The 282,500-nt window shown below is 39.5% G+C and overlaps 3 protein-coding genes across 4 annotated transcripts; all 3 read right to left on the minus strand.

The window, feature by feature from the left end:
- Positions 1-5,547: 5,547 nt before the first annotated feature.
- On the minus strand, positions 5,548-62,742 carry LOC121871438 (fork head transcription factor 1-like). The gene is made up of 7 exons (XM_042373739.1): positions 62,633-62,742; positions 57,441-57,597; positions 16,859-17,039; positions 13,940-14,063; positions 11,766-11,915; positions 11,256-11,481; positions 5,548-9,861 (listed from the first exon to the last, which is right to left on the minus strand). Exons 3-7 carry the CDS (start codon positions 17,029-17,031, stop codon positions 9,020-9,022), a joined length of 1,515 nt encoding a protein of 504 aa, XP_042229673.1. The 5' UTR covers positions 17,032-17,039; positions 57,441-57,597; positions 62,633-62,742; the 3' UTR covers positions 5,548-9,019.
- Positions 62,743-72,768: 10,026 nt separating this feature from the next.
- LOC121871445 (SWI/SNF-related matrix-associated actin-dependent regulator of chromatin subfamily A containing DEAD/H box 1 homolog) lies at positions 72,769-129,708 on the minus strand. 2 transcript variants are annotated; one of them, XM_042373763.1, is made up of 23 exons: positions 129,505-129,708; positions 122,436-122,602; positions 119,403-119,507; positions 117,881-118,135; positions 116,358-116,740; positions 114,352-114,537; positions 110,510-110,759; positions 109,746-109,830; positions 107,451-107,622; positions 106,775-106,977; positions 105,523-105,716; positions 103,527-103,668; positions 101,443-101,578; positions 100,066-100,203; positions 99,470-99,580; positions 98,390-98,500; positions 96,310-96,464; positions 94,463-94,607; positions 92,786-92,879; positions 87,715-87,832; positions 75,941-76,123; positions 74,845-74,951; positions 72,769-74,021 (listed from the first exon to the last, which is right to left on the minus strand). In XM_042373763.1, the coding sequence occupies exons 2-23, from the start codon at positions 122,521-122,523 to the stop codon at positions 73,909-73,911; spliced, it is 3,474 nt and encodes a 1,157-aa protein (XP_042229697.1). In that variant the 5' UTR covers positions 122,524-122,602; positions 129,505-129,708; the 3' UTR covers positions 72,769-73,908. The 2 variants fall into 2 exon arrangements, with proteins under 2 accessions (XP_042229697.1, XP_042229687.1); XM_042373753.1 differs by having other exon boundaries at positions 129,491-129,708.
- Positions 129,709-138,194: 8,486 nt separating this feature from the next.
- Positions 138,195-261,610, minus strand: LOC121871452 (nephrin-like). The gene is made up of 14 exons (XM_042373777.1): positions 261,420-261,610; positions 243,651-243,764; positions 240,929-241,204; positions 208,418-208,572; positions 190,215-190,359; positions 168,493-168,623; positions 165,957-166,116; positions 151,587-151,788; positions 150,483-150,574; positions 145,754-146,031; positions 143,597-143,730; positions 143,301-143,461; positions 141,753-141,893; positions 138,195-140,428 (listed from the first exon to the last, which is right to left on the minus strand). The coding sequence occupies exons 1-13, from the start codon at positions 261,448-261,450 to the stop codon at positions 141,754-141,756; spliced, it is 2,019 nt and encodes a 672-aa protein (XP_042229711.1). The 5' UTR covers positions 261,451-261,610; the 3' UTR covers positions 138,195-140,428; position 141,753.
- Between the last annotated feature and the right edge of the window lie 20,890 nt (positions 261,611-282,500).

A 282,500-nucleotide genomic window follows, 5' to 3' on the forward strand; every position in this document is an offset into this window, starting at 1 on the left:
TTAGAAATGTTCAAATAGTTTTGAGAATATTTAATTACTTTTGCAATGCTAATTACTCGCCACTTATGGGTTTTGATATCTTGATTATAACTTGTTCAAATAGCTTTTAGAAAATGTTTCAAATGATTTTTAGAATATTTGAGTACTTTTTGCAATGCTAATTACTCGCCCTTATGGTTTTTCGAGGGTATTTCTTGGTGCTTCATTATTCTGGATGTACTTAAATAGTTAGGGACATTAAATTTTTAGGTGTAGAGAGAAAAAAAGTATTTTGGCCAAAAAATCGCTAAGGCTAGACTTACAATTTTTGTCATTTCGTAAAATGGATTTTGTTCAAAATTTCAGTATAATTACTCCTAGATATTAACAACAAGGATCTGTTAGCAAGAATTGATATCTGATTATAACTTGTTCAATGGCTTTTAGAAAATGTTCAAATGATTTTAGAATATTTTAATTACTTTTTGCCATGCTAATTACTACTTCTTACGGGTTTTTTCAATTAATTTCTTGGTGGCAACTAATATTATTCTGGATGTACTTAAATAGTTAAATACATTAAATTTTAGTTCAGAAAAAAGTATTTTGGCCAAAATCATACAAGAGCTTTAGTCCTTACAATTTTTCGTCATTCGGCCAAAAATGGATTTTGTTCAAGGAAATTTCAGTATAGGTACTCCTGAATATTGCTTGAAGATCATTGGCAAAATTTGATATCTTTGATTATAACTTGTTCAAATGGCTTTTTAGAAAATCATTCCAAATATGATTTTTAGAATATTTTAATTACTTTGCAATGCTAATTACTCGCCACTTATGGAACCGAGGTCCATTTCTTGGTGCTTGTATTATTCTGGATGTGCTTAAATAGTTAGGCACATTAAATTTTTAGTTCAGAGAGAAAACGTATTTTGGCCAAAAATCCTTTGGAGCTTTAGACTTTACAATTTTTGCCATTTTCGGCCAAAAAATGGATTTTGTTCAAAATTTCAGTATAGTGCTCCTAGATAGTAACAGCAGGATCTGTTAACTTAAAATTTGATATCTTGATTATAACTTATTTCAAATGGCTTTTAGAAAATATTGAAATGATTTTTAGAATATTTTAAATTACTTGCCATGCTAATTACTCGCTTCTTATGGGTTTTCGAGGTCATTTCTTGGTGCTTGTGTATTGTTCTGAGATTATTGCTTAAATAGTTAGGCACATTAGAATTTTAGTTCAGAGAGAGAAAAAGTATTTTGGCCAAAAGTGTGCAGGCTTTAGTCTTACAATTTCGTCATTTCGGCCAAAAAATGGTTTTGTTCCAAGAAATTTCGAGTATAAATTACTCCTGAATGTGCTGTGAGATCTGTTAAGCCAAAATTGATATCTTGATTATAACTTGTTCAAATGGCTTTTAGAAAATGTTCAAATGATTTTAGAATATTTTAATTACTTTTGCAATGTAATTACTCGCCATATGGGTTTTCAGGTCATTTCTTGGTGCTTGTGTATTATTCTGGATGTACTTAAATAGTTGTTTATTAAATTTTGCTTTAGTTCAGAGAGAAAAATATTTTTGGCCAAAAATCTTTAAAGACTTAGACTTACAATTTTGTCATTTCAATAAAATGGATTTTGTTCAAAATTTCGAGCAAATTACTCCTGAATGTGCTGTAAGGATCTATTAACCAAAATTTGATATCTTGATTATAACTTGTTCAAATGGCTTTTGAAAATAAACAAATAGTTTTGAGAATATTTTGAGAGTACTTTTGCAATGCTAATTACTCGCCACTTATGGGTTTTCGAAGTTGTTTGATGCTTGTGTATTATTCTGGATGTGCTTAAATAGTTGAGGACATTAAATTTTAGTTCAGAGAAAAAAGTATTTTAATGAAATCATGAGCTTTAGACACCACAGGTATATCATTTAAAGCCCAAAAAAATAGGATTTTGTTCAAAATTTTCAGTATAGGTACTCTAGATAATGCTCAGCAGGATCTCTATATTCCTTTAGGTTGATATCTTGATTATAACATTCCATTCTTTTTGAAAAATGTTCCGTGATTTTTAAAATATTTGTGAGTAACTTTTTGCTGCCATGCTAATTCTCGCTACTTACGGGTTTCGAGGTCATTTCATATTTATTCTGGATGTACTTAAATAGTTAAGCTGTAAATTACCTTCAGAAGCGTCATTTTTGGCCAAAATCTGAGCTTTAGTCTTTACAATTTTGTCAATTTCGTAAAAAAGTATGATTTTTGTTCCAAAATTTCAGTATGGAGCGGAGAAACGTATTTTTGGCCAAAAATACTTTTTACAGAATGGAAATTTAAGGGTTTAACTAATTATGTACTTACAGAATAACACACAAACCCTAAATCACCTTGGAAACCCATAGTTGATGAGTAATGAGCCTTGAAAAATGTCAGTAAAATATTTCAAGGGTCATTTTGGGAACTTATTACTCTGCAATCGATACGTGGACCACATGTCAAAATCAGAAGCTCAGGAGTACCCATACTGTGATTTTCAGCAAAATCTAATTTTGGCTCAAACACCAAAAGGTAAGTCTAATGCCTACAAAATTTTGGCCAAAATATACTTTTTTATCAGAATGGAAATTTAAGGGGTTTAACTAATTATGTACTTACAGAATAACACACAAACCCTAAATCACACCTTGGAAACCCATAGTTGATGAGTAATGAGCCTTGAAAAATGTCAGTAAAATATTTCAAGGGTCATTTTGGGAACTTATTACTCTGCAATCGATACGTGGACCACATAGTCATAATCAGTAAGCTCAGGAGTACCCATACTGTGATTTTCAGCAAAATCTAATTTTTGGCCCAAAACCACCAAAAAGGTAAGTCTAATGCCTAACAAAATTTTTGGCCAAAATATACTTTTTTCTCAGAATTGAAATTTAAGGGGTTTAACTAATTAAGTACTTTCAGAATAACACACAAACCCTAAATCACACCTTGGAAACCCATAGTTGATGAGTAATTAGCATTGAGAAATGTCAGTAAAATCTTTCAAGGGTCATTTTGGCCACTAATTACTCTGCAATCGAATCCTGGACCATATACTCATAATCAGCAAATTCAGGAGTACCCATACTGTGATTTTCAGCAAAATCTAATTTTTTGGCCCAAAACCACTAAAAAGGTAAGTCTAATGCCTTACAAAATTTTTGGCTAAAATATACTTTTTTCTCAGAATTGAAATTTAAGGGGTTTAACTAATTAAGTACTTTTAAAGTAACACACAAACCCTAAATCACACATTAGAAACCGAAGAAAAGAAGTACAGTACGAGAATAATTTACCAGTCCCCAAGAACATCACGAGACCCCAGGGGCAGAACCCCACGAGACCAAGCTCACCCCCTCTGACTTCTTTCACATCTACGAAAACCTAGAGCACAATGACGACGAAGAACAGGACCCAAACACTACCGAATGGACAGTCCAAGAGAGCAAGAAGAGGAGGAAAAGACCAAAATGAACTTCAAGCTAACAAGAATACCAAGATAGAAGACCAAGACCAAGATAGGTAACAAGAATACCAAGATAGAAGACCAAGATATTTCTTTGCCCAACCCAACACGCACCTGACGTTTGACCTGACGCTCACCCGATTCATTGTCTGGCCACTCCCTCCAGACAGGTTGCTGCTGCCTCCAACTTAAAACCCAAAGTAACGCAAGCGGTGTTTAGCCACTGCACCCTTCAATCCTCCCATTATCCTTCCCCTGAACCTCTTTCCCCCCAGTTCAGACATGCCCACCTCTACACATGGGAAAGCATATCATAACTCATAATATTATTCCATCTTACAGCCCTAAACGTACAAACTCCCCGCACTCCTCTCTAAGACGGAGTATGGTCTTGTCTGGGAGGCATTGATTAGACTCTGACTCGCGGATGCTGCCACGGTCTGCCTCCCAACATATCTAATATATGTTTATAAATTATTTGAGTTGTTTGGGCTCTTCAGGGGCTCAGGAACCGAATATATTTTCCCCCATAATTTATTAACATTTATATACGATTGATCACTTATCGATGGATTTTTCAGGTCCCTAACCCCACCATATAACTGTTATTGAATAGAGATGATGGACAGGGGTTTTATTCAGGCAAGAGGAATAGAGGAGTTATCCACCTGAGCCAGCCATAGTTACCCAATATGACGACGATCAATGGTTACATTAAATATGGATAATTGCCTAACAGCAGTATCTTTTTTTTAAACAATATTGTATATTAATGAAAAGTTTCTTAGCAACCTAACCAAACGTAAACTAACCTTGCCTAGCCTAATCTCTCCAACCTACCTTAACTTACCCCAACCTACCTCCAACTAACCGAACTTAACCTATGTAAAGGCCTGGGAATTAGGGATAGAAATCTCTTACCAGACCAATCAGGTTCTTAATAAAGGAAAGTCAAGGACCATGGGTTTCTGAGGAATAACAAACAACCGTTTGAGATTGACATCTCATTACTATAAAAAATATAACACAAAACTCTGACACCACTCAACAACATGAAATAATTACGGAAGTCAAACAATTAATGCAGTCAATAGTTAATGAAGTTAAACAATTAAGGGAAGCAAACAATTAAAGGAATCAAACAATTAATGGGAATCAGCAATTAATGGAATCAAACAATTAATGGGAGTCAACAATTGATAGAATCGAACAATAAAGGGGAGTCAGCAATTAATGGGATCAAACAACCATAGAATCAAACAATGAAGAGATATTTCCTACGGTAGTGGCCCTGGGGGAAGGTTCTGGAACACGGTGATGCACACTCAGGGTAGAGAAGCGTCTATTCAACTCCACACTCAAGCGACAGCGGCCGATTGTCTTGAAATGGCAGGAGAACACCGGGGCACAGACGGAATGAGATGTACTGACGGCCGTGGTAGTGGTAGATGACCAGAGAATTGACAGTCGATAAGTGAAGGTCTGGGACACAGCCCACGAGTCCAGGACCTATGATGAGATCAGAGCCAGAATTTGACGAACAGCGGGGTAGCGAGATAGTGACTGTATGGCGGCTGGGGTGAATCTGCTCTTGACACAGGTAGCAGCTGCCGTTCTCACCTCTGTCCAACCGCCCAGGTGTTGTCCGCACCAGCAAACGAGCGAGTAAGCAGCGGTAACGAGCAGGACGATAGTTTCCGCCCTTACAACGTAACCTAACCTTCTTTTGAAGAACATTTTTTGAAGAGCACTTTTATGAACATTTTCTGAAGAACATTTTTGAAATTTTTTTTATTTCTTTTTCAGAATAACATTTTTAATATTACTTTTAAGAAAGAAAATTAAGTTATTTATTAAGAAAAATTAATGAAAAACATTTTTGAAGACATTTCTTATAAAAAAACCTATTTGTTTTCAAATATTAAAAAAAATGAAAAATATTTTCTTCAAAAATTTGAAATGTTTACTCAACCATTTTTAAATTTTCATAAGTTTCAAATACTCAATTTGAAAATTCCACTAACTTTTAACTACCTATAAGGAACAGAGAGAAACTCTTTATCATAATATTGGTTTATTGAGAACAAGGCACACGACATTAGGCACATGAGTCTGTTAATATAATACTTGGGCACTTCTGACACAACCTGCAGACACGTCGCAGTGAACCACTACATGCCAGCATCCATGGTTCACATGCTGACTTGGTACACAGCTGGACCATAACACTCATGATAATTGTCAAAAAGTTCAATTATTATTATTATTTTCTAGATAAAACAGTCAACCAGTGACTGTGTGGACCAACCTCCCCTCCCCTCCACTGACGTGAGGATGTAAGATTTAAAATTATCGCTCAAATATGGATAGTTGGATCGGTAAGTTAAACTAAATGACCGCAGAGGGGATAGAAAGTATTAGATGAAACTTTGCATAGCAGAGCGGCCGAGATAAGTGTGTAGGAGTTGGGTGTGGTGGTGGTCGAGTACTAAGCACACGGCCAAGAAGACGTCTATCAGTCGATCAGGAAACGAAACACACAATCAGCGACCAACCATACGATGACTACAGGGGTTGAAAACTACCAGGTTCATCCAATACACAAGAGAAGAAGGACTTGAAGACCCAGAGACAGATCAAAGTAAATATGAACTACAGGACCCAGAGACTGACAAGGGGAAACCGTACCTGTCCTACAGGACTTTCAGAATATTCACAGAGACCAACCCACTTACGAGATAACTTCGTGGTCTCAGAGAAAGGGTCAAGGTATATAGCAACTACCAAGACCTGAAAATCAAACGAGACAAACAATAACAACCACATTCAGGAGACCACAGAAGATGGAGCCCGAAACTATCCACAATGTTTCATATTTATTTTGCATTTTACAAGATTGGAAAAGGTCTCATTTTTTCACCACACTTGGTCCGGCAGAACCACGCTTGCACTGCCTTCGTCCTGTCGCCCTTGGTATATCGACAGCCTCTCAAAGCTACTTTCAGAGGTCGTAATAGGCTTTCCACTGCATTTTGTCCGAATTGACTGTTTCGCAGAAAGCTGCTAAACTTTTCACTTTGTTGGTTCAAGGGAATCCCAGAATATTGTAGGTATTCGTATAATTTTACCAGCTAATGTCTAAGTACTGAAATTCTTTTAAGGACACGTCATGTCCAAACAGCTGTACTTTATTTGGGAACCCATTTTGTACAAACGTAGTGGATTTAGGGCCTGTTGAGTGTTGCATATGCAGAAACACGGCTACTCCAATGTGTCTTCGACTTGATCGATCATTCCTCTCCTGTCGTCGAGAACTATCGCACACATTTGTTCGGTTTTAATATCAGTGGTTGATGTGGACTGCTTTTCTGAACGATCTGAGTCGATAAAAGGATGTTTTATTTTATTTTTTTAACATTTCAATCCACTCGTACGTGGTCCGCTTTGGCAAACCTAATTACCATACTTCATGGATAATTTTATTTGTATCTCAGCCCCGAACAGAACCAAGCCAGGGTACTACACCTTGGAATGATTCATCTTTGGTGATGAATATTGACACCTGTCCCGGATTATATCTATAATTTGTTTGTCATAATTCTTCCTCTGTTAATTTCTTTGTTATCATATAACAACAAAGCACGTTGTAACAGTACCATAAATCATTATAATTTGATCATAATTTGATTGTAATTATAGTACTATAAATAACTTATGATGTGCAAGGAGAGATTTCTCCTCCGTAAAAACTCGTCGAGTCATAGTCACCACCATAATCTTTTAAACATTACTCTCGATGGTGATTGGTTGTCATAATGATGTAACTGAAACGTGATTGGCTGGGATTTCAGTGTTCGAATCCTTGCTCGTAATAGAAAACAATGTAACAAATTACCCTATCCAGGGTTCAAGCCGATGTTCTGAATATGGGTAATCCGCTACAGGAACTCTCTGATCAAGGAATTCCGATTTGCACGCCTGAGCCAAGCTCAAATCCCAGGCTCAAACCACCGTTCCGAATTCGGGCCTAAAACTGTCTTGTTGGGAAACTATCAACTCTCAGAACCTCTATGGATCGGCAACTGGTATAAGAAAGATATGCCTAAAAACAATGGTCTGTAACTATCCAGATTCCAGACAAGGAGATACCTATGGTCTTTTTAGATTAGTTCCAAGAGTTATGAAGACCAGCTGAAACATCATTACTCGACATATCTACAGAGTATAACGTTAGCCCGGTGCCCCTCACTGTTAGTTTATATACAACTATTAACTTGTGAAAGGTTCATTAGACTCTACAGTAAGAGTACATTAGACTCTATTACTACATTACGAGGAATTTCTCGGTTATGGACAGACTCAGGTAACACGTTGCATTCTCCAACATATTTTGAAAGATAACTGCTATACGTAAAACCACATTTTTTTAGTTAATTCCCAAAGTTATATAAACTTTCCGGTTCTTTGCTAACCCGTGAAAAAGCAGAAAACACAAGAGGTAGTTTTTTAGCAGGTTTGATAATGTGATGGCTGGGTGTGATTCTTTTGGTTTACCTGCTTGATATGTAACTGTCAAGCTACAAGACCACCAAAACTCCTCCTAATGTTGCACTTGCACAGTGCTATGGACGCATCAGATATCATGTAGTAAGTACAGGGGAAAATCATATAAAATATTGGCAGAACAAAATACTAATTTACATACCACCAAAACTGTAAAGTAGTAAGTGTTTGAACGACTGGCAGTCATAAGGAGTTGCGGGTTTAGCTAACGGTTCCCTGTAGTCTTCACAGAACATAAACTGCACTGAAGACAACGCCACAAGACTCATCTATAGACCCAAACAGAATCTATCATAGCACTAATTATTATGTTTGGGGAAGGCACGCCAGGGTGAGGAGAGGTCAGGTCTATTGTGGCACTTCACACAATTATTGCAGGGTGGGTTAGATAGTAGATTTTCGTATAAATATAGCATTAGGGTCTCCAGCTTTGAACACATTATTCACATAGTATTAACAAGAAATAACAATCTTATTATTGGACATTTGTTGCACACATTATAATAATATAAAGAGTTTATATACAACACCGTATATTGTACCATAAAACAGTGAAAAATATGCGGAATATAGATTTGTTCATAAATTATATAAAACTATTTAAATATCAACTCTTACAATTAACAGTCTTAAATGAGAAGAAATAATATATATATATATATATATATATATCCGAGGTATGAGTACCATGACGTAAAGAAACTTTGTCATAAGACTGACCAGGAAACATCATGCATACCAGAACATAAACATCTTAACCTAGTTTTATGAATAAAATAACTGATTTTGTGACCCTTTTACTGTAGGTTGCCACCAAAACACAAATGCTCATAACTCTGAAGAACTTCCAATCTGAGCCAATAATTTCATATTCCAATCAGGAGTAAAGTTTGTTTCCCCCGTAAACTCCTACTTTTAAATTGTCTGTGGCCGAGATAAATTCCCCAACGGGTCACAAAAACTGGGTTAGAGGAGTTTGTCCCAGTTAAAATCATCGGTGATTTCCTCGTCGTCAGAGTGCGGACCTGAACCAGTGATGAGACCTACCTGTATGGCCTCCATATCCTCGGCCAGACCACACACCAGCGCCCCGTCTAGCCCATCATCTTCAGCTGTAGCATTGGTGTAAAGCACATTACGACTTTGTCCTGGGGGTGTCAATGGAGCCAGGAGGCAAGTCAGGGGCTCGGACAGCTGCTGAGGACTAGAGACTTGGCGTTCACGTCTCATGATGGTGACGGTGCCCCCAGACCCGTGGCTAGCAGCACTCACTGTCTCACTGAGGGCACCCAGAGAGGTGCTGTTCTCTCCCACGTCACTATGTCCACTTAAGCTGAAACTACCATCCAGGGGCAGCTCTCCGGGACTACTGACTTGCTGGGGAGATCTCAATACATCGTCGGGTGGGACAGCATTCGACACAAGTAAAGGGTCTGCCACTAATGTCTCAAGTGTCTCTCCTGATGCACTTTGTAGGGGGATGGGTCCAGTGTCAACTGGTGTATTTCGAGTAGACACGATTGTAAACGTGGGCGTGACTGTGGGCATGGGCACAGACATGGGTATTGTCCCAGAAACAAAACCCATACCTCCTACTGCACTCTGATTTACCACAGACGAAGATGTAAATAGATCAGTGTATTCCCTGAGTAACTCCGGCGTGAGGTTATTGAGGAGATGCAGATCACAGTCCTTCATGGTGATACCGTCTACACCAGCAGGTTCTCCCTCGCCTATCCCACCCATACCCACGCTCATGCCCATACCCATAGGGATATTTGCTCCTGATCGACCATCCACTGCGAACCCTGCAAAGATACATATTCAGCTAGAATAACTGGGCGTCTGGCTTTTCAAGTAACACTAAGCTCATCCACACCCTTCCTTCAGAATTTTACTCCTATCTGAACATACAGTAGTATTAATAGGTCTCATTACATTCGTGTGTGTGTGTGTGTGTGTGTGTGTGTGTGTGTGTGTGTGCGCCTGCATCAAATTGCCTAGTTCTTTACCTAACCTAAAGCAACTTAACCCAACGAAACCAAACTTAACTTACCTAACCAAAGTTAGGTCAGGTTAGATTGGGTTAGATCGGGGCATTTTGTCAAGTTCATGAAATAGCTCCTAACGTAACCTAGGCAAGGGTTTTATTTTTAGTTTTTGTTGTTACAGCTGAATAGAAATAAATTTGTTTACGGTAAAATTTGCTCTATTTCATTTAAGACGTCATTTAACATCATAATACAGTACACTATAGCCAAATTATACCTAAAGTAGGTTAAGTTAGATTAAGCTAGGTTAGGTTGTCTATGAAACTATTCATTTTTATGTATTATAATTATCTCTACATGGTCTTCTATGGTCAGTCATACATTCAAAAGTAAGAGATATAGAAGTAAACATTACTATTAATTTATTAATATATATATATATATATATATATATATATATATATATATATATATATATATATATATATATATATATATATATATATATATATATATATATATATATATTTATTTATTTATTTTATTTTTTTTCCTGGTTAGGTTTCGCTTCGTCAGGTTTTTCCTTGTATTTTTAACCCATAATTTCCATCTACTTCAAAGCCTTGCCCACTTTGTGCAACCATTATTGTTAGTAATTGGGGGCATATCACAATATCACAAAAACTGTTCATGTGCGACGGAAATGAAGGTCAGAATCTCTTGAAACACCACAAAATACAGCAGAAAATCTATTTTTATTAGTAGTTTCCGCGGTCGTCCTTTTCCGAACCTTTACCAAGATTAACATAATTTCAATTTAGGTGAAAGGGTAAGGAAACAAAATGTACAAAGCTCAGCAATAACGAAGTTAACTATTGCGCAACACTAGATGAAACTGCTGTCGATTGTGGTAGTTATTATCCCCAGCAAGCATTACCACAGAGTGTTATTTAGGAACTCACGAAAGAAAACAGGAAATGCAAAATTGACACACCAGAACTTTTACCATAGACAGTACGGGAATCGTTGCTAAAGGGTTGTAAACCTACTTCTTAAAGTCGTCCCTTAAAACCTCCTGCTCAAAGACTCTCTGGTAGGGTTCATAACACAACCTCCCACCCAAAATCCCTCTCCTTAAGGTTTCGTCCTCCCCCTTCCTCAGTATCACACCTCGCCCATGCCACTCCAACACATCGAGGGGAGCAACTCACCCTCGGGGATGGTGTTCCAGAACGACTGAGATTGGGTCCAGGGGTCGATGGTGGTCTGGTTACTCCAGGGGTTGATGACGGAGCTGCTAGTTCTTAGGGGGACGTCTGGCGATAGAGCTGCAGCTTTCATCGCCGCCGCCGTAGATGTATTCACACTGTTCTTATTGACCGTCGTGGTGTACGAGTCGTTTCTGACGTTGTTGCTCATCGTCAGATACGGGTTGAACTATAGAGGAAGAACTTTATATTAACCTCAACTGCAAGAAAAATGGTGGCATTTCTGTTCTTGTAACATGAATTAACTCTGAATTATAAGCATCTAGCTCATGAAAATAAGTTTGGAACACTACTCATATACAGTACATATAAACACACACACACACACACTGCTATTCTTTCTTATTAAACCGGTACTTCCCCTTTTTTTCTTTCTCTCTTCCTTCTTTCCCTCACATGTCTCTCTTTTTCACTAATCTTCCTCTCTTCTCTTCCTGCATCCCTTATACTCACTCTGGGGCAGGGCTGCTTCTTCCTCTTAGAAAGAGGGTCATCGGTGTGAGAGGTGTCGATGGCCCAATAGGAGCCCTTACCCGGGTCATCCTTGGTGCGCGGCACCTTCTTGAAACATTTGTTTAATGACAGGTTATGGCGCACTGAGTTCTGTAAGGAGGAACAGTGGTGTTACTTTTACTGTTCAGTCTTAAAAACAGGAATTATGAAGACAGGTGAGACGTAGGTGGATAGAAAAATGAGGCAGGTTTTTCTATCGTTCAGAGTCATGGCTATATGTGAAAATTAGACATTTAGAAAATTTTCTACTGTAGTTTATCATGAAATAGTTGTGTTATGTGCTTAACAACATGTTGCGGTCACTGTTTTGCGCCAGTGACAGCACCCCCTATTCCACACAGCTGTGAATGGAGAAATGAAGACGGCATTGCTAGCCACACTGCATCCCTGCTTACCTAAAGTTATTGATATTGAAACAGTTTATTTAGCCAGAAAAATGCAGATACACAGTGGATAATAATAACAGTATTAACATGGCTGAGCCAGTTGAGAGCCTGAGCTCTCTTAGTGGCACCTGATAATTATATACTGTTCATTTATCTCGAGGAAGTATTGTGTTGCAACAATTAGAATCATCTGGAATAGTACACGTAACATGATGTTAGTAAGAACATATCAGAATGTTACCACGGTTATCACTTCGTTATTTATTTATTTTATTTATTTTATCTTATTTATTTTTCACGTTTATATTATAATTATATACATATTTTATAGTAGGGTTGATGAACATTAATATGATAAGTGAGGGAAGCAATACAACTTGGGTTGTATTAAAGTGAAACAAGAGGACAGAAAATGTCAGTATCCTGTCTTGACAGCAAATAAATAATTATTGCAATGGTAATTTCTATCTTTCTACATGACATTATATGATATAATGGTTTTGGTGGTACAATAAAAGTAAGAGAATAAGGTGTTACAAAAATATTAATACTTAGACAATAGATATTTTTTAAGAGATGATTTAAAGGAAAGGAACGTATTCTTTGCTGGGATGGGTGGGGGTAAGTTGTTCCACACCACACCATGATATTTTATGAAAGTTTGGGACTGATAGGAGCTCATGGGGGGTGGTCTTAGTAGCTCTGGGTGTCTTAAGTCGTATCTCTGATTATTCCGGAACTGGAAATAATAATTATAAATCAAGTGATTGACATAGGAATAAGCCCCTAACGCCGTAATGTTTATGCTTTGCCAGGGGGATGGTATGGTCGACAGTATCAAAGGCTTTAGAGAGGTCCGAGAATGTACCGACTGTGAAGTGACTGTCATCAAAGGAGTTTAAGATGTCATTAGTAAGGGATAGCAGAGCACTCTCAGTCGACCTTCTAGCTCTAAATCCAAACTGGGAGTCTGTAAGGCTGTTATTGACACTGCAAAAGGAATTTAGTCAACTACATGCTAGCTTCTCCAGTATCTTACTTAAGGCTGGGAGGGCTAATATGGGCGGTAATTCTTGAAGAGACCTTTGTCCCCAGATTTTTTTATATGCTGGGCGAACTTTAGCAATTTTCAGTTTATGTAGCAAGACGCCCCTAGTGAAGGAGGAGTTACAAATGTGTAGGAGAACAGGTAGTAATAAGTGGGCTACTTTCTTAATGATGCTCATTGGTATATTGTCGTCGCCTGCTGCTGCATCTTTGGACATTTTTATGATGGTCAATAATCCATCTGTCGTGACAAGGGCAGATGGATTTTCTAGAAGTCAGACTGGGTACTCCTGGAATGACCCTGGGGCTCGCCTCACACACACGTCCCGTTTCTACAGTGTTCTGTATCAGCACTGTCCTTATAGGGCTCTTCTTTGAAACATTTCTGATGATGAAGGCTTGCCATTAACAATATTTTATCTTAGATTTGTCTTGAAGACCTATTTACTGATGTGCAAACATGTACATTTTACTCGTGCGGGTGAAGCGGATAGAGGTGAACGAGTAGCGTGGGTAAGATAAACGGGAGATATGAGTGAGGCTGGTGAGAGGCGTGGAAAAGGAGAATGTAAGGCGTGCGTGAGATGGATGAGGTGGGGATGGGGCAAATGAGATGTGTGGATGAAGCAGGTGTGAGGTGTGGGTGAGGTGGAGTAGTGCGGGGAAGTGACTGATACTGACCTTCCACCCGGACGAGGCCTGGCGGTAGTAAGAGAAGTTGTCCATGATCCATTGGTAGATCTCCGCCAGGGTCATCTTCCGGCGGCTGCTGCTGTTGATCGCCAGTGTGATGAGGTTGGCGTAGCTGTGAAGGAGTAGAGAAGGGTCAGTGTGTCGCTGTCAAAGAGGAGAAAAGTGTGCAGAGTTTAAGGCTGTCAAGGAGGAGAGAAGTATCAGGGTGTAAGACTCGTGTTGATACCACTCAGTAGTACTGTATTCAAGAGTCATATGTTTATCACGCCGGTAAATGTCTTGTTACGTAATCATGGCACAAAGTTATCACATTCTCCAGGATGTCACTGAGGTTGAAGGAGTGACGTCATACGCTTGGGGTTCTCACAGGGTTAAAAAGAGTGACGTCATCAAAACCTTCGTAAAAGGAGTGACGTCACAGTATTTGGGGTTGTTACTGAGGTTAAAGAAGTAACGTCATCAAATTGAGGAGGAAATTCAGTGTAGTCAAGTATTTATCATGCCACGCTCACTCAAGAAAGCAATTTTGACTTTAGCCACACAATCGCCACACTTGTTAAGAAGGCATTCACTTCGTAACTCAGCCAAGTAGTTGACAGAACTAGAAGGATCCAGCTATGTGATGGAGAGGATAAGAACCCTCTTATGACACGTGGAAGTCACCCCCCCCCCCTCCAACACACACACACACACATAGAGGCATGAGAGGAATGGCTGAGTGAGGAGGGTGAACGACCTCGTCACCTCATCCACCGAAGATTATATCGTCACTCCTGCCCTACTCCCTAGGGCTTCCTACTTCACGTCAGTTAACCCCTTAAACCTACTCTAATTACTCCACACCTGTCCCTGTCCTACACCTGTCCTGCCACACACCTGTCCTTCCCCACACCTGTCCTTCCCCACACCTGTCCTTCCCCACACCTGTCCTTCCCACACCTGTCCTTTCCCACACCTGTCCTGCCCCACATCTGTTCTTCCCCACATTTGCTCTTCCTCGCACCTGTAAGGCTCTCCATATATATACGCATATCTTTTCCGACACTTGTCCTGCACACACACGCACGTACCCCCACACACACACCAATATTCAGTATGAGAACACTCTGTAGGCCTACATGAGACCAAGGGACCAAGTACTGGTAGTGGTTGTGAGTGAGGGGGTGGTAATGGCTGGCGGGTGGCGTGACCAACTATAGTAAAGTCGATTACCCTGAGTGACGTATGCTTCGACAGGTCCCAACTTGACTCGCTTCATATCTCTTCTCCAACTGTTTAAGTACATCACCAATAGCAATTACTTTCTTTGTATTGAAACATGACTTGTATTGCCCGTTTTAGTTGATAATAATAGCGATATTCATTTGTTATGTGGACAATATTATCCAGTTGTGATTTTGAACCACATAAAAATGGTAGCCAAGGATAGACAATATGTAGAGAATTTAGAGACATTATGACTAATAAGTAAAAGCTGATGGGAAAATGTGAATGGCTGAGTGTATGTTGTGGCAAATGTTAAGGAGCCAGGAGGATCCCATTAGGAACCAACGAATAGTCAGGTAAATAAATGGTCCATTTTATAACATTGAATAATAAAGGTAAGACATTTTACGTCGAAGACTCAAAAATACTGCTTAGGCTTCAGGACAAACTATGAAATAATCCTCGTAGCTGATGATGTCGTAATGCAGTTCACTGGTTGTGTATTTTATAGAACGAAAATATTGTCTCAAAATAAACACTAAATATACGGTGAGGCTCAACCTTAACTACACTGTTCATTTAACTCTAGTTAGTAGACGAGGTTAATGAAGGTCTTCTTCGGAAAACTGGGATTTTGATGTTATTCTTGGATGTTATTGTCGTTCTTTAGTTTAAATCAATCAGTGACGTGCAATCTTATAATGTACGAACCTTTGATTATTTGGAGCCTGAATGTTTACTAACTGTTGACGTTATAACAAGTGAGTAGAACTTAATTCAATTCTGAGGTAAGTAAGTTGTTCTTGTTTATGGAATGTTCATATTTCTTTTTATATTTTATGATGTAGGTATTCAACTGTACACTTATGTTCCAGATTTCTTCCAACACAAAGGCCACATTCTCTACAGTAGGTGGAGTATCTTAGTAAGTGTGTACGTTTTCGCAGTCCTAATGATTGGTACTGTCATTAGTGCGTACTTCTAATCACTTTGCCAATTTAATCGTCTTCATCATTTGTTACACTAATAAGAGCATTAATCGACGTGGAAAGATATGAGAAACGGTAAACAAAGGAACTCCGGAGCCAGGCGGGTTGTGTCAGCTGGTGCAGCGGTCAATGGTTATATCTCCGCTTCGCATACCGACTACTCTTGTCTATTGATTCAAAATAATTCAGTCTCTTCATTATGTCCCTAACTCGGTGACTTTTACGTAATTTAGCTTAAGTTATCTGTGTGCTTTATTACGTCCCTAGTTAATGAAGGAAATTCAATGCACTAATATTTCGAAGTTCTGGCCGTTGACTCAAATCACCCACACACTGAGACCGGAAGTGGATATATTCTGGCGTAAATTATCCTGAGACAGAGGATATGTGACGCTGCGGTGGGTATTATGATTTTCTCAGCTTAGGTAATACCTGTTACGAGACTCGCTGTCTTTCTAGGGAGAGGGAAACTGTCTTCCCTCCAGGATAAAATTTTAAAGTTTCGAATTAGATGTGATTGCAATATAATGTGAGATATGTTGTTAACTTGACTCACTCGTTCGGGCAATTTGCGTCAGACCTTTGTCCGTTTCGGTCTCAGTGTGAGCAAGCCCTGACACTGGGATTAATATGTATGGCGTGACAGCCCTGACATCTATGATTTGACACAGGATTATTATATTAAAGGGACTTAATGGCTGTGTGACCGTACCTGTAGGGTGGCTTGCTGTTGGTGGGAGGCGAAGGGGGCGTGGAGGAGTCTGCCTGCACCAGTTCGGGAGGGTCGGTGCCCCCCTCCAGCCACATCCCCCCGGTGAAGGTACCACGGGCGTTAAGGCGTGGCAACCAGTCCATCGCCGTCAGACTTTTGTTGAGCTCGGCCATGACGGACACTGTAGGGGTACATAAGAAACTCATTACACCTTACATACCTTATAAATGTGGCTCTACGGATACATATAAATAGATTACCAGTATCACACAATACATCTACAACTATAACATAATGATTAAAAAAAATAAAACCAACATTGCACAGCTGACAAGGGTTAATAAATCACTGTCCAAAAAAAATCGTATTTTTTTTGGGGGGGGGGGAGGGGGCAAAATAAACATTGCACACATTGAAGTGGTACAAACATTAATGTTAGTAGATCCAACAGGAGCATTTTTGTATCGCATGACTAATTAATGAATCAGGTTTTTATTCTCTCCTCGAAGTTCCCAATTTAAACTGTTTACATAAATCCTTCACATGACATGACGTTACCAGAAAAGTATGACATTATTTGAGGTCACTGCAGCAGTAAGGGCACAACTGACATTTTTTTTTAAATAGAGAAAAAGGGCGACTTTCGTGTAACACCCATCGGCACATGGGGAGCCTACCTTCCTTGCTGGTAGTAATTTTTTGGTCATACGACTGGTGTATGCCTTGCCTTCATAACGAAGCCATTTTGCGACATTAACCTTCCATGTGTGAGGCCTGCACGGACGTTTACCGCCCCTTGACGGCCCAGCCTCGGGTTCACTCGCCTCACTTTCACTCACAACAGGTACTGGGTCATCCATATACAACACACTTTGTGATACAGAAAACCTTGTTGAAATTTGCTGTGGTGGTAACTCGATTTCGGGCGTGATGGCGCTTGTGCTTGGGAAGAGCTTGGGAAGTAATAATCCTCGGTTTCCCCAAGATCGAAAGCAAATTAAAATTATAGCTGAAAGGTGGGTTTTGTGGCTGGGCACTAAAAATATTTGTGGGTTGGCCTGAGAGTTTGCTGATGCAAGCACGAAATCTACTGTAGAGTTGTTCTGTCTCCATATATATATATATATATATATATATATATATATATATATATATATATATATATATATATATATATATATATATATATATATATATATATATATATATATATATATATATATATATATATACATATATATATATACAGTATATACCATAAAGACAGTAATTGCATAATATAATATAACATAGACAAAAATTAATTTTTTAAATCACATGGTCGTATTCTCATAATCTAGGTAAACATTCTGTGATAAGATGTTTCGAGCTAATTCTTTTCATGTCTTAAGGGGATCATCGCGGGTGTTATCGCACTGGAGTTGTCGCAGTAGTCAACTAATATTTATACGACTCATCTCTAGTCTTTCATTCATGACTGTCCAGGTAGCCTATGCTAAACCAACTCTTCTCTACAATGTTGCAAGAGGTCCATACACAACGTTACTGGTCTCATCTTCAACAGTCATTGGGGTATAATTACAATCCTGGTTGTGACTACAACAGAAAGCCCCCAACGCCACACCCATTTGTTTCTCATTCTTAACTTCAGTGTTCTTCATATGTGAAGTACAATTTCAAAGTCATAAAGCATAAGAACAATGTTAAAACTGCAGGGCTTGTGTCAACACTTTTACTTCTTATAACATATGGAACACTCCTGAACTGCGACCATCTTCAAAAATAAAGTGTATAGATCTATATACTGTACTATGTTAGGGTAAATATCAGATGTCATTGGCAACCTGTGGTGTAATGCTCGCCTCACAAACGGGCAGACTCGGATTCGTTCCCCGAGCAGGGTGAAACTGTGGGCAAGTTTCGTTACGTCTTTTGCCTCTGTCTACTCAGCAGTAATTGGGAACCTGGATGTTAATCGATTTGCGGATCGTGTTCTGGGGTAATTGTTAGCCATTGCAGTTGGCGAGTTGTCCGGTCTTCTCGGACTATTCCTTGACACTGGGTCATGCAACTCGTTAACTTAGGGTGTGGTTGTTGTGTTGGCGACAGCTTCTACACTTTAAACAAATTCACGTCTAGGTGGCCCTAGGGCCGGCCATCCTCGTTACACGAGGGGCAACCAATATTATTATTGTTTGATGTCCTAACCGACTTACCACAACTTATATCAGCATTTGGTTTTGAGCTCATAACAATATTCACAAGAGAGAACTCTCTTACCGACCTTGTTGGACGCAGCCCACATCTGAGGAAGAGCTTCTTAACGTGAACACTCAGTGGAATAGATTCTAAGAGAGCAGCATCTTATACTCTAAGCACTGGCGATCATTAGGGAACAGCGTCTTAACCTGTACCTCTTGAGTCAGTACCTAAAGTGGAACAATTGTGTGGTGATGGTACGAGAGGTAGTGTTTCTTACCAAAAGTTTTAGACCCAAAAAATACAACTGATTGCATTACGTTTACTCTGCGCCGGATTGAGTCACTATGCATTGTAATCCATCCTCAATTTGAATATTACCCTTGAAAGAAAAAATGATGTCACTTTGCAAAACTTTTTTCTCCTAAATCAATGTACAGTACAGTGTGTTGGGAAGTCTTTAATCTTGTTTGTTTTTTACTGGCGCAACAAATGCACTTGATCGTGTGGTGGCGTGTGTGGAGGCGTACTGCCACCTGGGTCGCACCACTCACCTCTACTAACTAACTATTGAACCAATTTTCAACAATGTTCAAAGTTTATGATTTCGGTTTTCTACCCCCTTCTTTGTTACCACGTTGATTGTTTTCTAGTCATTAGTCTCCCATTTATTAATATATATATATATATATATATATATATATATATATATATATATATATATATATATATATACTGTATATATAAATATATACAATTTATTCATCTTCATTTACTGACAACTTCCGTTCTCATTTCCTATGTCATTATAAGAAATTCAACAAGATATTAGCAAGTGTGGGTATAGGCCCATGTGGCCGACCAGGAAGACGTCACTGTTAGCACAATCAGGAAAGGCACATTACTTCACCCACCGTGACTCTCCAAGGTGGAAAGTATACTGAATTATTGGTGATGGTGGAGGGTACAGGTGGGTGCCTGGCGGGTCGTGCCGGGAGACTGAGATGTGCAGCGGACGCCTCGTGTTGCCAAGCTGGTGCAGGCTGACTCACCACTACCATGAATAATTCCCTCACACAACGTTGTGGTATCCGGAAATGGGTGAGTCACCTCTGACCTCACCTGGCCTAGCTTAGTCCAGCTTCCGTCGCCCTGTTTACACAGTCTGGTCTAGCATGGGCCTGCTAGACCAATGCTGCTCTAGTTTAACCCCCGAAGTATTATGTTCCACGATGGGCCATAAGGAAACAGGCGTAACATAAGCTCCGCAGCTCATTATAGTGAGCTGTAAGGAGTTAATGAGGGAACGTCCGTGACCCGGTCACACCTCATCACTAATTCATAATGGAGGAGGCAGGTGGTGGCGGGGTTTAGGGGCCGGACACTCCCCGGCCCCTCGATCAATTATCACGAGCACTGTGTAGTGAACTGTTGGAGCCACGAGACGCCAAAAAGTTCCCCTACGACACAATAGGAGGTTCGCTATGACATCCACTGTGTAAATTACAGAAATGTGAATTTTCGTCCACCTCGAGCGGAGTTAGTCAAGGATGATGGTGGTGGGCGATCACGTCTACAGAGGAGAGGGTTGGGGGTTATGAAACATTTCCCTTTTTGTGGCTGACTTATCGACTGACCTTCATTCATGTGAGGGATGGGTGGAGCGCGGGGGGGGGGGTTGTTAACAAGGAATTCAGCTGGTAAGGTGTAAACGTTGATGGTGGAAGATCAGACATGTAGATACATTGAGATGACGAATTTTGTAAACAGTAGTGGAACGGAAGAAGAAAGACGAGCAATTTCTGTATATACTACACGACACTCACCTAGCGGATCAAAGAAACAGGGTGAACCATAAGGCAAAGGGATGGAAAGGGAGATAATGAATCAAATTATTTCTCATTTAGGTCATTATGAGAGACATCAGGGAGTCTTTTATTAAGAAATGTAACGTCTTTATTCCCCAGAAAGGTTACCTGCCACGCAAAAATGCCGGGTGAACGATCTGTCTTGTGAGGATACAATACTTGGAACGCGAGGTTCACAGTTCACAATCAAATATCCACTCGTGTCACTTACAACCGTGACCAATAAATCTAGTGAGGCACATCATACACAGACAACCAACCCCTAGCGGCCCCCTCCTCACGCCTCCCAGGATACGAGGCTATCTGACGTTATAACTTACGACAGGAATTTCAGATTGTTACAATTCCATTTTAAGTGGTATAATTAAAATTCAAAACATCCTAACTCTTTTATTACACCCCCCCCTCTGACCATTGGTTGGTTGCTCCACACATCACACCAATACACAAGATTACCCACAGGTGAAACGTGAAAAAATTGTACCTTCGCAACTGAGAAAGAAATGGCGGCAAGACTTTTTGTGTAGTATTTTAACTTTTAATTTGTTGAACGCACATGATTACCTTCTTTCTTAGTGCTCGCGTGACCAGCCAACCTCCTATGATAGGTGTTAGCTGGTCTTGGAGGTTAAAAATGATCGATACATTCACACAATTTATAACACATAAAATTATTGCAAAAAAATTCCCCGCGTATGTCCTTTTTTTATGGAAATCAATATGTTAAACATAAAGAAAAATAATTATATATAAAATTAATCAAAAGAAAATATATTTCCATAATGATTAGAAACATTAATTGCAACATTTACCATTTTTAACTAATTATCTGATTCAACATTTTCAAAACTATGGTTGATATTGTTTAAAGAAAACTATATATTTGTTTTTCTTAACTTGCGATAATATCTTTCTAGTTGGCTCTTTTCTTGAGTACTGTACTAACATAATAGCATATTAGATCAAATAACTAGGCAAAAAATATTGTAAACATACTGTATAAAATAAAGCGAGATATTCCTCGAGAGCAAATACCCCCGAGGGCGACCAGTCAAGGTAGGGGGGGAGGGTCTGGGGGAGAGGGAGGGGGGAGCAATAAGAGGCCATGAGAATTGACTCGGACTTTAAATGATAAATCGTTATTCAATTTCCTACTTCCTGCATTTTGAATTTAACACCATCAACCTCTGAATCTATTGTAATTTTTGAAGGGCGTCATGAGAATACGGCACGCGTGGGGGGGTATGTGTAAGGCACTACTTATATAAAGATACACCTTTATTCACCTACGAACAATGGAACGAACCTGCTCCAGTGTACACGCATGCGTTGTTTATTCATGTGGTAACTAGACAAGCTCTTTTGTACCTGATAATTACTCCAATCAATCAAATTCTTTCTCAACACATCGATTTGACTCAGTTCGTCTCCTATTTCCCGCCTTATTTCTCCCCTTTACACCCTGCTCGGTGACGTCACTAGTATAAACAATCAACCAACCAATCACATGGTGGGGAAGGGTAGCCTTGGATCGTTACTTCATATATTGTGGGGAAGAGAAAACTAGTGTTTTACTCTATATAAATATAGTATAAGTTGTTCTCCATTATGTAACACTTTACGAGCACAGTCAAACCAAATCGTAAATTTACAAACTTTTCAAATTAATAATTTCACTTGTAAGTCGTGGATACCGTACCATTCTGTTTTCTTACCAGTCACTGAGAAATGACATGCGCTTACAAATCACACAGAGTACGTCAGGCACTCATAAAAAAACCAAAATCAATCATCGTATTCGAAAGACACTGACAAAGAGCAGTACATTCCAAAACTCTCACACATGCTCTTACTGACACAAAAAAAACCATATCGCGAAAAATATTAAAAGACCAAGCCATATACCCAAAACACACGTACCCATCTAGGTTTATACACAGCAAAATATACAGACATTATGATACTTTATTAGGCGTCGAGGTAAGGGAGTCTCACCAGCAGTATACTGAACAATAACAGGGCAGTATGTCAAGGTGGAAGCCCTTCTGATATTCTCCGGTCGTGACATACATCGGAACTCAGCGTCACCTCCAGTCAAGCCAAAGAGAGAGAACCCTGTCATCTTTTTCTTCGTAATACGCTTCCCATACAGAGAGGCATGGGGAAATAGGAAAGGGCAGAGGAGGAAAAGGGAAGGGGTAAGGAGGAAGAATAATACATGGAAGAGTAGGGATAATGTAACAGGAAAGAGAAAGGATAAGGAGGATTAGAATAGGTAAGAGGGAACGAATGAGACGAAGAACATAGGCATGGCCGACGCTAATATAACCTTTTATTAATATTTTTTTTGGCACATGTAGCACAGGAATAAACGAGCACCTGTCTACACTTACCAAATCGATGTAGCCCAAAATATCTTATGTTGTTACCGTCACGCTCCGGCAGTAAGACCTTAGTTAGAGCTCCTCATATTGTTTACCTACTTGATCTACTACGCATCAATCGGCTCTAAGTAATGAGACTTAAATCAGTATAAAGTTCAGTGACGTTTGATTTATTAGTTATCATATTTCCGGGTTTCTTTGTTTAAATTGATTGGGTGTGTTTGGGGTAGTGGTAATGGTGAAGGTGGTGGCGGTTTTGGATGTGATGTTGGTGGTGGTATTGGTAGTTTTAGTAGTGGTAGTAGTGGTGGTAGTGGTGATAATGATGGTAGTGATGGTAGTGAAGTGTGAATGGTTTTGACACCATTCGTCTTGCTACCCTAAACAGGTTAAATGATCTGGACTGACCATGGATGACCTGAGAACCGAATATAAAGATGACATGACGAAATCTCAGAGAAGTAGAAGACAATAAAATTACTGCAGGTATGCCACATAGGGTCGAGGTGGTAGCGGATCCAGCCAAAGCATAAGCAGGGTATATTATTACATATGGCTGTACACTATACTTTAGTGACTCATGAAAATAAAATATTGTATATAAGAATGTGGACTGTGCAACCATACTATATAACAATATCATAAATACAACCACAAGACGATAAATGCACGTCATTTGTTTATGTGGCAGGTATATATATAATGCTATCTTAAAAAAAATAAATTATCCAATATAAATTTAAGCAAAAACGACAAGCCCCGATACGACGTATAAGTATACTGTAGTTGGTCAAGACTGTCTCGGGAGCTGGGCTACAGGTAGAGGAGAAGGGGGAACTACAGAACACAATCACTCATATATAATAATATTCTACATTTCACATTTTAACTTCGAAGTAAAATATAATATCCTGCAATTTGCCTAATATTTTCTCCCTATTATATATAGTGCGCCTGTAAATCTGTTAAGGAGGTTTCGCCGCCCCCGGACCTACTACTGCTGTCTGGGTACAACTGATTATAAACTGGACTACAGAGAACGTGAGTAGAAGTGGATTGGGCAATGTTCGCTAACTATTGACAGAGACCTCAACACTCATTTATATAGCTGGTGATAGTCAAATGTGGTGACAGACTTCCTTAGAGTTATTCAGGTGTCGTGTGGAGACTCTCTAATGGAGAACTTCAGAGTGTGTTGGCGTGTACGCCACGGTGTATGTACACGTGTAGCAATAGGTGTGAGGGGGAAAATATCAATGTGCGTGCAAACCTACACGTCACGTGTATGTGCGTGGGTTGGCATATGTACGTGTGAGTAACCGTGTGTGCGTGTCGGTGAGGATGCACATGGAACGTCTCATCTTGCTCTAAACTGTGAGGTGATGAGCGTGGAGTTGTTAATATGACCATATGACGTCACCTACATTGTGAGGGACGTTACGTTTTGACGTCACCAGTACTATGGGAGGAGTTGTAAGTATGACGCTAGTACTGTGGGCGGAGTTATGAGTATGACGCTAGTACTATGGGCGGAGTTATGAGTATGACACCAGTACTGTGGGCTGAACTACGAGTGTGATGTCATTAGAGGTGGGTAGAGTGTGTGCAAGGACTTTTGTTGACGGAATATGTACCATCATTATGTTACCTCACTGTAGCGTTATGCGCTAACAAGATCATTGTCCCAGGTGATTAGGGTCCCCCGTGTGTGTGTGTGTGTGTGTGTGTGTTATTCTTTGTGCTATTTTTTCTGTGTAGTGAATGTTTGTGTAGGTAGGTGTACATACAGTAATTGCAAGTGAACTTAGACATTCATCCATGGATAGAGAAGGTATGGCGAGGTGTGTGGAGCGGTGGAGGTGTGGTGAAGGAGTGTGGTAAAGGAGTGTGGAGTGGTGGGGAGGGATGGTGAAGGGAAGGGTGGAATGGAGAAGGCTTAGAGCAGTGGTTCTCAACCTTGTTTGCCCCATGCACCCCTTTCACCATATGTCAGAATGTCATTCCCCCCTCCTTTCCAAGATTGTCTGCCTCAAAAAGTGCATTCCAAATAATATGCATATAATACTGAAAATCCTTTATTTTTTCCGTATTAGTACATATGCATTTACAATTTTACATGGATTATTTTTATAGTGAAGTTTTACAAATTAAATGCCAATTGAAAATGTTGATGGATTTATAAAACTTGAATAAAAGTCAAATAGTTTTTTATATTTATAATGAATTACTTAACAGACCAAACTGAAGCATAATGCAATAAACAAAAAGTTCAATAGAATACCAGGATATTGTAAATTTGTAATTAATTTTATTCAGATGAAGATTACAGTCAATGAGAGACCTGTGATTGTTTTTTCTTCGCCAATTCTGGGATACGCGGAGGAGTGCTTGAAAGGGCACAACGCAGGTCATTTTCTACCTCTAATCTATTACGTTGCTTCGTTTTAATTTGCAACAGAGTTGAAAAGCCTGACTCACAAAGATATGTCGACACAAACGGAAGCAATGCACGGATAGCTCTTTCTGCCACTTTTGGGTAGGAATCGCACATCAAGGGCCAAAATTCTGTGATTGATTTCTCATCGAACATATCTCTTGCTACCGAATCAGTTTTCCCCCCCTGAAAACCTGAATTCCCCCCTGGTTGAGAACCCCTGGCTTAGAGAGAGAGAATGAAGAGTAGAGGTTAGGATAGTGAGGGAATGTTGGGTAGTTGTGACAGGTGGAAGGGGCTGTTGTGGTGAGGGTGTTAAGGGGGCGTGAGGTGGCAAGGGATGTGGTAATGAGGTGGTGTGTTGAGGTGACGTAATGAGGAGAGGGGTGTGTAAAGGAGTGGGGGTGGGGCAGTGAGAGGATGTTGAGTGGTGAGGTAGGGCAGGTGCTGGTGGTGGCTGACCTTGGGTTCCTTATCTTACGGTAATCTGGTACCAGCCTTTAACATGGTGGAGCGGGCACAGGAACTCATAGTTTATCATTTGGTCAGTGACACATGGCCACATTACACCGGCACACCGCCCATCTGCGCCACAAAAGGCCAGTGGTTGGGTGGACGGAGGTTTTACTGCCATTTCGCAAGGTAAACATGCGACGTGAAATATTGGAGTGACGGGGTTGGTACCTCAGACCCTCTCCTCAAACAGCCACTAACAACTTTATTGATTATCCTTCTCATTCACCCTCGTCTTTACCACTACCACAATTATCGACTCCTCTTTTTGTCCAACTTTTATCACTCTTAATAATAACTGAAGTATTCCTACCATTTGGACCGTATTTATTATTAAACCATTATTGCTTTTATCGTCCTTGGTAAGAGTGTTAGTCGTTATAGGTTGGTTGAGACTCTAGCCAGGACATGGCCTCCTAGGGTTTGGATGTAGTAATCGTTTTTAATTTTTGAGAAAATCTTCGACAATAAAAACTTAATTTTTTGAAAACTAACATAAAAAAGTGTTAGCACAAAGAACAGATCTAACGATATATTCACGTAGCAAAAATAGTACTGTCCCGGAGGGGAGTGGAGGAGACTCGTATGAACAATTAATGTTGGGAGTTATTGATCCTGGGTAACAATAAATGGAAAAGTGAAGGCAAGAAAGAGGACTAGAGTAGCGAGAAGGCCAGCCAAGTCGAGTGAACTACCTGGAGTATGAGTGTAATAAGTCAGAAAGTGTAACTAAATATATAACTAATGTCCCAGATTACGCCCGTGTGGCTTTTACTCGGGTAAGACTCATGTCCCACAACCTTAGAAACAGGATGGTGGAGGAGAAGGGCCAGAACAAAGGTGTGTGTTAGTGTGATAATGTCACCGTACAGGATGAGAAACGTTTATCAATATACTGATCAATGTGAACCCCAATCCGACGTAGGTACCCAATATGTTCATGATAACTTGACACTCTTCGGTTAAGAGTCAAATGTTTTTGTGGTAATTGTAAAAATTTTACTTGTTAAATGTTCGGTTACTTATAGCCACGGTACGTAAATTATGTAAAAATGTACGGATAACTGTAACATGTGTAATTATGCGCATGATGTTGTAGAAGGTTTTGAATAATTGTTGAATACTTAATGTATTTTGCACCTTGTAGTCTACTGAATGATCATTTATTTCGTTGCACACTGTATGTGTAATTTTATGTACTCTTGTATTATTCTTGTACTGAAATTTTTGTGTCAGACTAACTAACTAACTAACTTAGAAAGGTGTTGACGGCTCGTGTTAGAGGTAGATGAATTACTGTGATATAGTTTGTCAATTAATCAGCTACAGATTGTTTCAGGGTTGTCAGGAACGAAAGACGCCAATATTTTGACAGCCGAGACAACAACAGCTGACCAGGAGGAGGATCTTAGCAGCTGTGCTGGAGCAGCCGAGCTGAATTATGTAACAAGATAATTACGCAACTGAACTGTTATGGGGGGGGGGGGGAAGTGAGTTTAAGTACAGGGGCTGGAGCACCCAACACTACTGTAAAGACAAGATGAGCACATGTAGAAGACTTGGGAAGATGATGATCTGAAGAAACCTGTTATACTTGTGTTCTGACATGATATTTGTGTCAATAAAGTTATTTCACATACTTTAATAATATAATGGAGATGACAGACGTAAAATCACTTCATTAATCGTGAAAGATACAATTGACCCGTGACGGTGACCGCCTGTGACCAACACAGCTGTGCCACAACCAATGAAATGGATAGAAACTTGAAGCAGACATTCTTGTGTTACACTATACAATACTCACATCGCGCAGAACTCAGATGGTGCACCTGACAGAAACTCTGGTAGGGAAGTATAAAAACGTTGAAGCAAGGTATCAGACATTATGAGAGCATATAACACAAACGCTGGTAGTATTTACCATCGCAGAGACACTTAAAAGGCGAGACATACAGTGGTGTACAAACAAACAGTATGAATGACAACAACGAGACGACTGAAGCTGGTCACTTCGATACTCAAGTTCATCGTCGATTGATGAAAATAAAGTCTGTACCTCTACCGACTGGAATATACCGGTACGTTTTTCCACCTGTCAGCAAATCTTGCTTTTGTGATCGTTTTCGCTTTTAATCAGGTAACAGCCAGTTATATGTTTCATTGGGGTGCAGTCACACCAAACGAGTCAAGTCAACAGAGCCATTTGACTAGAGTCAAATTGAATTATTCTCATTCACACACACAGTTAAGATGAGTCAAATTTGTCAGCATCTTGCAGAATTCCATATTGTGTTGTGGATTCAACGGCGTAGGAGATGAATCCAAATCTGGGTACATGAAGTCAACACGAAAAGGCCAGATTTTGGTGCTTTTAGTCATTTGTTTCCAGGCGGCGACATTCCCGAGTTCATTCACATGGCGCGGTGTACCTCGCGCACACTACTTATGAATGGACTAGTCAATACTAGCGACCACGACCAGCGTGAAGCACACTGGCCTACTGGCGGGGCACACCCGTCTTGCTGGTAATGGCGTCTTTGTTGTAATTGGCGGTGGTAATAGTGTTGTTGTTATTGCTGCTGTTGTGGGTGGTGATGGTAGAGGTGGTGGTAAGGTTACTGCTTTTGTTGTCGTTATTGTTAGCACTGTTGTTGATGTTCATATTGTTGTTGGTGGTGGTAATGTTATTATTACTGTTGTTAAATGTTATTATTACTGTTCTTGTTATTGTCTTCGTTGATGTTAGTGGTGGTAATGTTATTATTACTGTTATATATATATATATATATATATATATATATATATATATATATATATATATATATATATATATATATATATATATATATATATATATATATATAATTTATCACTGTGATACGGTAATTTAACTATGGTTATAAATTACTTGTTTTATGTATGTGAAAAACAGTCAATTGTAATCACGTAACACTACACCATGCGACACATTCCACCACCACTCATCTCCTCCACACAACAACACGACACACTCATGGTTCATCAACACAGGGGGTGTAGGAACACATTTCCGTAACTGTAGATGGTGGACCTGACCTTGTAGTGGACTCGAGTGCATGGTGGTGATCTCGGGTACATAACCTTGTATCAGCTTTGTGTACGTTCCAAATTTGACCCAAAGGACACAGAGCGTGTGGCGTGATAGTGGAAGGTGGCCTCGCGTGAGACCGGGCGTCCAGATCACGGACGGAACATTTTTTTCTTCTGGATTACCCGGTCTTACACATCCCGGTGGAAGGCTTCGACGATTCCTCTATGTACATTTGACATCCTTAATCATATCAATAGTGTTTCTTACAGTCCTAGAAAGTACATTCGTGGTCGTATTTACTTCTAGGGACTTCATCTTTTAAAAATGATCCATGGTATAAATAAATTAGTTAATTTATCTCTGTACGAGTGTAGTTCGCTGTATTTTTTACCCTTTTAGTATTCAATCAGCTTTATGTGCAATTTATGTCATGTAAAAATATTATCGTTCATTTCAGGTGCCATAATTTAAAGATAAAAGTGCCTTGATTCTCAGTGATCCGAATTTTATTTTTTCTCTTTACGTTCCGGGCACCACTCTCATTCTTTCCCTCCCTCTCTTACCTTCTTTCACCTCTCTTCCCTTTTACCTCCTTCACCACCCTTTCTCTTTCCCTCCCTCATCATGATCGCTCCTTCTCTCTGCCAGCGTCAACTATAAGTTCAACGATAAATATTGAACATCAAATGATTTCCAAGGTACAGTAGAACACTAGATCCCAGGTCATGGTCTCCCACCCCTACCAGGTCATGATCCCCCACCCCTACCAGGTCATGGTCTCCCACCCCTACCAGGTCATGGTCTCCCACCCCTACCAGGTCATGGTCTCCCACCCCTACCAGGTCATGGCCCCCTCCCAGCTCCAATTTCCCTATGGACTATACCCTGATCAAACCCCATTTCCGGCCAAAACTCGTCCCGATAAAGCCCTCGAACATCTTGCTCCTCCAAATTGAAGGTCCCTTTAGGTTATGGCCCTTTTCAGTTAAGGTCCTTCTAGGTCGTGACCCTCTTTATCTATAGTCTCCCTAGGTCAAGGTCCTCTGTAGTTAAGGTCTTCCTAGGTCAAGGTCCTCTGTAGTTAAGGTCTTCCTAGGTCAAAGTCCTCTGTAGTTAAGGTCTTCCTAGGTCAAAGTCCTCTGTAGTTAAGTTCGCCCTACATTAAGAACCGAACGATCGCTTCAGCTCCAGTACCAGACACATCATAAAACATATAATCATGGTCAGGGTGTGTGCTATAAATGACCCCCGTTATTGAAGGGGAGGGAGGGCACTGTAAGGCTTAGAGCAGCACACGGAACTCTGTACTCTAGGGCCAGGCGGCAGAAAGACCGGTGTGTGGTTCAACTGGCTGACGCACCTCCCGTGACAAATGGCATTATTAGTACAGGTAAGGAAAGGTTATAGCCGCTTACCACCTTCTCAACCCCTCCCCCCAGGCTAAAATATGCCACAAAAAATATTAAACTTCGACATGTTAGACGTATAATAGTGGCTGTATAATAATGAATTTCTTTTGTCTAATTATATTACCAAGTTTAGTCTCTATTGCTGAGATAATTATAAGAGCATAATGGTGAGAGACAGTAAACATCCACAGTTACTGATCATCAATGGGGGCCACACGCCTGACCACTGTCCGCTGACCTCTCTCTCTCTCTCGCGCGTTATTGATGTAAAGCGCACCAGTGACCCCAACCCAAGATTTATGTAAGTCGTTCACATTAGCCTTTCACAATGATATATGTGCATTACTCCCATGGGTACTTATGTAACGCTTATGTAAGTTGTTACTGTAATACCAGAAGTTACAGTTATAAAGACTTTGTAATGATACACTGTATTTAAATAATAGTTTTGGGTATATAAAAGTTTCGCCGTCCGCATGAAATAGAACTTAGTGACTTTGTTAAAAGAGTGAATTAAGTTTTGGTAAGGAGCAATATATTAATTATCTGTATTTTGTCCGTAATTACTGTAACAAAGTGCTGAGAATAACTGAACCACTAACAACAATTATTCCACTACTGTAGCGACAAGAAAGCGTCCACAAACCCTTCCCCGTGAATTAATTAAGAGCAAAACAAAAATTATGAGTCAGATAAGTTGAGAAAGAAGTTTGATGATTTAAGGAGCAAATACCAATCACCCCTGACAGGAAAACACCTTAGCATGAGCTTCAATAATGTGTCCGAAATTTTGTACAAGTTCAGAGGTGCCGAGGTCTTTGCCCCTGGACGCCCACCCTAATAACCTGTGGTAGTCACCGTTATAAATCCCTCATTAACACGTCTGGATACGCGCCTAACTCACGGATGTTAAATGTTATTAAACTGTAACGACATTCGGGCACTATTTATTTGGCTTCAGAAAATAGACAAGCAGACGCAGCAACAACCTACCCACCAACGTCCTTTTTCAACACTGACCATCAGTATCTGCAATAGTTCTGAAATACACCGGAACTCTTGTGTCATAAATAGACCTGTCAGTGTCAGCTATGCTTCAGTTATTATTCATAAGCCATAAACTTTGTGTCCAAGCCACTGATACTTATCCTCCATTTGACGTCATAGCCTACACAGCTTGGCGCCATACTCCCCATGACTTCATAGGGGAGGACTGAGGAAACTGTCACTGGTGACAAATGTGAGTTTCTTATTCAATTACTCACGACACAAAGTTTCATAATTGGCAGTGTTTCTGGACTGAACCTAGTTTTTGAAATTTCCCACGAGGAAATAAAATGCACGTTGTGACACACTAAAGAAAACTGACGGACTTAACAAAATTGCTGAAGAATCCTTATCCCAGCATTAAATTTTCCAGCTGTGACTGAAGAGTGAGCGAGGTCGTGAAACATGTGGTCTGTTAGCACAGGTATTCAGTCCTCACGCGAACCATGGCTGGCTGGTTGTGTATAGCATCGCTAACTTACGACTAGACTTATGATACGGGGATAAAAAATCAACAAAATTAAAAACGCACCTTCATTTTACGTCTAACCACTTATGTCATGAGTTTACGCCATAGGTGCACAGCGTTAAGTACACCTTGCCAAGCAAACTGTGATCCCCCCTCTACTGTTCAGTCTAGACTCTATCTTGTTATGTATGATAATGGCTTCTAACGTGCTGAACGATTCTGAGAAGAAACGATTTGTAGATCACATTCGAACAGTGACTTTTCGAGAAGTTCGCGGCGCTTGTTGCAGCTTGACAGCTCTTTGTCGTATTTCACTGATGTCATTTGATTTCTTCATTTTTCACCTCAGTCAGCACATTAAGCATATCATTGAGGGATGAGTACACAGTTTTTTGTACGGTTCAGTTCAGCTGTGAGATAATGAACAATTACATAAAAAACACCAGTGAAGAAATTGTCTTGAGCTGAGGCCAAGTGGGATCGAGTTTAACTTCAATTCTCTTTGTATACATTATGTTCTGCCAACAATCTGCTACTTGCTCATACCTGCAAAACTGAGACCGAATTTCATTTAGCCATTTGTAGGTAGTAGGTATTAGGCAGCTACCAAACAGGGAGGTACTACCGCCTGAGAAGATATTGGAAGCATAATGTGTTGTCTATGGTAGATCTTGCTGCCACATGGCATCACGAAAATTATGACCAGGTTGCTGATCTGACTTTCTGACTCATTTACACACAATTGCAGGGTCTCAATTGTTTCTCTTACTATTGACAACACAACATACATATATTGTTACTCACTTTTTCATTTTTTTTCATTTTGTATTTCTTTGTGGTTCTTTATTATTATTATTATTATTATTATTATTATTATTATTATTATTATTATTATTATTATTATTATTATTATTATTATTATTATTATTATTATTATTATTTCGCCCCCCAGGCCCCAATGTGGGTCAGTGACCTGTGCCTGGGCGGGCTAATTCCCGCAAAAAAAAAAAAATTCAGAGTTTCATACACTTTGGTGCAGGTCATCGGTGTACAGTCCTTTGAGAATAGTGTCCCAAATAACTGTGAACAAAGCAGTTACAAATTATGTCAACTTTTTATGCAACGATCTTGCCTGACTTTGTGTATCACGAGTTTCTTACGGGTCATTTCATATGGCAAGGTGCGGCCCCATGGAGTGCGGGGCCCAGGGCACGTGCCCTATGCGCCCTGGGGTAAACATGCCTCTGGCTGTGGTTCACGGATTATCTCAGTGAAAGAGACAAGGACAGTTTTCTGTCAGAGGCGAGTTTTTCGTTTACGTGACCAGGAAACCAAATTCCCAAAATGACAGGAGACAGTCAAACATTCCCGATGAAGTCCCTGACGAAGAGTACCATCAGGAGTTACTCAAAACGCATGACTGCGTGGACGTTTTTAGTTCTTTTCACTGCCTGTCACATGATGAAGGTGATGAAGCTGCGCGACCCTGAGTTAAGACAGAGCATATTTCCGACAAGAGTTCCTCGCCTAGTGCGTCATTCCGTTCTCGAAGGACCCTGCAAATATTCTAGACGTCGAAGAGGTAACTCTTCTGCACGGCAAAGCCTCGTGCATTTAGACTCTTCAAACCCAGCAACTGCTGCTCGACAACAATGTAGATTTCTTCTGGAGCAATGAGTGGCCGGATAATTCACCAAGCTTGAACGCGTGCGAACATGTGGGATCCATCCTGAAGGACCGAGTAGAAACCCTGCTGCTTGCTAAACTTTCAGCACCTGATTCTCCCATTACCTCCTAACCATGTTGACTTTATACCGTCCACCAAGCACGAGGAGACAACACCAACTTTTGAGTGATTTTGTTTAAACATAGAATTAAATTGTCTGAAAAATTTACGCATCTATTTTTTTTTTTACCTCATCGGTTTCATCCGTACGGGGGGACATTGTTGGGAACCTAATAGATCTTATCTATCAAATTTCATTCTTATAATTGTATCTGGATTTATGAAAATTACTTAAACCAGCAAGAAGTAAAAAAAACAAGTTGATGGTTGAACTTTATTCTACAATTCAATACTGTAGTGGTTTGGTCCTCACCCCGACGCGACGCCTGGCTGAATACTAAAGTTGGGAGCAAGAACTGATCACAACTGATAACACTAAATGTGGCGCTCTGAATTATGCAATATCTCTCGTGAATGTTCCTCGCACAACTGTATGTCAACTGTCTTGTCCGACTTAGTGTCCGTTTATACATTAACGTTGGTGCTAATCCAGAAATTTCCCGTCGGGATTCCGAATTATACTGTTTCCTGCGTTTACAGATCTGGTGATGGTCATATCAACTGTGACGAAACAAACAGCATTCACTCCCTGAACGAACCTCATGGAGGATTAAAGCCGCTCACAGGATCGAACTCCAGTTGTAAAAGGAATGTCACAGTCATTGCGAGAGTAAATTATAGCGGCATTATTTATAAGCGGGAATACAGGCAGTAACGCGACAATGGCTTCACTACCAGCAGTAGGAGGTGAGGCGCCCCGGAATGGACACCCTCTTACATGGTTCTCATTTACACCAGGTTTTCATCCATCAATACTGTTTTTTTTTTACAGCAATACACCCGTGTTAACTTCATATATCAGATACTCTAATATCGATTTTATACACACATTAGTTTCACATTCTTATTCGGGTTTCATATATTCAAAGTAGTTTCATACACTATATCGGTTTCATACACTCTCACTAATTCACATGCCTACACTTATTCCATGCACTCACAATAGATCCACATACCAGCATACCATCACCCATACCACCAGTTCCATATGATAAGTTTAGTTTTACTACACATATTAACACATTCTCTACACCTATGTTAGTTTTCTATATCACCCCAAACTAGTTTCATAGTCTCTAACGGTCTTATCCATTCTATAAACAAGATAGTTTTATACACTTACTATTTACTTAAGTTTCGTCACACCTACTTACACTTGTACCTGTATTCTTCAAAGTGTTCCTGTGTCTTCCAAGACTAATGCTATGCCTACTTGCCCTTACCATGTGTCCCATGAAAGTCACTAGTTAACCTCTCATGCCGTGTTTACAATAGTGTTAGTCTATCATCGCCGTACGCAATTTTGGCAATTACGAACGACAGAGTAAGAATATGTGTCATTATATTTGACACAGTATCAGTGTCTTCTTAACTCCTTTTTAGCTGTAAAATGGCGCGAGATGTTCCCTAAATAAACAGGAGCCAAAAACGCACATAAATACGCGTATACATAAATAAATACATATACAAAAAACATACATACACGCGTATGCAGGCAAAAACATTTATGTACGTTATGTAAGTCTCACAAATATATTTAGTACACACATACACAGATGTACGCACGTACATATATTTACACAAGGACACATTCACACACACTTATACAAAAGCACACACACACACATACACATGCATAGACACACCGAGACACAAGTACGTGAGGTGCGCACTTTAGTCATTGATTGCCACCAGGTGAGCTGCCTCGTGCCGCCTGTGGCGTGGAGGTGGCTGGCGTGGCTTCACCACCTGGATAATCAATGGACGTTATACGGCTGACACAGTGACACTCCCGCGCCTACAACGTTTTGGCTTCCCTCAGGCAGTCTCTTAAATTCAAAGTCATCAAGTTCTTAAGGTCAAACTTTAAAAGTCACTTAAGTTAAATTTCTCCCCCAGCTACAAAACTGCGTCAAAATTGTATTGGCTCTCGTAACTTGATGCTTCTTCTCATCCCAAGTTAAAGAGAAGCCAGACCTCAACGACTTGAAGGAATGATATGTGAGGCGAGCAAAAATCATTCTTAACAGCAAGTTGGTACAGGAAGCACCGGAGGAAGAATGGAAGAAATGTCATACATCTAGTTTCACTAACAGGTAAAAAGGGACTAGAGACGCCGAGAGCCTGGGAAGGGAGAGTGAAGGAAGCAAGTCTGTACAAGTCATTTTTGTCGTGTCTCAAGTCGTTGTTGACGAGAGTCTGGTCAAGTCTTTAGTCTTTTTTGACTAGTCGCAATTCAAGTTTTTTGTTGTTGTTCTATAGAGCTTTAGTAGTTTAAAAGCTCTAAGACTTAATGTGCCACTGTATAAGTTCATTAAGCCCGGGATGGATTGCTTTAAACTGTTTAGTTTAAACCATGTTTTTACTAAGCAAAAACATGGTTTTGTTATTATTTTTTGCAATAGCTTTTTTCTAAGAGTCTTAATACAACATAATCCAACCACAGTAGTTTAAGTTACACAGTCACTCCGCCACACTTGAAGCAAGACGTGAACTGAGCAGCAGCCAGATGTACCATAGCATAGCTGCTGTCCTATTGGTCTGCCACCTCTTCAGTATATGTTAGTCTTGTGTATGCACATGCAGGTTCCTGCCTGGAGTCGTCTTATGTTGAAAAGTTTCTTCATCTGGTACTGGTTCTTCTTTCAAGACTCTCATTTGTGCCGGTATCCAGAAGGGTCCTGGACATTCCTTGCAGCGACCATAAGAGGTTGTCTGATTTGTTTTTGTTTTGATCTATAGTTATTCTTTCGACGGCATTAGGATGACCTTACTAGGTGCAGTTGTCCAATTCAAAATAACGTTACAAATGAAATTATCCAATTAACTTCAGTGCACACATAAATCCTAATATACCTAGATTCATGACGTACGAGTGAATTGTAGTAAGGAAACACAGAATGCAGCGAGCAGGAGTTTTCTTTTCTTTTACGTTTCGGTGTATTACCTTCCTCAAAGATAATGATACAAAACAACTAGTCAGCCTTTCATCTCGTAATCCTCACACCCAATAATCCTCATACATCCTGAACTGGTTGGTCCCATGAAGGACACAAGATGCGCTGACATCCAACGCTGACAACCTAACGCCTACGTCTAGTAACAGCAGCTGACAACCAATGAACCAACGCCTACGTGAAGAACCAGCCGCTGACAAAGTGTTTCAATACTTACTTATGTGTTAGTCGGTGCAGTTAGTCAATTAAGGTGAACATTTCAGCGTGGGATTTTAAGAGTGTAACATGTTTGTCCAAAAATAAATATAAATAAGTTAATTATAAGATAAGCCCTAAACACACACGTGTAAGTGACGGAGTTTACATGGAACAAGTAAGGTCAGTTCTCTGTCATTTGGTAATTACTTAAGAATGAATCTACATTTTGTGCCCGGCCATCATACTTAGATATCATTAGAAGGACTTGTCATATTGGCCTATCATCAATATGTTCGTTCATCTTTATATTTTTGTACTTTGAAAATTATAACCTTTCAAGTTTTGGGGGTAATAATGTTAAAGTGAATCTCTGTACTGTAAAAAGAAGACGTAGAAAGAGCGAATATATTGGATAGAGGTCAGTCATGGTGGCTACTCTGTATTACCTGATAAATTTTAAGGTTTTATAACGACCCGGGCTTCTAATGATATCATTGCGTGATAACCTGAAATAGATTGAAAGTTGTTGTTTAAATAATTATAAAATGACAGAGAACTTATCAGACTTGTTCCTTGTTAATTAAAGAAACTACAATAATATTTCAAGATACTATACTCGTATATTAAGCTGCAACTTTGGCGGCGCTGTCTTTCGTTATCACATATTTATGTATTCCCGGGGACTAAATCAACGCTTTTGTCGTGAATTATTATTGTCTTTCATGACTTAGAATATGCACAGCTAGTTTTACATTAATTCTTAAGTAATTACCAAATGACAGGGAACTGACCTTACTTGTCTCATGTAAACTCTGTCACCTACATGAGTCAGCACACATGCTAGACTCCGTAATGGATGCCTCTGCCATGAATTATTATTGACAACACTACACATTACTTTTATCAAACTTGCGTGTCGGAAGTTCGTTTGTGGTACTGTATAATTGTAAACCAGTGGCTCATGCACTGTGCTGGTCGTTATGCCCATTGAGAATTAACCGATATCTTCTTATACATATGTATACATGTTTACTGTTCATTCTCAATCCAGTTTTTGTTTTAGTTTCAACATTTCCTACATAGAAGAACAATTTAAGAAGAACGCATATGCAAATTCTACGCAAATCCTAACACTGGTCAGACTCCTCCCCGTCACATGTAAACAAACTTCAAGTTCGTTTCGACGGCAGTATTAATAGTCACTACACCACCCAACCAATCAGCAGCAACGTCGCGTGTCATTATCCCGAAACGCTTTACGGCCAGAGGCAATAGAGACCAGGTACCCGCGATATGACTGTCCCGATGATTATATAAACTTCTCCACCCTCCAAAGACTTGTAGGAATGTTACCTACGTTGACCTTAATTACTGTAGATTGAGAGAGGCTTAAATACAATGGATGACCTTACATAACATTAGGTCAGGTCAATAACCTTACCTGACCTAATTTCCAAACCAGTGTTTACCTATCTCGCGCCTAAGTCTAAATTTGTCTAATTTAAAACCATTGCTACGAGTTCGCTCCTGGTTGGATAGTTTGAGTACCTTTGTTATATCACCTTTGTTTAGCCCTGACTTCCATTTATACACCTCGATCATATCGCCCCCCACTCTATGTCTCTCGAGGGAGTGCAAATTCAGATGCTTTAATCTGTCTCCATACTCAAGGTTCCTAATGCCCAGTATTAGTCTTGTCACCCTCCTCTGTACGCTTTCTAGGGATTCGACATCCATTCTGTAGTATGTTAGGTTAGGTTAGGTTTGTTATATTTGGAGTCCTATCCCAAAAAATGAAAGTTTGGAATTTGAACTTTGGACACCGATTATTTCTTTTTTAATTTTAAATTTTAAGTCACATTTCGTCTACAGCAGCCTTCCGTTAAATCAGTTATTAGGCTGCTATTATAAGGTTTACTATTACCATAAGTACCTAGTTATGTAACCAGGATATAAGATGCTAGAAGGGATTAATGAAAAGGTTGATTAGGGTCCAAGTAAGAATTGACATAACATGCACAAAGCACCTACTGTACAGTGATGATGCTTAAGATAAACCTAGTCTGCCTCATCACAAAGAAAAGGCTATATTCAAAACCTTATCAATTAGTTTTAAGTGGCACTCTGCAGCTGACAACCAAACTGGTACGATATTCATGAGTAGGGTAATTTAAAGGAAAAAACCCAGAAACATTAAATCCAGTGCCGTTTGTTTACATGTGACAGCAGACTCGCAGCATACCAACCACCAGCTATCCTGCCCATTTGCAAATGTCGGTAACCCTACCCGGTGGATCGTCATCCAGACCCATCGTTGTGCCCGAATCACGTTCTTGAATACCGCCTGCCACCATGAGATTCGAGTTCCCAATGGTCAGCATCACCGTTGGGCACGTCGACTCTGAATACGGCCATGACAAAATTGAATAATCTTTTCACCATCAACATATATTGGAATAAAAATGAGAAAAAATACGAATGAGAACACCGAGTAACTGCAACAAAGAACGTTTTTTCGAAGTCAGAAAGTCATAAATTATAAAACAAGAGAGTTGCGTGGAAGAAGTCACTGTTACTGATGTCAAAAAACTATCCAACCAGGAGCGAACTCGTAACAATGGTTTTAAATTAGATAAATTTTGATTTAGGCGCGAAATTGGTAAACACTGGTTTGGAAACAGAGTAGTGGATGAATGGAACAAGTTACCAAATATCATCATTAACTCTAATACGCTGGATAGCTTCAAACATAGGTTGGATGCATATATGAGCAATAGGGGTTGGGTGTAAATGGGACTGCCCAGTATGGGCCAATAGGCCCGCTGCAGTTTCCTCCATTCTTATGTTCTTATGTTATTTATTTAGGGTTTCCGTATTCCCCGTATTTTTGCCGTATTTCAGATACATTTGTCGAGTTTCAACCATATTCATCGTATTGTTTTGTTATTTCATAATTCCCATTTTCACTTGTTTAGCTCCTCTTCGTCATTATATTTCGTTTTTTTTCGCCCAAAACGTCAGTGAAATATTGTAATTTTCATGTAAATTCAATATATTATCTTTAACGTTTTAATGCCATTCATATTAAATATTATTCATCTTAATATTATCGTATTACCGGTATTTTATTCTTATAACGTCGAATCATCTACACATTGTCTGTATTTAGTACATGCCATTCTTATTTGAGTGTATTTATTCGTATTGCATTTAACGTATTTCATTCTCAGTCCACTCAAGTTTCATCCCCTTTTCTTCGTATTTTATCTTAATTAAGTCAATGTATCTCTTCTTGAATACCATCATCTTAATCTTATCGTTTTTCGTCTGTGGTTCATTATAATCATAACTATTCTAATGTGTTTGTCATCCGTGTTAACTTCCAACCCTTCGCTTTCCTTTTTTTTTGCAAGCAATTGGCCGATGTTTTTTTTTATAGCTAAGAGGGTTGAAAGGTAAATTATATGATAAAATTGCAAAGTGTTCAAGTAGCACAGTGGGATATCAAAAGATTATTTCGTGAGACATTAACAAGACCTGCTTATCTACATTAACTGGGAAGCCGCCTGCTGCGCCTTGCTTTTGTGGCTGCCTCTAACAACGTTGGCACTACTTCTTATATCAGTATTGTTGAAGGAATAACTATCGGGTGGAGTTAACCCAAGAGATGACTACAGACCTGCGAGCTGTAACGTGTTAATTACTGGTAGAGGAAGGATGCCAGAGAGTGTTGGTGGCGCTCGTCCAAAGAGATCATTTAGTATAGAGCCACAGAACGCACGCCACTGTGTGTTCCTAAGTATATGTTTCCAAACTTTGGTGAATATTTACATTAAAGGGAGTGCGAGTAGTCCCCGGACCAGAGCTCCTCCATCAATAGTTATCTATCCAACCAGAATGTTTCTCTCCACAGCTGAGTTAGGGTTCAAGGCCACAAAAATAAACAAAGCTCTACACCTGTATCATGACGCATCTCTCGACATACCCCATGAAGGGTTCAAAACCCACAGCACAGGTGGAACTAAGGCTTCTCAATACCCTGGTTACAGAGATAACGACTACAGATCAAAGAAAACGTATGAAGTATAGTACAGAAAATTTCATGGGCATCGACGTACAGGCCTGACTCACGCTGCCATAAGATCGACTACCTGAAGGTTTCTCTCTGAGTCACCATCGTGCTCCACGGGAACGAATGCAGAAAAGAATTTGAGGTCAGTAGTAGTATTGTTTCACGTGTACAGGAACAGTCCGGGTACCGTGTCGTGCAGAGTGCGTCTTTGCGCACTGTCGTTGACGAAGCTGACTCCCTGCAGTTCTCGGGAATTTGTGTGTTGCATGTTAAATGACCAAACACAAAACTGGTGTAAGGAAGAAAGCTAGAATGATAAAGGTCACGTGTGCTCACGAGAAGAAATACCGATTCAGTATCACTCGCCAGACAATACTGACGCTTGTAGCCTGTGGTCGATAAGAACGAAAAGCACTCCAGGGTCATTCTGTTTAAATATTTGAGCACGATTTATGGCAAATCAAGCAAACTAGGAAATATTAAAGATATAAGAGGGATAATAGAGATTTACAGGCGTCAGTGAAGAGTAATATGAAGACCAGCAACTGTTATAGGGATGAATGATATCTGACGCAGGACCCAGGGAAGGATGGCGTTCTACTGTATATCTAGATCAAGTTACGTTGATATATGGTACAAAGATGAGAAGTTCAAGTAATAGCTAATCAGATACACATTGAATACAAAAAGCATTAACGTAGTGACAAACAATCTATAGAAGACTTACACAAAGAATAGAATCACATTAGCTGACAAGGTAATGAGAATAAACTCTGCCGCTTACAAGAAAATTATCAACGAAACAATGGAGTTGCAGAGGAAGAAATGTCAGCAAACTTGCAGATACTTGGGTCTTGGCTCCTGCTTGGCCAATGCCTCGACGCCCTTCCATCACGGTGAACAGGTAAAACCAACTCCTAAATTCCAGCTAACATTCCAGTATACTGGTGCCGCGTAGCGCCGCGGGTTTTCCTGGAAGTGTTGGTTGGGGTAGCGGCCGCGGGGTTATCGAGCGAACGACCCCGACCCTCAAACACTGTGTTGTTTACATACGCCAGGTGGATCAACAATGAAAATATAAATTGGAATGGTGAGAGTTCAATGAAATCAAACTGAAATGGACAGCAATTCACCACGATCAAGAGACATAAATTTTCTTTTAGAATTAACATTGCGAATTAGTCGTAAGGATGAGAACTTTATCACATGAATACTAATCTCACAGAGTGTGGTGTGTCGTACTCATGAAGACTCGGCTAGTGAATGTGACCTCGAGCTTAATACCTCTCCTTATTCAGCCTCGTCCCCAGGTGGTGCAACACTAATAGCTGGCATATGTATAGAGGAGGTATAGCCTACTGAGTCAGTGACTAACTGATCATTCTACTGTCTTGTGATGAAGACGTTGAACTGGATCAGTGAGGGGGACGATCACGTAATCAGTCCATACCTTGTCCTGTATTTGAGAAAGTTCACTTGATAAATGTGGCCACTCAGCTGATCATCGTTCAATGAAGGAACTTATGAAATAAAACCTGTTGCTGTCAGTTATACAGTATATATACTTTTTTGTCTCATACTTTCGTATTAAGGAATATGGCGGTCAAGTGGATACATCGCTCACCTTCTGCTGGTTCGCTTCCGGGGCATTTCCAGTCGACCCAGCTGTAAATGGGTACCTAAGTTTAAAGTTGGGGAAGTGAAGACAGTCCAGAGCAGTGTCTACTTGCGTACTGAATGCTTATAGTATACAGTATACTGTCTCTAACTGGTAGTCACGCCTATGGGACCCACTTTCAGTTCACCTTTTCAATATCGTATTATTCCGTTTTCCTATCAAACTCTTCGTTCAAGACATAGTCGAGTAATTGTCCAAGTGAATAGCAAGAGGTATATGTGATTCAGTTTCTCGTAGGAGATATGATGCAGAAATGTTCAAAAGCGTTGTAAAAATGGATACATACATTACATAAGTCCTCTGACACTAAACGGTTTATTTCGAAAGTAATATTATTCATCTTTTCTTAAAAGCTGAATATCTCGTGGCATGGCGGTGTGCGTGTTGGGTCTACGGTCACCCACACTACGGCTGTGAGATACGGTGACCTACAATACCGGGGCCACCCTAAGCTTTGTGTGACAGTAGCTTACAATATCAGGGCAACACTGGCTGTGTGCTTAAGTACCTTATGATACTAGGGCCACACTGGACTATGTGAAAGTGGCTCACATTACCGGGGCCACCCGGAGCTGTGTGCGACTGTGAAAACCAGTCAAATGATTATAAACCTGGTGCCTCCCCAAGGCATATGGTGTACGTTTAACATCAACCATAAGTTCTGGATACACACTAATGGGAAAATTTCTCTTCCCTGTTTGAGTTACCCAAAAAAATATTTTTTTTTAAGCATGATTTCTGTATAGTGCTGTACAGGTAGCTTCTGTGAGTAGCTGCGTGTGTCCTCCTCATGGCCGTGTAAATTAATTGGATATATTTACTGTAGGTGAGTAGGTCTGGTGAGTGAGCGGGGCTTTTGGAAGATTTTAAACGTGTGAGAGCTTTGGGTGGGTTAGGGAGTTGAACACAAAAATAAATTGAACAGTTGGATGAATTACATTAAACTGGCCAATAAACATAAAAAAATATCGAACAAACGATGAATGAGTTTTCATAAGATGAGTAACCCAAAAAAACTTTCACTCTCGGAGTCTCCAGACACCGTGCTGTTGCCTGAGCTTAGACGCACGCGAACTTAACGTAAATAACAAGAAAAAAACAGTTGTCAAAACCTCATGCACCTCTTTCCATATCGTTTATTGCCATCCATTTCCAAGAATTTTTCCCCGTAACGCTAAAGGAATGTTTACACGACTAAGCTCTGAATAAAAAAAAATATATCCACTGATATTCCTCACAACATTGCAGGGCATGATGGCTGGTGTCACCCCAGTGACACTGATTTTCATTCCACATTTTATGTAAGCGATCGCGAATTTATGGCTCATTCACGGCAGACGGAAATTTGTACGTAGTCTGAGGGATTTGGCAACATACTGTACGTTTGTACTAACCACGATTATATATAGCGAAGTAAGAGGAAATGGAACAACAACGGATAACAAAAGAAACAAACATTTTTTTCGGTTACCATTAAGTGGACCTTAATTATTAATATACTAGTGATACAATGTTTTGAAAATTTAGAACCATGGTAGCCGAGGTTCTGAATAACCAATGGATATACGATGACCTCAGTTACAGATAAGAACCATCGTTACTCCATTGTTTGCAGAATTTGTGATATTTTAAGTTTTAAGTAAACTTAACTCATCGGGGCAATTGACTGAAGGATAAGTTTACCAAGTGCCTGAAGGGTGAAAGTGGGAGCATCAAAAGATGTCATAATTATCGGTAACTGAGGACCTAAACATACGAACTCCAACTCAACTTAAGAATGAACATAATCAACCAGCACGAATATCCAAGGTAACTCAAGTGTGACAGAGCCAATTAGGGGCGTTTAGGATGCGCTGTAAGACCAATTACACAGCGGACTCTACATACCTGACGCCACTAAGATCAAACCTACTCGTGGTACAACAAAATAAAGAGACATTACAGAAAATGCAATAAACTACATGGCTTCAGAATATTTTTCGAAGGTATTTTATATAGTATCCATCACACTGTCCTGTAGTTCAATAACTAATAGAAAATATAGTCGACAGAAAAATATTGTTTAATATTTATTTGTATATACATTTTCACACTAGCTCATGCACTCGTCCCGTCGTGCTGTCCTGCTTATCACACACACTCGCACACCTTTCCTCATTCATACACACGCACCGCAGATATATGCATTTTACACACACACACACACACACACACACACACACACACACACACACACACACACACACACACACACACACACACACACACACACACACACACACACACACACACACACACACAGATTAGCTTGCATTTGAAGGTCAACAGTAAACAAACATACTTTGCTCTTGACATATTGACGTTTCAAAAATTTTAAATAATGCCATTTGTCAAAACATTTTTAATCTATTGACATTCTCGCATAGTCCACGTAAAGTAATGGATATTGTTGTGTTGTTTTGTTCCTCTTTAATCTTTTGGGGGAATTATTTTCTTGTGATGAGGAAGGTGAGTGGTGCAGGGAAGACAGTGGTGGGGAATTAGAGTTCATGGGCCATCCTCCTAAAACAAGACACCCTACATCGGATTGCTTTATAGACGTGTGTACTGAGTTTGGCAGAGTAATGTTTGCAGCTGTCTCCTTCACGGCTCCGGTTTTTTCCCCACCAGAATATATGTTCATTTTTGCCTCGTGTGTGGGTGTGTGTTCACCAACTTCTCTGAACACCAGCCACGATACTTGAGTGAGTTTGAGTAATATATCGTACACTACCAAGGAGTGAGCAGCGCTGACCAGGCTACCACGTTGGGCTGTGGTGTACAATTTGAGGTAATAATTCATTATCGCACGTCAGTTGTAGTTTATCACTCCTCCTGCTGGCCCCTAACTACTGGTGTTGACCCGTCATGTATTATGCAGTGACCACCGTGTTCAGGGTCACATTAGCTCGTCATGATGGAGATGAATATTAACAGCAAATTTAAAATTTTTCTAATGGTGATAAAGAGGATGAGTATCACCATAATATTGCTCAATATTCGTGAAAATAATCATAATTACGGTTAAGTATAGACGAGTCATAACTAAAAGCCCCTAAGTTTGTGAAATGTTCCATAAAAAAATTACAACTGCACAATTCTTACAAAATTCATGTAAATCTGCAGTCAAATTGAAAATTGTCTTCAAAACAATCCATTAGCGACCCCTTCTATTTACATCTTTTGGTTTCCTTCTTATCCGTATCAAAAATAATTAAACAATCTTGCTTTTTGGGCGAGCTTTTTGGGCAAACTTTAAATTTCACTTTACAAACTTTAAATTTCAGTCATAACAACTTCCTCAGTCTGTATGAGGATTAACTTTCATTTACATGTTTTGCCATCAAACACTTTGCATATTTTACGAGTATTTTCAAAGACTAAAAGAAACAAAATTAGTGAAGTCGAGAAAATATTTACTAGTTAGAATTTGCCAGAGTGCCGAGTTTGAGATAAAATGAATCACATAGGGATTGTTGGGGCGGCGACACGATATTTTCTTAACCTATATACATACATCCACACACATGTAGGCTACACTGTATATCGACCAGTTCTCACAATGACTTTGCTCCCCTATGGTCATCAATCAAAATACTAATACTAATATACCGACAGGAACATTTATGCGTTTTGCGATTACGTAATGATATTAGGTTGCCAGTCATGCATTTATGTTCATAATTTTTAAACTATACATAACCCCATAACCTGGAATGTTTTAGATAAATTGACTGATAATATTTTCTTCAATTTCATCAGGGTTTTTGTTATCGCGTCTTTTGTTACTAGACGTGTGTTTCCTTTTTTCTATCAGCCGCCTACCTGGTGTGGAGACCGATAGAACAGCCGCAACTGGGCACACCTTGATGACCAGTACAAACGCAATAATGCTCTAACTAGAAGCTCAATACAAGTGTGGGTGCTGGGATGGTGCTCCATCCCAAAAAACTTTAATCTCAAGTCCTATTTTGCAACTATTCTTTTACTAGTTCACCTTTCCCGGTAATCCCTCCAATTTACACCTCCCAGCCACCCTATGAGAACGTTGGCATAAACTGTGTTTTAGACTCCCTCCATGTAGTCATTAGCCAACGAGAATCTGAAACTGATCTAAAATCTGAAACTAGTACACACGATAAAAAGTATCTGTCCACGTTGGGCCCGATCATTTCCTAAATGATCAATAATACACCTACGCCACAACGTAACCACCAGCATGAACCACGCTACACACTGTTCGCAAGAGTAATCGAATTTCTTCTGAATGTGCATATAATAATAATACTATGGATAAAACAGGAAATTTCGCTAACAAGTGATATATGGCATTTTGCAATATCCATCGTCTGTGTTGTCAGATTGTTTCATAGTAGTTCACTGTCGTCGCCAAGCTCATTACTCTCTCAACGCTGCAGTTTTACTTTCTAAACATTAACAGTTACAGTTACCGCCCTATAGAGACTCGGACAACGGGCAAACGAGACACCAACATCAGAAGCAACGAGGATAAGTTGTGGTGAATTAGATGTGGATGCATTGTGCTGTTTACCATCTCAGACTTACCCATCAGTAAAGCAGTTGTAAAAAAATTGAAAAATACACTTACACGTACACTGTTAATCGGGTTTTCTGCATCGTAAATCTCTTACTACCAACTAGATCTACTTCTCTTAGCCTGTCAGATTAATTTAGCGTTGTACTGACGTCGTAGTTGTCACACACTACCATGTAACTTTTGTCATTTGTTCGTAGGCTGGAATCCAAGAGAGGCATCAACATATATATATATATAAAAGTTTCAAACCAACTGAAACCAAGAGAGTAACAAAATACAGCAGTAAGAAGGAAACTTTACTGCCCATACCTGCCGAATTATCGAAAATCTCCACAAGTTTATATTGAAATGTGTGAGGAACAAAGTACAGCAGACGTATTGTAACACACAAAGCTCCGAGTCCTTCTTTCCCGCCAGGAATAGCGATAAATTGATCTAGATTATTTTATCGTCGTTCGTAATTGCAATAAATACGATCCAAAAGTAACTGACGGGTTCTCAACACGTAAGGCGAGAGATTTAATCCTTTTGCTGTTAATGAACAAAAATTTTTCTCACAGATTTTTTAACCTAACTGCATCATTGAGCATGTCAAGAAGAAATTTATATCCACTAATCCAACTGGTACGCAATCTGATAATATAATGTAAACTCTCTCAACATGTAAAAAAAGAAAAAAATATTAATTCCACAACTAATAATAGATTTTAAGACATATTTTTTAAGATAATTCCAATTTTTTTATTCTGTTTTGTCTTACTGTATTTCCTCTCTTCTCTTCCTCATGTTATTTCCTTCTACGTTCTTGCTGCGTTTATATTTTTCTCTTTATTTTTATATTTTAATCAACCTTTTCCTTTGTTGTTATTCTCTCCTTCGTGTTCAGTCGTTCTCATTTTCTGTTTTCTGCTTCTTCGTATTCCATTTATTTTTGTGCACGTTCATCGTAAATTATTCTTTACAATTTTATGTCCAAATTGCTTTTCATCCCCATTCCCATTTCCCCATTGTTTCTCCTCCACTTCTCCTCTCAACTCTCCAATCACCTTCACCATTCCTTCCATCCATCCACGCATAATTTTCCCTATCCTCTCCTCACCCCCCACGCCTAAGCCCTCCCCCCTCCTCCCACGCCTAAACCCTTTCCCTTCCTCCACACTTAATTTCCCTCCTCCTTCCCGGTCTAATTCTTCCTCACCTCCCTCCCCCCCCCATCTCTCTGTTTCCCCACATCTAATATCCACATCTCCTCTCCTCCTTCTCTATCTTCCCTCCCACACCTAATTTCCTTCTCCCTTTCTTTTCTTCCTCACCCCCCTCTCCAATCCTCCCCCCTCCCCCTCTTTGGGTCGCATAAAACGAGGGCATATTCGTCCAGTATATCAGCGAGTTATTTACGCCCCGTTATCACGCGTTAGCCAGCACAGTTCTCGGAAACCTGCTACTCAATTCTGGCCTTGTTGGTGCCCCTTGGCTGGTGGTCTTGAGTGCTCTACTGTCGTTACTTGACTATTTAATGGGTCTCGTTCTTGGTACCTGCATGTTCATACCGTCTCGTTACTTGCATTACTGAATGCTTTATATTTTCCACGTCTGTTGGCCCGGAAGTTTTGTCTGTCTGTCTGTCGCCCTCTCGTTGAAATATTTTCTTGCTGCGTAAGTTGAGTGACTTCGTTTATTACTTTCATTAACTGAGTGTTAATCGATCTCTTGAACCGTTACCCAGATATCTGAGTGTTATGTTTTCCTGTAGAGGAATGTTGGAGAGTCTCGCCTTGTCTCGTAGGCTCAACATTTAAGAGTTTTATCTAATATCTCCAGATAATTGCCTCGAGTCTCGGTAGATCACTGTTGAAGGGTCGCTTATCTCGATAGCTGAATGATTAATCATCTCTCGACTAGCCAGCATAATATTTGAGTTTTTATTTAATATAACTGAATGTGTAAATACCTTTTCTCAAGTTAGCTAAATATTTTGAATGTATATTGTCATAAATTATACACGTGCACTTATCTTACTTTGCCAACTGAATATTAGCGTGCCTCGGTCTCATTACATGAATATTTTATTCCGAATCTCAAATTATCGCAATTAAACAATGTGATTTAGTCGTCTTGCACTTTCAGAAGTTACACAGACAGACAGTTGCGCTCCTGTCTCACCACACACACCAGAGACTGTCAGAGAGAGTACAGGAAAAGAAAAAAGGAAAAGGAAAAAGCAAAGGAAGAGAGACACTTAGTAAATTATCTCCCCCTAACACCTTCACTACGGGGAAGCCATTTTCAATATTATTTAGCCAACGCCAAACGAGTTTATTCAGTTCAGAGGTGGCCCCGGACACAAGGGGTTAAAGTCAAAGAGTGAGAGAGAAAATCGAGAGAAAGACAGAAAAGATTGTAAAAATAAAAACAAAGAGAGACACAGAGAAAAAATTGAGTAAGAGACAAAAATAAAATAAAGGGTAATCACACAAATATAAAAAGTGGAGAGAAAAATGAAAAAAAAAGATAAATCAGAAAGAGAGAGACAGACAGAGACTACTTAAAAAACAACTTGTAGATGAATTTAACTTTACATCAGTCATGGCAGGAATAAGGCACCGAAGGCCCAGTTCACCAAGTAACTACCTGACGATAGTTAAGATTGATTACCGATAATAATTAGAGCGGCACTTGTCGGGTGCTTAGTCGACCCGACCCTTACGACCACTCTCCTGACGCCCTTGACCTTCCCAACGACCCTTTCAACGACCTGTCTGATGGTCTTCTCGACGGACGACCTCTTCATGACTTTCCTCGTTCTATCTAACCTTTCTAACTCATCCAATCCCTTTCGACGACGCTCTTGGCTTACTAATAATTTCAACAATTCTCTCAATTCTCTTAAGGCTCTCTTATTTTCTTTCCTTTTCTATTGTATTAATATATTCACTCGCCAGACAAGCAAGTGTGAACAGCTCGTATGACGCCAGGGGAGGGTGATTGGGTAGGGGGTACAAAGCTACGGATGGGGAACGAGGGTATGGGTGGGGGTTATGGGTAGTGGGTGGGGGTTATGGGTAGGGGGTCAGGGTGTAAACACAAACCTTCCATCTTTTAATCAGGGAAACTCGCCATGCGCAGTGAAATCCAATACTGCTGCACATCTCGCACACTCAAGGCCACTGGCCACCTTACAACCACCACACACGTGTACTTGTCTCTGGTCTGTGTGCGTCGTACACGATCACACATGCGCGTACACTGAGCTAATACTTAACTGGTTCAACAAAACACAATATTTCTAAAGTTCTTGGGTGATATACTCAGAACATGTTATAAAGTGAGAGTCGCGAGGATAAGATAAAAAAAAATATGCTAGAATAATTACGGTCACGCTACAGCAAAGTTTCTGACCCCCCCCCCTACCATCGCCACCTACTATCCCATTTAGATATTTATTTTTGTTGTCTGCCCCGCGCCTTGTGCTGTGCCCGAGAGTTCGGAGGTTCAAAATATGTGTTTTCTAAGATCAGTTGTAATCGCAATATAGATAATGACGTCTTAGGTCTTTAGCATGATCAAAGCCTCTAACCACTTCACTACTGGACGTCACTTTAAGTATTTTATTTGGTTAACGTCAGACGATTTTATTCAGCACATAGAGAGACTTGCCCAAGGGGTTAAAATAATTATATTAGTACATTTATGGACGTGTTCGATTTTGTGGATTACCCAAAAATAAATTCGCAACATGAAGAATTAAAAAATTAAAAAATCTTTATGAAATTCCTCAATTTGATAATCAACTTTTATTTACATATTTCAGTCGTCCGGTGTTGTCTTCTCTCTCCAGTGGATTTCCTTTTAATTTTGCAAAATCTAAAGATATCAACAATAATTTATGTGAAGTCGAGATAACATCCAAAATTTAGAAGTTGTTCGGTGCTTTGCAAAGTCCAAATATATTCACACAAACAAACACTGACTTCGACTATTGTAAATGAGCAGGCAATAGTCTTGTCTGCGTTTAATTCATAATAACGTGTTTTATGAAGTCACTTTTCCAAATAAAATGTCTGCAAGTCCTGACGCGTCATTTTGTAACATAGACAAGATATTTAGCACGCACGTAACCCAAACCATTAAGCAGAGTACTTTAATGTCACTGTCATATGATAGTTGGTGAGGCTCTCAATAGAAAAGTTTTTAAAAATCCATCTTTCGCCAAATTACAATACATTACAAAATTTCAATAATGATGTTCAGAACTCTACGGCTTGGTCTTGTTCAGAAAATCTTGAAGCCGGATCATCATACTACTTAACAGTGATCTACCTCAATCATGGCACTGTAACATGATACTATTATCTATATTAAGTCACTGTTGTTCTGTCATGAGTTATGTTCAGTGGAAGACTTGCATGCAAAAGAAACTTAAAAAAATCAACTAAATATACTCGACCTGACGGTTTGTTAGCGTGCATGTAAAAATAAAATTAAGGGCCTTGTACATGCTTACAGTTCAATAATGTAAATTCACCTTTGGGTGCAGTGACAATGTGGTGACTTTTTATTAATTTTCAACAGAGTTTCGAATGACATGAAGGAAGTGATGAGAGAGAACTTTTTAGATTAGAACATTAAGAACTAAGCCATCTATGAACCCGTAATATCCAACCCCAGATGGACGGTAAGTTTGGCCATTCCTCAAGGCATTAAAAGGTGATCCTTCTCATTATTCTAGGATATTTTAGACATTGAAGTCTGAGAAAAATAGCAAAACAATAACAAAACATATTGTTACGTGTCTAATCATTATGACACATATGATTAGGTCAGATCTCGCCTCAACGCCTGGCATAAATGTGCCTTGCTTTAAATTTCCTATGGTATTCAGACTCACTTCGGATTTTTTTCCCCAACACATAACACGTACTAAATATTTTACTAGATATCTTACCACAGATACATACAGTAGCTTGAATACAAATTGCGATTTCGAGAAATATTTTGTCTCTGTCAATTGTAGAGATGTAACAAGATCACACGTCAGGGCGCTGAAGATATTCTATGTTCACATCCGTATGTAAGATTGGAGTGAGTTCTCTACACGTGATGTAAAGTCGTCGTGAAGGAAAATCTTCTCTCAATTTTAATGCTCTCAAATTCACCTAAAAGTTTCATAAATAGAGGTGCACGAAAATATATAATAGCCTCATTGAATCTACAACACAGAATACACAGTTGCTTTACCCTGAGTGAAAGATAAAAAAAAATTCATATATAAAGAAATCCAAGAATCCATCTCCTGAGCAGTTCCTACAACTCACTTTGTGCTGCAATTTAATATCAACATTCACATAACAAGTCCTTCTCTGACTACTGATCAGTCTGTCCCAAGAGTGAAGTTACTAATGCCTTAATTCATTTAATAAGAGGTGTGGCCGTAATTACACTATAACTCGCAAGGTTCGACAGTACAGTTCGTGAGCGGTGTTTACCTGCCATAATGACCTCACTAATAACGTGTAATACGCACTATATATCGTCATTATCCCCACCTTGATTGTTATGTGTTCAGGGGGGGCGAAGTGGCCTACACCTCCCTGCTGGTGAGGTGAGAATAGCAACAAATTATGCAATGTGCGTAGGAGGAAAGGAGTGAGAGGGAGCAGGGGAGGAGTCATTGGGAGGAAGGGGGGAAGAAAGGGGAGGAGGGAGCTAAGGGGGTATTGTGATCGAGTCAAGGTGGAAAAGGTTACTCATGAGGAAGACCAATGAGATTGTGTTATGAGTGAGCCAAGGGAAGTGATTCTTGGGATTATGTAATATGTAAGTCACTGAGGTAAAAGAGATACGTCAACACCACTACAACACACCACCGGCATTACGTACGATTCAAGCCATGAGACAGACAGACAGACAGAAACAGAGACAGGCAGACAGAGGGAGGCGAATATACAGACAGATAGAGACAGGCAGACAGAGGCGAACAGACAGACAGACACACCAGTAGCGCCCTGACCTGGTTCCTTCGTCCTGAGTCTACAAGCCACTCAGTTTTTTGCCCGTCCATCCAGTTTGAACATTTACTGTAGACTAAACTATAAATTTATAGAATTTATTAAATGCGATATTTTAGTTATGTGTAAGTCACTACACGTAACAGCTAAGAATCGAACCCTTGTTTATAGATTTCTTTTTATTGAAAATTATCAAAGAAATAAACAACGTATACTGTATTAAGGTATATATATATATATATATATATATATATATATATATATATATATATATATATATATATATATATATATATATATATATATATATATATATATATAGAAAGAGAGAGAGAGAGAGAGAGAGAGAGAGGGAGAGAGAGAGAGAGATGAAAAATTTGAACTCAAACCAGTGAATGTTGGTTTTCTGTATAAGGCTGTCTCGGAACTATTATGAAGACGGTGGATATTACCATCACGGAATGGTAGAATATTGTCCTTTTCCAATTCACAAGTAAATTTGATGTTGCCCCATCGAGTAGTGGTCCTCTCCACCCTGCTATATGGCAGCGAGACATGGGTCACATACTGGAGGCACCTCAAGGCACTTGAAAACTTTCACCAACGTAGTCTACGTTCCATCCTCCGAGTTCGCTGGGAAAACAAGAGAACAAATGCCAGTATTCTTGCTGACACCAACTGTAGAAGCATCGAGGCTACCATTATCCATGAACAACTACGCTGGACTGGCCATGTTACCCGCATGGACGACAGTAGACTGCCAAAGCAGCTACTTTACAGTCACCTTACGAATAGTTAACGTAACTCTGGCGGGCAACTGAAAAGATATAAGGATAGTCTGAAGGACAAACCTGAAAAAGGTGCCAAATCGACCCACTCACTTGGGAGAAGATTACTCCACATTGTAACGCTTGGAGGAGCACCACACGAGAAGGTGTCAATACTTTTGAGTTATCGCGACTGCATAACGAGACAGACAAGCGCCAACGCCGGAAAGAAGCTGCCGCCGCCCCTCCCGCACTAGATGTAAGCCCCCATATGTGCAACATCTGTGACCGACCCTGCCGGTCTCGTATCGGCCTCTTTAGTTACCTCAGAACTCAAAACCTTTGTGACATCCTTAATAACTTATATCATTGTATTATAGCTGGATGATCGTCATACTCGATCCGAATGACACCAAAGTAGAAGTGCTAGTAGTAGTGTGTGTGTGTGTGTGTGTGTGCGTGAAATATGGACCCAGGTGTGTGAAAAGGTCGGAAAATAGCAGGTGTGCATACCATGTGGGGAGGGGGGAAGTAATGGGCTAGCACCTGCACGAGATTGATGATGTTCAGTGGCACCACCACCCTCTCTCGTGATGGTGGTGGTTCTCATTCCCCTTAACATTTTAGCCGAGTTGCGTGTCTTTGTTGGTGTTACTCTACATTATTTTATACTCGTCTGTTCTTCAATCATTCCATCTGTCCCTCTTCAGTCGTCAGCATAACTACAGTAATAGTATTCAACAATAAATCACATTCAGCGAGCATGTTTGTAAGCATATGCGTAGACCCGATTACATTTTCAGTGTTTGTAATAAAAGTGGGAAAAATCGTCACCGCTGTATGTAATGTGTGGGTGAGTGACTAACTCAACCTTGTGTAACTATATTGAATCACACGTGAGAGACAGACACACACACGACCGCATGAATGATTTTCCGATTTAAGATTATATATTATTTTGCCTCAATGTAGCTCCGACTTTTGCACAGGTGGAAAATCGAGCCAGTTTCACGAGTTTCTTTACTCATGTCGTTATTATAATCAAAACCACTAATGGAGTTTCCTCTGGTGATGCTCTTTAACTTCCTCCATGTACTTACTTACTGTACCATCTTATTTTCGCAACTGCCATTCCTTACTAATCCATTTCATACCCAAAATCTCTTTATTCTCCACTTTAAATCATTAGACAGTCCAAGCAGTTTATTAGACAATTGATTTGGCGAAGAAAATTGACAAGTGCTTTCCACACATAATCGACCATTCAGACAATATTACCGGGAATGTTCTATGTTCGGAGCTCTAACTGTACTTTATCTTTTGAAGGTTCAGTTAAAAAATGAGTTTCATATTTCAAATAGATTGATGGCAAAGTGAGATGAGGCAGGGGGAAGTACGCGCTCCCGCTCACCCTGCACTTTACTTGGTCTCTGCTTTGTGCACTCTGGTACTGAGGCCACAACCAGAGTGCTCGAAGGTGGCAACGTTATCCAAGGAACATAACAATTAAAGCATGGAAGCTCAAAAAGTCATATATTTAATTTTCAAATGGATTAATTTCTTGTTTTCATGTAGATAAAAAAAACTAAATGCATTATCAAACTTTTCCGACAACGTTAATTTAGACAGAGTTAATTTATCGTATCCGTAAAGAGTGCCGAGTGTATAAAGTAGTCTCACACTGCCCAGTAGACGTGTTTAGTTTTGTATATCAACAGTAAATCTGCATATTCTTTCTATTTTCAGTTTTCATTCATCGTTAATGTGTTTTGTCTTTGGTTGTTCCCCTGATCGTGCTCCAGGTGTGTAATCGTTTACTTTCAGTCACTGAGTCTGTCCTTTTGCCCAGTACAGTATAGTTCTCACAGCTTCCCTACAACTGTGCTGCTGTTTATCTTCTTTACCGTCTTTTTAATTATCACAAATTCTGCCTCGGCATCACTTCACCATACTGTCGTCTGTGCTGTTCTTCAATGATTTATTTACACTGTCTTTCATATTTTGCATGTGTCCTCTCATTAGTTTTAATTTTTATAAAGTCATGTAAAATATACATGTCTGTTGCTTGCAAGATGACATCTCTGTGCCATGTATTACGTATATATACAAGAGAGCTTGATCATGTACAGTCACGGTCAAAAGAAATCATCTACTCCACCACCTAACCCCTGTGCATAGACGGGTCCTTTCTGCACGGTAAACCACATGGGTGGAGGAGTGGGGAATGATCGACTTGGGGTGGGCGTTTATGGGAGGGGGGGGGGTGATGGTGGTATGCGACGCAATTTGCTCATTAACACCTTTTGTTTGGCGATTTATGTGCCTATTTAGATGATCTCATCGTCGTCAGTAAAGATGCAGACAGTCATCTTGGAAAATTCCAGGAAGCTTTCCTGAAGCTTTTTACAGCAGGACTTAAGGTTAAACTTTCTAAATGTCAATTTTTAAAATCAATGATACAATTCCTTGGTCGTGTAGTCGACGGAGACGACATTCATGCAGTTGACGTCAAGGACAAAGCCATTACACAGTTCCTACGTCCTACAACCGTTCATCAAAAATAACCTCGCCCATGCCCCACTGTTACCACGGGAACGTGAGACACCAACGTAATGTTCGCTCGCGTTTTTATTGTAGGAACCGAGGAAGGCTCTACAAAAAGTCTTCATAGCCAGATTTGAACAGTTTTTCGGAAGTTTATAAGACATGATTTAAAAAAATGCATTTTCTAGGGGTCATTGTGGCCTTCATTTTATACATATCAAAGTCAATTATTTTATGTGGCACCACAAGGGGCTTCCACACTTGATACATACAGCAGATTCAGTTTTTGATAAACGTATACGAATTTTGTTTTTTACATCCCTGCCATCTGCTTGACATCTATTAATCGAGCAGATTGGATTAGAAACAAGATCATATGTGTAAGCGTGAACACGTCTACGACGGCGACCAAGAAATTTTTCGTTGAAACATGCTTGTACATAACTTGTGAAACATTATTTTTAATAAATACACGAGGAAATCAACATAGCCGATAAAACAATGACACTCAGCACTTACCTGTCACTGCGAAGAGTTTGAGTGCGGGAGCCTGACAGAGCAAGGTGAGGGTGGTCAATGTGAGGTAGATGCAGCAACAACACCGCACAATTCTTTCCGGCACAGTAACAATCACTTCATAAGGCACATATTTCCAATCTTTAGGCACATATCAGTTCTGTCGAGGATGAGAAAGAAACGAGTTACAGCAGTCACATCACCCATAATAACTGCCCCTCCCCCCCACTTCACCCACAATAACTGCCCCTCCCCCCACATCACCCATAATAAAAGCCCCTTCCCCCACTTCTCCCTCAAAGAGGCTACTTGGGGTGCACCGGACAAACTATCCGGTTGAATTATTAACCTTTCCAAGTGGCCCGCTATACTTTCTTGTATTACAGTATTCGCTGCTAATTTTAATGTCTACGAAAAATTGCCGGTAGCCTCGTATTTCCTGTAGCCCGATCGTTCATCTGGTATCATTTAAGTCCCGCTGTGATCTGTACACCGTCCGGATAACTTTAACTCTATTATCCTTGGCTCGGCTCTCCCGCCATGGCACCTTATTTGGGGCTGATTAGGTAACATTTGGGACACTAAGTTCTTGTATACATATTAATCTTTACGATGAGTTCCGTACTTAGCTGACACTGAGCTCCAGTGTTGTCACCAGTGTGCCCTGGTAGTACATTGACATTCACCCTTTATAAGCATGTTTCCTTTGAATGCTATCCATTTCAGTGTTTTCTACACAAAATTCAGATTCTACATTCTCAAAAACATGGAAATGAACACTGAAATCCCCTTAATTGACGAATACAATAATTGTTATGGAAAAAAGTAAAATCTGACATCCACATTTGGCGGCACAGCGTGGAAAATGGCCTCCATCATGGAATTTTGAGTGTCCAATCAGAGAGATTTGATAATTAACCCGTATTGAATCTCCATGCCAATTTTCACGCTTGCATCACCATTTGCAAGATTCCTCAGAAATTGACACTTAGACGCAGAATGGGGGTGAACCACCGTCTGATACAAGGGGAGGAGCTCTGCCACAATATCAACATTATAAATCGTATTACAGAATGTTGAAATGAATACCTTTGATAAATGAATATAAACTAGATCTAACATCATACACATGCAACAAAGAACATAAAAACTGTACCCGGGCTTTTCTACGCAATTAAGGGACATTGGGTAAGTTACAAGAACATGCCAAACAACTTGTATGATTGGTTTTGTGTGAGGTATTTTTTTTACAGCTTTAAGCCTTTTTTCTTTCCATACGACGCCCACTCATTTGTATATTTTAACAGTAAAATTTCTGGACATTAAAAGAATTCCCTGTGAAAGTTTTCTTTAGTTTCAGACCTTCTCTACATTTATCTCCCAACTATGAATGATTGTGCCAAAAGAAAAATAAATATAAAAACAAAAACGTAATAACAATAATAAATTAAGAATAGTGGAAGCATATTAAGGAGACCATACAAAATATGAATCATGGCTGGTAGAGGTGGGGCCTGGTGTCACTTGAGCCAACTGGACAACATGTACACAGGGTTACACTGGAGGCTGCACCCATCATCGAGCGTGTGAGCACTATGTTGAAAAGTTGCTGTAGTGGGCTAGTGGCACACACAAACCCTAGCGAGGTGACACGCTATACCAGCTAGCTAGGGCAGGCCACACAGGTCACCACACTGCAGCAGCTCCGCCACATACATAAGAAGCTGAAGGATTAACACGTCCTTAGTTTCGTACTAACTAAACTATTTACTTGTAACACCAGTAAAGTATGCCACTTCTTTGCTAAACACACTATATACATATATATTAATTATTAATCGTACTCACAGAGTGGACGAGTGTCAGCGGCGAGGTAGGTCCCGGCTAAGTGACGCGGGCCGCGACCTGCCTTGACGGCCTCTCACAACAGCTCTTGTAAAATGAATCTTTAGTTTCGAAACATCAAACAACAGCTCGAGTAAAGTGAATCTTTAGTTTCGAAACATGCGAATTTCGAACATGTCACCCAGGATACTATCACCCAATTTTACACCCTAAAGGCCACGATTTAGCAACATTAATTCGTTTCGCTTTATGAGCAGCTGTCACAGTTTACTTCGTAGCTGTTCTCGAACACAACTCAAGGTTATGAAGCAAGTTAACTTTGCATACTCCTAACGGACAAATTACCCAGTAAACTTACAAAAACTAGCATTTGTTTCTTTTAGCTAATGATCTGCTTTGCCGTCCAGGCTTCGGAAAACGACCCTTTGGACAACTCGTCTCGCCTCCACAATATGTTTGCTTCCAAAACCAGCCTTGTGTAGGGTGTTAATGCGGGTGATAGTATTCTGGGTGATCTCCCGTTTAGGTGAAATGCCTGGACGAGCGACCACAACACTGAAGAGTACGCTCGATTTATGGAAAATTCCACGAGAGATCGGTCAACCACATCACACCCCTCTCAAGGTGTTTTGGACACTGAGTTAATATGGTATCTTCCATAGCGTTGCCATATGAGTGGACTACCTGTCACATTAATCATATTTTAATTCCGCCCAAAGGGAGCCAGCTGCAAAGTGGTGGATCACGTGGTCCGCCACTTTTTATGGCGGCCACTGTAAATATTTAACTCCATATGTGATTTTATTAGGTGCTTTCTCAAAAGAGCTACAGTTCTAAAAAAATCAGCCAAGTCAAAATGCTAAAACTTTTGCCGGTGCACAATTCATACCTGGAACATTCTGGCTAAGGAAACAAATTTAATTTCAATATCTCTACCAGATTAAGGTAATCGAAGTCTGTGTGAATCAAGTTGTCAATCAAATCATCCCCAAATCAATCTTAAGAAAACCTACCTTACTCTGTGATCGTTATGTTGTAGAGGCAAGTATCTATTAGGCTCCTGGTAATCCCCGGGGACACCATTTTACATCTAGAATCACATATGAACCATTACACATTTATGAATACCTGGCTGGACTATACTACACACCTGTCACCACATGAGTAGGCCACTTCATACTTGTCAACACACGAGTGAGCCACTCCATACCTGTCAACACATGAGTGGGCCATTACACACCTGCCAACACATGAGTGGGCCACTACATAAAAGCCAACACATGATTGGGCCATTACATACCAGTCAACACATTAGTGGGCCACTACGCACCTGTCAACATATGAGTGGGTCACTACATACGTGTCAACACATGAGTGGGTCATTACACACATGTCAACTCATGAGTGGGCCACTACATACCTGTCAACACATGAGTGAGCCAATGCCAACATATGAGTGGGCCACTACACACTTGTTAACATCAAACTGTAACACTACAGATACTGTATACTGACACCCGAGTGAATCACTGCACACCCTCAGATCTTGCCGTCGTCAAATTCACCCTTCTCAATACTTGGTCTGATACTCATAAACACAAGACTACCACGTAAATCCTAGACACGAAACTGCGATATGAAACCCAACCAAAAAACTGCCACGTGCCACTTATGACCGCGAAACCTCCAGGTGAACGCGCTAACCTTTACCTACGGTGCATCTCCATTACCTCCCCTCCTTCAAACACACCTGTGACACGAGCGCGTAAGGAAAATGTAGAAAGCTCGTCCCGCTTGCTATGATCACCTTGCCCAGACCACTGTAACACCCATCCTTCCTCCCTCACTCACGAGTTATTCTTTATCCCATCCTCGCTTATTCACACCACCAAAAATACGTACGAAGATAGAGAAAACCTTTTGTACTTAGTCAGGTTTTCTTCGTGACTATTTCTAGAAACGTATTTTAATGTACCAACCTCTCAAAATTATATGATTTAAAGATTCAGATTAATATAATAAAGACATTAAATGTGATAAAAAACAAATCATGAAAATTATAACCGCCCAAGTGTTATATGGATAAGGCTCGAGTTTGGGCAACATTCAAGGTAAATTTTATTACGTCTCATATCAGTATTACATTTAAAGGTAATTTGTAGTGCACTAAAAAGCATGTTATTACAATTATTATTTGTAAATGTGTTTCAGTCAGTGTTATCTTCCAACATTGTCGCGGGTATATCGTCATCGAATTATAATCGTCTCGCCATAATTAGAAAGTCAGACGTGGCTGTTTGAGCTAAATTTTTGACATAATCTGTGTAGAACAACTCGATTCACATAACTGGCGCTGCATCAATACAAGAGGTTAGCTGTTGTACAAGACAAGACACCTATCTGTTGGACTAACACGTCATTCATCTCATCATCACATATAATCTTACAGTCAGCTTGTGGCATGTGAAAATAAAAATTCGTTTAGTTTTCTCCCAGAGATGACCAACTGACCTAATGCCGTTCCCTGCGTGGATGACGCCTTCTGCTGTGTTCCGCCTCCGCTCCTTCTATAGTATATCGTCTAATAGTGATCAAAGATACAGTACAAATAAGAAAATTTCATTGTACACTACAACGTTGCCGTTCATTTTAACCAGCGTTAACTTATCTTACATTAATTCTGGTCTGGCTGCTCTGGGATTCAATTTATGAGTACATGGGGTCTTTGGAAATCTACCTCTATGGCGCATTGAAGTACGTGTTTGTGCTAGAAGGGTTTACCTCATCGGTTTGTACGGTAACTTGTACCACTTTATCCGATTAATTCATTTAGTTTTGCATTGAAAATCAAAACTTTTACCCCTGTACGTGGTCAAATTAAACATTTTCGAAAGCGACGTGCACCACCTAGCAATAACGTGTCCCGGCAGCAGTAGCAGTGAGGCAATAACTACACTTCACCCCCCACTCACACCCATTAAGTGACTCTGTAACAGCACCTCACCAATACCCAGTTGTATTTTCTTCTTGGTGTGACAAGTCAACCAGGATTTTAAAAGGTGAGGCCGACGATACGAAGGTAACGGTGAAGTCGAGGACCCAGAAGTTGTCCATGCAGGACCGAGGTGCTCAGCATGGACACCTTACACCTGCTACTCTAGTCTCTGCTTTTCTTTTCGTATCACCATCATATAATCATTTCACAAGCAACGTTTCCTCCTCCACTAAAAATATTAACAAGTTTATCGTAAGCTTTGTTCAAATACACGGTTCACGACTGGCACACTCAGCTAAAGCTTCTAAGTCTTCACTTGTCATGAATAGCATACTTTGCAAATGTGTTCACATACCTAAAATTAAAGGCAAGGCCACAGACTAGGTGATCACAGATCAAAGTACTAAGTATATCATTGAGGTGAGGCTTATGCCCGCCCGGCCTGAGAGTCACGTGAATGGTGGCTGGCGGGCAACTGGTACTCCCACAGCGGCCAGGTGGCACCTTCCTCACCTGGCGGCGATTCATGCAACCACTCAGATCAATATGGAACTGATGACTGCTTTCCCTCTCTTGGAATTCTGTGGACACTTAGTCCTGAAGTGTCCATCTTCTTCACACGTCCAATATCTTCTCTTTTCTACATTCTTCTCTGTATTGCCCTTCTCTCGCTCTCGTTTCCGCTTGTAACAGTCCTCCTCTGTAGCTCACAGTTCACCACTGTTAGCTCCTCTCATACCACCGTGATCTCACCACACACTTTTTGTTTGTGGTTTAAATTTTTCACCCACTTCAACTTTCACCTCATGAAACGCATCATCCCACCTGTTACTCATCACTTGAGGTGCCTCATTCTGCTCAGGAATTTTCTTGTCGATCTCTTCCTGCAGCTGCTGTAGTTACTTCTGTTCTTCGCTCTGTTCCTGAATTTTCACTTTGCAGCTGCACATTTTCATGTTTCTGCTCTTCTCGTTGTTCTTGCAGTAGTTGTTTCTATTCTTCTCATTGTGATTGTAGCTGTTCTTGCAACCTTGTTTGTTGCTCGTTCTGTTCTTCTCATTGTGATTATAGCTCTTCTTGCAGCCTTGTCTGTTGCTCCTTCTGTTCATCTCGTTGTGTGTGAAGAATTGCATCAGATCAGCCATAGAAATCTCCCCTTGCCTGCCTTGCCTTCTGGTCTGGACACCTTCACCTTCCATCTTGCCTAATATTTCACTGCTAGGCTATCCCACTCCTGACGCCAGTGTTATGACCCTCCTTTTGCCGCTTACCCTGCTCCCATCACTGGTTACCAGCTGCCCGGGTCCTCGATACAAAAGCAGTAGATATATCACAAGTGTCGTTGAATTACCACTGGCTGTCCCACCAGTCTCCGGTAATTTCCCGACGATCGGCATCAGTGTACAGGCAAACAACAGAAAGGTAGAATTCCACCTGGTCAAAGAAACACACTTGTGCACTTTAGTCCTCTTTAATAGCCACTAATTCTTTACAACACTCTTAACAGGATATTGTCTTCACAGGTGGACTTCTCACTTCGAATATATAGTCAGCCCACTACCAGTGTACAATGGACGAGTTGTCAGTTCTGGGTAAACATAAGAAATACACTCTACCACGTTCGTAGTGTGATACGGTATATAAAATTTTTAATAAATGTTTAAAGTCCTGCTATAATAGTCAAGGTAAGTTTACTTCTCTACAAACAGGGCCGCCATTTACAATGACACTGTAGTGGATTTCTCCCCTACAAACGCCGTTTGTCGCTGCGTAGCCGACCCCACGAATTCCCCAGTGTATGCCTCGTGGTCTAGGTCAACCAGCGCCGCCCACGGAGCGGGGGTCAACTACTAAGCCATGCCTAGCCCCCGCTATTTAAGACCTGACCTCGTGGTGATCTCTCTCTTTCTACCTATACCAACCAGCCAGCAACACCTCCTCCTCCTCCGCCTGCCTGGCGGTCCTTGCTCCCGCCGGCAAGCATGGCGACCCACAAGCTGTCCTCCTCTGAGCACCCTCACCAATCAGCTCTCTCTACATCACGCTTGTAACCATGCTGCCTTCCCAGCACCAAGCTGCATTGTACATCCAATACAAAATGTATACAGAGAGCACATTGTGAGTTTCCTTTCTCCATCCCATCCTGAGAGCGAACACAAACCCATACCCCACAACACCACCACCTTCCCTGCAGATGATGCACGGATGGAGACACATTTAGAAGTACTGTACAGTAATAACATTGTCTGGACTTTTTGAGAATGCCTGGTGCTAGGTAAACATGAAAACATCTCATGCAGCACTCAACATCGTTTCTGGTAAGTTAAACTGAAGTGTTGTGTGCTTTTATTATCGTGTTACATCATGAATGAATCATTGTATGTGTTCAAAACTGTATATTTTCATTTATATATGTGCTTGTATTAGATTTTTGGTCAGACAAATTTAACGTGGGAATGCATCTCAAATTATATACTGAACAGTATACTTTCAATTAATGGAATCCGATATAACACTCTCTAAGCGTAAGGAATTTTTACCGCTATTTTTCACTCGATTTAGTGAATTAGTTCACTAAATCAAGATTAATTACTTTAATACGCTCACACCTACGGAGCCACCTCAGACACATGATATGTACAGTCAACCGAAGTTGCACTGACCCCACCCTGGGTCTCGTGCTAGTAATTTTACCTGGCAATACTTGGTAAAGTAAGACTGTATGTAATGGTGATTGTGATTGGTGAATCTAATTTCTGCTGACTCACTGTCAGGATAAATATTAAACAAACCAAAGGTAGCATCTTTATAATAATAATCTATTCATTGTTATTTAAAATCAGAAGTTTCCAAAATTTTGTATATTTACTTAAATAACGAAGAAAATTATATTAATGAATTGGCAAATCAACTACAACCACAGCTGCCACAAGATTCTCATATCAAATTTTTTTCATTATTTACTTTTACTTTTATCCTCTTCACCACTGATCGGCTCGTTAGCCGCTTGTGCGATCGGTCACGTCTCTGTTATGCACTGTTGGCAAGTACTGGGCATGTAGAAAGTTTTCTATCCACACTAGGGCATTTCCCCGAATTCAGTACCCTTCCAGTTTGATTTTCAGCCTTTTATGGGGGTACACTGTCGAAAGTCTTGGCAAAATCTAGGTATATATTGTCGATATATATACGAACATTTGGAAACTTCTCATGATCTTAAATAATGATGAATAGTTTATTATTATAAAAATTCTATCCTTGGTTTGTTTAATATTTATCTTGACAGTGAGTCAGCACAAAATATATCCACCAATCACAATCACCATTTCATACAGCCTTACTTTACCAAGTATTGCCAGGTAAAATTGCAAGTACAAGATCCAGGGTGGGATTAGTGCATCTTTGGTTAACTGTAAATACAAACATTAGAAACAATATTCATTTCTTACCTTAAACTAGGGGGTTCGGTGTTTGTTTTCATATTTTCTATAATTTCCAAACTTTTTTCTAAATGACAGCCGCACTCTTTTTTCACTTTCTCCCCCACACCACTTCCTTTCTGAGACTTCTGAGAGACTTTCAGCATGATTTCTAGGCACAGTAGTTAGTTGTCTGAGATGTAAAGTGAGAGGTAGCAGTGAACAACACACTGTGGTGGCAGAACACAAAATGAGTGGATGTAAACAAACCCCAAGCGTTTTATCAGTTATATAAATAATTTGGGACACTGTATCTCCATCCATACAAACTGTACCTCATTACTTATTGTGCTATATGCTTGGTATCATTTGTTTCTGTTTGCTTTATGTTTGGTAAAAAACAAAGAAGTATAATGAAAAACTTCATTTAAAAGCAAATTTCATATTTGACTTTGACCTTTTATGATAAATATTTAACATTTTCAAACATCCTCTCTGAAGTGCTAATGCCTTGAAATCCTTTGCATTTCGATAGTCTAGATATTTAACATTACTTTAGAGAATAACAGGTCTGCTTAACCATTGTGAAAAAATTTAGTTTGAATAAATGGACAGCTACATGAACATTTTCTTTGAACCATTCAGTTATTTGTAGCTATAGATGAGGGGTGTGGTTTATGGGCCAGGTTAGCATGGAAATAGTATATCTGTAGTGTGTTTACAGGGGCTCGTCATATAAACATTCCATAAATCATTATCTTTGAGATATTTGTTTTAATATTGTTTTAATTTGATTCCATATAATGTTTATTATTGCAAGTTTCCTTCTGATGAATGTAAAAAGCACAGCACTGCCACTCTGTACAAAACCTGTCGAGCTCCTGTAAACGCACCAGTGAAGGGGACTGTACATGTGGATTCTCATGATTCAGCAGTTAGAGGGTTACCCCCATCCCTTGAGAATTTGTTGAAGAGTTGCTAAACCACCGACAAACACCTAATTGTGTAAAACTTTTATTGTCATTTACCCAAGACATTTTTTGCTTGCAAAAGGAACTCTCTACCTATTAAACAAAAGCAGATATATACACTTCAGAATGTAATGACAACCTCCAATGAATTACTGTACCTAAATTCCTGACAACTGAACATACAGTATATGAAACTATTAACTGGAAATCATCAAAATTATAACATCCATAGTGTTCACCGAGGTGGCACATATTGTGCGCACAATACAAAATTACACATGAACCAAGTCGTTATTAAAGCCATTTACTATATCTCTATTTCACTAACGGGATAAAGCATTCTCCCGAGTTTATTAATCTGGATAAATCTAATCTCAAGTGATAGTTGTTACATTACAATTAACTGGGTTTATGTGTGATAGACAAGCGCAGTATACAGGTATACCTTGATTTACGATCGGGTTTCATTCTTGAAAACCATATCATATACCTAATACTGTACTGGTATATCATATTATATTTATCCAATCATTACCATTATAAATTGGGAGATACATTCCTTGGGTAGGGTGGGGGAAGAGGCTTTTTCAACAAGAAATGTAATAAAATAACACTAACACAACTTACATATCTGCATGCATGAAAATTTGAAATACATTACAGCATTGATAGGCCTTTAATTAAAAACAAAACAAAATTAATTTGTTTAATAGTTGCCACAGTTGACTGAGGTAGTTCTAAAACTCTACTGATGGCGGTTGTATTTTTGCCAGCCTCAGTGTGCCTTTATCACCTCCAATTTAACATCTAAAATGATGGATTTGTGGGATCTCTTACTACTAGGGGTATTGCTGCTGCTGATTTCACTTGTTAATCGCTTTCTTGACATCTCTAAATAGGATAAATCATATGTTATCTTCATTTTCTTTAGACGTATCCTGCACAGTGGAGTCTTGACAACTGACAAAATACAAATTTGTAGGTACATGTATTATACTACCTCTTTTGAAAATTTCGCTGTCAAATACAGTAAACCCTCGATAACTTGGAATTTCATATAACTCGGTCTGGATATGGTCTTGGAATGTATTATAGTATAACTCGGGAAATGCCGTGATATATATATATACAGGTATATATATACAGTAATTATCTTGTAAAATCTCAGCATATCTGGTCACAAGGTTAACACTTGCCACACTGCACTCCAAGCTTGGTCGGTCTGGTGTTTGCTGGCTCACTCCACCCAGTACATGGACATGGAAATGGAGGGTGCTGTAGCAACCCAATATTTTGGGTATAAAGTACTATACTGTCCATTGCGGCACAGAGTATCTAGAGCACCAGAATTAATATTTAACACGCCCTGCTAAAATTTTGTTCCTGCAGTACTAATCCAGTAACACACAACCACCTCCCCCATTCATGTCAGAACTTCTGTATGCAGAACGACTCCACTATTACGGTAAATCCAATGTCGTAGATTAGATTTTATTTAATTTACAGTTCAATTCATTTTATCTGAATCTTCCGGATATCCTAACTTCGTCCCCTTTGGTAAAAATTATAATTTAATCCAACAACCCGAAAGCAACTGAAGTTATTTATTCGTGTCTGACACCTGAAGCGCTATAATAGCTTTTTAAAAAAAAATTGCTGTGATAATAAAATTGATACACAGCATCAAATACAATAACACAAATTTTATGTACAAAAAATAGCTCCTTCCACACTCAAACCATCATCTAAGTGACACCACAGTTCAACCACGCAGTCAAAAGTCAACCAGCTCCTCAGCAGCTGATCTCTAACCCACCACCACACATTGTGCTTTAGTTAACCATGCACAATTTCATGTCATACAATAAGACCTACACTTAATATGTAATTATAAAATACATTTATTAATCAACTGCATTAAACCAGCAACACATCAGCAGTGGGAGATGAGCTGCTACTCCTGGGATGAGGGGCCAGGCTGTGGCTCCTCGCATTTTGACTTTTTCTTGAAGGCATTTAGGATTGACTGCCTTTTCTTGAGTTTTCTCATGGAGCAATTCTTTGTAACAGGAAATCATGTCGAGAACACCTCTCTTATCCTTGCTGCTGTGCTCCCAGTCTGGGTCATTCTCAGCAAACTGGTCCATGATTTCCATGATCTTAATGATGGTATCACCGAGGAATGCTGTGGTGAGGTTTCTCTCTGGTGGTGTATCTGGATCTTCTGTATCAGAATTGTCAGTCTTACTCTGGATGCGTTGCTGCACTAATTCCCGAAGTTCGTCCTAAGAAAGACTTTCACCATGAAACTGCAGTAGCTCCTCCACAACATCCACTTTGACATCGCCCAATCTTGCTTCGTTGGCCAGCTTGACGATGTCAGTGGCTATTGCTGGTGATGTGTCAAAGCCTAGGAAATATGTTGTCTGAAGGTGCGACAGAGGCAGTAGGCCTTGAAAATTGATACGACTGTTTAATCCATTGGCTGGATCAAGGAAGTTGTATTAGGTGGAAGGTAGACACCCCTTTTACAGGTATGCAGGTCCGAAGGGTGTCTACATTCTCAGGGTGGCCTGGCGCATTATCAAACACCAACAATGTTTTGGGTTCAAGGTTTTTTCTTTCACAATATTATTTCACTGTTGGGCAAAATTGTGACACACACCACTGCTGTAAACTGCAGATTGTTACCCAGGCCTTTTTATTTGATTTCCAAATCACAGATAGATGCTCTTTTGAAAATCCCTTCATAGTGGAAGATGAGCATCGATTTCAGTTTGAAGTTTCCTGAAGCATTGCCCCCAGCAGTAGTGTTAAGTGGTCTTTTGCAATCTTGAACCCAGAAGTATGCTTCTCTTCTCAAGAGATGAAATTCCTGGGCAGCCTACTCGTCCCAACTAGCAGCCACACCACGAATGCAGATGCTGTGCAAGTTACTGCACCGTTTGACCCGATCAAACCAACCTCTGTGAGCTGAAAATGCCTCAGTCATCTCCTTCCTGCAGGTGCCTGAAGATGCTCCTTGCTTTTTCCATGATGATGAATTGGCTTAATGGCAGGTTACATTGTGTTTGGTCATCCACCCATATGCTTAGCCTACCTTCCATTTTTCCTAACGAGCTGCTCCTTGAACAAGCCACCTTTGTTGCTGTTAACTTTGTGGTTATCATGGCTGAAGTTTTTTCTTATTTACATTCTTAATAATAGTCCTTACAGTCAATGTAGTCAAGTTGAAAGTAGCACCGACATCCACCTGACGGTCACCAGCTTCCAATTGCCTCAACATTTGTACTTTTACATTCAAGCATATACTTTTCCGTGATATTTTAGACACACTAACGGCATTAAAATTTGAAGTGAAAGTGTGCAACAAATTTGTATTGTACTGTAAACAGAGTGCTTGGCGCTGATTGGTCGAGTACGTAGAAACAACAGGAGCTACTCTTTGCGTGTTGTCAGTGTTCAGACTTGTGACTTTTAACTACTTTTATGTTTTTTTATTTTTTTTTCAGCAGAGCTCCGAGATGCAAGCAAGAGTGCTTTATCGAAACAGCACTCTATAGGGTAGCGCTAACCGGGATATTACTGTATAATTAAAGTTTTGATAAGGTGTTTTGCGTCAATTCAAGTAGTTGTGTCAGCATTTAGCCGAAATTTTAGTGGAAGTGGTTGCAGAACTAGTATTACTGGTTGTGATGGAGTTAGACTGTGTAGCAATAAAAGTGCTGGATAAAACTCCATGTACTTATGGTAGTACAGTATAATTGTTAATGCTGTTTTTTAGGGATTCAAAGCATTTGAGATGTTATGAAACACCGAGTTGTTCACTTGCATTTCTATTATAATAATAATAATAATAATAATAATAATAATAATAATAATAATAATAACAATAATAATTTAGTTGAACTTGTGTTTCTCAAAAGTGCCAATTCTTCTAAAGAATTTAATGCCGTTCAAAAAACTGCATAGCCAAAGACTTGAAAACAAAAAGAAATGCTGTACTGTACTACAATAAAAGATCATAAAAATTGACAGTTTGACTTCCATCATTCATATACCCTTAAGTTTTAATACTCTGTAATTCTCCACCACTGTACCATGTTCAGGATTATAAGATTTAAAAAAGAAAGGTCTTAAGTTGCTTCTTAAAAGCCTCCACAGGAGTCAGCTGCTTCATGGATGCAGGCAACCAATTGTACAATCTGGGTGCTGTATAGGAAAAGGATAAGGAAGCAAAAGAACATTCCGTACTGCTCCAGGCTCCTCACTACTACGCAAAATCATTTCAGTACATGTAGTCAGTGGAATTAGTAGATTGGCCAAACATTAATGTTTTAAAAGTCACTAGAGAGAGTTTGAACTTTATCCTAGCTTTAATTGGAAACCAATGTAATTCAATCAAGAATGGGGTAGTGGGAGAGCAAAAATAAGCCTGGCAACCCTGCTCAATGCTGTTTGAACTTTCTTCAACAGATAATTAGGTGAGCAGACCCATATTTACAATAGTCAACCTGGGACAAAATAAGTGAATGTAATAGTGTCACAAGACACTCACCCAAAATCTGTTTAACAGCAGAGAGATTTCAAATACAAAAGTTGTAAATCTTAAATACTGAATTTATATGCTCTTTCAAATTCAGTTTTAAGTCAAAGCATGCTCCCAGATTACAAACAGAATCAACAGGAATGAGTTAAACTTCCCAAAAATTTAAAAAGCCAAAATCATTTGTACGGTCTCCCCTCCTATTTCCTTGAATGACGATAATCTCGGTTTTGTCATCATTCAGCTTAAGTTTCGTTCTAGACATCCAAATTTTAATATCAGACATCAAGGATTTCATTATCTCTTCAATATCCTCAACGTTTATTATTTTCACATAAAGCTGTGTATCACCATTCACTATTATTCATAAAACTGTTTCAGCATTACTAAAATCTGTCTGTTGTTTTTATTTACCATTCAGTGCTACACGGATATATTCAATCAATTATAGCAGTAAATGGATTGAGAGGTGGAGGAGGGAAGGGAGGGAGGGTGCAGTAAGACAACTGCAGTACCAGCCAACAACAACTTGTATATTTATCCAAAAAACAGATTTGTCGTATCTTCAGGACCTGACACTATTCAAATATACACAACAAATCTATTCATAACATATACGTAAGAATGACACTTAAATAATGGGTTATTTTGGAATTCAGACAGGTCTCTACAGGAATGTGCTACTAGACAATTTGGCCCACACAAGAACCATAGGTGTGTATGAATACTTGTGGGTGACTGTATGACAATTCATGTTTATTAAAGAAGTTTTGGACAATTTATGGGTATTTATTTCTTGGACTCTGAAACCACACTAATTATTTCCATATAAATAAATTAAACTATAGCTAATTCACGGCGTACCTAACCCACAAATTATTAAGACTCCACTGTAATTATATTCAATATACAGTATAGTCTGGATTTACGCGGTTTTTGTTTACGCGTTTGGTCATTTACGCGGTGCCTTGCCAGAATGAAATGTTTTAATTACGCGGTAAATTTCATCATTTACGCGGGAAGCGGCGCGGGCAGGGTTCGCACAAGGTCGCCCAGTCATCAAAACATTACAGAGTTCTTCACCCGCCACCCACCACAGCCGGCCCAAGTCAGTGATAGTGAGGATATGGACTTTGAGGGGTTTGACAAAGAAGAGGCCCTGCAAGTCTCTGTGGTGGATTGTGATACAATTGATACAAGTGATACAGGTGAGGGCCAATAATCTGCCCTCTGCCTCGGAACCAACCCCCCATCCCCGTGTGCCCAGCCATCTTTTTTACTAACGTAAGTGTTAAAAAACCTAATATTATTGATATTTCTCTTAAATATTAATTGTGTGTGCATACCATCATAAAATTAAGATGTTATATTTACTACAACGTACGTATTGTGTCGGAAAAAGTGGAGTTTGGGAGTCGGCCCAGTCTCTATTTCAATTAATCCCATATGTTCTGTTATTTCGTTTACGCGGACCTCCACGGGTTCAATTGACCGTGTAAATGCAGACTATACTGTAGTTTAAAAATATTGCAATAATTATAAATCATAAAAAATAAAAGTGTAACTCATTTATTGACAAAAAAAAAACATACCTGCATTAGTCTATTTAGAGATGATGAGAATATATGAGCAAGTGGAGAGAAGACATGAGGAATGTGTTATTATTAGTGTGTAAAGGAAGTTTTCAATTAAATACCCTCTTAGTTTGTGGAAATAAAAGTACTGAAAAATAGGTGTTAAAAAATATAAACATGCAGTTTTCAAGAAAAATCTATAAATTAATTATAATACTGAGGCTGAACTGTAAGGACAGTGATAAATACATAGTATATGAACTGTGAATAATAAAAATTACCAGAAAGAAGTTTTGGAAGGAAATATGAAAATTCTTTCTTGAAAGTTTGGTGCAGTTTAACATATCTCACAGCCATCTCTAACATGACTCTACCCATTCATTATCAATGTTTAGTAGACTCATCATGCAAAGCTGGACCTTGAATAGTGATGCTTGAGTATACCCACTGCCCATCTTGCACCAAGAATGTACAAGTCTTACCAAAGAAACATATATGCAAGTATTTACTGTTAGTGTTACCATATACTGTATTACTCATTAGTGATGATACACCACATTCCCATACAGCCCCAGTTCTCCACAATGTCTGTAGGTGTGAGGAAGTATGCTTTGTCCCCCAACATATAACTGCATCTTGATGTATGATAATCCTGAAAATTAAATCTGGGATGATAAAGAAGCTATCAGTGCAGAGAGTGAAGTGATTCTTAGATAACATAATATTCTTTTTAATAATGATTATACTGATTACAATTGTTATGTAGTTTCAGACCCAAAATAATTTTTTTATAGTTTTTGAACTCAAATCATATACAGAAACCTTGCTGTTAAGGCATTCCTTCGTGTATCATAATTTACATTTTATCATATTTGTTAAAAAAAAAAATCTCTTATCAAAAACTTTGCTAGAAAAAGAGGGCCAATCATGGTCAACACAGAATAGATTAGGCTGCATATTGACTCTTATTACAAACAAGAACAAACTTAGAATTGTGAGTGTATAGTGAATATAAGACAACAAAAGATCATCTCCATCTTATGTGACTTCAAAATTGTAAGGCAATTTCCAAGTGACTATGATGACCCACTAGTTGGCATAAGAACTAATGCTCCATGTGACTAAGATGATGGATCAGAGTTACTGCTTGCTGAATTACTCTGGCCATCTGTCTTCACTATGCCCAAAGCAGCTTTTAGGAGTGTTACTACATCACCCTTCTTCTGTTGGTCATCTGTATAAAAAAAAATCATTAAAAAAATATATCATAAGCTTCTGTGTATAGGCAGTATAAATGTTGTGTGTTTAACAACACACACACACACAAAATGGCTTAAGATGAGAACAAGAATACATACTGTATTATAATTCTAATAATTTATTATACAGTACCATGTTGCTACAACAAACTCACGTCTTGTGACAAGGCTTATTGATTTTACCAATGCTATAGTGAATATAATTGCAGTAAATAGTTTTTATTAAAATATTTCACCAAGCGATCTTAAAAACATTGTTGCTGATCTGATAACACATTCAAGACTACCGAACCATAGTTGAGTAATAATCAGAGTTGTAAAAAGTACTGGACTTTGTTACCTAAGTAAAAGTATTGTTACATTGGCAAAATGTTACTCAGTAGAAGTAAAAGTATCCAAATGTCAATATACACAAGTGGAAGTTAAAAAGTATCTCATTCTTAAAGTACTCAAGTACTGAAAGTAAAAAGTAACAACAAAATTACTACTTATCTCAAATATTAAAATAAATCCACAGTAAATTATAAAAAACATTTAACTAAAGATAAAAATAAATGACACATAGCATTACACGTATTTATTTCCACATCTTCTATTAAGATTAATCAATAACTGATTCTCAAAAGAATGGTTCTTCAATCAGGATCATTTAGGCCTAAATATAAGCCCAGCCTGACTACCAAAAGAGAATACGTTGCCTAGCAATCAATATTGCCTCATAATAACAAAACTTAGGAGTGCCACTAGAAAATTGAGATATGACCAAGCTAACAATATAACTTTTATAGAAGTTTATACCTGCAAGACTTGTAATATCTCGTTCTAGCTGTAGCTTGTCCTGGGCAATTCGCAGCATACCCTCCTCTATGGTGTCCTTGCTGATCAAACGGATGATTTTCACGGGCCTATAAAGAAGTTGCCAAGTATATGATAAGATAAACTGGAAGGGATATAAGAAAATGTGGGCATGAAGTCCTCAATGGATAAAAATTAGCAAGAAAGTATGGATGTATGGACTACTTAAACTAGAAATTGGTGAAGATGTTTTATGATAAGGCAGTTAGATGTAAAAAAGCAATAGCATATATGGGGGTGGAGATCTCAACACACTAGGATTACTAAGCCTCCATGTCAGGTTTACTTAGCTCAAGAGCATTTAATTCATGGTGACTATAAAGTATAACACTACAGTACTTATTTTCTTATATATACATAGTTTGACAAAAATTTCACACTGTATCTTCACCAAACCCAAGTTTACCAAAAGATGTTTGAGTACTACCATCATCATCAACACTGTTTTCTGGTAAATTTCCATGTTCACCTGAGTTAGTCATTGTTTATTTTGGCAAGTGAAGAGCTCCATAATTCTGAATTATGAAGGTTTAATGTAAAGTAAAAAAATTTGTAAAAATCACTTTGATGCAGACAGAGTGACTGACTGGAATGATCAAGAGTATTTTGAGGAAAGTGATACCTGAAAGATAAAATTATAACATGCAGTAATTTTTTTATTTATTTGAAACATGTACAGGTCAGGTCAATATGCAATGATGTATGATTACATCATACTTAAGGAGCTACTACTGTCCATATACTGTAGTATATCTTGATAAAAACTAGCAGGAAATGAGAAACACTGGAGCAAAGACCAACAAAGCACCAATGTGGATCTACTGTATATCTTATATATAATACAAACTTCTTACTAGGTATACTATGTAAAGATTACAAAGTTTCATCACCATTCTAATTCAAATACGTACCTTAAATATCATTCATGATAATACTGCCAATATGATGTTCAAATAAATCTTTCCTATTTGTGTAACATGTTAAATTCATAATATCTTGCCTTAAAACAATCAACATAAAATGTATTGTAAAAACTCACTTGGTTTGCCCAACTCTATGACATCTATCTTCTGCTTGTTTGTCATTATATGGATTGAAGTCAATGTCATGAATAATAACTGTGTCTGCAGCAGTCATATTGATGCCCAGTCCACCTGCTCTCGTTGACAAAAGAAAGACGAAGATGTCTTCGTCTTCCGTGAACTGGTCAATAAGTTCTTGTCTGTAACAAATGAATTACATTATAAATAAGGGAATGGTCTGAAATTCCATTTTATAAAGAGCATGGATCAAGTGACTCATTTACGGCACTGGCAAACATAAGTGTTTGTCTTCAGGTTTCCTAGAACTCTCCATTTGCCCAACTGGGCTGGAAAAGAACAGCACTCCAAAAATTTTCAACCAAAGCCCATATTAAGAGTGAATAACACCATTGGGCCACTTGTTATAGGTTGAAAGCTAAGAGTCTCTGCCACCATGCTAAAGAACATGCACTTTGAGACCCCTAGCAGGTTATAAGACAGACCACAGGATAAAATGAGGTGCTCCGCATTAGAAGGGGGTGAAGCGCCAAATTTAAAAAGCGGATAAAAACGTGTTCAAAATTTTTTGAAGTTCAAACAACGATAACTTTGTTATGGGAGTTAGTACGGTGATTAGTTATTATTTTATCACGAGTTGAATGAGAATAACTACCCGTCATGTACAATGGTTTGCTCTTCAAGCCAACAATAATCAAAATTTTCTGCAAAATTTTCTTATTATTGTGGGATCATACTGTAAAACAAGTTAATGATCATTAAAAGCAGCAATCGCCTTACACCCCCCAAAAAAAAATTAATAATAATTATAAAAAACTCATTTGCTTATCAGTATTTATCTTTCTGTCCCTATTATTAGCTAAAGATTTATAATATTATTTAGTATAATAGTGTGTAATAATAAGGAAACACCACTACACTCATCCTCCCCCCACCATTAACCTCTCCCCTCCTCCCAATGTAATTAACATACGAATACAAAGGCGGAGAAAGTTTGCATAATCTTTGGTAAAAACAGTATTAAGATAATAGTATTACAATCTTACTTTGTTTAGTTCCTTCGTTTATTATCCCTGAAAATCGTAGAAACTAGAAGTTACGTAAATCCTGAGGAGTGCGTATAACTTTAATGGCCTTGTCATAATCAATCACGTACTGATCAAAGTCTTTCTCCGCCCTCTCTAAAAATCATCACATAGATTCTTCATCAACTAAATCATTGATTATTGATGCCAGCAACAGTTCAGGTTCATTATAAGAAGGAGTTATGGGCTCACTTTCACTAGCATTGGTTGGGTCAGGCTCACTGTCATCACTATGAAGGTCAATGTATGTCATGTCACTGTCCACTTCTACCTCCTCAAAGTCTGTATGTTCTTGTTGTGATACATTAGTGTCACTGTTGTGTTACCATTAGACTCACTTTCATCATTTTCATCTTCACTTTCATTGTCATTATTGCCGTCAGTGAATGTCATGTAACTCTGTTCCGGAACACAGTTTGCAAAAAGGTCTTGTGATGCATAGCAGTCACTTTTTATATTATGAGTATACCGAAATCACTATCACTAAGCATTCCTGGGGTGTCCACATGAGCACTGTCGTCACTAAACACACGCTTAGGAATAATGGGCTCCTGAACCCACACCAGAAGGCCTAGTCTCACTCGAGTCTTGTTCTAATATCAGGCAGATATTGCACAGCACTTCTCTCACACCCGTGGAACACGAATAACATTAATGTTATGCTGAAAAGTTATCAAAAATACCAGTAGAACGTACACTGCCCCTCCCGATGCTAAAACACTCGCCAAAACTAATGAGGAGGCAGCATCTAGGCACGTGGATTGGCCGAGGAGCTATGACGTAGCAAGGGGAAATCCATTGTGATTGGCTGCCTCAGGGGGTATGGTCCGAGGGAGGCGCGCTGTCATTGGCTCGTGCTCCTCTCACTCTGAACGGGATGTAGCCACCTTCATTGACTGAGCGCACAGCGAAATACGTAGCTCCCGGCCTGAGGCGAAACCACACCTTATTTTTGAAGGACTTTCTACCATATTTCTATCCTAGTTAGAGGGTTACATCCAACATGTAGAGGAAGGGCGAAAATAGTGATATCCATCAAAAAACGCATTTTGCCCGGAGTGGCGCTTCATCCCCTTATAATGCTGAGAGCCTCATATGTCCTCAGTATTCTTATGGAGGAAGAGCAATCTGAGTTACTCAATCCATTCTGGTTATGAAATATGAGTTCAAGTTCAATCCCTCATTCATAACTAACTGGGCAGACTGGGTGACTCATGCATGCTTAAGAGAAAGTACAGATGGGAAGAGAAAGTTGTGACACAGACAACACTGCAACTCTCATCCTTTATTCCAGAACTGGTAAAGAACACCACAGACTCGCAGATGCTACTCAGCACTAAAAAACATCCAGATAACACAAGATGAATAACCTCTCTAATGTCTATAACCCTCCCCAAAGAAATGACTTCAGTGAAATGCCCTGTTGGAAGGCTAAAGAAATTGCAATCCCAAGGCCATGCATGCAAAGGATAAAGGGATGCAATCCTGCTGGTTGAGTCCAATCCCTTCACTATGAAACTGGAGAAGCCCGAGATACTCCACACTAACACCCGTGATGAATAACAAGGATGTTGATGAATCTTGTCTGATCACAACTTGTTGCTGTGAACTGCTCTACTGTTTCAAATAAAAGAAGAATTCCTAAACTGGTTTCCAAACCAAAAATTATAAAATTTCCAGGCCTGACACTCACATTCTGGTTTGTTGACAACTCTAATACTCTACTGGAGAATGACACCAAACAGTGAAGGACCAAGAAAAACTGTCCTAAGACCATTCCAGCCAAGGTCAAAGGAAATTCCTTGTACTGTATTGTAATGTCATCCCTTTGGAGTTGAAATTTGCCACTAGGTAGTGTGGAGCCTAAGGTCACCCCAATTTCATGAAGCTATGACTCTCTACTGACTATGCCACAGATAGGAGGAGTGCCGTACTGTTTTTAATGGCGCATGCTCTAAGAACCTCCTCAATAAAGGTCCCTATAATGTTCAGAAAACAGACTCACCTTGTGGAACCAATGTACTTTCTCCAACAAGAGGGACATCAATAGAAAACCTGAAAAGTTAACCACACAAATCTGCAGATGTCTGATCACCAAACGGAGTGAATGGGAATTGAGCCTGATAGAGCCTAAGGTGTTTTGTAGCCTGCTTAAGTCCCAGAGCATTAGCAAGGTAGCAAAGATTCACAGCTCTTAGCCTAGTGCAATTGGTTTATTAGTTTTATCCCATCATTATAAGGGCTTCAAGTGAACCAGAAAAAATATTTCTACATTTCTAGTCCTACTAGATTTCTGAAGAATAGCACACTTGTAGAAATAAATGGTTCCTAATTACCCTAAGATAAAACCAATAAATCTTTGACAATGTACATGAGTCACCAGTTCCAGTTATAAAATATGTTACACAAATGAAAATATGGCCTGTCTCATATGTGTTACAATTAAACAATTTAGAATTTAAAAAACTAAGAGTAAACATGAACTCACATTATGAAAAAAAAATAGAAAAGGAATCTTCAGTACATGAGCAAAATATAAACAAAACCAAATAAAGTAAGGTCTCACTTAACAAGTGACATGTTCTCTGGAGAAAAAAAAAGTTCATTAAATTAACTCTCATAAACACAAATTTTTATCCCCAAATCGAACTTAACAATATAAACTTGAATACTGACATGATAGTGTACAGACTGCATACAGTCTGTATACACCAAATCTGAAAATTTATGCTGCTTGTGTTAGCTTAGCAATTGTTGGTATAGAAAAGGAGTCTTTGAGTACATTAAACTAGCTCCCACTCCTTTTGTGATAATGTATGACTAACACTGGCTACCAAGACCACCACTTTGCACCTCGTGCCTTCAAGGTATTTTTGCAGTATGCATACAGATGTACCCCAAAAACTGACGTCCCATTAACTGCCACTTCACTTAACCAATGATCACATATTGGGAAAATACCCAACAAATTTCGTCGATACCAAGGAGATCTGACGATCGGGAGAACGGCAGAGCCGTTTAGAATATTGCGAGCGGTGGTGGTGCGAATTCTTGCCATGAGGGGGCTCTGTGCACTGCCCTGACTCACTCCTGCCATCTTTGCTCTTGTTTACACTTACTATGTGTCTCTGACTTTGTGTTTTTTTGTTATTTCAAACTTTGTGTGTTCTCAATCATGCTAAATGCCTCAGTGATAGTTCCTTTTGTGCTGGGCATCTTTATGTGATGTGATAAGGTGTAATAAAGCATAATAAGGCATAATAAATGTGGTGATGGACCAGCAAAGAGTGGTAGAGACTTGAACTTGCCACCCTAGACTGTCTCTATCATCTTCAACACAGGTAAATAAGTCAATATATGCTTTATATTGCTTATTTAAGGCTTTATATGTCTGGTTTATTTTCTTGCTTGACAGTGTGCACGACAAAGCTATATCAAGGGTAGATAGGAGTTTTTGGTAGGTGGTTGGTCCCTAACCCCATGAATTTGTTATGTTCTTATGGGATTAATTGCTTTGATAGCCGCTGATTCATTAACCAACGACTTTTCCCGGTCCCTATATGCATGATGCATTGGTTATCGGGGTACACCTGTACACTCTGATTCTGAGTATTTGTCCAACCTACTAAATCCTCTGACCACAAGTTCTGAAATGATTTTGCATGGAAGAGATGATCTCTCATGCCTTGAGGAGCCTGGAGCAGTATGAGAATGTTCATTTGCTACCTTATCCTTTTCCTATACAGCACCCAGATTGTACAATCAGTTGCCTGTATCCATGAAGCAGCTGACTTCTGTGGAGGCTTTTAAGAAACAACTTAAGACCATTCTTTTTTTAAAAGCTTATGATCCTGGAGCACAGCCACCCCGGGCTTCATGCTCTCCTGGTTTAAATTCAACACATAAACTAGTAAAAGAAGGCTGTGCTGATTGGAAGCATTTTAGTGAAAGAATAAAATCTCACGAGTCATCAAATGAACACTTGTTCAAACTTAACCAAATGGATGGAGGTGAAAAGAAGGTTGTGTTCAATGATTATCATAAATACACACAAGTTACAAGACTTGAAGAAAAGGAATGTTGGCGATTGGTTCTGACACGTGTTATAGCACACACACACACAGCATGCCCTTAAAATTCACAGACATCGATTATTTGCGGATGACACCCTGCATGTACCCAAGAATGTCTAAGAGTAGTTTTAAAGTTGCTGGCATTTTCACGGCCGGGACAGGGAGCTATTCGTTCTAGAGACAGTAATTTCTTTTACCGGTTTTGTATACGTACGTGTGTGTGTCTACTGTACACACACACACACATAACAGATGACCCACTAATCTCCCACCCAACCTCCATCGCAAGTGTTAAGACATTGATTGATTACAGTCAAGCATTATAGTCAGCCGAGTGAACAGTGTCTGCTGGTGAGTATAGTAAGAGTATATACAGCACAGTAGTACAGTAGTATACATTATTTTGTTTACAGTATGAGCCATATTGTATGTTTACAGTGGTGTTTGTGTAAATAAATATAGCTTCTGCGAGTTGCATCGTTTAGACTTGTGGAAATTTTCCTGTGAAGGTTCGAAAATAACCCGAGTTGATAAAAGTCCGTACAGCAGACACCCAACTCTTCAGAGATAGCTAAGCAGTAACCATTTCTGAACTCTTACAACCTGTAACATTTATTTCTAAATCTACAAATACCTCATACAAATTAAGATTTACATTTACTGTAACTTTCTTTTCACATTTGCGTCTCTTAATATCGCTGGCAGCATTGTAACCAGGTTTGACTCGTACTATAACCACCAGGATACTGGCATTGTGATATACGTAACTTACTTTATTTATTTTTACTCAGTTACATGCACACACCATCCTACAGACATATTGTGAAAAAAGTAAAAGAAATAATTGTCCCAAACACATAAAAGGAATATACATTTCTTTGCATTTGAGTTAGCTGGCTGACTCAGTGGGAGAGTGGGATGAGGCGGGACGTGCGGGAGGGGGAGCGTTGCTAGGGAATCGGTGAAGGTGGTGTCTGCAGTGCTATGCTGAACCAAGAAATATATGGAAATGGCGACTGTGTTAAACTTTCAATTGGCTTTTATTTACTGGTTTGGCAATACAGTATGTTTTGTTATATCTTATTTATTGGTATTTTTTTTTATTCCTCACATTCACTGGTTACTGTATATATTATTTTTAGAAAACTATGGTTACAGGAGAAAAATCCACACAAAAGTTTCCTAAATACTCCGCTAAAATGGGGGTGCATCTTATATGACGTAAAAATATGGTATTTACTTACTCAAACCTTTCGATAAAGTATTCAGGATTACTTTGGTAAAAAATGGTGTGTAACTAAATTAGAACGGATTTTATTGACTCTGGTATCATCACTATTTCTTCTTTTTTTATACATCCCGTAGATGAATGGAATTCCCATCATGTCGAAATATTTTGTTTAAGGATATCACATTGGAAACGTCTCACGAGAATTTATTCAGGATCATTATGGTATCAAATTCATCTCTTTAACACAAATAGAAGTTTATGACGAATGCTGTGAGGAAGGGAGAAGGGAAGGGTCCAATGGAGGGTAATGTGACCATGCCCTATCCCCATGCCAAGGGTTGCCTCTCACTGATTGTTTGTCAGCAAATACTACCTCATTCATGATACAATATTGTATATTTGTTTTCATTAATTCATAAAGATACCTGTGCTTATTAATACCTGTCCCCTTCATATACAATACAGTACAGTACTCTGTATAAACAATACCTCATAGGTAAAAAATAACGTCATTCAAGACATCTTCAGGTCATAAGACCTTTTAATCCCCCACCCAACAATGGGTGACCTGACACTGCATCAGGTCAAGTTAGTAACATAACCCATTAATATCCCACCCAACCTCCATCGCAAGTGCAGTGATATCTTCAATAGCCGGAACAATTGGTGCAGAGCACTTCCAGGATTGAGAGATTTCCGGATAACGAGAGGACTCCCAGAGCCGGAAAAAATCCCTCATCCCGGAATTTTCAGCAATTTTCCGAGTACAGTAATAGAAAAATGTTCTCGGAAGTTCCAGAATGATGCATTATTTCATCTCCCAAAGCCGGTAAAAAATCCCTCAGCCCCGGAATTTTCCGGGTAATGAAAAAATATTCTCAAGTTCCAGAAATTGCGCATTACATCATCTATCGAACCTTGAAAAATATCCCCCCAACCCCATAATATTTCGGGTACTGGAAAATTTTCTTGGAATTTCCGGAAAATGTGCTTGATTTTCATCTCTCAAACCTTACTGACAACATGAATTCATCTCTCTCTCATCCCATTTAACTTTAGTATTTTTATCTGGCTAGCGCTAGATGATTACACTCAGTTGAGGAAACCCCTTCGGTATTGTCAAAGCGTTATTTTGCATTATAATTTCTCCCAACTGATATACTGTACTGTGCACTTGCCCTCCTCACCCCCAGTACCTCCGTGTCCCCCCACAGAAAGTCACCCACCCCAACACATCCCTCCCCTCTCCCTGGGTGAATGCTTTGAATTCACACTTCAAGAGTTCAGGGGTCACACCTCAGGGAGAGAGAGGACTGGCAATCTAAAGTGGTAAATGCAGAACTGGAGCCAAATGTACAGTAGGTAAAAACTATCTGTGCATACTTTGCGGGAAACAATACGAGACCATGGACAATAAATTTTGGTATATGAGGGATGTCACCAGTCACACGTAAAATTTCAGAGCATATCGACCCCCACCTGCACAGATAGTTGTTTTAATGTGGACAAAATGGTACCAGTATAAAAAGTATGTATCTGCAGATGTACGAGTATGTACATTAAATATATGTTAAGCAGATGCTGCCTGTATACCTGTAAGATAATTACTGCTAGTCCGGGAGAAACAGAGAATACCCGGATTTGTCGTCCAGACAAAGTTTTTTGACTCATAATTGTTTGGGTGCTGAGTCCAAATCTGCCGGGTGCAATTTTGTCACCCTTGGGGAAAAAATATTCAAGATGGCGTCCGAGATGGCCACCGAATGCATAAAGTTTGATATTTCGACCCTAAGCATCATAGAACAATTATATTTTGGTTGATATGGGTTTCCAGGGTCAAAGAATGCAACACAGATACTTTAAAAACACTATTTGAAATATGTACAACTGTAGTTAAGATGGCGTCCAAATTGGCTGCCAAAACAATTGTGGGAGACATTTCTGCTTTCATTCATAAGAGAAAGTGATGATTTAGTGACAGATTAATTATATACTCTGGAAACAGAAATATTCAAATATGATCTTAATCTCATATACACTAAAAGGTTACTCCATCTTATTCCAGACTCTGTAAAGATCTACAATATCACAAATTATAGGAGTGAATTTTTCTAATACGTATATTAAAACACTCAAATATTTGAAATTAATCCAAGCACTCATCATTGCTTTCATCATCTTTCTCATTGTGGCACACATTTTCTGCATGATAACAACAGAACATGGAGCATGATAGCATCACAATTACACTGAGCAGTTGAACATGGCCGATTGGCACTTGATTAGTTTCTGGATAATGTCTGGTACTGGTGGCACATCTGAAGGCAATGGAACTGGAAGCAGAAGATTGGATGCCTGATCACTTGACTATACGTACTGCCTTGGGTCATGGTTTGATGGACCAACTTCTAAAGACTGTTCTCCAAATCATGGTCTGATAGTGTGCCCTAAGCACATGTAGTTCAAATGCTGCAGTTGTTGGAGGCAAGCATCTCAGCTCAGGAGCTGAAGTCAGCCTTTTGTTAGACATTTTGGATGTCCAAACATCAAATCGTACAGTAGAACAGTTGACATATCATGGATGACCTTCGAGTCATAACAAGCTGCTACAAATCTGGTGACTTGAGAAACAACCTCTGTTATCTCAGCAACAATTTTCCTAAGTTTGTCAAGACAATGACCAGATTTCAATGTCTGTATGGTGGTAACCTTACCTTTACCATAGAGATAAGCGACGGTGTCACATCCAGAAAGAGCGTGTGCTGCCATTATGTCATCAACAAGATCCCTGTGCATTTCAACTGTGGCCTTGATGTCAATGGTAGATCTTGAAGGACTAGTCCCATCCATGAACATCTTGCAGGTTAACTTCTGTGATGAGTAGTAGTGCATCATCAGCACAAACACATCCATGTCATTGCAAATGACTTTGATGCAATCAACACCACTTAAGGCAATAAACAACACCTGTTTTGCTATATTCACATCCGCTTCTTCGTGAAGCATTTTCATGTCTGTTTTACACATGACATTACCCAACTGAATCTCTTTGGGTACTGCATTTTTTCCTGCTCCTGACATCCTCACTGCATCTTTAATACTGTTTGGGTAGTACTTGTCAAAGATGAGATATACATCAGTCTTTGCAATATGTTGCTGATGTATGCAATCATGTTCTTGATGAAGTTCTCAACTGTACCCCTGGAAGGCCATGAGATGATCCATAGGACAGCACATCCATCTACCACAGTTACTTCAGCTTGTTATCGAAACGAGAAGAAAGTTCCACTCCCAACCTTTTCTTCAAGGTGGCCTTACTCTTCGCTGTCTGCATGTCACCATTGTCTTCAAATGAGGAAGGTGGCACAGGTGATAATTCATATTCAAGAAAAATCTTTGATACTGATGTCATGAACTTGCTGCAGACATTGTACTCTTGAAAAGATGAGGGAGGTATGAAACACTTGTTCTTCTCCAATTTTTACTTGCTTCCTTGAAACTGACATTGTAACAACTTGCTTCTTCAGGGGACTGTGGAAGCTGTTCGGCCATGTTGATTCATAACCCTGCAGTTGATTCTTGCCAATTTCAACAGATCGGTCCACATTAACGACTTTTAGGGCAATCCGTCCTGTGGCAATGTTGGTTATATCTTGGCATTGGAGGTCTGCCTGGAGTGGATGGATGCATTTAGCAAGCTTGTGTCAGAGCTTTTCTTGATCAACAGCATCAGCTGCTTTACGTGCTGGCATTTCCTCCTTATAAACGGTGACACAGCCTTGGTTGGTTTTGTTCTCCTTCAAAGATGCAAAATCTTGAATGAGCCGACTGCATGTATGTAGTCTGTAGGCCCAGCACTTCAAAGCTGATTGCTTAAGTGTGAATACTACGTGGCGAGATGAAGGATGCTTCACACTCTTTATTGTATTGAGCATCAGATGCGTGAAGATCTCTTATTGCTCCTTGAACTCAAACACGTACTTGCTCAGCATGCTCATCATTAAGTTGGTCAAACACATCAAGAATAGCCTATTTGGAGGTTTTCTCTGTCCCTCGGTTTGTGGTTCTGCATTGCACAACACGCCGCCAACGATCTGGATGACATGGACCTGGTTCTGATTTGCAGTCACGACCACAAAATAGACATTGCTCCTTGAAATCAAATGCATTTACTTCAGACCGCCTAATCTTTTTTGAAGCACGTTCCTCCACTGAAGTTTCTCGACTTTGCTTCAAGAGATATCTTTGTATGCGAGTCTTAGACATGTAGGTAGACACACAGTTTTTATGAAAATACACAAGGATGAGGACATACTCAAATCATGCAAGCTAGTCCCTAAGTGTTCACTCAACCCATCACCTCTAAGTCTACTAGCTGCTAAAATGCCATGTATTCTAGTCTGGGTACCAGTTACAAGCTTAGAATATTCTACACCACATCTAAATATTGCTTGAAAACAGCATGCAGGGGAATCAAGAGCAGCCATCATTCACATATTCTGAAATGAAAGCCATGCATTCATAAGGTAGTTGAGTCACCATTACCACAAACATGAAAATCAGTTAGCCAAAATATTAAATACATATCAAATATTTCCTAACTTATTATATGGGCTATAATAGAAGAGGAGGAGTTTAATTTCAAATAATATCAGTTGGCAAAAATAATGCCATTGTATGTTGCTTTGAAGTTTAAAAAAGAAAACAAGGTATATACGGCAGCTATTTTGGACGCCATCGTAAATACGTCTTTATAGTCCAGAAACAGATTTCAAACTATTGTACTTATATTATGTTCCTTGACCATGAAAACCATAAAAATCACCCAAAATATAATTGTTCTATGATGCTTAGGGTTGAAATATCAAACTTTAAGTATTTGGCGGCCATCTTGGACGCCATCTTGAATACCAGGTATATCATTTTCCCCAAGGGTAACAAAGTGGCTCCTGGCAGATTTGGATTCAGCACCCTCAAATTATGTAAAATTAGTCAAAAAAAAGATTGTCTGGACGACAAATCCGGGTTTAGCACAAATCTAGGGTTTGGCTGCCAGATTAATGAATATATTTTATAGTTCATACTCTATAACACAGACAACAAACTACTAAACTGTACAGTATATTGTCTTAAAAAATTAAAATGCCTATATAATGTATTTCACATAGAAATATAATTATGCAGTTACAATTATTTGTAAAAAATTCTTTAATTTGAAAATACTGATGCAGTACCTTTAAAAAAATAACACCTGTAATTAGTTTTGGGGTAAAATTAGGATATAAAGAACCATATTTAATAATCATGGAACAGCTTTATATGACCTACCGAATACCATACCCAACATGCATGCGAGTTACTAAACAAACAAAATGTACACTCACCTTTCAGTTACCTGTGTGGTGCCATCAAATCTGAGGTATTTATGTCCTCGAAGTTTAATGTACTGCTCTAAGACATTAAGAAGTATCACAAATTGTGAAAATATTAAAACACGAGACCCTGAAATAAAGGAAAAATAAAAATAAAATGATTTTAAATACATTTTCAGTATACTGAATATCTTATTAAACATAAAATACAATACTCTAAATACACATAAGCACAAACATGCAGAATCTTACTATCTTGCTTAATGACTACAGTAAGTCCCCAGTGTATAATGAAAATGTATTTCAACAACAGCTGACAGCATGACTTGTGGACCTTCATACTGGTAAAAAAAAAAGAAAGAAAAAAGTTGCATTCCAAGAAAGCAAAATCCATGACCTAGTGGCACTTAAATTTATAGAAAAATTTGGGTTGTGGTCCACAACCAATGTGATACTCAAGAGTCACCATAGAAGCAAAACATCATGTGCAAACTATGAAAGCAAAATTGTGAATGACACTGATATGTAAATTATGTTCGCCAGTCCATTCTCACTCGGTGGTGCACATGGCTTGCGTCAGCCCATACACCATATTCTCTAAGCTTTGTACAGAAATTGCAAGAATCCACCTAACTGGCTGGCTGAAGATAACTCACTAAAACAACATCCAAAAATGTCATCAAAATTACAGTGAAACTCTACCGTAACTAGATTCATTCACGTACCACTGGTTAAGTGAATAAATAGAGAATTAAACCTGAAATTATATTTCCTAGCTGAACCTATAGGGAAGTACTTCAGTTAATGCATATACCATTTGAGGTCTGGGACAGTATACTATCCCCTAACTGGCAGCTGGGGGCTGATTTTATGATTGTAAATGCCTTCCCATCAAAACAAACACTGCAATTTGAGATTCAGTTTTGAGATGACTACCCACAAACCCAAGTGGGAAGGGAGGGTATTTGAGTTGCTAGCTACAGGATTAGCTAGAAAATATGATTTTGGGATCATTCCTCCACTTCTTACTTAGACACCTTCTGCCAGACACTTCCAGTTAACAATAGCCTCCTAGAGTGGAAGGTGGTGGTGCTAATAACCTTAGAACTAAAAAGGTATGCATCCCACAGGAGTTCTTCCACTTCTTGCTTGACACCCTTCATCAACCAGTTCCTATTAGAATTAACTTCCTAGAATGTGGCAAGAGGTGGTACTTTGTATTACCATTATCTTAAGACCTAGGCAGACATTCATCCCATAACTTTTCTGTACAGTACAGTTCTTTGGTGTTATCCTTGGACCCAGGGAAAGCATGAGTAGTCAATACTGATACGGCCATGTGCCAACCACAGGTTTACCAACTGTAGGAAAAAGTGTGGAATTTCAAAGTGTAATAAAATGTTTACAGATGTAGATATACAGTATATAGCTGGCAATGCACAAGAGAACAATAGTGTATCATCAGCTGAGTAATGGCAGCTTAGCATTTCATACTGTTTACCATGTTTCAAATCTCATCCGGTTTATCATAAGTACAGGTATAAAATCATTACAGTACTGTACTGTACTGTACTGTATATATTAAGTAAATTGGTGAACAGGTATTTGCAGAAACTAATAGTACAGTAAACCCTGGATAACTTGTCATTTAATAATTTGCAATTATATATAACTTGGGATGGCTATACTCTCGGAAAAAATTTAAAAATAACTTGGAAAAACGAGTTATATAAAATAACCTCAGAATAATCTGCATACACTTATCGCCTCGTATTTGCGAATTCACTTATTCGCAAAAGATTATAAGTGACCCTTTATTCAAGATTTGCCGTCGAAATTCAGCTATCTGCAAGGCTGTTAGAAATCTTTTGACCGACCATTGTAGATGCGCATCTCCCACACACATACACACACACTCCGTGGTTAGTCAGTTCTCTCGTGTGTGCCGTACCGTCCTACTCCTTTCACTCCACCCAGTACATGGATGCAGGAAGAGAGGGTGCTGTAGCACTCCAATATTTTGGGTATAAGGTGCACCACAGAGTATCTATGACACCACAATATTCAGCACCCCTGATAAAATTTGGTTCCTGCTGTACTGACCCAATAACACCCAACACCCTTCCCCATTCATGTCAGGTCACTATATGCAGAATGTCTCCACTATTATGGTAAATCCAATATTGTAAACTTTACTTACTTTACATGGCAATTCATATTATCCGAATTCCAACCACAGTATCTGAATTTTCCAGGTATCCCAACATTTAGTTCAACAATCCAATTGCACCTGAAGTCATTTACTTGTATCTGACACCAGTAGTGCCATAACCGCTTTAAAAAAAAAATCTATTATAAACAATAAAATTGATACATAGCATGTCATAAAATACAATAGAACATATTTTATGTACAAAAAATAGCTCCTTCCACACTCAAACCATCATCTAAGCGATGCCACACAGTTCAACCAGGCAGTCAACCAGCTGACCGAGAAATGTACGACTGTGTGTGTGTGTGTGTGTGTGTGTGTGTGGTAACGTCACAATGGAGGAAGAGACGTGGGCGAGTCTGCCACATACGTTCACCTTCCACACACACACACACACACACACACACACACGCCTATGCCCTTCATTTTTCTTCTTATATAGTTTATATAATATTTTCTTTATTTCTAAGCTGCATTAGAATACTTTAATTTTAATTCTTTTGATCTGTACTAAAGAAAACGGTTTTACCAGGGTGGACTATAATATCATAAGTGATATAAGTTCCGTGTTTATTTACATACTCAGACTTGAATTATACGGAGAAAACAATTATTTTTGTTAAAATTTATTCTTTATTTTGTTTGTGACAAAATTATTCATATACATATACTGTATGCTACACTGTTTACTGTTTACGTAGCATTCCCCTCCATCACCTCGGCCACCTGCATCACCTACCATTACCCTGTGTCACCTACCATGCCTCTGTGGCCTACTATGATAAATCACTCTTCATCTGCAGTGCTGTGAAGTGTTACTTCTTTTAAATAGTAATTACATGTACAGTAGCTAAAACAACTATCTGTGCATACTTTGTGGGAAACAATATGAGACCATGGATGATAAATTTTGGTATATGAGGATTGCCACTACTCACACGTATAATTTTTGAGCAGATCGACCCCACCTGCACAGATAGTTGTTTTAGCTACTGTACACATATATGGGCTTATAATGTTTCAGTGTTATATTATTGGAGGGGTGGGGAAGTGCCTTAATAATTTAGAATTTGGGATAATTCAGCAATAGGTGCCGAGTTATCAAGGGTTTACTATACTAAACTGACACAATTACTATGATTTATTACATGTTTTCCTTGCACACATGGTCATGATTGTATCCACTTTACATAATTACCATTTTACAGAATCCTCTTAGTCCCAAACTTTTCGGGTGACAAATATTTTACAGTAATACTACTCCCTACCTAACCTCAGCCTCTACAATTACAGTGGTGATGAATACTTAGCATTATAGCGGTCTGTTAACTTTACACCTGGAGAACTGCATGGGGCACTCATACTGGTTGACTCCTAATGCCTTAGTGATGCTCTAATATCCTTTATATTCCCTTGTATTTCCTCTATTATTTTATAAATATCTAAATTATCATCAATTGATGAGTTATGTAAGAGTGTAATGAAGGTAATTGTACAGAGAAAGGATACAGTACATATACTGTGTAATGACAGTTCTCACATAATTTAGCAAGTATAAGAGGAATATACTGTACGTACTCTACATGTTTTGTGTCAGCAGGCTCTCCACACGTATGTTAAAACATATACAATACTGTACTGTACACATAAATAATGACTCGGTAGTTGTGATTTGACTTAATGCTCACTGGTGTTAAACTTGAGGAGCACTGTTAAGAAGAACCAGTTGTTCAGGTTGATAGCTCACTGTACAGTGGTCCCTCGGTTAACGAGATTTCGGTTAACGAGTCACCTTCCATAAGATTCTTAACTTCGGTTAACGAGCAATCCCTCGATTAATGAGTTTCCTACGAGGTGACCTGAACATGTTTTCGCTTGCATTTGGCGGTCCACCAGCGGTAGTATTAGTCCGCCAGTACAGTGATCGGTTCTAGGGCTTAAATTCCTTACCATTTCAGTAAATATCAAGAAGTTTATACTATTCAATAATTTTAAAAGTTTAATATTAAATTTTTTAGTAATTTTAACAATTAATGAACATGCCATCCAGCCTGCCAACACACCATACAGGCATCAGTCTTTGTGCCTTTTCAGTGGAGGTAACATCTTGCTTGAGACTCTCTTCAACTAAATGCTTTTTTTCTGTGTTTGCAAGCAAATTATTGGTCATTTTGAAATTTATTTTACATATTGACAATATATTATGCAGTGCAGTGTTGATTTAAAGAACATAATCTTGAATTACACCAAGAGCACTAAAATTTTATGGGTGAAATGGCACCTTGGGGTGACTTCTCTTTCACCCCAATGCCTTCTCTTCTCCTCCACCCCATTCTAATTCCCATCATCATCATCCATGAGCCTTCTACATACACACCTCAAAGCAAGTTTACTTTTCTACCCTTTTTGTTGAATTTAGGCAATTTTCGGTGAGCTGGAACCAATTACCCCAAAACCCATTGAAACAATGGTTTCGGTTAACGAGTTTTTCGGTTAATGAGCAACCTTCTAGAACAGATTGTGCTCGTTAACCGAGGGACCACTGTACTACTACACAACCTATACAGATTACCAAATAAGTCTTTGTCTTAATCAAACTTCAGTTCCCTGTTGTGCCTCCTGCTAATCTGACATCTCTCAACCAAATGAAAGTTTTGGGCAACTACCAGTAAGTGATACTCTTCAATTATATACAGTAAACTTTGTATTGTAAAAAAAGGTGTGAATTTTTCTTTATGATCTAGTTGATAGTTGAATAACTTAAAAAATTATCTGTTATTTTCATCACCTTGTGTATCTTAACTTTCCTTTAAATAAGAAAGCAAGTTTGTCACTTAAATACATTGACAGTGAAATCAAATTTTCTCATACCTTCATTTTTCAGCTGGGGGAGTAACACATCTAGCTGCTGGAACTTGCCAGAACTGAGAATTAACTCATCTGGCAAGCGGAACTTCTTGATGGACTGCCAGGAAAAAAACAAGCAATGAGTATCAAGTTCTATATTTTACATAGTATCTAATTGTAAAAACTGCTAAAATACTATGATACTCAATACAAAGTTGCTTATCCTTACATTCTACACAATGTTTATTGCATACCAATACAGCATATATTTAAACCATGAACTGATTTAGTTACAATCTCATTTTCTCTACCCATTTCAATACTTCCAACCATTTATACCATTTCTTAGTTCTATCTTTATCATTTATCTTCAAATCGTATCATTACATTCCTGGCAAAGCAACAGCTTTGGTCATATGTTGCCAAATTAAAATGAAGGCTAAAAAGACTAAAATCAAATAATGTATGGTAAACACAAAAGTAATAGATAACATAAAACTTTCATAAAAACTATTTAAACATTAATAGATAAAATTTAAAGCTTGTGTAGAAGGCCAACTTCCTCCTTGAAAGAAATGACATCCCCACCCATGCTATCCACTCCTCCACACACTGCACACGAAGACCTTGAAGGTGGCTGAAATGTATGGCAATGGTCTTCAAGGGAGAAAATCTGAAACCATGCTCTGTGGTCCAACGTGAAACCTTGTTTAGTGCAAGTTGCATATGACGTTCAGCCACTGACATGCTGGAAGCTGCATACCAAATGGCCAAGTTGTCTACATACAATGAGATTGATACACAACCTGCAACCGATGCGGCTACCCAATTTATTGCAATGGCAAATAGAGTCCCACTCAAGATACTGCCCTGAGGAACCCCATTCTCCTGAATATGTGGTGCTGACATGTCTGTGGCTACGTTGATCATAAAAATGTGACTTCACAAAAGCTAACATAATATTGATGGTAAATTTCCCAGCAATCCAAAACTGTGAAGCACTTTAAGGATGCCAAATCTCCAGGCTTTCTCTAGGTTTAAAGAAACCACAGACTGTACTATTTCTATGCTAACCTGGCCCGTAAGCCACACCCCTCGTCTATAGCTGCAAATAGCCGATTGGTTCATAGAGAATATTCGTGTAGCTGTCCATTTATTCAAACTAAATATGTTCACAATTGGTAAGCAGACCAACATGTTATTCTCTAAAATAATGTTAAATATTTGGAATATCAAAATTCCAATGATTTCAAGTCATTAGAACTTCAGAGATGTTAGAAAATTTGCTTTTAAATGAAGGCTTTTCATTACTTCTTTGTTTTGTACGAAACATAAAGCAAACAGAAACAAATGATTCCAAGCATATAGCACAATAGGCAATGAGGTACAGTTTGTATGGCTGGATATATCCCAAGTCATTTATATAACTGATAAAACTCAATATAAATATGTGCAGTCCTGGGAGGGGACATGACCCAAAGCCTAGGGATTAAGTATTCAATTTATGTGAAGTTTTTGGTGAACATAACCATTGCATATATCAAGACCCAAGTGTATGCAAAAAAGATAATGAAATATGCAGATATACAAATAAACTGACCCAATGTATATGACTGTCACACAGATGAATAAATTAAAAGTCAACATTTATAATCAAATGCATAACTACAACATTAATACTAAAACAAAAATGAGTCTCACGTGATAGATGTTGCAAGTAGAATGTATCTCAAAATCTGACATGACTGAGAAGTCCTCCAAAATGTACTCTAGTACAGAATCTCTGTGGGTGGTTCTCTTTAGAGTCTCTGCAATCTTCTTTAACTTTATATCATCGTAGTGGTGTCTGGAAAAAAAAATATTCAAATGCATTAACATCTCTGTTAGCCGGAATTCCTCTTAATCTGAATTCTTTGATAGCCAGAATTTAAATTTTCTCGGAAAATTGTTCCTAAACCAGTAATTTTCCAGAAAATTCTGGATTTGGGATCAATTTTCCAAAGGGGCACATTTTCTGGAAAATTTTCTGGTATCCGGGAACGAGAGATTTCTTTCTGTCTTTAAGAGAATCGTCTCATTACCCGTAATCTCTCATTCCCGAAAGTGCTCTGCAATTATTCCGACTAATTGATACAGTATATAATATAGTACTGTATAATAACCAGAACATAATAAATAGTTAGTCGTTAGCAAATAATTTCAAATATTTCTCTCATCAATTTTGGAATACCAAAAGAAATTGAAAATACTCTATTTTAGTTTCATGTTTCTTCATAGTTTCAGACTTGAAGGCGGTACAATACAAGATAAGTGAATCCTTCTCTGGTGAGAAACATGAATGATTTACGGAAGGAAAAGTGTATGTAGATAAATTTTGCACTCTGGCAAAGGAAGGAGGGAGGGAGGAGGTATTGTGATTACAAACTGACAATGGCAAAGCAGATCCTGAAAATATAGCATTACAAGGAAGAGGAAGTGCATATGTCTACCGAGTCTTGGCAAAAAAGATTACTGTACCCAAAATTAGTGTAGAATGTGCTGGAAACTTGGGTACATGTAGTACACTAATTCCAACCCTTCTATACTTCCGTACTGTATATGGAAATGATACCTATTTCCAAACCATACAGAATTCAAGAATAAAAGATGAATGACAAATTTTATAAATGTGTCTATAGTTACTTATGACGTGCTCATCACACAAATGACAACTTGCCATACATCCATACTTTCAAGAGGTTGTCATTCATACTTTGAGCACCTAATATGCCTCCCTAAACACCCAAGTCATCAAAGAAGGTAAAACCCTGACAAATACAGGTACATGAACTTCTGCACTTTGTCTAGTGATCATAAATATTTATCTGAAATTTCATAAGATGTCTAAATGGATAAAAAAAAGAAGTTATGTACGGGACAAGGCTTTGACCTTTGACCTAGTACATAAGTGACACTAACTTTTCAAAGTGTTGTTTTACACATTTATAAATGATACAGATTCACATTACATTTCATAAGAATATCCTGTTGGTTGACATTCAGTATGACTTGAATTCTTTGGGTTAGTTGAGGGCACAGTAAGGTTATTAAGATTCGTCTCCCTTGTTTTTAAGTGCTACACTTATTAGTCATTACATAACTATCTTTGGGGCAACTGGCCGTGCCACATTTGTCAGTTTGTTTTATTTATTTAATATTATATTCTTTTATGATCGGCCTCCTATGGTGTATGTTTTATCATTAATAATATAAAATATTAAATAAAGAAAAAATAATAATTTGAAATCAAAACTAAACAGCAACTCAATCAGAATTTAATCTCCGTCTCAGCCCCCATCGTCTCCCAGAGCTTCCCACACCCCCATCATTTGGAGAGTATAATTAACTTCCTGGGATTTGTTAGAATACAGTCTTTCATCGACTTACGACAACCTGGACATACTATGGCCATGGTCGTATAAAATATTTTTCACATTACGTATTCTGAATTTAATTTCAAAATTAAAAAATGAATGTACTGTACTCTAGTTTAAGATAGTAGTACAAACCTTATTAATAATGGATGGTTGGCTATTTTGCGAAGAGTTGTAACCATGTTGGAACTGGCATCTCTAGTCTTCTCTCTGGTCTTGTTTGCACCTCCAGTAGACTCCAGTTCATCTACTTCTGTCAGATCTTTAAAGTTCAATTTCTCGAGCTCTAACTGAAAATATTAATATTAAAAAATGAAATGCACAGAGTTTCTTATCTTATACAGTACAGTATCTACATTACAACTCAACTTGTATTATCAATTTGGACATGTTAATGATGGATAATGTTGGAATGCAAGTAACAGCGGTACACCAAATGAAAATTTTAGGCCAGTGTCAGAGCAAAGAAATATCTAAAATACATCTATAACAACAGTTAGGGAGAATGAATAGCAGCAAAGGCAGAGTCTGTGCTGCTTTTGACCCTGGCCACCCTGTGCTGTAAAGAGGGGCTTACAGGAGTGGAAAAAATCTATCAATGGAAGACATATCTAGCTGCCAACCTTACTTCATTTCCAATTTGTAACCAAATTAAATTATCAAAAAAACTGCTTCATCGTGGATATCTTTTTCTATACTGAAACTGGGGTGATGTGCAGAATTTTCCCAAATACATGTAGTTGTGTTACCACTTAACTGCACTCCTTAACATAATAAAAATTCAGTAAGACAAAAAATACTTGGTCAGGATTCTGTTTTAATTCAGCTTCTGGTATTAGGTACTAACTCTATACAGTAAAGTAGCTGCAAATAAAAACCAAACAATAGAGTGGTCTGCAATTTAGGCTGTAACATGCCAGCAGGCAGCCAAGATTTTATCATCAATTTCTAAAATTGTAAGCCAAGTGATGCATTTATATAGACTGTATCCCATAAGCCTTTTAGGCCCCCCCCTACACTACACTTGCATTTCTAGCCGTGTCTCAGTACACACACAGTTGTCATGGAGGAAGTACGTTCATCTCCAGAACAGAACCGAGCCAAACCATCCACTCTGTATGGTACAGCTATTCACTATGGCTAAACTAAACTATGTAAATTATTTATTCTTCTATATCCCTTAGTCTGCATGCTTATTTGTACTTTTAATGTATAGTGTGCTTTTCAAGAACTTCTTTTTAAGTGCACATATGATACATGACAAATTTACTGCAAGCTGCAGCAAAGGGGTTAAGTGGAACAGATACAGGCATCCCCACCTACCCACACCTGTCAATTGATCACTGTCTTCCATGTTTCATTGTTTCTGCTGCATACATTATCGCTGTGCATCACTGTTATCGTTATGACTTTTACGGGTTATTGAATACTGTATGGAAGGTTTGTGTATTGTGATATTGCAAGGCTAAGTTTTCCCACAAGTCACTGAATTTGAACGTGAAGCTTGACATTATAAGGCATCATGACTCATAAGAGTGGTGAAGGATCATGCTACATTGTGAAAGTACTTGGCCTTTTGCAGTCAATGGTGTCAATCATCATTATGAATGCACATTTTCTGACTCAGAGTAGTTCTCCAGCCTTGGAGAGGACATAAAATGATGACTTTCTTTATGATGTGGACTTAGTGAGTGTTACTTTACTGTCGTGTATTGTAGATTATAATTATTAAAGCAAATTATCAATGAATACTTTACAGTATATTTAGGTGAAAAATTTCCCCTAAGATCGATTCTCATTGTTATCCTCGTTTAGTGATAATTTTGCTTAACATCAGGTTTTTCAGGAATGTAACCTCATCATTAACTTGGTAGGACTTTTCACTTATGGGTACAGTATATAAAATTTTTTTATATGTCCACAATACCCAAATTCTCTTGCTGTACTCTCATAACATAATAAATTCCTCCAACATATTGGAGGCGGGCTTAATGAAGGACTGGAACCCATTCCCATTAAAAGCAACTCTGGCTACAAAATTTCTGGGAATGAAGTGGATTTCATGAGCATATCCATTTCATTGCTAGATTTAGCAGAATCCTCCCTTTTGTGGAATCAGTCGACACACTTTAATCTGTTATTTGGAAAGATTACTGTATTACCTGAAGAATTAATATGAATTTTATGTATTATTTAACATAAAGCTGTAACTCACTTGGTGTTGCTGCGCTCTTTTACTCAGAAAGGACACCGTCTCCGAGTAAATTTCCTTCTGACGTTGTGACATTGGAGTAAATGTAATTTCATCATGTTTGGGTGGCAGATCCTACAAGGAGGTAAAGAGAAAAGTAAATAGTTTATGACAATATAAATTCATTTCAATCACACCAACATGATAATCCATCAATGATTAAAAAAGTTCAGTATAATATTCCAAACCATATACAGTGGGGTCTAATTTTGCGCGGGTTAAAATCACTGTACCTGTATTGTACTGGACTCCCCAAACCTACTCTTAGAACATCTTTGGGTAACCAACTTACCTTTCCAAAAATTACACAATGTCACATAAACTGCATCTACATTATTAAATCAATATTATAAGATAGCCTAGGAAGTTAATTATGTGATTCTCCACCACAGGCAGAGGGTGAAGGTTAGTCAGATTCAAAGCATTCAAAATCAACTGCAGACACTTGTAAAGCGGCTTTAATTTCATCAGCAATATCCAGAGCGACAGATTCATCATCACTGGATTCTCCTTCAATTATCGAGTCATAAAAAAGGTGGTGATGAGAGCTTGGCGGCAGCATATAAATTCCTGATAATGTCGATTGTAGTATCCCTCGGTCTGCTGTGGTACCGCCACACCACCAACACTGATTTAGCTTGTCATTTTATTTTAAAGTTATATTACAAATTATATTATAACATATTTTTTACTATTATTTAATACATTAATTATGGAGAAACATACACCATAAGAGGACGATCATAAGGGAATATAATAATGAACAAACAATAACAACACACTGGCAGATGCGGCACAGCAAGTCCAACCCCTCACCCTCTCCTTACAAAGGGAGGGAGTGAGTGGTCAGGGAAGAGGATAAAACATACACCATAAGAGGCTGATCATATAAAATAATAAATACAAGTAAATTAAAAACAGAGAGAGAGAGAGAGTAAATATAGGGTGGTGGCACGGTTTAAACTATTTAGTTTGAATCATTGGTTTAAATCGGCCAACCTGATGATTCAAGAGGGTAATACAAAACCTCAGAACTAACTGTACCTTCAAAACATCACACTTCAGCCGTCTAAGAAAGAAGGGTTTCATTATACGCTTTGCTTGCTCAATCCTCTCACGTTCAAATCGACCTTTATTGCCATTTCCTTCCGATTTCTGGAAATTATAAGAAACTCATACAAGCATAAAACATGGCACATGATAGAGTAATTGCCTACTGAAGAAAAAAATTTTCACACTGCCCTCAGTCAAAAATTGCTACTGTTCTTTACCTGAGTGTGCCCTAATATAAAAAGTATTCTGAAACAAAAATGTTTTAAAGAAAGTGTTCTAAACAAGGGATACCTGTACTAATGCCAAGTATGAAAGAAAGCATTTGATATTACCTATCTACTTTGTATCATACAGGTATACACTTTTTGCCCTGAAGTTGGATGGCTAAAATCTTCATTCTCATTTTTGGCTGTAATCTAAAATGTTAAACCCTCATGGGAGAAGTTCCTTATATTATATTTAGAGCAAAAAGATCTTAAAATTTCTCGTATTTTATTCAACCATAAGAGTACAGTACTGTATTTAATACTCTGGCAGTACAAGTGTAAACAAAAATTACTTGGATTAAGATATTTTTGAAAACTTACAGGAAACATGGAGAATACTCTTTTCAATTCTTCTTTTTTACTGTCAAATAGTTGTGGCATTACGAAGATGAGGATAGACATGAGCTCCACCAAATTATTCTGGAGAGGTGTACCCGTCAACAAAACACGACGCTTGGCCTGTGAAAAGAGAACAAAAAATATGGAATTATTATAATAAAACCAGACCTTAAGTGTTCCCTGGGATACTCTATGCCAGAGGTTGGCAACCCAAAATATTCAAATCTGGCAGAAAAAGCAGTGCTTCTGGAGCCACAGTGAAAAAAATGTGAATAAAAATTTAAAAACAATGTAAAACACTTTTTACTCCATATATAGGTGTAAAATGTTCAAGCAGATATCCCCCCTACAAGCCATTGGACTTTGTTGTGAAGGAGAAGGTCTGAACACTGACCATCAATCTCTTTCAGAAGTTCATGAAACTGTCACTGGTTTAAGCCATTTTATTATTTTGTTAAAAATTTTCACAAAGGTCATCACTTGTGTAAACTCTGGTGGAAAAGACTGTGCACACAGTACCTCTTGAAGAACGATGCAAAACATTTTTATCACATCATGATCCAGCTCTTATTGTTCTTTTAATAGTGAAACAAAACCCTTTTATGTCCTTATCATACCCAGTGTACCATTAGTCACAACAGGAATAATGTGGCTGGTTTGTACTTTTTATTTTCAAACAAGTGATAATTGCTGAAAAATATCTTTATCCCTGTTTGATGTGTAACTGACTTGTGATAAGATCTCCCGTGGTTAGCTTGCTGAGAAAGGTGCCAAATACTGATTTTTACCAAGTGATTGGTATTACTTTACACCAAAATATCATTATAAATACTTTCCTACAGCTTTTCCTATGTAAACAGAAGGGCCCTCTAAATAAAGAGGGGCAGAACAATCATGCATAGCTACATAAATATTATGAATTACGCAATAAAAATATGTCGGCATATAGCCATAGGCAACAGCTTTCCTCAGGAACTTTTCTTAATATTTTCATAATTTTCTGATTTTCAGCCACACGCTCCCTTAAGTTGCTTGCTAAAAGCTACAATTGAGTCCAGCTGCTTCTACAAAACAGGTTACCACTTGTATAACAACCTACCGAAAGTGAGCAGATGGTTGGACAAAGGCTAGGTACTGTACTAGAAACCCAGTGTGGTTGACAAAACACAATGAAAGATGAACCCACAAGTTGCTGCAGCACCAAGACTCGATTAGCTCTCAAGCCTTCAGTGGCAAACTTCCACCTACCAGACTACTTTCAAGGCCTAGGGTTGTGACAAAAGTTTTAATAATTGTTTAATGTCTCACTCAGCACGAAATGAAGACAATAGGAAACAAATTACAACTTATAACCTTTACCTTAATTTTCATGAGGTTTTCATAACGCTGAGAAGCCATATTTTTGAGCATGTGAGCCTCATCTAAAATCACAGTGTGGTACCTCAGCTTCTTAAAGAGTGCTTTATCTTCTGGACTCACAGTGACCATATTGTATCTGAAAATTTACCAGAAAACACATATGAATAGAGAAATGGTAATTTTTGTATATTTGTGGAAGATAAAACATAGAAAAATGAGAACACTGCTTATTTTGACCATAAGCTATACCCTTCCCATGCTAACCTGGCCCATAAGTCACGCCCCCCTTCTATAAAAATAGCCGATTGATTCATAGAAAATGTTCGTGTAGCTATGAATTTATTCAAACTAAATATGTTTACAATTGGTAAGCAGACCTGTTATTCTCTAAAATAATGTTAAATAACTGGACTATCAAAATGCAAATGTTTTCAAGTAATTAACACTTGAGAGAGAATGTTAGAAAATTTTAAATATTTAGCATAAAAGGTCGAAGTCAAAGATGAAATTTGCTTTCGAATGAAGTCTTTTCATATTTCTTTGTTTTGTACCAAACGTAAAGCAAACAGAAACAAATGATACCAAAAATATAGCACAATTGCAATGAATTTCCACAACTTTTATAGCATTACAATCCATACTTCACTTTAACGAGTTTCATATTAACGATTCATCACAATAACGACAGTAATGAAATGTGACACCTCAACACATTAACAATTATTTCAACACAATAACGATCAGTAGCGCAAGTTGATGGTAACTAAAGGTGGCCATCTTGAAGACGTCAGCGAGCCAGCCGGTTGGTGTGTTTTATCAGAAAGTGTGAACAGGATATGTTGTGCAGCCTACTCACTTATCTGTGACAGTATTGTGTAACCTCTCTACTCGTGTGTGATCTGTTAGATTTACCACTAGACTTCACTAGCTTTGAGACTGAAGGATCAGTTGGTGGTGGTACTGGGGAAGCAGTGAGTGTGGGAGCAGGGGGGGCACTAACACCACTCCCCTGTCTCAGATGACAACAAACAGTCTCATTAAGCAGTTCAATGAGTGTCTAAAGGTGAGTTATCATTAGTTATTAACTCTACATGCAGTATTAATGTGTGAACAAGTGGTTGTAATTTTTTATGGGGTTTATAGGGGGTGAGGGCTGGTACCAACTGACCCATGTACTGTACAGTAATTGCCAAAGTTTGGTCTTTTCACATTTGTTTCATTACCCACTTTTTTCTTTCTGAGGCATTCCTAGAGTCAGCAGTAAAATTTCTCCTTCTCCTCCTGTTCCTCATAAAACCACTGTGCTCTGCCTTCCATCTTGACTAATGCAACAATACTGAGTGTGTCTCGAAATATATGGCTTGCATATTATCCGGTGTGAACACTCACATAGCAAACATCGCGAACGAAAATCCACAGTGCAGTAAGCATCGCATCTGGTGTGAAACGGCCTTTAAGCATGGCATAAGCTTGTTTTAAAGAGTACAGTACTATTTATAATACATTTCTTCAATGAATTTTAAAATCTTATCATATTTGCAACTATTGCAATTATATTTTTGATACCCAATACAGACAATTCAGCATCAAGAGAAAAAGCTGCATAACATTCAGAACAAGAAATTATTCATGTTAGTGACCAGTCATAATCAATAATGTAATTTGTTACTTGTGGGTTTGAAGATAATGCACTGATAACAAGCAATGTGCTATATAAAATAAAGGGTTGAACTTGAAGTTCCTTTTTAAGGTATAGGTCTGACTGACTATTAAGAACCATGTGGGTATAGTAAACCAAAGAACTAGACATATATACTATATTAATCCCCCAGCTGTAGAATTTTGTCCATTCAAGTCAGATACCCAATGATATAAGACTTAATATTATGTGACCTTAATTGGGGACAGTTCATCTAATACCCCTTTAGTTAAAGGCTATGGTTGCAATGAGGAGATAAGACATTAATAACAGCTGCTAATGGTAAGGGATTATGTAGGGTTTCAACCCACAGGCTTAATGTGTAATATAAAGTTGGCTCAGCAGAGGGCATTAAGCAAAAATTTTTAAATAAAGTAAAACATACGTGGTCAGGATGACATCTGGATCCTCCTCCAAATTATTGTTCATAATGCCACATCTTATAGCTCGTCGTTCATCCTGACTTCCGTGATACTGAAGAACCTCAAGAGAAGGACACCATAACTCCAACTCTCGAGCCCAGTTGTCTGAAATAAGTATATTAAATAGTGTTAAGTTTCACAATCTGTTGACCTTTAACCCATAAAAGGTCACATTATTAAACATACATGATACCCCTTGGTCAGGAAAAATCGAATTTTTGTTTTATGGCCCAAACACCCCAAATGACCTAAGGAAACAAGAAATACCACTGTACTTGTAAAAGTGGCAACTCGCCTCATTTTAAAGTGCTACTTGGCATTTAAATCCCGGGCTGGTGCAGAATTGCCAAGCCTACTGGCTCCCAGTCCTGTCACAGTACTTCCAGTCAGTCTTGCAGCCATGTACTGTATATACAGTAAGTCCTCGTTTAACGTTGCCCCCGACAACGTCCCGCCGATTCGTTATAACGTCGTCACGGACTAATTTGTACGGCGCATCACCCAGTCAGAGAGGGAGGAGGAGCCACCCTCCTCCTCTCCACTACCCACCACACACTCACTCCACCTCCGCCCATCAGTGACTCGCCACCCTCCTCCTCTCCACTACCCACCACACACTCACTCCACCTCCGCCCATCAGTGACTCACCACCCTCCTCCGCTCCACTACCCACCACACACTCACTCCACCTCCGCCCATCAGTGACTCACCACCCTCCTCCTCTCCACTACCCACCACACACTCACTCCACCTCCGCCCATCAGTGACTCACCACCCTCCTCCGCTCCACTACCCACCACACACTCACTCCACCTCCGCCCATCAGTGAGTACAATACAAAATTATTTAGTTTATTTATCTTTTTGGATGTATAATATATACAATATTCTATAAAAATTCCATTGCATTTATGTATATGTAATGTATTTTATGGGGCAAAGGGAGGCTGGGGAACGTAATTCCCGTATTTTATCTATTTCTCATGAGGAAAATTTATTCCGTTATCGTTGTTTCCGTTAACATTGCAGTTTTCAGGAACGGAACCATGACGTTAAGCGAGGACTTACTGTACATGGATTTTTTTAAGCAAAAAAACAAAAACAAAATCATATGAATGTAGCAGCATAACAAATGAACCTAAAAAAGATTTATGCAATAAACATATGAATGTTTATTTAGTACAAGCGGCAACGCTGCATACTCAACGTCGGGGAGGTATTTTCCGTCCCTCATGTTTTCTTTTTCTTTGCATTTTTACTAATATATTGTACTTAGATTATTATGGCAATAGACAGTGTAAGAGGGAGGAAAAAGTATGGGAGAGGAAGAAGTATGGGCTAATTTCCTAAAAAAAAAAAAATAAATAAAAAAAAATAATAAGATGAAGATGAAAAGATTGAGATGATACAAGCCAATTTAATGACACACATGAAACAAGCCTAATGACCTGTGTACAAATTATCTTCTTAAAACATATGGATTTGTTCACATATTATGCAAGTAATGGAGCACACAAGTTTCACAAATACAACTACCTGATCACAGAAGTATAGGCTACTTAAAATCAGTTTCCTTGTACATAAATTCACACTGAACAGTCAAGTACAAATTTGCTGCAATTAAATTTACACCAGCAATTAATTAAACTCTCAAGAGATGGCTTGGGATAGCTGTAATGAAAATGATGAGGTGAATGTGATATATGATACTGAAGGACAGGAAACTTTGTTCTTGGCTTAGAAGGTGGCTGGGTATTGAGGATATAGGCAAAATATTAGGTAGAGGTTGGCTGAGATAGTTTGGGCATGTGAAGAGACTGGAGGAGACTGTTTGAATCAAGATGTGCACGAGTCTAAATGTGGAGGGTAGGCTAAGTATAACAATGGAAGAGGTTGTAATAAATGATGATGATTATGGTGACTTCTCAAATTCTATATGAAAACTCTAAAAACATCTTACCTAATGTAGATGATGGAACAATGATCAGGCTAAGTTCTTCAGGATCTTCCACTTCCTTTATGTGAGACAGAAATGAGATTGCTTGGACTGTCTTACCAAGCCCCATCTCATCAGCCAGAACACCATTTAATCCCTGTTCATGCATCAGCACCAACCAGTTGAGGCCAATTAACTGATAGCCTTTCAACTGCATCCTGTATAAAATTAAGTTTCAATGAATAGTTATTTTCAAAACCAGTAGAACAAAACAAAACCTGAAATTACACCTTTAAATTTATTCTTTATATGTACAGGGGGGAATGGGGTCTGCTGACTTCCGTAATGATCCACACATCACCTGATGTGCCAGGAGGGTTGGTATGCGTGCCTGTATGGCAAAGGTTTCCACCTACCTATGGTAGGGCAACTGATATGTGAGGACACCCTCAGGCAAGGAAAGCAGGGAAACCACCATAATACAAGACCAACACGCATATTCAACTCTCCCTCGTCCGTGGTGTCATATTGTTTCGCACATAATCCGTGCGGTACTTTTTTTACTGTGTGTACATTTATATGAAATGCAGGGTATATAAATTAAAATCTTAATTTCAATAAATACCCAATTTTTTTTTTAAATCGGTCAAACTAGCAAAATAATCAAGCAGATAAAACAATAGATTCTTAAGTGACTGTAAAAATACTTTACACAAATACATTTTTGCATTTTCTTACAAACACAAACTTAAATGCCTATGGACTATGAGGCATTGCTTATGACAGTGATTGCCAGACGTCTGCCTCTTCATGGCCAGTGGTGTCATTTACTCTGCCTACAAATATTTATGGTACACAATATAATAATAATAATAATAATAATAATAATAATAATTAACGGTTTATTGAAAGAGCTTGGCAGCCAGAAAGTTGAAAATATACAGTTACATAATTGGGGAATGGGTTTCGATTTACAAACAATATAGCTCAATACATCTGGTACAGTATATACTGTGTAACACATAAAGCAAGGCTCCATTTAAGGAGCAAAATGTTCTTAAAAGAGTTTTCGTGAAGTGAAATCTTCCTCAATAGGACCCATTTTCCCATAGAATTCCAAGCTTACAAGTAGTGATGCATTCCAGCCCATTTTTTTTCTCCAAACTCAACCTAACAATATTCAAAGTGAATGCAGCCGACTCTCAGTATCCTAAGCTAAATTTACAAATACAAGTACAAGCAAAAGCAAAAGCAAACAGAGACATACAGTACTCACAATGGATTAAGAGATTCAGGTTGTTTGCTGATTCCTGCATCCTCTTCCCCACTTACAATTCTGGATACAATGGTTTGCATTTCCTTGGCAATATTCTCACATCTCTTCATAAGCCTCTGTACTGTATTTCTTACATGTAAAATAGTTTTTGCCTCATTTAGGAGCTCAGGACCTACATATTTCCCAGTCTGGAATTTGTACACCTGGAATGTAATAAATTTAATGTTTTAGCAACTACCACTGTACATGATCTTGCTACTGCTGCAGCTCAAAGCTCTCCTAAATTTCAAAACAGTATGGAGTAAGTAGCACTTACTTTCAACAATAAAAGAAAAAGGAAATGGTGATGAATTTACCAGTCAATATGACACCCCTAAAAGAAATGCTGGCTAAGGTGCATGTTCACCAAGTGACACCATATGCTCTATATAGACCTCATGCTCCAATGGCAACCTAGGCAGTCAAGTTTTCTCTCAATGAAAAAAAAAGTGGCTGTCACAGGAAGAGATTATATGTATTTGATTCTTTATCCTCATCATTTCATTGGTTGGTGATTAATAAGCTTAGCTGTCTAACTATTAATACCTGGGTATTCTGGGATACAAATCTACAGGTCCAGTGAGATGTAAATTACATGAACCACCTGGTTAAAGGACAGTTCACCATATAAACTCACAATGTCTGTCCAGTCTTTGAAGGGTCGAATCTGAGAAATGACTTCTGCCTTTTTCTTGGAACAGCCTCCAACTGCACTAAGTTCACCAATAGAAGCTTCGTTAAAGAACTGGAGCACTAGTTGACGATCTCCTGTATTTGCTGTACTCTCTTCACCTCCAGAATCTTCCTCACTAATGAATAAAGGTAATGTAATTAAATGACACTGAAAGATGAAATCACAATGATGCCTTTAAGAATTGGGTACAGAACACAAAATTTTCACAAGCTTGTTTAACTATAAAATAAATAGCATAGTACGGTATTATAAATATTCAATTAATTTAAATACACATAGTCAGGTCAAGCACAAGAGTGTACATCCACTAAAAAATTATTTGGCACCTGTGTCATATTGTATCACTCCGTAAGGGCGCCGAATAATTTTTTAGTGGGTGTACCAAACGCTAAATTCTATATTGCTTATCATGCTTTTTTTGGCATGGTTATGTGTGACCATGACAAATCATGGTCACCTCACTTCTGCTGTGGAAGCTGATGATCAACATTAGAAGTATGGTTACTTGGTACTCAGAAGTGTATGACATTTACATTCCTCGAATTTGGAGAGAGCCAACTAACCAATATGATGACTGTTACTTTTGTATGGTCGATTGATTGGGTAAATATCTTGCGTCATAGCCTGTGGTCATTTGATGCCGAAAACTTTCGTACAGTGGACCTACCTAATTACAATAATATTTCTGTTAGCCGGATTCCCTCAAACCCGGAACTCTCCAATAGCCGGAATTGAAATTTGATAGAAATTTTTCCAGAAAATTCCTGAAATTCTGGGTTTGGGAAAAAATTCAGAGGTTGAAAATTGGAACATTTTCTGAAAATTCATGAACAAACTCTGGAAAATCTGTCCAAATTTTTATTTCTGGGTCTGGGAGCAAATATCGATTATGAAATGATGCACAATTACCGGAAAATCTTAAAAAAAAAAAAAAAAGAGAAAATCACTTCAAACCTTTCTGCTCAGGGTCTGGGGACAAGGGTTCCTGGCGCTATAAAAGATTGCATATGATTAGCTGCATCCTCACATGGTTGGTTGGTTGCGTGGGTGGGAAGACCAACCACTTGGGTAACGCTGGATTTTTCTGCTCTTGGTCTATTTATAATTACTGTGCAAATATAAATATTTCTTTAAATGTACATACAATACTAAATAGGTAAAATAATACAGCAATAAATCAATGTAATGCTGAGCTAAGGATGAGTTAACGGAGTCAAGACACTTACACAGCACACATTAACAGCACTACTAATCCAATGTCTTATAACATTTGACTTTATAATTTCTATTTTAAAATTAACTGATACATGATGGCTCGACTTCCGCTACTTTTGCACTTAGACAACTGATCAGTAAAATAACCAGGGCATATGGAGACACATTATACAGTACACAAGTGAGGTCACGAAACTTCGCAAGTGCAACCACAACTGCAAAGCAACCGCATAAATTATCACAACCTGTACTCAAATGGACTAAGTTAATTAAAAAAATTAATATCTAGTGCAAACTATGAGATGTTCATACTCAAATAAATCTCTATTTAGCAAGAATTCCAGAAATGCAAATTTAATTCTGCTAAGTCAGTGATATTTTATAAGCAAAAACTTAAACTCTGTGCCTTTTTTAATCCTTGAGTAGGTGTTAATCTCTCCTCCTGGCTGTCAACACCCAATCTCCCACCCCCCCTCTTCGAATGTTAAGAGTATTTCAAATAAATTCTTCGTTTAGTTCTGTAAATAGAGACTTGGGGAAAGAAATTGTAATACTTTGAGCTTATTAATACCAGTACCCTTCATATACAGTACAATACTTATTTTTGCCTTATTATTCAGCTTGTAACTTGAGGATATCATATTGGAAATGTCTCGGATTATTTATTCAGGATCATTATAGTTTCAAATTCATCTCTCTAACACAAATAGAAGTTTATAACAAATGCTGTGAGGAAGGGAGAGGGGAAGGGTTCATTGGAATGTGACTGCTCTGCTCCCTACCTCCCCCCTCCGCAAAGGGTCGCCTCGCTGATTGTTTGTCACCAACTACAGGACTGTACTGCCTCATTCATGAAAGAATATTGTTTCTTTGTTTTTCAAATGCTGTTTATAGAGCATTTGCATCATTCTGTATGAACAATGTATATACCTCAAAAACACAAGTAATTCCTAGACATGACAGATTCTGTCAGGGGTATTCTAGTGGGTGGTCTCTGAACCAAGTCATGAAAACAAAACTAACCTGTCATAAACTTTTGCACCTCCAAACTGATAGTCCTCCTCATCCTCTTCCAAGTCTTGTTCATCGTGTTTCATAGTTGCCTTCACTGTAATACAAAGTTGTCTATTATTACAATAAAGTTATATGATGCTCAATACATACAAAGCAAATATATTTGAGTGCCTACCAAGAAAAGGATAAAGCCTTTTTCTTTGAAACCTTTAACATGATAAAAAGATATGTAATATCTATTCCTGTGACCCAGATACACATCCACATTAAGCAATAGGTAGCATCCGGCATCAGCTATTTCAAATCTTTGGTTAAATTATCCGGCTCACAGAGTGTATACAAGAGTTATATGAAAAACACAAGCCTTCTTTACCAAAAAATTAGGGATCGAACTATATATGAGAATGGTTTATATACAAGTATATACAGCAATTGTAACTTGATCAATTGATTGATTGGGTAAAATACCTGATGTTACAGCCAGTGCATATTTGACACTAAAAATTAAAATCATATGTTAAAACGATCATATAAATATAATATAAGGTTATTAAGATTAATTATCAAAATTATAATATTAAAGTACTTTGCAATTCATTGGTGGTTTTGTATCCCTATTGCAGTTAAAAATTTAATTCTGTACCCCTGTAATTATAAGTGAGAATTCTTGTTTGTTGGATGCATGCATGGAATATAAAAACCCAGAATGAGCCAAGTTCACCTTCAGAATAAAAAATTAAACCACAACCAATAGCAGTGCTTCTTTATTTTACCTTTCCAAGCATCCTTTCGAGCCTTCAACTTCTCCTTCATCGCTGCTCTTGCTAATGATTCCAATTCTTTCTCGGCCAATTTCAGTTTCCTCTTTTCTTCCTTCTTTTCTGCCGCCTCCTTTTTTCTTGCAATTTCCTCCTCAATTTTTTGATGTTTCTTTTGATTTTTTCTTTCTTTATTAAGTTTTCCTAACTCTGTCATAGTTTGCTTGGCATCCCACTTATTGTCTCGATACATATCTAAAAATTCCTGAAAAGGAAGAAAACATTGTAATTAACAAATAAAAAACAGGTTTACCTAAATATGGGTTCTGTTTCTGGTGGTCACTACAGATGGTGTCATGGTGGTGGCAGAAGTGATGGCAGAAACAAAGATGCCACGAAGGGTGAGGCAAGTGGCAATATTTGAGGTGACATCAGCACAATGGCATAACTTGTACGTAGGGTGTGCAGTGAATCTTTGATCAACTTGGAATTCAAGAACTCCTAATTCTCTATAACTCGCTATGGCAGTAAATTATTCAACTGTATATTATTTTTTTACATAACTCAGAATATTTTTAGGTACAGCATGATGATACAATCGCGGTTTGGTGCAACACATGGTACCCACACGGTCTGTGTAGAAAGCTCTGCTGCTCAGTTACCCTAGTGTGGATACCCACCTGCAGTCGCTCCATTATTTTCACGTTTTTGTGCAAAGTGCTATTCAACCCTCATAGATATGGATTCAACACCATCATCAAGGCCTAGAAGGAGGGGAATGTTAAAAACCCTGAATCTCCAAGAAAATATGAAGGTTTTGGAGAGAGTGGATACAGGGGCATCCATGCATAGGGTTTGTGATGAGTTTAATATTAAACCCAGCTCATTTTACAACAAAGAAGCAGAAGAACAAGATTAAGGCACATACCTTAATCTTGTACGATGCAAGAAAAAACCCCAAAAGGATCAAGTCTGCTAAGTAAGCCAACTTAGATCAAGCAGTGTACAAGTAGTAGAAGCAAGAGTGTGCATCTGGGGTTCCCATACGAGGTGTGGACATTCAGAACACTGCAGCACACCTCGCACAGCACCTGAACATATACAGCTAGTGGGGGCTGGCTGTTCAACTCCCAGAGCTGGCACTGCTTAATGAACCATAAAGTTGTAGGGGAGTCAGTCAACATTGACCATGACAGCGCTGAACCCTTCAGGAAGCAGCTTGAGAAAATTATAGAAGGCTCAGTACGCCTCCTGAGCCAGATTTACAATTCAGTTGAGACGGGCCTCTACTGGAAGTCTCTGCTGACCAACACAAAACCTGCCAGGCAAGAGACCCACTCACCAGGTAGGAAGATGGCCAAAGATCGCATCTCCATCCTCTGCTGTGCAGACGGCACCCACCAGCTGAAACCAATGATTGTCGGCAAGGCAAGGTAACCATAGAGCACTTAAAATATATTATGAAAAACATCCCAGTGATCTACCACTCTTGATTCCACGGCCATTTTTTTTACCCGCTGCACAGTGGGCCCAAACCCAGAAAATCTGGCCAAAACCCTAAATGAGCAAATTTAATCAAAATTAATTCTTGAGATAAACAGATTTTAGGGTCCATAACCACAATAAAAATTTAATGCAATGCGCAGTTTTCAATTTAGAGTGTATTTAAGTAGTCGCACTGAAACTACAAATGTGTGTTTTGGGTTCTGGATACTTCTGGCAATACTAAAAATACATTGTATATGGGGTTATATTATTTTCTATCAGGTATTGCATGTCAGATACAAAAAAAAAATGCATTAAATGCCATATGTTGCACATTCATTATAGATGTGTGGCTTACATGACATATTAGAAGAAATGGTAAGTGTAGCATATCTATTTTAGAATTTGGCAAAATGATTGTGTCCTGAAATGTGATTGGTGGGAGATCATCTACTTTGGAAAGTGTAATTGGTAGATACTGTGTAAGTCCTAAGAAGATGAAGCGTACATTGCTACTTGTTGATTCCTCACCCCTCTAGTACCTCCACCACCATCCCTTCTCCCATCCTGGGTGGAAGAATAGGTCAGATAGACAGAACAGGAAGACATAAATAGATTATAGATGCTGAAACCTGGCTCTAGTAGCCTTGAGAGCCACAGGTGTTGTTATCCAGGTGTCGCTTTGATGTGTGTGTGTGTGTGTGTATGCGATAGTAAGGATTGACTGAACTTATATCAATAAGCTCTTTAGTAACATTCCAGAAGGGGAATGTTCAAAGCACATACAGTAAAACCTCGATTAACCGACCACATATGGGGGGAAGGGGCCAACGGATAATCCAAAAGGTCGGTTAATAGTACATAAAGTCTACGGAAATAAAACATACATTTTTCAAAGTACCTTTCCCTAACCTACCTCGTTTAATTCCCGCTATTCATTTTTGTTCATTTGACATTCATATTTCAATAGAAATTGCTTTAAAACATTAACCACTTTAGTAAATAAATATGAACCAGCACAGAAACCGTGAATAAAAAATGGAAAAGTCAAAGAACATGTAATCACAAAAATTGTGACCAAGTCCCAGGTTGCTTATCTGACTTTCTGCCTCATTTACACACAATTGCAGGATCTCAATTGTTTCTCTTACTATTGACAACACAACATACATACAGGTACATTGTTTCTCACTCTTGATTATTTCATTTTTGCATTTCTTTATGGTTCTTTATTACTATTGTTATTATTATTATTATTATTATCATCATTATCATAAATAATATTATTACATTATCACCCCCCAGGCCCCAATGTGGGTCAGTGACCTGTGCCTGGGTGGGCTAATCCCGTAAAAAAAAAAATTATTATTTTTTTTAGGGGGTTCGGGATTGACATTTAATCCGAAAGTAGGTTAATCGAGGTTTTACTGTAGTCTAAAATTTACAGTTATGTTTTCATTTCACATACAGTGGTCCCTCAGTTAACAAACACAATTCGTTCCAGAGGGTCGTTCGTTAACGAAAAATTTTGATAACCGAATCCATTGTTTTAATGGGATATTGGGTAATTGGTTTCAGCTCACCGAAAAGTACATACAAAGTAAAAAAAAAAAATGCAGTAAAGTACACTTACTTTGAGGTGTGTATGTAGAAGGTTCCTGATTGATTATGATGATGTGAATTAGAAGTGGGGGTGGAGGAGAAGGGAGAATAGAAGGAAGTGGGGATGGAAGAGAAATCACCTTTCAGGGGACCCATCTTTGATGCCGTCATTTCACCAATAAAATTTTAAGTTCACTCGGTGTAATTCAAGATTATTTTATTTAAATCAACACTGCACTGAGCTATATATTATCAACATGTTAACTAAATTTCAGAATGACCAATAATTTCAATGTAAAAATGCAAAAATATTCAAGACACCAACAAAATAGATGTTCACTCCACTGTCAACAAAGCCACACTAACGCCTGGTGGCTGAGTCAAGCTGATGATAGGCGCACAAAAAACTAGTTCCCTGTACTGCATATATTATCAATATGTTAACAAAATTTTAAAATGACTAATAATTTTAATATAAAAAATGCAAAAATATTAAAGAGCACAACTTTCTTGATATTTACTCCACTGGAAACAAATGTAAACATAGAACAGACTACTGAATTGGCAGACTAGCTGATCAGCTGATGCTCACAACAAAATGTGATGTTCGTAAGGATTTCGTTAATCAAAGTTTTGTTCGTTTACCGAATTGAAGATCCTTATGGGAGGCAATTCGTTAACCGAAATTTCGTTAATCGAACCATTCGTTAACCGAGGGACCACTGTAGTTTATAAACAGAAAATATAAGGAAAGCTCCAAATATACTTACCATTTTTTCAACAAATGGGTATACAGATTCCCACATTAGTATGAATTTCTGAATTGTGTCATCATCTGGCATATCAGAGAAGTCATCTGAGGAACTATTGTGACCATTTAGCTGTTGTTTCTTGGCTGGAGGAGTTGCATCATCATCTTCATCACTGGATGCCACAAGTCGCACACGCTTAATAACCTGTAACAACATACTTTTAATACACTTCTCTAACTAGAATTCAAAACTAAGAGCAACCTAAATTTTACAGATATCTGGATAAATTTATGTAGTAAAGATGAACAGCATTCTATGTCAAATCTAAAGGGTGATAGAAACATTAATAATCCAATCCATTATTAACACATCTGGAATAAATAAATAGAATTTCCAAATAATGCAGGCACACAGGCACACACACCGTGCATAAATGTGCATGCATGCTTGCGCACACACACAAACAGAATATATATATATATATATATATATATATATATATATATATATATATATATATATATATATATATATATATATATATATATATATATATATATATATATATATATATATATATATATATATATATATATATATATATATATATATATATATATATATATATATATATATATATATATATATATATATATATATATATATATATATATATATATATATATATATATATATATATATATGCAAGTAAATCACTGTAGGTGCGCGTGATCTAGGTATATGCTGATAACCACAAGGAAAGTAATATCTCCGTTAACTTGATTCCCTCATACCCGGAACTCTCCGATATCCGGAATTGAAATTTGCTTGGAAGATCATTCCCAAAGCCAGAATTTAAAACATTTCAGCATTGGGAACAAATTTTCCGAGGTTGAAAATCGAGAGCATTTTCTGAAAATGTCTTAAATAAAGATGAAAGCTAAAGTATTATTGGGGGCTGACCTGACCTAAGGTCAGGTGGAGGTAGGGTGGGAGATTAGTGGTCTCATATTACTGACCTTCTGATGGAATGTCAGTTTACCTTTTCTTGGGTGTGGAATAAGTGGGTCTCATGACCTGAACATTTCATGAAAAAGCACAAAAGCTAAAGTATTTTTAGGGAGATTATGATAAGTATAAGTGTAAATGAGCAAAGTTGTATCCCTTCAACATTACATTACATAACATTTAAAATATGGAGTGAGAAAGCAAACATGTGTGGGTGATTAGAGATATGGCGTGGAAAGGAGTGGTAACATGCAGCAGTGTTGCCTAGCGATAAGCTCCTCAACAGCTGATCTTTTAATTCGCCTCCATGCAGTCACACAACAAGACCCTCACTGGATGCCTGTTGTCTTAATTCCCGTGTGTGTGTGTGTGTGTGTGTGTGTGTGTGTGTGTGTGTGTGTGTGTGTCAAACATTCAACGAAATATTATTGAACTTGCCAAGCAAATTGTAGGATTTTTGAAGAAGTTGATGAATGTTCAGGAATCAGGTGATGAGGTGATAATGCCAAGACACTTACACAGCGCACACACATGAACAGTACTACTAAACCAATGATTATAACATTTTACTTTATAATTTCTATTTAAAAATTAATTGATAAGCGATGGCTTGAATTGGCTACTTTAGTGCTTAGACAACTGATCAATGCATAAACCAGGGCAAACAGAGACACATTATACACTAGTGATGTCACGAAGCTTCACATCTGCAACCGCATAAATTATCACAATCTGTACTCAAATGTACTAAGTAAATTACTAAACATTTTGTCTACAGTAGTGCAAACTTTGGGATGTTTATACCGAAATTAATCGGTCTTGCAAGAATTCCAGCAATTCAAGTTATATACTGCTAAATCAAGTGTTATCTCCATCCCCTCCCCATATACTCGCTTTTTCAAACTTTTGCATTTTTCGGAATGGGGTCTGCCCCAATTAGTCTGATTTATAGAGGTTCTATTGTACTATAATTAGTTGTACTCCTTACCATGGTCATTTAATAAGAAATAACATACCTTCATTTGAACAATATGACTGTCTTGACTATCCCCTTCAGCTTCTGAGTAATTTACGCCTTTCTTTGGTACCGTAGTCTTGCTGATCAGAGTCTTCATCGAGATTCCACCTAAAGGATTGTCAGTTGATGATTCATCATTATCACCTTCATTATTACTACCATCCTCCTCTTCCTTTGGTTCAGGACTTGGTGCATCAACAAACAAGGGCTTGGACAATGTACGATGAGAAACTATACTAGAAGGCTTCTGAACAATTCTTGTCATTTGAGATATGCTAGTACTGGGCACTGCAGATGATTTGGATGAAGCTTTGTCGTCCAATTTACCCATGTCTCTCCTGAACCTTCTCTGCAATACTGGGCTCGTTTCTTTTCTATCACCTGCAAAAATAATGAAAGTATGATTCACATATTCAAAGCCTAAAGGTCATTTACTGCTGTACACTGGTACATCACTAAAACTGTCACATTTGTCAGTGCTCATACAAGAAAATATTTTTACAGAAATTTTCATTATTATTATACATCTTGTCCATTCCCCAAATACTGTATTCAAATTTCTCACAAATTTTGTTATAGTTATACTGTATAATTGTTACTCAGTTGTTACCACCCTACAAACTTTTAAGAATTGCCAAAAAGGTTATCTAAAAAAATTGGATCCAGGGGTAGGACTGAGGGGAATTTGCCCTCCTCTCTTCCCCTGATTAAGGCAAAAATTCCATAATAAGGATAAAATGATTAGCTCATGCTGATGCCTTTTATTCATTTCATTCCATAAAATATGTTTGCTACATAATGTTACTTGCAGCCATAGTTATGATTCACTCGGAAAGTAGTGCTCAGAAGCAATCCTTCTTTGTATTTCAAATCCATCATGCCAATAGGATTCATTCATTTAAATTTAATTCAGGTTTAAAAACTCATATCACTACTTTATGAGATACTGGAACAACTTCAATTTTGGCAATAATGATCTGAATTCACCTGCTCACCCTCCCTTCCCATGTCCATGTACTGGGTGGAATGAGAGAGGGAGGACGGTGCTGAATTTTGATTGAGAATCTCAAATATAGGGTCACTAATAATTTTTCATGAATAAGTGAATTTGCAAATATGGGGTGATTAGTATATTCACAATAATATGCAAAAATCAGTAATACAAAAAGCGCGTGTCAAGTAAATTGAATGCTACCGATAAATGTTTTTTTCACAAGGAGGAAAACGCTGATTGGCTCCGAGTGTACATAGGTACACTGCTCTCATGGGCAGAGAGGCTGCAAACAAGCACGGCCAATGTCAGCGAGTCTCAAACGTTTTGCCTTATAACTTTTGCTTTGTATTATGTATTTTCATTTTTTGTTCTATTACAAAATAACTCCAGGAGAGGACCAAAGAGCTCTATAATGAATCATGGTTATGCAGGGTAAGGTTAATGGGGTATTACCGTAATTCTTTGTGATAATTTGGATACAAATGGTCCATTATTTTTTACTTTAACAGACACACCCAAATACATACCTTTGCTATTATTTTTTCTATCAAGTTTACTTGTTAGAGTCTCATCTTCACTGACATCTGCTTCTTCTGCTGTTGTTACAGGTGAGGTATTCGAATGACGAAAAGAAACAGTAGTCGATGGTTTATTTATAACAGTAGTTGTAATAGTACTTGAATTACAAGTCTGAAGTTTTTGAGTCGAATCACTTGTATTATCATCAATTGACTTGGTACTTGGGATATGAGATTTTAATACTGGGCGAGGTGAACACTCAGCTGAAAAAGGAAACTCAGAGATACACTCAAATTCATAAATTCAAGAGAGATTACTGTACATAACACCAATATACTGTACCTAGCAACACGGTCATCGTCATCATTGTTTTACAGTCATTTTCCATGCTTGCACAGGTTAGCGAAAGTAATATCTGTACTTAATATCTGCTAGGTTTATATTAGGTTCCCACTCTGTAATGCACAAATAAGTTAAGGATATAAGCAAGTATTTGTGGAGTACCCTCTAATTCTACTTATTATCTTACCCCTTTAGTGTAACATCTATACCTGTGTTGTGCCACATTGTGTATACTATTTCCCCTCCTAATTCACTCCATACAAAAAAAGGAGCAAAGAAGTTATATTAGATCAATAATTTTTACTCTGGTGAACAAATCAAAGCATGAGAGATTAATCATGAAGTCCCTTTCTACAACCAAGCTAGCAGTAGGTAGTAGGCAGCTATCAAACAGGGAGGTACTACCACCTGGAAAGATATTGGAAGCATAATGTATTGTCTATTGGTAGACCCTGCTGCCATATGGCATCACAAAAATTGTGACCAAGTCACAGGTTGCTGATCTGACTTTCTGCCTCATTTACACACAATTGCAGGGTTTCAGATGCCATTCATTCGAGACAGTAATTTTTACAGGGAAAAAATTGCTGTATGGCAACCCAACCAACCCAACTTTAATAACAAAGCATGGAGTTGACTTGAGGGTAGACTCACATAATTTTCTACATTTCAATACATTTTGTTGTCTTATTTCTGATGATTTGTGAGAGGATTTTCCTATTATTATTTATTTGTGTGTGTTTTGCATGTGTGTGTGTGTGTGTGGCTACACACACACACACACAAACAGTACAGGTAAAAAAAATTAAGATTTTCCTAATGGCAAATACAAAGTCCCCCCTCCTCCTCCCAGTCAGCAAATGATATTTGTGTCTTTGGTGATTTGGGCCATTTTGACACCCCTTGCTTAGGAGCAAGGATTCACTACATTAACAATGTAGGGCCCAAAGCCACTTTCATATTTCCCCTGATGCAACCATCCACACCTTGGTTAAGAAGGGTATGTAAAGTGAAATACCTTACCTATGAAGATACCATTTCTGTCACGGTTTAATACTTGTATCTTGAAATTATATGTCAGTATTCTGCACTGTCAATCATGATATCCACAACTATTTGTACATAAGAATTTACTTGACTGTATACATCCAACCAATACTTATACTGTACTAACATTTTAAAACTTACCTTTGTTTGTTGAATCAGAAATGCTGTCCTGATCTGATGCACCAGCTGGTTTTTCATTCCCATGGGTTTTTTTAACTTCGCTACGAAAATATCTTAAGAGCGTTGCTGAAATGAAAAAAATATATATTGTATTATGTAATATGTATGTATAAGCTGTTTCATATACAGTATATGGAAGATTAATCCTGAAATAAACATTTCTGGAAGAAAGTAAACCTCTTGTAATGCAGGGCAAATTATTATGGGGTCAATAAGTCCGGCGATGGGGTCCACAAGTGTCAGTCAATTTTAATCTATTAATCCAAAAGATATTCTGACCAACTTATTTTCTCCTTGCACTGCCAGCCTCAAATGAGCTGACTAATACAATGGTTGCATCCCTACCCCAAGATCTTGTAAGAGTCAATTGGCAACCAATCAGCACTCAACACCACCACAGTGACAGTTTGCCCTTTAGAAATTGCTGGAATGCAAGTTCAGGAAGCTTATTGAATCAATCTGACTTAGGACTGCCAGAAAAAAAATAAAGAGTTTCTGGACCAAGTCTCATAATCCAAAGCCATTTAAAACAAGGTGAAGGAGGAGAATCTAGAAAAACTTAAAGATCCGACCACCATACACCTTCTACAAGATTTGACACAACTGTATTCACCAGGTCAGAATCATTCTCTAACGTTCATATCGGATGTTTTGTGAATCCTCTGAGAATGATTAGTTTTTATAATCCAAGAGTTCCACTTAAATCAGACATATGTCCAGAAAAGGTGAAGCATTTAAAAATGTTTCTGAGGGAGAGATCATTTACAGTCAACTCTCACTTAACATACAAGATGAGTTCCTGAAAACCAATATGTTAAGCAGGCATTAATTTCCCATAGAAACATCGTCATTATCAATGTTTCATGGACATTTTCCATGCATATATGGGTTAGCCAGAATTACCTAATGGCAGCTCTCTATGCTATATAATCTTGTTTTAAATATTGCGATATGCCCCAGAACATTCCTTCTCTCAATTTTTTTAAATGAATTGTCTCCAATTATGAGAGAAGGATGAAATATGAGCAGAGAAACTTGAAACAGTAAACAAGTGAACAATGTTGTCATACACAGAAGACAAAATGTTAATTTAGATGTGAAAATGGATACAGCACTGTATGCTAAAGCATTCTGAAAAGGAAGAATGAGCTGTGGCTATCACCAGTGCCCTTGGCTCAATGTTTAAAATAATTTCTGGCATAGTGGGGAAAGTTTTCCAAGAGTCTAAACTACTGTACACACAGGTGCTGGGGAAAGTTTTCTTTTAGTCTAAATGTCTAAACAACACCTCCTGCACAGACAAACATTCTCCCATTACATTTAGGTTGCAATTAAAAGAGAAAATATTAATGGCATGCGAAAAAGTGTATAAACTTTTTTCACATCTATTCTAATTGTATTAAGAGAGATAAATTTGGTGCCATAATGATCCTGAATAAATTCTCTACAAGACAGCTTCAATAAAAGATCCTTAAACAAAATATTTTGACCTGATATAATGACGGGGACTCGATGCTTTTATGAAAAAAATAATGTTTCTATGGTACTGGAGTCTATAAAATCAGTTCCAAGTACGTTAGAAACACCTAATTTTTTACTATACAATACATGACAATCTCTCAGAACTCACAGAAAATTTGTTCTCAGGGCTGGAAGAGAGAGGTTTGGATAGATTTTTTCGGAATATCTCCCTAAAATGTGCCTGAATTTCATCCTCAGACACTCGTTCCCATGGTATGGTGAGAGTTTTCCCAAAAAGTTCCAGCTCAATTTCAATTCCTTCACTATATTACCCGGTCTTTCTACGGTGGATATCTCAGTCACCATTAATGGATATCTCTGGCTTATTGCTTTATTTTCCACTCTTTTTCCCATGACTGACAGGTTAGGTGTTTCACTCAACTAGGAAAGTTGATATTTTCCCACTATTTCTGATGTAATGCAGCACTGATAAGACTAGTCTCTTTACCAAGGTAACATTGGTGATATTAGGAGTTTACTTTTTTGCCGAACCCAGTACAACATGTCTACAGTGTTACTAACTCTTAAATTAAATTCCTGTCAGTCACAAACTCCTATGAGGAATAAGATAAAATAACAAATACCAGTATGAGGAATGGATCAAAATATTACTTATAAATACAATAACACAAAAAATACTCTATTCCCATTTGGCTGCTGGACAACAGAATTTGTCAATCATTTCACTACACACGAGAGACAGCTGAGATCCCTTACTCCTCCACTTAGCATGAACTTTTAACACCTGAAGAAAGTTTATTCCCTTTTATGGTTTTGATCTTATCATAATTTTTTCTTTTTGCACATTCTACATGTAAGAATGTATGTGCATGTAACTCAGTAAGCATAACATAACACACAACTTAGCCTAGAATGGTAGGAATAGGGGGATGTGGCTATACAGTAGTGATGAGTCTTGTGTTACCATCACAAATACAAAACTAATATAAAATACTGATAAAGCCCAAAAAAAATCGAATATTATTACAGATTTAATGTAATGGCCTTCACAGTAAGTCAAATGGCTGAAGCACTCACAACTCCCAGTATATACCTACAGGTATTTCCCAGCATTCATAAACCATGCCACCTACCTTATGTTATTTCCCAATCTAGATAAAATTAATGCATTTAATACCATAATGGATAAGCTAAATGCTTGGCCGCCTCAACACTTGCCAGATGCCATTTGGGAGGTGGTTTAAATTACTGCAGATTAAGAGAACTGAGTGTACCATCAAATACATCACAACAATCCCTTTTTGGATATGATGGGGTAAAGTAGCAAAGACTTCAAAACTGCAGTGTGTCCACTTCATTAAGTAACACTGCTTAACCATTCCCAAAGAAATCATTAACAAGCAGAGTTCAGAAGCCGTATGGAGGCAAAAATTCTTATTTCTTATTCCTTAGAAATAGGTTACCAACTTACAGGGTATTTACTATTCCAAGACTCAAGGAAATCATAACTACCTTGACCTTTATTTGCATCTTCTTTGTCCATACGAAAATTTCGAAGGCCACCCCCTAAAGTTTTCTTTTGGGGGATATTTCCATTCATATTACTGTAGCTGTTGGAAGTGGCACCTTCCTCTCCGTCTTCAATATAGAAAAAAAGTGCCCAAAGCCCTTAAGGTTTTCTGGAAAAATAATGAAAACAAAAATTACTAAAGATTCGTAGAGTTCCACAAATTTAATTCAAGTCTGTATTTAGCTTTCACACAATAAAACAAAGGTCAAAATGGCCCAAAGAAGACCATCATATATTTTTCCTCATGTGGCAGAGTTGCATCTTTCCAGGTAAGAAGGATCAGCTTAATACAGGGAGTTTCATGTCAGGAAACCCATATCATGCCAAACAATATCCAGTCAATCTTGCATGACTCAAGCACTAAAAAAAATTGAAACAAGATATTCCTTAGGGTACTCTAGTGTACAGAATAACCTGTACAATACACACCATTAACCCCTGGAAGATAACACCCTTTAGACAAGGAGCAAGATACATTTAAAGGCAGAATAAACTATACAGTATAAGTTCACAAGGTTGGATAATGTTTTCTGTTGCAGTACAACAATCATCCTGTGATTGAAATAGGGATGAATTGATCCCAACTGATCCAATGAATAACTCCAGGGACAAGTTATGTTTCAGTTTTGGAGCTAAAACCCATTTAGTAGTTCATCCACTTCAAACTTGTCAGAGCCACAAAAAACAAATTCCTATAGAAATCCTCGCAGTTCCTGTCACTCGACCAAACCATCAATAGCTCCTTCGGGTCTCCGATAGATGTTTTAAATGCCAGTATCTTAATTTGGATACTGCACTCTGAGAGAAAAGTTATTACCACCGTCTATTAATCCTATTTTTTGCACATGGCAGATCCATGCCACCCAGGGTACCTTTGGTACAGTATGTGCCAGAACATAATGGAGTGTAGGTGCATTTCCGCTGACTGAATCCTATTTTCCGAGTAAAATGGTCTGCTAGGGTCAAATCAACCCGTTTACCTTTCACATGTAGTAAATTTTTATGTGAGTGGGCATATACCGGTATGGATGTGTGCGTTTGGCAATGCCCTTTTGTCTGTGGTGAGGTACACCCTTCTACTATATAAAGTGCAAAACAGTAGACCCTTGCCATTCGTGGGTTTGCAATTCGTAATTTCAATGATTCACGGTAAGCAGATGGTGGTTAGCTTGCGAGCCATTTCCCGCAGCACAAGTTACCCTACGCGCCCGAAGCGTTTCCTCTCCTTCTGTGCTCAACCATTGCCTGTGGTGCCGCATCTCGTGTTGTACTCTCAAAAACTTTAGTGTTTCTGTGTGAAATGGCCCCTAAAAGACTGCCTAGTGTCAGTCTTTAGTGATGCTAGTGGAGTGAAATGTAAAAGGCAGAAATCAGTGATGACCCTAACAAAGAAAGTTTAATTATTAGAAAAGTTAAAAGGGGCGAGTGCTGCTGCGGGTGATCGGTTGTTTGGTATATAAAAGTACACATCAGTGCACTGAGGTAGTTTAAGTTGCTATTCACGGCTTTCCCTATTTGTGCCATTCCTTGGAGCCCAACCCATGTGAATAACAAGGGTTTACTGTTCAGTTGACCTCTGACCCAGCTTGGAGAAGGTCATGCCCGAAAGTGCTCCCGTTAGAGACCAAGGAAAATGGCCGCCTTGGATCGCTGTGTCTTGGGGGAAGAGGAGGGGAGTGTGGGGAAAGACGACCTCCTTGCCACTCTGTTAAGGCAGCTGGGGCAGTTGAGGAGTGAGGTTGACACTCTAAAGTGGGAAAATGAAGCCCTCAGGACGGAACTCCTTCAGGTAGGTGTCCTGCCTAGCAGGACACCTGCGAAGGAGGAGCAGGCATGGAGAGTGGTTGTCTCCAAGGGGACTAGGGTCAGGCTCAGGAAAGCTGACCAGGGTGTGGAGTGTAGTAACTCTTACCAGGTGCTGCAGGAAGCTGGCGAGGAAGAGAAGAGGCAGGACGGTATGGATCAAGGAGAGGAAAGGGCAGTTGTACAAACCCTGCCCACAGGTAAGGTCGTGGTAGTTGGGGACAGCCAGGTGAGGTTTGTAGATAGGGCTTTTTGTGTGAGAGATAGGAAACATAGGACTAGGGTGTGTTTTCCTGGGGCTGGGATAGGGCATGTAGCCGAGAGGTTAGACAGGGTTTTGTCAGGGGAGGGTGCCAATCCAGTAGTGTGTCTTAGTGTGGGAGGAAACGAATTAGGTAAGGTTAGGAGTGAGGAACTTTTCAAGAGGTATAGGGAGGCGCTGGGGAAGATTAGAGATAGGGGAGGGATCCCAATAGTATGTGGTGTCTTGCCTAGAAGAGGGGTTGGTCGTGAATGGCTGTCCAGGGCAATTGCTATAAATTGCCGACTGGAAAAACATTGTGCAAACAATGGTTGGGCATTCATTGATAACTGGCAACGATTCTATGGCAACGACTACCTGTACTGTCGCGACGGAGTACACTTGTCTCGTGAGGGGGTAAAGACGTTGTCTGCATCCCTGGAGCGTGAAATTGTCACTCCGAAGGGGGGGTTTCGCCAGTAGAGAGAGGTCGGGGAAAGTGGGAGTCAAAAAACAAGCAGGTCCTGGGAAGTAAAATTAGTTGCTCAGGACAAGGGGTAAAACAGGACCAGGGAAGGGTAGGTTTAAATGTATACTATACAAACAGTAGGAGCGTTAGAAATAAAATAGACTTGCTGAGAGCGGTTGTATGTACCGAGAATGTAGACGTCATAGCAATCACCGAAACTTGGATGAATCTGGCGAGCAAAATTTTTTTATCAGAGTACCACATAGAAGGGTACAACCTTTCTCACAAGGACAGGGAAAGTAGGAAGGGGGGAGGGGTCGCACTCTTCGTCAAGGATACATTAAAATGTTGTATTAATAATTCAATAAAGGGTGAAATAGGAACCGAGTCTGTGTGGGTAGAAATCACGGAAGGAAGAAAAAAACTAATTATGGGAGTGATTTACAGGCCCCCAGGTCTTGGCAAAGAAGCAGCTCAGCCCATATGGCAGGAAATGAGTAGGGCAGCAAAATATAACAACCTATGCATTATGGGGGATTTCAACTTCAGAAATATTGACTGAGACAACATTGTAGGCGACTATGAATCTGAAGACTTCCTAGATGCAGTAAAGGACAATTTTTTGAAACAACTAATTACAGAACTTATTAGAGGTGACAATATATTAGACCTAGTATTAACAAATAAAGAAAATATTATCAGAGATATCACAGTGGGGGAAGAACTAGGTAACAGTGATCACAGAGAAATCAGGTTCACCCTAAATTGGGAAACGAAAAACAATGACAATATGGTCAGAGTCCCAAACTTTCGGTTGGCGGATTATCAGGGGTTAAGAAGGTACCTAGGTGAGGTCACCTGGGAACAGTCACGTCAGTTCCCAGTAGGAAGGGGTGAGGTCATAGATGACACAACAATTGACCATGACTATAATATATTCACTAGTATACTACATAAAGCACAAGAACAAAATATACCATACAGAAAAATTAGGTCAAATAAGAATGAGCCAAGGTGGATGACCAGAAAACTTAAACATGACATAGGAATAAAGAAAGGAATATATAAGAAATTAAAGGGAGGGGAGGAGCAGCTCAGAAACAGGTATAATGAACTATCTAGGAATGTTGAGAAAAATGTAAGGAAAGCAAACAGAGACTATGAAATCAAAATAGCAAGAGAATCCAAAGCGAATCCCAAAGGATTTTTCCAGGTATATAGGACAAAGGTCAAGGACAAAGTTGGGCCTTTAAAGTCAGGGAGGGGAGAAGTGATAAATGGCAGTGAAGAAATAAGCAAAGCATTGAACAGCTACTTCTTATCAGTTTTCACAGAAGAAATTTGCGATGAAATTCCAGAGGTGGAACTGATATTTAAGGGAAAGGAAGAAGAGAAATTAAAGAATATCACTATCAGAAAAGAGGATGTTCTTAAGAAGATAAATAAACTAAAGAAAACAAAATCCCCAGGGCCGGATGAAATTTTCCCTCGAGTCTTGAAAGAGTGTAGGGAACAGATTAGCGGACCCCTCGTAAACTTATTTACAAAATCACTAGACACTGGAGTTGTGCCAGACTTGTGGAAACAGGCAAATGTAGTACCCATATTCATAAAGGGAGACAGAGCATCAGCGTCAAATTACCGGCCGATCAGTTTGACGTCAGTAGTTGGGAAATTTCTTGAATCAATTATAGCAGATAGCATCCGATCGCATCCAGAGAAAAGCAAATTAATCTACGACTCTCAACATGGGTTTACAAAGGGAAAATCTTGTCTAACAAATCTGCTAACGTTTTTTAGGAAAGTCTTCGAGGTAGTAGATAATGACGAAAATTACGATGTTATTTACTTAGACTTTAGCAAAGCATTTGACAGAGTACCGCATCAGAGGCTTCTGGAAAAATTAAGGCTCATGGTATCGGGGAAAGTTTTAAATTGATAAAATCATGGCTCCGAGAACGCAGAGGGTCAGCGTAGATGGTGTTAAATCTGAGTGGGGCCGTGTAACCAGTGGGGTTCCCCAGGGGTCAGTACTAGGCCCACTCTTGTTCATAATCTACATAAACGATCTAGATACTGGGATCAGCAGTGACATAAGCAAGTTTGCGGATGACACCAAAATAGGGCGGCAAATTAATTCAGGGCAGGATGCAAATGCATTACAGGAGGATCTAAATAAACTGCAGGGGTGGTCTGAAAAATGGCAAATGAAATTCAACACCAGCAAGTGCAGCATACTTAATATTGGAAGAACAAATACTTATAATGTATACAGCCTTAACAACATCAACCTAGAGAAGTCGACTTGTGAAAGAGACCTAGGGGTACTTGTAAGCCCGGACCTACGGCCTAGAAAACAGTGCGTTAATGTTTGAAATAAGGCAAACAGAGTATTGGGTTTATATCTCAGAAGTGTAAGTAACAAGAGTGCAGAGGTCTTATTGCAACTATATCTTGCGCTAGTCAGGCCGCACCTCGATTATGCGGTTTAGTTCTGGTGCCCTATTATAGAATGGATATAAATTCACTAGAGTCGGTGCAGCGAAGAATGACAAAAATGATTCCGGGACTTAGAAACCTTCCATATCAGGATAGGTTAAAGAAACTTAACTTGCATTCCCTAGAAAGACGAAGAGTGCGGGGAGATATGATAGAAGTATTTAAGTGGGTGAAAGGAATCAATAAAGGGGATATAGATAAAGTTCTTATAATATCCGAGCAGGATAGGACTCGGAGCAACGGATTCAAGTTGGATAAGTTTAGGTTTAGGAGGGAGATAGGAAGAAACTGGTTCACAAATAGGGTGGTGGACGAGTGGAACAAGCTTAGCAACTTTGTAGTAAGTGCGGGAACTCTGGAAAGTTTCAAAAGGAGGCTAGATAGATTCATGGATAATAGAGTGGTAGTAACTCTCGACAGGAGCTGCCATGCACAGGCCAACCGGCCTATTGTAGACTCCTTATTTTCTTGTGTTCTTATGTGATCTTGGGATATACATGTACAAACTCTTTTTCCTATAGGTGGATCCAAGTTATGTACAGTACAGTAGAAAATGGGTTCCTAGAGTAGATAACATCAAATCTCCAAAGTTATCAACTTTCTAAAAACTTCTTTGTACATTCAGTCATCTTTCATAGTCCCAACAATGGATATGTAAACTAAAAGCACAATCAAGTACAGGTACATAATATTTTTAAATCACTTGAAGATTAGACACCCCATGTTTATTTCACGTGAAAATTCACCACCTTAATGCTACCAGGATTTTGATTAGGTTGTTAATCTTCAGGTGAAATATGCTGTGTTGTCTAATCATCAGATGTTCCAAATGTTTCATTAACAATATCCTATAAGGTGCTTGTTTACTTTTACTTTTATCCTCTTCGCCACTGATCAGCTCGTAAGCCGCTTGGGCGATCGGTCACATTTCTGATACGCACTGTTGGCAGATTCTGGGCATGCACTGGTTCCTGATGGTCAGATTTGTTCAAATCACAACAAGAACATTAGGAAAAATGTATTTTGGGTAAACGCTTACTTAAGTGCTGCATGCAATTTCTACAGAAAAAAAATTATCCTGCGTGAATTTTGCTTTTTTTATTGGAGATAGATAGTTTTTTTTCTGAGGAAAACAAAAAACTAATGTTTTCAATCATGGTCAAACATTAGCCTGACCTAACCCCCTAAAGGGGGGCCTTTGCCCTTCCTCAACCCCACCTGAGAGGTTATATAATGTTGTCAGTATTTAACTCACCCTTATTTAACCTATTGAGGAAACACTATTTTTTCAGAGTTTGGTCATGTATTATATAGCATGGTAATGTGATTCAGATGACCCGCGCACTACACACTCCCCCTCCCATGGCTCACCGATGACTAAATGCTGTATTATCGTATAAATTATAAAAAAGAAACACTTCCCCAAAAGAGAACACAGTTACAAGCAATTAACAACAAAAATTATGGTGGAAATGCAGTGTGTTCATGCTAGAATTGTTGGCAGCATTAATCTACACACTAACCATATTTTTTATGGAAAAATCGAAACCTGGCTTCTATCACAAATTGATAGTTGTCTTAGAATTGTTAAACTACTGATTCCAAAAATTTTAATCCTAAAAATCACTGGATGACCAAAACGATAATAATACCAATTAATTAAGGTGTTAAACCTTCTCTACACTTTACACCATATGTTTCCTACATGAAATTAGGCAGTCATTACGTACTTAGAATAATATCCCTCATTAGCAGCTTATGAGACACATCTTATGCAATTGATAGCACTGAAAGACAAAGAACGATACAGAAAACCAGGAGAAGCTACCTATAGTATGGTACCCCACAACATGGTCACTATAACCATCATGTATAGTCCATTACTCACCCGAGATATCAATTACCAACATAATTACAAGCATTTATTACTTATCCAAACATATATATTAATAAAATTATAACTATTACACAATAAAAACAATTACAGGGGAATAGTTACGGCATTAAGTGAGTGATACACAAGACAGTGATGCACAGGTAAACAAGACCAATGCTTCCCGCCAGCACCTGCGCCCGGTAAGGCCTCACCAAGGATGATCCTCCTATAACAACCCCACAAACGTTACCCTTACAAATACACTAAAATAATGTATCAATTGTATTTTGGGTTGATGTTATATGAAGTACGAAGGAGTAAAGTTTTTTTTTTATGCGTTCTTGTAGTATATTCTTTTAGCTTTTTCATATTTCGAAATTTCTTTAGTATTCTTGTGATATAAGTTGATTTGCAACGTAACCACCGCCATTTGGCAGATGAATATTGTAATTTTATAATTTTATTTACTTGACTACTTGAAAATTGCTGATTTATTATTTTTTAACTATTATTGTTGGTCTTTTCTTGATTACGTTACGATTAGTAGGTAGTAGGCAGCTATCAAACAGGGAGGCACTGTAGTGGATTCCTCCCCTACAAACGCTGTTTGTCTCTAAGTAGCCGATCCCACTAATTCCCCAGTGTATGCCTCGTGGATTAGGTCAACCAGCGCCGCCATACATCACCGAGCGGGGGTAGGCGTGGCTTAGTAGTTGACCTAGACCACGAGGCATACACTGGGGAATTAGTGGGGTCGGCTACTTAGAGACAAACAGCGTTTGTAGGGGAGAAATCCACTACAGTACTACCGCCTGGGAAGTTATTGGAAGCATAATGTGTTGTCTAATGGTAGACCCTGCTGCCATATGGCATCACGGAAATTGTGACCAAGTTCCAGGTTGCTGATCTGTCTTTTTACCTCATTTACACACAATTGCAGGATCTCAATTGTTTCTCGTGCTATTGACAACACAACATACTGTAGCCTACATATAGCGTTTCTAACTATTGATTATTATTATTTTTTCTTTATTATCATTATTACAGTGTTGTTGTTATTATTATTATTGTTATTATTATTTTATTTCACTTTTAATTATAAATTTTATTTACTATGAATTACTATTATTATTATTAAATTTTCGCCCCCCAGGCCCCGATGTGGGTCAGTGACCTGTGCCCAGGTGGGCTAATCCCCTTAAAAAAAATGAACTTTATTGTCTAACGTAATTTTATGAAAGAAAACCTGCAATGTCAGGTAGGGTCAAGGTACATTACAGGGGGGGATCCTGGAGGTCTGGAGCCCCATTCTCATCAGAAAACTCCAATATTTTTTTCTTTCATGCAGTATTGTATTCAGGCGTTTTGCATAGTTAAGGGTAATTACTTTTGACCTCAGAATATCTCTTATCAAGTTGCACAGGGCTTCAAAATGGCCTCAAAATGCCCATGATATTGGTCAGATTTCAAATATTTTTCTGGGTGGGCATATAGCGCCCCCCCCCCCACCCCCAAAAAAAAACTTCCAGCTAGGAGGGACTCATTATGCCCGCTGTGTTCCCCAACCCACAACTTTTTGGACCCCCATCTTGATATTCCTGGATCCGCCCCTGGCAGTGACTACTACTACTACTTTGCTGTCGCTCGGAATCGAGTATGACGATCATCCAGCTATGATACAATGATATGAGTTATTATGGATGTCACCTTCGTTGGTGACATAAGTGTAAATATTAACCTCCTTTATGCAGGGAACTGTTGCCTAAACAAAAGGATCATAGCACACGGGTCAGCGCCCTCTCTCTCTCTCTCTTAGTCAGTATCACATGAGTTTACAACGTGTTTGATTATTTATTTTACTGCGGCGAGTATATTTTACTAGTTTTCATCCACGTGTGTAAAAAAGAAACCCTTGATTTTATGTTTGGGAATGACAATGAATGTTATTTAATTGAGGTCTACGATTTCCTATCACTGCCACATTAAAATTTGATGTAAACAGATACTCGTGATGATGTGATTCGATGTACCTGTAGATTATACCGAGGTGCGGAGGTCGGGGAGAAGATGTGTAGAGGACACTAACTTAGACCACACATACCTTGGAGATCTTAGACACATATATGTACTGATACCACGTAGAACATACTCACCCACACCTTTAATGCACACTCACCCACAAACACTACACTCTCACCCACAAACACTACACACTCACCCACAAACACTACACACTCACCCACAAACACTACACTCTCACCCACAAACACTACACACTCACCAGCAAACACTAGAGTACGCGTTTACACTCACAAACACTACACACACGCGCGATAACATTACACACACACAAGGACGACACACACAGACAGACACAAACAAGAACGAAATGTGCTGTATATATTAAACTATGACTATGGACCTTGTCATTATCTGAACACCCTCCACGGGCACTAGTGAGAGCCTCTCCTCAGGCCCCCGCGTATACATATAAATATTTTACCCACACTGTCTCTGACGTCTCCCTTCACAGGAGTTCTTGAGGATGCTTTCAACTCTCACCCCCAAAATGTTGTAAACTCGAGTAAGTGTCGTGAGTACTTTGGTTTGTTGACTGACTGACTGACTGATTGGTTTGTTGGTTGGCTAATTGACTTCATTAACTGACTGGTTGGTTGGTTAGATGGCTGACTGACTGGTTGGTATAGTGATCTGATTGTCGAGGTAGTCAGTTAAAAAAATATATTAAAGTTATTGCCCGTTCTTATAATCTCTTCTTATGTTTGCTGTGTGGATTAGTGGATGTCATGTTTTTGACTTGACCATGTTTTGTAAGGAAACCCTGTGTACTTACATAAGCTCTCTCTCAGTCTTTGTAATTCAGTTGCCTCCAAAGATGTCTTGAATAAAGACGAAAGCTAAGGTTCTCCATTGTTTCCCTTTTCCCTGTGATTTTATATATATATATATATATATATATATATATATATATATATATATATAATGTGTGTGTGTGTAATTTGTTGTGTGAACGAGGCTTAAAACTTAGATGTGCCCCTTTAATATTGAACCCTTGCACCCTCGCCATAAACTTCAGTGATTCTTTGTTGACACCGCCATAGAGGGGTCAGGCTACGAATGTAACACCAACACCGAAAATATTCTTTACCATTAAACTGCGCGGCTCTGGATTATCATCATCGTACACATAACAGCTGAAGCTATAATTTACTGTATTTCCTTAAATCATAAAAGGAGAAAAAATCAATAGGGACCTTGAACTGGTCCCCGTTGTCTGTACATGGATAACAGCTACTAACTATGGCAACTGATCAGCTGATTCGATAACACTGAGAACGTGATTGCAGTTCAGAATATAGAGTACATGCTGCAGGTAAGCGAGATATAATTAGAGCTCGAGAACCATTTAAGTTTTGCATTAAAGTAAACTGAAGTATCGCCATCTCTCTGCCTAGGTGTTTTAATTTAGGAGAGAAACTTCAATTAAGTTTTACATTATAATACGATAACATTTTTGTCATTTGACATTTCCATTATCACCTTTAATGTATTAACTTTTCAAGCTTTAGTTCCACGATGGTTATAAAACTATGCGATTTCTCTCTTTTGTGTTTACAGGGCCAAAACGTGCTTTACTACTCTGCCTGCATATGTTCCATTAAGTGTTTGTTGCGATTGAGACTTTCCTTGGTTAACGAAACAGCCAATCAACTGCTGTCGTTCATCTCTACGAAATCTTGCATATGCATATATAACAGGGGTCAAGATTGCTCATAGCCACTAAGCCAGGTGTTTCCTATAGAGTCCCCAGTCTGCCCTTTGGGTATTGTATCTCCATCTCGGCGGGGGTGGAGTGGGGAGTTTGTTCACCTTGAGTGTTGTTAGGGTGGCAAAGTGGTCGCTGGTCAGAGTGGGTGTAGCTGCCAGGAGGCCGAAGGCTGTAGTGCAAGATCTAGCCTCCCTCCCCTAATGTGGGTGGGCTCTCCGATGTTTAGAAGGCCGATCTCGGGTGTGTCTTGAAAGGTGGTGTATAGGTGTAGACCATCTTCATTTGTGAGAAACAATATATATGTATGTTGTGTTGCCAATGGTAAGAGAAAAAAATTTTGTGATGCTATATGGCAGCAGGGTCTCCCATTAGACAATACATTAAGCTTCCAGTATCTTCCCAGGCGGTAGTACCTCCCTGTTTGGTAGCTGCCTACTACCTACCTACTTGGTATGTATGTATCCTCTCATTTATTTGGCCGCTTTCATTATGTGAAGAGGGTTCACTATCTAATATTTCTTTGACCATGTTATAAGAACATTGTGAATGTATTTATGTGATGAACATAGAACTATAACAAATCACACTGTACACCTGGAAAAAATTAGCGCGCGCTTCCTCTGTTCCGTTTCACTTGCACACTGAAACAAACATACACACTCAAACAAACACAATCATTCAAACAAACACACACACTCAAATAAACACATAGACAAACAAACACACACACTCAAATAAACACACACACAGACGAACCAATTAACCTCGAAATGAAACATTTGGAATTTCCATTGAGGTCTTGGGCCAAATTAGGTGGCAGGGAAGTCTGTGAAGATTTTGTTTCTCTGAAATCCCATTACTGTGTCGAGTGTCTACCGGCTTACAGTGCCAGGCGGGCGGTGCTAAATTACATGGGAATTTCAGCTTAATATTTTTTCATTGTCAACAATTGTAGTTTTGTGAGGGTTAATTAATGTATATCAGTTGTGGGTTGACCGTCAATCTTTGCACTGTACTGTTGGTGGGAGAATGTTGATAAATCCAGCTGGGGAAAGCCCGACAATCCAGGCTGGCAGCTGTCTCCGTGGTCAAGAGACCACGGCCGCGTCAACGGGCAGCGCCGACGTCCTCACCCTATAAAGGCTGAAGACGGAGTGATATGATATGATATATATGATATGGAGATTAAAATGTTAGCTTCTATTTCACTCCGAAAAGGTTTCGTCAGTTCGTCGAAGACATTGACGTGCAAATTCAAAGTTTTTATTCTTGCCGTTTGTTTTGGAAGATGAGTTTAAGTTGAAATCTAAAGTTTAATTTTTCTCTGCTTTCAGTTTGATATGAATTTTGTGTACGTGTATCGTTTTTTGTTGGTCAGATGGAGTTGTTAGTTGTTTTACTGAACAAAATAGCATGAAAATCTATACCTAACTTGTTTCGCGTCTTTTCGTCATCAAATGTAGAATCAACACTTGAACGCTTGCTAAAGAGAATGAGAGAAAGTCCGAGGACAAAAACTCAGATGAGCTATTTACACTGATACGCCAATTCACATAGTATACAGTATACAGAAAAAAAATGTTGGTTCAAATATACTTGACATATATGCATATTATATTTACTTATCTATTTGCGTAAAAGTCATGGTGAAGATATAAACGAAAACTAATGGAAATGGCGCTTCCCACAACAATCGAGAATGGGAATATCTCTGGCATTATAAAGATTTCGTTAGAAGTACCTACTTGGTTTCAGCAAAAGCCTATCATGATAAAATTTCGAAGATAAATTAATATCAAAGTATTGTATCAATAGGAAGTTATCGACTAGTGGGTGAAAACAAACGAATCTTTGGCGAGTGTCTTCAGGAGGATCCCCACGACCTTCGAGACTCCTTCCTGGACCCCTCCGACTTTCCGATTCCCTCCTGGACCCCCACGACCTTCCCAAACTTTCTCCTGGACCCCCATGACTTTCCCGACTACTTCCTGGGCCCCCACGACCTTCCCGACTCCCTCCTGAACAGTCTCCTGATCACAATGTTAATCTTCAAAGATGTGGTAAATTTTTAAGCAATTCACAGACGAGTCATAACAGTGGCCACACTTGTTAGCTTTATTAGTTGCTGTGATCACGAAAATTGTATTGAACACCTGAAACTTTGTTGCCGTTATCAAAGAAAGTAGTCTTCTAACATTTTGTTAACAGAATTAATTCATTGATCTTATTCTTGATTTGCAGGACGGACAACTCCAGTTGTGTTGTTTTATAAAGGGATCTATTCTAGTGGTTGTAAAATAACAACAGCTTTTGTGGAACTGATTTTTCTCTCAATATCCTTTGGGTTGGGACTTTTTAATTAACGTGATGAAAATTGTTTTTTAATCAACATAATTAACTTTATCAGGGAAGTATCACCTGTACCAGCGGGGAGGAGGACTGCACCACGTGATTAACACTTCCACTGGAGACCTACACTCCTACAGTATTTGGAATCTGAACGCAAAAGCCTCTTGATTGACTACTGCTCACAGATCCTGTCATCTATTACTTTTCTTACTAAACAAGGAACTGTATAGAGGCTGAAGCCAACACCTATTGAGCGTTGGTCTTTGTCGATATGTATTCTTGTACGTACAGTCCCGGACGAAAGTTCTCACTACAGTCAAGGACTCAAGGTGGATGGGGTAAAGTCCGCCCACCCATACTGGACGACGGGTGTGCTGTCCAACCATCGCCTCCCACCCTATTATGTTAAATAGCGTAAAACTTGATTGAGTATCGTTTCGTGTATTTATTGACAAAACATTAACTTTATTAAACTGAGAAGATCCGGAACCTGGTTAGAAGGACCAACACTACCTAACCTAACTAATGCCAATTAGCAGTTCCATTGAAGTGTGTTCTTTTCGGGAATCATTAATAGATATTTGAATGTAATTTTCAGCACATTATCGTTCCCCCAAAGCAATACAAAATATTTTAGAAATCAACACATAAAACCAATAGAATCATCTATTTCCTTTACAAAAATTAACAGTTCAGCAAACCGAGAAGACCTAATAAATAATTATTATTTGCATATAAAGTACATACCTGAACAGCACTCGTCATTCAGTGGTCGAACTAGTCCGTGGCCAGACAAGTGCACGATCTGTCGGTGAATGGTTGGAATGTTGACAGGCAATGCTTTCATTGTTCCTCTTCGTCTTTGTGGTCTCCGATTCAGAGGATCGAAGTTGCATTTTTTTGGTTGCATTCACCGATCACTTAAGGCAATTCAGATCACCACAAAATATCACCGAATCTCAATTTAAATACTTCTGCCCAGCCAAAAAATGGGTTACGGTCCGTAGTTTCATTTCTTTTCTATCATCGGCTGGCAGCTAGTATAAACTTTAAGGCCTTCGCTGGGAGTTGAAAACACAAATCAGCACACAACAGTTTACCTCTGTAATTTTAGCAGTCTACGTAACTAACGCAGAATAAAAAACAAAAATGGCTAAATAGTCCTGGGGTTTCCTTTAGAATGCTTTGCGCTAAACAAACAATGACGGAGTAGTGGTTTACATCTACTCACTTTCAGATTCGTTTCTCTACGACTCGACAGACGCAGAGAAAAAAGTCGCGTCTCTGTCACTCACAGATTACAATTAAACTTTTAACATTATTTCACACTCGACAAACTTTGCACAAACATCAAAGCTTCCCTCAATGACAGAAAAGGCAATTAAGGAGCTACTGAATGTGACGGGAGGGCGAGGGGCAGAATTGAGTTGTTGACCCAGCTCGCCGCCGCCTGCGGCAGGCTCCAGGCGGCGCATGCGCAGAGAATGTGTTACGGTACTAGGCCAAAGACTATACAAGAAAACCGGGAAAGCTTTTCCCTTTATCGCTAAAAAAAACGTGAGACACTGAGTTCCGATCAACACCATCTGTTGGTAACTCGGTTAACTAAAAGCCCGGGGCACGTGAGGGTAGCGTGTCCATGGTAACCAGAGGAGTGAGCTGACATTACTTTGACGTCTTTGCCTTGACGTTCTTAATGTGTACATATGCACACACATACACACTGACACAAACACATACAATATCACACAGTAAATTCTATATGATCAATGATATATAGCAACACGAAAACGTGAAACACAAGCTCAGGGTGATCTGTATTTGTATGTACGTGTGGATACGGCACACGGGTGATGGTGACGCCCACTCATGGTTAAAGGTTCCAGTCTTCGTGTAAACAAACAGACGACGTACAGACGACCAGCGCCTTGCACACTAACGCCATCTGTTGGTCCCGCTATGTGGCTTACGTGGTTTTCGCCTTGTTTTCCCGTCTTTTTTATATAGTCTTTGGGTCTAAACAAGGAAAGTATATATTCCTTGGTACAGTCTCGTTCAAGACTCTTCGAACACTGCTGGAGACAGCTGGCAACTTGGGGCCGTTTGTTACTATAGTACGTAGTATAATATAATACGAAACAACAAATCCCTACCATTAAATTAAGCAACGGGGATTAAGTAACCAATCACCTATCACATTTACATTTATTTGTAATTTTTACTACGTACTATAGTAAACAAACGGCCTCGAGTTGGCAGCTGTCTCCAGCAGTGTTCGAAGAGTCTTGAACGAGACAGTACTAGGCTTCGAATCAGAATGCTTTTGACTTTGACGTTATATTGTTCTTACTGCGCGTAGCAAGGTTAACAATAACACGTACATCAACAATTAAACCTTTTGAGAGATAGAACTTTGATCAGAATGTAAACACCGTGAAGGTAACTATTTGATTCGGTAGTTTAATGTTCCAGCATTTGTTTACTTAAACGGGTCTGTTAATTCTTCATACATTATTTTGCGTTGCGTTATTATCATTTCTATAGTTGGAAGACGCAAATATTTCATAGCATCAGGCAATTGTAATAACCTGAAGCATATTATGAACAAAGGATTAGAAAATCCACAATATATTTTTAAACTATTTTTTTTGAGGAGGAAAGAAAAACCACCAACACAGTTCTTATATTTATTACACTCTTTTATATGACACATACATACTTCTGGCAACACATTATTCGTACATAAAAATCCCTGTACACATATTTATTCTTTTCAGACACGTCGAATGATAAATGAGGCTTGAAACATGTCATATGTGATATGTTGTGTGACGAGTACGACACATGTACAGTGAGAACAAGTAAAAAAGTTGTAGAGTCCCTACCATGAAATATGTGTTAATGATATGCACCGTTGTTTACAACTGTGCAAACAACACAATTCTCGTTTGTTTGCTCCCAGTGAAGCTCCCAGTGGTGCGAGACAGATCCGCGCCTCTATCAGAACCTCAATGAGTGGCGTTTATCACTTTCATTTTTTATAATGTTGCCCCATTTCTCGGGAGCCTTACCACGAGTTATTAAAAGAGGACGAATGACATAAATTAACAGTATTATTTTACTGACGGAAAGGATTTTGTTACAAAAGTCTGCATTATAATTCGTCCTAAACTTTTGAACACGTCACAGATTATAAAAGGGGGCTTGGTATCCTGCAGGTAATTATTCAGGATGAACTGCCTCACCCCTACCACGGACGACACAAAATACTCCAGGTTCTCTGACTTATTCTTGAAGTTTGTCGCTGTGCTAAGCTGGAACTATAATCGCCTTTCGGGGAATCGCAGAAAAATGTCTTTGTGAGGTAAAGATTAGAATGCAATTTCCAGTGGGAGTAATTGCAATTCCCTAAAGCTAAACCTGTTGTAAATAATGTGTGTGGCTGTAAGACCTGACAGTGGTGGCTAGGTACTTTCTTAGCGAGGAATATAAGGATATAATACGTAACTCTTATTAGCACCTGAATTTGTAAACAATATGGCATTCGATAGGATATTGGGGCTTGACCTTACAGACGAGGTGTCATACGGTAATCTGAATGGTTCACAAAATTGTTACTAAGGAAAGTTATCCTGGAAATTCCCGGTAGGTGTATGAGGAGAAAACTTAATGAGATACTCGTGTAGCTAGATGAGGCAATAATTGTGGTATTAGTAATGGATGGTCTTTAGTTTGGCGCGAATAATTGGACCAAATTAGAAAAATAAGGTATTATACTTTCTGAGCAGTTATATTGTCATTATTGAAATTTGTTCACCATTTAACTAGGATTTATTTCTCTTTATCAAATTGAGCTCAACTTTGGGTTTCGCTAACGCCTTACAACATCTAACTACTGTGTCACTGTTTGCATGAAATATACGATATTTTGAGACAATGAAGTCTTACTGAAGGGGAGATGTGTGTGATACTGTCAGGTCTGATCACATGGAGGGCTTTATCGTGATAGTGATGAGAAACAAATGTTGAGGAGCTTTGACATACAGTACATGTCGACGGGTGTCACACCAGAACAAGATAAAACGAAAGAATACCTGAACAATTGGAAAATTAGGAAAACAGTTTTTGCTAATCATATAGAATGACGGAGGAATTATAAGAGAAACCTGCAGATGTAATGTACGATCCTTGGAACATAAGCAAATGATTGTTAGTGCACTGAGGAGAACTCCGTGGAGTGTTGGATCGAGGGTCTTGGACGAAATATTTCATGTGGAAGTTGAAATACAAGCTGGTGACTAAGAGGTTGTATAGTCTAAGGGTTTATACATTTTCAAATATCCTATACATAACCAATAAAGATAATAAAGAGAAAGCACACAATTAAGTTAACCATAGAATCATTAAATATCAATCTGTGTACTGGTTATGCATTCAAGCAGATGGCGACACAGCCAGTTTCGTAAAGACGACAGGTGGCAGGGTGCGGGGCGGTTCTTTGAATACAGGAAACGACGACTTTTGTGTTAACATATTGAAAGGTTTTGTCTACAGATTTGCAGGGCAAGATGAAGGACGGGGAGGTGAGTTGAGTCCATGTGAAATTGTTCGGGTCTCAAAGCACTGTTTCATACAGCCTTGTCTGAGGATTAGAATAAAGTTTCATATGGGTTTGTTTAGGTCTTGGGGATATATTAAACATTGGTTCATCTGGGCTTTAGGTCAACGCTTTCCACTAGTTGTTTACATCTTGAAGCAGCGATTCAGAGAAGCACGTTTGGATCACTGACAGGAGGCCGACAGGGCCTCGTTTTGGGTTGGAATGATTTACAAAGATCCGTTACATCCTGGAGGTGTTGGTGATTAGACGGTCTACATCAGGCCCGAAGTCATTAGTCGTTCCTAAATCTGTTGAAAAAATAAAGACATTCAGTCTTGCAAATGAAAATAAGTTACATAATTATTACCTACTTGTTTCTGATTCTGTGCGTGTAGGTTTGGTATTGAGAAAACAACGTTGAGGCTTAATTAAGAGGGACACAAAGCTTACGTTTTTCATATCTAACAACAAATTAAAGAACAAGAACCCTTAAGCTCATCGGAATATCTAATAAAATTTACACTGTAGAGATATCAACAATTTGCTTTTAACAAATATCTAACGTCATTTCTTAAGGGAAAAAATCTACTTCTTAGAATATAATTAAATTTAATATACCATTTGGCAACTGTAGCCAGTAATGCCCAAACAACTCCTATGCACCACTAAACTTCCTTCTGTGCTCCGTCCACACAGCGTCGCAGCCCTCCATCACCACGAAGGCAAGGATTTACTCCGACTTTTCCCTATGGCTGAGCCTCTCTCCCCCACACACACCATCACACCTCAATCGCCTCCCTTACAATATTGCCTCATCTTGATCCACTGACCTGTTATACTGGACGTTCGTACGGATTTTATTATTCTCGTCCTTCACATTGCGTCAAATAAATTTCTTAAACGAACTCCTCCTATTATAGTTCTTTTCTTTATGTCAGTTTTTATCATTTATTCTCGTCCTCTAACTCTGGCCTGTCTTGTACTATGTTTCACAATAGATTTGACTAACCTAACACGCTTTACCGGTGTCTCATACAAGCGTTCTTACTGCAAGCTTTTACTTAGCCTCTTCCACAAAACTTTAAACCGGTATCACTGAATTATTACCTCACAGTTGTCTTCACTCTCTCTCAAACTGGTGCATCACACTAGTACCTGTGACTGGTGCATCACACTAGTACCTGTGACTGGTGCATCACACTAGTACCTGTGACTGGTGCATCACACTAGTACCTGTGACTGGTGCATCACACTAGTACCTGTGACTGGTGCATCACACTAGTACCTGTGACTGGTGCATCACACTAGTACCTGTGACTGGTGCATCACACTAGTACCTGTGACTGGTGCATCACTAGTACCTGTGACTAGTACCTGTGACTGGTGCATCACACTAGTACCTGTGACTGGTGCATCACACTAGTACCTGTGACTGGTGCATCACACTAGTACCTGTGACTGGTGCATCACACTAGTACCTGTGACTGGTGCATCACACTAGTACCTGTGACTGGTACATCACACTAGTACCTGTGACTGGTGCCTCACACTAGTACCTGTGACTGGTGCCTCACACTAGTACCTGTGACTGGTGCATCACACTAGTAACTGTGACTGGTGCATCACACTCACTTCAGACGGAGGAGGACATCCTACTGGGCCAGAGGGCGGTGAGAGCTCTGGACTGGGTGGTGTCGTCGTCGTCAGGGTCATCACAGTAGCTGCTCACTACCCTGACTCGCGGCGTGGAGCTGGAGGCGGACACTCGATCTGCTGTGGGTAAACTAACGTTAACTTTCTCCCTCACAAAATCCTACAGCAGAAAATTTTACCAAATAATTTCTCAATGGGCAAAAACGCCCCACGAAAATTAATAAGTGCACACAAATTTAAAACATAAAATCCCATTTGGAGAAAGTTCAACCAAGCTATTTTATATTGAACAATACCTCAATGGACAAAATCCCACTGAATAAATTGCTTCCCAATAAAATCTCACTCAGTTATTTCTCAATGTATAAAATTATTTCGGCAAAATAATGAACAAAATCCGACTGCTCAGGTGTTATAGCATACCCTGTCAGCCATATATAATAGACTTAACTAGAATATATTTCAGGATACTGGAGCTAAAAACATTGATCTTCAAGAGTGTTGCGCTTATCCGCCAGCTACACAATTTCTGCTTAAGTGATATGAAATTTTTTGATTCACAAAAGGTCAACTTTGATGACGATACAATCTACCAAAAAGGCTTCACTTGAATCTGCTTTAATGTACCTTGTGCAAGCAAAGACTCTGATTTTTTTCCTGATTATTCCTTTAATTATGAAAGAATATACTCGTATCTATGGAAAGTTGACATGTTGTACCCCTATGCATTTGACTTTGCAGAAAACCCCATTAATTAGAATGTTTTATAATATACTTTTTTCCATGAGCCATTTTCTGCAGTATTTTATCAAAACAAAGCTCAACAGACATATAGGTAATAGTCATTCTCCACGTTAACTTATTATTAGTAGCAATAGCAGTTGTTGACTGTGTTATACTAGTAGTGTAACAATTACTAGCAAAGAGGACATTACTACCAATATACCTGTTGATAGTTTGCACGTAGCACACACACACACACACACACACACACACACACACACTCACATTTCTTTAGCTTAGAACTTAAGGGGCCCCACAACTCACCATGTGCCCTGGGCCCCGCTCAAGCTAAACATGTCCCTGCAGATAGGGCCCCACCACCCTGAAGGAAGTATACAGTAAATGGGTCAATTACTTCTTACCTCCGGAGGAAAAGTTGATGTGTGTGGTGTTGTTATGTCTTCAGGAACCATTGTGCTGACTGACTGCTCTATGATGTAACAGAGGAGGAGAAAAAGATGGAGGAGGAAAAGGAAGAGAAAGAAAAAGCAAAATGAGGAGGAGAGGAAATAGAAGATGGGGAGGAAAAGAGAAGATATAAGAGAGTGGAAAAATAGGCAGATGAGGCGAAAAGTGGAAGAAGTGGGAGGAGAAGGAGGAGGAGGCGGCGATGATAAATGAGGTTGAAGAGAAATAGTCAGAGGAAGTTAATAAAAAGATAATATAAGTAAAAGAAGAAGGAACAGGAGGAGGAGATAGAGAGTCAAGTGATCACACGAGAGCCACATGAGAGATGAGACTCACAATTGGCAGATATGAGGACGTCCGGGCCAGCCCGTGGGTCTGCCTGTGAGTGGTGGGTGGGAGTGGTGGGGCCAGTCTTAGTGGTGGGCGAGGACGGGCCTACAACATCACCCACCACGCCCTCACCCCCTCTACTCTCCCCAAGCTGTAGACATCTGCATCTAGGAGGAGAGAAATGGTTAAAGATCCCTCCTGCCTTATGTTTATTGCATCTTATATGTATATATTTATATTTGGCATCTGAGCAGTCATATACACACACACACACACACACACACGCACACACCAGTAATTACCTGTATGTCCGTAGTAGTGTGAGGGAAACACCAAGCAGCAGGAGGCCTACGAAGCCTCCCACCAGTCCCAGGAAAACCCCCACCAAGGGCGACACGCCTCCGGACGACACCTCCCCCATCCGCTTCTCCGCCACCTGTAAGGCACCAGGCACGTCAGGGTGTGAGAGGGAACATAATTTATGGTTGGTGAAGGTACGTGAAAGTATATGAAAGTGTGTATATGTGCAGGTATATGGAGTAAGTGAAAGTATGTGTGGTATTTGGAAATATGTAAGGGCATGTATGGAAATGTGATGGTATTTGAGAATATGTGGGAACATGTGAAAGTGTGTAAAGGCATGTGAGGGTAAGTACAAGTATGTGAAAGTATGGGAGGATATGTGTGTGTGTGTGTGTGTGTGTGTGTGTGTGTGTGTGTGTGCGTGCGTGCGAATAAATTGGGTGAGAGGGAGTTTGAGTGTATGTGTGTAAGTGGCAGTACTTATGGGGTGCAAGAAGTGTGCATGTGAAAGGCTGTGAATGGATGGGTGTAGTAATTGTGTTGCCCGAGAAGTGTATTCAACTTTGTCTTGATGTACACTTACAAAACAAAGAACGATAATTCTCATATTTCTTGCTGTCTACGCCTATATCTATGTCGTTTATGCATATAATAAATAGTAATGGCCCAAGTACTGAGCCTTGGGGTACTCCATTAGTGACGTTACCACAATCGGATTTAGTGCTTACTCGCTGTTTCCTGTCCTGTAACCACGCCCTAATCCAGTTTAGAACTTCCCCAATTCCACATGCTTCCACTATACGTATTAGTCTTTCTATAATCGTGCAAAACTTTTTTTTTTTGGCAGACTTTATTTCATTTACACCCCGCACTAGTCTCTGTGGAATTCGCTGCCTCAATGTTTTACTTTTTCTCATATAACCTTCACTAGTTCAAATGATCCTGCTTCATATATCGTCAGTCTTTGGGAAGGGGTGAATAAATTTTACAATGACATTCATCTGATCTCTCCTCCCTGCACCATTTACTTGTTTAAAATATTCGAGTAATTACTGTTCGTCTCTCTTTCATTTTCACTTGTATATCTGGTTGTTTCTAGTTCCCCCTTTCTATAATCAATTGTCTTGTTTACAGTACGCATAAACTAATTATACACTCTGGTTGATCGACAGCTTTTGCGTAATTATGAACACCGGTCCAGCTGGTGTTGCATCACCATACGTAGGTCACAGGTATAATTGGAGCTTAATGATTGGTTCGCCAGCAGCCAATAGTTGATTATCAGTATTTCATCACCACCATCAATAAGTGTCAGGATAACCATGTCCAATGATGAAAATTTGCCACAGTATCAATTACTTAATTTTTGCATAATGTGACGATTTTGATGATATTATAAGTTATGATGCCGGTAAGACATATGAGGGCGTTGTTTAGAGGGTGTTAAGTAACCGGCACTCACTAATGTACGTATTGTACAGTGTTCCGGACGTTTGATGGCCAGTATGACGCCACGTTCTTTACTACCATACACAGATAACATGATCAGAAAACATCATTGCATTATTCACTTGTATAATAATGTTATTATCAGATTAAACTCGAGTGAGAAAAGGATGTTTATTTACGTATATACTAACGGAGCCATTACAGCATGACCAATTTTATACTCGTCGATGCCACTTCTCCCGATGCTCATTTTTTTATTTATTAACACGCGTTAATGCGTACATTTTATACTTACTAAATGGCAATGAGGATAGCCTGTATTACCTGGCCCTCTATAAATTTTATGGCAATTATTTGTATTTATTAACAGGCTTTACTAAATACATTTATTTTATGGATGAAAAACTTGAAGGTGAGTCCCAACGCCTTGAGGCTCGCCAAGGGCAGTATGGATACAGCACACTGTTGACTTAGCCTTCAGTACACATTTAAACACCGTGACCGATACTGCACTACACCGCTTTCCTCTCTTCTAACGGTAAAATTAGGTAACTATTCTTCAACTCACCGTGCAGTAGCTTACTGTGAGACTAGGCCTGGCAACCGCTAGGTCAGGAGATGAGAGTTACTACATATCCACTCTGCTACAGCACCCCTCAATTCATTTTGTATTGGTTGTATTTGAGAAAATTAATGGGGCAACTCACCTTGAGCCGTATGGCATCAATCTCCTCGGGCTGGCTGGCGCCCTTCTGGTTGATAGCTGTGATGGTGATGAGGTAGTCCTGGCCAGGTGTTAGCCCGCTCACCTGGAACCTGGGATGTGACTCCTCCAGGGTATCGAGGAGGGTGTGGGTGGAGGCGTCATACACCCGTCCTACAAACCACTGTGGGAGGCCTCCGTCACCTCCCGGCGAGCACACCACCTCCAGCGTACCCCCTGTGTGGTTCACCAGCTCGCAGTCCTCAACCCGCTCTGGCGGGCCTGGAAGTAAAGTGTGGGTGAGCACGTAGAATATAGGCATGGGAGAGTGAGTGGCAGAAATGTGGCTGAGCTGCAGTGTGGGCGTGAGAGAGGGTGAGCAGGAGAGAGGTTGAGTTGTAGTGTGGGCGTGAGAAAGTATGAGGGGAGATGGTCAGAAAGGGAGAGGGTGGGGGGGACTTATACTAATACACCAAAACTTCTCCTTACACCTACGTAAAAGTGCATCATAACACAATCACCCTGGTATTAACGAGTCAAGCTGAAAACAGAAGGAAAATGGAAAGTTAATACTTGGATGAATAAGAGGTAATGCTATTGTTTCTGAAACACACACACACACACACACACACACACACACACACACACACACACACACACACACACACACTCACACACCTCTCTGTCTGCAGTAATGTGATAATGCATATTTTCTCACGCTTGAAATTGAATATCTTTAGTATACACAGTAGTGTCGGCGGTAATACCAGTAGATATTTCCTCACTACTATACTAATGTGCCTCTAAGTCATATTTACATACCTTATTATTATTTTTATGTCATTTTTATGTTATTCATAAATCTTCAAATTCTATTTATATGCCTGCTTGTCTATCTCTGTCTGACCTCTTGCGCGTCCCTTTGTCTGCTTGTCTGTCTCTATTTTCCCCTCTGCTTGTGTTTAATTCCCCAGGTATAAGGAGGGAGGTTCCCCTAGCCCATCCCTCTTCAAGTTATGCCCCTTGCTCCTCAACCTCCATCCACCCTGGTCTTTATCTTCCTCCCTCACTCATATATCATGCTTCTTCACCGCACTTTCTCATCTCTCATTCTCTGTCTGTCTGTCTGTCTGTCTAACACTTGTCTCATACTGATTTAGGTAAGTAAACTGGACATAAATATTTGCCTTAAATTACAATTACTTATTATCAATTTAGGACACCTCAATGAATTATTAATACATATTTCAAAATTAAATCAAGGTATTGAGGCAGAGGATTTTTTTCTCACTAGCAAAAAAACTAAAACCCAGTAAAGTTATTCATTTTTTATTTTGATCCTTCTGTTACAGGATCCAATATCGTTGTTCTTTTGTTTTGTTTTGTCAGCTGTCATGATGCAGTTTTACAGGAAATAATATTGTTAGAATTGTTATTTTTTTTCTTTAATTTCATATTACTCAAATCTACTGAATCTTTATTTATACTTCCATTAACTTATTGACTTGATTCAGTATTAAATAGTCTCACGAACGCCAACTGTTAATCTGCCGAGAAGATAAGTAGCTCGTTAAAGTACATGTGTATAGCTAGAACACTGAAATACAAGATGGAGGATGAGAACGTTAAAAAAAGATGAGCTGAACGGAGTCACTGACACTTTATCTGGTAGAGGAAAAAATCAAAACAAAGAACTGAAGAGCTGAGGAAAACAAATGTGAATTAAGGAATTAAAGAAACTCTAGACACTTAGTTCAAGTAAATAGGGGACATGAAGTAGATGGGACTAAAGAGGAATGGGAGAAAATTAATAGTGCTATCATGGAAGAGTGTAGCTGGGGGGTGTAGGTGTATAATAATAGGTAGAAAGATCAAGAGAGAGAGAGAGATGAGAGACTGACTTTGTTAATTAAGAAGAAGAAAGAAGGATATAAGCGCGAGTGCAAGTGAGGAATGTTAATGAATGTAGGGGAAGTGCAGATAAATTAGGAGGAATGTAAAGAAAATTATGAAAGAATGCCCCCCAAAAAACTAGCAAATGAAGAATGGGGTAAAGACAATAATAAAAGTTACCACATAGATTAAGAAGAAACGATAAACTGTTCTTATGGAAACTGAGTAGGGGTGAAAACCAAGAGAACAAATAGAAACGACAATTAAATATTAAAGAGGAGATATTTGCGAGGAAAAAATTGGTATATAACGGAGATAGGAGAAAATACTTTACGTAACTTGTAAGTGTAAAGGAGGAGAGATGAGAGGAGTTGTCTGGTTTGGAACGTAGGGAAATTAAGAGTATCTAAGTGAAAGAGAATTACAATGAGCTGTGGGGGGAGGAGGGGGAACTGGTAGCAAACTTAACCCCTTAAATACTATGACTTTAACCCTTGGTGTATAATATTATCGTTACTTAAGTGAATAGGTTATGATACCTCAAGGGGTTAAGACATGGTATTGAAGAGGGTTGTCATCGTACTGAAGAGGGTTAAGTCATCGTACTGAAGGGTTTAAGGGGTTAAGTCACTGAACTCAAGTGTTAAGGATGGGAAGTGGAGAACTGTTCGAGTGGATGACAACAGTGCAGAGGTGAGATATAACACAGGGAAGCGTACAGATATATATTGCATTTATTATCATCACTTTCTGTTTGTAAAGGGTAATATACACATTCACTGTCATTCACCTCTGTACGCTTCCCTGTGTTATGTCTCACCTCTGCACAGCACTGTATGTTGAGGATACCAGGGAATATGTGTGTGATAAAATGATTACGGAGAGAAATAGTGTATTGCCAAATCAGAGAATTTATTAATAATAATGGTTGCCCCTCGTGTAACGAGGATGGCCGGCCCAAGGGCCACCTAGGCGTGAATTTGTTTAAGGTGTAGAAGCTGTCTTCAACACAGCAACCACACCTTAAGTTAACGAGCTGCATTACCCAGTGTCAAGGAATAGTCCGAGATGACCGGACAACTCGCCGATCCGCAAATCGATTAACATCCAGGTTCCCAATTACTGCTGAGTAGACAGAGGCATATGGAGCAAAGAAACTTGCTCATAGTTTCACCCTGCCGTGGATCGAACCCGGGTCCGCTCGCTTGCGAAGCGAGAATGCTGACCATTACACCAAAGGTCTCAACTAGAGTATATATTAGATATGTAGTGTGAGTACAGGAAAGAAAAAGATGTTTATAGGAAGTTTTTGAAGTGAGCAAAATGAGTGAAGAGTTTTGAAGATGTAGAATTGTCTGTTTATGTGTTTCTGTATCACGGAAAAGTAGATGATTGAGTTGATTAGTCAAATGACGAGACATATATTGGAAATGTATGGAATAAGAGAACAGTTGCTGAATGTCATGTACTGTACATTCATGAAGAAAGGGAATAAGGTATTAGAATGTGGCAGCGCAAGAAGGACTACGTTAAAAAATGCAGAATGTCGCCATAGTTGTTCAACACATACATGGGTGAGACAGTGATTGGGGTGACCGCAAGAATATTGGAGAGGAATGAAAGTTTGTTAAGCAGGGATGGAGAAAACAAATGAGTATGAGTCAGCTGTTGTTTACAAATGACACTGCTCTGATTAAGAAAAAAAAAGTTGTAAACAAGAGTGAAAAAGTCTTGGTGAGTGTACACAAGTGAAAACAAATGTAAATGTGAAAAGAAAAATTAAGTAATGATATGTAAAGAAGATAGGCAATGAGAATTAAATATTAGAGATGATTGGAGATAAAGTAAATAATGTGAGAGGCTTCAAATTCCTCAAAGTGCATGTATCAGGGAGTGGAAAAAACAACAATAATTTGAACCACAGAGTAGCAGTCACGGGAGCAGTAAGAAACATGGATTCTAGATGAAGTAGGAAAAGACAAATTAGAAACTACAGAAATGACGCGTGTGACAGTAATTTGTGGGATGAATAAGACACAAAGAATTAGAAGAACACGAATCAGAATTATGAAAATGAAAGAAGAGTTGGACAAAGAACAGGTTAAGGTCTGCTCAAGTGGTATGTATATAATGTGAGAATTAGAAGATAAAAATTCGTAAAAGGAGCGTAAAATGCAAAAGTGGATAATAAAGGTAGGAAGGAGAGAGAGATGAGGTGACGAACACACTAGAAGAGAGAAGGGTGGACATTTAGGAAGCAGCTTAGTAAACAACTGAGAGGAAAGCTTAATGCAAGAGTATAAGTGGACTGAAGGAAGCTAAAACAATAACACTGAATAAATAGCAGCAAATTATGAGTGTGTTTACACTTGGTCTGGCCACCCTGCAGTATAGCTTAAAAGTCATTAAAACAATGTTTAGTGTATGTATTGACCCACTGCCAGAGAAGGAGTTCGTGTGTTTTATTCCTTCATTCTCTACCTTCACAGTGTGACTTAGCTACTAGTTTACCTAGATGAATTCCATACAGTTTCTCCGGTTCACTAATGCAACCTATGGCTGATTACTGACAATCATTATCTTAATTATGGCAATTGATGGCTGAAGACTAGTTACCATGTCAGTCCTATGTAATGATGGTGATGATAACAGACATTAATGAAACTGGACCTCTGCGTGTGAACAGGGATCACTACCACCGCGCCACAAGGACAACAAAAGCAATTCTAGGCTTTGTTTTATTTCACACAAAGCCTGTTCATTCGTCTTTGTTAAGCAACGTGAACCTCCATTGGGGATTACTACACACACACACACACACACATAGAGGGGACACTGACCTGCCTCGAGGACGGTAAACTGGCAAGGATCGGCCTGTGTGCCCACGGTGTTAGTGGCCCAGCAGGACAGGATCCCATAGTCCCGCGACGACCTGCCCGTAGTGGTGGGGAGAGGAGGAGAGGGGTGAAGAGACAGTGATCCATAGCTGGTTAGTGTGGCAACGTTGTCAATAACATTAGCATAGTGATGAAGTGTATTAGGTATATCGCTGTTTTAAACACAACTGGGTATAATTAAATTCGTAAAGCTGACTGGTTCATCAGGCAATTATATATATAATTGGAAAATTTATGGTAAAAAGTTCATGTGAGTGCTCGTAATTTACGTAACGTAATAATATACTTTAAAAAAAACATTGCATTAGCCCATATATTCATTTATATATTTTCTGATAAATTGAAAACAGTATATTGGTGCCTATAAACTACTATAACGTATTGTTGTCGCGTTTACCTTTGTTCCCTTGGACCTTTGGCGGCCTGCAGAGAATAATCCAAATACCAATGATACAGATAGCCAAGGGGCACTCAAGGTAATGATGTAAATAGATGAGACTCAAGCAACACTTAGGCCTACACTGTGGCGGGGAGGGCATGGGACACGATGACAATGAAGCTACAACAGGTCTGGACATTATTGACACCTGTGCACTGGGGATGGGACAGTGTACCTGGGGGGTGTAGCACCTGGGGATTAGAGTAGGGAGGGTGAGGGTGGTACAGTGGGGGTGTGATACAGTACCTGGGGGTGTGATACAGTACCTGGGGTGTGATGAGTACCTGGGGGGTGTGATACAGTACCTGGGGTGTGATACACCTGGGGTGTGTACAGTACCTACAGTAGCACCTGGGGTGTGTGGTACAGTACCTGGGGTGTGATACAGTACCTGGGGGTGGTACAGTACCTGGGGGTGTGATACAGTACCTGGGGTGTGATACAGTACCTGGGGGTGTGGTACAGTACCTGGGGGTGTGGTACAGTACCTGGGGGTGTGATACAGTACCTGGGGTGTGATACAGTACCTGGGGTGTGATACAGTACCTGGGGGTGTGATACAGTACCTGGAGGGGTGTGGTACAGTACCTAGGGGTGTGGTACAGTACCTGGGGGTGTAGTCGAGGAAGCTGAACCCTTTGCGGACTTGGATGCGGTGTCGCTCGACCTCCACGGTATCGAGTGTGTTGTTGAAGTACCAGGTGAAGCGTAGGTCATCTTCAGGTTTAGCATCCACCCGACACGTCAATCGTACGTCTTCACCCTCCGCCACCGTCACCGTCTGTGGCCCGCCCTCGCACACTGGCAGGTCTGTGGGCGTGATAAAGGATGGGTAGTGAGATGTTTACTATGTCCACGCGTAGACACGTACTAGCAGGTTTGTGGGCGTGAGGGTGTGGGTGTGAGGGTGTGGGTGTGAGGGTGTGGGCGTGAGGGTGTGGGTGTGAGGGTGTGAGGGTGTGTGGGTGTGAGGGTGTGTGGGTGTGAGGGAGTGAGAGTGTAGGAGAAGGATGTGTACAAGTGCAGAAGTGTAAATAAGTTAAACAGAAGAGTTAAACTGTCTATACACACACGCTAGGAAAGGACGATGTGTAGGCGAGTGGAGGATCATATTAAGATGTGTATACACCTGAGAACGTACACAAATGATACTGTTCACATTAACGGGGCTATGCATATATGTGGATGCTCACATGCGTTGGTGTACACACGGGTGTCTATATATAGGAGATGATGTACAGTCCCTTCACTAGTGCGTTTACAGGGGCTCGTCAGTGTGGCAGCCCTGTGTTTTTTTTACATTCGACAAAAGGAAACTGGCAATAGTAAACATACTATGTAATCAAATTAAAAGAATATTAAAACTAATGAAAGGACTGTGCTACATATCGTGGGGCGGATAAGGGAAATAATTGTGTACTTTGTGACATAAGCATGAAAATTGGCATCAGTATTTACCTATAGGCCTATATGCTCATTACTTTTCTTAATGGGACTCATCTCACCTAGCCCCAAGTGGCCATAGCTGACACTAAAAGTTTTCCGCTGTCTCGTGTAAGGAAAGATGCCATATTACGCCTTGAAGAATTGATAAGAAGATCATTAAAGAGGGTAGAAATAACTGTAAGAAGACATATTCTGAACTAATTGAACACTAATCACACATTTGTTTGCCTCAGGTGAGCGATAATAGGGGGAGTTAGTTACACTACTCATGGATGTGTCACAAGGAGTCAACATTTGTTTCCATATAGTGAACCTACAAGTCTAATTCAATATTATCTTCTTATTGTACTTTAAAGGTCTCGAGCCTCAAACTAATACCAGTAATAATGGTCAGGCAGACTGGTGGTAAAGTTGTGGTATTAATGATAGAAACATGGGAATTGACACACTATTAGGTCACGTCTTCATAAGTATTTTCAGCTACACAGCCATTGAGTATTATTTCCCTGAGCACCATGGTAGCCATCTAACAAAATGGTCGCCCCTATACGAGAGAGTCTACTTCTATGATATGTTCTTCCACATCTTGTTTATTGCCTCACATGTTCTTTAAGGTAAGGCTCCTAGATGTTCCCTACCTGTAGATGGGGACTATATCTGGATTATTTTGCACTTGAACGAGGTATCAACTCATGCCGGGTGGTGTCTCCTTTAGTGACCTTGATCAATAAATATTTGACATTAGAAAAACAGCAGCTGTAGGAGTTATTATGATAAACACATACACCAAATATGGACACGGTAGTTCTTGCCCATATCGAGGTATATTGTGGGGACCAGTGATGTCGTGTTAACTCAAAATGCAACAATAATAATTTCACGAAGCCTTGAAATAGTAAAGCACATAAAAATTATCTATGACACGTTACCGCTTCCATCGTTAATATTTGTTGAAAATAAATTATATAGCACGTGAAAATTCAGGGAATTCTACTACACTCCCTTCCTGGTTTATATGTATTGTGAAGGTTAGGTGAAAATGTACTAAGTACGCACATTTTTTGAGTAAAATTCTGTTGGTACCAATAACATAAGCGCACGCACACACACACACACACACACACACACACACACACACACACACACACACCATCCATAACTCAACGATCCACCCACACATACAAAAATACACCTACAGAAAAGCATAGTTTACTTACACACCACGCAAACACAGATCTGACTCAATAATGTTCCGTCAGTGAGTGAGTCAGTTACCAAACAATGTATAAAGCCGAAGCGAACTTAAAAATCTTTACAGGAATATCGTTTAACAAAATAGAAGCAAAAAAAAAAAAAACCCGGGGATAAATGGGACAGATATACATTAGTAGAGGGGACAGAGAAGACCTCAGCCCCGGGAGATATGGACAAAGTTATGTGACCTATGTTCAAAGTTTACCTGAAAAAAAATGGGGGAACATTTCACTAAACCTTGTCTATACCTATTGAGCAGAACCCCTGATGCGTTATTACTATTAGTCTGACTTTTCACTATTATTATTAATGGTAATATTATAAGTTTTTTTATCCTTACTGTTTGTTGATGTCATTATTAATCATATTGTTACACTAATTAATTTGTTTACAGAACCTAATCATTATATATATATCGTGTGTTACAGTAATACCTCCAAGTGACATCATACATAGAGACACTCTAAGATGTATACGAGCATATCTAAAACCGGACTACTACCTTAATCACTGAAGTACCAAACATTGTCAAGTGAGAAAATAAGACCAGAGACAGTGGCTACCTCTCCTCAGCCGCGCTACTCTCGAGAGTCTGGTGACCAATTTGCTTCAGTCTTGCCAGTTATAAATTAAGTCAGTGCAGGATTTTTGTTTACATATGTTTCAAGAAAGAAAACTAAATTTATAACAGCTGCTACACAGTTAATTTAAATTTAGCAGCTAATATATTGTGTTCCCCAAACTCATTCTGTGAGCTGGAGCGTAAAAAAAGGATTACGGAGTTGAGGTCATAAAGGGTATTTAACAGACCCGAAGGACCAGGATATTATGGTTCTGAGTGTTACAGAGAATTTCCAGAGCAGTGAATGTTTAGTTGTGTACATAACCCGGCATCACCACCATCAACAGATCTCTTAACCCTCACCAACACATGATTCAGTATATTATGGTGATATTATCGTATGCACTGTACACCTGAACAAAGCTCAGTACCACGAGGTGACCAAACTAAAAATTAAACAAATGAATTAATATCACGTACCAGCCAACAAACTCCTCTCTCTCCTTCTGTTATATATGCTTTGGATGAAACATATGTCAATATAACAGAAAACGAAAAGAGCGTAATTATTATGTCACCATTACAAAGGAAACTATCCCTGTATTATTATTACTTGGGGGAAACTTGCCTAAAACACGAGGAGCACCTACGAAATGATTTTTCCCCCAAACTACAAAGTTTTCAGAAAACCTCCACTTGGCCTCCCTCGCCCCAGGCTCAAACACCTCAACTTCAACACCAAAACTCTTAACTTGGTAAAAAATAATAAGTTTACGTCTCACTCTATTACCATTTTTTCCCCTCTACTAAACCTAACTTGAATTTCATATCCGGTGTTGTCAGATATTTTTGTATGCTACTGCGACTGTATCCGATGTTATATCCGGGTTTTGAAAATATTTCCAGTCAGTAAAAAAAAAATCGAGTGAGTTTACCGCTTTTTGTATAGCGATATTTGTCATTACCAAAAAGGAACAATTTCAGAGCCTATGTTTTAAAGATTTTTGAATTTATTAAAAAAAATAAGTTTACAACCAATACTTTTTCCTACTACAGGTAAATCCCGTTTCACATAAAGTGTTTGAAGACATTTTCAAAAAGATTTCGTGAATATTGGTCTGTGTGTGTGTGTGTGTGTGTGTGTGTGTGTGTGTGTGTGTGTGTGTGTGTGTGTGTGTGTGTGTGTGTGTGTGTGTGTGTGTGTGTGTGTGTGTGTGTGTGTGTGTGTGTGTGTGTGTGTGTGTGTGTGTGTGTGTGTGTGTGTGTGTGTGTGTGTATTTCGTGAGAGAGAGAGAGAGAGAGAGAGAGAGAGAGAGAGAGAGAGAGAGAGAGAGAGAGAGAGAGATTTTAAGCACGAGATCCCAATGTAATCCTAATACATTTGCACCTCCGCTACTATTAATCAAATATCCTAGATGAAAAAACTAAAATGAAAAGATTTATTTCTGTAATTGGTAAACTTTACGGAGCACTACATAACAAACTCTGCCACACAACACCAAACACTCTCAGCCACCGCAACACAACAAACTCTCAGCCGCACAACACAACAAACTCTCAGGGACAACAATACTTATTTTAATCGAAAAAAAAAATCTTAACTGAGCAATATTTTTCACAAGTTTAGAAACGAACTCCTGGGATATGTGCTACTTACGCGTTCTCTTATCGACTCACCTAATAAACGTACCTCAAAAGCTTATAGATGGCGGCGGTCAGTAGAAGAGCTTTTTCATTTACTTTAAATAAAAAACTGGCTTACATATATGACGTCGAAACTACATGGTGACTCTACGTATTCTTTCATCCCAATTTATGAAGGAAAAATTAACATACGACGATGAATAATGGCCAAATTTACTGAGCAGATTAAAGAAGGATTGATCTTGCTTGAACTTGAACTTTCTGAACTGTTTACCTAATCTAACCTAACCTACGGTCTCCATGTTCGGTCCAGTGTTTCCTTGTCAAGCATCAGCTCCGTGTCGAGTATTCATTTAATTACAGATAGAAACACACACACACACACACACACACACACACACACACACACACACACACACACACACACACACACACACACACACACACAAAGCTAAACTTACAGCACCTTTGTTCTCCTGGTGTGAGTTAATAACACGAGGTCCAGTGTCAGAAAAATAGTGATTCTCTTAAAAATACAATAAATATAAAAAGGCAAGGAAACAAAAGAGATAAAAGGAGAAAAATCGGAAATGGAAAGCAAAACAGAAGAAAATTGAAGTTCACCAAAGATGGAAGTTTGAAAAATGAAAATTAACAAGCCGCTCAAACAACCGAATAACATCCAAACATTTACAAAAGCTTCAAATAAGAAAAAAAATCAAAGAAAGGGAAAAAAAATAAGTTTGCAATAGCCGTGAATAAGAGAAAACCAGGAGCCGACATCGGCCACTCACCAGAGGTAGGCAATTTCACAAATCGACTGCGGCCAGACCAGAAGGTTTACGAGGCCGGCCACCACATAGCTCAGCTCTACCCTGCCCGTGGTGCCTCCCTCCAGCTACTTCACGCACACACCCACGCGCGTGCACACCCACACAGGGGTGAATTAATGAGAGTTCTTACCTCTTCCACCACACTTAGACAGCTATGGACACGCACAGTAGCACACACACACACACACACACACACACACACACACACACACACACACACACACACACACACACACACACGCGCACGCACACACACACACACACACACACACACACACACATATTCGCACGTAACTCAGCAGCGTGAGGGTCTGTTGATGACACACACACAACAGTCAGGGTTCACCGAGGTACGACAGACAGACATCTAAAAATGGGTCAAGTTTTCCATGACCCACACAGGTAAAGGAGCACTCGACAACACCCCATATACACACTATGTACACCAATTTACACCATGTACACCAGTCTACATCATGTACACCTGCCTACACCATGTACACCAGTCTACACCATGTACACCTGCCTACACCATGTACATCAGTCTACACCATGTACACCTGCCTACACCATGTACACCATCCTACACCATGTACACCATCCTACATCATGTACACCATCCTACACCATGTACACCAGCCTACACCACTCATCACACCCCGGCAGAATAGCTGGGGAAGCTCTCCAGGGTGCAAGGTGTCGCATAATTAGCTTAGCAGGAGGTCAACCTGGGTCAGAGTACAGTAAACAGGAGGAGCTATGCCCAGGTAAAGGCTGGACTCAAGAGCTTGGTACAGCCCGGCGAGTAGCTGTAGCTTATGGTGAGGCTGATCTGAGGTGCTCCTGTACCCGTGTCATTTATCTTTGATCTAGTTTTCTGCTCTTTGGTGTAGCCTAGAGCTCTGTGACTTAGCTTGGAGCCTGTGGCATCAGTACCGACATTCGTCTCACCATGTAACACGATCAGCTAAACGTATCCAGTGTAAAGGAAGGAAATTATTATTATTATTTCTTGATATGGATTCTTGTATTACTTGATTCTATTTTCAAGTTATTTCATTGGTCTTTACATCAGTTCTCGCCTCTTCTTTTGTTACATTTGTCTCTACTCTTTTATTCTCAATTCATTATATACTAATAGAAACTCCAAACACCCTTTCAATTCCTCCCAATGCTTTTGTCAATTTCCAGCAAGTTTTTCATTATACCTTCTAATCTTTCCTTTGGTTCTCCTCCCCTCTACCCTCTACGCTTCTCAATCTTTCATTTCCTCTCCTCTTTGTATGAAGCCAAGGTTCCTTCAGTGTGAGGGAGGGTGTGAGCGATTCATGCCACTCACGCGTGCTAATACGCTTCCCGGAAAATACCACAAAGGGAGAGTTGTCTCTCGGTGTACTATATCTGCAGATTAAAACACCGGAGCTCAGATTTTCAGTAATTCTGTATGTCGATTTCTCTTTCCAAACCGAGTGATGTACACGTCCTAAATAAAGACCGATGGTGGTCGGATTTTCTCCCATACATTATTAAAGATTTGTATGTTCATCTTTTTTACCAGTAATTGACATTTTAGGAACACTCATTTCCTAGTTAGGGGATAATTGTTATAAGAATCAAAAGAATACTATTTAAATAGAGTAATAGGATTTATAAGGACAACAAGAAGTATCGTCTAACGTTTGAGTCAACCAACCCAATTACGACGTCATTTTGCCGCCAATTTTGTCCTTTAACTTATATAATATCTTAAGAAGCTTTCTTACTTCTTTAGTTAAGAGGTGACATTCAACGTACGGGCCACAAGGAGGGATGCTGAATATCTCGTGTGTGTGTGTGTGTGTGTGTGTGTGTGTGTGTGTGTGTGTGCCACTCAACATCGGACACACAGAAGCAGTTACAGTTGTTGGCTGTGGTGGTGGAACACACACACACATTGCCTCCGCCTTGGTCTGCTTATCTCCCGTGTCGACATTATACAGCAGCAACACTCTCTAAGAGAACGCCTGTCTTGTGGCTGGACTAACAATGATTTTTACTTTGAATATTTCTCCCATAACTGGAAATTTCACGAAAACAACGAACTCAAAATGCGGAATCCAAATTAGCGTCGAGATTGCGCCTAAGATGCTTCTGTAGATAGATGTGTGTTCTGATTTCCAGTTTTAGGGTAAAAAATAACTTCTGACTATTGAAGGTCCTGGTGATGGGAGTGAGAGACGTGAGGCAGCAGGTGGTCCACGCCATACCGGGTTATTGTAGTACTACCCTCCTTGAAGACTGTTTTTCTTGTAGTTTTTTGAAGGGGATAACACTTGGAAATTTGTGGCACCTTCTGGTAAATAGCCCTTCCTGGTAGACGTGTCACCTCTGGTAACTTGTGACACCAACTTGTAACTTATAAACACTGAAAGCAACGGATCAAGGAGCACGGCGGAACACTGAGCTCAGATTGTGGTAGAACATGTACTACAGTTAAACACGGGAACAAGACTGTTGTGGAACACGGAATAGAGTGGAAAGCGGGATATTGCGGAACCGGTAAGCTCAAACTGTGGTAGAACACGGGACAGGTTTCTCGGAGCGGTACCTGACTTAGGAATTTATAACACCACTTACCACATACTCAATGCTTACACTCATACTCGCCACACACTCACTGTTCACACTCACCACACACACACTGTTCACATTCACTGATATCAGCTGTTATCAGTAACACTAACTACAGTATTCGCTTAACACAGAGAGAGAGAGAGAGAGAGAGAGAGAGAGAGAGTCACTAAAACAAGACTCAGCCCCCAAAAGCAAAACTAAGGTCGTCTCTCCCTCAACAAAAATGAAAAGTAATCAGAAATTTCAGCCCTCTATACAAATCTCACTCCACCCCCCCAAAAAAAATAAAATAAAAAGAATCAAAACCTATATAAACAAAAGACGATCTATTAAAACGAGATTACGAACGATATTTAAGACTGATTGTGAGTATAGTTCCCACACCCCAGTAAAGAAAAAGAAAAGTCATTCATGAAACATTCATTTCGCAATTATTACCCTCTTCCCACCTCTCTCTCTCTCTCTATTCATCGTTCAGTTAGTTCTCTTTGTTATTGGTTTGAATCTTTTTTTGTTTTGTTTTCGGCGTGTCATCCATCAAGACAAAATTGTGTGTTGGAGGGGAGAGTGAACTAGCGTTGTGTGTGTGTTTGTGTCGTGTTAAAACGTGATAGATGGTGTGGAAAGTTGTGTAGTGGCGAGTAAGTGGCTTTGTCTGTATAATTCTGTGGCTGGTAAATGGCTTTGTCTGTGAAATACTCTGGCTTGATTTACGTAATATTCAGGTTAGTCTGTAGGTTAAAGATCGTTATCTGCATAATTCAGAGTCAGATAACTGTCGCCAAGACGCTGTGTTTGGTAAATGACACTGCATATATACCAATGGGTCAGGTAAAAGGCATTTTCTTTGTAATACTGACCTCGTTATATTTGGTCACATTTCTTCAGAATAATAGACTGGATTGATTAATTCTGTGGAGAGAGAGAGAGAGAGAGAGAGAGAGAGAGAGAGAGAGAGAGAGAGATGTACTGTATATATTTGTTTGTTTGTCTACCCATCTATCAGGTACTAACTAGAATGTTCAGGTAAACAATCTTGACATACGATACAAGTTGTCTGTGTGTTGCTGTTGTATGAGAATCTACCCCACGTACTTAAGTTACTCTTCACAGACATCCACGTTACCTGGCCTAGTACCTGTTAAGTGTATCCTATGTTTCACACCTGTCCTGTTGGGCCTTGTTGCTGATAATTAGCCGTCGTAGTACACATGACGGACGCCGCCTTACACTGCCTTCAACACCAACAGCGTAGACTCATATCGGAGTCTACTTATACACTATGTGATTAAGGAAATAATTTAGTTATCGTTCCTTCAAATCTATAAAAGTCACTTAACGAAGCAAAAAATTCCCTCAATAAACCGTAACCTCGCTTATTTTACCTTTGGCAAGAGAAACTTATGTTCTGTTTGGTTTGGGTAAGTTGGCAAATAAAATCAATGTTAGTGTATACGTTGGCTCCCGGCATAATAAAGTTTGACATTTACAAACACAGCTGTACAGTTGTGAATAAAACAGAAGCAGAGGGTCGTTACAAACAGATGGTCAGACTCGCCTGTTATCTTGCCTGTTGGTGCTGGGAGCTAAGGTGACCGTTAACAAACAAGAAAATTCATTAGCTGTGCTAGTTACATGTTGTACTGTCAACTGGAGGAGTGTTTGGACCAATCCCTAACATAGGTCATGTTTTATTATTCTCTCTATCTCTCTGGGGCAGCTGAAGACGTCACCCTCACCACACAGGGAATATGAACAGTGACTAATCAAGACTGACGGAGGTGATAAAGGAGCTATAATATAAGAATTGAGGCCATCAGACAACAAAGGATATGATCTGAACAAACCGAGAAAGACACTAAAGGTTAAAACAAGAAAAAACAACAACAGACGATGACAATTTTGCAGTGTATCACAACAACCTTTATCTTATGTACTTCAGGCTAAGGCAGGTTTGTGATTTTGGGGTATTAAAAACTGGAATGTTTGGATCAATTGACTAATGGGATATAATTAATGTTTCAGAGTGAGGGTTAGAAACATCACGTCTGACAAAATTATATTATCTTTTGGTAACAAAGTAAGGATAGTTGAGCCATATAATTCCTTTGACAGAAGATTCCACAGCAAAGGAAATTCATGGAGAAATAGAGGGGTGTGGCTCAGCTGATCCCTCATTTACTGTTTTATTTAAGACGTGGTTTACTATCACAAGGAGAGCCAAATATCTAAAGTAGGTTACGTTAGGTTATGTATGAAGCTCTTCATTTACTGGCATTAACCCACACAGGCACAAGTCACTGACCCACATCAGGACTTGGGGCTAAAATATAATAATAATAATAATAACCACAAAAAAGAGAAGCAATATTTATATGTTGTGTTGTCAAAGTAAGAGAAACAATTGAGACCCTGCAATTGTTTGTAAATGAGGCAGAATGATAGATCAGCAACCTGGGACTTGGTCACAATTTTCGTGATGCCATATGGCAGCAGGGTCTACCATTAGACAATACATGATGTTTCCAATATCTTCCCAGACGGTAGTACCTCCCTGTTTGATAGCTGCCTACTACTGTCCAGTCAGAAGTTTCCCTTTTTTATTTATAAAAGGTATCACACACACATGCACATGGACACACACTTTTTAAAAAAAAAAAAGTTCTGACTGGACCAAATAAGTTTAATTATGACACGAAAACAAGTTTCAAATGAAACAAAGTTAATTTATCCATGAGACAATGGCAGCTCCTTATGGCATAGTCTCTCTGTTCATGAAACAAAGGATTTTTTTATAAAGAAAAACATGATTTTCTCGATAACAAAAGCCAGTTTACCCACAAAGCTTAGACATACAGGGTATTTCCCACCAAACAAGAGCCAGTTTCATTAGTATGTGCTTAGCCAGTTCACCCATGGAAGTGTATGTGATTATATTGGCCTGGCACCTCAACTTCAAAGACATATTTTATTCACCGAAGCGATCGACCCTCCACCTGCGTCATAATATCACCCACCTTTACCTGTCACGACCGCCCACCTCTCAAACATCCAGTAATCTTCTCTAATAATAAAAGGACGTTCTGTCTGTGAGTGAATGTGTCTGTCTGTCCCAGCCATTCCTTCAAAACGGGAGCAATTAGAGTCCTGAAACCTTATACACATTTAACATGGGTCCCAGGCTGTGCGCCTTGGTATTACTATTGACCACGGACCCCCGGGCGGTCTAAGCAAGAACCAAAAATCTTCCCTGACTGAGATATCACTACAATGATTGCAAGAGATAGTTACCCTTGTCAGGGAGGGTGAACTGTGACTGTCAAGGTTAACTGTATATATACCTAACCCGAGAGAAGCTGGGGAATTTTGCTAGTTTAAATGTTAAGCTCAAAGACCAAAAAACGACCACAAAGCCTAGCCTAGCCTAGCCTAGCCTAGCCTAGCCTAACCTAACCTAAATATCTTGTAGCCAGCACGAATCACAAATCGACATGTAAGAATTCCAATAGATCAAATGTACACGTCAGGCCAGAGACCTTTATACTCTGACGAAAAAGAAGAAAAGGTTTTACTCTACAACTTTAAAAGTTTCTCGTATATATATATTTTTTAATTTGTTTCTAAACTTGCTGGATTGGATATCTATAATCGAGAGACTATTAATCCTGGGGACAAAAACCACACCTGGGCCGTGACATAGTACTGGTCACTGCTAATACTGGAGATAAAAATTATGCCCGTGCCGTGAGATCCAGGTTCGTGGCGCTGGCTACTGTGCTGTGAAACAAGGCAATTACCTTTAGTGGGACGGTACTGGGAGGAGGGATGGCTGAGAGGGGAGTGGGTGAGAGAAGGATAAAGGGTGGCTAGGAGGGAGGGAGGTGGGAAGGAAACGGGGAATAAAAGAGGGTAGCAGAAGAGGGGACAGTGAGGACCTAGTAAAGGTCACACTACTGTCGGCTGGTTCACTCCAACAAACTCCAGATGAATAATTAAGTTGTATCATAATTAGTTATTCAATAGATGAACTTTGAAGTCTCAACACCTCCTCCACTGAAAAAGTGATTCTCTTCCGAGTTCTTAGATCTTTTAGTCAAGATTCATTTGACCAGGAAAGTGCAGAGAAGTTCAGAACCAATCAGTGACAACAGGATATGAACGTCACATGCAACAAATGGAGTGGAAGGTCTTTGCCCTATAGGTCATGATAGATGGGGTCATAGGCTGTTGGCAAGGACGGCGCCTCAACACCACGGAGAAACACTCACAGGAAGCTTGATTCACACAGGTATGCATGGTTGAACTTTTTCACTCGACTCTAACTTGAGGCACTCACGTTAATGACCATTTCATTAGGGGAACAGTACATCGTCAGACGAGACTAGTACTACTCTTGATCTAGGAAAGCCTCGTGCACCTACTGTGAGACGGTCTCCGCGTGTCCTCACCACCTCCCCTCCTAGCCCGGCTGACATAACTGAGCTTCTCTTTAATCTGTTCAATGTCTCTCTTTCATCTTCTCGTGTCCTGTTTCCTGCAATTCCTTTTATAGTTTTATATGTTCCATGAACATAATCTATGATCGACAGTGCTTGTACTTTTGAATTTGCTTTTGATTAAAGAAATTAATTTTTAAGTCCATACTGTAGGTCATCCATGATATTTGCCCAGATTTAGTGCTAATGCGGTTAAAATATTCAACATTACATTATTGATGATTGCACAGTAACAGACAAACAAGACAGACAGACAGGAAACGGCAGGTGAGGAGACAGAGACAGAAAGACAAAGAGAGAAAGACGAGGTCATTCCAATACCACAAACCGTCCAGGGGCGAGGTAAAAACAACACCATCTACCACCTGCTTACACCATCCAGCAGCTGTTGACAATCTCTACCAGCTGTCTACAACACCATCGTTCACCTGCTTACACCATCGTTCACCTGCTTACACCATCTACCAGCTGTCTACACCATCGTTCACCTGCTTACACCATCTACCAGCTGTCTACACCATCGTTCACCTGCTTACACCATCTACCAGCTGTCTACACCATCGTTCACCTGCTTACACCATCTACCAGCTGTCTACACCATCGTTCACCTGCTTACACCATCTACCAGCTGTCTACATCTTGCACCAGCTGTCTATTTCCTACACAATCCAGCTGCAGATGACAACTTTATACTGCAACAGCTTCTGGGTTGTGATGTTAAAAGGTAATACTCGACGGAAGTTGATATAATGAACATACGTAAATGAGCTGCAAGAATATTATGTACAGATCTGGCTGATACATGCATAACACTAACACACAAACTCACTCACAGAGATAAACATTTCATACATATTTGTAAGTGTGTGTGTGTGTGTGTGTGTGTGTGTGTGTCCACGTATCACTCTCTACATATTTGGGAACGCCTTGACCCACAGATGGTTCCTAACTGGGTTTCAATTCACAACTTGAGTTTTGTGGTCTTTGGAGACTTTTCTCTCATCTCCAAGAATATGCGGTTAATGGCGTCTCTCCTACAACATCATGGGCGGTTAATGGTGTCTCCTACAACATCATGAGAGGTTAATGGTGTCTCCTACAACATCTTGAGCGGTTAATGGCGTCTCTCCTACAACATCATGAGAGGTTAATGGTGTCTCCTACAACATCATGAGAGGTTAATGGTGTCTCCTACAACATCATGAGAGGTTAATGGTGTCTCCTAGAACACCACTTCACTAATCAAAATCTACTGGATATTCTTTCAAATTTTTTTCTTAATATTTCGGACTACAACGAAGAAAATTCAAATCATGTTTGTAATTTTTCTCAGCTTTATATTTTTAGTCCAAAGGTTTCAGTTAATCAGGTCAACTAAAATATTTTTTGAAATATATACAAAGAGACAGACAGAAATTGGTAGAGATAATGAAATTGAAATTGGGTGCCATGGGCAGTACGGATACAGCGAACCGTAAACTAAGTGGGCTTTTTTTTTTTAATACATAAGGAGGAAATATGACCGCTGGCATTACACTGGATCACGTTTATTTCCTAATGGTATATTTAGACGAGTGTTATAGTTATAAACACACACACACACACACACACACACACATATAAAACAAACCTAACCAAACACACAACACGCAAGGATTCGCCAGCACACACACACACACACACACACACACACACAATAACCGCTGTATTTACACATGTAATTACCAACACACACGAGCAAAAAAGGTGCATACACGCACACACGCCGGAGGAATACACGAACAAAGTCACACACAAATAAAGCACAACCACCAATTATATTAATTTGAAATGTCAACACGATGTGACGCAGACAAAAAAACAACCCTACTCTAGTACCACCTAACCTAACCCCACTGACACATCCCCCTGACGCCCACTGACATCAAACAACCCTACTCTAGTACCACCTAACCTAACCCCACTGACACATCCCCCTGACGCCCACTGACATCACCCCACTGACATCACCCCACTGACACATCCCCCTGACGCCCACTGACACATCCCCCAGACGCCCACTGACCTCACCCCTACTGACACATGATGGTGAAGATGTGGTGATGATGGTGGTAGAGGTACAGTACTTACACTTGATGGTGAGGGTCATGGTGTTGCTGCTGCTGGTGGCGAGGGTGTTAGTGGCGGCGCAGGTGTAGTTGCCCGCCGAGGTTCTCCGCACCATTTGCAACACCAGGTTGTGGCCAGACACCAGCACGCCGCCCCGCAGGTCGTGCACCACCTCCACGCCCTGCCAGGGAGACACAACAACAAGTCAGATGTTGTAGATATCATATAAGTTTACCTAGAGACATACAGGGACATCCTGAGGCATTAAAGACAACTTAAAGATATATAAGAACATTTAAGAAAACTTAGAAGTATTTAAAGTAACTGAAGGTAATCGAAAAGTTCTCTGGTACAGTACTTAAAACAGCCTAAACGAACGAGGGGGGGGGGGAGGATAACCAAAGGGAACTGTGAGAGTTTCAATTACCCAGGGCAAGTGGTGATATGAATCATAGAACCTAAGAGTTCTTTGAAGCACGGGAGGAATATTTAAGGCATCCTGTATCACGTTGTTAAATAGATATATTAAATACGTTCTGGATGAAGACTTCCACACCAGTGTATCCAGATCTTCAGTTGTTCTCTTTGTTGGGGCCACATTCGACAACATTCTTCTCACATGCAACTCCAGTGGGATCGGAACCCGGTCGCAGCGGTGAGAGGCAAGCACGCTAAAACTATTTCGATCTAATTCCTATAAAAAAAAAAAAAAACACAAACCATATCTGGACAAGTCACTTCTTCATTCAGTCCTATTATACTCTAAACAGCAATGAAATGACGAAATTACAAGTTGTTCAGAACTAAGTCGTAAGACAATTAGCAGGAAAAAGAAAATCCTATAGCAGAATCACAACTGAACTCCACAAATTCCTGAAGATGAAGCCAGTCAATTAGCACGTATACATCCTGACACAAAGAACGAGGCAAAACAAATTTTCAGTCTGTTAAGAACTTCTCCAAGGACTTCCGCCAGAAAACGATAACAGTTCTAATACCCTCCAAGCTGCCAAACAGTGAGATCATCGCCACATCCAATCCTTCCAGTGAGGTTCTAGACAGTCTCCCTGGAAAGTAAACCGCCAGAAAATTATCAACAACCATATAACGTCGTATTGTGACGCAACAACCAGTAAGGGTGAAGAGGCAGAAAAAACCCACTCATCACTATTAATTCGTTTAAGTCAATAAACAATAATGTAAACAACGACTCAAATGACTTATAACAATAGTGGTAAGACGGTAGAATCATTACCCATTTAATATATTAACTAGTTCGCCAATACCATAACTTCACCTCAGCCCATCAACCACTGCCTCTCTCTCTGAAATTCCTCAACCTCCAAACTTTTCTCTCCTTCCTTAACTAATCTTCCTTCAACTCTTATTTGTGAAAGAAAAAAAAAACTGCTATACCGCCAACATTCCACCAGATGACAGGGCGTTAAATTGAACTCACGGGCGCCAAGAGAATCTCAGAGTGTCTTGGGTGAATTCTGGGTCACCCTAAGATGAACCAGAGTAAATAGGGGAGCTCTTTGGCATCACGAGAGAGCCCTAGACACTGCAAGGAGCTCCCAGGAACATAATAGCATCGTTGAGGGGCAGTTAAGGGATCCGACACATTCTTACGAGTTAACCGGATGATGATGATGATGATGATGACAAATGATATGGAGAAAAAAGTGATGATATGGCTGATGATAATGAAAAAGAAGGCTGTGACGCTCCAGACGAAGTGAAAGTGGATAAATATAGACGAAGAAGAGGAAATACATGAATAAGAAGAAGAAAGAAGAAATTAAAGGAAGAAAAAGAAGCAAATGGATGAAAAGGAAACGAAAGAAAAAGTAAAATAGAGAACAGAAAGAGGAGAACGGTAACGGTTTGGAGGGAAAGAAGAGAGTGGAAAGGTCTGATGAAAGCGTGTAGAGCAAAGGTAACAAATGGGAACAGAGGAAGGAACGAGAGAAGAGGGGCAGGCGTGGAGTGGGCGAGGCAAGGGAAATTGGACAATGCTGAGACACAAGCAAATAAGGCGAAAGAAAGTGAGAAAGACATAAAAGAGCGAGATAAAAGAGACACAGAGGGCGAGGTGATGAGGAAAGAATTCAGAAAAAAGTGAATAAAAAAAATGGAAACACAGGCAGCGGAGAGAAATAACCGAGGGAGATTCAGAGCATAATAAATAGGGAAGATAAAAGACAAGTACAGGCAGCAAGGAGAGTAAAACATACTACACGAGAGAGAGAGAGAGAGAGAGAGAGAGAGAGAAATGGAGGTGATGATGTGACAGGAGTATAGCTGGAGGCGGTGTGTGTGTGTGTGTGTGTGTGTGTGTGTGTGTGTGTGTGTGTGTGTGTCTAACAAAACCTCAGGTGGCGTCAAACAGAGATAAAAACACTCAGGTCAACGTATGATAGCAAGAGTTACTTCGTGGTGTTTTCTAGTTTAAATTGTTGTTTTTCATATGGACAAGCTGCCTTAATTTGTGTCGGTGTTCTACTACTACTACCGAGAGGAGAGGTATTCTAAGGTGTACTCAGGTATTACTCACGTCCTTGTACCATCTGGTGGTGGTGGGTGGGGGATTGCTGGCCACCTTACACTCGAAGAACACATCCTCGCCCTCCGTCACGGGTCGAGTCTCCAGGTTGTAGCCGAGTCTGAGCGTCACCCGGGGGGCAACTGTGGGCACGGGCGGTGGTTAGTCAGGTGCACGGGGCATTGGGGCATTACGAAATGGAAAATGGGCTCTCACCTTAATACAGTATGCCTAACTCTAAATCATATCACTGAGGGCCCCAGTCTAAGAACATCTGGGATGGGATGAGAGGAGGGCAAGGCAGGGTAGAGAGGAGGGATGGAGGGAAAGAAGGGGAGGGGAGGGGAGGGTAGTGGAGGGCAGGGTAGGAGAGAGATGGGGAAGAGGTGGGAGATAGGGAGGAGCGAGAACGAATCGGGAGGGGAGAGGGGCGATGGGAAGGGGAGGGATAGGGTGTGCTGTGTATGGAGCATCCCCCTCCCCTCCACAACGCCTGCAGCATTATGCACCTCACAGGTAAACTGTTACCTAAGGTAAAGTGAGTCGGCTGTACGAGAACTCGCAACCTAATCAACCATTCTTATATAAATCTTGACTTTAACAATTTTATTTAATACTGTCAGTCTTAGGCCTCAGCAATGCTGGAGTGTTGCACCACACGGTATACTTTGCTCTACATGTTACACACTGTAAACACAAACGCGGCTGGAATGTTTTTCCTTATTTGTGTGAAGGACGTTCAAGTCATACATTGACATCTATTTACAGTTATCATAAAAAAGGCATAACCAAACCAGACGTTCCAGTGCACACATGACTTTGTATGGATTTACAACTCCTCTGGTGTTGAGGAACCCCTCAACCTGCTTGTAGTTACCCATAATTTATCTTTTTCTTTTTGCAGGAACAGGGATTCAAAGAGTTGCCACCCAAAATGATCCCGGTATGGACTTATGAGGTGACTACGTGTCATCAGCTGTTTTTTATGAGTCAATTACCAGTGTGATTCACAGTTGTACAACCAGAGATGAAACTAAAACTTACCATGACTTACATCACTACCCAATAGCTCACACTGCCCTACCCTTCGTATGAGTCACTGATGAAGCCCGTAAAGGCTAGTTAATGTAGGAAGTTGTCACCTAACTTTCTTAAAGAAGATCTTGGTTGACCTAATTTTTTCAAGGTATTTATTATGTCTTATAAGGATTTTATGCACATAGAAGCTGGTGAATGTAACATATTGCCTTAAAGTAGAGACATAATTATATATAAAATATAACATTAATCTCTAAAATTAAATCACACAAACGTTATTTTTAGAGACGTGTTCAGGTGTTGTCATATGATCAGGCAGATAAAAGTAATAAGGTAGAACCAACACTGGGGATAAAACAAAACTTGACACTTGTTTCACTAAAGAGGTCATAGTAACCTTGTTATCAGAGGAGAGATTAAGTAACATTAGATGGTGAACCTCACGAAATCCGGTAAGTATTGGAGGTTATGACAAGGACTCACCCCCCCCCCTAAAAAACCCAAACGACCTAATTTGCATATGAATTACTCATTGTTAAATTATCATGCACATTAAATTCACTGTGGTGATCACTTCTATAATTTTTGATGGCAAAAACACCAGTATTATTGTAGAACAAAAGTTGGACAAGAAACCTAAGGTGATCTGCATTATCACAAAAATAGGCAACAGTTATGACTTACGGAAGCCACCGCCTCAGTGATGCTCTCATACTGCAGAACAATGTACAGCTTCCTGACCACTGAGATCGCCTGATCTTACCCCGTTCGATTCTTTCTTTGGGGTTATGTGAAGTCCAAACTGTACTCCACAAAGGTGCAGGACACTGTTCAGCTGAAAGAGCGCCTCCGTAACCCCCGAGATGTTAATATATGTGGGGCGGTAATCGAGTACCGTTGTGACTTAGTCTCTGCTACGAACGGTGCCCGAGTGATGTCCCCTTACACCAAAGAAACTCAAGCATACCGACTATGACCTGTGTGAATATTTCTGTTTACATTTCTCAATAAAAACTTATAAAGTTTCAAATGTATTTAATTTTAATATGGACGGCCTGTGTAATATACTATATATATAAATATATATCCGGTGATGTGTATGTGCGTGGCTGCATGATGTAGTCTATTGTGCTTGTGTGGTGGTCCTCATGAATGCATCCGTTTAATATATGCATATGTATGCGTATATGAATGCGTGAATACATGTAAGTAGTTGAGGCTGAAAAACACAAACTGCCCCCGCTACTGTGAGCCTGCAGCGAGGGTCTGTGGGGGTCCAGGTTTATATAGACATCTGGCAGATTGGACGAGCGTGGCTGCCCTCCTCACCGACCTTGTCTCACTGCACCGCTCAGCTGACTCCCTTGTCAACCTACATCTTTATGGAGGCACCACTATTTTTTCCCTCTGCTAGCGGGATATCCTTTGTGCTAGCTGGGTTAAAGCTTCTTTTTTTTTATACGTGTTGGCTTAGGTTATTCCGTGTCTTTTTTTTATTCTGTATGTGGTTGACTTGTTGTTCTGTACCTGGTGAGTTACAGTAGCTTTCTTTTATGTTGTTAAGTTACAAATCTTTTAGATACACGAGGAGCTCTTTTATTTTGTGTGGTGAGTTACTACGGTACTTATTGCGTGGTTAGTTTTTTTTACTGTATGTGTGCATTACAGTTCCGTACGTGAGGAAGAACCTTTGTTTACATTATTAGTTCCGTACGTGGGGAAGAACCTTTGTTTAAATTATTAGTTCCGTACGTGAGGAAGAACCTTTGTTTACATTATTAGTTCCGTACGTGGGGAAGAACCTTTGTTTACATTATTAGTTCCGTACGTGGGGAGGAACCTTTGTTTACATTATTAGTTCCGTACGTGGGGAGGAACCTTTGTTTACATTATTAGTTCCGTAAGTGGGGAAGAACCTTTGTTTACATTATTAGTTCCGTACGTGGGGAGGAACCTTTGTTTACATTATTAGTTCCGTATGTGAGGAAGAACCTTTGTTTACATTATTAGTTCCGTACGTGGGGAGGAACCTTTGTTTATGTTGTTTATTCTATACGTAGAGAGGAGTTAACTTTTTGTACGTGGGTTATTTATCTTTACGGGCTATTTCCATACACAGTAGGCTTTGTTTACACACCATGATGACTGATGATGGTTTCCAGGTCACTAACAATCTGTGGCTCTTTCACGATTTCTTTCTTCTCTTCCTCTTAGTTATATAGTCACCAAAGGCTATACCATATACAATACTATCTCCTTCTCTCTACCTGTCTCTCTATCTCTCTTGCTCTCTCATTTACTTTCGTATCCCTCAGCAAACACATGGAGGTTTGGCGTCAGATTATATTATATCCACATTGCATAACTGTATCTCTCTCTCTCTCTCTCTCTCTCTCTCTCTCTCTCTCTCATACCTTAATATAAGTGTATGCAACTTAATATGAACGTGCAACATAAACACAAGCATTTATCGTGAATACATGGTGATGACACACTGTGAATATCGAGGGAAAGGGAAAAGAACCAGAAGTTTGGTTCTTTACACGTCTTAACCATTCCCACTCTCAGTTCCTAGGTTTTTATTGGTTCTAACGTCTAACCAGTGTTACTATTGGTTCTAACTCCTCTATTGAGTGTTACTATTATTCCTATTATTTCTGCCGTCTATCCAACTTTACTATTTTGCTACTGGTTCTAACGCCTATCCACTTTTGTTATTGTTTATGAATTGCTTGATAAACTCTTGTCACTGAGGGTCTGAGGATAACTGAGTCTAACTACACATGAATTAGTTTAAATTGGACCAAGTTCTGTATTGCAATATTTTTAGTCTTTGTTGATAGAAACAATACATATATCTTAATCCCTTCAGACAGGAGGGCGGGAATTTCAGCTTTTACATGAAAGGACACGAGTTGCTGACACAGAGTGGCACACTGCAACACTCGAACTGGAAAGATTTAAGAGTCAACCTATTGCGTCAGTCATGCGGGTCTGACGTCAGGTATAACACACAGGTTGTAAGCCGGGCCGCACTGTCTGCCACGTGCACCTGGCATCATTTAAGACGTCCTTTACCATCATAAGAGACATAATTATGCCTATATATTATATATTTCATAATCAGTGAAGCAGCAGTGAACACCACCAAATAATATGAATGTTTTCGCACTTTCAAGCATATTCCAACGATAATGGAGGGTGTTCAAATTTAGTAATAAAATACTATTTCTAATAATAATAACACTACTACCACCACTACATACTATTAATAACACTAATGATAATACTAATAATGATAAAAATAAAATCGTGGTTTCCTACACATCGCGGTAAAACTCAGTGATCTACATTGGTCGTCTTCCTTATTCGGCAGCTACAGTGAGGCAGATCCAGGGTTACGTGCTTCAGCTAGAGAAAATAACAATATGACGTAAGAGGCTTTGGAAACCGTCGTTCATTATTATGGAGGAGGAATAAATAAGACGTTCACTATATAAACACAAGGCTAACGACCTAACAGACGTATCATCACTGGCTCAATATTTTACCCGTACAAAAAAAGAGTCGTTTTGTAGAACTTCTTATACTCAATAAGTATAAAGGCCTAATACAAATAAATCACTCTAGGTGCGGGTGATCCATGTATGCATTATGCTAAATAACCACATAGGGAACAAGAAAACATGAAGTTCCCAAGCGCTTTCGTGTTATTCCGTTTCTAGTAATGCAAAACTTTCGTAAATCTAATAATTGTTTGTAAAATTTCTTCAGACATGTAAATAAATTAAATTTTTTATTCTAACATAGGCTTCTCTATATTCTCTGAGGTATAACGTGTTTCTACTGTACATCTTCTAGGTGTCATATTTTCTTCCTACCAGAAATAAAGCTTTGGTACAACTGTTACTTAACCGTTAGGCGTTTCACTCAAACTAATAAAGTTATTATCAGGAAAACCGGGCGTCAAGTTCACGAATGCCGTCAAAAATATTTAAGTTTGCTAAGTGTATCAGAGACAGCCACAGCAGCAACGCTCATCACTGTACTCACACCACCAATCTATAGTGTCTAGTCGACCACCGCCACCAGTACCTGCAGGTCAGCCCACACAAAACTTAAACAAATCGTGACAGGCGACTTTTAAAAATATTATTGTGGTATGTTTTATTGTTGTCCCGTGTGAAGGTATATACTGTACACCCAGATAGTTGACAAGGACAGATGTACCCCCTCGGGCCTGCATAACCTGGACCTTGCATGCCCTGGACATTGTGTGCTCTGGACCCTGCATGCCCTGGACCCAGCATACATTAGGCCCCGCGTGTCCTGGACCCTGTATGCCCTGGACCTTGTGTGTCCTGTGGCCCGCGTGTCCTGGACCATACATGGGCGGCACAAAATTGTTACGTATAGCGAGAGTAATGCAATTATTATGTACGTGGTTTATGGTTGTGTTTGTTTGTTGGTTGGTGAGTTTTTATGTCCCATTTGTTTTTCCCGAATGAATTTTCGCACGCGTACTGCTGTCCCATATTCTCCCTGACTCATACGTTAAAAGTTTCCCACAAAACTAGTTCCAAAGAAAATGTCTTTAGTTAAGGCTGTCTGTAGTATTACTGCCATTAATGTGTTCCTTTTGAGGCGGTGCAACATTCTCTCATATCTCCTGTTTGAAAAATATTAACATTCTAACTTTTGATAATTCATTTACCGATATAAAAGTGTCACCATTTTATCCTTTCACATTTAACTTTTCAGTAATAACGAGTTCATTAGGGACGATACTGTACACTACATGTATTATACACATGAAGGTTGAATGATTAGTACTGCACTCGACCATGTTCACTACCCCAACTGTAACATAAGATTACGAATTTATAGCTGGGTGAATTAAGGGTAAACACTCACAAAACACACACAGTGGTGGCACAGCGGTAAAGGGCGTCTCTCTCGCCAATTGTTATTATCCACTCTGGATCTGTATTCTTCTGGCTAAATAAACTGTATCAATATCAATGCCATCGTCCTGAGTTCGATCTCCTATAACAAACATGACAGGTTGCAATCGGGTAATCCGGTTCCTTCCTGTATAACCCCAAATATAGTTGATAACAAAGAACAAACCAATCACCTGAACGGCTTCTACTTTAAGCTGATGCCGATTTAATTTATAAATAAATCTGCTTACAAACACACGTACGCACACACAATTTGCATATATATACACGCACATACACATTCAATTACATCCACTTCATATAAAATGACGCACATATTTTACAGACGTGCATGAACAAATACTCATACAGTACATCACATGTAAACACAACTTCACATATATTTTGTATAAACACTTACACAAATCCCATACACACACACACACATATTCTCAAATATTAAGATAATGAACAACAAACACACATCGAAATGATTCACTTTAACTATATAAATCACCAAACTAATAACCACAAATGACATAAGAAATACACACGTGAGACTCTTCCTCTACCTACACTAAATAACCTCAGTGAACATTAGATAAAAATTACGTGGAGTCTCCTGTAAGTGAACGTATATGAACCTTTGAGAATCCAGACCCAGAACCTTAATATATCAACGTAATACCTCATATATAACCCAGCACCTGTCCGATATACTCCTGGGGTACGCAGGGTGGGTTATACTTCATGTTTAGCTTGCAAGAGGAAACATACTGTGAGCTGATAACCAAACCTGTACAAGTAAATTCAGGAATTGTACGAGTCGCATTTCTTTCCAATTTCCAAGTTACTGTTAAAGTCTATATATTCTTTACTACCTTATTATTATTATTATTAGTAGTAGTAGTAGTAGAAATAAAAAGAGTAGTAACAGTAGTAGTAGTAATTAATAATCATTATAATATGTCATACTCCTCATTCCTCCCTGCTGTTGGCACCAAGGAGAGAATTCTTCCTTTATCTCTACTTTCATCAGCTTCTCTTAGACGCTTATTTTTAACATACTAATTGCTTACACAGTATTTTTTTCATATTACGTATCATTTCTATTTTGCATAGTAGTATTTTGAATTATTTGTTCTTTTTAATATATTGAAGTTTGTTTAATTATTCCCATTTTTATTCATATATTTATTTATTCATGTTAGTTTACGGTACACCACCACCACTTGAAGCGAGTTGAATTAATTGTTTGGGCAATTATCCAGGTGTGTGACGTCACGGTTGATTTATTTATTTTTTTAACCATGACTTGTTTTTGTTTTCCCCTAAACGTTATATAATATTTGTTATATTCATTGTGACATATATCATATATTGGTCTTAAACACCAAAGAAACCAACAATTACCTAACATAACATAACCTAACTCATCTTCAAATCTATTTTCGTTAGGTTAGGTTAGCTTAGGTTAGGCTTGGCTTGGTTAGGTTAGGTTAATATTGTCATTTTTGAAAGAAGCGGTAATAATCCAAGCCGCCATTTATTTGTCTATATTTATATAGATTTATCCACCAAAGTAATTCGATTCCATTATTCGTTTATGCCTTTATTTCACACATCCCAGCACCACTCACCACCCGTAGGCGTTAACTCCTGCTGTCAAAATTGGGAACTTGATCAAAGTCCACCATACTTTGACTGAAAAACGACATTATTTAATTTTTCCCGTGACTTGTGCTGCCACCTCTGTGATATATTGTCTAGCCAAGAGGAAGACGAAGGAGGAAAAATGAGTAGAAAAAGGAGGAAAAAAGTAGGGGGGATAGGAGGAAGAAGGAAGGAAGAGGAGGAAGAAGCAGGGAGAGGAAGAATAAAAAAAGAAGAGAAAGAAACAGGGGGAAGAAAAGAAGAGAAATTATTAAGAGGAAGATTCTCATTAACCAAAAAAAAAAAAGTAAAAATGGCCTGGAAGTTTGGTATCAATCCGCCTTGTTTATTATTATTATTATTATTATTATTATTATTATTATTATTATTATTATTATTATTATTATTATTATTATTATTATTATTATTATTATTATTATTATTATTATTATTATTATTATTATTATTATTATTATTATTATTATTATTATTATTATTATTATTATACAATACTTTTTGCAATGTTACACAACGAATAGCATTTGTTTATATATGAAATCATACTGGAAGCATTATTGGGTTTTTCTTCATACTACTACTACTACTACTACTACTGCTATTACTACTGCTACTACTACTACTACTGCTATTACTACTGCTACTACCACTACTACTACTACTGCTATTACTACTGCTACTGTCTTAGAAATAAAAAAAGAACATGACTATAACTAATTAGTAGGCGGGAGTGAGACTAAGTGTAGCCTACAGTATACCTTACACACGAGACTCTTGTGAACCTTGATGGAGCACACACACACACACACACACACACACACACACACTTAAGGGCCCCACAGCTCACCATGGGCCTGGGCCCCTGCTGAAGCTAACATGATGCTGGTGGGAGGGGTTGAGGAGGGTACTAGGGAGGGTAAGGGAGGTAAGGAGGGGGTAAGGGAGGGCAGGAGGGCAAGGACTCGGTAAGTGTCGTGCTTCCCTCAGTAATTAATTTCACCTCCTGCTCCACCTGCTGGAGGATGAGAGAGAGAGAGAGAGAGAGAGAGAGAGAGAGAGAGAGAGAGAGAGAGAGAGAGAGAGAGAGAGAGAGAGAGAGAGAGAGAGGCGCGGTTCCCTCTCCCATACTACCTCTCATCCCACTCATCATGTGTGTCGCGTACCGTCACTAATACCCTCTCATCAGGTCTCGGTAATGCCTCTCCTCTCACCTCTCCCCTCACCTCTCCTCTCACCTCCTCACAACACAACGCGAAAACCCCAACCTAATCCCTCCTCCCTCCCTACCTCTTGTAGATATTACACCACGCCGATGCCTCTATCACTTACCTTCATCCCCCCAGCCCTCACCTTCATTCCCCAGCCCTCACCTTCATCCCTAGCCCTTACCTTCATCCCCAGCCCTTACCTTCATCCCCCAGCCCTTACCTTTATCCCCTAGCCCTTACCTTCATCCCCCCAGCCCTCACCTTCATTCCCCAGCCCTCACCTTCCCTGATTCATTCTTCATCAACGTATATATATCATCATCATCAAGTTTCTCATTTAACAAAAAAATCCAAATCGTTAATATTTTTATGTAAATTAAAATGTAAACATTCTCCCATAATAATAATAATAATAATAATAATAATAATAATAATAATAATAATAATAAAAATAATAATAATAATAAATATTCTCATATGTTAGATATATTTATATGGTGTTAATATTCTTCATTATTTAATTCTTATTTAATCTGTTAATTGTTTTTTTCGAAACGTTAATTTTTTCTAAATATTTTCCCGTGATGTTAAAATCTTCTCTAGTTAAACACTATCATAATGTTAATTTAGTACCAACCCAAAATATTAAAATCGTCTCTTCCTAAATATTTTCCTATGGTGTACACACTTCACATAATGTTAATATTCTCTCTTGCTAAATATTTCCCCATAATACAAATACTTTCTCTCGCTACGCACTTAATACTAATATATTTTCTTGGTAAAAAACTAATCCAAAATTTTAATATATTTTCTTACTAAATATTTTCATATATTCCATTATTTTGTCTCACTAAATATCCTTCAAAAATAATACTTCTCACTAAATACTTTTTCATCGTGTTAAATAAGTTTCACATTTATATTTACCAGTTTATTTTATTCTTAGTCCGTTATTACGTAAGGTTGTTGAGTGTAGTGTGAGAGCGGCAGCTGTAGCCTGTTCGTTACACACTCACAGATGCTTCCGTTTTAATGGAACTTCATTACCTGTGCTGGGGGTGGTAAGTTTCTCATTATCTGGCTCACCTGGGGGAGAGAAAGGGGGTGGGGCAGGCAGGTGTCATTTCTCTCTCACTAGTGGTTCTAATTACTTTTTTTCCATAAGCAGAGGAAGTAGGGGAGACATTTGTTTTCATTACCTGTTTCACTGGGGGAAGGAATAGGGACCAGGGAAGGGGGCAGGAGAAGGGGGCAAGGGAGAAGGGAGGAGAGGGGGCAGGGAGAAGGGGGGCAGGGGGGGGCAGGGAGAAGGGGCGGGGAGAAGGGAGCAGGGAAAAGGAGCAGGGAGAAGGGGCAGGAGAAGGGGGCGGGGAGAAGGGAGCAGGGAGAAGGGGTTGTTGTGACTCTCTCATCAGCACTCCCCGTCACCTGATATTCCTTACAAAACAAGTACCGGAGTCTGTCATAACAGCAGGGGAAGCCACCAGCTTGTAGTGCTCATAAAATAATGTACTGGAGGTAAAAGAAAAAGGACAGAAGAGGAAATATGTATCCAGCAAGCATTAGGGATATATTAGGCTAGTGAGACAGTAAATTAAATACTGGAAATCACGGCCAGAACAACATAAAATAATCTGGTATCTGATCAACTGGTTTGCCGGGTGTTGGTAAAAACAGTCATGTGAACGCCCGGTTAACGCCAACACAATTTACCCTCCCCTCCCTACATGCTGTTGTGGAATGTACACCACCCTAGCGACTCCTTCCCCTCATACCTCAACACCATCATTTCGCCTCATTCCTCTCACCTAAATTTCTAGATCAACTCTCATTAATTTACAACACATCATTATTCTAGTCTTACAACACCGCCCTAATTTACAAGTTCATCTTAATTTACTCTTATTATCTGTATTTACCAGCTAAACTTAATTCATGTTTTTTATTTAGGGTCTTTATTTCGCCAGGTAATCTTACTTTACTCACCAGCTTCTCAGTAAGAGTGTAATTACTTGTTTAATATCCAGTAATTAGTGTTAGGTGAGGTAAGAACACCTGGTTTATGACACACACACACACACACTAGTAGACCGTCCGTCACTGCGTCAGTTATTCCATACTGAACACACACACACACACACACACACACACACACACACACACACACACACACACACACACACACACACACACACACACACATCTTCATCACATTTTCTTATCACTGTTTAGTAATTTCTGTAATAAATAATTATAACAAAATTTAGAGTTTACGACGGCCATTTTGTACACATAACCGAATTATTAAAATTGTTTATTTATGGTAATTTTTTTTCTGCATATACTGTATGGGTAATAACGAGGGTCAGTCTTACACTTACACCACTGAGAGGTATTCCTTTACCTGTGTTAACAATGACGACGCCCGCCATAAACTTTGTCGATAAAAAAAAGTTACATAAAAACACTAATTACTGAAAATTAATTTCTTTCCTTTTCATTATTTTTAATATTTAATTAAACTTACAGAGATAAGTAAAGGTGCGTTCAATACTACACGATCCTCATGCTGCCATGAACAAAATGTGGAGAACAAAATTGCCAAGGCATTTGGTCACTTGTGTGTGCAAATTTAAATTTTCCAGCTTAAAAAGTGCCTGAGATGTCACCCGGACAAGCAAGAAAACAAAGAAAACAAACAAATGGATCAATCGCTGATTAACACCTTCACTGGAACTCATGTCTTTGGGACAAGCACTTCGCGCGGCACCTGGAGACAGATGGGGGAGGGTTGGTGTACAGTAAAGCACTTGTTTCTATCCTTACAGTTGCTGGTCAGTTCCTTGTATACCTGGTTATTTACCTTAACACTTGGGGAAGTGATGGAGGTCTAGTGTAGTGCCAGCCACATTGCCACTTGGCGTACCGAAAAAGGTATAGTCAACAGTGTACTTAATCCGCACTGCCCCTAACAGGCCACCAGGCCTGTAAATAAAAAAAAATAGTAAACAAATTAATAATCTAGTTGAATTTAACCCATTATTTGGATTTGTCTACGTACTTTATAAAGGACACTTCGCTGAGTTATGTTAAAAACGGTCTAAATGATCGAGTTTTAATTTTTATTTTTTGTTTGAAAATTTGATATAACAATTGCCTAAGAATTTATACATATAACTTCCGGGCGCCTCACACTCTGGTAAATTAGGACAAACCATCACTGAATTATGTCTGATATTATCAAGAACTGCTGTTCTTGATTTTTCAGTGGTGTCTAAGGACAACAGGGTTGTAAACTGGAATATTCAGAAACCGTTTTGTGTAAATATGAAATAACAAAGGAAATCTTATTTACACTTCGGAATGTGGGAAAAATATGTTAAATTATAAACAACCCTAAAACAAGTTTACTTTTTTAATTATTCATCTGCAAATATTATGATGTGAGTAATCGGTGTTGTTTGGCTGCCATGAGGGAGGAGACTACTGTCATTGTGGTGATCAATCAAAATTTTACAAATTTCACAAAATATATATCCTGGTAAACGTCCAGGTTGAGAGCTTTCATGACAGAACGTGATGAGAAGAGTATTTTTTTTCTTCTAAAAAACAAACAAGCAATTAATGCTAAAATAAATTTTAACATTTTGCGAGCGACATCACGTTTATGAATTAAAGCAGAAATGATACAACACAGAACCCATATTGTCTCGTACATGATGGATACCGTGCTTAGAGTGACAATCCTATATAAGAAAAAACCCACCTAATTCCTGCTATTAATAGTATTGGTTGAAAGTGAGACTTGAGTTCCATAAGTGTGATGGTCCGTTAGGGGCAGCGAAGGTACAGCGACCTGTAGACGAAATGTATTTTTGGTACAGAATTACCGGCACTGTACTCGACAGCCCTTATTTTCCAAACTATGAAGTTAAGTGCCCGTTCACAGCTGGGTGGGCTGGGAGTGCCCTGGGCTGGAACAAGTTACCGAAGATGCGAACTGACACATTTAATACCGAGAAACATCTAGCATTATCAGCTGCTAAACTCAATGAATATACAGAAGATTTTTTTAGTATTTTAAGTGATGGTGAAACTAAGCACCTACAGGTTACCACGAGGAAGGTAAGCAATAACTCGCCTCAGGTGTTATATGGATTTATTGAAGATGGGTGATGTGAGTTATGAACGTCAATAAATAAGACAATTACACGCTGCCATGAATCAATGCGCGACACATAACTCACGGAGACAGTAACGCAATAGCCTACACTGGCAGTGGATTTAACGAGGCTCATCCGTTTCCTTAATATTAAGATGTTTGTTTTTGCTTTAAAATTATATTATATGTTGTAAACCTCTGATCGTATCTTCACTAACACATTAAAAACACTCACTATGTTGATCCTATAATAAATATGTAAAACCAAAGACTAAGAAAAACATGAGTAGCCGTCTGGGAATTGAGGCAAGATGTATATTATCAAGAACCAGGGCAATGTGTCACCTCCCAAGAGAATGTTGGATATCCCGAGGGTAACGTAATACCTCAAGAGTCACAACACCCACATCACCACCTCAAGAGTCACAACACCCACATCACCACCTCAAGAGTCACAACACCCACATCACCACCTCAAGAGTCACAACACCCACATCACCACCTCAAGAGTCACAACACCCACATCACCACCTCAAGAGTCACAACACCCACATCACCACCTTAAGAGTCACAACACCCACATCACCACCTCAAGAGTCACAACACCCACATCACCACCTAACTGCGCCCCCCGTTGATCAGCCCTGTACCCATAGCGCCCACCAATACCCAAAGAGCAATAATTTTCAACAGTTCCTTATGGACGTCTAGAACTCTGGATAATTATGGGATCAAAACCATCAAAGCTCACGTGTTTATGGGGAAATTCAGTATTTCTATGAATAAAAAACATGAAATTGAGAAACCTATAGTGCACTTTTACCCATATCTGTCTTTAGAAATATATATTTGAATGGCATATGTTGACCGTTAACCACCTCACGCCGCCCCTTGGAATCTCAAACCGCGCCCCCCAGGATGGGAACCAACGATCTAGACAAAATAGTCAAATGTTTTTTTAACCGTTTACAAGTTTCTATCGTTAAAGCTGCCTCTTGTCTTTTGTAAGGCAGAAAATATTTGCATGCCTGGCTCTAAGAATGATCACTACATCCCAGTAAGAATGTAAGTATTGAACAGTATTCACGAAGCTTTAGTACAACTTCAGACTGAAAGAAACACGTTAAATATCAGAGCCACAGTTAATAGTGTGACGAATTTGTTGTAATATTTCATAAGTGACAATAGATAAGGCTTTTCAAAATGTAACACGATATTTATTCAGGACAGAAATATAACATAGTGACCTATTCCATTAGAGTCAAACCAATTAGAACCAGAAAATAATTGACTGGTAATGTGAAGTGAAATTAGTGTACATTTCACCTTTCAATTTCAGTTTCATTGTGAAGTAACTCCGGTGTAGGTCTTCTCGGGAGGGGCAGATAATTAGCAACGTAATTTATTTTCTTAGGAACGGTATTTCACTCAGCTGTCTATCTCATAATTTCACCCATTTAACTTATTATATAAGTAATATTTTCATTATTTATCGATTAATTTAAGGTAAGGTCTTATGAAGAGCATACTGTATCATATGTCATAAGATATAACGAAGGGGAAGGAAAACAAACTTACAGCTGATCACTTTGATATAAAATTCAAGCTCATGCTGGAGTTATTTCCGTGTCCCTTTTCATTTTCGAGTGATCAGGTCTTAGCGTCTCCATACTAAAGCTGCACGCCCAAACAGCTTTTCTACTTTTCAGCTTAGCCACCAACTCCTCACCTCTGAGAGGGATAGAACAGCTTTTTCGACTGTTGAACTAACAGCCAGCGCTCACTCAGGCCTTCACTTAAGGGATCTGCAAAAGTTGCTGAAAGTGCTCCACTCACCGCACCGAAAATTTCCCACAAGGCGACCACACCTGGCCATAGTCATTGTAGGCAAGAGCCGGAGTGTAGTGGTTGTGCTTGAGGACTCGCTGAGTGGGTTGACGATGATCATTTACTTCATAGCATAATGATCCTCCACCGCAAATTATTCACACACACACACACACACACACACACACACACACACACACACAGTCTCAAGATTCAAACAAGAATTTTAAAACTATGAAAGTGTGTGTGTGTGTGTGTGTGTGTTAGACGGAGCGACCCGGAGAGTAGTTGATGTTCTTTATTCGTATATTAAGTATTGTTTTCATTACTTATTAATCTATTATTACAGTACTCTCTTAGCCCTCCGACTAAAAGAGTGAGAGGATATATCACTCGCTTTGTGTGTGTCTTACTGTATATATTTCGTATCATTTTTTTTGTAACCATTAATAATATAAAAATTAATTTTACTATGTTTGGTTCTTCAGTAACAGATAAGCCATTAATTCCAGCTATGAGGACGTCACACGGGGGTTATGGTCCATGAAGTTTGTAAAATGGGTCACGTCAGACCTTTGTTGTCCTGCCCAAACATTTTGTACGCCTAACAGTAAAAAAAAAAATATATATATATATATATATGTATATACTATATATATATATATATATATATATATATATATATATATATATATATATATACAATAAAATCACTGTAGGTGCGCGTGATCCAGGTATATGCTGATAACTACATATAACCACACACACACACACATATATATATATATATATATATATATATATATATATATATATATATATATATATATATATATATATATATATATAAACAAAAGAAAATCGAACTGCTTGTAAATCATCATTTTTGAAAAAACAACAAAAAAGAAAGCCACCTGGATTTAAAACCACAATAAAACAGCATTTATCGACACCCAGGGTAAAAAAAAAAGTGTTGGCAAACAGCGGTATAATGGAAATGAGAAAAAGCACTATTTTTTTATTTTGGTACAACAGTTAATTTGACACACACACAATCGATTCTGTTTTATTTTCAGCACAAAATGTCTAAAACGGTTATATGTAAAAGCTTTGCTGATACGCGAATGTTATTCTTTCCGACAACCTACAATAACAAATTACTATTTTTCCAAAGGATTATTATTGACACATACTGTGGTAGTAAGAGACGCACTTGATGACCTTTGAAGTATTATGGTTAAGTCAGGTTCGATGATAACTTGTTGGCTACTGTAGTGGGCTGGTCCTGGTCTGAATAAAGGCGACGGGGTGAAGGATGTGTTGGGAAGATGAGGGAATGAATAGGAGGCTAAGATGAAGTGGAGGTGAAGAGGAGCAGGCGGGGAGAAACAAAGAAAAGGAAGGAAGTAAAGGGGAAAAGGTAAGAGAGGGAAAGTAAGGAGGAGGAAGAAGCAGGGGAGAGGGGTGGGTCAGGGAGGCAGGGTAGGGTCACCTGGCCCAGCCTCCAGGTGTGTCATTTACGTGTTCATTAAATCTTTTCTGAAAGAAATTTACAGTTAATCAACATCTCATTAATGATGGGAGTTGTTTTCTTCAACCAACAACAACAAAATTTACAACCACAAATAAAGTTTTCTAAAGCATTTTGAATTTTGTTGCATTAAATGTCGTGTGCTTCACCGTCACTGTATTATTGCTGTGATAACATGTTGTTCTGTAGCAACGAAGGTAATGGTGAAAATGTACACCAAAATACTCGAAATGTGGAGGAGCGAATAACGAGAATGTTGTCATAACATCAGCAGGTTCATTTTTTTTTTTTTTTACGGGGATTAGCCCACCCGGCCACAGGTCACTGACCCACATCGGGGCCTGGGGGGCGAAAGTGTAAAAGTAATAATAATAATAATAATAAAAAAAAAAATAATAATAATAATATTAATAATAATAATAATAATAATAATAATAATAATAATAATAATAATAATAATAATAATAATAATAATAATAATCATAATATTAATAATAATATTAATAATATTAATAATATTAATAATAATAATAATAATAATAATAATAATAATAATAATAATAATAATAATAATAATAATAAAGAACCATAAAAAAATAAAAAAATAAAAAATATCAAAAGTGAGAAACAATATATGTATATTGTGTTGTCAATAGCACGAGAAACAATTGAGACCCTGCAACTGTGTGTAAATGAGGCAGAAAGTCAGATCAGCAACCTGGGACTTGGTCACAATTTTCGTGATGCTATATGGCAGCAGGGTCTACCATTAGACAACACATTAAGCTTCCAACATCTTCCCAAGCGGTAGTACTGTACCTCCCTGTTTGGTAGCTGCCTACTACCGAGTAATGCTGATAAGTCTCATACCCTAAGAGCATCAACTCTAAGAGCTAAAAACTGTGGATGTGGGACGCGGGTGCCCCACAATGATGTCAAAGAGTAAAACAAAATAATCTCAGGTCAAATTCTACAAAACTATAGATCACAGAAACTTACATCTACTGTGATACTCTGCAATAGTCACCAGATGTGTGTTTGAGAAGCTTTCTGTCTCTCCGGAAAACAATAAGGAAAGTCTGGTCGTCTGTACGTTCAGACAGGCGGATGGGACAATATGGAGAGAGATTGAAGGGATTTGTGGTGACAGGATGTATAGGAAGTGGTAGAAGCTGTTTGTGTCTTGGGAAATTTGTTTACCGTAAAAGTTTTGGAAAAGTAGCTACTGTAGGTTTAGCAGTTTTCTTTTATGTTGTCATCACGCCGCCTCACAGCCGTAGGGATCCCGAGCCCATGCTGTCTCGTTTTTAGCACTAACTGATTTGTTTCTCGTTTAATATACACGAAGTAAGGCCAGTTGAATCCCACCTGTTGAATCGGGTGGTAAAGTCGCTACTGTTTTATACACGAATCTCTCTTAAGTGATTAATGGAGCGAGTCGGTGGTGTCAGCGGGGAGATCCCACTCGATGCTTGTGGTTCTAAGTGGATGTTTGTCTTGGAGAGTCTGGGCTGTGTCATCATCTCTAGGAGCCTGAGTATCGTCGCTGGTGATTAACCTGATGGCAGCGACGGTGTTCCCTTCTATTTTCTTGTTGACTTGGAACGTTAATCCTGCAGGGTGATGCTGGGTGGTGGTGGTGGAGGTGGTGGTGGGTGGTACAGGTGAGGGTGGGTAGTGGAGCCGATGGTGGGTTGGGTTGGGTTGGGTTGGGTTGGGTTGGGTTGGGTTGGGTTGGGTTGGGATGGATTGGGTTGGATTTAGGAGGAATGTGAGGGAGGGGTGACAGAGTGAGAGGAGGAGGGAGGGGTAAGAGATGGATTAGGTTGTGTCAGTTGACGGTGATATCAGTGATTAGAAAAAATTCCATAACATTTAAGGGATTGTATAATGTCCACGAACACTTTAGGAATTGCACGAAATCCCTAGTTACACACTCTTAATGTGTATCAGAGTATTCTGCTGAGAGTAAGGGCGTAGGGGCAACTCAGTACAGCACTGTAATACCAAGGTGACCTGGGGCCTTCATCCTCAGCTTGTTAGAGTAAGTTTAATTTTATTGCAGTAAATGAAATATAATACACTAGGAAGATATATTTTGATTCCAGCAGCATTTGTAGTGCTGACTAAACTATTTTATCTTAAAATTCAACAAAATGAACATAAAAATAGCGGTGTTTCTGAGGAACACAAACACGGGCGCCCAGAAAAATAAACACTACTACTTATTTCGCAGAATCACATTGAGAGAAAACTAATTAAACTTTTCCCAAATGTACAAATGAGATGTCGAAATAGTTCAACTTTGATATTCATTTGGTATAAAAGCACTTCAAAGCAAGAGACGGGAGGTTAATTCTGCTCGCTTAACACCGCCTTTTTGGTGTTGGTGGACCAGCTGCCGTACTGAGATTTTCCACAAACAATGTCGTCACATGGAAACCCTTCGAGCTATAAGACTGTAGAAAATTATTTAATATTAACTTTCATTTTTTTATCACATATATTCTCTTGTCATTTATTTAGCTTTTAAACAACTTGAATTAAGTGTAAATGAATCGCGCCGTCCTCGCCTGGCTGTGCATACGTGTACCGGAACTATGAATGGGTACTTTCAAGCGGAATGAGTGGGGTCCTCATACCCAAGCTTACAAGTTTAAATCAAGCAAAGTTAGTGAGGTGAAGTCCCTGGGAGTTGTGCTGTCCTCCAACCTAAACCCAAAAATACATTTCTAGAAACAAGAGTGGAAATACAACTGTAATGTCTAAGTACAGTGAGTGGATGAAAATATTCACTCGCGTATTGACACTGTAGCTTTATTTTCGTGCGTGTGTGTGTGTGTGTGTGTGTGTGTGTGTGTGTTACAGAATAATTACGGTAATGTATGTGGTTCATAAAGTCATCCTCAAGGTGATATGATTGCATCGATTCATATTAGCATAGATCTCAGTGTGATGTGTGTGTGATAAAGAACCATTAGTGTGAGTCAAAGTGTGATCTGTATATATATTTCTTTGGGTTCATATATCTCTTCTTTGCACTCTATAACAAGATGGATATCATGACTCCCAAAAGCTATAACCAACAGTGTGTTGGGCCTTCCAGCAATAGCCATAAATTGTAGATTCTTCCCTTTTCGACCAATGCACTGCTCCCCCTCGCTGCTTCGGTTTAGTCATAGATTACAAGGGGGACCACAACATACCTCCTCGCCCCACCTTCAGCTGCTACACCACCACTACCAACACTCAAGCTTTCCCAGTATCAGTCTTACATTTATGAGAGGACTGAGAGGAATAGGATGTATAGACACTGTACTCCTATATCTACCCTGACACCTGATGGCAACTGGGAGTGCACTACAAACTACAACTAACCACAATTCGCCACGACCAATTCTGCCTGTGTAACGTCGCACTTCACGTACTGCTTCAGCTTCTATATGTGTGTGTGTGTGTGTGTGTGTGTACGCCTCGTTAATGAGCTCCATCACTTGAGAAAAGACTTAATTGGTCAAGATCCAGCCTACGAGTATGTGGCCGACGCTGAAGGGAGTTTAGTCTACTGTATGTCTGTTGATCTAAGTCTTAAGATCTCGTCGAGTGATGTGACACAAAATATGTTTTCACGACCAAACAAAATACCTCTGTTGCAACCCAAGCTAACAGAGGCCACAAAGTATCAATATTGAGATTGATTAGATTGATCTTGTGTTGTTATGATATTGTGGAAAGGTTGTGTCCCGTCTCAACAAACTGTGAGGCAAACCAAACTAAACTCATCTCCCTACTGACTAAACTCAGAAATAAACCGGACGACAAAAAACTGTAACTCCCCCTCGTGAAAAATCGACATCTATCTACCTTTGATGTTGAATCACCGGATCTCATCTTCAACCGTACGTATTTTTTGTCCGGTTAGCCGGTTGTGCTACACCTTCCTTATCACGTTGATGGAGAATTTGTCGAGTATACATCATAAACTCTTATTGACGGCTCAGGTTACATACAAACTTATACATCAACACAACAATATACATATACATGATCACCCTCACCCCATTACACATGTATATAGTGACTGATCTCCCCGCCATTAATAGTGACTATGAGTGAATCCCAGGAGTTGATGAAGGTAGGGGTGACTTAAAACACTTAGTGCACCTAAGTGTAGGTCATTGTTGTTGTGCAGAGACTTCACGAACGTAGACACAATCATCATCATCAGTGAATTTTTTGGGGGTATTATTTAAGAGGATTTGTGGGTCATTATTGTTATTCTGCCAAGCTGCATAACCAGAGGATTTAGGAGATAAGGGTTAAAATAATCTCAAATAACAGATTTGGACAAGAACATTAAATTTCATGACAGTAAAGCATTCAGATAGTAAGTCACTCTAAATCCCCAAGATTCAAAATTTCACTTGAATTGGCGTTCTGGGAGGGAGTTTTCACAAGGGGGGGTGAAGGGTGAAGTAATGTGTACAGCTGTTCAGACTTCTCGTGGTCGACTATGACTGTTCATATGATAAATACCTATATACTGTATACAAACACTACCTACCGGGTATGAAGTTAAGAATTCTGAATGTGATGCCTTACTTCTATACGATGCACATAAGAATAACATTAATAAGTAAAACAGTGAGAAGGACGAATACTTACAGTAATGTCAAGTCTTTTTTTTTTGGCAGACACAATAATGACCAAGAGATCTGATCAATGTGTTTTCAACGAATTTCATTTGTGTCGGTAATAGGAAGTTTAACCCTTGTGTTATGAATTATTTTACGTCAGTTTGAGGAGACTCTTAGAAATAATGATCCGGGTGCGAGTGTAACATTACAACCAAGTGTACAGGAGAGAATTATTATCTACTGTGACAATCAGGATCAAATTATTTGGTTTGTGATGGTGACGGTTTACTGTTCCAGGCGCCAAGGTAAGCGTGACAAGGTGTTCTCTCTCTCTCTCTCTCTCTCTCTCTCTCGTGTGAATTACTCAAACACACACCCTCCATTGCTAAGGCCATGTTGAGTTCAGATTTCATACAATGCCTACATGACTGTGGGTCGTGACAAACACAACACAAGCTGACATGCAAACACAATATGATTATCACTGTTATTGGCGACACAGTTAACAGAGACAACACAGGTGAGACGCAACGAAGGTGAGAGAGACAACATAGGTGAGAGAGAGAACACAGGTGAGACAACACAGGTGGGGCAACATAGGTAGGGGGGTACTCATAGATAAGAGATGAACCACAGATAAGAGAAGTATTCACGGTAAGAAACTGGTGCTCTTGAGTGAGATAAATGTACTAAAGAAGTAAGACAGGTACTCACAGGTGATCTGTAGGGCGGTGGAGGTGGTGGTGGCCTGGCCGGGTATGTTTGGGTTGTGGGCGCGGCAGGTGAGTGTGGCACCGTGGTCACTTGCCTCTGGCACCAGTGTCAGCCACGACGACGTCACCTCCCCTAGCCGCAGCGACTGTGTCAGGAAGGCAAATCAGGGAAGGTTAACTTGGTCATTACCTGCTTGTTTGGTTAGTAAATGGTGGTTATTGTAAAAGGTGGTTGATTAGTGGTAATGTTTGGATAGTAGTGATGGCAGATTTGTAGTGATGATTGGTTGTTATAGTGATGTAGATATATTATATCTGGCATCGTAATAGTTTGAATCATGTGACGTCATATTCACTAAAAGGGATTTGCTACCTAAAATAATGTAACATAAAATTATATATACATATATATATATATATATATTGATGTAGCTATATTCCCAAAACTATATAATAAAATCTGTGTTACATCACTGAAGGAGGTCAGCCTACTCGATAAACTTAAAAAACCATCCTCTGGAAATGAAACACGGAGCGTGAACCGTATTTATCATTCTCTCCCCGATTCCTTCAGGAGAGATGCTGTCGCCTTAAGTTCCCAGACTGGGACACTCGACCAGCATTTTATCAAGGGGACCAGGCAGTCACCGCATACTGGCTGGGGCTGTCGGGCCATGAGGTGACCATGTGTCAGCCAAGACTGACCAATGTAAAGCCAGGCCAGGGCTGTCTCCTACTTCCCTGTCCTTCAGATATACAGCCAGAGGCGCATCTCAGCTGTAACTCATCAGTGTCTGAGAAGTGACTAACTAGGTCCCTGTATGGATCATTTGTATGTTTCCACACATTGATCAGTTACCTGTCCGTAAACGCTGCCACACCTTTTGCTATAATCTATTTGTTTCTAATCATGAATAATCTTGAGAGATACAAGAGTACCAAACGAGTAGGTGTATGGGGGAGGAGGGATCCTTTTTTTGTATACGGATCACTAATACAAGGAACACCACGATTCGTTGAACATACAGCATTAGTTCATTCTACAATATTAGTGTATAATATATTTCTAGTGTATGTTGTACCTTAAATTTATATGAGTATGTTGCATTATTATTGTATATTGTATCATTGGCGTATGATGTATTATTAACTTATAACGTATCATTATAAATTCTGCAACATTAGTGTCTACTGTAACATCAATACATTTTATTTCATTAATGTATACTGTATCACCCTGTATGGTACATCGTTAGTGTAGGTTGTGATTCACAGTTACATTTACATTTTATCAAAACCATTAATACTAAAGTCCGTATATTTATCATTCACGTCCGTGTGTGAATATATCATATACAAATTATGTAATTCAGCTGCGCGTTTGATCACATCGTACATAATATTCAATAAAATGTCAAACAACGAAAACTTTTCATATTATTTACACATGGAGTTGATGAGTCATTCAAGAGATGATTATATACCTAGTGTATTAACTCACAGGAGACAGTAAATATGAGTCACTCTGCCACTCATGTACTACAATAAACAGTATCACAAGGACTCGTAAAAACACGCGAACACATAAATACACCTGGAACTACACACACACACACACACAGTTGAAAGAGAGATCACTCCTACACACATTACTTCACCAAGACACGTTCCTCTGTCATCTTTTGCACGACCCCACGTTTATTGAGCCATGACGCATCACCTGTCACTTCCATATTCCTGCCACTACCACCACTACCATAACTCAGCACTTCTACCATAACCCTCCTGCAATTACAACAACCATTACTACCACACACCTATAACTATCAGAACCATTACCAAAAAGCACTATCACCACTACCACACTCCAGCTACCATCACTATTACCATCACCCAGCCACCACCATTACCTGACTCCTGCCTGCATCAACATGACCACAGTCCACCTACCATCATAACCATCACCCATCATTTGCACCACCAAACACCTGCCACTACCAGCATTATCATACACCATTACCACAATACTTCAGCCACCACCACCAAACTTCTACCACTACCAGCACTATCATACACCATTACCACAATACTCCAACCACCACCACCAAACACCTGCCACACTGGTTCTCTCTCCTCACTCACGTACTTAGCCTCTTAAGACTTACAATAGACTCTTACCTCCGATTTAAAAGCAGTACAAAACTCACTTAAAATCTTGCCTGATATTAAAACGTTATAACAACAAATATGACTCCCAGGCGAGGCTCTCATCTAGTGTCCGAACAACAATATAAGACTGAAACAAGGTGGCTCTTTCCTGGTGTTATAAGAGCAACACAAGACATCTCAAATGTATTGTACCATGGAAACTATGCAGAGTCTGACATTTTACCATAGAGACATTGTGGTTTAGAATTATCCAAGCATTTTATCCTCCAATTTAATGTACTCTTTGCTGAACCACCCTGTATATACTCATGAGGCTTTTGAGGGCTCTTACTTCAGTGATTATTTATAGTCCCAATATAATACCTTCAACCGAGGTGCTATCTTGGCCTTATAACAGCACTATCTTGACCCATATTCTTATAAAAGCACTATCTTGACCCATACTCTTTTAACAGCACTATCTTGACCCATACTCTTTTAACAGCACTATCTTGACCCATACTCTTTTAACAGCACTTAACTGTCAGCAGTGAAAGCTTTACTACTGTTGCCCCTGTAGTGGCTTCATAAATTTTGTCTTTACAAATTTATCGTCCTTTGTGACTTTATGAATTATTTACCTGTCAGTTACCTCATATAATTCATGGTTTTGGGACTACATAAATTTTGTTAGGTTATGAAGAAAAATAATTGAAACGCAGTCTTTAAGTACAAGTACATTAAACTAACAATTACCCCAAAACAAATATAAAAAAATAGCGTGGAATCATAATAAGTGTACAAATATTTACAAGAATCACCACAAACACAATACTGAGTGTGTGTGTTTCCTTGGAGAAGTTTACCCAGCGTGTGTTGTGCAGCTCCCCCCAAGACCTGGCAACTCGCGCTCCCCGGCACACGGTAACGACCCAACACTTCACACAAAACAGTTCGGTCCCTACACTACACTCTTAATTACAAACAGTTTAAATAGATATAACTCCTCAAAATAACCTGCTATACACAAGTCCGCTTTAAACACCAACCAACATGAAATACAAAGATGCCCGAACTAAAACATAAACACAAGTATATATACTACAAGTTACAACTATTTATTCAGTTTATTCATATTTTGTGGCTCATATTGGTTCCATAAATCTTATGGATCTTGGTGGCTACAATTTCTTTTTTGGCATTTTATGGTTCCTAATTAATTTTATATATTTTTTGGCTCTTGAGGGCTTCGGGAGATGTGTGGCTCCTGGAGGTCATCAAAATTTCCGTGTCTTTTAATGGCTCAATAACTTTTGTGGCCCTTAACGGCTTCAAACCTTTTACGACTCTGAGATGACCCCATTAAATTTTTGCCTCACCTTGACTAAAGTACAGATTGTTCGTGAAGTAATCTTAGTATAGCGTTAAAGGAGTTGAGGTGTGAGATACTATAAATAAACGACATGTGAAGGAAAACCATATTTCTGCCCCTCAGGTTTAGAAACGTTTCTTTCCATATTTTTTTTTCTCTCATGAGCTTAAAATAACGTTCTCTTTTGCAATACAGTATTTACTCCCATACTTTTTTCTTTAATGCAGTATTGTACTGAGGTGCTTTTGTAGAGTAGAGAGTAATTACTATTGACCTCAGAATATTTCCTAATATCAAGGGCACATGGCTGCAAAATGGCCTCAAAATACCCTTGAATTTGGTCAGATTAAAAAAAAAAAAATTGATGGGGCTTACAGCTTCCCCCCCCCCCATAAATCCCCCAGCTGGGCGGGAGAATTATTATTTTTTTGTCACGACACTAAAAAGGCGGACAAATCAGCGTCCGCGTCCGGCTAGAGGTTAAACCTGACGGAGGACAGGGAGCTAAAAAACAGGACAGTCCGGCTTAAAGTAGGACTTGTGGCCACCCTGCGGTGGAGGAAGACAAACTCAGTACAACACTTATGTGGGGAAGTTCAATGCCTAGTTATTTGTATAAAGTTTCTCTTCACCATGACATATACCCGTTTGTAACCTAAGGGTTTTAAATGTATTGATGTTTATATACCCTTTGTAGTGTAAGGGTTTACAGAATGGTAACATCCCTTTCCGTCTGCAAGGGTTAATTAGTAATAATATATCCTTGAAAGGGTTTGCTATTAGTGAGGGACATTCAAATTTGTTTATACCCTTATAAATAAATAAATAAATAAATAAATAAATAAATAAATAAATATATATATATATATATATATATATATATATATATATATATATATATATATATATATATATATATATATATATATATATATATATATATATATATATATATCTTTATTTATGTATTTAATAATAAACAAACGTGCATAAGTGTTAAGCGCAGACGAAAGTTCACTTTTCTTATATGCATGTAACAACCACATTGGTTAAATTAAAAAAAATAAAAAACACCAGAGAGCAATGTACGTCTTTGGAAATGTCGATAAGATGGTGGCCAGAGTGGTGTCGATATTACAAGCACTCTTCAGTATTTACACGCTGTTTACTAAGCTGGTTGGTGTTTGTGTGTACAGAGTCCCCGGAGGAAATTACACTTTTAAGACATCGGTATGTACCCCACCCCTTTGGTCCACACAATGTATTCTCCGCCTTGTCAACTGTGACGTAAAATTGCTGAAGGAATTGTAGATAACACATCATGGGGGTCCGAGGTGCGATCATTAGCAAGTAACAGTGGACATGGCGGCGAGCACAGTTGTGTTTAGAAAAAGGCAGGTGGGGTACATACCTATGTTTTAAAGTGTACGTACTGTACCTTCCTGTAGAGACTCCGTGAACTCAAACGTTCTTATAGCTCTGTGTAGGTGGAGGAAAAATTGCCCTTATCTACATTATTATAACTTAATATGACTTGAGCCGTTTAGCTTCGTGATACACATAGTGCGTGACTCACCAACACAAGTCATGTCTACAATTAATATTTAACTGAACTTAGAAATTTGACTCAATATTTATCCTGGTAATATATCCATGTGCTTGAATTTGCCATCACGCTGTTGTACGTTTACTGAAGAACCTCATTGCCTAACAGCGCGAAGGATGACCTTTAACCAGAGTGTAAGTGGTAGTTAGGCTCGTCATTATAGTTGGTTATTGTAGCCAGGGTGTGAAGGAGGAGGGAGTCGGAGAAGGTCATGTTTACTGACTGACATAATACAACTTACGAAATGTATAAATTAATAGTAATTACCATTATTTACCGGAGGAAATTATTTTTTATCTATAAACTGCCACTTCTTTAACTAAAATATTTGGTAATGCCCCTGTGGTCACGTAGTATTAAACTATTTCGTCATAGTTAGGTATTCACTGTCATGTCTTACGAAACTACATTTCATTACTGTACTGAAAATTACAAAAACACAAGTATTGTTTTTTAATGGTATATTTATGACACATTAAGACAATGCTACGTGGTATGGTGACTTACACGAGCTATAAAATACTAAGAATAGAAAGTTTTATCCTTTACAAAAATATTAAACAACAGGAACGTAGAAAAGAAAAATATTACCATGTGTTAATCGTATCAACCATCTTAGAAAGACATAAACGTGACATAACTAACGTTTTATGACCTGTTAACTTACGTCAGGTGATGAGCCTTCTGTGACTGTACTAACACATGACCCACTGACCTCATAACATGGTAGTCAGCCGCTGGACCAAGTTTGTGCGAGACTAACATTGTCTCTGTCAATGTTTACAGAAGACACACATTGCATGAAGATAATTTTGTGCAAAGTAATATATCGTTGATCTCTATTTACTGTAGCTTAATAACACGTTGATGCGGCTTATGTGAGACCAAGAAACCACGAGACTGTGTTTATATAAGACGAACACATGGCGTTTACCTCATGGCTGGAGGAAGTGGCACATCTTAATGGAGAGTTTCACAACTAATAAATTAAATGACTATAAATATTCAAGAGTAATAAAAAGTAATAAACAATACTAATACTACTTAGGGTGTTTAGGAAATACGAGGGGCGGATGGAGACAACACCCTGTGATCGTCCAGCTGTACAACACCACAGCTGCACCAGGGAGGGAGACAACACCCTGTGATCGTCCAGCTGTACAACACCACAGCTGCACCAGGGAGGGAGACAACACCCTGTGATCGTCCAGCTGTACAACACCACAGCTGCATCAGGGTTAACACCAGCCACCCTACAACCTCAGTTAAATGTATCAGACCCAAGTTAACTTGTATGTTCACTACACGTTTCCTCCTGGTTTTTTTTATTGAAAGCTTATGTTAAATATGTTAAACGACCCACTTCCCAATATATTCTCATGTAACTTACATCATTTCTGTTCACTGTGTATTTTTAGCCCTTGGCTGCAATTTTCTCTCAATATACCATTAATTATTATTATTATTATTATTATTATTGTAATATACGTGTAAGAAAAGACATCATCAAATGGAAATCGTTTACAAAAAGGTGGGAACTTGTACACCATTTTACTTCAAGGTGCGTACTGTCCAGCGGGAAGCTGTCTGGAGGGATTTTCCAATCCTATTTTTAACGAAATTTTTAATAAAAGGAGAGACTGTCCAACGGGATTTTTACGCTCCGATGAAGGAGTCAAAGACTGCTTCACATAGATTTTTTTCATTCAGGTTAGTTTTACTCTGCTCAGTGCTTGATCAGCCTCTCATCAAGTACTGGCCAAACGAGTCAACATGTACACCGGCGCTCGCTCTTGTCTTCCCGTGGGAACTGTCTGGTGACATTTAATCCGGTGGGATTTTGTTCGCGTACCGATTGGATCACCGCCACTGTACACAGCAGCCGGGAGCCTCACCACCGCAGCGTACACACAGGGCCTTAAACTGGCCTCCTGGGCTCCAGACCTTACTTGTAATTGTCCCCAACCTTACCATTATGAATGGCGGCTCATTAGGAAATAAATGCTTTTGTAATGAAGCCCATTAAGACTGGGGTCCCTTAAGACGATGGGCCACTATACTGAGCTAATGGGTTCCGTAAGACTGGGATTCATTAACCTCTAAGCACTGGGGGTCCATCAGAGTAAGTCACAACTGAGCGCAACAACCGGCTGTCCCGCGACCATAAACTCTGAACCTTTGTGTCACGTCTAGTATGATCATTAACAGAGTAAATTAATACTTCTAATGATGAAAGTCAAATGAACTTCAAAAGCTTTTCAGTATATAAGTGCTACTGCCTCGAGCTCATGCTGCAACAGTTTAAATGACCAGAAGTGTGAGGGTTAGGTTACGTTACATTAGATTAGATTAGGTTAAGATAGATTGAATTAGATTAGGGTAGAGTGGCTTAGGTTAGATTAGGTTAGGTTAGGTTAGGTTAGCAACTGGGGAGTTAATCTTAAAGTGACATAAGCTGGGGTTTAATCTTTACGGGATCATTTCTTGGGTTCTGACACTGAGCCCGTGCCTGGTCTGAAAGTGAACCACACACAACACAACGACTCACACACTACAAAAACTCAAAAATCCTTTAAAATTATAATAGTTTACATCATCAGAAACAAAATACATTAACATAATATTATAGTCATGTAAAGGTAAAGTTGCATAAATGTTTGAGGAGGAGAAGACACATTAAACGACCATCTGTACTGTAAGAATGTTTTGTGACATTGTACTAATATATTTTAGAAACTCTCCACATATGTGTTAATTATTGAGGAAATTCTACAGAAGCTATAATTTTTGCATAGAATAAAACAAATGATCGATGTATCTCAGCAGTTGTTAATTTTGTCTTTATAAATAATTGCTGCACTTCAACAGCTAACAGTGTTTCAGAGTGTATTCTACGTTAGTAAATAAACCAGACATCAACACTTCAAAGTTTAGTTACAACTCTCTAGGTGTCAGCATGGAATAGAAGTTAAATTTACCGGGACGTTAAAGTGAAGTTTCTAGTTACAATGAGTTATTTGTCTCATGATAAAAAAATTAAATTAATCAAAACTAAAATATATTTTACTTAACCTAATATAACCATCTCTTCATCCCAGTTATTCCAGAAAAAATCCAGCAAAATAAAAAAGGCTGAATTCGGGAAGGGAGACTGAACAAGCTGGCCCGTGTCGCAATACACGTCAGTGAGGCTTTTGCCTCTTTTTTAACACAACAGTTCAAAAGTTTTATTTATATATATATATATATATATATATATATATATATATATATATATATATATATATATATATATATATATATATATATATATATATATATATATATATATATATATATATATATATATATATGTTAGGGGTACAAATGTACTATGTATAAACATCACAAACTACAGATCATATTGTTTCCAAGCTCAGAGAGAAACATGTCCTCCCAGGTGTGTCTATGAAGAATGTAAAATGTATAAACCGAGTAAAAACATTATTACAATGAGGGATTTTTTTGGTCCTTGTAACGTCAACATGTAGTACTGTGCCAGCTGTTCTGTAGACCATGGTAATGTGTTGGTGTAAACTACGTGTACCGTAATGGAGCGTTAGGGTGGCCACGACAGTAGCCCAGTTATATAAATAAGAATGATTTCGTATTAACATCAACTGACACACTCTTTATCGCAATAATTTTCCATGGAGAACTTCAATGATTTACTGGAAAATTTATATATATATATATTTTTTATTTCACCTTGTTCAGTGTATCTGGAACCCTTTTCTTTTTTTTTAGAGAAATGCGTAGATGAAAGATAAGGACGGGAGGGTGACGCATCAGGTCCATGAGACATATTTGTTCTTGTTAAAGTTTCAAATTATTTTAAACTCCAGGTAAGTTATAGCGAAATAATAAGAAAGTGACACCCTTACTGTTGTCTTTGTACACAATCTGAGGCAGTCAATGTTTTCCAAACGAATTTACCATCAGGACATAAACTATGTACAGTATATACCTCTGAAAACTTTCCCTTTCTACTGTATACGTAAAGCGGGGTTCAATAGGCTCTCAAGTCTTATACTCACTACAATACAGAAACTCCAGAACCACAAAAACAAGTGACTCTGTTCTTACATCTTATGTGATAGAGAGAGATGAAGAAAAAAATCAAGATCCGCAAGTCTGATTCAGAATTCATAAGCTAACGTTACATCACAATGAGGTCGACTACCTGCTCTAACCTGGGGTCCTGGGACACGACCACATCCCCACCACACCTCCACCACAGTTGCACCACACTCCCACCACAGCTGCACCACACTCCCACCACAGCTGCACCAACTCTAACATTACAAACTGCATTAAACATTTGAAACATTATTTTAAGCACACATACACAGTCAAACAGGAATTTCAGTTTCAATTGTCGATTGCTGAAATTTTTTTGACAGAAGTGACCAACACAATCAAAACCAACACCAACCGCAACAAAAACTATCGGGAGGTTGAACAATGATATTTACACAACGGTACACTTATTATTATGCGTCACCAACACACGTTAACCTACACAACAGCTCTTTACACCTGAACTACTGTACCAGCTCGAGTTGGTATTCTCTCACGAAGCTACTCGGAAAAAAACATTAAGGTAAATCCTACCTGAGTACATGTATCATCCAGTGGACAAAATCCCTATAATAGTTCAAGTTGTGTTAGATTGGCCTGGGTTAAGTTATTCTGGGCTATGTTAGTGTTAAGCTGGGTTCATATGCGAGTATCTTTGTGTTTGGCAAGCCTGGGTTAAGTTAAGGTAGTTTAGGTTGTGTTCTGTATTAAGTTAGGCTAGGTTAGATAACGAAGGTACAGGTCGTGTTTGGTTAGTGTGGTTGGACTGAGTTAACACAGGATGGTTCAGGTTGTGTTTGATTCGGTCAGCTTACAGTAGTTTAGGCTGTGTTAAGTTAGGTGTGGTTCTGCTTGCAACACCTCCTGGATAACGGACCCTCACTGCTTGAACAAAATTCTGACTGTGATGCTAAAAATTTTATGGTGCACTGAGAATTTGGAAGAAATAAATTAATTTAAACATTTACAAAAGTCAATAAAATGGCCAATGTAGTAGTTATAAAATATCTATAAAAAACATATTACAGTATAGAAAAATATTAAACTAAACTAGATAAGACTGACCGCATTAACCTTTGTAAGTTTAGTTGTAGAAGTAAGAGACTCCTCAAAGGTGCTGGAAAACACCCTATACATTATGACGACAGAATATGTGAACTCTGCGAAGGCCAAAATATTGTTAGTGAATTCCTTTATCTGTTCAAATACCCTAATATATAACTGAAGGAAATCTTAACATAGTATTTCAGGGTTCAACTAAACACCTTAAATTAGAATACCAATTTAATGTAACAAATGTCAAGGAATTATCTAATGTTTCTAATTTTTTTAAATATCATTGAGCAAGGTACAGTAAATGTGCATAGTATGACCTAAATTATACAGAAGTCAGGTTTACTAGGATTATGTTCTTCCATGCGTACTGATGCCTGTAAACTTTATTGTCAAACTGGTATTAATGATACAGTATATGACTATTGCTGATGTAACATAAACAAGGTTGCTAGTATGTCATGCTTAAGAATATATGTTGATCTCGGTGTTAAATTTTAAACCGACAATGAACTCTTGTGTAATGGCGTCTTAAAGTTCTTACTGCGACATGTATAAAGTTGCTATTGTTCCTTATGTCTATTATATTTATGTATATTTATAATTTGGGATTTAAATTTTGAAGTAACATGTTGAAGTGTGATCAGTTTTGCATGTCTGTCTCATGGTTGAAAATCTGTCCCTGGAAACCGCTGCGTAACTGTGACAGGTTTGCCTTTATTTTCTATAGTCACCGCAGTAGGTTTTATGAATATTTAACTATTGTATAATAAATAGATGTTTCCATACTCACGTTGATGTTAATTAATTTAAACTACATTTATCTCATACCTCACCATGAGACTGATAGAGATACAACAATGAGTTAGTAAAGGCAGACAAGGTGAGCCCAAGATACACAATATAGATAAACTCTTGGGCTAAAAACACCGTCGATTGACAGCTGGAAAACACTAAAAATATAACAGACAGTGACAAAGGCTTGTTTTAAAACACTCGCTATTCATTGGCTCGTGCCAGCCATGTTTGTTAATGGACCAACTTCCCTTGAATAAACATGAATCTCCCAGGACCATGGGTCACCTTCAACAAGTTTTAAGCTAATCGGCTCAGCAGCTCCGCAGTAAATAACAAAAACGTTTATCTACGGCGGGTACAGGCGTAAGTCATACTTCTATTTGTATAAACATGAGGTAGAGTTCGTGTGAGGTTTGTATGATCAGCGGATACTAACCCTTACTAACAATAACTATGGTAATGGTTATAGAGACACTATTGATAATCTGGTATCTTAACAGTATCATTAAGCAGCAGCTACTACTACTACTACTACTACTACTACTACTACTACTACTAATAATAATAATAATAATAATACGTGTGGACGAGGTCATCATCACACCATCCTCCCTTCAGTTATCTCAAAATAATAATAACTGACCACAATGACTCCAGTGACTTTACCTGCAGGATAAAAACTCGGGATTTTTATTTTTTTTTAATATGCCGCTCTCTGACCCACGACTTCCTGGCCTCAGGCCTTTACTCATATCCTGCCTTTATTCCCCTACCCACCGAGTCGATGCTGCTATTCAAATTCCACTCCAATTTACCTCCAAACAGTAGAATAGAGGTTTACTAGAGACCTTCAAGCGGAATATTTAAAGTAACTTGCAGGCCTGAAAGAAGGGAAGCGTTGCACTCAACATAGTGATACTGGTAAGATTTTATTCAGCTAAGCGTAGATTGATTCGAACATTTAAGCTATTCTTAAAAGTTTGGCGCCAGAGTTACCAAATACTATGGAAGGTCAGCGAACTGCAGGTATGACTGACTTAATCTGGGGAGAATGTCTCGAGCTCCTAACATATAGTTAACCGGCTGATATATGTATTGATATAATCTACGGAGCCCTCACTTGACAATACGAAGAAACCATTGATTCTCGTTGTACTACTGCATTTTTTCTTTATTTAAATCTAAGATTCTGGTACGTATATTATTGAGAACACAACCATGACTATGTTTCTCTGAGAGTGTGGTGGATGGCTGACCGCATGGCTGGTGTTAACATTAGTACGTGTTGGTGATGGGCGTCACTAATTCAAGGAACAAAATAGTAAGTATTGTAACATTGCACACGTCGACAAAATAGAGAAAAACTACTACATTGTTTCCATCAACAAAACTCGGTGTCATTAATGTGAGTCCCCTAGGGCTGACGACCTGTTATATGAGGGGTGTAGTGAGGATATTACAGAGTGAATACGAAGCCTTCACTTTCCCATTTATAAAGTTAAGTCTCCACTCATAACCAGCAACTGTCGAGGTAGATGTAGCCACTCGGCCGCTGCACCACTACAGTACGTCAATAATAAACAACAAACAGATCAAGAAACACCAACAACCTCCCACAATCAGGAACAAAAATCGAATGTTAAACGAACTGAATTTTCTCCAAAACGAAAATGTTAGACCACTAATTCAGAGTTTTATTGGAAAGGAGAGAAAGTTATATATCTTGCAGCTGCCTCACCGGGTTGATTCAGTTTCCTGTAGATAGCGAGAATGTTTAATTCTTACAAATGTGACCAATAAAACAATATCATGTATAAGTAATGTATGAACGTTAGGTTCTATAAGAAGATTTTTCGCTATCATAACGACAGAAGTTACATTTTCTGGTTATTAAGTCTTACGATGTTCCTCTGCGCTTCCCATATGTGGGATCATCTATGGTCAATGCAGGTTAAAAAAACTGAACAATAAAAAACTATCAAACACACAATGATCACTGGCCATCACTGTCACCAAAGCTCAGGTTTCACTCTAATTATCGTTCGCTTGAAGAAGATATTTTTCCAGCATCTCTCCTGGACTCGCTTGTTGAGAATCGCCTTCTCAACGACACAAAGGCACATCTGATTTCAGTTATATTGTAATTAAATGCGGGACCTCCAGCACTGCTCAAGTTACAGAACAAAGAATCAGGAGACCAAGAGTTTAGGTCACAGGCTTATTGTATTGTTACTACTTGGACATTACAGTACCTGAGTATAAATTCGTTCCTATATTTCTTAATAAACTTTCTGGATTTGAATGTAATAAACCACAGAAATTTCTCAGTATCTTTTAGTCGTAAGATCAGCGTCACATTATACTAGTGAATGGAATTTATCTTCGGTCACAAATGATTACCGTAACGTCCAATACTGCAGGTGTGTACTTGGGGAGAGTCAGTGATTGAATGTTAGATATAACAAATATGACAGTAAAATACGACGACTAAGAACTGGACGAAGGGAAGACCAACACCTAATGTTAAAAAAGTTAAAAGACTCACTTGATTAATAAAAAGAAGTCACAATACAGGTCAGAAAGTACCAACCAGTGACTAAGAATAGAACTAGCACATTAACAAAGACCTTTTTTTTATCTTAACGACACTCTCCCCAAAAAGTATCGGCCCCTTTCCTCATCGATATGATGTGTCACAATAGACGAATATTTCCGATCTCTAATTGTGATTCCTGCATTATGTCGGTAGGCCTGCCTCCCTGGTATCTGTGAGGTTGCCAGTTAATAATTCTGGCATTTGTTATAATTATGGTGAAATATCATGCTTCATCTTTAGTACAATAATATAATGATATTAATGTAGTGAAAATATATCAGCGGCGGTCAAATAGTGAGTATTTTCTGCTGGAAGTCCATGACCAACACTAGTACCCAAGACTCGGTGGAAAACACAGCTTACACCGACAGACAACGTGTCGTAGTGTGCGTCAGATAATGTACCGTTGCCAGCACGAATCACGAGAGGATACGTTATATTCATAATTGTTACCTCATCAATTGAGGTAGAAATAATATCGAAATGCAGTAAATCATAATTTCATTTAATTTGTTATGGCATCATAATACACCAGTAATTACTATATTTGCAAATGAATGGAAAAACGGATCACAGTGTTTCATATTTCATTCGAAGCGATTCCATTGTGACCTCGGTTCACGAAAACATAGTTACGTTATTTTCCTATTTAGCGACCCATCCCCTGGGGCTGAAATAGTATCTAAGGTGCATAAATCAGCGGGGTTACTCATGACGTTATTGGTTTTGTATATGACATCACAATTCATCCTATTTCATGACATGGTGTAGACAATAGGTGATATACTGCAGATATCATGGTGACTATCAGGTGCAAGAAGAAACAACGAGAGGTGCAACTCACAATCAGAAATACCAACTGAACCGAGACTGTTGTGTACGTGTTAGTGTGTTCATTTCCAAATACATCAGGCCAGGGGGTGCATCCGGGGAATAATGACACTTTTTATTATACAGCTCCAGGAAGGTGGTCATCACTGGGTCGTGTTTACAGCCATACGTGAACACACCTCCCAGTACACACACAGACTTACCAACCCACGCAGTGAGTCCAGGTGGTGAGGCAGGGAGGAATTATTCAGTTTACATTAAAGTTTTAACTTAAATTTGGTAACTTTCCTGTTTTCAAAATAGGTAAAAAGTGTATGAACTAGGATTAGGGGAGATAGTTTCCTAACCATTTATGTATGGGGATATCTACTCTGTTGAATAAAATCACCTAACGTTAGCCAAATAAAATATTAAAATTGGCGTCCCCGTAGTGAAGGGATCCATACATTATATGTTAAAATTAACGTATACTACAGTAAAACAAATAGTATTTTGGATTGTCTTCTTAACAGATTTGGTCTCAAACTTTTATTTCAACTTTAAACTTTGACAACAACACAACCAAACATTTTATTCTGTATATTATTTCGGGGGGTCATATGCACAACGCCTGGTGTAAAGTGTATGATGAATAACAAGTTTTCGCAATCATTTCTTTCTCCTCATCAGAGAGTTGATAGGCCTGCCTGTGTGAGAATGGAAGTGAAGGATCTAATATAAGAATTAAAGCTGGTTGGAGTTACCTTAAATCACACGACTTGTTTTAAACAGCAAAGGGAAATTAATTCACCTAATATGAGACAAAAGCCGACCTAATCTAACTTAACCTAACCTAACCTACCTTGACAACCTTTAAGTTAACCTACCCTAACTAATCTGGGTATTAACACTTGAAAGATAAACACGTGAAAGGGATTTAGTCAACGTCATTATTTTGATGGTGGGTGTTCGTACGGGGGTGGAGGTAATAAACTTCTTTTGGGAGGAATTTTTTCTTATGGGAGCTGTAGACTGAGATTTTCCACAATGGAATTTTATTACATATATCTGTGTCTATATTGCGTTCTGTGGTCTGTGGAAAAGAAAACGCGAGTTACCATCCATCCATCCATCCCGTCACCACCATGTCAAAATGGACCAGACGCGTCATTTAACTGTACAACGTCACGTAACGAGAGTTGTGGAAATATTTTGCCTCCATCTTGTGTTCGTCCGTGTAATGAATGTAATGTAATATTTCGAGAATAATATTATGTCTGTGTCTCACCATGTGGAAAAGTACTGCCTTATGTGGACCCTTGAACGAGGTCGATAATCATTTCCCTCGTGATTGTCTCTCATCGACCTTGGGTGAAGGACAAAAAAACACTCCTTTTTCCTCGCGCCTGGGAATTGTAAACACGAAAACTTGACCAAGTACAGAAGGACTCTATCCAAACCTGGTGTACAGCAAATCTATCACTAGCAAGTCTACGGACTTGGCGCACCCACATTCAACCACAACACCCATCAAATTGGTATTTCAGAAAAGCTTAGCCCTTTGTGGTTTCTGTCAAGATTGTCCAGCTTCAGGGGTCTTTGGCGTACAGTACAGTGGTGAGGAACTTGTCCACCATTAGTGATAACTTTGTCTTGGGGAATTATGGTTACTTTAGTTTCTTTAAGTGAGGGTGCACGTCCCACCTTGTGAACGCCGCGATTGAGCGTGAGTGGTGAGGCTGGTGGAGGTAACGCGTCACTACACTGAAGGGAAGTGAGTACAGAATGTGCGAATGTGCATTTTTGTTTTCATACTTAAATCAATACCAGGAACGAAACAAGTCAAGATGGAGACAACATGGAGAATAGGTGAGATTCTTTTCCCGTGTGTTTCTCTTTAATACGGTAAGAAGATAATATCAAAATGCCGACATGGATCACACTTACATTTCCCCCAACAAGAAAATGTCGACATGCGTGCGAGGGCGATTATAATATACCAATCCCTTTTTTTTTATGATTGATTTTTTCCACAGATGTCTTACACGTGATTCTATAATATAATCCCTTCGCTATGGGGACGCCTCTTTTGAGATTTGGCTAACGTCGAATGATTTTATTGGGCACACCTAAGGACAGAGAAACAATTAGTAAACACTGTATGAAAACCCAGATCACCTTCTCCCATTTACCAGCAGTTATAAGCAGAGCGACCAAGACAACGAAGAAGAAATAAACTTTCGAATTACAACTGAGTGACAACGTTTCCCTATTTTCCAATTATACTTCCATACTTTCTCCTATTTTCTGTCTCCCGGTCGTATCTCTTCTTCCCAATTTAGTTCTCTCAGTTTCTTCCGTCGCCTCCCTCTCCTTCCTCCTCTCTACTCTCTTATCTTCTCTTTCCTCTTCCTCTCCTCCCTGTACATTATTGTCTACCATTCTTCCCCGTCCTATCTTCACCCTCTTTCCTTCTGTCCTCGCCCTCCCTCTTCCTTCTCCTGCCCTTCTTCCTCCTCCTCCTCTAGCCTTTCCTCTCTCTCTCTCTCTCCACATGCCTTCTGTTTATTTCCTCCTTCTTCCCTCTCCTTCCTCTTGTTTTCTATCTCTTTCTCTCTCTCCATCTCCCTCTATTTCCCTCCCTTCTTCTCCTCCTACTGACCTTCCTCTCTCTCTCATCCCGCCATTTCCTTTTTTCTGTCTCTTTCCCCCTTCTCCCTCCTCCTGCTCGTGTCATTATTCTCCTTCCTCTATCCCGTAATCCCCTTCTCTGTCTCCTCCTCCCACCTTTCTTCCCCCCTCCCCCTCTTCCTCCTGCCAGCCTCACGGTCATACATCATCTGTCCAAATCTCAGTTGCAAAGCGCAATTAAAAATTCGTAATTTATGTTACAGAAACATTATATGTGTGTTGGCTCGTAATGAATCTTCTAATTGTTGTAATTCTTCTCTTTTACAATATATTTTCTTACTTTTTTTCATTTAACACAGAGCGATTGATAAGGTAGAGAGAGAAAAAGAGAAACAAATATATATAGAGAGAGAGAGAAAGAGAGAGAGGACTGCAAAGCTTTTTATCATAGGGAATTTCATTATTTTTTTTTCTCATCTAATTGGGAAAGAGAAAGAGTGAGTGTTATAATAGCACTCGGTCACTGACGGTGGTGGTTCGTCGTCAACTCTTCGTACTGTACTACACATGATTACTTACGGGTGAATTGAGTGATAACAGCTGTAGAGGAGAAGTATAACACACACTGATTACTTTTGTTTATAGATTGTAGCGGTTTGGTATTTGTATGTGTGTGTGTGTGTGTGTGTGTGTGTGTGTGTGTGTGTGTGTGTGTGTGTGTGTGTGTGTGTGTGTGTGTGTGTGTGTGTGTGTGTGTGTGTGTGTGTGTGTGTGTGTGTGTGTGTGTGTGTGTGTGTGTGTGTGTGTGTGTGTGTGTGTGTGTGTGTATGTGTCTGTGTGTGTGTGATGTTGTGTATAATCAGGCTGTTAATGGATGCATGACCATATAATAACACAGGCAGATCAACAGACAGACGCATAATAGTCTGTCTGTCTGTCTGTCTGTCTGTCTGTCTGTCTACCTCACTTTTAATAAACACTTAGAAAATATACAGGGGCGTTACATTGAAAAAATCACTGTGTAGTCTTAAGGAGCATAAACTTATCGTAGCCTAAGGAACATGGACTAACCGTAGCCTCCAGGAGGGTGGATCTGCCCTCCTTGGTCTTTTCCCAGTTGATGGTGGCGGACGGGTAGGCTCCTGAGGCCACACACTCCAGTCGCGTCTGTCGTCCCTCCACCAGAGGTTCTCCAGGAGGCTTGATCACGGCTGAAGCAGGTCTCGCTGTTGAGGGAAGGAAGGACAATAGGACATATATCATAATAATATGCGTTATATATACTGTGTTATACGTCATATGTAGTGCACCTGGTAGGATTCTTACTGCTGCTACTTCTTACTGATATACGACTACTATTGCAGGTACTATTACTATACTGGTACTGCTTTTATTACTGCTACTGCTATTACTATACTATTATTATTAATACTACTACGACCACTATTATTATACTATTACTATTATTACTGCATTACTACTACTAATACTACTACTCTACTACTACGACTATTGCTGTTTACAATTGTCAGATACTGTGTGTATATTCCGTCATTCTTACACACATAAATAACTCATCAGTTAACACAAGCCACCGATGATAAAATCATATATAATAATATTCTGATCCTACTGAAGGCTACAAATATGTAAACAATTAAAATTAATGTATAATTATCATGAAAGGAATTAAATAATAATAATTCACATGAAACACTTCATAATAAATGTTCTCTTATCACCTACACATTTTGTCAACTTACATAATTTCTATTTAGTCAAATGGAGCTTTATGGCATTAGCTTACATTATGCTCACATTTACAGTATCTATATATATATATATATATATATATATATACAATATTCAGAAATTTCAGTGTAATTTCAAACGCCGCGCCATTGGCGATACTGAGTTCAAGGTCGTCTGAGGGAAGACCGCGCTCCTGCACGTAGCGAGAGTTTGTGGAACTAGGCCTATACGATATTAAATGTAGTTTACCGAATTAATAATGATGGGATTCATGAAGTTAAGGGACTATTATTGAATTTGAAATTATTATAGAACGTTTATCAGCTTGAATAATGTTACGGGTGTCCCAAGAAAGTTATTAGTAGGTGGAAAATATGTCACGTAGGCCTAAGGAATAATAATAATAATAATAATAATAATAATAATAATAATAATAATAATAATAATAATAATAATAATAATAATAATAATAATAATAATAATAATAATCATTTTATTTGGTTGATCTACATCCTTTTTTTTTTTCTTAGAAGTCGATTTTGATGTCCGTTTTAGCTGGGAGGGTTCTGACTGGGAAAATTTTCACTGGGATAATTTGGGCTCAAGAATGTCTATTAAGTTCTGGAGGCTGGGGCGGCAGATGGGGTCCCTGCTTTGGGCTGAGTGCACCCACTGGACGACTTCTTCAGGGTACTCCCACAAATCAGCAAACTTCTGAAATAGTATTCCTAAGCTGTAGATGTCGCTGGTGGTGGTGCTATTTTCCCCGTTCAGAACCTCCGGTGCCATCCAGTATGCCCGCTTCTGGATATCAGCGGGTAATGGATTTTCGCATAATGGTTAATTGACGAGCGTAGCCATCCCGAAGTCGATGAGGGTCACGTGGTGCCCGTCGTCCCCGGTGTGAAGGCAGACATTGTCGGATTTTATATCATTGTGTGCGATTCCTCGAGTAAGGAGACTCTGTACGACTTTACAGAGTGTGAGCAGGATTTGGGTTATCACCTCATCGGTGGAATCATGCTCTTTGGCGTAAGCATACAGAGTCAATCCACTGTACTCTGTAAACACGCACCTTTGAGGAATGGCAAAGCCAACTGCCTTTTGGACACCTTCAAGGCCTTGACAGGCGCGTAAGAATTTTACCTCTTTAATGAGGCTTTCGGATGCACATTCGCCGATAAATTTCTTTACAACTAGATCCGTCTGATCATCAGTGACGCGCCAGCATTGCCCAGCCACGCCGGAGCCCAGACGCGTAATAGCTTTGTTGGCTATAATATTTTCTATGTGTTCAGATGATAGGGGGCGAATTACACAACCATTAACCTTCGCGCGAGTGTCTTGACGTTCGACTAATGCGGCCATTTGGCGGGTTTCGACAAGACGTCTCACGCGGGAATTTACGGCAGATGTATTCAGATTATTTTCCTCTACACGTTTTGGACCAGGGTTGCGTTTGTTCCATCGCCTAGCTCCTTGACGCCCGGCCAGAGCGGCAGCTTGACGGGTTTCTACGATACGTTTCGCGCAGGAATTCATAATGGAAGAGATTTTTCTTGTTCGATCGTTGTGAGGCCATAGTTTTTGTTTTATTGTTGTTTTTTTGTAGTAAGAGGCTGGAATATGATGATGATATCTGATAGTGATGAGGTTGATGATGGTAGTGATGATGGTGGTAATGATTATGCTGAAGATGGTAGTGATGATGATGGTAGTAATGATGATGGTAATGATTATCATGATGATGGTACTGATGAGGTTGTTGATGGTAGTGATGATGGTAGTGATGATGATAGTGATGATGATGGTAGTGATGGTGATGATGATAGTAGTGATGATGATAGTAGTGATGATGATAGTAGTGATGATGATAGTGATGATGATGGTAGTGATGATGATGGTAGTGATGATGGTAGTAGTGATGATGATAGTAGTGATGATGATAGTGATGATGATAGTAGTGATGATGATAGTAGTGATGATGATAGTAGTGATGATGATAGTAGTGATGATGATAGTGATGATGATGGTAGTGATGATGATAGTAGTGATGATGGTAGTAGTGATGATGATAGTAGTGATGATGATAGTGATGATGATAGTAGTGATGATGATAGTAGTGATGATGATAGTAGTGATGATGATAGTGATGATGATGATAGTGATGATGATGGTAGTGATGATGATGATAGTGATGGTGATGATGATAGTGGTGATGTCGGTAGTGATGATGATATTAATGAGTCATGTTTAAATCCCACCCATTACCTCATCTGTGAACATGGAACGATATTGGTACTCCCTCCTGGTCCGTCTCATCACAATCGTCCCACTCTTGGCAACTTTAAACTTGCATATAACAACTAGTCCACACGGTCACGTACTGATTGCTATCATCATCAGCATAATCATTACCATCATCATCTCTTGACCAGGATGGGATGTTCTCTTCTTGCTTGATGAAGCAGATCCTCTGAAAGACTTTCTTGGTGGTTTTTCCAGAGCTGGCTTGGGTTGGAAAGTCCACATGTAGCAATCATGATGGCAAACAGGTTCCTCATTCTCATCATCACTACAGATCGGTAAAGTAGTTTCAAAGATTCTCGTGCAGACACAAACAAACAAATAAATAAACAGACAGACAGACTTCTTGGTTTTATATATATATATATATATATATATATATATATATATATATATATATATATATATATATATATATATATATATATATATATATATATATATATATATATATATATATATATATATATATATATATTGGGTGCTGCGGGCAAGTGAAAAACAGAACTCACATCCTCTCTTAAGGTTCGCTGGCTCCTACTCAGGGCATTCCCAGTCGACCCAGATGTGGATGGGCACCTGATTGTTGGGAGAGTGAAGGTGGTCGACTTCACTGTCAGCAAAATTGCTTTCTTGTTTATTGAATCTTGTTATTGACTGAGCTGTAATCGCACTGCCCCTAGCCAAGACTTCTATACTCTAGGAAGATGGCTCACGCCAATGGGCGAACTGGGTTACCCTTGAGTGTGGTGCAGGCAAGAGGCTGCTATGTATACAACGTGGTTGGCAGGCGAAGATTAAAGGGCGGGAGACGCACATTTCGGCGAATTCATGTTTTTTTTCTTGCACACTTTTTTTACCATCTGCAATGGGATGCAATTGCTGTGCAGCTATATTAAAAAATAGTTGATCATCAATAAATTGGCGAGCACACACTGAGATGTGAAAAGGTGGTGTCTCCTCTAACTCTCTTACCAACTTGTAAATGCCGTGATGTTCTTTATATCACTACTAAAATATTAGCCTGTTAAAAAACCTACAATAATGTGCATCGGTTAACTGTCTGCAATATTTTTATTTCACATTAAATGGTGCAGCTACAGTCCCACCATAACTCTTACTGAAGAACAGAATGGAATGCAGTCCCTTATATAGGCAAATAATTAACTTTTACTGTAAAATAATCAATGTTGCACGCCAATAACCTACTGACTATATATAAATTGTTTTTATTGAATAAGCTGGTATTACCGCGCAATATATATTTTTTGCTTTGTTTTGTACAAAGCCTTAAAAGTTTGGTAACAACAGCCCGAGAACTTTACTCTGATTGATTGACCGCACAACATTAAGTAAGGCGCAACAGCTTAATGTTTTTTAAACCCAGCGGCCGCTTGTGGGCTCCATCGTTGCAGGACGATTAAAAAGATTAACATTGAGTGAGTCATCCTTCTACAGTATAGAATCCTTGTCCTAATACACCGTCAGTTCCATGAGATACATTATTCTTTTTAAATGTGTGTGTGTGTGTGTGTGCATCAAGGTATACGATACTAGGCTAATAATGTCATTAGCCAGGGCATCAAGACCCTGAACCTGAACATTTTAGGACCTAATGGATATAGAGGCCAACACCCAGAAGAAAGAGGTACGGGGACAACAACTGCAACACTTGAACTTGGAGGTAATAAGGCTATAGTCAGACCAAAACACCCTGATGATGATGAAGGTGATGATGATGATAATGATAATGATGAGGATGATGAAGGTGATGATGATGATAATGATAATGATGATGATGGTGATGATGGTGATGATGGTGATGATGGTGATGATATTGATGATGATGATGCTTAATAAATATTGTAAAAGGTGAGCTAACAATTAAGGAACTGACTAGCGAGAGAATAGAAGTGTGAGTTAACAGGGTGGTCTCGAGGACAGCGTGCCTGGGGCTGTGGCTTTGTTCTAAATAACTGAGAAGATGACTAAAGAAGAGAGATAGATAGGTAGGTGGTGGCGGCGGTAGTGGTGATGGTGGTGGAGGTGGTAGTGGGGGTATGATAGATTGAGGAACAGGTGTTAGAGAAAACAGAGAAGAGTTGGTTTACAGTAAGGGTAGGAGGTGGGGTCGAGGCAGGGGTGTGTGTTTTGAAAAAGTCAAGGTACAGGCTTGATACTCTGCTACATTCTGATGAAAGTTTTATTGGTAGAGTGTGTATACAGGGAGTAAGGGAAGGAGTATTCGGGAGTGAGGATGCAGGACGTATTGCAGAGGAAGGGATGAACCAACATTGGGGGAAAAAGTATGGCTGATGTGAAGAAAGGTGTGTGGAAGACCGATATATATGATAGGTGGAGCTATTCGCGCCTATTATCTATTATCAACATTTTGGAAGTTCTATTTATGTTACATGTGGTTTTTGTTGTTTTTCTTAAATAATTTATATATTTATGTAATTCTTCTCAGATTTTGTATGAATTTTTACTCAAATGGCAGAGTTGCAGTTGTGGTGACGCTGTTGTTTACAACTTGTGTGTGTGTGTGTGTGTGTGTGTGTGTGTGTGTGTGTGTGTGTGTGTGTGTGTGTGTGTGTGTGTGTGTGTGTGTGTGTGTGTGTGTGTGTGTGTGTGTGTGTGTGTGTGTGTGTGTGTGTGTGTGTGTGTGTGTGTGTGTGTGTGTGTGTGTGTGTGTGTGTGTTGGGGTCGGTTCATGTAAAATGCCTCCATTAATTATACAATATCAGGATCTATTTTGGACTTGATGTGTTTTACCAGTTGCTGCTGACAGATTACACAGTCATAAGTAGATAAATATGTTTCAATACACTAACACAAGATAAAGAAGGAATCTCAATACAAATGCTAAAAAAGGGATGTAAACTGACCTAAACCATCAGCTATAACAACACAGGGCTAATTACTTAATGACTGGAAATATCTACGAGTCCTTACATAACTTTAATTGCCAGTGGCTTCCCCAGATTCTTTACTGGAGATACACAGATGTTTTCTGAGAGAGTTGAGGCCTTTTGTCACATTATTTATGATAAGAATTAAACAAAATAATATACTATGGTAAATAAGATGAATTAGTTAAATAAATAACTAACTAGCTTACAATTAAATTTGAGGTTTATCAGAGCCGTAGGTAGCTTTGATGATGTCCTGGGCAGAACCTGTATTTGGCGTCTCCCCCCCCCCTCTCCTCCTCTGCAAACATTCACTGATAAATTAAACTTTATTTTATTTAAATTTTCACATCGGAACATAAAAGTGACTAGCTATCAAAGCGGCCTTCGGGATAGCATATGTTAGCGATATATAACAATATTATTCCTATGATATATGTATGTATGTATTTTCATAAATAAATGAAGTGAAAAGTAGAAATTTCAAATGCAATTTGGGGTCCCCCTTTCTTTGGCGCCCAGGGCAGTTGCCCCTTCTGCCACTACCTAGCTACGCCCCTGATGTTTACCAAGTCCGAAATGTTTTTCACCCTGGTACAGGTACTGTTCACCCTGCTACAGGTACTGTTCACCCTGGTACAGGTACTGTTCACGTAGGATTAGAGCACGGAACACGGTTAACACTAACCAACCGGGCAGGTCAACCCAGATGTTCCATTAGAATTGAGCGTTAATTTGTGTAGCAATATTTTTTTAATCAGATTTGTTTATGCTGTAGTACCACCAGACCAATATATACACTAGGAAACGCTTTTGTTGGACACTGACTCACACCAAGACCTTATTTAGTATAAAACCTAAGCCGAAACTTGACAAGTTCAACAGTAGGTATTGTGAGGTTATGATATGATTGAGGAGAGTACAGTACAGTACAGTACAGTACAGTACAGTACAGTACAGTACAGTACAGTACAGTACAGTACAGTGCAGTGCAGTACAGTACAGTACAGTACAGTACAGTACAGTACAGTACAGTACAGTACAGTACAGTACAGTACAGTACAGTACAGTACAGTACAGTACAGTACAGTACAGTACAGTACAGTACAGTACAGTGCAGTGCAGTACAGTACAGTACAGTACAGTACAGTACAGTACAGTACATAAGCTGGAGTATGACGGAGGCAAAATCATCTCACCAGTCTTTCCTCTCAAAACGTGAACATGTCACGTAATTAATGATTGAGGCATTGTAATGTAACACTACCTCACCTAACACGAATTAACTAAACGTAATCACAAATCATCACATGAGATAAATAGCGACACAAATTGACTGTGACATACACATACACAATATTAATACTCATACACACAGTCAGTCATACTCGCGTACATATACAGTGAGTAGTGAACAAACAAAACAGAGTAATACCATGAGAGTGAGAGGCAGAAGAGTGTTGCAGATATGAATCGTTTATTTGTGAATGTAAGAAAAACCTAAGTCAATATTCATTAACAAATATCATATATGAGTAACTTCATATAAGAAAAATATCAACAAAATACGCTGGTAATATCCACGTCTCTCTTGGTGTTCGGTAACATAAGCACAATTTCACTGATATAATGTATTAGTTGTATGAAAGAAAGGCAGCTCCTTGTGGCATGCGAACAACACTACTGGGCGCACACAATGGTAACTTGTGATGATAAACACAAGTGGTTCAACACACACACACAATTTACAATGAGGTATTTAATAATGTAATTATTACCTCAGGAGAACTAGAACAAATTAGACCACAAAGACAATGTTTCTAAAGAAAGTTGGTCTGCGTGTACACAAGACCAAGAGAGTCAAGACGTCTGGAAATTTAAGACCAAAGTACTACCGTGGTCCAGAGCCCACCATGGTCTCAGAAGCCCCCAAGGTCTCCAGGTTCCTGCACACATACCTAAATCTTAATTGTCTGAAAAATTAAAACAACCAAACCGAACATTCCTGTACTAATAACCACTACGAGACATTGCCTTTATCATACACGGCAAAAAAAAAAGACAAACTAGCCAGCGCCATCTAACTGGGTATTGTTTTAAAAGAACCGAAATAAAATTAATATAAGTTTTACTGAAATTATTACATCGGCATCTGTTACTGAAACTGAGCTCATTGTTAAAACGATTTTATGGCTGATTCTTATTTCGAGTCTTGCGCCAATTGTTGATTCTGCGTCCCGAAGTAAGAATCTCGGAGGCTGTTGGATCTAAGAGGAGATACGCGAATAAAAAAATTTATGACCTTTCGTCCTCCTCCGTCTTGTTGTAACAAATACAAGTACTATCCAAATACAAACAGATGTTTCTCAGGTTCTGTACTAAGTGTATTAAGAAGAATCCATACCAAAGGTGAGAGCACAGATCCCAACATATACAGTAGGAGTTTATTACAGAAACCATCGAGATTGTGTGGTTTAAGTTACAGTAATCAGTGTAAAATTAGTCACCGATGAGAATAGTAAGAGTTATCTTCTTGTAGAATAAACTAATGAACATAAACCAACACCGCTGGCTTTTGTTGGTGACAGTAAACGCCAAAATAACGCTGGGCACTGAGATGAGAGGACTAGTATGTGGGGCATAACTTAATGTGCAAGAAATGGCCCTGAGAAATTCTTGTGTTCCACGAGGCGGTCAAGAAGGTTGAGTCTAATATAAAAATAAATAACTCTCGGTTATAATTCTCCAAGGGTCATACTTTGTTCATTATTTCCTAATCTGATTTTAGAGAACACCACCGTAATGCATAGCTTGTATATTCAAACTAAATGATATATAACAGAAGCACCATGACATGAATCATACCAAGAATTTGAAGCATGTGCCGGAGATCACAGGGCAGTTATATACAGCATCCTGCGCCAGTGATCAAACACACTATAAAACACTCGGCTCACTGGGTGCTTACAGATGCCTGTGTCGTGTGTGTGATCACTTGTGTGACACACGGACGAGCACAAATACATTCACCAAGAATGCTCAGAGTATTAATGAGGACCCTAATGCAGGTGTGGACTTATTATTATAAACACAGAGTACAGAGCTAATTAAGAAGATGATGGCGACTTTGAGAACCTATCAGATGGTAATGAGTATAAACACAAGTATAGCGAGGGTATTATAATAAACTGTATCTATGTCTTCTCCATCTGTAAGACATTTGTTGTACTGATGGAAATGGTGCCCAGCTCTCCCTAGAAACAGACTCGGTTAAATATTATAGTAACACCGTCACTAAATACTACATAAATGTTTCAACAATATTCATTTAGGAAATAACTAGTTCAGGAGAACATTTTAGTGTAGTTGTGTTCTTATTCTATAAACAAAAACTTGAGGCAAAGAAACTTGGGAGACAGAACTATGTATCAGAACCTAGACCCTGGTCAAGTTACGTTCTCTTTCAACAACGACAAATATTTTATTTATTGTAATAACTCCGTGAAAAAGACAACGGCTATGGAAAAACTTACTTTACTTCACGTGAGATGTTCCTTGGGGATCTTAAGTACATCAAAACTCTTAAATAAGTTACGTTGGGATACAATATGTGAAGCTGAATTAAGTTAGAATTAGTGTTTTCATTACAGTCTGTATTATTTGTTCATAAAATTGTTGTTATACGACTGTCAACTCCAACGTGAGAGAAGTAAAATATTTATTAAAGTTGTCATAATTTGGTAATTATCTTTAAAACACATAAGCTATCCAGGTATTAAAGTGTAGCGACAGGCAGGATACCACATTCACCTCCTGTCCCAGTGCAGTCGAGTACAGTGCCTCAGACATCCCCCGAGTCTTGTGTATTTCCTCATATATTACCAATTGACAACATTCATTTTAAGTAATATTTTGTATGGTATGCATAAACAGATTAAGAGAATGTAATATATGTTATTGTAAAGAGTTTACAATCCTCTCGACTCAGCTGTTGACTACATGTATGAGGAAAAAGAAGCCCTCCTAAGGCAAATGTAATCAAAATCTATTTCAGGCCAGTGTTGATGAGTTGGGGTAAGTAATTTGGCTTATCCATGGTTCTCTTTGAAGTGCCATCTTGTGCAAGGGACGCTTATTACTGCTATACTGAACATGGCGGCAGCGGTTACCTTGGCTCTCAAGCGACCGGGAAATTTGTAACCGGTTCAGTATAACCTAACTTAACCTAACCATAGTTTCATCACCGCCCCCCCCAAAAAATGATTTACTAAATATAATATATATAAAACGGTTTTCAATAGACATCTGACAAAATGTCCAGTGATGTATTGTCCGCCCAGAGATCTGAAGACGGACCCAACACGACTCAAGATTTGGGTTATATTTTCACGGAGAAACACACATCATTCAAGTTGGATATGTGCGTGATAGTTCCTTGGGCATGAAAATATATCCCTGATCTGGGATTGTAGTAGCTATAGACTTTGAAATCTAAGCACACAATCCAAGCACCTAATCAGCGCAATTTAGAAGAAATGTAAGTATTGGTGAGACAAATCTTTAAAAATGAGTAATACACAATGGAATCAGAACCTTAGTTCACTTTAAACTATTAACATTATGAACATAGGTCAGTTAAACTTTAGTCAAAAGTTGGGAGGAAATGCAAATATCAACGTGACTAAGACCCACCCAAGGATTATAGTTAGCAGAGCGGATCCCAGGTTGATCTGCACATGGCGACTAGATCTCACTCCAACATGGTGTTACAGACACACTTAGCTTAATTATGTGTCATTAGGATTCAACGCATGGCGCCGGCTTTGGTATGTCTTGACTTTTACACAACAAAAAATACTAGACATATTCAGACAGCATTATTTCTGATAAAAATTAAAATTTATAGAAAATTTTAAAGTGTAATAATGTCACTAAAATGGGAGTTTTCTGGCTAACGATAAGACATTTTTTTTAACATAACTTGTATAAATTAGAACTCAAGGAGGGTTCAGACAGCAACAATCCTGGTAAAAATGTGAATGTGTTGCAAAACGAAAAACAAAAAAATAAAAACATTAGCGGAAATAATTTGAAAAGAGAGATAATTCTACATAGATATTATTTTTATAGTCTATTAAAACTGTTGTGGATTCTAGTATCAACTGTACTTTACAAAATAACACAAACAAAATCACAAAACTAAATCTTACATAAAATAAGATCCATTTACAGAGCTATAACACAGACAAAATTAACTGACTGATAATAGGTTATATTTAAGGAGTGTTAAACGCTGGTAAATATTAAAGCTAACAAAGGTTTTAATTATATATGAAATCTATTATTCATTTTCGCTTTGTGTTTATTACGGTGCAGAAAAATATCATATGAATTGTGAACTGTATATTTTTTTCCAACAGTTTATACTATGTGTGTTATTATACCTGCTGTGTTTGTGTGTGTGTGTGTGTGTGTGTGTGTGTGTGTGCGAGGGAGGCAAATTACCTAAAAGTCCTAAAAAATCTTCATTAAATGCGGCACAAAACTTAAAAATTTAAAAGATTATGTTAAATCGACCCCACAAAAGCCTTCAACCTTAAAGAGTTGTACGTCAACAAAAGTATTAATTACTACCCTGTATAGTATCTTTAATAACATATATAGTTGTCTTGACTTGTATATATTCATGCAGCACTTTTTTTTAGATAAATTTTTAAGTTCTTGTATATAATTTTTTTTTTTTTTGGCATATATTTGCCGGTTAGGTTAGGTTAGGTGAGGTTAATAGACGCTACAGCTTATATATCCCGGTAGACCAACTCCAGCTCGGTAGACCGCATACTATAGTAACACCATACATAGGGTGTCCCAGAAAAATGTTCCTCCCTCCCTGGTTTTCTAGTTTTGTTATTTTATCTTTTTAGTAAATTTTAAAAAGTTAAACAAATTCGTTAAAACATAACCTGGAGATAAAATGGATCAAACATGAATATTACTAATACGTTATGCCTGCATTTTTGTTCAGTGACATCCATTCGTCAATAACCGAATTTTTTTTAACCAACCTTATGACTGGAAATTGCAAACGGATCGCGACCTGTAATGAAAACTAACAATACTTCATATATTTCTCTTGATGACGACCCCAGGAAGTGTTGACAAATAAACCTTCAACCAGTAATTAAACCCTGCACAATAAAATCAATACAGAGAAAAAATATAGTTAAATAAACACTTCTGGTACTGAGGTTAGCATGAATGAACGACGTCTCAGGTGCTCTTGGTGACAGCAGCCAGAGTCACGGTGGGCAAGAGTTACAATGAGAGCAAAAAGGAACCACTCCCCCATCACACCTTATTTTGAAAGCTTGTGAAACCACCTCCCATTCTACGTAAACTTCACTAACAGCACTCGTCACTCTGGATACCCAGTAAAATCGGTGAGTATTTTAACACCTTTTGTCTTAGCCTGACGATAAACTAGAACTTTGGTCTTAACACATACATACACTTGTGCTCGGTATAAGCCAAATTCAATTATTCCTGATCCATCTTGACTCAACGGATATGTTACTGAGACAGAACTCATAATAGATAAAATCAATAGTTACAGTCTGGGTAAATAACAAATACAGTCACTAACTCAGATACAAATTTTAAAAGTTATCCAAGCGTGTACATCCCAGGGATAAAACTACCAATTTACCGAATAATCCAGCTTAAACTGACTCGCCAGCTGCAGATGTACGACTGTGGATGTCATATTTGGACCAAAATAGTCAACTACTGAGCTTTCGGATAATTTCGGACAGTAATATTGGTTTACTGTTCACGTGCAGCAACAGTATTAGACTACACCATTTTTGAACAACTATGGACAAAGGCACAAATCTCCGGCAAGCGCACCACACACACGTCGTACCAGGCTGGCTATCATCACACTTTTTTTTTTTGTAACCAATCCGCCTACCAACTGGCCGCCGACCATCTGTGGATACGAGAACTTGTATATAACTACTGCCAAGGTTTAAAACACAGCGTGATATATACACATGACCAATAAACAGAATCATGAACGTGTAAAGGACACACACACACACACACACACACACACACACACACACACACACACGAGGAGGAGAAAAGGCTTGACGACATGTAAATATTTTCACATTATGGAGATATAGAGCTGCCATGTTAGAAAACAATGTCCTAAATTGATTAACTTCTTGTGGACGCTGCCATACCCAGGAACAGAGACAAAGGATGCTACATTGCTTAAAATATTGGCTTTATTTTTCCTTACCCGGAGGTAACACTGCACTTAGTAACAATAGGTTCATGGCAGTTTCTATTTCCTAGTTTAAGTAAGTTACTGAGATGGGTCGTGACATCCTCAGTTTAAGAAAATCTTTTATATACAAATCTCTGATATTCTGGAGCAAGGATATTACCATCATCTGTCCACGGTTGTAACTGCTGGTCCTAACCACGACACACATCAATATACGTTTGACATTAAAATTGTCCACCTTAACATTCTATTTTTCCTTACTCTGTGATTCTCTGTTTCCTCTCTCTCTCTCAGCTTTACTCTCCTCCTTACTATTTACACCTTTATACATCTCATACATCTTTGCAATATCCTTTATCTCCTCCATCTTCAGTCTTCTTTATTCCCTCCACTTTACTCGCTCCTTCTCACCACCACCAATATCTCCCTTCACCATCTCTGCCTGGCTGTTGGCCGGCCGCTGCCACAAATGTGTGGGTTGATAATAAAGTTAGGCTGGCGGGCGTACGAGGTGTCCACTCAGGCCCATAAGCGGCACACAACCCTGGTAGGAAATGGGTTACCGGGCGTGGTCACGGTGGTGGGGAGGTGGTGGTGCTACTTTTCTGCCCACAAACTGCCCACACCCGCCACACTCCTCCCAGCTTAATGCTATACCCTCTAGAGAGAAAAGAGAGAGGGAGAGAGACCGAGAAAGACCAAGATTAGTTACAAGGAACACGTACAGAGATCACCTCTTAATGAGACGAGCACACCAAGAGAATACCGAGATTTTGTTCGGTCCAACTAACTCTGGCTGACAGTAACCACGGCTCCTCACACACTGGATGTCTCGAGCTCATCAGCGAATCGATAGACATTACTGAAATTGGTAATTATTGAGGAAAAACTTGACTAGATTTGTAAGTAGCTACTACAAACTCTACTCTCATAATTATATATAAAAAGAATATAAGCGTATCTGCTAAACACTCAGCAGATTCAAGAACAAGAGCTATCTCCGTAATAAAAGTGAGACACAGTAATAAGAGCCACTTTCCTAATACAAGCTTTCAGGGACAAAGGTTTAGGGGAAAGACATGAACCTCCTGGTGTGACGTCACCCGAAAGAGAGTTGTGAGGTGTTTAAGGTAACCCGCCACCTTTCTGGGGTTGTGTACATCAGGCGGCTCTCTTCCTTCATCACTCCCCTGTGTTTGTTACTCCGCCTCGTGTGGGGGAATTGGTGTACACGGTGGGAAAAAGACAGATGCAGCCCATAAGAAAGAAACAAAGTGGTTGACAAGTAGGAAAAGAAGATTGCTATTTGGTTCAGTTCGTCATCATTATAGAAAAAAGTAATTGAAATATAGCAACGGTACACAAGTACTTCAACTCGGCAACGTAATCAAAATCTTGTATATAAGCCGAGCTCCAAATAGTGTTCTTTGATGGAGATTCGCTACACGTTGAACCACAATCTGAATTCAAGAGGCGTTGTATTGCCTCTTCACCACCCTTGTGTACGGCACTTGGGACCCTATGTGTATAACAGCGGCTATATGTGACATGGAGCACGACTTATATAATGACATACAGTTGTATTTTTCGTGACTATTTACTGTAACTTCTTCATCAAGGTATGTTGAAGATACCGAGCAATGAGGAAGAGTCAAGTTGTAGTAATAGTAACATAATGTATTAGCGTACTGAGGTGTACTGTCCACGGTTAATTTGTACTGAAGAATATACATCAATATTAAGAGATAAGACATAAGCTAATGATGGGTGAGCCTAACTGTGAACTGTGTTATGGAACATCTACTTCAACCATCTCTTGATCCCCTCCCAAGGAATGATATACGAGTATAATATATTCAGATGATTCCAGCAGAATCCCTCCCTGAGCTGGAGAGCAGAGACTTCGCAGTGCTAACAGCCAATCAAAATTTCACAGGTGTATCCCATAAGGGACGGGGGTAAGATACTTTCACCTGCTGATAGGAAAACGCAGATGTTGTTTTGTTATTCATCAGAAGAGCGTCATAATCAGGGCTGCTCTAATGTGTGTGTGTGTGTGTGTGTGTGTGTGTGTGTGTGTGTGTGTGCACACAGGATGGTGTAATGTGTCTAATGTGGCAGCATTATGTTAATGCTAAGGTACAAGCACTGCTTGCTTCCTCACGCTTTCAGCTACCGCTGCTGGCTAGCCCTCGCGGCAAACAGGGAAGCAACTTGCATAAGTCTTCCCCTGCCAGTACACAGCCTCTTCACCCATCAAGACTTGTTGTGCCTCCTCGTGGCAGCACACGGTAATTGGGTGCCTCGGGGGCCCAGGCTGGACCAGCAGGGGAACTCGGAGCAGGAATGGGCCCCACTGGCATGTGGACACGTCCTGGTGACTACCAACCACTGCCCAGCTGCCTTGCGGATTAACCTTGGTAGGTATAATAAGGCTACGGGAGTAAACCCCGAGCGAAAAATCTGTGGTGGAGCCCCGCATCAGGCAGACATGCTTAAAGAGCTCCAACAAGCCCCCAATGGCGGTATAGGTGGAAGAGGTGACCAACATGGGAACCCAACGACTACACCAGCGGATGAAGGCAATGCATGATGGACAGGCTACTAAGGCAAAACCCAAGAAACTGGCAGACTCCGTACCCATGTCTTCAGCTGTAGGGAACTGAAATTATCTACAAAGTTGTACATATATTGAGCAGTGGTCCTCTCCACCCTGCTATATGGCAGCGAGACATAGGTCACATACAGGAGGTACATGAAGGCACTTGATAACTTTCACCAACGTAGTCTGCGTTGCATCCTCCTAGTTCGCTCCCAGTATTCTCGCTGACACCAACTGTAGGAGCATCGAGGTTACCATTATCCATGAACAACTACGCTGGACTGGCCATGTTGCCCGCATGGACGACAATAGACTGTAAAGCAGCTACTTTACAGTCACCTAATGAAAAGTAAACGTAACGCTGGTAAATGATTTCTCCACACGGTAACGCTTGGAGGAGCATCACACGAGAAGGTGTCAATACTTTCTAGTTAGCCCGACTGCATACCGAGGCAGACAAGCGCCAACGACGGAAAGACGTTGCCGTTTCCCCTCCCTCACTAGGTGTAGCCCTCCACACGTGCAACATATGTGGACGACCCTGCCGGTCCCGTATCGGCCTCTCGAGTCACCTCAAAGCTCACCAACGAAGGTGACATCCTTAATAAGTCGAATCATTGTATCATAGCTGGATGATCGTCATACTAGATTCAGAGTGGCAGCAAAGTAGTAGTAGCAGGACAACGTGGGTGAGAGTTGGAAAACCATAGTGTAATTCTGAGGCATCTACCAATAAGCGTATTAACAGTGTTTGATTTTTGTTTCATACCAGCAATGGTTATGAAAGACGACGTTATACGGCGTCTTCAGTCTACAGCTGCGCTCAGTAAAAGTGAGGACGTAACACTGATGCCAATATAGACCAGAAACTAGCGGGGACAGGGAGAGGACCTTCGTTTTTAAGTCATGAAATATGTAAATCATATTAACTTACAAAATGTTTTCTTTATTGAGTCAAATTATATTTACATAACCACCAGCAACATTGAAATGTTAAAATTTTGGAAATTCGTGAGAGCTCTCATGAAATTCTCACAGCTCAAAGGATCAGACCCTGAAGTGTCACGCGTGCACCAACTAATTATGTAAACATTATTAATGATGCATTCCATAATAACTCACACGCAGGATAACATCACACACGGAAACATAAAAGGAAAGGTTAAGAGGAGCAAAACAGATAACCTTCACAACCTTTTACATTTATAAAACTCACAAGATAACAAAGAACCATGATAACACACACACGAGAAGCAGCAGAGATAACTAAAGAATAGTTTACACAACATATACCAATAATTACTCTCACATCATACTCATACAGAATCATAATAGCGCAGTACCATGAAGAGGATATATGAGAAAACAAGATAGCTTTCAGGGACATATTACGCGAATCTTTGACGTAACAACGCTTCAAAGACCAAGTACGAGACACAGGTACCCCTCAGCCTGGGATGTGCTCCACTCTGGTGAATAGGCGAGTCCTACCCCGCCTCATCTTCGTCAGCTGCCTTGGCAAAGTTAAGGGATCAAACACGGCGACTCATCCCCAGCCTGAAGGGAACGGTCTTGGCGCAGATTAATCATATCAACAGTCTACAAAAGCGAAGATGTTTTTGGAAGCGACTGGGAAAGAGGGAAGGAGAAGCGAAGGAGTTGGTCCACTGTCGGCATGGAAGCGATAAAATAAACATGTAGAGAAAGAGAAATCTATTAATCATGAATTCACTGATGCCCATTTACTAAAAACCAAGAGGCAGCAATAATGACGTTACGTAATCATGGCCACGATACTGCATGTATTTACTCAGAGAGAGAGAGAGAGAGAGAGAGAGAGAGAGAGAGAGAGAGAGAGAGAGAGAGAGAGAGAGAGAGATCAGTTCAACATAATAGAACATTAAATGGCAGTTTGCTAAAAATACGAAGGAAAACAAAAATAGCCAATGAACATCAATGATGACGTTACTTAATCCAGAACACGACACAGCGAGTATTTACCCGGGCTAAAGTTGCACCACACACGCCTACCACACCACCAGCTCATGTACACAGTTGATCTTATTTGCTAAATAATAATCTTTCGGACAGGTCTACGTAAAAAAAAAAAAAAAAAAATTCGCATCATATTTATCTATTTATCCTAGCTAGAAATTTAAGAAGGATTAAAGTTAATATTTTAGTAATACTTTATAGTTACCAGTAAATGTCCTTTTGAACCAAATATGACACGTGCTAGAGATAATATTACTTTACCGTTTTGGAAGAATATCATTACCCACGCCGGTAAAGTATTGCGTCACACCACAACTTTCTGCTACTACTAAAAGGACGATGAGAGGATGGAGAAGAAGGAGATGAAGATTATGGAAGGAAGACGGAAGGTTAATGTGATGAATGGTGAAAATCGCAACGAAGATGATGATTACAGGAGCTGAAGATCATGGAGAGAATGGTGAAGATTTTTAGGAGGAGGAGGAGGAGGAAGAGGAAGAGGAGGAGGGGCAGCAGGAGGAAAAGGGGAAAGAGGTGGTAGGAGGATGAGGAGGAGGAAGAGGAGGAGGGGGAGGAAGGGACAGAGATAGGAGGAGGTGGAGGAAGAAGAAGAGGATGAGGAGGAGGAGGAGAAAAAGTAAATGGAGAAAGAGGAGGAGAAAGAGGTAGGAAGAGGAAAAGGAGGAGAAAGAGGTAGGGGAAGAAGAGGAGGAGGAAGAGGTAGGAAGAGGAAGAGGAGGAGGAAGAGAAGGAGAAAGAGGTAGGAGGAGGAGGAGAAAAAGAAGATCATGGGGAGGACCACAAATAAAGAAAAAAAGAATTCACAGTCATATTAATTAAAGGCTGAAGGTACACAAAAACTAGTGAATTTTTGCAGGTGACGTAGGAGATTATAATTCCTGTTTACTCTGTAATTAGCAGCCCTGATGGGTGTACGTGTGTTACTGTGTGCGTGTGTGGTGTATGTATCTTAAACTGTTTATTTGTCCCGAGTGTGTGTGTGTGTGTGTGTGTGTGTGTGTGTTTGCACAGGGTGGTGTAATGCGTCTAGTGTGGCAGCATCATGTTAGTGTTATGGTATAGGCACTGCTTGCTCCCTCTCGCTTTCAGCTACTGCCGCTGGCTATTTTTTATGGTCCTCATGGCGAACAGGGAAGCAACTTGTACAAGTCTTCGCCTACCACATACAACCACTTCACTATCAAAACTCCTGCTGTGCCTCTTCGTGGCAACACACGGTAACTGGGTGCCTCGTGGGCCCAGGCTAGACCAGCAGGGGATCTCGGAGCAGCAGTGGGCCCCAGAGGGACGGCGCATAGGCCCACTGGTATGTGGACAAGTCCTGGCTCCTACCAATAACCTTGGTAGGTATAAGGCTACGGGAGTAAATCTAGAACGAAAAATCTTTGGTGGAGCACCGCATCAGGCAGAGATGCTTACAGAGCTCCAACATGACCCCAACGGCGGTATAGGCGGAAGAGGTGACCAACATGGGAACCCAACGACTATACCGGCGGATGAAGGCAATGCCTAATGGACAAGCTAACGGCAGTCCATTGTAACTCCCTCTCCCCAGTTGTTGCAACACTTGCACCACTGGATCAGGAAAAGGAAAGCCAAGACGTGTGGTTGCAGCCTGCACTCCTGCCTCACCACATAAATCAACTCACGTAAAGCCATCCAGCTCATCTTGTAGCAACTCCCGCGGGATCTCGCTGCTGTCCGTAGCTGGCAAGATTATCGCCCGAATCCCCCTAAACAGACTTCTTCCCGAGGCAAAAAAAAAACCTCCCTGAATATCAACATGGCTTTAGACCATTACGTAGCATCACTGACATGATCTTTGCTGCCCGTCAGAAAAAGGAAAAGTGCAGAGAACAGCATCGTGACCTGTACAGGTCCTTCATCGCCCTAACCAAGGTCTTCGACCCGGTCAACAGGGAAACCCTCTGGCGGACCCTCAGCCGTTTTGGCTGCCCACCAAAATTTATTGCTATTGTGAGGCAACTCCACGATGGCATGAAAGGCAGTGTCCTACACAATGGCACCCAGTTTGAATTCTTCCCCATTCAAATGGGGGCGAAAATAATGAATTGTACTGGCACCAACTCTCTTTTCCATTTTCTTGGCTGCCATCCTTACTCGTGCCAGTGCCAATTTATCCGGCGGGGTGGAGTTCCAGTACTGGATGAAGGAACTTTTCAACATAAGACGACTCCAGGCAGGAACAAAGGTGTCGGCAGCTTCCATTACTGACTTCAGTATGCAGGCGACCTCACACTTGTCGCTCACACTGAAGGTGACCTACAGAAGAACCTGAACACCCATGCAGATGCGTATGCACACTTCCGCCTAGAGGTGAATGTACGTAAGACTCTGCCCGCCACTGGTTCAGCCACACCTCCACCATCCATCCAAATTAACGGTACTACCCTCTTTAATGTTATCCACTTTCAGTATCTCGGTTCCCACCTGTCCACCACTTGGACACTTATGAAGAGATTCAACATCGGATCAGATGTGCATCTCAAGCCTTTGGCAGACTCCGTACCCGTGTCTTCAGCTGAAGGGAACTGAAATTATCTACAAAGTTGCACGTATATCGAGCAGTGGTCCTCCTCACCCTGCGATATGGCAGCGAGACATAGGTCACATACAGGAGGCACCTCAAGGCACTTGAAAAGATTCACCAACATAGTCTAGTTCCAGCTTCCAAGTTCGCTGGGAAGACAAGAGAACAAATGCCAGTATTCTCGCTGACACCAGGAGCATCGAGGCTACCATTAACCCTGATCAACTACGTTGGACTGGCCATATTACCCGGATGGACGACAATAGACTGCCAAAGCAGCTACTTTACAGTTACCTAACGAATAGTAAGCGTAACGCTGGCCAACTCAAAAGGTATAAGGATAGTCTTAAGACAAACCTGAAAAAATTTCAAATTGACCCCTTACCTTGGAGACGATTACTCCACATTGTAATACTTGGAGGAGCACCACACGAGGTGACAATACTTTCGAGTTAGCCCGACTACATACCGAGGCAGACAAGCGCCAACGCCGGAAAGACGCTGCCGCCGCTCCTCCCGCACTAGATGTAGCCCCCCACACGTGCACCATCTGTGGACGACACTGCCGGCCTCTCTAGTCATCTCAGAGCTCATCAACGGAGGTAACATCCCTAATTACTCATATCATTGTATCACAGCTGGATTGATCGCTATACTCGATTCCGAGTGACAGCAAAGTAGCAGTAGTAGTATGTGTGTGTGTGTGTGTGTGTGTGTGTGTGTGTGTGTGTGTGTGTGTGATCGGTGCTCTCTCTCTCTCTCTCTCTCTCTCTCTCTCTCTCACCTTGACCAGTCAAACTAGTCTTCACAACGCCCTCCCAGTTTTCCTTTTCCTGCTTTTTTCTCTAGGGGATATATTTCCATGTAAACTGTCTATCGTATCTCCGGTGCAATAGGTAAACTGGGAGTCAATTCCACAAAATGGTGTTAGGGATGTGGACAGAGGCAGCGCTCGTGAGATAGACATGTAAAATTACTGTGGTTGGGGGTAGTGGGGGCAGGCAGGGTACTGTGACCAGGGGACGAGCACGCTGTGGGGATTGTCGGCTAAAATCGTGTGTGTGTGTGTGTGTGTATGAATATATTTATACACATACAAACATGTATACACACAAACATACTCTACAAATTACACGTATGTATGCATCTACTCAACTAACTCCATAACCACAATACTCAAACACTTTTTTCTCTCTGTAACACTTCTGATCACCAACACTCAGGTTAACAACACTGCCTCTCAGCACATTATGTATAATTATGGCCTTTACCCTCCCATAGAGACACACAGACATTTCTACACCAAGAGCACTAGATAAGTCATTCATGCTCCAACAGAAAACCTACAAGACGTTTCCTTATACTAATCTTAGACGCTTCAGGCTCACCTACACAAAAGGCTCTTAAGAACACTCAGAGTCTTCCTTTTATCCACCACCGACGAAGATCATTTGTTGTTAAAGGCAGATTATCTCTTATAGACTCGTTATCTCTCACACGAGTATCTTTAAACAGGCGGTGTCCCTTTCTCAACAAACGACCTTCCTCTATACTGCCCCAATAGACAAACCAAATACTCAACACACATATCCTCACCTAAAGATTATCTCTAGACTTACACACAAAATTTTCCACACAAATGAATCTTTCTCTCATAGATAATGCCTCCCTCCCAAGACAATCTCCCACCATCACAGAAAAATCCTTCCACAAAGACTAATTCTTACGATCAAATCCCCCCCCACAGATAAAAATCCATCACAGACGAATCGCCTCTTGTCACAAACACTGACCTTCCTCTTACCATTCCTTCCACCATTCTTCCTCTGTTGTCTGCTGTACGTCTCCCCTAAACGGAAGCATTATCGTGGCCGGATCTCAAGTAATCTCGTAGCTTTTGTTTGAAGTTTTCCTCATTCTTACATTCAACATTCCAGCTCACTCGTTAGCACAAGAACGAATCTTCCATTAAGTGGAGATGTTTTCGGCACTGGCCTGTTTGAGGAGCACAAATAACTGGACTTATTTAGGTGTCCTCTGGGAGTGGAGGATTCTCAGTTGGGCTTGAAGATGTGTGTGTGTGTGTGTGTGTGTGTGTGTGTGTGTGTGTGTGTGTGTTCTTCGTGGGTGGCTATAAGGAGAAAAGGTCACTTCTAGATTATCGAGCCGTACTGTTGGGGTTGTGTATGTGTGTGATGCAGAAGGATATATTGAGCCTGAACATATATATATATATATATATATATATATATATATATATATATATATATATATATATATATATATATATATATATTTATATTTTTACTAGAGGGGGTCCGTGTTCGTCTGGGTTCACAGGGTACAGATGAGGTTGAGAGAGAGAGAGAGAGAGAGAGAGAGAGAGAGAGAGAGAGAGAGAGCAGATCGTTCCTTTGTAGTGGTTGATTGACCTTGTTGGTACATATACTTTCTGGTGGAAGTTTAAGCATTATATCTATTGGGAATGTGTTGGTGTAGTCGGTGTGATTATTTAGGGACCCTGTATGCTCGGGTTCACATAGTAGAGATAGGCCAAGAACGAATGAGTCACTGAACACGTAGACAGGGAGTTGAAGATGAAGGGTGACAGAGAGGTTGTAGTCGAGAGAGTGTGGGCACCATTTTTAACCTTCAGATTTATGTTAGTTTCTGACGCCGTTTCAAGGTATTTACCGGTTGTATTTGTTTCTCGTGAAACAATCTCTACTTATTGTTAAGATTTATTCATCCTAATATTACGGTCTAAAGCAGAGTTAGAAAATAACAGGTAACTTAAGTTTAGAGTAGAGAACATAACCAAATGTATAACTTTTCTTCGGAGTCATTCATAATACTCACATTTATCACACAAGATTACGGCAAATTTCTTCATCCACCTCTGAAACAAGTACTTTAGTGTTCAGTTCAATACATCAGTTTCATGCAACACAGAGTAATTCCTAGACGTCACACTGCTTTTATTTCACCCCGGCTGATATTGTTGTGCACACTGTCAGGGGTATTGATGGGGGGCTGCTGCAGCGGTGGATGGTCCCCTTGTTTTACCAAATATCACTTCCTGTCCAAAGTAAAAATAGCAACGGAAGAGTGTACGAATTCTATAGTTTAATGATACAGCAAAATAATACGAAGACGATATGGATTTTTTCATTTAATTGAATTATAAGATACAATATCGACAAGGTAAGGTATTTAACGTTATAAAAATAGGGCAAAGTTACTTGATAATATTGTAAGAGTCAAGAGGTACTGGGGTGTTGATTCTCTAAGATAATAAGATATTCAACAATAGCCACCAGACACCATACACACGTTACCACATTATCAACTTCTAGCTAACACCAGACGATTTCATTCAGAAGAGAGAACGGCCCAAGGACAAGTTACTATTACTCAGACATGCAACAAAACCATACCGTAATACTACTTTTTTAATGGTAGATGAGAGAGATATAACTAGTTGACGTGACTAAGTGGATACAACACTCGTCTCCAGTTCTAAGAATCGTTGGTTCGCGTTTAAGGATAGCCCCAGTGCGTGAGGACGGTCGAGTGCAGTAACTGATACATGGCCTCCTTGTATAAAGTGGCTTAGTATCGTGTGCTATATCCGCACTGTCCCTAACGATCGTCAGGCCAATAGCATTCACTTTCAAAGAGATAAAAAAATACGAATGTTTTTTTTTTCGATAACACTCACAAACAAACAAAAATATAATAAAAAAAAATAAAAAAATAAAAAAAAAATAATATTTTCAATCGATTAAAAAATGAAAGAAAAAGCCTATATCTTTATATTTTAGGAGAGTGAAAAGTCCATCACTCTGGAAGCTCTATGCATTGTTTCTACCGTTCACCATCATATTCCCTCTCTGGTGTTTGCTTCGTCTTAATTAACGCTCTTATTATCCCCAGCACAAGGTCATAAAACACACTCAGCTGCTCTCGTTGTAACTTCGCTACCACACATATGTTACACTCACTGTCAGTTTGGTACCGTACAGGCCTTCAAGTCTAACTTCTCATATAAAATATTACAACAACTAAATTATCAGGAAACGTAGTAAAGGTTTAAAAGTAAATTTAGGCTTTTATAATACCATGAAAACATTTAACGCTACATATTGTTAATGATGATAATGATACTGCTGCTACTGGACACACACGCACGCACGCACGCACGCACGCACACACACACACACACCGAGACAAAGTGAATTATACACAAGACATAGTAAGGCTCACCATGACCAAGGAAGGCAATATGAGCGGACCAACAACTAACTTTCTTGTTGAATTACATATGCCAATGGAGTTAGTTGGTCAGTAACAGCATACTACCAAGGATACATCCCTCCATCCCCCTCCCACCAGTCATCCTGTAATTGGGTGACTAGCTTACAGAATGCTGTTAATGTATTTAATTATCGTACTTTACATATCTACTTTATTCCATATCTTTACACGTAGTAATTAATTCCTCTAAACAACAGAAGTAATCATGGCGTCACTGGAGACTGAGGTGGCGGTGTTGGTAAGGTTGTCGTGTAAGGTACATTAACATCGAGACACCTGTGTTTGGTTGATGTGAGTAAGAAATAGAAGCAAAACTATATTTTCAATGTTATGTCGAGAAATCAGTTTGTTTCAAAAACTACAAGCCAGCAAGAGGGAGGAGCATCCATCCCTTGAAGTGTCAAACGTACTTGATTCTTCTGTGTTCCTGTGTTTATTTGTTCCCTCTAACTGCAAGCGATAACGAGCGTTTAGTTACAGTGCCATCGATGTGTAATAATGGCGATGGTGTGTCTTTATACATTCCAGATTAAGAAAAACTAACACGTATAGGGTTTATATCTTTTTTTTTTTATACTCTACCATGATATGTTTCACACCCGAATATTAGTGTGGGAAGTTGACAGGCTTTAGCTCGTGTCCTTTGATATAAGATAAAAAAAAAAATGACTATGTCCCTGCGTGCAGTGACAAGGTAACCACCAAGGTCAGATTCTCACTGTTTGATGTTTTTTCTTCCCAAGTAGTATTAAAAAGAATGCAGCTTGTTATGGTAGAGTCTCAACCCAATTTTGACGCCGACATGTTTGTACACTCTCTTATGTGAACCGCTCTTGATGCTTTCTCACATCTCCATTTTGGGGGAAAATTTAAACGTGAAGAACTTTAAGAATTCGAATCCTGGCAGTGTGAAGAGAGGACACTGGAGCGCCGAGTCATACCTCCCTGAACATTACTTCAACTTCTTTTACCTCCTCCAAACACTCCTCGTCTTTACACGTTCTCAAACTTCTCTAGTTCTCACATCTCGCTCTTTCTCTGGTCTCCTCTCTGGTTTATGCCTCGTTAAAATTCTTGTTCTTCATTTATCCTAAGCAGTTCTGGAGGTTACACGCTATTTGTTTACATTAGTAGGTTGTGGTAATAGTCAATGGCCACTTGAGCTTCCTCCGTAAATGTTTTTCGTGGGTACTGAAATAGGGTTTATACTATAAACTTTAGTTCAGTGATCTCATTATCATTAATCAAAGGTAAGGGAGCATTTATGCGAGTTTTCTCTGGGTTTTATTTTTTCTATTATTTAATTCTAATACACAAAAAATCAACCTATTGAGTTTTATCTCATAATTGTTAATTGTTGATGGAAGAGGGTAATTGCTGAAGTAGTTACGTGCTTAAATAACTTAGTTGTTGAAGCGCAGTAATAACAACAACAACAGTACACCACAAATCTATTTTATCTCTGCTGCACAAAGCTCAAGGAGTGTACTCAGTGGTCACGAGTCTTCTCCGGACCATAGTCGAGCACTTGTTGAACTCAGTGACCAAGACTCTTTATTACTAATTTTAATTGAGTATTTTTGATAAAGGCCTGGGGGGGGGGGGTCTATATTGAACGTATTCTTACTCGTCTTATTATTAATTTTTCTACATATCTTTTCTTCTCTCTCTCTCTCTCCCTCCAATCTCTGCTGCGGCCATTAGCTGCCTTCCTCTCTCCTGCTTTACATTCCTGCTACCTCCATCTCTTCCTAGAACTGAGAACTAAACTTTCCTCTCATTTTGTTCACACATTTTTCACCTAGAGAATTATTCATCTTCGTACCTACTAATTCACCATATTCCATCCCATCACTTCTTATTACCCTCTACCACGCAAAGAAGGCCGTGTGTGTGTGTGTTTGTGTGTGTGTGTGTGTGTGTGTGTGTGTGTGTGTGTGTGTGTGTGTGTGTGTGTGTGTGTGTGTGTGTGTGTGTTCGGCCATTGCAAGTCCGTGTGTTTAGCCTGGCAACGCATACTGAATGAAAGCTTTGGTTGGGATCTTTCTACTATTTCCAAAACTGCTACGTGTATTTGGAGATAGACTAAGAATGTTTGAACACGAAATCTTTGAATAATAAGACAAGTGTTCAGTGTTCAAGTTACAATAGGTAATAATATATGTGCTCATGATCGTGAGTCTTGTAGTGCAGGAAATCGAGTCACTTAAATTTTTTTTTATCGCAATGACTGTTATTCTTCCAGGAATAATTGTCTTGGTATTTCACCGTCCAACTAGAGACCAAGTTTGTTTAATATGAGAAAACTGGAAGGAGTCAGAATAACGTGACCATCAATCTTTTTAAGTAGCTTCCACATTGCTGGCAAGGAAGTGGGTCTAATTTACCTGATCTTCTTCCACTGATATTAATAATTTCGTTGTCAAATTTTGGAGACCATATTGGCATTCCATCAATGTATTCAGTGAGGATACAGTGACGTGGGGTGTAGAAGAGTCTATACTATGTGCTTCGTCTGTGTGTGGCAAAGGTTGTGTTAGGAATTGTTTGGAGGGAGGGGGAGGGGGCGTCCAGTCGAGTATTAAGCCCGGGATAAGTGAGGGAAGAAGGGACCCGAGGCTAAGAGATGAGATTTTCCTTTTGAACAATAGTGTCTCCTCGATCACGACTGAGGCAAGATCCTCCATAATGCTATGTTAATAATGGAATTATCTCTGAGCCTTTGAGGGGATGATAAAAGGCGGGTTTTATTAGTAAGGAACGTGTATGTTTTCTATTGGTCAATTCTCCAGAGCGTGGCTAAAGAAATACACCCCCGAGTTTATCTCAGAGGAGTTTCTTCTACAAATTCACTGGCTGCTGGGATGAAGGATGAAAGAGTGGGTAAGGCCGTGTGGGAGAAGGACAGACACCTTCACCACAAAGAGTAACACAGGGGAGTCACAGGCTGCCAGTGGGAGTCATTCAGGGGAAGGTTGAAGGGTCTCTGGTAAAGAGACTTGAGCAGCTCGTCGGATTCACTTGTTTGGCACTAACGTAAAAGGTGGTAACGGTATTACTCGTAGATCAGGTAAAACACTTAATAAGGTTGGATTAACATATATATTCAGGTAATTTGTTTCTCTGGAACACTACAAACACAGGTATATAAATAATTTCCGGATTCTAGCTTAACAAATTGTCCTAATGTGTAAAAAAAAAAATATCTAACAAATTAATCTTAATTTTATTACTAGTGAAACCAATTTCATCATTGTTATTAAATATGTTATTAATGAATTCCTATAAACATTACGAAGCATAAGGGAGGTGTATGGTTCAGCAATAATACAACGTTTCCTTCAATTTATATTTTACAGAACAATACGATAATACGCCGAGCAGAAAATGAATGTATAATCTGCAAATTTAAGAAAAGTCATATGTAGAAACAAGCAGGAGTGCCAGGAGAGACTGCCAATTTGGAGAGGTGCCATGAATGAAATATGAGAGGGGAGGTTGTCTGTGTGTATGGGGCGTGCATAATGTACCGGTGGCAAGAGATAAAATATCGAGTAATGTCTTTGAATTCAGACAGGATCGAGATGAGAAACTGGAATTCATCTGAGTAATCCCAGAGGATGTAGTAGTGAAATGGAAACACAAGAAAAATAATGAAGATCCAAAGAAAATACCCATGAAACGGAAATGAGGACAAAAACCATTATCATTCTCTTCCAAGACCAATTTAATTTTATCCACTTGTCAAATTTAGTCGAAAATCCATAACTATTTTGTGAATGCAATAATTAGAAAATCGTTGTATTCACAAAATCGGTCGCGCATCCTCACAGGAAAACAAAAGCTGCCATAATTCCTCAAAATAAGGACAAAGAATTAATCTCTATCGATGAAAAAAAAACACCTCTGGACCACCATGGCAGCTTATCCACTGGACCACGACTGTAAGCTACTTTCTTGCAGCTCAAGGTTCCCTGCCCACCACTGTGGGCCTTGATGGGTTGGGGCAGCCTGCCCACATTCCGGACATACTAAGCACTGATCCGCTGACGCGGCCGCACCTGCCAAGGCCAATCTGTCGGTCTTCCCCTATCTCCTCCTCCCCACCAGGATTTATCAACATCCTCCCACCAACAACACATCACCATCATCATCCACAGGACTCCAGACACTTGCCGGTAAATCATCCAGAGAGAAGAGGTAGTACAACATCATCCATGAGAACATTATCATCATCCAAAGGCCCAAGGCACCAGACCCAACACCGCCACCAGTAGGTTTCCGCTGTGTGTAGCTTAACTATGAGCTTAGTGAAGATAATGATGATGATGATGATGATGGTGATTACTTACTGCAGAATAATGATTATGTACGTTGTGATACACCATCACTCTCTGTAACTTACCACTATAGGCATCTTCGCTGTCCATTATAGAATATATATACAGTATATTCTATAAAGCGTATTCCTATATTTTCTATATCCAATAGTTCTATATTAACTTATGAATAATTTACAGCTCTACAGCGATGAGTAGTGTTACTCATATAACATTAATTTGGGCAAATGTTTTTACATCATAACACCAGCATGATCGGTCGCTGCCTGGTCCTGCCATCAATAAATCAAAGAACTGGTCGCCGCAGTAATTCCTCTCATCTGCGAAAATTTCGTAGCAATCAGTTATTAATCATGGAAGCTTATTAGTGTGGAATTACAATCACCAATGACATGTGACTTTAACCTCTGTTTGATGTTAACCCAAATTATGCAAATATTCAGGTAAGAGCGGAACAAAATTGTGGACGCTAGCAAATGAATACATAAACTAAACGAGGAGAAAGATTTCGATTTCAACAAATAACAAGAGAGAAACAGGTCACGTTGATGCCCTCTTTCTTGATGACTGTTTGCTCCCTCGATTAATCAACCTAATATTACAACAGTAAATCTATTCTACAGGGTAAATTCGTATCATCATTTTAATAACAAATTCACTTCTCTTAGTAACAGATAAATTTCTCACACGTTTGCGCATTATACATTTCTTTCTCTTTCAAGCGACTCTGCCAATTTTTATCACACGGAATAATTTTGTATTTTTGTCTGGGCTCACACAGGATCCCGTGACAGTGTCTCAAGGTTGTATCTAACGCTGACGCAGCATCAATGTTCAGGCAACCTTTGAGGAAGTCGTCCAACAACATCTTATGTATTTGCAATAAGGTCACCGTTTAGTGGACAAGAGAAATACTTTTATCTTTGCCTGACCTGTAACCAAGGTCTTAAAAAAGTTAGTTCTTCTTCACGCACCACTGACGGGTGTCACATTGTGGAAAGTTAACAGCAAAACTCACTGAACCGGAACTAGCTCTAATGTATACAGTGGATAGTACTAGTATTGTACTTTGCCCTTGACATTTGCATGTCACCTCACCAAGGACACAGACCTTCCAGGGCGCACACCACAGCTCACCACCTGAAGGTCACTTGTCATACACCTTCGACATGGTGTATGAGAGACATGAGTTTTCTGAAGACAGTCTTAACGTTATTTTAAATGATTCTTGCACTCTCTTTTTACACATGTCTTTCTTCTTTGTATACTTTCAGGCATAGCATTAATTTTAAGCCCCGAGGCCTCGTGGTAATATAAGCGTTCATCCTCTCCCCTCCACCCCTTTACTACCCTCAATCATCACCATTTTAGGTAAACTCGTGGTCCTTCCCCGCCACTTAATCCCCTCGGGGCCGTCGCTCGGAAATATCGTCCCTCCGTTCCTTCCTCGCAAGTGCCAGAATCCTGAAGGAGTCGGTGGCAAGCATCACTCCATCAGGGACATGCGAGAGCCAACGAGCACAATGTCGTTAGTGGTTTCTTACTGCCCATTTGGTGAGGATATTTTCCAGGTGGGTTCAACTACCTCATTTGCGGCTCAGGGTGCGTTGGCATGTCCTCATATCATGCCGGCGCAGCAACGCTCTTTACTCCTTGCTTATATCCTGCCAAGACAACGCCGGAGGAGGAGGGTTGCCACTAGTTATTTTGTGGGTGGATTGGTGGGCGTGGCTGAGCTGTGGGTACTGCTAGTACATTATATTTATTATTCTGTGGGAACATAGCTCAGAGCTCCTCTGTAATTGGACCGAACTTATTTTGTGTGTGTGTGTGTGTGTGTGTGTGTGTTACAGCAACTGAAGTGATCACATCTAACAAACTGTAATTATTACTTATTTTAAAAAAAAATATTTTATTTACATAAAATACCAAAACCAACATTTCACTATTATTATGTACCTGTACATGTTCTATATGACAATTGGGATGCCTTAATACCTTGGGGAGACTGACGTTGCATTTACACAGTCGTCAAGAGTGCTGATAGCTGTTGCTGCTTCTCTGTTTTGTTGTCGGGTGCGGTAGAGGTGATGTACTGTACACAAGAGGATTCAAGAAGCCAGGAGGATTGGTGTGCGGACGTTATGTTACATGAGTCGCTGAGTATATATCTCGTTCTAATTTGTTCCGACTCCTATGACGTCACCCAATTCGGAGCTGGCAGTAGGTGAGCCACTCTTAGGAAGACGTTCTTCTGTGATGCCTCTATGACAAGAGTACTCTCTCTGACGTTACAACCTACCCTCGATGTGAAATCTTGCCATCCGAAGTTCAAAGTTCACAAGAGTTTATGCACCCTTCAAACCGCGTCGGTAAATGATCCATGTTCCGTAGCGGTTAAAACATCGATTAAAGACAAACGGTTGGCTACACTTGGTGCGAGTCTTGATGCTATGATCGTCAACCACGCGGAGCTTTGCGAGTCGCGAATCCAAAAACAACAGTTGCGGTCTGGCTCCTCTGTGAACCTGTGTTGTGCTTCTGGCGCGGTGGGCGTGGCAGGACTCCGGGTGGAGGAGTTATATGGTCTGTATTTTTGTGCGGACACGCCTCAAAACTGCCGGGCTAGTTTATTGAGCTACAAATTAAAACTAGATGGAATACGATTTTTGGAATTTCAGTATAAAATAAACAGATTTTATTTTGCACATTTTCTGCTAACTGGTGTAAGATAAAGGTAGAAATGCAAATCACCAGAATTGAGCTGAAAAATATGGAAAAGTAAAATATAAAATCACTGGTGGAGGTTCACTAGAAGAACTTATGATGAGATACTGGTGAAAATAACGTGGATCTGGAGGTACAGGTACACTAGCAAAGGCAGGTACACATGGAGGGAACAAACAGGTACACAAGAAGGTATAAGTCAATCAGTCAATCGTCAATCAAGAGTACCTTCCTTATATCTGAGGGTTGGCGACCACAGTCCTCCACTCTAATCGTTCTCGGGTTGTTTTTACCAATCCTCCAAGTTTGTAATTTAATTCAATCATTCCAGTCTCTGCCTTCCTTAGGCCCTTTTACCTTCACAATCTCCCGTTAATATTTCTGTTTTTACCTCCTCATCCCTAATTAGATGGCCAAAATATCATATTTTCATTTTGCTGTACAATACAAGTGTTTCTCTTGATGTTTTTGCTGATCTTAATACTTCTTTATTTGATTCCCTGTCAGTTTAGCTTTGTTCTTAGTATTCGCCTATAACACCACATTTCAAAGGCCTCCAACCTCTCTCTGGTGATGTTAATAACTGGAGAAGGTGGAGTTAATGATGGAGGGTGGAGTTAATGATGGAGGGTGGAGTTGATGATGGAGGAGGTGGAGTTGATGATGGAGGAGGTGGAGTTGATGATGGAGGAGGTGGAGTTTCAGGTACAAGTGGAGGAGTAAGTGGTAATGCGAATAACAGAAATCCAAGTTCTAACACTCACTGTACAGCTCAAGGTAGAGGGTGGTAGAGAGGGGCTCGGTGATGTTGTTGTTGGAGGCGCGGCAGGTGATGTTGGCGTGGGCGTAGTCCCTAGTGAGGGTGGGAATCAACAGGATGGTCCTCACGTAGCGCACGCCTACGCCCACGCCAACGGTGTGTACTACGTCGTCGCCTTCTTCATGTGACGCCAGCAACGTTCCGTCCTCCCCCACAGCCACACTACGGTTGGACAGCAGTTTTGAACCTTTCCACCAGCTCACCTCTGGGGGCGGCCGACCTGTGTCATTGACAAGAGGGAGAAGGTTAGCTACCAGGTCATGGCGGGGGGCGGGGGGTTAACCTGTGACCCAGAGAAAGGGAGAGGTTAAAGTGACCTGCGAACTAAGAAAGGAGTTAGGAAAAAGGAGGGACGGGGGGTAGGGGTTAATTATCAAGTCACGAAGTTAATGACTCCAGAAATGTAAAGCTGATTTTGTGTTGTAATCTGGGTCGGTGTGAGTTTCTGGGGTGATGTGGAGAGATATGTGGTATTACTGGCAGCTGTGTGTGTGTGTGTGTGTGTGTGTGTGTGTGTGTGTGTGTGTGTGTGTGTGTGTGTGTGTGTGTGTGTGTGTGTGTGTCGCCTGCTTCCTAATTTTATCTAATATTTTTGCAACAAAGGTCGATGTGTGAATCCGCCTCGATTATTCCCTGACTGAGTTGATTGTATCGTGTTTACATCTTATGTTATCTCCATTACAACAGTCTTAGAGATATTAGGAGTAAGTTATCATTGTTAAGCCAAAAATATTTAACTTTGAAATTTTCTGAAATATATCTTATAAACTGTATGTAAGAATTTCAATAAAACTTACTTTTAAAATAACCCGATTCAGAAAGTTTTAAAAGCCGATTTAAATTTCTACAAAACTCTTTTATTTTCCTATCCTCATTGTCTGCCTGTCTTTACCATCTTAAAAACGAGTCAGTAGTATATGCACTTTCACCCTTTTTTCTCGGTGATGTATAACAAAACTTAATGTATATACACTTTAAAAGTCTTAATCCTATCTATCTCCTGACCAAGTGTAAGGACTGCCCTCTCTCCAACACATGTTTCATACAAGTCAAAAAATAACCTAAAATATCTACAAACTACTCCTCCAAGGCTGACTTAAACAGCGCCACACAACTTTGACAGACAACCGAAACCTTCTGAAACATTTCCTGACTTCTTTCCAGAATATATTAAAAAAAAATCGGTATATTTTCTCGTATTTGTTATTCGTTTTTCTCGACCAACCTTCTTCAGGCCCCTGGAGAAGAACTTCCTTAAGTTTTTCTAAACCTTCCTGTGAAAGCATGCTTGAAGTACCGGCGAAAGTTTCTTAATCACCAAACTCTATCCTGCAGACTAATTCAAACTGTTGCAGAACTGTCTTAAGAACATCTATTTCTCAATTCCATCCTTGCTTTATACATCTAAAAAAATTTTTTTTTTATTTTCATCACTTCTAAAACTCTCTTAGAGCATCTTCAAAACACATTTCAAGACATGCTTCAAACGCAGCTTTGAATCACTTTGGAAGATATGAACCTTCTACCCAAGACCACTTCCATCACCCCTAGAACCTCTGAACTGTATGAAATATCAATAAAACTTTCTGAAACATGTTTATACCTTCCTTCCTTCCTAGACTGAGATAAGCACATCTAAAATCCGTTAACATCACCTACCTCCCCCCCCCCTCCCAGGGCCTTTCCAAACACCCATGAAACAATTTCAAGCCTCTAAGAGCCTGTTTTACTCTAACCTTCCCTTAAAGACAGATTCAAACACGTCCGAAATACACTGAAACAGTTCGAAAACCATCCCTAAAGACTGTTTTAAATTACTCTGAAAACTCAATGATCCTCCTCCAACCACAGTCACAAGGCTGCTTCAAACACCTCTGAAACACCTCCAAATATTATCTCAACCTCTGCTTCAAATACTTCGGAAACCCAACAGATATATTTTCAATTCCCGCCATGGCTATTTCCAGCACCCCAGGAACTATCTGAAACACCCTCACACCAGACTTCTTCATACACCTTTGAATTACCCCCTCCCTCCCCCAGACCTTTCCTCCAAGACTTTGAAAGACCCACGAATATTTTCCCCCCGTCTGTCTGTCTGTCTGTCTGTCTGTCTCACAAACTGTTGTAGTCATAGATATAATTCACAGACCATCCTCGGAGGCTTCAACAGAAACCTTAGCGTCTGGTTCAATCAACAGCTCCCCCGGAAGCTATTCGTTACCCTCTACACGTCTCCAGTAAGTTCTCTGCCAATATTCCCCGCTCATAAACTAGCTGAAGCCCACACCTTCGCCGCCCAACTTCCCGCTGGTTTCCTTCATTATCCTCTGGGCCCTCTTTCCCTTCTCCTATTGCCCTCGTTCTTCCGTTTTCATCCGTCGTTGTTATTCCCCTTTCAACCATTGCCTGGCCTCACTTCTCACCGGCCTTCACAGGTTAATGCCAACTCGTCTTCCCTATCTTCCTAACCTGGCTATCAGCTAACATAATATAGAGATAATAATATCCATCATTAATAACAATCCTACGTCATCCAAGTGAGTATAACAAGATGTAGGTGAGTCTACATGGCCAAGGTGAACCTACATAACCGAAGCGAACCTACATGACCTAGGTGACCTTCCGGTGACTCATATCGCCCCCTTCCCCTTACTGTGACTCACCTCCAGAAGCAATGCAGTAGAGAGTGAGAGAGTCTCCCTGCGTCAGCGACCTCAAGACTCCTCCGTGGATAGGGCGGCTGTTAGCGTCCAGGACCACCATACGGGACGGTACGACTGTGGGGAAGACGGTAGTTAGCATAGTTAAAGACGTAACAACAATGTAAATAAACAAATAATAATAATGATAATAATAATAATAATAATAATAATAATAATAATAATAATAATAATAATAATAATAATAATAATAATAATAATAATAAAGACCACTGGACTATAATTCACGAAACGCCAAAAGAACTCAAATATAAAGAAAGACAGAGGACTGTAGACGGTACCAGGTAATTTGACAAAACTTCCCCAAAGACAATATGTTTATCTTTTCTCCCTAAAACTTTCTCCGGCCCTGATCTATCTAGCTCCTCCGGGATCGCCCTGTCTGAGAACTAATAAACCTTTGTAAATAAAACGAAAATATTTTGCAATTTTCTAGTTTTCATAAATACAATAGCTACAGGAAGTTTCGTCGCAGCTACCCAGGAGCAGTAGTTGGAGGGTCGAGCTGTTCCTCTGTAAATAAATTAAATAACAATACAAGATGTCAGTCGCTCTGTAGTTTTCCGAGACTTGTGTCAAATAACGAAATATTTGTTTAACAAAATTTGACTAAAAATTCAAGACAGTATTCACATGCCTCAACAATGTCCACGAGTATATTTTACCTACCGACACTTTTCATACCCACTACTACTACTACTACTACTACTACTACTACTATTGCTCCAACTACTACTGCTACTATACTAATACTACCACTGCAGCTGCTACTAATACTACCACTGCTACTATTACAGGTACTACTACTACAACTACTACTCAAATTCTTGAAAGTAACAGACATTTCTTGCAAAACAGCGGAGTAAAATTTCCATATCCAAGAGTATAACAACTGTTATATAACAGATGAAAAACGCTGATCACCAAACTCAACCAAGACGTTTATGATGAAGTTGAGAAATTATGTTCCACTTCGAAAAACAAAACCTTTCTAGAGAGAGCATAGAGAGAGAGAGAGAGATCATTTCATACCGACAGATTGAAAGGAAGAGCCATACTACTTGTATTCCATAATCCGAAGGTATTAAAATCATCGGTGTAGTGAAAGGCAAAATAAACGTATAATGCAATGGAAGACAAAACCAGAGTACCACTTGAGGACTATAAGACAAACCCTACATACAGTTGATGTTGTGGAAGATAAAATGAAACCCAGTGTTGATGCAGTAGGGGAAGGGCGAGATGGACCCACAACAGCTGTTATTCCACACCATATTGATGCTGTTCTGTCTCAGTCACTGTCTCTCACTGTCTCCTACCTACCGTGACTGCCACTACCTCTCAACGTCTCCCTATACCGTCTGTCACTACCTCCTCACTATTTAGCACAGCCCTGACACCATTTCTTCCAGCGATCATCAACACCCACCCCCTGAGCCCCGTGTGTGTGTGAGACCAAGACCAAAGTAATGCAGCAACTTATTAACACATGGCACAGTATACATCTCCACTACTTGGGCATTTAACTCCCCCACCACCCCTTCTTTTTTCCCTCTTTTCTCCTCTCCTTCCTTCCCTCCTCTCCTCTCACCCTTCCCACTCCTCACTTATTTTCACTCTCTCCCTCCTTTCAATCTCACTTTACCTCCACTTTCCCCTCCCCTCTCCTATCTCTCTCTTGCTTCTTTTCACACATCAACGTCCTCCTCTCCCTTCCCCTCCTCTACTTTTCCCACTTTCCTTTCCTCTTCCCTCTATTCTCCCTTCTCTCCTCTTTTCATTTCTCTCCCCTCTTTTGTCTCCTCCTTTTCTCTCTCCTCTCCTCTTCTCTCTTTCGTTCTCTTTCATTTCCCCCCTCTTTCTCCCCTCCCCTTTCTCCATTCCCGTCATCCTTCCCTCTCCTCACTCAAGATTACTCGCTCTATCCTCTCAATCACACTTTACTTCTTCTATTCTTCCCCTCTATTCTCTCACTTATCTCTCCCTATTTTATCTTGTAATTTCTTCTCACTTTCTCCTCATCCTCTCTCCACGCCATTCTCACACTCCTTCCATTCCTCCCTTCCTCTTTCCCTTTCCCTTCTGTCTCCCATTCTTACCTCAACTTCACGGCTCTTTCTTTCTCTTCCCTCTATTCTCCCGTTTCTTCGTCCCTCACACACGCTGGCGTCTGAAGGAAGGTACAAGGAAGAGGGGAGAACGATGGAGGAAGCCAAAGAGGGTATAAGAGAGGAGGAAGAGGGATGGACGAAGGTAAACAGTACTTGGAGAAAGGGAAAGAGGGCAGAAAATGAGAGCAGCGGAGAGTTAGAAACATGGAGAGGAGGGAGGGGATATAAAAGGGAAGGAAAGGTGAGGAAGATGGACTGATGTAGATGTGGGAGGGGATGGAAGGGGTAGAGGTGTGTAGCAGTGCAGGGGAATATGTCACAGTGGATCAGGGTGGTTCTAGGTAGGTAGTGGGCACAGTAATCCCAGGTGTCCGATATTAAGGGAAGAGAATGTTGGGTGGGACGTGAATCGTGGTAGCTGTCTGGGGATGGTTGACATGAAAGAGCTTCTCATTTAAGAGTAGTATATAACTCTAATCGTATATTGTACATGCTAAATGATCTACCTTGTGACCTAGTCGTGTTGAGACACGTATATTCGTTACACACACACACACACACACACACACACACACACACACACACAGAAGGTTAACTGCGTATATATTTAAGTCATAAACCTTTCTTATGCTTTATATCTTAATAATTATGTCCTTTCTTGTGATAACTGTGAGAGAAGGATATTGTGTTCATCAGGTTCGTGGTTAAGTCGTCCTGGCTCTAGTAGTGTAGCATCATGTCTTCTGGATTGATATCAGTGAGGACATTAAGTAAGGTATCGCGTGGTCGACTTGTGAAAAACTCATATCGGCGACGTGTATTTTTTTCTGAGAAGCTATCTGGGGCAGTGCGAAGGTGGTGGAATGAGGGGATGAGAAGAGGTGGGAGGAGGGGATGAGAGTAGGTGAGCATTGAGGTGTGGAAGTAATGAAGAAGAGAGAGTGGGGGGGGGAGGGTGTGTATTGAGGTGGTGTGGAGGTACGAGGAGGTATCAGGGGGAGTGGAAGTGTAAGGAGGACCCGGAGCAGGAGCATCAGGAGGAGGAGGAGGAGGTAGCGGGTACATTAGAGGCAGGACTGGCAGGTGGGAGGGGCAGCTGCCACACCACAGTCTACCAGAGTTTACACAAAACATTAGTGAACCATGACGCTACTCTCTCGTCCTTCTGTGTTCCTTTTGCCCTTCTCTCTCCTTCTCTCTCCTTCTCTCTCCTTCTCTCAGCTTGTTTATGTCTCTCTCCTCGTCTATGTGTCTCTGTCTCTATGTTTGTCTCCCTATGTCTCCATCTGAGTCTTTCTGTCTACGTTTCTCTGTCCCTTTCTCTGTTTCACTCCTTGTTTCCTACTGTCCGTTTCTATGGCGTTATCTTTGTGTCCGTCTCTTCCTCTATCGGCGCCTCACACACACACGGAAACCTTCACCTACTGCAATCCCTCCAGCACACACTTACGTCTTGACCCATTTGACAGCATCACATCTTCAAGTGACGGGATCAAGAATTTCACCCTAAAGTTATACGAACCGTGAACTAACACATACGTGGTCTGTAAATAATACCTCGTACATACAACTTACGTGCACGGCTGTAGAGGTTATCTCGTGTGTAGAACAGGCATAAAGAAGTAATTTCACGCATATAAATAGCATATAAAGATCATTACGTGTATATAACTTACATATAGAGATAAATTCATGTGTATAGCCCACATATATGAAGGCAATTGTTGTAGGAGTGCAGGAGATAAACTCGTAAGCTAAGACTGCTCTCTTTCGCTCTGTCTCTCTCTACACATAGACGTATCTTTATCTATCAATCTCTTTCTCTCTCTCTTCTCTCTCTCTTTATTCCTCCCTTCCTCTCAGTTTCTCTATATCTCTAGCACTTTATCTCCATTCTAAAGCGAGTATATCATGCACGGTGCTACAGTTTGCGTGCTACTGGGAAAGGAAATAGCACGGGGACCATTCTGTTCTGGTTATGATGTCCAGTTACGTAGAAAGACCATGAGAGAGAGAGAGAGAGAGAGAGAGAGAGAGAGAGAGAGAGAGAGAGAGAGAGAGAGAGAGAGAGAGAGATTTTTGAAGAAGTTTGGCATATTTCGTGATATTAACATTAAGTCCTTCAAACCTTGGAATATTTCTTCAGATATACTGTATACCTTTTGGAATACTCCTAAAAGAATGTAGAAAATTATAGAATATTCCTAAAGACCAATAGAAACTTTTGAAATACTTATACAAAACCTAACAAGAGCGTTGGGATTCTCGATGATGTAATGTGGAAACTTTTGGAATACTCGGTGTTACGGACATTAAGGATAAGTCTACTAAGTTGGGCACACACCGCGCCTGTAAGAGGACCCGTGAGAGGTGACAGCCTCCGATGAGACACACGGGTGACGCACCTTCGACGAGCTCATTCCCTGAGTTTTAGTGCGTCGTAATGCACTTGTTGCACACCCGAGCCTGCCATCTCCGCCCCTTAGTGGAGGTGAGGAGGAGAATGATGCACTGATATCAATCCTTTTAGCTCACTGAGGTTGTGTTTCCCGAGACATACTATTTGCTTGTCTGCCAGCCTGTCTGTCTAATTGTTGGCTTTTCTTTCATTACTTAAAAGAGTTTTTGCAAGGTGGAGCTATAGATGCTGATAATAAAGGAATACGCTATTGATTATCACCTTACTTGTACTGTAAATAAATATTCCGTGTCTATTACTGACTGACGATGGGTGAATGTGATGAAAGAAAAGGTTCTGTGGAGGAGGAGGCAACTTTCTCAATACGTTACTTCAGGTATAGAGCACTGTACACAAGTCATCCTCCCTCTCACACCATAATAACACAATGATCGATGCAGTAAGGACAACAACAGAAGCGTCTCCTTCAGAATTATCGTAGAGCAGAAGCCGTCTTCTTGTCTCTGAACCACACGCTGGCTGGCTGGCTTGGCTCAGTACTTGCTCTTTAAGGGATCCAACGAGACATGTGATTCGAGTTTTTACTGTGAATCTTAATGTGAGACCACGATGGTAGCTAAGATAAGGTTGTTTCGTATTTGTTGATGTTATGGGGATATGATGGTGGTGATGGTAATGGTGGTGATGATGAGGAGAATGATGATGATGATGATGTTGATGACAGTGATGATGATGATGATGATGATGATGTTGATGACAGTAATGATGATGATGATGATGATGATAATGATGATGATGATGATGAAACTCTCTCTCAAGCTTGGTGTGGTGCGATGAGAAATGATCCTTGTAAGTTACCTTCCCACCTACAGTACTTAACAAACAAGCCAAAGTTGCTTTAGTATATTAAATGTTTAAAATTGCATTAAAAAATACGATAAATACGATATAGATATATATGAAACGTGATTAAAAGTTATATAATACACTAAAACAATACCAATGTTTATGGTTTATTGACCATATTTAAGGTCACATTCCCGAGTACTGACTTTATTTACATCGTTTAAATAGTTGTTGTCAATATAGATATCTGCATAATAACTACATTTGACGATAGGATTTTGTTATTATAAAATTATTGCTGTGGTTGATCAAATGGTTGAGGAACTTTCCCCAGTTTGTGTTTTCTACGAGATGTTGGAAAAGTGGTGGGGATTTTCAAGACTTTTCTACGCAAGAATTCGGCATTATGGTAATATTAGACTTGAAACTTATTTGTGTAAATTAACGAAAATGCTCTTTATTGGAATAATCGTCCTTTTAGGTATAGTGGTGAACAGGTGATTGTAGTGATAATGTCTATCCAAATGTATTCAGACACGATAACAAAACGCAGACACCTGAACGAGTCCTCCTCACCACCAGCCTCCTCATATAAACACAAATGTCATGAATTTTCTTGTGTTCAGAGACATAATAACCTCAAGTATGGCTGGGATTTGTTTACAGGTGTATCAGGTGTTTATGATTAATTGATTTGTATCAATTCAAGTAAAACCTAATCGAAAGGATGTAAGGACGAACGGACGGACGGGAGGAAGGAATGACGAAAGGAGACTTCAGCCTGACGAACTAAAAATGCAAGTCAAATTATTGAAGTAAGTACACAACTTAAACTGTTAATACACACACGTATTATAGCCTGGCATTGGAGGACACAGTCAGCAAGCACATCAGTACGTCCCATTGATGAGAAGAAATTAACACGAATGTACTTAAGCGAAGTGCCAACTCACATCGGGTAGCGCCCTTTCTCACTAAGTATAAGTCGCCATCGGGGTTATGTTGAATATAAAGCTAGATAAAAATACCGTACTTCTTTCCGTTCCCGAGTAATGCTGGAAACAATAGCGACGGCACTGACTGCCTTACTCTACTGCCCCCGCGAGCGTGATTACACAATACGTGTGACACAGTCATAATTACAGTACCAGAATATTTATAATGCAACCTGGAAACAAAACAACTCACACAGACTTTATTTCTAGTAAGTGATAGGTGGCTGGCTGGGGTCTGCTTACATAGTCCCTTGAAGACTTGTGTATGCAGACAAAGTCGTAACGGGATAGCCGAGTATAATTCTATATTCCCACAGTATCTGGAACCCGTTTGACTGTAACTGAAGCGTGAGTTGACGTGGACCGGGTATGAGATGTTAATGAATCGTGTTGTCTTTTGTACTATAGTGAGTAATGATTAAGTTTGTTTGTCTCATTGTCTTTCTGCCTGTCTGTCAGTTTAGTTTTCTTGTATCTTTCTGTCTGACTGCGTTTGTCTGTATGCATCTGTTTCAATTAATAAGTATCTTTCAACTGTCTCTCGTCTTAAGTCTATTCAACCAACTCTCTCTCTCTCTCTCTCTCTCTCTCTGTCTCTCTCTCTCTCTCTCCTTGATGCATTCTGAGCTTTTGAACTTAATTATGCGATGATATTTAACGAAGAACATCAAGGCATTATCACACATTCTGCTGACATTTCGAAGTAATGAAACTAACCCAACATTACCGGTATTGCCTCTCGTAAATTATCATCACATGTCAGATGCACTGTGTTAAATTGATAGATTTATAGAATAATTATTAGGGATTACTTCAAGACTTCTAATGGACTTACATTATCTCATTACTATGGCCTGGGTTCTAATCCTGGCTGAGATCAGATGTGAGACAGGTATTATCCAGTGTGACTCTCTCTAACATGGTAGGTTGTCATCTGGGTATTCCGGTTTCCTCCTGGACTAACACTGGACGATAAAGTTTATAACGAAGTAACAAAGAACAGACCATACGCACGAATGGCTAGTAAGCTAATGACTGGTGAAATGATAAACCCCCAAAAAATGTATATTTTCCTGGGAGATCAAATTCGTCATAACAAATAACTTTCGATATATTAATTCGGTGTTTTTCTACCAAATTGCATGAACTGTGTGTTTTACCCTCCACCACACTACCATCCTCCACCACACTACCATCCTCCACCACACTACCATCCTCCACCACACTACCATCCTCCACCACACTTCCATCCTCCACCACACTACCATCCTCCACCACACTACCATCCTCCACCACACTTCCATCCTCCACCACACTACCATCCTCCACCACACTACCATCCTCCACCACATTTCCATCCTCCACCACACTACCATCCTCCACTACACAACCACACATTCGTATTAGCACAAATATTCGATAATTCTCCTCGGACAGAAATAAATTACCTGGGTATAATTACCACTAATTACATTACTGATAATTTCGTTAACTCGATATGAAAAAAAGAGATTTAAAAGATAACCTGAAATGAAATTCCAGTTTGAATCACGAATAAAACTGAGATTATGTTCAATGTAGTAGTGTGTGTGTGTGTGTGTGTGTGTGTGTGTTGAGAACAGTGTACAATCAGGCCCCAACTTAGTGTATCTCAACCAATTTGATTAACCCTGGTACTTGATGGTTAGTTTAATTCAGCTAGATTAAGTTAGGTTAGGTAAGGTTAAGTTAACTTGAGCCTATTATGACTGAGAACCATATGATCCGTCACTGTGTAGTTAGATACAAGGAGCAGTTGTGTAGAGGATCCTGAGAAGATATGTTAAATCTTTGTCATCGGATATCAAAGACCAAATTATCCCCCAGTGTTCAACAGTCAAGGTGCGGCCTAACTAAAAGACCATTTCTATTTTTCTAAGTGACTAAGAGCTGAAGAGAACTAACTTCATATAATAATTTCACCTGCCCTACTCTAATATCTCATTTAGTGAGTTAATTAGGCTAACTAATCACTTCTTGCACAACACACATCGTTTCCAGAGGTAAGCAAAGAAAACAGAATTTATATTTGATATATTACGTAAGGCCATCCAGGTAAGCTTCCCCTCCTGACAGTAATGAGCGGCCGGAGCCACAGCCGGGGGGTAAACGAACACTTAATTGATCTGAAAAACACATTAAAGCTATTTTATGCTCATAACACACAACATTAGCGCAGGTCAACATTAGCGCGGGTAAGAGGTCTTATTATGTAGAATAAACGACATTGATTACATTCTACACAGCTAAAACTTACAAATGAAGGTCATGTTGACTTTCCAGAGGTTGGTGAGGTCACACAGGCTCTTCTACCAGCAGAAGCCTGGTGAAGTCACTGAGGTTCTTCTACCAGGAGGAGCCTGGTGAGCCTGACAGTCGCTAATGAGGTGGGTCAGGTACAGTACATCTCCACCTGGTAATGGTCACCTTGGGACCTCTCCCTTGACTGGGAATGAAGCAATATTCTTGGCCCACTACAACCCTGTCAGGAAGTTTTACTAATCACATATTACTTTGGAACACTCGGTTTGTATACCCCAGAACCAGTATAAAAGCCTCGCAAATGAGAGGATTAGTAACCTGAACTATCACGTTAGTACCAGCTTAAGGTGCACAATGTTCCTCCGGGGTAACATTTATTGTATTCCCATATTGTTCCTGTTTTATATCATCTTCACGAAGTTCAAACACTTAATACAAAACAGATATTCAACACTTAGGGCTACTTTACTAACAGTGAACGGGGAGTTTTCCACCAAGTTTTTCACACAGCATCCTACCATATATAACACTTGACATATTTTGCTAATTTTACTCTATTTGTAAATATTTCCTGTGGGTCAGTATGATGGTATCGACCAGTGCAGGCAGGAGCCATCTTAGTGTTCGTAGTTTAACACATATATTTTACGTAAGTTCAATTGGTCAGTTATAAATCTTTCTCGATTATTAAAAACATCGCCATAAAGAGAAAATGTTTGACGGTTTCATCGCCTTATGACCCCCCCCCCCACACACAATGAGAGCTGTATCTAATCGCTCATTATGTATATCTCAAGGGTAAATATGCTATTAACTACGAATTTTTCACTTGATAACCTTTACTTTTAATTTCCCTTAAACATATTTTTTTTGTCGGCACTGGTGAAAACATCGTCAAAACTATGAAGCAGCGTCTTTAGAGCAGCTGAAGATAAATAAATATGTCTCCGAGGCAGGTCGAGACAATTGTTGGCTTCGTATAAACTTCATTTACGTTGTTTAGTGAGGACACCTCGTCTTCTTGGGTCACTTCCACGACATCAAGATAAGATATACTGTACACAAGAGGACTATTTGGTCTGGGTTCATCGACCTCAGTTCCTGTAACAAAATTGCCGAGTGTGCTGGGGACCGTAGATTCCTGTGACGCTCGATTACCGAATTGTAAATAAAATGACTTTGAAGAACAACAGTAGATGGACAGATACAGTACTCTGAATCTCTTTATAACAGGTGTCAAGGCAAAGTGAAATGCACATTCGATGGCTCTCGGCTTGATTATTTTTAAGAGTTACATTTATCCGATATATTTCAAAACAAATCCAAATAAGGTTCTAGAAATGATTCCCCACAGTAACATTTATCATTAACTTAGTTATGGGCAGTTTGTTGACGTGTACACATGGCTTCACACGGCCAGCCACACCAGGCCGCTCCGGGGATATTTATCCTGACCAACAGTCGTGCCGTCTTAGCAGGTTTATTACCAGCGTACACACGTTCCAGGGGAGAGAGGACAAAGGCTCTTGTATACACTAACAGTAAGTGCGAAACCCTGGCACACACCTTCCCCTTTGGCACTGATGGACGGAGGCCATTCATCTTTCATGGCACCCCCGGCAGACCCACACGGGGTCACCTCCCAGTGCACGAGGGAGCCACCTGCACCAACTTGTACACTAGGTCAGCCACACGCCTGCGACAAATGCCTCTATTATGAAGAGTGAATGTTGGTTTTTACTGTAGAATGCCACACGGGCAGCTATATCAGTCAGACTATTACTTCAAAATTATTCTTTCATCAACACCCTCTACAATCACCCACCAACAACACTCTCCAACAACAACACCCTCCAACAACAACACCCTCCAACAACAACAACAACAACACCCTCCAACAACAACACCCCAACAACAACACCCTCCAACAACAACACCCTCCACCAACAACACCCTCCAACAACAACACCAACAACAACACCTCCAACAACACCCTCCAACAACAACACCCTCAACAACAACACCCTCCAACAACAACACCTCCAACAACACCCTCCAACAACAACACCCTCCAACAACAACACCCTCCAACAACAACACCCTCCACCAACAACACCCTCCACCAACAACACCCTCCAACAACAACACCCTCCACCAACAACACCCTCCACCAACAACACCCTCCACCAACAACACCCTCCACCAACAACACCCTCCACCAACAGACCTAGTAACAACCCTTTAAATATCATTCTAATTTGTGTGTAATTAATGATCTCGTTGTAAAATGTCGACTTAGCTAAGGTGTGTTGATTGGCTGGTTGTTTAATATGTACATAACCTACTTTATAACACCTGGATGTACTGTACTAACGAGACATACAGCCAGGTGTTGAACAATGTACCTAACCTAACCTAACCTAACCTATGCATTGAACCTTACTGACATTGTGGATTTGTAGTATAAAAAAATGCTAATAGATAAAAAAATAAAATAAAAAACAAAAAGAATAAAAGTGAATAAAAGAAAAATAATAGATAATAGGAAACAAAAAACATTATAACAAAGGAAAAACAAATAACTATTTTTGGTAGGTAACATATATACTGTACTCGTCATCACGCCACGAGAATAAAAATGGACACGTTTACGCTGTTCGTTACATCTAATTGGATAATCGACTGTAATTATGCAGTTATACCAACAACGATAAAAAGAAGACGAGGTAGAGGAATTATTAAGAGGGAATAAAGTCAGAGTAGTAGAGGATATATATATTTGATACCAGTTTTAATGAGTTAATAAATACGAATAAGTTGATAAGAAATGCGACGAATGAGGAGAAGGAATGAAACGATAGGAATAACTAAAATGAGGATAAAAGACAGACGCTCAGAGAAGGTGGAGCACTCTGATATGACTTTGTTGGACAGTTCACTTTTTTTTTTCCTCCTGGTACGCGGACCTAGGCACTCAAGATATTACTATTGTTAAAAAGATGTCTGATTTCTGAATCCAATTATGTAAAAAGTGAATTGAAGTTCTTAAGAGAATTCAATAGCATAATTATAGTCCGTGGTCATCAGGTAGGTATTAGTAACACGCAGACCCAAAAAAAACTACTGTATATCCTTCTACGTTTGGTATTTTATATCTATATTAGAAATAATCACAGCTTATTTTTTGTTTATTTAAGAATAAGACAATACCAAGTGTGTTTTCTCCTGAACTCATCTATAAAGCAGAGGATATGAACGTCTTGTCTGCTTGCCATTCAAAGCGGCTCACATCAAACACCCTAATTTGCGTGTAAAAGACCGATATACTGCTGCAGGACGCTTCTTCAAGGTTGTGACGAAGCTGCCTCAAAATGTGAGTTTGTCAGAAGAACCACTGTGGGGAGTCATAAAAGTGTTGTGTTCCAGATGCATGAGAAGACTGCCTGCATTAACGGAGCTGCTGCCTGCATCTGTGGGTTTCACTTTGAGGCAGCAAGACAGAGAACCTCGTGCACAGGAGGCTGTTAAGTCAGCACAGTTTGAGGAGCGGTTTGGGAACTAGAAGTCTCAGAAAATTGTAAATTGCTCTGCTCTATTGAGTGAAGATGTTGGAAAGAGAAAGACAGACTATATTGACTTTGCTGACCGATTTCATTCACTGCTGCTTCAGATGGTAATAATTGTGTATCATCTTGTCTGTACTGAAATGAGCTTATTTTGTACTAGTCAGTTGTACACACAGACACTATATTATTGTACTCATAACTAAAATATACTGTACCGGTTAAAAAAAGCACCATGTAACCCATAGTAAACTTAACGTATTTACTGCACGCATAAATATATCATCAAAAACGATTTTATAAATTATTAGAGTATTAGATATCCTGGAGGTATGGGAAACATGAAAACACGAAGTTCCCAAGCACTTTCGTGTAATTCACATCTTCAGGGGTGAGTACAGACTAAGGGATAATTACTGACAAGGCTAATATATACAGTAAAGGAGAGTGAGACCAAGTCCCTGTGGCTAAAGTGTACTGTATTTATGACAAACTTGGTAAGGCATGTGGACAACACCAAGCGACGGATGACAAACTCACGTACAGTACATTTCTAACCCTGCCTTGCTCTTGGAACTGACTACCGACGTTCTGATGACACTCTTCTTTTAACAACATTTGGTATGGTCTGTGTTATGACCACACAAAGGTCAATGTTTACAGTATTATGACCGAGACGTTTGGGCGCTCAGAATAGAGACTGAAGATTCACATGTGGCTATTTAAGCTAAGCTAAGCTGCAGGTAAGGTGACGTAAGCAATGCTGGGAACATCAGCTGAGGTGTGATTGGTGGACGCGTTGTAGGGGACATTAACTGTGTAAGTTTCCATCACTCGACGAATTGATTTCTGGCACAGTGATCACACCTTCACAAGTAATAGTTTGTTGTAAGTCACAACAGTTAATGGCATCAAACACTCTCTTCACTTGTGTTTTTATTAATAATCTGTAATAATTTTCTCCTCTGAGGAAAGCATCTTGGGAACATAATTTACGTGAAGAAAATAGTGACAAAAGATCATAACTCAAGATGGGTTACCAAGAATAGGTTAACTAAGCCTGGCAGCGCCGTATGAGAGAGTGCCGGGCAGACAACAAAGAGTCTGAGTGAGTCATGAAAGGTATTCCTGGAGCTGCTGACTTTAGCTAAATATTGTTTTCATTAAGAGACGGTCTTGCTGTACCTCATCCGTCCCTCAGCCCACATGAGTCCCTTCTGTCCCCACACTGTCCTTCTTTATGTATGAAGTAAGTAAAGTTTTCTGTTTTTCTTGAGTTTTCTCATTTCTTCACCATCTTTGGTCCTGTGTCACTTCTGTTTTATCTCACAATGTCATTCTTCGAGTGTTTTATTAGTACCTGGAGTCTCACTACTGTACCACACGAGATCTGTCAGGACGACTCCTACAGTGTACACAGCTTCAAGTCTGACTGGTGCTGTGTTGTGTTGGTATGGTGCATGAGGTCAGTCACTATCACTGCAAGGCTGTGTGCTGGTGCAGTGTAAGCGTTCGTTACTATTGCTGTGTATTGGTCTGTGTAAGCGTTCGTTACTACTACTGTGTTGGTGCTGTGTGAGTGTTCGCTACTACTAGTGTGTGTTGGTGCTGTGTGAGTGAGTCATAGGCGGACGGACTCATATTTCGATATCATAACTTCAGAGAACTTTTTAATTCATGTTTTCTCTTTCATTTTCAAGAATTAAACGCGGCCCCTGATGTTGCCCGCGGGAGTTGTGTTTGTGTTGAAAAGGGAAGAGGATGGTAGTTGGCTGTTCTAATGGTTTATGTTGATATTTTGATATTAATTCATAGAATGACAAAAAGAGAGAACACGTACTACATTCTAGGCTCGGCTGACAGTCTTACGGAAGAGCTGTGATGATACTTTGATAAACATAATACGTGTTGTTTGATCCAGCTTTTTTTTTCTGTTCACCTTTATGTGTCCCATATGTCTGTACGACGACTAAATCCTTTCTACCACATATCTGTTCCTTCAGCCTCTTCCACACGCCCACTCACTCGTCAGTCTCAGTGGCCGCCACAACACACTACAAGGATCTCCTTTCGACTCCTTAATGTGTTTCCTCCTTTTTGTCAGCACGCACGCTGAGTAACCTGATGCAGCCAACAGGTGGGAGGGCAGGAAGATAATCCGGGATCTTTCTGTCCATAATTGACGATGCGTGGGAGCCCCTGTCATGGTGGGTTCAGGTTAACGCAGTGACTTTAGTATCGGGGCTCCGTACAGTTCCGTACAGCGTCGTGTGGAGCCGTACCGGGAATCACTAATACTCGTACTTGTAGGTGATGAGAGTTGTAGCGCTCCAGTGAAGGGTTCTGTGTCGTGCCCTATCATGTCACGTTAGCTCCGTCAGAGTCGAGTATTCCAAGCCGAGAATCCCTGTTGTTCTGGACCGCAGTGTACCATTTCGTTCTATATTATGCTGTACCGTTATGTACCTGAACACGCTATTGTCATACCATCCCATTAACCTAAAGATGCTTAACACACATCCAAACTAGGGTGCCGTGCCGTGCCGCGTCAGTGAGCTTCGTCAGAAAAGACACATCACCATGAAGCCTCGTCTTGTACCGTACCGTGTCATGCAGAGTCAATAAGCTCCGAGGGATCACTGCTTGAACACCTCAGGCACCGGTACCATAACAGCCACAACATCTAAGCACCAGTTATTGTTAAGTTACTACATCGAAGAGTATGACTTGTCCATGACGAAGAGTATGACTTGTCCATGACGAAGAGTATGATGTTGTAAAATGAGCATTATGAGGACTGACGATGATGAGACAGAGTCCATTACCTGAGACCAATAAGACGATGATCAGGGGTTTATGATATGAAGAATATAATGTTTACTGACAATGGAGCTAAGAATATAATACTTCGAAGTAATGAGATGAGAAGTAATAAGGCTTAACAAATATAAATTAAGATATATGTTCTTTTAAGACAACGAAGCGCCGAGTATAACGACATTCTTCAATTAGTGAGGACAATTAAACCTTCATTTGGACGAAGCTTAACACAGTGTCTCAACCAAAGCCTGGTTAAGGTTTACGCCAAGTACCCCATGGCGTAGGGGGCCCAGTCACCTTGAGTATTTTATTTTCCCAAGCTTAGTTTTATCCTTTTCTGTTCGTACCATGAATACCAATAAGGTAAATTCTCTTTATGTGTTTGAAAACTGTACTCAAACACGTATCAGCAATCATAACCTGTGATTGCTGATTGATGATTCACAGCTACACTCTTGATGGTCAGCGTTTACGACCTTACATATCCCCCCCTTCCCTTTGCCTGATCTGTCCTGCCAGGGTTCATCTTCTCCATCCCGTTCCCCCCCACGCCCTCTCAACTACCCATGACACATTGTTCCCTATATAACCCACGGTATCTTCCTATTTGCTCTTATCACAACCTCAGTCTTAGTGTTACAACTGCTGTATACAGAGTCACAACCACAGTCGTAACAGTGTCACAAGAGATATATTAACAGTGCTTATAAGTGTGTTTTAGGATGAGTCAAAAACTTCCCAAGTGATAAAGACCACAGCGCTAACCTGGTATTAAAATATCGCCTACCAGGAATAAGTTATATCTTAGGTTATATCTTAGGTGGTAGAGCAACAGGCCACGGTTACCTGGAGAAGCTCAACTGTAATTAAAAAGTAAATTCCTGTGTTACAAGGTTTCTGCTTCTAATTAGAGTATGATTATAATTGCCTCCCGCCCACAGACTCCCTTACACACACAGCGGCATCTTGATAGTCTTGTCTCGTGTTCCAACTAACCTTATACTAATTCCATTTTTTTTTTCAGGGCAAGTATCCCACCATTTTTTTTTCTCTCATTCTGTTATCCTTATTTACTGCACTCAGATGGACTAAGGATAAATTAGGTACAAGTAAATATCGTGGCATATTAAACACCTGAAAGTGATTTTGTAATTTTGACTGTAACTGTAGGGGAGGTAGTGCATCTTGAGACATCCATAGAGAAGACAAAAGCTTGAGGACTATGGTAACGCCATCTTAAGGATAGAAATAAATTACATCACTGATTTTGAGGTTTTCCCAAAGCCATAAACTCGTACTGCTCCTCCATATGCAAGTCTATTGAAGTATTGGTAATCTCTAACTGATCTCACACTACTCTTGCGAAAATATCAAGTCCTGGTAAATAAACCAATAAAACATTAACTGGTATTTAAAGGACATCCTCTTCCTCGTCTTCATTCACCTGCACAGTTTTAGTTCTCACAAAAGCGATTATATACTTCCACCCTATAACATAATCGTTGCGTGATACTGAGACCATCAAGTAATATAACCTACACGAAGGGGCCTATCAACTTCTACACTCACTTAGGTCTCCCAAACTCCTTGTAGAGCCATCCTCAATCACGAGGTCAGGTCTCTTTCAAAATAGGACATATTCAACACCAACCCTTCCCACTTTTTATTTACAAACCTTTATGGATGTCCACAACGTTACCAGGATTAATATTTATCTCACTATCACCCTGCGGACCCTTCATATACCAGATATATCTTCCCATAACTTGTCATAAAAGCAACTCTGATTCCTCTGTGTGTGTGTACTACTTTACCCTCACCTGTCAACACCTGAGTAAGCACAACCAAACAGTCTGGGAAACAGTGACAAGTTATCATCATCCGCCGCAACAACACAGGATAAACAGTGTTCTGTGTTTGTCTGTTTATTTCTTGTTTATGAATTCTTTTCAGCTCTACAGGAAGAATCACGAGAACTGGAATGTTCATGGTTAAAGTCAAAGCAATAAAATAGTTACTAACCAACAATGTCCGTTCCCTGTGTTTTTCTGTGACATTATATATTTTTCATTGAAGCAGATTTGCCACATTCCCTCTGCCATGGCGATGAAAAACTTAAATGCCTCACTAACATCAAGACTAAAGAAGGAATATATATTTATCTTATCTCATGTGGCCGAAGCCGTGGTTGTACTCGTAAATGTTTCAGGTTCAGGGCTTGGATAATTATAAAAGGCATAATTCTTTGTATACGTAACACCAGTGCTGTCTCCAGGAACCACCCACCTCCCTGCACGCACCACCTTTGTGTTACTGTCGTTATCAATTCTCACAAGAGATGCAATCTGGAGGGAAACACCGACTCTCTCTTTCTCTCTCTCTCTCACCATCCAGCATATTGAGTCATGTCCTGTCCTTACTTACACACACACACACCTTTCTCCACTTTACTCACACTTCCACATTACTTTCTGTGCTTCACTCACATGTGTTCTCCTCGTTCTCCTTTGTGTCTATTCTCTCTGTTTGTTCTTGACACTCCAGAACTCCTGCAGGAAGGGGGGGAGGGGTACCTGTTTACCCGGCGGCTACAACTTATCTATCAACAAACTACTAAGGCAAGAACGACACACGCACGCACTCACGCACACACCTACCGTAGACGGTGAGGGTGACGATGGCTGACATAGTCGGAGAGTCGTTAAAGTCGACCCTGCACTTGTAGGTGCCTGTGTCAGGTCCCCGCGCAGGGTCCAGGGTCAGCCTTGTGCCACCTGGGTCTGACCTGAGGCGCTCTCTTAGGGTGGGGTCAACTATCTCCTCCCTCCCTTCGTTCTCTCGCAGGTCCAGTCTGGGGGAAGAGGAGTAGAAATAATTGGCTTGTTTATTCCACATCCTGGTCAGGCTAATGTTACCTTCCAAGACAAAGATAAATAATATATATTTTGTGTTTATTCCCGCAGGTCGAATTTCCAGAAAAGGGAGAAGAAAAAGAAGATGTTTTTATCACTGCTCTGCTGCTTGTTTTGCAAAACCCGAATGGTGAGGAAGAAAAATAATGCTTAGCTTAATTATTACACACAAACTAAGTCGAGACAATACAGGGAGGAGAAAAATTGAGAAGTTACTTTAGCTATTGATCAGATAGGTCGAGTTTTAGTCTTCTACAATAGGGAGAGAGGAAGATCTCCCCCCACCCTCCATCCCCCACCAAAAAAAAAGGTTAATGCAACGATTATTCACGAAGGTCGAGTCCGTCAGCAAAATGAGAAGAAAATGTAAAGTTTAAGCTCTTAGCGAAGGGGAGGAAGGGAGAGAATGTTAATAACGGGTAAAGAAGGAAGAAGGGGAGAGGTAGAGAGGAAATAAAAGAGGAGAGCGTAGGGTGGGTGATGCAGGTGAGTCAATTGAGACCAGCAGGGTGGAGTGGGAGGAGAGAGGAATGTTATGAGAGTGGTGGAGAGGGAGAGAATGAGTGGGAGTGGAGAGGCGACGACTGAGGGCAAAGGAAATGGGAGGCCAGAAAGAGGGTGAGAAGGAAAAACGGGGAGTTGGTGAGGGGGAAAGGTGGAGGAGAGTGAAGGAGCAAGGGATGAGGGAGGAGTAGGGGTGGGAGAGAGAGAGAGAGAGAGAGAGAGAGAGAGAGAGAGAGAGAGAGAGAGAGAGAGAGAGGTCGACGGCAACATGGTGAATAATATCAGTCCTCATCCTCCCACTAATACTACCGAGGCGAGGAAGGACAGACCAAAGAACCCTCATCAATAAACAATGTCTCCGTTTAGGTGAGGTGGACACTTTCAGGTGTGATCAGTACTGTAATCAAGATACGTCAAGGTTAACCAGGTGATCAGCCAAGACGGGTATAGTTAACTCTAGGTAATAGGGGAGAAGGTGTCTTAAGCCTGGAGTGATAGAGGGATGAGTTAAGTACCTCGTCTCTCTCAGGAGGTTAAAGTGTACTCAAGTAACTAGAATTATCGGTGTGTGTGTGTGTGTGTGTGTGTGTGTGTGTGTGTGTGTGAAGTCGAACACATGTATTCGAACGCTCCAATCGCCTTGTTGAAATAATTGGATCATGCTAACTCGCCATTTATTAATCGGATGAAAAGCTTACTTGACATGCACCAGACTATTTTAGTTCTTTACACTTGTGCTGAACATAAATTACATTCAGCATTTAGTTAACATAATAATACTACCTGTCGATATTCGGTGAAGTAAATTGGCCACAGAGTCGTTAATTGTAAAACCAATCTGACGAACAACAAGACGGAAATCCAACACGACATAGACAGCCACGACACTACCAGAACTTACTTAACTAACGCGTCAACTCTCTCACGAATATAATTAATAACGATGGAAAATTATAATGACTTTACACCGAGGAAAATAACCCAATCAGCGTAGAGGATGAAATGAGGGACAACAACAATACGGATGATGGAAAAAAAACTAGTGGAAACAGCAGGTTGGGGGAGGCAGGAGGATGGGGGAGGTAGGAGGATGGGGAGGAGGAGGATGGGAGGCAGGAGGATGGGGAGGCAGGAGGATGGGGGAGGCAGGAGGATGGGGGAGGCAGGAGGATGGGGAGGCAGGAGGATGGGGAGGCAGGAGGATGGGGAGGCAGGAGGATGGGAGGCAGGAGGATGGGGGAGGCAGGAGGATGGGGAGGCAGCAGGTTGGGGGAGGCAGGAGGATGGGGGAGGCAGGAGGATGGGGGAGGAGGATGGGGGGTAGGAGGATGGGGGAGGCAGGAGGATGGGGGGAGGCAGGGGAGGATGGGGGGAGGCAGGAGGATGGGGGAGGCAGGAGGATGGGGGGAGGCAGGAGGATGGGGAGGCAGGAGGATGGGGGAGGCAGGAGGATGGGGGAGGAAGGAGGATGGGGGAGGCTGGGGGAAGCGGGACGTTGTGTGTCAGGGTAAATAGGGATATATACTGTATAATTATATAGTCCAACTAAGTCTTAAAACACAAGTGACGTTTTGGCGAAATAGGAATACCTTATTTTAATTCTTTCTATGAGGTAATATTTGTTTGAATTTCATTACCCCGTCCCTGTACGGTTCTACGAGTCAGTGTAATGAGCTGTTTGTGTGTGTGTGTGTGTGTGTGTGTGTGTGTGTGTGTGTGTGTGTGTGTGTGTGTGTGTGTGTGTTGCTTTGGTTTGTTAGCATAAAGTGAGGGTGAGATTACTATTAATACATCGTGTGTGACCTCCTTGTTTACAAAACATGGAAGGCGCATGTAAACAACACAACCAAGGCAGCCTCGTACCGACTCTACATGCTTCGACGACTCAGGTCACTTGGGGCATCCACACCAGAGCTGAGGACTATCTAAAACGCCTTTATTCTCTCCAAATTAACGTATGCATCACCAGCCTAGTCGTCTTCTCTCAACTCTACCCATCAACGTCAGCTAGAGAAGGTACAGAAGAGGGCCTGCATAATCATGCTTGGCGCAGACTACTCCGGCTACAACACCGCTCTCTCCACCCTGGAAATGCTATCCATCAGTGACCTCCACCACCACGTACTAGAAGGGTTTGGCAGTGGACTATTGCACCATCCTCGTCATCGCCACCTACTGCCACCTGCAGTCCCCCGCCCACCTCGCGCAGTCCGCCACTACAACAAAATTCAGCCCATAAGAGCCCGCACTGATAGATATAAGAATAGCACCCTCCTATCTATTGTTAAAATAATAAACAACTCCTGATTTATGTAGTGTACAGTCCTGTAAATGTATTGAACGTATATCATTATGTCTAAATCAAATTTAAGTTTGTATATTTTCAGCCACCGGCTGCAACTCTATTAATAAACCGTTTATTATTATTATTATTATTATTATTATTATTATTATTATTATTATTATTATTATTATTATTATTATTATTATTATTATTATTATTATTATTATTATTATTATTATTATTATTATTATTATTATTATTATTATTATTATTACACACACACACACACACACACACACACACACACGGACAACCAATAACACTTATACTCTTACTAAAACACAGACCAGATCTACCATAACCTATAAATGTCTTTATAAACTGACCAGAGCAACAGATGACACACACGCAGACAACTTCCTGACAGTACTAAACCTCCTGATGCTCATAACAGAGAACATAAAAGTCGAGACCTGCCATAATGTATCCCTTAACACTGCTTCACAGGCTAACTCCTCTCCCTGAAGGCTCTGTGCTCCTGCAATTCCGTCTCTTTTTACGACCAGTATACTTCTACTTCACACCCCTGAGAAGACTGAGCCAACACGGCAGTCCTTTACATTATTCCCCGGCAGGGATTTTAGCAACAATGGGTTGGCTGGAGTCATGTATACACCACGTTCATCACTCCACACAAAAGAGATGTTCGAGCTGAGTCCATGTAAATAGAAGGCTTTTATTAAATACTTAGGGAGATATATTATGGTTATTCGTCAAGATTATAATACCACGATGTCAAAGTAAATATAACTTTCGGGAGATAATACTTTGCTGGGGTTTATAACATACAAGTGACTGTCTGGTACCGGAGTATACATATTGTGCCGGGGACTTGTTGCAAGCTCATTTTACTGTTAACCGCTCCTAACTGGTCGAGGGGGATATGAGTCTGGTACAGTTTTGTGTGAAGCGTTGTTGTTACTATGTCACTTGTGGACGCCGCGCCGTTTATGTAGTTATGGAACTTTCAGAGTGGATACAGTTTCCCATGAGTTGGAAGCAGATATGTTATAGAACAAATGGCCGCGGAGTGTGTTACGCCGTCTATCACTCCAGACAGTTGATACCCCTAGGTTAGGACATTAAACAAAAAATCAAACTAAGTCTTAAAATTCGCACTACAAGACCCAACACCTCACACTCTCAAGGGGCGGGTCCTCGGGGTCCGGACTCCTCTTTTCATCAAAAAATTCCAATACTTTTTCTTTAGGCATTTTGTATAGTAAAAAGTAATTACTATTGACTTCAGAATATCTTCTTACAGCGCCCAACTACCCTACCCCCCCCCCAAAAAAAAACAGCTGGGAGGCCTCGCTGTGCTCGCCATGTTCCTCCACCCATATCTTCTTGGACCCCCCTTCCCCTTTTGATATTCCTGGATCCGCCCCTGGTTAGTTACATAAAATTTGACCACTAAATATAAACTAATGAACAAATGTCCACTACAAACACCACTAACATGAAATATGAAAATTATCAAAAGAAAACTTAAAATTATGTACGCAGTGGGTGTTTAGCCGTCACCAGTGGAATTGTCTAGTAGTCACCGCAGTGTTGCCAATTTTTCTCACTTGTTTTCCACTAGATTTTCTCTTACTAGACGGTAGTTTTCCGCTAGATTTTTATGAATAGCATCAGAACATTAATAACGTAAAACTAACAACAGGATTATCGCCATGTGGGTCATAGGATAGGTGGATCTGAGTATTGACATCTCTGGACAGGCCAGGCTTACCTCTAGTGGTGGTAATGCTCAGTGAGTGGCTTATGTATGAGTGTGTCGTCTAATGGTCATGTCCATAGTCGAGGCATAAAACTAGACGTAATGTTATTAATGTTATTCTGTGAACCGCGGTCAAGCAGCCTCTATTGACCACCGCTATCTGATGGAGAACCACTTAAATCCCATGAGCAGATTACCTTATGGAGAATTATCTTGTTTTTTCCTTCTAATTCTAATCATATTTCACTTCAAAACCTGTCTTTTGATTCTCCAGCTGACTGTCGCTGTGAACTATAATTTTCAACCTCATGTATAAGGTCCATACGGGGAGCAGAATGATCTTGGTCTGTTCTTGACAATGATCTCAAGGTAGTCTCGTTCTTGTCTCAGCTTGTCTCGGTCTTATGCATCGCTAACTTTTTACAGTTCATAAATGATTTTCTCATCAACGTTCCCATCGGTGCAAATATTGTAAAGTTAAGGACCTGGCTGTCACTGTGGTGGTTGCTGCCGCTCTGTATAATGTAATTACAATCCCATGGCCACCTGTGAACTTGAGGAAGTAAGCCTGTGCTGAATCAATTATGCAAAGCTTCTCTCTCTTGTAGTCCACTTGGATTTTGACTTAGTTTGTTGTGTGTTGCAGACGAGGATTAGTACAACAGTAATAGACAACTAGAAGCTGTACAAGACGTGGGCAATTAATACCCGGTAGTTTATATATCACACAGAACTTACACCTGCATCCGCCAAGTTCCAAGTAGACCAAGTGTGTTACGGTAACTATAATCTGAATACAGGATTTATATTTTGTGACCTTGGCATTGTCCTATGTAGTTACTGACCACTTTGCCAGACTAAAAAAAAATATATGGACACATGTTTAGCTAATCAACTAATCTTTATCATATGTCCAGGATGCGACACCACAAGTTAGAACAGGAAGAGATTAATGGAATAAGAAGTGACCATTACTATTCTAAATTAGTCCAAATATAACGTAAATTACACCAAATTGAACAGTGAATAGATTTATTTTTTACCGTAATGATTTGTAGAGTGAAATAGCGTAACGGAATACTGTAACTACTGTATTAATATTAAAACAAATAAATAAATACATTTTCTTATCCATTGCTAAAATAACAACATGTAACTCTAATTTACTAAAATAATAGTTTCGTTTTGAAAATGATAATATTAACTGTTGTTCAAGCCTATGGTCACAGCCACACATTTAATAACAAAAGTGCATCACAATATATTCGCGTTTACCGGCCACCAAACCTGACTGGGTCCTTGGATATATAAATAATGTAAATATATCAAGTAGGACTAAAACTCTCAATGTTACCAATATCTCCTTCAATTATCACACAGCCAGTGTTACCAGAACTCACCACGATAATAACCTTGGTCTTCATTTTTTCACCAATGTCAAAAGCGCCAACATAGAATTAATTACTGATGTCAGGTATCTTTTATTTATTATTGGCTACAAAGAAAAAACTATCAGTGTTACCAGAAAACAATACAGAACACATCAACGTTGTCAAAAATATATATTTGATTTGTTTTCAACATTGAAGCGAGAATAGATTATATCATTGCCATTATCAGTGTTACCAGGGCTATCTCTTTCGACCATTGATGCCAGAACAGTCTTAAAATACCCTCGTTACCCGCCAGATATAATATAATGTTATCTCGTGTATTACCAGAATATTGAGATATCATTCACTCTGTTATGGGTATCAGAATGAAAGTATTACCGCAGCCAGAATATTGTCACCACCAACACTGCCAGAACGTTGATATATCTTCACTATTAATGCAATAAAAAGTATTACCACGGCTCCAAGTGCCAATTATTCACGTTTGATTTTATCAGAGGAATTCAGAATACCATTGATGTTAGTAGTAGTTGTAGTTGTTGTTGTTACTGTTTTTGTTTTTATTGTATTGTGTTGAGTGTGAGGTGCTGAGATGAGTGAGATGTCTTTGTTATAATGATGTCACCTTCATTGGTCAGCTGTAATGTGGCTCAAGAGACAGATACAGACAATGTCGTCTACAGATGTGTGTGTGTGTGATGGACTTCATCTAGTGCGGTAAGGTACTGTATGTTGCCTCCACATGAACGTACAGTACTACAACCTGAGAATGTGTGAACGTTCGGATATGAGATGGGGCATGAAGCACCATAGTCAGGGCTTGAAACAGTGAAATTACCCTGAACTACGGAGAGCTGGCAAACAGGGTAATACCACGGTTTCACGCCCAAGACTACGGTGCTGCGTGTCACATCTCGTAAAAGTGCCTACACAAACGCACCTAGGTCGTGGTACAGTACACGTTCATGTGGAGGAAACTGTAGTACCTTGGAGGACTCCACCAAAAATAACTTGAATAACTTGGAAACCCTCGCTCTTGTCCCCGACCACCAAATGTAACCTCTCGTCCTGGACCTTCCTTACGAAACCTTTGTTCGGTAACATTCGACGGCGTCACCTACAGCGCCATCTGGGCCTTCCAGGGAGGTCCAGATGGTTGTGGTGGAGTAGGGAGGCTCCCTAATCCACCCACGGCCTTGTGTCCTACCGACGAAGGTTAAGGTTCGAGTTTTGAGCTAAGACAACTAGTGAACAATAAGACGGGATCTGTAGTCTTCATGTTTCCTTATGTGAATAAATAATAATAAAAATAATTTACACATCTTGACCATGTCTTAACCTTAAACATAAATAAGACCAGAAATACTAAATAAGAAGAGAAGATGACCAAAGAAAAACAATTATTACTGGGATATAGAGACGGACCAAGGCATTGTAAATTATAGCAAGTATTACTGTAAATAAAGCTGTGTGTGTGTGTGTGTGTTCAGCGGGGTCAAGTTTATTCTTCATGGTGTCATTGTTTTAAAATAGACAAAATTATTTAGTTATATTCTTTCACCATCCATTTTATTTACCTTTTTTTTTCTCCTCTTTCATCTAGTTTTCATTTTCTTTTTCATTCTCTTGTCTTTATCTTCTACAATTGTTATTTATTTTCCCTCACTTCTCTCTTCCTCGTTCCTGGTTTCTCTCTCTCTCTCTCTTTTCACTTCGTTTTCTCTGTCTATTTTCTCTCCCCTTCCTATCTTTATCCCCTGTACTTCTTCCTTTTTTGTCTGTCTGTCTGTCTGCTCAAAATCGTGACAACTTGCCTAAACTCATGATCTGACATGATCGGTGTAAATTCATAGCCTGACATGATCAACACAAACTCATGACCTAATATGACTCGTAACTGCTAGAATTTGCGGATGTATTAAAAAAAAATTGTTTAGGCATATTGACTCGGCACAGGAAAAACTCAACACAGTTTTACGGACAGGTTCCACGGAGGGTGAGGGAAGGGGGTGGTAGAGGTAGTTTGACAATAAAGAAAGAAATTTTGGGGTGGAAACTATACTCGGTGACGAAAGGCGTAACTAAACCATTTACAAAACGAACTCTCCAATGTGAGGAAAAAAAAATAGTTTTGAAATCCAATTGTTTAGTTGTGAAAAAAAAAAATTATTTTACAAAAGCAAATCTCTAAGTTGAAAAGAATTGTGCCAAGAAAACTAATAACGTAATTATTAAAACTTAGTACACCACTACCACCATGACCACTTCCACTTAACCACCACCACCACCCACACATCATCTACACAAAAACAATAATAATGCTAGTCTGTGTTCCTCACCACCATTAATATCAGCAGACAACTAAAACTATCAGAATTAATCGTCTCTACAACACACTGCACTAAAGCCTGTTACCATTACGTTCCTGATCAGCATTTACAACCTGCAACAGTGTATCATTAATGAGAGTTGTCAAAGATTCATCGAAGAGAAGGGGGAATTATTATTATTGTTATCTTATTTCCATTAACTTAAGACTTACACTGACACATTCATAATGCGAAAAATTTTGAGATATCTGAAGAAAAAATGTGGAATATTAGAATCACCAAAAGTGATAAGATTTCTGGCAGTTATTCATATTTCTATTAAAGTCATTAACGAGTTAAGTAGAAACACGTGATCAAGGTTGACTTATCTCAAAAGTTCTGTCAAGCCGTGATGAGCTGCCTAACTACCTAAAAATAAAAGAATTGGATTTACTGAGCACACTCCAGCCTGATCTCATGCCATTCAGAAATTTAGAGGAGGAGGAGGAAGAGGAAGAGGAGGGGGAAGAAGATGAGGGGAGATAGAGGACTGGAATAAGAGAGGGAGAAAGGAGAGAAAGAAGAGAAAGAAGAGAAAGAAGAGAAAGAAGAAGGTCGATATAAGGTTTTAGTATGGAATATTGGAGGAACTTAATTAACAGATGCCAAAATAATAATGATAATAATAATAATAATAATAATAATAATAATAATAATAATAATAATAATAATAATAATAATAATAATAATAATAATAATAATAATAATAATAATAATAATAATAATAATAATAATAATAATAATAATAATAATAATAATATAAATAGTGTATACATATGGGAGTCTTGATAAACTTTGTAGGACTTGAACAGCATTTTTATCCCATTAAGTAATATAAGAGGAAGTACAGTATATTGAGTAATATAGCCTGTAGGCGTGTTCCAGTTTGCGCTAACATATGGAAATTTTATGCAAAACCCCTAAAAAAAAAAAAAAAAAAATTACTTTCACTGGAACAGTAAATGTGCACGGAATTTTACTGCTATCATTGCAATAGTATTTCTGAGGTAGAAAAAAAAGGCGTCATGAAAACTTTACAGAAAACTTAACACACACACACACACACACACACACACACACACACACACACACACACACACACGTATATTATTAATCAAAACCATATAATTGACTATTCAAAAATATTACCCAAATAAAATTAAAAATATTCTCTCTCGCGGACATAACATATTTTACGATTAAAAATATAAATAAGTTTTATCTTTAAAATTCAAATTCAGTTATTATAATACACGCATATATTATCACACAAAGCCGTATTAATAAATTAATTACCAAAAATTATTTATTTATATAAACATTTCAAAACATTTACATTGAGGAAATACTTTTTAATGAAAGAGTTTGATTACGGATTGTCAAGCTTTGTTGGACAGCGTGATGAAGAGACGTTGTGTTAGAGTGAGTGAAGCAGCTACTACGGGAGGAACTGTAAAGATATCTCTCTCTCTCTCTCTCTCTCTCTCTCTCTCTCTCTCTCTCTCTCTCTCTCTCTCTCTCTCTCTCTCTCTCTCTCTCTCTCTCATATATATAGTAAAAGGCGTCATCATTAAAGAGGGACAAGTATGGTAAGGAAATAATTCAATACAAATCTTAAGACAGTCTAATAGAGGTATTATCAACACGCTCATCATGCTGGTTGTCTCAGCTGTTAAGTAAACCAACTGAAGCACCGAGATCTACAGTCTAAAAGGTTCGTAAGATAAACATTTGAGAGACAAAATAAAAGTTCAGAATCACGAATTTTCATTTTGTGTTGAACTCGGAGAACGTATCTAGTTAAGGTGGAGCGTCGCTAAATTTCCATGATATTTTTGGCATTTATTTTTGTGTTTTAGTTAATATCTTTCTGTACGAGGAATATTTACGAACCTATGATATTCTGCACGCAGTTAGGAACAGGAGGACATTCTTTATCACTGTTGTTAAGGGTGGCATACTCGTAGTATGTGTGACTGTGTCGTCAGAAGGGCAGAGATAATAAGTGACCTACTGAATATTCATGTTACGCTCCCTTACTTCATGCGGCTTGGAGAAGTAAGACGAAAATAATATGGAGTCGTGTGATGAGATTTAAAGAGCTGTTGTAGGTTGGTGGAAATACTGCATTATGAAAGGTAAGAGAGTGAGTGAGAGGAATGAAGGAGGTGAATAATGATGGTATTCGTCTGAATGGAGGAACTTGCACAAAATAGATGTAACGTGATCAGGAAAGACGTGCATAGCCTGTAGGATTGAAACGAGTGGGGGTGAGGGACTGGATCTCATTAACACAGCGGGAGAGATGATAAAGTGAAGCCATGGGTTGTTTGATATGGAGGCGAGGTATGGAGAAAGTGAGGGACTGATCGTTGATGAGGTGGTAATAAATTTTAAACTACATCTTAACAGAGTGAGTAGAACTATAGAGCATCGCCCTCCATGTGAAAGCATTAATCCGCGCCGGGACATACATGGATAAAAAAATAGTGCCAGGAGGATGTGTGAACGAGCCTAAATGAGGATAACTAGTTTTTAGGATGTATTCTCTGAAGTGTTGGAAATATGGTGATTCCAGGAGAGGTTATTACTTAAAATATCACCAGGGATAACGCCTCTGAGAGTTGGTACAACAGAGTTATTACTGGATGAGAAAGTAGACTGGTTATTACCTTGATTGTACGAGACAGTAAGAGTTTATGTTTCGGTGGCATTAAATATACCAAGGTAATTTGAGCTTCACTGTTATGTGGACACAAGGCAGCTGTAGCATGTAGGTAATAAACTGGGCACCTTGACTGGACATGAACATTGGAGCGGTATATCGGATAAACTATTGTCTGGGTTAGAATTATGATCGTGGAAAAATGCTTACCTGTGGAAGGATGGTAAGTCATTCATATGGAGTAAGAAGAGATAATAAGTATAAAATGAACCTTGAGGTACTCCAAAAATGATAAGAGAAGAAGACGGAATGTGATCTGTCCACTATTGTATTAATGTGGCGGGAGAAAAAGGAGGAAATCTTGGAAATTAAAGAATCAGAGAGACCATCAGCAGAGCCAGATGCCAGACCTTGTCAAAAACTTGAGAATTATCAAGAGCAAAAATGATTAGACCCGCCGAAATTATGAAGAACAAATTCAAGGTTATGAATCAGGACATCAAGCAGATCTGTTTTAAGTATATACGATGTTAGAATAGTTGTTTGTGATATATTTCACGACTGGACGAAAGGATATAACTCTCACCTCCTGATCCTACGGTTGCTGGCTTGACTCCTGTAACCAGTCACTGAATGGGACGCCCCTCCAGTCGACCCAGATGCAAAATGGGTAACTAGTTTCACAGTTGGGGAAGAGAAAGGGGATAGAGTGCAGTGTTGGCTATACTTTCCCCTTCTATCAACACCACCTACAGGGCCTACTTTCACTTTATATAACTATGGAAATGGTTGAGGTGAAAAGTAATGGAAAATAAATAGAAATTGATTAACTTCCAAGATGAGAGAATAGTATTAGTGATGTGAGAAGATGAGGAGTTAAATAGCACCAGGTTCTGCCGCTTTGTTTACATATAAGCTGGATAGTGTAGAAAAAGTAGACTTAGTAGAGCATAAAATTTTGGTGGCTGCCTGGGATGGGGTGAATTTGCAACAGGTACTGGGGGCACTGTTTCCTGCAACATGGGTTGAATTTTGGCAAACATGAAGTCCCTATTTTTTTTTATCTTAAGCTATAGTAGTATTTGTGAGAGGGTATAGATGAGTTCGAAAAGTTGTTGCAAAAGCATTTGTTGATGACTAGAATAATTTACTTTATGGATTCAGATGAGGAAACACGAAACATTGTTTTAGATGACAGGAAAGATGTTTTTGGGTTGATGAATATTTATTATGCTTTCGAGCAGTAATGTGTCGTAATTGTTTTTTGTTTTTGATTTTTAGTTTCATTGATGTTTCCAGAGCTTGAAGAAGGTTTGCCGAGTTCAATTATCCACTGCTGGAAAGACTGAATCAGGGAAAGGTAAGGGTGCAGGTTTTTTCTGATAATGGAAAGGGTTTGGGGGTAAAGACTTTCAAATTAAGTTTTGTGGAATATCAGCAGAAGTGGATGGGTCCAAGTTAAAGCTTCAGGTAAGAAAGGGATAAAGTTCCAACGAAGCATCTCAGTCAGCTTATTTATCCTAGTGACAAATAGTACAGTAAGTGTCTGGAGAGGAGAGGATGAGCGAGTAAAGGAATATTATACACACTGAACTCAACAAATCTGGTATCTTCAGTACAGCGGCTCAGGAGGAGAGGTGTCTGTCAATTTTAAAGCAAGTCATCAAAAAGTGTAAATTTAGCATGGCTGAGATGCAACAAATATAGTAAGCGTTTACAGTAAGTGAATGCAGATTATTGTTGGAGGATACAAGGTATGTCTGATGAGAGGTGGAGAGAGAGAGGAGTTGACAGAAATACAAGAGGAAGTAAGCAAAGATGAATGTATGGTTAGAAATTACGTCGAGGCGAAGGTCACTGGCTGGGGTTACCTAAGTTTCTGTTTGTAGGAAATGGAGTAAGGGAATATGATGACTGAAGATGGAAATAATTGTTGTTCATGTTAATGTGGATGTCATGTATAAGGCCAGTTTAAAGGTTGCAGAGAAATGTTGGCTGGGTGGTCGAGCATGATTAGTAGCTAGAGTGAGTATTATCCTATTATCATTTACTGTCATCAATGGATTGTTAAGATAAAAGAAAAAGGTGAGCTCAAGAGGAATTTGTTCAGATCGATGGGCGAGAGAAGTGTCACACGCTGCCTTTACAGCCATTACTCACTGCTGACTGAACAACCTCTCCGTGTCAATCCCAGGTTCCGTTCCATGCACCACCAGGAACCTACACTAACTCTCAGTACAGCCGACTTTTTCACATCCAAGGAACTCACAATGTTAGAAAAATTTAGATATAAAGAAAAGGGGCAGAAAAGAGAAGAGAAATCGGGAATAAAAGCAAAAGTGTATTACAGTAAATGTGGGTGTGGAGGTGTAAGTGATGGTATCCGGTGTCACCACCCACATACGACCCCCGTGATAATATTACCAAAGCCGTCCGAGAGAATCACTACCTTCCCGTTCTCGCTATCCACTGTCCTGAGACTTTTACGGACTGACTACGAGGCCGTCACTGCTGAACCGCTCTATAAACTAAGAGACCCATTCACCAGACTTACTACACAACAAAGGACCATAAATCAGCCGAAAATTAACGGAGCGCAGTCATTTAAGCGCATGCACATCACCCATCCATGTTAACCATTTGAAGCAATTTTCGTGAAATTCCGCTGAAATTTGTCAAACGAGGTAGTCTTACAAACATGCTGATTACAGACAGACTAGACACGCACTGATCGTTATATCCCTCCCTCCCCCGTGCTGGGAGGATAAAGATAGTGACTAAGGTTTGGTAATGATAAGCTGTGTCAGAGTTACCGGTACAGAAAAAGATCTCCCAGTCAGTCAGTCAACCAATCATACAGACAGACAGACAGACAGACAGACAGACAGACAGACAGAAAGTAACGTTAAGACACATCAATAATAAGATCAGAAGAAAGAAGAGGAGTGATGAAAGTGGAGTAAAGAACAAAAGATTATAATAAGGACAAACATCTCGTACGTCTATGGGAAAGGGTCGCGGAAAGGGGACGTGATTGCTGCCCGTATCATCATTGGGTATGACTTTGCTTGGGAGATTGGTATCCCCGCATCCCCTGAGCAACGCTCTTGTGCGTTATGCAGAAGACCCGACAGCCGCACCCTTATCCACTACCCCCTAAGATGTCCCCACACACAACGCTTCCGTGACGCCTGCTGGACCACCACTCCTCGACCCCCTGACGGAGACACGATGATCCTCCCCATACTGGCCAGATATTTTGTAAATAACATTGATTATGTGTTTAAGGAATATCCTTCCTTCCTTAGGCTTTATTAAGCCCCTTTATAATATTTATACTGTATATACTTTTCACACTTGCCAGATGCTTCTGGTGTCATTGTACAGGGGTACCTAGTGACAGCACTAGGATCCCGCTTCCTCTATCAAGGAATAAACAATTGAAATTGAAATTGAAATTGAAATTGAATAAAGACAGGTAGTAGGCAGCTACCAAACAGGGAGGTACTACCGCCTGGGAAGATATTGGAAGCATAATGTGTTGTCTAATGGTAGACCCTGCTGCCATATGGCATCACGGAAATTGTTGCTGATCTGACTTTCTGCCTCATTTACACACATATGTAGGGTCTCAATTGTTTCTCTTAATATTGACAACACAACATACATATATTGTTTCTCACTTTTGATCATTTTCTATTTATTTTTTATTTATGTATGGTTCTTTATTATTATTATTATTATTATTATTATTATTAGTAGTAGTAGTAGTATTATTAATATTTTCACCCCCCAGGCCCTGATGAGCCCTGTGCCCTGGTGGACTAGTCCCCGAACAAAAGGACTAAGCAGGGGATATAAAGGAGATGGCTGATAAAGTCAATAAACTCTGAAATGCGTAGAACAAAATATATGGAGCTACAAGAGAGAATACAATAAACCCAGGAATACGTCGAAGAAACAAGAATGTGAAGTGAAGGACATTGATAAACGAACACAATAAAGCGAGAAATATGAAGGACAAGAGAAACTGTATGCATAGTCAACAAAGGATGATGAAATAGAGGTGAACAGGAGATAAGTTTATGTGGAAAATATTATATGTGGGTTGTAACAAGATGACGTAGATGATGGTGCTGTATGTGTGTGGGTGTGTGTGGGTGTGTGTGTGTGTGTGTGTGTGTGTGTGTGTGGGTGTGTGTGTTAACTCTCGCCTCCTCCGCCAGTGATTTACTACGGGGTTATAACTCAGGTTTCCTAATCTAGTTATGGTGTTCGCCTCTACCTGGAATGTATAAAATAACGAGACACTAACTTTGAGGATTAGTACAGAGAAATTCAGCACATGAAGTTAGTGTCAGTATGTTGGTGACGTTAGCTCGGCCAAGATATAATTTTCTGTTTCATTATAGCCGTGTGTGGTAGGCAAGCGCAGAGACTTGTAACGTAGGGTATATGTTTTGTTCATAGAGCCTATAAAGATAGAACGTGGGGACGGACGTTCGCAGACCTTGCAAACTCAGAACGTGGGGTGAGTGTTTACAACAAACTTGTAACTTTTGACACACACACACACACACCCCCACCAGAGAGAGAGAGAGAGAGAGAGAGAGAGAGAGAGACAGAGAGACAGACAGACAGACAGACAGAGAGAGAGAGAGAGAGAGAGAGAGAGAGAGAGAGAGAGAGAGAGGAATCTTCAAAAGAGAATTCAAATTATAAAAACCCTGGAGAAGCCGACATATGAGAATATCTGGTTTTATATTAAGCGGACGGAGAGAAAGAGATATTAAAATGTGGTGCGACTGAGAAGGTGATAAGTGAGCAAGAACAAATTGATAGATATTAAAGTGTGGGAGAAAAACTCTAAGAAAAGGATAAGTGCCGAGGAATAGTGTGTGTATGGATTAAAGTGTGGTTAAACAAGGGGACAATAATAACAGACAAGCAAGAAGAAGGTGGATGATGGAAAGAAAGAAGTGAGACATAAGACAAAATCGAAGATAATTGTAATAAATATATCGTAGAGACTAAATAAACATAAACATTTTAGAAGTTTAGGTTTAGTTCAATATCAATGTCATGTATAGGTCTCAGAGGCGGGAGAATGGATATAAATTTTCCAAGGACTGAGTGAACCTGTCTGCTCACGATTGATTTTTCACTTCACTAACAAGTTGAGATAATTGTACAGTATTTATCAGGTGTCACTAAGAGTACTCAGGCTCTCGCTTGGCTCAGATATGTCACTATTGTTGTTATTGTTCACTTTTTTCTGGCTAAATTAACAGTTTCAATATTAAAACCAATGTCCAAGAGAATGATGGGAGTACTTATGAAAGAGGGTGCGTAATGTACTCAGCGTTATACGGAGGAATGTGTGGGAGAAACTAAGAGGTGATCAAATAATGGAAATATAGTAAATACTTTTAACTGCGCGAGGTGAGCCCCACCAGTTTTTTACAAAACACTAAACGTATCAGATCAAACAGAGGAATGCGAGGTGTTTTAAATGTTTACCATGTGGTAGAGGAAGGGATGGAGGGTAGTACCATTAAACTGGATGGATGGTGGTGGTGTGGCTGAACCAGGGGCAGACTGAAAGAGAATCTGAGTCCTACGTACATTCACCTCAAGGCCGAAGTGTGCATATGCATCTGCGGTGGTGTGCAGGATCTCTTGTAGGTCGCGTTCAGTGTGACGGACAAGGGTGACGTCATCTGCATACTGAAATTCAGTAATGGAAGCTGCCGACACCTTTGGTCCTGCCTGGAGTCGCCTTATGTTGAAAAGACCCTTAATCCGGTACTCGATGTCCACCCTGACGGCTAAATTGACACTGGCACGAGTAAGGAAGGCAGCCAAGAAAATTGAAGAGAGAGTTGGTGCCAGTACACACCCTTGTTTTACCCCTGTTTTGATGGGTAAGAACTCATACTGGGTACCATTGTGCAGGACACTGCCGTTCATACCATTGTGGAGTTGCCTCACAATGGCAATGAATTTTGGTGGGTAGCCAAAACGGCTCAGGGTCAGCCAGACGGCTTCCCTGTTGACCGGGTCGAAGTCCTTGATTATGTCGATGAAGGCCATGTACAGGTCACGACACTGTTCTCTGCACTTTTCCTGTATCTGGTGGGCAGCAACGATTATGTCAGTGGTACCACGTGATGGTCTAAAGCCACATTGGGATGCTGGGAAGAAGATTTCCGCCTCAGGAAGAAGTCTGTTTAGGATGACTTGGGCGAGAACCGCGGTAGTTGCCACAGTCTGACCGGTCTCCCTTGCTCTTATAAATATTGATGTTGGAGGCGTCTTTAAAGAGCTTGGAGGATTTCCTCCATTTCCCATATATTCTCCGGGAGAGAGAGGAGACGGCTGGTAAACAGAGGTCCTCCTGCTTTATACACCTTGGCTGGGATTCCATTAGGCCTTGAGGCTTTGATATTCTTCATCTGTTTGGTGGTAGTAGCTACCTCATCCAGGGATGAAGGATAGCTGAGGTGGGTCAGCACTGGATGCTGAGGGACTTGCTGGGTAGTCAGGACATCCGCATCGGTGTTTCGGTTGAGCAGCAAATGGTAGTGCTCTTTCCAGTGCTGAAGGGTGCCTTCTTCGTCTTTAATTAGATAGTTAACGCTAGATGAGTGGAGGGGGCTGCGCCAAGAGTGATTGAACCATATGATGTTTTAGTGGAATTTAAAAATTCGCACATGTGCTGATCAGCAAGTTTTTGCGTTTCACATACTTTATTTTTAAACCAGCAGTGCTTGCACCTTAACACTTACATAATGCTGCCACACCAGACGCATTACATTACCCTGTGCACACACACCCACACACACACACACACACACACACTAGCTGCTAGGCCTTTGTTATACCATTACAATCCTAAACAATATGTTTGTGTCGCGATTCTTTAAAGATACAGTAAATTACATTAAAATATCTATAAATTCTCCTCGTATGTTTTTATTTCCTTTGTGTATAATTTTGAGTTATATTCATTTAGTCATACTATTACTTGTTAAACCTATAAATATAAACATGAAAGAATTAAAAAAAAACCTGTGTACAAAAGCTGTTAATGTTTTCAATATGTAAACAAAACAATAACTGAACTTTGGAACACTATAAAAATAAATACACACCAAATATGTTTATAAAAGATATTAAGAAATAAAATACAGAAAAAAATAATAAATAGATTATTGTAGGAGTTTTGGGATATATACTGTTGATGATATTAATATGCAAATAACACAATGAATTTAGGAGAGATGCATCAAAAGGCTTCTCGTGCGATATACTTTACAACATAATAATTAAAGAGGTTTTTTTGGCTACCTGTCTCGGTTTTACGAGAATGTAAACCAGGTTATAGCAGCTTAGCGAAGGTTGAATTTTATCTCTCTGTTGTGTAACATTTTATTTTATGTTTTTCAGCTTTAATCTTTTACGTGGAATGTACACAATGGAATACAAAAGAAACAAAAAAGAAAGGCGTCCACAAATATTCAGACATGTAAATTGTGAAAATAATTCAACATGATATCATGGAGGAGAAAAACAAACAGAGAAAGAAAGATAAAATCACAAATAAGAAAAAAACTAATCTGAAAAAAAATTCTAAATAATTAACACTAAAAGAAACGAAAAGAAAAAAGCAGACCCCACAAAACAAAGGAATGGTGGCTGTAATATCCGACTTATTTACTGTATTTATCTTTCATATCTACAGCAACAACCAACAAGGAACATGTGAACGATATTTACTGTAGTTTACAAAAGGAGGAGAGTTGAACGGCCTTAACTGGGTGTGAAGGATGACAGGGAGTGAGGGTGGGTGGTGAGGTGAGGGTGGGTGGTGAGGTGAGGGTGGGTGGTGAGAGGTGAGGGTGGGTGGTGAGGTGAGGGTGGGTGGTGAGGTGAGGGTGGGTGGTGAGGTGGGGGTGTGGTGGGGTGGGTGGTGAGGTGAGGTGGGTGGTGAGGTGGGGGTGGTGAGGTGAGGGTGGGTGGTGAGGTGAGGGTGGGTGGTGAGGTGAGGGTGGGTGACAAGGGGTGGGTGGGTATCATTATCACTCTTCACCCTCACTCTTCACCCTCACTCCCCTGACTACCACTTATCATTGTCCTTTTCTGTTCTCCCTTCTTACGCTTCTGCACTTAATCTTTATTTTTTTATTTCTTCTCCTTTCTCTAAGTCTTGTCTCACGTCTTTCTCCTCTAATTATCTCTCCTCCCTTCTTCTATTTTTCTCTTCAGTTTTTCTCCTCTCATTATCTCTCTCTTCCTTTCTTTCCCCTTCTCTTATTTTTCTCTTAAGCACTTCTCCTTCACTCTTTCTCTCTATTCTCAAAATTATCCTCCTCTTCCTCCTCCTCCTCCTCCTTCCTTCGTACATCTCAAATCTAATTACAATTCTTCTTTTTACTTCCTCTCTTATCATTCTACCTCCTTCTTCTTATTTGGTGATCTCTTTCTCTCTCTTTCTTTCTTCTCTGCATTCATATATTATCAAGGTTATTATTTTTTACTTGAGAATGGCGAGGAATGAATGGCGAGGAATGAATGGCGAGGAATGAATGGCGAGGAAGGAATGGCGAGACAGACAGGTAACTTGATTGGTTGGCGTGCAGGTAGGTAAGGAGTCTGCTAGTCAAGAGGTAAGGTGGATGGCTATTACTGTGTGTTATTAAGTACGACCAATATGTTAGTTGGGGAGGAGGTGTCAGGGAAGGAGGGAGGTGTGAGGGAGAGAGAGAGAGAGAGAGGGAAGAGAAACAGGGAGAGAGGGAGGAAGGGAGGGAGGGAGGGAGGAAGGAAGGAAGGAAGGAGTCAGGTGTCAGAGGGGGAGGGAGAGGGGGATGATGAGGAGGTGACAGGGAGGAAACACACACACACACACACACACACACACACACACACACACACACACACCGGTACGTGTATTTACAGTGTTAATATATCATCAGAGACCAGCTGTTAGGGGTGCACGACGCGTGTAATGGATTATACGCCTGTCTCGAGGGGAGGCTGATCCACCTTGTCTCTCACTCACTAGAATTACGCGAGAAGTTATGCAGTAATACGTGTGAAATTACGTACAACTGCGAAAGGATATAAAAGAGAATGGGAGATAAAAGAAAACGAGAGATAAATCACAAAAACAATAAACGATTAATTATATGAGAATGAAAGATAAATTTAAAAACAATAAAAAGTAATAATATATGAAGAAAATAAGTGAGAAATTACCTGAGTTTATTAGAGGAACTGAGAAAAAAGAAAGAACACAGGAATACCAGATAACTTACTCAATAAGAAGAAAGGAACTACGTGTGAATATGAACACGAGTGAAACATTACGTGAAAAATACGGGAGAATTATAAGGAAAATTAAAAGATACATTACAGGAACTTCGAGAAAATAACCAAAAAAAAATCCTCAAAATAAAAGAAAATATAATAGAATAAAAGAGAAATTATGCCATATTATAAAGTACGTCCGATCAAATGAGAGACATTCCGATATATTCCTATATGACTTACGCAAAAGGAGAAAATATGGAAATTACTAGACAACATGAGAGCAGGTACGGGAAAATAAGAAAAATCCTATAAAAAAAAAACTACTCGAGATAACGGAAGCATCAACAAGAAAAGAAAAACAAAATCGTAAAAATTCTTAAGAATATGAAGGACTGCTGAGCTTCCCGTTCCTCTGCATGAGTCAGCCAAGGCATTAAGAGCGCCGTGATAATGCCAAGCACAAGATGTATCTAATTTCCTCGATTTATGGTAATTGGAGAAGGAAACAACGG

The sequence above is a fragment of the Homarus americanus genome, unplaced genomic scaffold (assembly GCF_018991925.1).
Source record: "Homarus americanus isolate GMGI-L3 unplaced genomic scaffold, GMGI_Hamer_2.0 scaffold43265, whole genome shotgun sequence".
NCBI classification, from domain to species: Eukaryota; Metazoa; Arthropoda; class Malacostraca; order Decapoda; family Nephropidae; genus Homarus; species Homarus americanus.

Bases quoted from the DNA above. Each gene is read 5' to 3' on its own strand.
- LOC121871438 (XM_042373739.1), bottom strand. From the start codon at position 17,031: ATGGCCGAGCTCAACAAAAGTCTGACGGCGATGGACTGGTTGCCACGC. The intron at 14,064-16,858 runs GTACGGTCACAC...ACTCCTTCACAG, and splicing joins AACAGCAAGCCACCCTACAG to CTACGCCAACCTCATCACAC. The intron at 11,482-11,765 runs GTGAGTATAAGG...CTTCCTCTATAG, and splicing joins AGAAGCAGCCCTGCCCCAGA to TTCAACCCGTATCTGACGAT.
- LOC121871445 (XM_042373763.1), bottom strand. From the start codon at position 122,523: ATGAATGGAAATATCCCCCAAAAGAAAACTTTAGGGGGTGGCCTTCGA. The intron at 118,136-119,402 runs GTAAGTTTTAAA...TTCCTTTTTCAG, and splicing joins TTCTGATTCAACAAACAAAG to CTGAGTGTTCACCTCGCCCA. The intron at 100,204-101,442 runs GTAAAGGTTATA...CTCTTTTCACAG, and splicing joins AAAACCTCATGAAAATTAAG to GCCAAGCGTCGTGTTTTGTT.
- LOC121871452 (XM_042373777.1), bottom strand. From the start codon at position 261,450: ATGTCAGCCATCGTCACCCTCACCGTCTACG. The intron at 143,731-145,753 runs GTGAGTTGCCCC...GGTGCCTTACAG, and splicing joins TTGATGCCATACGGCTCAAG to GTGGCGGAGAAGCGGATGGG. The intron at 143,462-143,596 runs GTAATTACTGGT...CTCTCCTCCTAG, and splicing joins ACACTACTACGGACATACAG to ATGCAGATGTCTACAGCTTG.